A 279,069-nucleotide genomic window follows, 5' to 3' on the forward strand; every position below is an offset into this window, starting at 1 on the left:
AACCCTGACTCAGATACTTTCTGCTTGTTTAATGGGGCCAGTCATAACCTCTTTTAAGCTCCAGTTTCCTCATTTGTGAAATGAGAGTAATAGGATTACCTCATAATGTTGGTGCAAGAATCAAATGAGATGAAAAGCTCTTTACAAACTTAAAAGCCCTATATGTATGTATGTATGTCTGTGTAATATGTGTGTATGTTAACTAAGGTTATTGTTACTAATAATAATATTTGCAGTCATTGTCAGTGAAAAATTTATAGCAATTTGTTGAAGTTATTTTTTGAAATGATCTGTGAATGTAACTATAATACTATTTTACATAAAATATTTGGGAGTTGGTTGCATTATTATTTCAATACTTTAGGAAATCATCATTAATGTGGGCATATGAATAGCTGCACTATATCTAATTATAAGTCTGCCATTCCTATAACAATTGTCACTGATTATTCAAAGGCAAGAAACTAAGATGTCTTTTTACAAATAAAAGAGAAAAAATATTCCTTCTCTACTTCTGTATTCCTGATTATTTCACAGTTTCATGGAAGAAAAACTCCTCTATCTTTAATTTTCCACTTAAGAAACCCACATCTTATCTCTCAGCTTAATATGACAGTGATTTAAACATTGTTAAATATTTAAATTTAGAATAAATAAAACTATAACCTTCAGAATATTCATTCCTTAAAATGGGATATTGGTTTAATTTATGCTCTCTTTTTTGTGATTTCAGCATCAACCACAGAAGAGACCACCTTGTCTGGTAATTAGAGTTGGAATATTATGTCTAAATCAAATAAAACAAAAGCATGTTTATTGTTTATCTGCTCTCTGCAAGGCATCTAACCCATCAGTCAGTTAATCAATAAGCATTTATTAAGGGCTTGGTATGTGCCAAGTACTGGCAATACAAAGAGGAGCTTTGTCCTTGAGGAGCTCACTATCTCATGGACAAATCATTCCTCCATTCTCACATATGCAAGCACATCTCTGAAGGCAAATTAAACATATTCCATTCTTCAATCTCTCAAAAACTTGCTTCTTTAGAATTACATGAGGTGAATTCTAACCCTCATTTTATGGAATTTGGTGAATGATAGTAATTCTTCATGATCTTCTAAGTTTTGATGGAAAGAGCACTGAAATGCAAATTAAGATACTTGGGCTTTAGATCAAATTTTGCCACTGATGTGTGGCTGTTTGACCTTGGCTAAGTCATTTCATTGTTTTTCTGGCACTCGGCTTCCTCCTGAGTATAATAATAAGTGAATTAGTACAGATTACCAACTCGGACATGGTATCCGTTTTCAGGATGAAGAGTGCTTTTATTCATACCACTCAATTGATGATTTATCATGACTTCTCTCTTACTGCTCATTCTGTCAAGTGACAGAAAAAAAGAGAAAGTTATATAAAGCAATTCTAACAACAGACAATGTCTGCTTTCTGAAGACCAATGGGAAGGCTCATCCCCAGTAGACTGACAATTTGGTGGTGAGTTGCCATCAAATTCGTCAATCTCCTCTCAGTTGCTCAATCACTCATGAAGTGCCACACAGGAAAATGGGCCTTTTGATCCCTCAAAATTACATCAAGGGATAATTTGTGGGAGATTTCAAGCTCCTTGAGATCAGGGAATGATTATTATTTTAAATTTTTTTTATTGTTGCTTTTGCCTTTCTTTGTTTCCCCAGAACTTAGCATAGTGCCTGGCACATAGTAGGTGCTCAATAAATGCTTGTTGACTTGACAGGAGAATGTGGTAGCTGCCCTTCGTGTCAAAGAGGAAAAGTTAGTCAAGTTCCCCAGGCATCCTTAGCTCCTTTGATTTACTGATGTCTCCTCTGTGGGTCCATTATCCATGAATTTACCTTCTTCCATTGTGAATCTACTAATTTTCCATGATGTCAGAACCCGGAATATATTACCACTTGATGCAACAAGAGAGAATCCCAGTTTCTAACTTCATTATTGAAGGATGGGAAATAGTTTCACTAATTTGTCAAAGATATGAGACTCCGTGATAACTTTTCACAAACAAAAACAAATTCTGACTCTTGTCCTTAGTATTCCTCAGTTCATTTCATAGTTTATTTCAGGGGGGAAACTTTTGTATTTTCAATTTCCTTTTTAGGAATCAGCATTATAATCTGTGCTTGATGTGATTAAAGAACAAATCTTATAAATGAAAATGCTATTATGAAGATTCTTGTTCACCAAAGATGGAATGTAGATTTTACTTAGTCTTTTTTTTTTTTTTTGCAATTTCAGCGTCTACCACAGAAGTTACTTCTTCATCTGGTGATTAATTTGTTTTCATTTGTTGTTTTATTTTGCTGCTTTCTTGCTTTATGAAATGCAGACATGCTACAGAATTCCTTGGTTCTTGAGAAGAAATGATGTTTGTGTTCAATTTAAATTAAACCAACCAAAATCTATTGTTCACTTTTTCTCTTCAAGGTACTGAGCACATGGTTTCTCCATTTTCCCACTATTGGATACAAGCAAGTCTTTCATACCCAAATTTCAAATCTCACTTTCTTTGCTCCATCATAAACTTACCCCTTCTTGGATTTAGAGGATGAACCATATTTCTGATTGTCTGGCATTTAGTGAACAAGTCCAAGTTATTCTTCCCATATCTTTCATGATTTCGTAGAGTGCTGGATGGGAGCTAGGAGACTCGAGTTGAAATCTCAGTTCTTCCACTGCTTGGCTAAGGAACCTGGGACAAGCTTTCCCATCTTGGAAGCCTCAGTTCCCTCACCTGTTCAGTGAAGGAGTTGAGACTGGACAACCTCTAGGGTCTCTTACATCTCTGACATTACATGACTTTCTAGACTGAATAGTTCTGACTTTCAGTCAATCTAATTTGTGGATATTTTGGACATACCGTCCTTACTACTGCAAACTAACCACTCTAATAAAGGAAGATTTTAAAATTCAGTGATGTGAAATACATATTTAAAAATTCTGATCTTTCTTCGCAGTTCAGGTGAGTGAGGAATAATAGGCTTCCATAAGCTTTGGGAATTATTTGTGAATGTTCATCCATCATGCCACATCTGTGTACTGTTACTCCCTTACCTATTTGAAAGTTTCTTGTGTTGTCATCCCTACACTTTAAGGATCTGTCATTCGTAGGAGTATAGGACTTAGAGAGGCTCCCTCTTTCTATTTCTGCCATTTCTAGAAATATTTTCACTTATTCAAAGACAAGAAAGTCTAGGATAATGCTTCACAAACAAGAAAACTTCCCACTCTCTGCTTAAGCATTCTTCTATCTATTTTATAATTTGAAAGGGGAAAATATTCTTCTTTTCTCTGACATTTTATGTATTTTCCTAACATGACTAAAGTATAAATCTTCTAAATGAAAATATAATTGTTAATGTAACTGTTTACAAATTGTGGGATACGGATCTTACTAACACTGGTTTTTGGTGTTTTGTTTTTGTAATTTCAGCATCAACCACATTGGCATCAACCACATCAGCATCACCTGGTAATTATTTTTGTTGCTGATTTCTTACTTTATGGAATGTAGATATTAGGTACTTACCAAATGAGTGTGGAGGAACTGATTTAACAAAAACAACTTCCACCTCTAGAGCACTTTCTCTAGCCATCCTGTGCCTGACTTCACTTTTCTCTCTTGTCACTCTTGACCCTGTGGTTGACCAATTCAATTCCACACTGTCAACAACTCTCAATTCCCTCACCCCTTTGTCCAGTCACACCTCATTCCTTGCCAGTCCCTAGCTCTGGATTGCCCCCACCATCTGCCTTCTTGCTCCTGCTCACTGCACATGCTGCTTCGTGGAGTTGAAGGAGATCACTCAACCATGATGACTTTGTAGACTATGAATTCATGTTATCCAGCTTCAACTTCAACTGGGCACCACAGCAAGTCATTCCTTTTCTTCTTCCCTAATTGATTCCCTATCTTACTCCCAACAGAAGCTATTCAAAAAATCCCCTTCCCTTCTCATGTTCCCATGCCTCCACCTCCCACCCCCCTCTTAAGTGAGACTCTCATTGCTTTTTTTAACTGAGAAAATTGAAGCAATTCACTGTGAGACCCTTAGTCTCTTCATCTTTATATCCCTTGACATCATTTCCCCACCTCTCCTCCTTTCACTGGTCTTTTTTAATGAAGTATCTCTTCTCCTTGTTAAGGTCAAACCCTCTCCCTTTTAACTTCTCCAGGTTGTTTCTCCTCATAATCCCTGTTACTTTCATCTCCCCCTGCCTACTGGCTCTTTCCATACTGACTTCAAATATTGTTGAGTGTCCCTAATGTTTAAAAAATGTTCATTAGACCCTACCATTCCACCAATATAGCCTTCCGTATCTCTTCTCTCTTTCTTAACCAAGCTCCCAAAATAAGTTGTCTACACCCATGGCATTCTATCCTCTCACCATCTACCAGATTCTCTTCACTCTGGTTTCTGAACTCATTATTCAGCCGAAGTTGCCCAGTGCAAGGTTACCAATGACTTCTTAACTGCCAAATCTGATAGATTTTTCCTCGATCATTATCTTATTGACTTCAACTCAATTCAATAAACATTTATTAGGTACCTACTATGTGCCAGGCACTGTGCTAAGCACTGGGGATAAAAATAAGGAAAGCAGTCCCTTCCCTCAAGAAGCTCACAATCTAACGAGGGAAGACAGCACACAGAGATGGGTTACCTGGTGGGTGTATCATGATGTTCCATGGAAAAACCAAGCAAAGCCTTTCATAGAAAATAAAGAGTTACCTGGAAAGTTTGGAGCCCTTTATAAAGGAAGGCCTTGATGGGAGTTTCTTCCTCCACCCTCCAACCCTTCAGCCCTCTAGTCAGAGGGGTGAGGCAACTGAGGGAGCTGAGAAGGTGCTGAGTATCAAAAACTGAGTCAATCTTTGTGGTGATGAGATTGCATCTGATCAGCTTGTCCTGAGGGAGACATGATGTTCCCTGGAGAAACCAAGCACAGTTGCTGATAGGAAACATATGATATAATTATTGGTCACCTCCTCTCTTAGATATTCTCTCCTAGCTGGGTTTTGGTGACACTGTTCTCTCCTGATTCTCCTGCTCTCAGTCCTCTATGTTCTTTGCTGGTTCTTCAACTATGTGATACCCATTAACTGTGGAGGTTCATGAAGGCTTTGTTCACATAATCACCACTTTGGTTCTGGTTCATATCACTTCTCTCCTAGATTATTGTAACAGCCTCCTAATTCATCTTCCTGACTGAACTCTCTCTTCTCACTCCAAACTGTCTTTGACATAGCTGTCAAATTTTTGTTGTTGCTGTTGTTCAGTGATTTTTCAATTAGACATGATTGAAAATAATGACATCTGATTTTTCATGACCCCTTCTGGAGTTTTCTTGGCAAAGATACTGGAGTGGTTTGCCATTTACTTGTCTAGCTCATTTTATAGATAAGGAAACTGAGGCAAACAGGTTAAGTCACTTGCCCAGAGTCAAACAGCTAGAGACCCAAGGTCAGATTTGAACTCAGGTCTTCCATATGCCAGGCCCAGTGCTCTATCCACTGAGCTACCTACCTACCTTCAGAGTTAATTTACTTAAACACAGATCTGACTGTCTGACTTCCTCCTAAATCAACTGACTCTAGAATAAAATTCAAACATTTCAGATTTTAAAGTGTTTCACAACCTTGCACCAATCTATCTTTCTAGCCTCTTTATACATGATCATACTCTTAAATCCAGAAAAATTGACCTTGGTTCCTTTTTTCACACAAGGAACTCCATTTCCCATCTCTGTGGTGATTCCTTGTGCCTAGAATGTATTCTCTCTCCTCACCCCATAGAATTCCTCCCTTCCTGAAAGATGCTACTCAAACATGACCTACATGCTTTCCCTTATTCTAACAACTGCTAGCATCTTTCTTCCCAACTACTTGGATTTATTCTCTTTATATTTATTCTGCATATACTTATATATGTACTTGTTATCTCTCCATTCGAATGCAAACTTTTTGAGAGTATGAATTATTTCATGATTCTATATTTGTATCTTCAGCATCTAGCACAGTACCTGGCACATAGTAGGTGCTTTATGTGCCAGGTACTGTGCTCATAATTTGGGATACAAAGAACGGCAAAAGACAGTCTCTGCCTTCATACACAATCTAATGAGGGAGATAGCATGGAAACAACTACGTACAAATTATATGTAGGATATATAGGAAAAATAAAACAAATATTTATTTATGATTAGAGTTGATTATCACCATGGTCTCTCTCTTACATGCTGTGATTTTCAGATTGAAGAGATCTTTTATTTAGACTATCCAATTTTTGGCTTATTCAGCTTCTCTGTCTTCTGGCTGATCAGTCTGATTTCTGTTAAGAGGCAGAATACAACAGGAAGTGATGTGAAGTACATGTGAGTAACAGAAAATGTCTCAAAGGGACCAGCATAGCTAAGTAGGGACAGGCTCTTCACCAGCTGATTACTTAGTTTTGAGTTAATAGTATCAAAAGATTCATAAATCAACTCTATTATGGGTAAGCAATTAAGTGCCACGTTGCCTAATAGTTCATTCAATTTAGTTCCTCTTCTCCCTCCAAATGGCACTAAGGAATATTTTGATGTAAAATATGATAGTTGCTTTACAAGAAAAAGAGAAAAAATTAGGGGTATTCCCCAGACAGCCTTAGCACCCTTAATTAACTGCTATCTCTCCCCTATAGATTTATAAATCATCAATTTGCCTAATTCTATCTTCAATTAATTTATTTTCTACGTCACCTAAACCCAAAGTATTCTTTTATATGATAGTGGTCAAACAAGAGAAAAATCACTTTCTAATTGTAGTATTGCTGTGACTGGAAATATTTTCACAGATCAAAAACAAAATGCTTTGGAACTATTTACAAGAAAAAATCCCACTCTGCTTTAAGGTTTCTCTGATTCTGATTCATTTTTCACTCAAGGAAAACCTCCCAGTTTTTAATTTTCCATTTTAGAATCCAACATCTTGTATTTATACTTTTTAAATTTATTCTTGAAGCATTTGAAACATAAACTGTATAAATAAAATACAACTTTTAAAAGTCTTGCTTCTTGAAAATGAGATTTGGGTTTGATTTTCACTACCATTTTTTTTTTAATTTCAGCATCAACCATCGATGCGACCACTTTACCTGGTAACTTTTTGTTTCTGCTTTTTTTTTTTTTTTGCTTTCTGGAATATAGTTATGCCACCAAATGCCTTGGTTATTGAAATGAGATTGAGTCTAATTCTAATTAATTCAACCAATATTTGTAGAATACCTGCTTTTTGAAGGCACCAAACATACACTTTGTCTATTCCCCTACTGCTAGATACAAGTAGAGTCTCTAAAGGCAAATTTAACATACTATATTCTTTAAAAACTCTTGTAAACTTGCTTCTTCTGAGCTTCAGAAGGTAAACTCTAGTTCTAACATTATGGAATTTGCAGAATGACAGTGGTTCTTCAGGATTTTAGAAGCCTACACCTTATATCTTTGTTTAATATGACAGAAGATGTGATTCTCACATCTACTTAGCTCTAACTTCTCTCTGATGGCCAGTCTTACATCTCAAAACTGGGATGCCCCAACATGTCTAAAACCAAATTCATGAAACCTTCTAAATGAAAATATAACACTTAAACTTCTTATTCACCAGTGACGGGTTATAGATTCTATTTCCAATGTTGCGTTTGCAATTTCAGCATCAACTATAGAAGCGACCACTTCACCAGGTAATTGTTTTTGTTGCTTCTTTCTTGCTTGATGGGATTCAGATATGCCATACAATGTCCTGGCTATTTAGAGGGAATGGTGTTTATATCTAATTCCAACTAAATCAACCAATAATTACTGAGCTCCTACTCTTTCTGAGAGGCCATGGGCACCTAATATCTTCATTTCCCCCCACTGTTATACAAAAGTGAATCTCTAAAATCAAGTCAAATATTATACTTTTTCCATCTCTCATCAACTTTCCCCTTCAAAGTTTAAGGGGGTAAGCACCGCTTCTAATATTCTAGATTATGATGGACAAGTCCCTTCTAATACCCTTTATGATTCTAAAAACTTTATTGGAAAGTACACAGAACTTCTTCCCCAACTGACTTGTGACCTTGTATTAGTCACTTCATCTATTTCTTCCCTCTCCCTCAGTCCCACACTAGAATGGTTGCACATTGGATTCACAATTGCTCACAAGTCTTCCACTTACTTAATCAAAAATTTCAACATTCACCTTTCTGACTATAACCTACCATTTCACCTCTCCCTATGCCCCTCCTATACCTATTCTTTACTCTCTTTTCCAGCCTCTTACACCTTACTTCCTTCTATACCCTCTATGTTCCAGATACATTGACCTACTTGTAAATCTTTGAATGGGACACTCTATCCCCCATCTTTGCATTGTTCTCCATTCCTAGAATATTCTGACCACTAATTATGGCCTATCCCTTTCCCTGGCTTCTTTCAAGGCTCAGTTCAAATCCTGCTTTCTGCACGGGTCCTTTCCTTGGGACCCCTGGCTGCAAATTCAAATGCCTTTACCCCTTCAGATTATCTTCATCTCCTCTGTGTAAATCTTCTATGTATCTAGGCCTTTAGAAATCTCTATTAGAATGCAAGCCCCTTGAGGACAGGGACTGTTTTTTTGCCTTTCTTTTTATCCCTAGCACTTAGCCTATTGCTTGATATATAGTAAATTCTTTATAATTTATTAAAATATGATGTCTAGGCTCTTTTTCTATCATATCTTTCAGGTGGTCCAATAATTCATATTTTATTTTATTTTTCCAAATTCTCTCCCTCCATCCACCCCCTCCCCCACCCATTGAGAAGACAAATAATACAGTACTCATTATACATATGAAGTCACAGAAAACATTTCCACATTAGTCATGCTCAAAAATAAAAAAGGCAAGAAAAATAAAGGAAAAAATATACTTCAATCTGTACTGAGTTCATCAATTCTCTCTGCTGCAATAAATATTTTCATACATGTAGGTTCTTTCCTTTTTCTTTGATCTCTTTGGAGCATAGACCTAGTAGCAGAATTACTGGGATCAAAGGATATGCACAAAGTTGTAGCCTTTTAGGCATAGTTCCAAATTGCTTTTCTGAGCAGCTGTAGTTTAATAATCCTTAAATTATCTCTTCCCAATCTATTTTCCAGGTCAGACATTTTTCCTGTATTTCACATTTTCTTCTGCTGTTTTTAGTCTTTTGACTTTATTTTATTGTTTCTTGATGTCCTTGGAATCATTAGCTTCCACTTGACCAATTCTATTTTTAGAAAGGTTTTTTTTTAGGATTTTTTGTATCTCTTTTACTATTTGGCCAATTCTTACTTTTAAGGTGTTATTTTCTTCAGTACTTTTTGTGCCTCCTTTACCAAACTGTTAATTCTCTTTTCATAATTTTTTTGTGTTTTGCATATCTTTCCAGGATCATAGTATATAACTCTCCCCTCCAAACTCTGCAGTCCAACCCTACTGACCTTCTTTCAGTTCCTCACATGCAACTCTGTATCTCCTATTCCTTTACCTTTACGCTGGCCATCTACTATTTCTCCTCACCTCCAGCTCATACAATCCCTCTCTTCTTCCAAGATGTAGTTGCTCATGCACCACCTTCTACACAAATCCTTTCCTGATCCAACACAGTATCTTACTTCCCAAAATACCTTATGTTTACATAAATTAATTCTTTGTAATTATTCTGTCTGTACTTATTGTACACCATTCAAATATTATTTCCTTGAGAATAGGGATTGTTTCATTCTTTTTATTTGTATCCCTACCACCAGGCACAGTGCCTGATATATAGGAAATGCTTGTTTATTGATGGAGTAGATTGGCAATAAGGTCTCTTTTAATCTCAGGAATGCTATGATTTTCAAATTGAAGAGTTCTTCAATTCAATCTATCCAATTCATGGCTTATTCAGATTTTTCTTTCTCCTTGCTGTGTGTCAAATTTCTATGAAAAGGTATGACAAGACAGGAAGTGATGTGAAGGGTAAAATCTGAGCAAAAGATGATATCTACTTTCAGTGGACTAGCCCAACTAAATATGGAGAGGCTTATCACTAGCAGGCTTATCATATAATTTTGAATAGTTATAACCAAAGAATTCCTCAATTAACTATGTTCCATAAAGGTCATTAAGCAACACACTGGCTTTATGGTCCATTCAGTTTAATCCCTCAAAATAATACCAAGGATTATTTTGTTACAAAATATAGTATCTACTCTCCATGACAAAAAAAAAAAATTAAGAACATTCCCCAGTCTTAGCTCCCTTCATTAACTGTTGTCTCCACCATGGATCTGTCATTTGTGAAGTTCAATAATTTCATCTTGAGTCTACTCATTTTCCATGAGTCCTAAACCAGAATATCAAAGTACTACTTTATGTGTTATTGATGATGAACTAGAAAATAATCATTACTTCTAATTGTGTCATGCCATGGCTAGAAATATTTTCACTGTTTTGTCAAAAATATGATAATCTATGATGACATTTTACAATCAAACAAGAAAACTGTCTGCTTTGGGATTTCTCTTCCTTCTTTACAGTTTTATTTAAGTAAAACTCCCTTATATTTTCTCTTTTATTTATGTCCATTCCGAATATGTCTGCAACATAAATCACATAAATGAAAACTGCACAAACCTTCAACCTCCTGTTCCCTGGAGATTTAGATTTTTATTTACACTTTCTTTTTGTCATTTCAGCATCAAGCATGGAAGTGAATATTTCTACTGGTAACTTATTTTTAAAAGACTTTCTTGCTTTATGGAATGCAGACAAGCCTTATTTGTTCAGAAGGAATGGTTTTTATGCCTTATTGAAATTAAATCAGCCAATATTTATTGAGCTCTGCTCAATATGGGTACATATTGTCTCCCTTTCCCATTACTCCATACAAATGAGTCTCTGAAATCACATTAAATATTTAACTTTCATCTCTCATAAATTGGTTCCTTCTCAGCTTTAGAAGCTAATCCCTAATTCCGATATTCTGGAGTTGGGTGAACAAGTTCATGTTACTCTTCTCATACCCTTCATTAGTTTATAAACTTTGATAGGAAGAGCTCCAGAGTAGGAATCAAAAAACAGATTCAAGACTCAACTCTGCCAATGATTGGCTATGGGACCTTGGACAAGCTATTCCATTTTCCTGTACCTCAGTTCCCTTATCTACAATCTGAAAGAGTTGGTGTTGATGAACTCTAAGGTCTCTTACTGCTCTGACATTCTGGGATTTTCCAGACTGAATTGTTTCTTTTTTCAATCAATATAATTTGTGTGTATGTTGTGTTTCCTCTGCTTCCTACTACTCACTCACTTCTCTGTAAAAACATGTAACAAAACAGGAATTGATGGGCAATGCATAGTTGACCATTCTAATTCTCATTTGCAATTCTGGTAAGAAGTTGGAAACAGTTGGCTGAAATGAAGTTTTGGAATTCTCTGTGACTGTCCATCATTCATGATACCCACCCTGGTGTGCTATTATTACCTTGGCTATTTGACAATTGTTTGTATTGTCATCTCAACACTTCAAGAATTCATCATTTTATAGCTGCATGACTTAGCCTCCCAGTCACTAATTGAATTTCTGCCCATTGCTGGAAATATTTTTACTCAGCATTCAGATACAAGAGATCTTATAACTTTTCACATACAAAGAAGAAAATTTCTTGCTCTCTGTCTTAGTATTTCTCTGTCCATTTCATAATTTCATTTAGGAAAAAAAACAGTTGTCAATTTTGAAAACCAACATTTTATGCCTTTGCTTAACACACCCAAAATATATGCCTTATAGGAGAAGACATAGCTCAAAATGTGGGATATAGATTTTATTTACACTGACTTTTTGCTGTTTCAGCATTAACCACGGAAGCGACCACATTATCTGGTAATTGTTTTTGCACTTTCTCTCTTGATTTATGAAATGCAGACATGTCACAGAATGCTTGATCATTGAAAAGGAATGTTTATGTCTAATTCGTATTAAATTAGGCACTATTTCTTGAACACCAGTTCTCTGCAAGGTACATAATGACTCCATTTCCCTATCACTATATAAAAAGCAAATCTCTGAAAGCAAGCTAAGCATACTATTCTCTCTAATCCCTCATAAACTCACTTCTATCAAGAAGGTAAACACTTACTTTTGATGTTCTGAAATTTGGTGAACAAGTCCCTTCCCAAGCCTTTAATGATTTTATGAACTTTGATGGAAAGAGCATTAAAAAGAGCATTTGAAAGCAGTTCTGCCATTGACTGGCTGTGTAATATCAGAAAAGTATTTTCATATTTCTGGGCAGCTAGGTGGTACAGTGCATAGAGTGCTAGAGCCAGGAAGATCTCAGTTCAAATCTTATTTTTTATTAGTTGTGTGACTTATTAGTTGTGTGACTCTGGCCAAGTCAATTAACCCTGTTTGCCTCATTTTCCTCATCTGTGAAATGAACTGGAGAAATAAATGGCAGACCCCTCCAGTATCTTTACCAAGAAAACCCCAAAATGGGGTCATGAAGAGTCAGACACAACTGGACAACAACAACAATGAAACGTCATCTTTCTTAGCCTCGATGCCTTCAAAATAAGGACATAAGAGTTGATTATCTTCCTAGTCCCTTCAGATTCTGGAAGACTAGGTTTTCAGACTGACGTGTTTTTGTTTAGTCTATCTAACTAGTAGCTTACCTACACTTCCTCTCCTTCCTGAAGCTCACTCGGCATCTCTGTCAAAAAGTAGAATGAAATAGGGAGCAATGGGGAACAACATCCTTGCAATTGAAAATGCTGAATTTCTGAGAACCAGTCTAGCTAAAGATGGAAAAGCGTATCCCCAGCAGACTCATCCAAATTGGTGGTGGATTGCCACAACCAAGGAATGTGTCAGTCAACTTATTGGAGGGTTTTTCAAATAGTATCTGGCTCTTTGAGTCCCTCATAACACCTGGGAATGTCTTGTGGGAGTTGGTAGTGGTTCTTCATGCCAAAGAAAACAAATTGGGAATGATTCCCAGACACCCTTAGTTCCTTTGATTTACTGCTGTCTGCATGGATCCATCATCCATTAATTCACTTAATTCCATCTTGGATTTATTATTTTTTAGCACATAATACTTGTGGGGGCAAAAATTCCATAAGACATAGATCCACAACATAAAGGTCTTTTTGTTGTTGTTCAGTCATTTTCAATTGTATCTAATTCTCATAACCGCATTTGAGGTTTTCTTGGCAAAGACACTGGAGTGGTTTGCCAGTTCCTCCTCCAGATCATTTTATAGATAAGGAAACTGAGGCAAGCAGAAGTAAGTGACTTGCCCAGGGTCATACAGCTAATAAGCGTCTAAGGCCAGATTTGAACTCAGAAACATGAGTCTTCTAATTCCAAGTCCTGGCGCTCTATCCACTGCACCTCCTAGCTGCACTACTGTGATATGTATAGGTGCAGAATTAAAAGAATCATAGTTAAATTTATACTTTGCCAAGACTGGAAATATTTTCACCAGTTACTCAAAGACTTGGATTGAGAGAGCCTCTGATAAATGTTTATCACAAAATAAGAAAAGTCTTGAATCTGGCTTAATAATTCTCTCTTTATGTTTTACTTTTTCATTTAAGAAAAGTTTCTTTCTTTTCCATTTTAGAAACATCTTGTGTCTGAAATTAAAGATAGGGACTGCATCTGTGATTTCATTGATAAAGAGAGCTACTAGATGAGGAAACTTCCCTCCTTCAATGCAGGGCAGCACCTTTTCTGCAACTTAGAATCTCAGAGAGTTGATTAGATAGAGCACCCAGAGGCTGTGGCACACCCAGGGTCATACAGCCAGTACAAGTGATCGGTCAGTATGTGCCAGAGACAGGACGTGAACTGAGGTCTTCCTGACTCCAACGCCTTTACATTGTGCTGTGTCAGTGCTTAATATGATGAAATATAGGCTTTGTAAATTAGAATATAATGTAAACTTTTTTTGAGTAAAGGTAGGATTTAGGTTTGACGTATGCTGTCTTTTTACAATTTCAGGTTCAACTACAGAAGAAGCAACTTCACCTGGTAATTGTTTTAGTTCTTGAATTCTTGCTTCCTGGAATGATTATGATCCATAGAATGCCTTTGCTATCGATGCATGTGAATCTTGTGAGGCAGTTTAGGTGCATGAGGATTGAGGAGGGAAACTGGGAAATCTGGATAGACTTAGGAAATTAAGCAAAGTTCCACATGGAGTGCATACTATGATCATATGAGGATTGTGAATGAGAGTGAATGAATGAAGAATTCTCATGACAAATGAGTCAAAAAGACAGAAAAAGTGCCAGGATACGTTTTGCATTGAAATCATTAATTTGTAAATAACTCCTAAGCAAGTTTAGTTGCTTGCTTTGGTGTTCAATGTTAATTTTCCATTAAAACATTTAATTATTTAAATGAATTTTAGAAAATTCCAAATTTTCCATGTCCCCTGTTTCCAAGCAATGCACATTTTATAATCACAACAGCTTTAACTCTTCCAGAACTACTAAGACTCATAGTTCCTAGTTGTATTCTATCAAGCATCAAAAACATTGAGGTGGCTAGCTGGTGCAATGGATAGAGAGCCTTGTCTCAGGAAGACCTCAATTCAAATCCAGTCTCAGACACGTTCTAGCTGTGTGACCCTGGACAAGTCCCTTAACCTCTGTTTGCCTCAGTTTCGTCTTCTGTAAAATGGGGATAATAATAGCACCTACTTTACAGGATTTTTTAAAGGATCAAATGATGAATAATTATAAAGTATTTAGCACTGTGTCTGGAACAGACTAAGTACTATGTAAATATTAGCAATAATCATATTTTTATTTTTATTATTATTTTCTCAGTTCAAGTCAATTAAGTTGCCAATTTTTAGGTTTTCCATTTCAAAAGAAATGGAAAACCTAAAAATTGGCAAGTTTTTCATCAATGAAATTGAAACAGAGGCAAACATACTAAGAGCAAGAATTTTTCTTCTTTGTAAAGATAGCATAATCCTTCTTGTCAACTTAATTGACCTGAACCATGAAAATAATAATAAAAATTAAAAATATGATTATTGCTAATGTAACTAATATGAATGAAGTACAGGGATAAGGATCAGGACTGGACCTATAATTTCATTGGTATAAAAATCCCCTCTAACAATACAGTGCCTTGCCTTGTAGGCAACTTAGAATCTTGGAGAGTTGCCTAGAACACTGAGAGAATTTTGTCCAGGGTCCCATACATGTCCAGGGTCCTGTCAGAGACAGGACTTGAACCCCTAGATCTTCAAGGCCAGCTCCTTACCCACTATCTCAATTTGCCTCTCACTGACCAAAGTATGAGCCTGGCAAATTATAACTCTAAAACTTCCTATACACCCAAGATTGGAGTTGAGTATGATTTTTTGCATCTTTTTGGAATTTTAGCACCAATCACAGAAGGATTCTTTTTAAGTGGTGTTTAGGGGTTTCCCACTCCCTCTTCACACTTTGCGGAATGGGGATATTATGTAGAATTGATTTTATTTAAAAAAAGGAATGTTTATACCTAGCTTAAATTAAAGTAGTTACTATTGATTAAGTTACTACTATCTGAAAGCGACAATTCACATAGTTTCCCATTTCTCTACAATTGTACAATTGTGTAAAAGTAAGTGATGGAAACCAAGTAAAGGAGAATGATCTGTGCTTACAAGAAGAGTGGGGGGAGCTAGGTAGCACAGTGGATAGAGCACTGGCCCTGGAGTCAGGAGGATCTGAGTTCAAATCCGGCCTCCGACACATAACACTTACTAGCCGTGTCACTCTGGGCAAGTCATAACCCCAACTGCCTCACCAAAAAAAAAAAAAAAAAAAAAAGAATAGTGGGCATTTATTTCCTGCCTTGAGTAAAAATCTATTGACATAAATTATTTCTTCAGCTCCTCACAACATCCCTGTGAATTATCCACTTTTTACAAGTGAGGAAACTGAACAGGTCCCATATCTGTATTTGTCCCCTTCTCTCAGCTCATGTGGCACCTCAGTTCAGGAGTGTTTGCAAAGTCCTTTACCAGTATTACCACATTAAATCTTTACAATAAGCCTGGGAAGTAAGTGCTATTATTCTCCTCATTTTACGGATGAGGAGACTGAGGCAGAAAAAAGTTGAGTGACTTGCCCAGGATCACACAGGGAGTAAGTGTGTAAAGCTGGATTTTAACCCAAGGTTTCCTTCAATATTCTATCCACTGCATCACCTATTTCAGGTTTCAGGTACATCAGAATAATAATTACATTTGCATAGCACTTTAAGGTTTACAAAGCACTTCACATGTACTATATGTGAGGCATGTGCTATTATCACCATTTTATAGATGAGAAAACAGGTTCAGAGACATTAGGTGATTTTTCTCAAGATCTTACAGCAAGTTAGCAGCTGAAGGGGAGACTGAGCTCAGATACTCACCACACCAAGTTCAATACTCTATCGCCTGTCAGATCCTTCCATTGTGCTCCATACCTCTGATCCCCAAAAGGCACAGCATGAGTGTATGTCCTCCTGGCTTGTACTCTTGGCCTAATGACATTTGGAAGATTAGGCAGGGGGACAACACAATAGTATTGAACAACATGAGCAGAGCCAAGGCAGATTCTGTGAGCTAAATGGTTTTTCATGATTGTTTTCCATAAGCACCTGAATATCTGCAGAATTTAAACCTTTCTTTGAACAAAGAAGTATTTTCTGTTTTTTGTTGTCTTTACACTCACAGGTTCCACTTTAGCAACAGATATGAGCCCCACGCCTGGTAAATTTTTCTTGTGATTTATAGAAGTGTTCTTTTATTTCTCTGTAATTGAGCTTCTAATGAGTATACTTAAGAGGAAACCAATCTATGATAGGTAGAAAAGGAACACCTCACTTCACTGGAAGTCACTTACTTGGTTAACTCTACTATTTGGAACAGAAGTCAAGTCAACAAACATTTATTTAACACCTACTATTCCAGGAGTGGAGCAACAGAGATATAATGAGAGACCAGATAAAGAATTTCTGCTCCCAAGGATTTCACATTCTAATGGAGGTGACAACATGAAAACAAGGAATATACAGGATCATTGGAGATATTAGATAGAGGGAAATCACTAGCATTAAGGGAGATTGGAAAATGCTTCTTTTGGAAGATGCGATCCAAGTTGAGACCTGAAGAAGCCAGGGAATTCAGAAGACATATATCACAGCTGAGAACCTAGAACCAAGCAAAAAAAATTCTTAGCAACTAAAGAAATTGAATTCAATAAATATGTATTAATCACATAGTGTATATATATATATATATATATGTATATACATATATATATGGAATATAGTCCATACTGGGTATTCAAGAACAAAGAGGAAAGAGTTCTTGCCTACAGGTAATTTACATTCAGCTGGGGAAATAAGACACATATCAAAATAAGTAGATAGAAGGCAATTTTAGGAGACAGAGAGAGAGCATTAACCACTGGTTGGAGGAAGAGATTGAAAGGACTTTCATTAAAGGAACGAGATCGTGTATTGAATGCTGAGTTGAAGAGACATCTAATGGACCAGTTAGTTGGTTGAAACATATAATGGAAGAAAGGGAGTAATATGAAATAAATCTTGAAAGGTTGAGGAGAATCAGATTATGAAAGGTTTTAAATGCCAAACTGAAGAATTGATATTTTATCCTAGAGATAACAGGGAACCACTGAAGATTTTTAAGCAAAAGGGTTGGCTAGGTGGTATAATGGATAGAGTCAGGGTCTGGAGTCAGGAAATGCTTGCATTCAAATCCAGCCTGAGACATTTACTAGCTGTGTGACCCTGGGCAAGTCACTTAACTTCTGTTGCCTCAGTTTTCTTATCTGTAAAATGGGGGTAATAATAGCACCTACCTCTCAGGGTTATGAAAATTAAATGAGATAATGATTGTAAGGCACTTAGCACAGTACCTGACACATACTAAGATATAGATAGATATAGATATATTATATATGCATATATTTTTATATATAGTTAGCTAGCTAAAAAGGCATTACAGTCAGAACCATACTATAGAAAGATTATTTTGGTAGAAATGTGGAGAATAGATTGGAAAGAGAAGACATCAGATGCAAGAAACCACTTAGGAGTCTGTACAATAATCCAGGCCAGAGATGATGAAGACCTTATACCCAAAAATCCATGTTTATGTACTTTTCTCATAGAAGAGTCCATTATAGTCTGTTTACTGTTACCTTATACACAGTTTTAGAAAGCATAGACATCTGGTTTCTCAAATTACAGCAAAAAAAAAAACGAGTTCATCAGAAAGGGGGATGGTGTGTTGGGGACAGGAAGATTCTGCTAAAAGTGGGCAAAAATTCTTAGCCACCACAAAAAGAGCTGCTATAAATATTTTTCATACAAATGGGTCCTTTTTTCTTTTTTGGATGTCTTTGAGATATAGACCTAGCAGTGGTATTGTTGAATCAAAAGGTATGCACAGTTTGGTTGCCCTTTGGGCTTAGTTCCAAATTGTTCTCCAGAATGGTTGGATCAGTTCCCAACTCTACCAACAGTACATTAATGACCCAGTTTTCCCACATCCTCTCCAACATCCAATATTTTCCTTTTTGTCGTATTAACCACTCTGATAGATGTGAGGTAGTACCTCAGAGTTGTTTTAATTTGCATTTCTCTGATCAACAGCGATTTAGAGCATTTTTTCATATGACTATAGATACCTTTGATTTCTTTGTCTGAAAACTGTCTCTTCATGTCCTTTGACCATTTATCAACTGGGAAATTACTTGTATTTTTATAAAATTGACTCAGTTCTCTAAATTATCTGTTTTACATTTTGTAATGCTCTCTATAGTTCCTTTGGTCCTAAATTCTTCCCTTATCCGTAAATCTGACAGGTAAACTATTCTATGCTCTCTTAATTTGCTTATGGTACCATGGGGTGCCTCTCTTCTCGCAGTCCCTCCAACATTGACTGTCTCCATCTTTTGTCATCTTAGCGGTGCTATTACACTTTAAAAGGAACATTGATTAACAGGTGCATGTGTAAGGGAGATTGACTAGGATAGAGAATCAGAAAACTAAATCACACAAAAAGTTGAAAGGGGACAGTGTTTAGACTGGGAAAGAAGAAATTTAGAAGGGTTTATTGTTATTGTCTTTAAATATTTTTAAAACTACCATGTAGAAGAGGAAGATCCATGCTTTGTAGCACTGGGAACCAATTACAGGAAGGCAAATTTCAATTTGTTAGAATATTCTTTATATTAGAACTGCTTAGAAATAGAATAGGGTGTCTTATTAGGTAACAAGTTCCCCATCACTGACAGTGTTCGAGCAAAGGCTAAAAAAAACATCTATCAGGGATATTGTAGAATGAACTCTGTATTAGTTAATTGAATGAGGTGACGTCCAAAGTCCTTTCCAAATCATAGGTTTATAAGAATATAGTCTACAGCTGGAAGGAGCCTTAAAAGCCATCTAGTCTAGCTTCCTCCCTCTCATTTTAGAGATGAGGAAACTGAATCCTGGAGAGGTAAAAATGGCTTATCTAAGCTCAAACAGATAAGTGAGACTTCAAACCAGTTTCTCTCAACTCTATTAATTCATTCATTCCACTACACAGTGCTGCCCTTTCTCCTAAGTTCTTTATCTAAGTTCCTGCTTCTCTTTGGCCAGCAACCCTGAGGGTCTTCCCCTCCCAGTTTGATTTGTTTTTATTAAAGGGGCTATCCCTTGACTCACTTCTTAAGAAGACCTATTCACTGAATGTGTGTTGCCTCACTCAAAGTGAGAACCTGAAAAGACATTAGTTTAAAAAAGCCAAGGTCTTCCACTGAATCCTGGGCCATCTCCAGTCATTCTGATCGAGTCTGGCCCACTGGACCCAGATGGCTCTGTAGCAGAAAGTGAGACTGGTGACCTTGCACAGCCCTCCTTCATTCAAATCAAAGTCAATTGCAAATCATGTTATCCTCTCCCTGATGTCATGGTCCTCTTCGAGAATGAAGGACAAACCACAAGGCAAACTGGCAAAAGTGATTAGTGACATCTTGTAGTCCAACAATGGCTTTATAGACATCTCAGCTGAGGGAAAAGAGAAAATATAAGAGGCAGAAACATGAAGTTCCAAAGTAAAACAGTCTAGGGACATCTAGCACAGTGTCAATACCTCCATGGCCTCTGAATTCTGTGGAACTATGAGTGATGTTCATCATAATGACCCAAAACAATCAAAAAGATGTTCATTTGCATTTAGCAACCTTAATTAAGAGAGGCAGCATAGTTAAGTGGATAGACAGCTGAGCTCAAAGCCAGGAGGACCTGGATTTAAGTCCTGTCTCTAAAGCATACTGGCTGTGTAACAATAGACAAATTACTTCATCAGTGGTCCAGGACACTTTCTGATACTAAAAGTTACAAGGAAGAGGCCAATCTACCTTGACAGAAGGAATTCCATCCTATATTAATAAGACCACAGATCTAGCCCCTATCTCGTCCTTAGTTAAGAAGTCAGGGAAATGTGTGACACATTTTAGGAAGATTTCCATCAAAAATATTAATAGGTCAATGGAGGCAGCAGATCAGCCCATCACTACAGTGATACACCAGAGAGAACTAGGACCCACGTTCATTTTCTCATTATGTAGTTGGTGAACTAACATCCTTAAACAAACATGAGTAACGTCTAAATGAAAACAGATGTTAAAGCTCTTTTTCTACTGTTTATTTTAAGTTTGATGTTATCTTTTTTTTTCCTTTGTGCACAGACCTAACTTCATCTTCAACAGGAATGACACCTTCACTCGGTAATGCTCTCAGCCTAATACCCAAGTTATTAGCAGATGAGACTGATTCTCTTTTTTTATCCAAAATCTTAAAAAAAAAAACAATTAGGTGTATAAGGGGTTGAGAGGAACCATTGCAGGGAGCTGGCCTTGGAACCAGAAGACCTGGGTTTAAATGCCATCTCTGATACATACTGTGTGACCTTGAGCAAGTCATTTAACCTCTTAATGACTTAGTTACTCCAGGAAGCTATGACTATAAATTGCAGAGCAGGAGGCAATCAGCAGGGTTTACTATATGTGTATGTATGTGTGCACACATACATATGTATACACGTATATATACATTTATGTATTATATATTGCCTCCTGTTGTACAATTTATAGCTTTAGAATAGCTATAACTCACTCTCTCTGCGTCTCTCTCTTTGCTAGATAGATAGATTTTTATTGTTTAGTCATTTCAGTTGTACCTGACTCTCCATGACCCCATTTGGGGTTTTCTTGGCAAAGATACTGGAGTGGTTTGCCTTTTCCTTATCCAGCTCATTTTACAATGAGGAAAGTGAGGCAAACAGAGTTAAGTGACTTGCCCAGGGTCACACTAGTGACCAGGATCACACTAGCTAGTAAGTGTCTGAGGCCAGATTTGAACTCATGTCCTCCTAACTCCAGGACCAGCATTCCATCCACCATGCCACCTAACTGAAATAGATAGATCAATAGATGGATGGATGGATGGATGGGTGGGTGGGTGGATGGATGGGTGGGCGGCTGGATGAATGACCATATAATTTCATTCCTCACAAGGGAATTCCTGGTGAGGAAACTCCCTCCTTAGTGTGTTTAATTTTCTATGAAACTGAAACTGGAATCATTATGTTTAAAAGGATTAGGACTATGTAGTTACAATTACATTCAGTAATCTGGAAAATGCACTTCTGTGGAGCAGCTTCACTCCTCTGTGATGCTGGATGTATGAAACATTCCTATAGATTAGCATATATGTTTCCAAGAAGTGACTAGAAATTACTTTTTATCTCTTCATGAATTTTCTTGAGGTAAGAATATTAAAGTTCCTACTTCAGATGCTTTTCATGTCTGTGGACTACCTATCATTCACTGTTTTGAAATTAATTTCCTTTTCTTGTTTTTGGCTTTTCCATTATTGATGATTTCAATGTAAAGGGCAATAATAACAAAATTGAGAATTCTGGTATACTATGCTTTCATCTTATTCAGTCATTCAACAATTGTTTCTTAAATTCTTTTTTGTGGGGAGGGGAAGGATTAGGAACTATGAGAATCTATAATTTCATTAATGTAGATTGGGAATTCATCTGATAGTTAGAGGGTTACCGAGGGCACTGAGAGGCAATGATTTGTCTGTGGTCACACAGCTGATGTGTCAGGACTTAAAATCTATAAAACACTGTACTCTGAGACTTCAGGAATCTTTCCTTTTAGATATGTCTCTCTTCACCTGAGTGTATAAGTACATCCCAAAATCCCTTACCAAATGAAGGAATCACAAATGGATCCACCTCAGCAATTAATTGCATGTGATGTAAAGCCCCAGTCAGTTCAACCAGCTTCATTATTGGAATTGCTGAAAAATAAATAATTGCTTGGTTGACTGAACTGGCTACTTATTTGACCAAACTGGGCCATCATTTCAGTCCAAGTTGAATGTCATAGATTTTCCTCATTTCCATTTAAAATTGGTTTTAGTTTTATCCAGGAGTAATTGGCTTTCCATTTTAAATGTTCCTTTGCATTTAACTTTTTTTTTGCATTTTGAGTCAGGTCAGGTCAGGTCAACTTGTACTGCTTTGGACCAAAGAACATCATAAAATTTATAAGGCCAAGAGAAGATATTATGATCAAAGTAAGCTACAGAGGTAAAGATTTTCTGCGCGTGAGGATGCTTAACATTGTAGAGGTAAATGGATGAGATGAGGCAGCAGACAAAGCACATCCCAGGGATGATACAATAGTAGGGGCTAAGAGAACTCAGACCCACTTTCCTTTTTCCATTACATATCTGATAAACTACCATCCTAAATAAAAAACAGATATTAAAGCTCTTTTTTCTCCATTAGTTTTAATGTTTAATGTCGTTTTTTTTCTTTTATGCACAGACACAACTTCATCTTCAACAGAACTGATCCCTTCATCTGGTAATGCTCTCACTCTAATGCCCAATTTATTAGTAAATAAGATGGAGTCCCATTTTGAAGTACAGTGGAGCCCCCTAGTGATCTAAAGAAGGTAGAAACCTGAACTAGCAGCACCTACCATCTGGATCTAATACTGTAAGGGCTGAACCTGTGATTTCACTAGCATAGGAAACTCCCTCTTCCCATGCAGGTCAGCCTCCTTCTCTGCAGCTTAGAGTTTCTCAGAATTACCAACAGTACTAGAGGTTACGTGACTTGCCTAGGGTCACATGGTCAGGCTGTGCCAGAAGCAGAAATGGAACCCAGATCTTCCTTCATGGCTCTAAGTCTGGCTCTCTTATACAAGGTGGCCCAAAGGCCAATGTAATTTTATGCCTCTCTGAGTTATTAAGGCTTATGCATTATTAAGTTTTCAAATCTTAATACTGTACTAAGACTTTGGGAACACCCTGGACTAGAGCGGACTTTTCCTCCTCAGGAACAAGGTTTCTGGAGTCAGATTTGACCTTTGTAATGTAACCAGAACCATGTAGCAGTGAACCATGCCTTCCAAGGACTTTACTGTGTTTTATTTGGTGAATTACAGTTATCCCTTCCACATTGTATGTGCAGCATCCCCATGGTCTGGAAAATCCACATAAAAAATTTTGGCCCTCCCTTCATGCCAGAGAAGAAGACTGAATTATTATGGTATTAAAAGATAAAATATGTTCATATTATACAATACTATACATATATTTGATGCATTTCTGAGTTTCTAAACTTTTTCTGGGCCATCTGTGGCTTCCACAAAACTCCAAAAAAATCCCCACTTAATTTTTTTTTTATGCTGACCTGTGATATGTGGAAACTGTGATAGGGAAAGTCACAATGTGGAAGAGATAACTGTAATATAACTTATTGACTATTTCAGCTATAAAGCAAATGTCTATAGGAGCTAAAATGTTTTTCCCCCACTGATATTTCAGCCTAAATTTCTCTTTTGCAGTTACAGTTTCAACCTCAACAGAAGAGATATCTTCAACTGGTAAATCTCTTTGTTACTTAGATTAATTTCCTAAAAGACTGTCATTAACTTTCCTGTCCAATGTAAGTCATTTAGGTAACAAATGTTTTGTGTGTCTGGAGCGGCTTACATACTTGCACTCTGATAAGAGAACATGGTGAGAATGGATTCTGATTTGGTTTTGGTTTGTTTTGGGGGGCTCATTGTTGTTGCTGTTGTTTGTTGTTTAACACATGCAGTAAATGTCACTCGAAGATCACTCAAGATTGATCTAGGGAAGCTTTAAGCACCTCACTTCCCCCAATTCCTTCTATGCCTTCTCTTTTTCTTTTAGATCACTGTCCACCACCCCTACCTCACCTACCCTAATCATATTCCTAGAGTAGAAACCCTTTCTAGTGTGGAAAGACAAATACCTGTATAAGCAAATAAGGGAGAGCTTTGGGGCTCTCCCTTAGATTTGTCTTACAAGATAGGACAAAATATATTAGATGAATTTGAAGGAATCTTTTCGAGTCTTACCACTTCACTTGACAAAGAAACTGAGGCACAGAGGGATGTCCCTTGAAGAGTATTTTGGGAAGAAGTGTAACAACCCCAACCTTTCTTTCCTCAATCCTCTGCCTCCTCCCAAGATTGAAACTAGCATTGATTACAAACCCATAGTTTGCAGTCCAACCCATATGACCTTGACTAAATACAGTGGAACCATTTTATAAGATCCCCTTGTTGAGGGAAGAAAAACCTAATGCCAACTTCCAGATATCTTTATTTAATCCATGCAATAAACATATTTAAATACACACAATATAATCAGCTATGGTTTTTTTTAAAAAAAAAATGTGTTTCTGCTTTATTTTGCTTGCAGACCTAGTACATTTAATGCCTATTTCGGAAATGCTGTAAAACCTTAAAACCAACTTTTAAAGCCTTTTCTAAGTACTGAGTTTTGAGAATACTGAATTCTCTTTTTTCAGTTACAGCTTCCAGCCCAACAGAAGTGACCCCTGTACCTGGTAATGCTTTCTGCTTATTGATAAAATAATTCATCCTACTCTTTACCACCTTTACCAAGCTGAAGCAAAACCCTGTCCCCCTCTCTCAGTGTCTCCATTCCCACCATTCCCTATTCCTGGAATGCCCCTTACACCCCCTCCAGTAATTCCTATAGAATTCCTACCTATTCTTTAAAGCACAACTCAAATGTCCCCTCCCCATGAAGCCTTCGCATCTAGAAATGTTTTCTGGAAAGTTCCTATTCAGTTCAATTCAATAAATACTTATTAAGTTGTCAGTTGGTAAATCCATATTAAGCACCTTCTATGTGCCGTGCACTGTGCTAAATTCAAGATACAAGAAAAGAGATACAAGAAAAGAGATACAAGAAAAGAGATACAAGAAAAGCAAAAGACAATCCCTGCCCTCAAGGAGTTTACAGTGTAATGAGGGAGACAACTTTTAAGCAACTACGTACAAATAAACTACAAACAAGATGAATTAGAAATAATCAACAGAGAGAAAGCACTAGAATTAAGGGGGGATCAAGACAAGGCTTCATGGAGGAGAAGAAATTTTAGCTGAGACTCGAAAGAAGCCAAAAAGGCCAGCTGGAGAAGAGGAGAGAGAACGTGGGGGACAGCCAGTTAAAATACCTGGAGTGAGGAAATGAAGTGTCTTGTCAGAGGTACAGCAAAAAGACCTGTGTCACTGGATCACAAGGTACATGGAGGGGAGAAAAGTGTAAGAATAGGAAGGTAGGCAGGGCCGTGTTATATAGGGATTTGAATGCCAAACAGAGGATTTTACATTTGGGAGCCCTGAAGTTTGTTGAGTAGGAAGGCGACATGGTCATGTCTACACATTAAGAAGATCCATTTGACAGCTGAGAGGAAGATGGACTAGAATGAGGAAGACACTTGAAGCAAGGAAGCCAAGCAGCAGGTTCTTCCAACAGTCCAGGCATGATGTAATGAGGACCTATGCCAGTGCGGCGGCCCTGTCAGAAGAGACATGAGATTGAGTGAAGGATGCTGCCTGGGTTCCAAGCCTGGATGCCTGGGGAAATGGGACTACCTTCACAGTAACAGGAAAGTTAAGAAGACAAGTTTGGAGTTTGGGAGGAAAGTGCATTGACAAGTTGACAAGACAAGGAGAAATATAAGAAACACGAGGGAAAGAACGGGCATGGTTGTCAAGGTGCCAAAGAGATGAGAAGCAGAATGGCTGCTCCAGGGTTTGCAATGTCCCAAACAGTTTGCCACTTGGAATGCTTCTGCTGGAGTATCCTTCATCTCCTATATATCTAGGCCCAAAGGTTTTGGATATACTGAATATAAGATGTTTATGGGATATCTAGTTCAAGATGTCTAATAGGCAGGTGGAGATGGGAAACTTGAAGTCACTAGAGAAATTATAATTAGATAAGTAGATCTGAGAATTATCAGCATAGAGATGATAATGGAATCCATGAGAACCGATGAGATCACCGAGTGAAACAAAATAGAGAAAAAAGAGAAGAGAGCCCAGGAAAAGATACCCAAGGTTAGCTGGCATGGCCTAGATGAAGATCCTGCAAAGGAGATAGAAAAGAAGTGGTCAGACAATTAAGAGAACCGGAAGAGAGAAGTGTCATGAAAACCTAGAGAGAAGAGAGTATCAATAAGAGGGTGACAGACAATATCAAAGGTTGCAGAGATGACAAGAATAGTGAGGCTTGAGAAAAAGTCATTAGATTAGCATCTAAGAGATCATTGGCAACTTTGGAGAATGCAATGTCAGTTGAATGATGAGCTTGAAAGCCAGATGGCAGAAGAATAAAGAGGAGAGGGAGAGGTGAGGAAGTGGAGCCATTCGTGGCAAACAGCCTCCGCAAGGAGTTTTGCTACAAAAGGCAAAAGGTATGTGGGATGACAGCAGATAGGATGGATCAGATGAGGTTTGGGGTGCATGCAGGAGACATGGGCATGTTTGTAGGCAGTAAAGAAACAGCTGGCAGACAGGGAGAGATGGAAGATGAGTAAAAGAGGGGGGATGATAGAGGGGGAAATCTGCTAGAGGAGATGGGATAGAATGGGATTACTTGAGCATATATAAGTACCTACTATATGCCAAGCATTGTGCCAGGCAACAATGATAATGATAATAAATATATATATTTATATAAAATAATGATAATACTAAGTATACATAGACAAAAATGAAACAATCCCTCCCCTTCAAGAGCTCATATCCTATTTGAAGCATATAGCATATACACAGATAAGTAAGTTTTAAATATTTACAAAATAAATGCAAATTTACTTAAAGGATTAGTACTGACCACTGGGAAAATCAGGAAAGGTCTTTCGTAGGAGGGACTGTTTGATTAGATACTAAAAAAGGAGCCCCGGATTCAAGAGACAAAGAACAGAAAAGAGAATTTACAGACATGGGGAAGTACCTTGGTAGAGGCACTCAGGTGAGAGGTGGGATGTTGTACAAGAAAAGAGCAAGTAGCCCAGGTGGGACTTAACTTTGATTTCTTCTTTTGTTTTCTAGAATCTTTGGAAGTAACCCCTATGAAAGGTCAGATCTTTGGTGCCACTTTCCAGCACCTTCATCTTACTGTTGATCTTCTTTTCCAACATTTCTATGAGAAATATTTCCTTTTCAAAGGATTAACCCTGTACATCAATATGAATGTAAAAAAATATTTAAATATGAATGTAAAGAAAATAATATTTCATAATTGTCTGTTTAGTAACCATGGTTTCCAGATCCAAATCAAAATGGAAACAGAGACAAAGGTCATTTTTGTCTGGAGTGATTCTAATTATTTAGTCAATATGGGGCATCATAATGGCTGTGAAGATCTGTTCAAAGTTAGTTCTTTAATGTTTGCTTTTATTTCTTACATTTATAGTTTCCACTGAAGCAGAAGCCATCCCTACACCTGGTAAAAAAAAAAAAAAAAAGAACAACTTTTTTCCAGTATTTAAGTTTGTTTCTTTTTTCTTTTCTTATTTTGTATTTAAGTTTAAAATAAAAAATTTATATATTAAAAAAAGGTGGGGGGCTCAATGGATAGAGCACTGGCACTGGAGTCAGAAGGACCTAAGTTCAAATCCAGCTTCAGACACTTGACACTTACTAGCTGTGTGACCCTGTACAAGTCACTTAACCCTGTTTGCCTCGGTTTCCTCATCTGTAAAATGAGCTGGAGAAGGAAATGGCAAACTGCTCCAGTATTTTTATCAAGAAAACCCCAAATGAGGTCACAAAGAGTTAGACATGACTGAAAACAACTGAACAACAACATAAAAGGGCTAGGAAGTAGATGAATAGTTAGCCAAATTACAGAGGAGGAATGATTAGAGGTCAGAGTAGAACCTGCTGTGTGATATCTCAGAAAGCCAAAGAAGCAGGATGTTTAACAGTGTCATATACTGTAGTGCCTACGGATAGATGGAATTGTGATTTCACTGGCATAAGGAATCCTAGGTGAGGAAATTCTCTTTACCAATGCAGGCTGACAACTTTGCTGCAATTTATATTCTTCAAGAATTGCATTGAGCACTGGAGAGATTAAGTGACTTGACCTAGATAACACAACCAGTATGTGTCAGAGGTCATACTTTAACCCAGGCTGTCACAGTTCCAAGAACAAGATACAATTCAGTAGACTACTATGACTCTCCACCGTGTCAAGGGGAATAGACAAAGAATCTGCAATGTTTTTCAACTTAGGGGGCTCTCAGAATGAGACCTCCCTCCACAGAGAACAGATGACTATAATTTAGTAGATAAGTACTAAGGAGTGGCCAGGGTCATAGAGAATTTAAGTGTCTTGCTAGGGTTACACAGTTAGTATCATAGGAGGAATATGAACCAGATCTTCCTAACTCCAAGCCCAGCACCACATTCATTACACCATTCTGCCTCTGCATTAGAGAGAACAAACACTGAAAAAGGGCCTTTGGATTTCACATTCAGGAATTCATTAGTAGGGAATGGAACCCCAATAAAAAGGAGTTAAAGAAAGAGGGGATAGTCAGGAAGGCAAAGCATTGGATGCAAAAAAAAATTTTTTTTCCAATAAGTTTAGCAGTAGAAGAGGAAAAGAAAGATGAGATGGTAATTTTGTGACTTAGGTCAGCTGAAAGAAGTTCCTTCTTCATGAGCTTTTCCTAGAGCTTCCTAGGGCAAGCCCAAATGCCAACTATTAAAGGCACTGGAAAAAATGACATGGAGTTGAGTAGACAATAGAAACAAGAATGGGAAGAGAATATATGTAGATTGGACCTCAGGAGGTGAAAATTCATTGAACTCTATGATAGAAGAGGTGATGTGAAAAGAAGTACAGTGAAAAGAACAGGGAATTTGAAGTCACAGGCCCAAGTTCAAATCCCAATTCTTCCACTTACTACCTGTGTGAGCTTGGGTAAGTCATTTAAACTGCATGGGCCTCAGTTTCATCCTCTGTAAAATAAAGGAGTTGAGTTGAGTGACCTCTTAGGACCATTCTAGTTTTAAATCTGTGCTGTAAGAATAGTCTGGGAACAACACGGTGAGCTAGGAGCAATGTTTGCCCCTCCTTCTGGCCTTCTGAGTTGGGAGGAGTAGAAGAAAGACTGACCTTAGATGGAATTAGTTATAAGACGTATGTTGTTGGCAGAGAAGAACTAGTTTTCTGTTACAGTTAAAAGGAGGAAGGAATGTTTGATCAAAAATTCAAGGCTGCAAGATATTTTGTTGAGAGTAGAGTAGGGGTTCCAAAGGGCAGAACAGGATGGGCAAAGCCATGGCTGACTCCAGAGTTAGTCTGGAGAAAAATTTAATTAGGTGCAAAATGGTATGGGCATTCTGATTGCATCTAAGACCTGAAACAAGATGACCAAGGTTGGAAAACCAGTACAATAGGAGGTCATTTGCCTTGGCACATAGATCTGTAGTGGTTGCTCAAGATAAAATTTAGAACCTCCACCGGGTGTTACGACTTTCTGATTTGGAGGAGCAAAAGCAGAAATGAATGAATGCCCGGCCTCTATAAAGCTTCTTCCTCAAATTTGCTTTGGATCCATGATTGAAAGGGTGAGGCCTCGGTACTCTGCAGGTTTCTCTCAGGAGGGGCAAAAGGTTGAATTTATGAACAGCCTCCACATAACATAAGGCTTGTTTCCAGGTGTACTTTGGCTCCTCGGTGAAGAGAGCTGACCTCAAGTCTCTTGTGCTCTGTTTCTGATATTGAGGAAGAAGGAAAGGGGCAAACCTCTCTGAGCCTCAGTTTTCTTCCTCATAGAATAAAAGGGCTGGATTAAGTTATCTCTAAGGTCTTCGGTGAGAATATCATTGTACTATATAGCACAGTAAAATAGTTGTTGTTTATGAGGACCTTGAATCATTGAGAAAATGTTTAATTGTATTTGTCATGTACTTTTAAGAATGTACAAAGGCATAGGATTTATATTTTAAGTCTTTCCATCCAAAATGTTTACAGTTTTTAAATATCTGGCTTATGTTTAAAGGAGCAAATCTGCAGTTACCTAGAAGGCTCAGCCGTCTAGAAAGACTTATTCCCTGAAGATTTCAGAAAACTGAGATTTTACTTTTTGTGTAAAAGAACAATATCATGTCATAAAATGGGAATTGATGTTCTCTCTTCCAGGTTACGTATTTTTCTGATGTATGTAAAAATATGACTCAAATAGATACTGGGCCTTCAATAAATGTTTATTAATATTGAATGAATGAGAGTGGCAGACAAGAAGATACAAATAACTGAGATTTCTTCTCACTTTGAACAATTCTTTGGTCTTTTCAAGATTTGCCACTCAGACTTGTGAATGGACGGAACCGGTGTGAGGGTCGGATTGAAGTCCGTTACAATGGCATATGGGGCACTGTGTGTGATGATCATTGGAACATAAAGAATGCACGAGTTGTTTGCAAGCTGCTCGGCTGTGGCAGGGCTGTCGGGGCCCCTGGACATGGTCACTTTGGGGCAGGAACGGGAAATATATTACTAGATGATGTGCGCTGTGTGGGAAATGAGGCTTCTTTGGAGCAATGCCATCATGCAAGTTGGGGCATTCACAACTGCAAACACCAGGAAGATGCCGGGGTCATCTGTGAAGGTATGTATAAGGTCATCCTACTGAAGACAGAAACCAGCTTATTCCTCCTGACCTTGCCATTCAACATCTTCGAGAATGAAATTGACTCACTTTTCCAGGAACAAAAACAAGTTTAAAACAAGTTTTTAAAACAAGTTCTTCTATGTATTTACTCAAGTTTCCAAGGGTGTCCCGTGGTTATGTTATTTTCTTATCTTGAGAACACATATTTTTATACTTATTTATAATCATAAGTAGCCATACTGTTTATGAATTATAGACTTTAATCATTTTATTGCTATTAACCATTTCATGTTACACATCTTAAGAGGAATATTAACAGGATAGAACCTTAGAAGAGGGCTCCCAAGATGGTGGGGGAATTTGATGGCCTGTCACATAAGGATAAATTGAAGGAAATGTGGATTTTTAGCATGGAAAAGAAGAGGCTCAGAGGAACAGGGTAACTGGCTTCAAATATTTGCAGGGCCACTGTGTCAAAAAAAGGCTTAGCCTTATTAAGATTGTTCCTAGAGGGTAACATTGGTATCAAATAGACCAGAAGCAGATTTCAGCTCAGTATCACTGAGGTTCCTAACAATTAGGAAGATCTCCAAATATAGAAAAGCTATCTCCTGAGCTCCCTATCACCGAAAATGTTCAATTAGTCACTAGCTCACTAGATGACTAGCAGGAATTTTATAGAGAAAATTCAGGCATCCAGTAGAAGATGGAGTAGAAAAATGCTGAGTACAAGATTCCATTGCTCTCTATAAGGAGAGGGGAATCAAAATTCAACCATTAAAAATTGGCAAAAGTTGATGAAAAATATTAATCACGTCAATTAACATCGAGGTCCATCATAGTCATTCTTTGCCATGACCTTGACTGTTGTTTTCATCTGGTTATATTTTCAGGCTACCCCAGTGAAAGTGAAGGAGTCAATCTAAATGGTAATTAATGACTTATTCTGCTTTTAATTACAGAGCAGTAGATTAGACTTATCTCTTTTTATAGTGAGATTTACATCTTGCCAAAAGCTCTTTTCCTGGTATATGAGAAAAATCTTTATTAACCAAACGCCTTTCCAAAAGAACTACAACTAATTTACATGTTCTAAGGGAATGAGGAATTTCTCATAACCCAAAAAGAGAAATACAGGACTTCACCTTATTTATGAGTGGGCTGTTCTTTGAACATTGAATTAAAGAACTCTCAAGACAGAAATCTACACAGTTAGAGTAGCTATTAAAGAAAATGATATTATCTTTTGAGGTCTCCACAATGGGATTTCAGGTCACTAAGGCACAACCTTGTAATGCTTACCAGGTACCTTTGTTGACACCCTCCTTACGGCCAGAAAAATCTCAGGTGTTGAAAGAGATGCTCACCAGGTTTCCAGGTGGTAGTATTTGGTTCTAGTTTATGATTTCCTGGTCCTACTCCTTGTTTGTTGGCATTAGGATAAGGGTAGCAATGAGATACTTTCTGTGAAGCCACTTGAACTATGCAATGTTTCATATTCAGATCTCCCAAGTTCCAAAGTGCCATTTATTTTGAAAGGCAATAAGCCCCTTGAGGAGAAGGACTATTTCGGTGCAGTATTTAGAGCACCGGCCCTGGAGTCAAGAGGACCTAAGTTCAAATCCAACCTCAGACACTTATTAGCTTTGTGACCCCGGGCAAGTCATTTAACCCTGTTTGCCTCAGTTTCATCTTCTGTAAAATGAGAAAGAAATGGCAAACCCCTCCAGCACCTTTGCCAAGAAAACCCCAAATGGGGTCATGAAGAGTTAGACACAACTAAATTATCATAACAACAACAATAGCATAGGGTCAAGCATATAGTAGGTGCTTTATAAATGATTATTGGTTGATTGATATATGAAAATACCTGCCAGCTAGTACCATTTTGCCTATTTCTCTGGAAACCAGAACACTATCACTTCTGGGACAAAGAGAACACAAATGGAAATGAAATCAGTCTAGACTATTTCATTCTTTCACTAAATTCAATGCTGCCTGTTTGTGAGATGTTCTGTCCCCCCAAAAAACAGACATGCTATAGTGGAAAAAACTCTGAATTTGGAATCAAAGGGCATGGGTTTGAACCCTGGCTTTGTGATTTACTGCCTGTGTGACCTTCTCCAAAATATTTCCCTTCTTCAGTCCTCAGTATGTAAAATGAAGGCATTCAATTGATGGCCTCAAAAATCCCTATCATCTGTAAATCCAAACTTACTCTCTCTAACTTGATAAGATGAGAGATTCCTAACCATTATTGTGTCATGGACCCCTGTAGTAGTCTGCAGAAGCCTATGAACCTCTTCCCAGAATGTTTTTAAATGCATAACATAAAATATGTAGGGTTATAAAGGAAATCAATTGTATTGAGAAAAAAATGTATTTTTCCTATCCAAATTTATAGAACCTCTGAAATCAACCCACAGACCTTTGAGACAGTGGGGCATGGACTCCAGCTTAAGAACTACTATTTTACCTACTATTTTGTCTTCTATTCCTAATAAGCTTTTCCCTTAAAGAATGACCTATCAATTAGATAATTATTTGAATTGGTAGCTGATACATTGTTCAAAGGTCTTCCAGCAAAGGTGAAAGTTTCTTACTCTTTTTTCCCCATTACCAGCTTTACCCAGCTCTATTGTACCCAAGAAACACGGTAAATTCCTTTATCATCCTGGGTTTGAAATTCCCCCAAATGGGGTAAGTAACCAAGAGGACAGTTGCATGAAGAGACCATGCTTCTGTGTTTCTGCTGTTCATCCCCATTCCTTCCCACAAATCAATACAAGATGAAGGTGGAGGTGCAGAGGGGAAGAAAAAATATCCTAGGTATTTCTGGTGTGTGATACTCGCCAACTCCTACTCTGCTTCTCATGCAAAGATAAAAATGGAATTTACTGAAAGGCTGGGGGATTCTGTGGGCTTGGCCTCTATGTGTGAAATGCACTGTCCTTCTAACACAGTGATGATGCATAGTGCATTGTCAATGGGACCCTGGCTTTGAATTTGTTGTATTGGGAGGGCTAGGTCTGGAATGGGTCAGCATTTATGTAGTCCTCCCCATTGACAGTACATGCATAAACTAGTCCCTTCAAAACTTGCATGTTCGGTGACCTGGTGCCCTTTGTAAATGTATTTCCTTCTCTTCTCCTTCTAGCCCAGCTTTCTTGCTTCCCAGATCGATTCCAAGCTGTCATTGACCGAGGCTACCTTCAGCAACTAGGTTACTCTTCCTGGAATGTGCACTTGAATGACAAGTTGTGCAGACCACAGGTTACAGGGCGTTTTCTCATATTTGACATACCTTTTGGCAGGTGTGGGACAATCAAACAGGTAAGAAATCAAATGGAAGGTCAAGGGGGTGTGGATCTTGTTCAACGAGTATTTAAAACATCATTATTTTAAAGATTGTATGATTGGCAAAGAAGAAAAACACTAACACATCTGTTTTTCTATATGATTTCTGTAATATGGAATATTCATTTTCTCTTTCTATAGGGCAGGGACCTATACCATTTAGCTGTCACACTGTGAAGTGGTAAATGGTACAGGATTGGTAGTTTCGATGTTCCCCAAGATCTATTTTTGAACTGCCATTATTACATGTAAAAATCACAGCCTACAGAGAGAAAACAATGAACAAAATGCTGGTTTTCTAAGGATCTCCTTGAGGATGGGGAGGCAGAGCTGATGACTATGGATAGTGCTGGATGTGTTTTCAAGAGATCTGGGTTTGAATCCCAGCTGTGACACTTACTAGCTATGTAACCTTAAAAAAGTCATGTAGCCATCCTGTGCCTCAGTTTCCTCATCATTGAGATGAAGATAATAATACTCGTAAGAATACTTACCTCATAAGGTTGTTATGAGAAAAGTACTTATAAACCTCAAAGCTCTATATCACAATAGGCTATTATTGTAAAAGTGTCACTGAAAATGCCTTGATTCTCTGTGCAAAACCACACACACACACACAACTTAGGAAAGAGGCTGGAGAAAGTAAGCACTTTGCTACAATTATTCATTACAAGAGAGAGTTTATTTTGAAAAGGGTAGTGAATTTGTAGAAAATGAGAAAGAAAGAAGAAAGAAACAAAGAAAGAAAGAGGGAAGGAAGGGAGGGAGGAGAAAGAAAGGAAAAGGAGGGAGGAAGGAAAGGTAAGAAAGAAAAAGAGAAAGAAGGAATGGAGGAAGGAAAGAAAGAACATCAATAAAACATCGTTTTAAAAATGCAAAGAAGGAAACAGGCCATATAATCAGAGCATTTTGTTGTTGTTGTTTTTTACTATGTGAAGCTCAATAAGTACTTTTTCACAAATTTTACCTTACAGAAGGTCATTGGTTCATGTTTTTGGGGTTTTTTCGCACATTAAATATTTGTATTTGCTGGTTGTTAAGCTTGTAACAATTTTTAACTTTTAAAAGGGGAAGTGAACAGGCCCCCCCTTTATTCCCTGCTTCCCCTTAAACCAACCATCCTCACCACCTCCTCCAAAGCTCATCACTATGTAGGTCACCTTGGGTTTGAAGGAACACACAGCATGACAGAGGCAGAGGCAAGGGGACCAGGACTGGAGCGGATGCTAAGGAAAAGGCTGAGACTGGAGCCAAACTGAGGATGGAGTAAGAGCCAATTGAGGTAGTAGAAGGAGATCATTAAGTACAGGTTAGAGTTACTGAGCTAACTGCTTCCTATTCTGGTCCAACCAATAATCATACTCATTATCAGCCTCAGTTTTCTCACCTGTAAGACAAAGAGGTTGTACTCTATAGCCTCTAAGTTTCCTTCTAGCTCTAGGTCAACGATCTGAACCAAACTAGGTGAGTTCCACTGAACACAGGTACAATAAATTGGCCAATTAGCTTATCACCTGCCCTATGTGACTCACAGCTGAGGACGGTTCATGAAGAGAATGCACATCCTCAAAGGAAGAGCATTGTGTTTCTGCTAGAGAGACATCAGCAAGGATTCCATGGAACTCCTCCCTACCCACCGCCTGAGATATGGGTTAACAACCACTAATGGCATAAGTCCACATGTCAAACCCCAAACAAAATTTTGCACAGTAGCTCCTCAGCCCAACTAGCCTGGAAAAATTCTTATTAACGTACCCGAGAAGGCTCCTTTCCTTCATAGGCTGTGAGGACTGCGGGATTGGGCCATAATCCTACCTATGATTGCTATGGCAAGACCATGATGATGTCAATGGAGAATCCTTAACCTATGATGGTCATGTAGTACAAAGAGCTCATCATTTTTCTACTAATGTGTTGCTTGTCTTACCTAATCTCCATTTAATGGGTCTTTGTTAAGGGGTATCATTGGTCAGGAGATCATGTGCTTTGGTGACCAGTTGTTTTCATTTTTCACAGGACAAGTTTGGTTCTGTCAGTTACTCCAACTCAATCAGGACAAGAACCCGGGTCCACCCTGGCAGCATGATTGTAAAGCACAGGGTACCTCAGCTGAAATTTACATGCAACACTAACCAGGCTCCAGTGGTGGAAATCATTCATGTGGCTAACAACCCCAAGGAGAACAGTCAGGTTGCCAACTATGATGTATCCATAACATTTTTCGAGTCGCCAGAATTCCAGGTTCCAGAGACCATGACACCACACCACGCTGGCCAGAGGAAGGAGGTCTTCCTTCAAGCCACACTCCATAGCGCTGACCCAAACCTAATCCTATTTGTAGACACATGTGTGGCCTCTCCTGATGCCAAAGATTTTTCAACTGTGAAGTATGTCTTAATCCAACAAGGGTGAGAAAAATACAGTTTTCTTCTTGGCGATCTAAGGATGGGCACACACCATTTCTTTCTTTTGGGAATAAGTACTTTTTTTTTAATTCAGTTATGATTTTTTAAATGGTGTAAAACAATACAAAACCTCAGTTGGGTGGATTAGCACTGTCATCCTTTTGAATTAGGAGGTTACCACAGGTGCATTAAATAGCTGTCCCAGATTACTCAGGCTCCCACAGTTTCATACTGATACAAATAATTTAGTATTCCTTCTCCTCCTCTCTTTTAACTTTTATAGCTCTATTGTAGTTCATATTTGGGCTTCAGGTGTCTTCTCTTTGGCAATGAGAAGCTCTATTAGCCCAAACTTTATTCTGCATTCCAATTATATTTTCCATGACCCCTTTGGATCATTTAAGGACTTTTATGCCTTTTTTAGTTCCTAAGAAATGAGAGGGAGGGAAGGAGGAAGATGGGAGGGTGGGGGGGGAGTAAAGAAAGAGGGAGACTGGGAAGGAGGAACACAGAGAAGGGGGAAAGAGGAGGAGGAGGGAGGGGGAAAGAGAAGGGAGAGGGAGGGAAAGGAAAGAGGAAGATGAGGGGGGAGAAGAGGAGGGAAGGAGGAAAAGAGAAAGGGGAAGGGGAGGGCAGGGGGGATCCTTATTAGGGTGGGGTCACTGAGAGTTTTGTCCCCAGTGCATTGAAGTTAGAAGGTGCTAACTGTACTTGAAATCTTTCAGCAGTATAAACAACAGGATTTGGTACCAAGTTGTCTATAACAAAGTTTAATTTGTTAAAATAAGAAGTTAATGTATATCCAGCTGGTGTATACTGCCTCCCCATTATCTCTTCTGCTTCCCTTATCTTCATGCAGTGGCTTCTTAGGAAGCTTTCCCCAGGGGCAATTTGTGGTATTTGCCCTCAGCATAAAAATTCCTAATTATGGCTCTGATTATGTAAGTTTCCATTTTGTCTAACTGGATATAAATGTATACAGGTCAGTAATGAACAACCCATTTTTAAAAAATGGCTTCAAGCTTCCAAACATTTATCCCAATCACAGCCCAGACCATCTGAAGCCTGAAGTTCCTAGACCTGCTGCTGAATGGTGACAGTGCTATTACCCACACCACATCCCCTACCTCCCAGCTGCCATTTGCCACCAGGTCCAGCATAAAATATGCATGGTTGTCTCAGAACATAGCCAGCAGCATCCCTGAGGGTGTTCCTGCCAATTCAGGCACAGTAGAATAGATTTGACTACGGATGCCTGCTTGAATGCAGAGAGGGCAAAATACTTTGTAAACCTTAAAGTGGTAGAGAAATATAAGGCATTATCATCAATAATTGTAGTAATTAATGAGATGGGGATTTTCTTTTCCATAGATGCACTAAGGACAATTCCTATGCAAACCTCAACTCTCATCAGAAAAACGTGGCACAGTTCAAATTCAACGCCTTCAACTTTCTCGACAACTATGATGTGGTTTACCTGCAGTGTAAGGTTGTGGTGTGCAAAGCAGATGACCGCTCTTCCAGATGCTACAAGGGCTGCATGGGTCAGAGGAACAAGCGAGATGCGAGTGACCAGGAAGAAACAGAAGCGGCAAAGGAAGGATCTGAATTTATAGGACCTTTGGAGATACAGAAAGGAGCCAATCAGACAAGGAGTCTACAGTGATTTCTTCAGTTTTCACAAAAATCAGTTTTGAAATTAAGAGGCAAAGTTTTTTTTTTTTAATTTCTTCATAGAGTGATTCTTTTAAAATTTTCCAAGAGTACTTTGGAATCCTCTTTTGTTTCTATCACACTCTACCTTGTAATATACATATATAGAGATATATGTATACTTGTATATATTTGTATTCATACCTTATCTGTTGCTCCTCACCTTCCCCAAAAAGTATAGTAAGTTCCTTGAGGGCCAAGATGGCAATATTTCTCATCTTTATATCCTCAATACAGTGTCCTGCACATAGTTGGCATTTAATAAATATTCCTTGATGTTTTGACACATCATATATTGCCAATTTTAGTGAAAACAGATGAATAAAGATTTGTACACTTAGTGTTTCTTTCTAAATAAACTTTGTGTATCTATTTCTCAAATTCCATGATTAACTAAGCCCTTTGCAGTTTAGAAATGCTATCTTTTTTAAGTACTCATGATAAAAAGTCAATCACTAGTTAAAATTATACAAATTAGAGTCTGTTAGTATAAAATGTCCTTATTTTAATCAGATTGAATTGCTGTGTTTCTGCATTCCGTCTATGATGCATTATGGATTTTTAAATCATTTCATGTACTTGGCACCAAGTAGATATTTGTTTATAGACTGACCTTGCTTTGATCTTCAGAAGAATGCAAGTAAGACTATTTATTTCTGTCCCCTGGTCCAAGCAGGAATTAATCCTTAGTTCCCGACAAAAAAAAAGCCAGGATGGAAATATGTAACTCGTAAGAAAGGCACTGATCATTCTCTGCAAACCTCTTCAACCCTCCAGTCTCCAGAGGAATAAGTGCTAGGGACAAAGTAATTAAAGTTGAGTCCGCAAGATATGAAAACAGAACTCTAGGTAAGGAAGAATTCCCATGAATTAACAGTGGGGAATTTTAATACTTAGAGCGCTCATTCATTGCTGCCCTACCTCCTATCTTCACAGAGAGTAAGACTCAGAGAATCATGCAGGGCCAGGTCCCAGGTAGGGATCCCCTGCTGTTTCAGTGACTCTCTCCAAACACCTCCCTCCCTGACCCTCAAGAAGCAGCAGACACTTGTGAGCAGAAAATGAAATTATTCAAATGGCTGCATCAAGCCTGAGGGAAATTTCCAGTTGGAAATCTAGCTGGGGACAGTTACACATCCCAGAGGTTACTCATTGCAGGGACCCACTGAACTCCATATCCCCCAGGAGAGGAAACAGAGTAATCTCAGGATTGATCCCAGCCTCAGAAGTCTGCGGCATCAGAAACAAGGGAGAAGTCAGAAAATGAGTAATGTGCAATACAAGAGATCAAAGCCCAAAATCCCAAAGATACCACGAGAAAAAAACCTTAGTAAAAGCACAAGCAGATAAAGCAACAGACAAGACTAAAAATCAAAAGAAAAAAGAGTAAAGCCCCGAAGCAAAATCAAAGTAGGATTCACAAACACTATAATAAGGAAAGTGAGCAAATAATGCCTGAATGATGAAAGGGGTAACTGGCAGGTAAGAAATGAGGGGCAACAGATTGAACACATAAATTCTATGTGAGTTCGAGTGACTGACCTTAAAGATGGACACACAGAAGTAACTTAAGGATCATAGGTCTCCAGAAGAACATGACATACCCAAATACTCAAACACCCTAATGCAAGAAAGAATGCCAGATAACCATCCTGAACTTCGGAATATGGACAACAAAGCATTAATCAAGAGAATTCACAGCTCTCTGCCAGAAAAAAAATTCACTTCAAACTCTAAGACATAGTTGTTAAATTTAATGATTTCAATGACAAATCACAAATTTTGCAAGTGCCAGAAGAAAGAACAACAGATTATTGTTCCATAGTTACAAGAAATCAGAAAAGGGAACAGGATGATATATTCCAAGAAGAAACAGAGTTCATGCAGTAAACCAAAATGGGGCCTAATCATCAATGAAAGACAGGTAGACAGACACTCAAAAAAAATTCATTTAAGGCATTACCGAGAGAAAAAAAAAAGTGAACAGATATAACTGGCAAATACCTCAAATGGAAGCACAAGAAAGGCAGATAACTACAATTATCAAGAAAAGAATAAGTAATAAAAATAGTTGTCTCAATTTGAGAGATTATTGATTTTTTTTGTTTTTTGGTGAGGCAATTGGGGTTAAGTGACTTGCCCAGGGTCACACAACTAGTAAGTGTCAAATGTCTGAGGTCTGATTTGACTCAGGTCCTCCTGACTCCAAGGCCAAAGCTCTATCCACTGTGCCATCTAGTTGCCCCAAGTTATTTTTAAAAAGAGAAAAAATATCTAAGGGGCAAAAGAGGAAAGAAAGACCATCAAGAGATAAAAACGAGCTGAAGATTTCAAGAGAACTTAACTCAGGAGAAGCAAAGTTGGAAGAGTTGGATTGAGGCCCCAGGGATTAATCCCCTGACCTCCCCCCAGGCCAAGTGGATCATATTCTTCTGTAGGACAGAATAGGAAAGTAGGAAAGAAATCAGCGATATATTCACATTAAGTTTCTGGTTGAACTGTGAAGAAATGATGGTAACTCCTATCGTACATCACTGTTGTACTTCACAAATTATTCTCAAATATTGTGAAAGAAAACATTCTACCAAACTCCTTTAATGGGACAAATATATTCCTAATATATAATATAGGGAAGGACAAAGCAAAGAAAGGAACTATAAATTAATATCATTAATAAATAGCAATTCAAAAACTTTAAAATCCTGGCAAAAAGACTATAATAACATATCAAAAAAAACCAACTATCTATTATTAAGTTAATTAAGTGAATATATTATTAAGTTAGTTCAAATTTGAGAAAATAATATAATCAATCATATCTTAAAACATCTAAAAGCAAAAGATAATGCATAAAAAACTTTTGACAAAATACAATATTCATTATATTTAAAACCCTACAAAGCATAAACACAGAAGGAACTTTTCAAAAATGACAAAAAGTATGTGTCTAAAGTCAAAAGTTTATATTATATGCAATTATGAAACACTAGAAACTTTCTGAATAAAAAAGAGTGGATATCTCCTTTCCAAATTATTATTTTACACAGTTCTAGAAATGTTATAAATAGCAAAAAGACAAGATAAATAAATATACAAAACCATTCCTATTTGCTTGTGACATTTTTTATATACAAAACTCCTATGAATCAGCAAAAAATGAAGTAGGAAGATGCAAAAATAAATTCACTAAAAATAACAGCATTTCTTTATATCAATGACAAATCCCAAGAGGAAATAATAGAAAAGGAGGTCCCATTCAAAATAATTTCAAAAATGTGTTATGCATGACTATACATGTATAACCTATGTCAAATTGCTTGCCTTCTCAATGGAGGGAAGGGGAAAGAGGGAGAGAATGTAGAAGTCAAAATTTTTAAAAAGAATGTTAAAATTGCTTTCACATGTAATTGGAGAGAAAAAATAAAACATTAATTTTTAAAATGTCAAAATACATAAAATAGCTTGGCATTAATCTATCAAGGCACACTCAAGACTGATGTAGGTAGAACTGTAAGATACTCTAAAGAATTAATGAACAACTTAAATAATTGGAAGGATATTCAGTGATCATGGGGGGGACATCAATATGATTTTTCAAATGTATTATCTAAATTGATTTTCAGATTTAATACTTTATGAATCAAACTACAAAGGGAATACTTTATAGAGCTAGAGAAAATAATAATAAAATGTATTTAGAGAAACAAAAAACCTGGACTCTCAAGGGAAAATGTTTTGTAAATTAGGATCAAAGTGCTTTTAGATATTAAATTATACTATAATGCAATAGTAATCAAAACTTTTTGGTGCTGGTCTGAAAATAGAAAAGTATATCAATAAAACATACGAGATAAGGATGAATTAAAAATAATTGAACTCAAGAACTCATTGTTTGATAAACGCACAAACAAGAATTACTTGAATAAAAATTCCCAATTTAACAAGAGCTGCTGGGAAAACTAGAAAATGCTTTGGCAGAAATTAGGTTTAGACTACCATATATAACCTCAAAATGGATACATGTCCTAAACATCAAAAAGTTAGAACAAACCCAGATATCTTTCACAGCTATACCTAGGGGGGGATTCTTAACCAAACAAGGAATAGAGATGATTATAAAAATAAAATAGATAAATTCAGTTACAGGACTAAGAGGGAAGTGGTCAATTGGAAAAAAATAATTGCATCAAATATCTTAAGTGTCTGATACATAAGATATAGAAGGAACTAATGTACTTGCAGGCAACTAAGTGGTCTCACAAATATATAAGATAAAGAGCCATTACCTAATGGATAAGTAGTCATAGAATATGAACAGTTTAAAAAAAATGAAAACTATTAACAAACACAAGAAACACTGCTCTAAATTATGACTAATAAGAAAAATTCAAATCAAAATAGCTCTAAGATTTCATAACTTACAAATAGGTGAAAATTTCAAAAAGTGGGAGTATTCAATGTTGGAGTGGTTATGATTAGCGAGACACACTGATTTACTTGAATAGAAGTTGTGAATAGGTCTAACCATTCTGGAAAGTGATGCGGAATGGTACTAAGTAACTAAGGTGTCTATCTCTCTGACTCAGAGATCCTGCTCCTATACATATGCTCCCAAAAGATTAGAGATAAAAATAAAAATCCAATAAAGCCAAAAATATTTGTAATAGCACTTGTCATCATAGAAAAGAACTAGAAGTAAAGGAGATACCCACTCTCTGAGGACCTGCTAAATAAACTGGGATAAATAAACACAACAAAATACCACTGCACCAAGAGAAATAAAAAAATATGAAGAATAAAGGGAGGCATAGGACATATAAAGTGATGCAAAATGAAGGAAGCAGAACAAGGAAAACAATGGCTACAACAACGTAAATGGAAAGAACAACCAAAACAAATTGAAAAATTGAAAATGGATGCTGTGCAATTATAATGACCAAATTTGACCCTGAAAAATAAAAGAGGTATATGAATGAAACTCCTCCTCTTGTTTGCAGAGATGGGGAACTATGGATGTGGAATACTGCCTATGATTTTAAGTGATATGTTTTTGGCTGACCTGTTTTTCTCTCTCTTTTTTTATTATTCATTATAACTTTTTCTGGGAAGGGAAGGGAAAAGCTATATTGGGAAATTAAAATGATACAGAAACAAAAGATAAATCTTTTAGACATACCTTAAAATGTTTTTGAAAAGGAAAGCAAGATTATGTATCTATTTAGTGTACTAGATCAATTCTTAAATGACTATTCAGTTGAGTGAAATAACTTAAAGTCATTTAGAGGAAGAGAAATAATATAACTAGACTTTATTTAGTACTTTCAGCTTTGCAAATTGCTTCATATATCATTCAATCCCCACAACAATCCTGGGGGGTAGATATTAAACTCCCTGTTATCATTTTACAGATAAGGAAACTAGGTAAGTAGAAGTTAAATCATTTGCCCAGGGTTACATAGCTAAGGTCTAAGGTGGGATTTGAACTCAGGTTTTCCTGACTCCAAGTTTAGCACTTTCAATTAACACTAGAAGGATGGAGCAATTGATTGACCTGCTTAGTTTTTCAAGGTATCCTTAAATTCTAGTCCTCCTAGTGAAAGGACTACCTACTTGCCTAGAAGGCACCTTAGAGATCATCGGGTCCAATTCTACATAGGAGGAAACTGAAGAACCTCAGAGGAGTGAAATAACTATTACAGAGTTAAGAGGTTACAGATCAGAAATTCATAACCAGGGTTCTTTCCATTGCAGTTGGATTTTTTCCTCTTTATTCATGGAACTGACCACACTTTTCCCTCAGTCAACTAAATCTAATAATTATGTGTTTGTCATGTACATGCAACTCAAGAAAGTAGAGAATGTGAAACATACCAGAAACACAATGACCAAGGATGTCTTTCCTCTGGTGTGCCAAGAGCTCATGTGCTTTTTTTCTTAGATTGCTTCCAGGATCTAGTTTGCCTTATGGGAAACCTGATAAAGTACATGAGAAAAAAATTAAAATAATCCCATAGCTTCCCAGAAGTGGAAAGAAATCTGCATTTTATCTAATTATTTTTCTTAAGGAAAATGTTCCAGGTCTAGAATTGCTAAATGTGTCTACCTAAAATGTGGCCCTTAAAAAATTGAGATATGTTGAATCATACTTGACTGTAGTAAGAATTTTCTCTCACTTTTTGTCTTTGGTTTCTGAAGATATTCAGTAGTAGCATTTAAAAGATTCAAACCTCTACCTTCAAAAAACTATCTCAATACTTTTCCAGTAAACAGCACATGCAAGCTAGAAATACAGACTTATTATTGCCTACATGATCTGTTTGACCTATTGTGTGTAGAAAAGAGCAACATTTCAATGGCACGCATAACAACATGGCAGGCTGGTTTATTAGCTCTCCTTGATTTCCTCTGCCATGAAAAGCCTCAATGGTCAGACATCTGAAAATTGGGCCATAGGAGAGAACTAGAATAAGGAGATTGTAGAAATAGAGCTGAAATGAATCACATGGGTCACCTGGTCCAGCCTCCTCATTTTACAGATGAGGAAATGAATCTCTTGGAAATGAAATGACTTGCCTAAGGTCTTTCAGGAAAAGTAACCCTCAAACCCAGATCCTCCAAAGCCCCTCTTGTTCGATTGCACCATGCTTTCTCTACCTCTGATGATCACTGCTGCCTCCCTCTCTGATGATAACTTAGGAAATGAAAACCCTTAATTGTGGATGGTATTACAAGCAGCCATGCTTTGTTAACTAAAAACATAATTTTGAAATTCCCTTTGGCACAATTCCCTTGATATAAGTGGCAGAATTTAATGACATGCAATTACTAGTCCATTAGGTGAAAATGGTGTGTGAAAATGGAGTACTTGAATGGAAAAGGCAAAATTTGTAACCCTGTTGTATTCACATGTGCTACTAATTTCAGCTTCCTGCTAAAATGTAATTGTTTGGGGGTGGATAAATTAATTTTTACAAGCCATGACAGGCAGTTGGATTTTGCAAATCCAAAGATAATTGGCCTCTCAAATAATTACTCCTATTTGGAGTGCCACCTTAAGTGGATAGCACAACTTAACGTTTCTCTGTCGGATTAGGAAATTTAATCCTATCCATGGTCACACAGCTCCTCAATATCAGATCTGGGATTTGAACCCAGTTCTGCAGACTCCCCAGGACTATCTCCATTAAGCCACAGCTGTGTAAAGGAAGGAACAATGACTGCTTCCGGGCTAACAGCTTGAAAATCTCATGCCTATTGGAGCAAATGTATATTGACAAGGCATAAAGATGAAAGGAATATAAAGTGGAAAACAAAGGAGATTCAGAGTACACATTCATGGGATCATAGATTTAACCCTGGAAGGGACCTTAAAAGTGATCTAGTCAAACTCCCTTATTTTACAGATGAAGAAAGGAGACCCTGATTGGTTAAGTGACTTGGCGCTCTGCCAAGCCTGCAATGCACTTCCTCCTCTCTTCCACCTCCTGGAATCTTTGGTTTCCTCCTAGATTTAGCTCAGCCACCAACCCTCTACAGGAAGCCTCTCCCGATCCCCTAGCTGTTGATGTACTTTTTCCCAAAACTACATTATATTCCTTTAGTATTTATTATGTAGATGCTTATGCATGTGCATTGTCTCCTCTATTAAAAGGTAAGCTACCTGAAGGCGAGGACTTTGGTCTTTGTGGCACAGTGTATGATGCATCTTCGGCATCATTAAGATATTGATTGATAGCTAATAATAATAGCTAGTATTTATAGACCATTTTAAGTACTACAAATGATTTACAAAAACAGTTTATCTTGTTTTATCCTCACAACAACCCTGGGAGGTAGGTGCTATTGTTATTCTGATTTTACCTTATAGAAGAGTAAACTGAGGTAGAAATTAAATGACTTGCCCAGGGCCACACAACTAGTAAGTGCATAAAGCTAGATTTGAACTCAGGTTTTTCTGATTCCAGGCCCAGTGCTCCATTCACTGCGCTACCCTGCTGCTTTTAATTATTCAAAGTCAACAACTAGTGAATCCAGAACTTGAACCCAGATGATCAGACTCCAAAGACAATACTCCTTCCACCATATTATGCTGCTTTTCAACCATGGTATACCTATTAAGGGGGCAGCTAGCTGGCATGTTGGATAGAATGTCAGGCCTACAGTCAGGAAAATCTGAGTTCAAATCCAGCCTCAGACACTTAAAAGCTGTGTGACCTTGGGCAAGTCACTTAACCCTGTTTGCCTCAGTTTCTTCAGCTGTAAAATGACCTAGAGGAGGAAATGGCAAACCACTTCAGTATCTTTCCCAAGAAAACCTCAAATGGGGTCACAAAGAATTGGACACAGCTGAAATGACTAAACAACAACAAAACCTATTAAGGATTCCCATTTCATTTCTTTTACCCTTAGAGACCTAGTTTGCTTAAGCCAGAGAGAACAAGAGTTTCATATTCAATAAAGATGAGTCTGGTAGATGAGATGCCATCTGTGGCATCTGAGAAATGTGCTGGAAAGCCTCCTCAGGGCAGCCCAGCTGATTCCTACTCTCCAAGGGTGGGCTGGCCAACACAGCTTTCCTACACAGGTTCTGTGTTCTCATGTTGTATTTCTCATTAACTGTCTAATATCCTATAAATCATTGTATCTAAAATGTATTTAAGAAAATATTGTTTATTGTGCATTTCCTCACTCCTTCACGTAAAGGAATTTAATGAATCCCAAGGCAGCTGACTACTATGCACACCCTCACCACCTCATAGAATTCCAATGATTAGGAGTTGTGAATTGATCCAACCATTCTGAAGAGCAATTTGGAACAATGTCCAAAGGGCTATAAAAATGTACATACCCTTTGACCCAACAATAGCACTTCTAGGGCTGTATCCCAAAGAGATCATAAAAACGGGAAAAGGACCCACATGTACAAAAATATTTATAGCAGCTCTTTTTGTGGTGGCAAAGAACTGGAAATTGAGATGTCCATCAATTGGGGAATGGCTGAACAAGTTGTGGTATATGAATGTAATGGAACACTATTGTGCTATAAGAAATGATGAGCAGGCAGACTTCAGAAAAACCTGGAAAGACTTGTACGAACTGATGCTGAGTGACGTGAGCAGAACCAGGAGAACACTGTAACGGTAACAGCCACATTATATAATGACTGACTTTCATAGACTTAGCTCTCCTCAGCAATGCAAAGATCTAAAACAACTCCAAAAGACTCACAATGGAAAATGTCATCCACACCCAGAGAAAGAACTATGGAGTCTGAATGCAGAAGGAAGCATATTATTTGCTCTCCTTTTCTTTTGTTGTTTTGTTTTGTTTCTTCTTTCTCGCAGTTCCTCCCATTAGTTCTAATTCTTCTTTACGTCATGACTAATTGGAAAATATGCTTCATATGAATGTTTAAGTAGAGCCTATATCAGATTGCATGTCATTTTAGGGAGGGGGGAGGACAGGAAAGGGAAGAAAATTTAAAATTAAAAATCTTTTGGAAGTGAATGTTGAAAACTAAAATTAAATTAATTATTTAATAAAAGAAGCAATACTAAAAAAAAAGAATTCAACCGATTATCCAAGAGAATTAGATTTTTCTGACATCAAAAGTTTGGATTCCACATGACTGCAAAATGACATCTTAATATATACAGGCTCTGGTTTTTTTTTCTTTATGAAAAATTCAGTTATATTTTAAACATTCTTGTATTTTTGATATTAGTCTCAGGGCTTATCTGGTCTGAGTCTGATAATTCTACATACAAACTTGAATAATACATTAAATTACTCAGACGGTTCACAACATATTTTTGTTGTTGAAGGGGGTTCATAAAACAAAAATGTTGGGAATCCAGCTGCTTGATTTTACAGATTTAAAGTATACTAAGGGTTGTAGTTTGTACCTCCTATCAGTTCAAGCCTATTTTAAGCTTTGCCAGGAAAAGAGATGATGAAACGAGGGAGTAGTGTATTAACATCATCATCTACAATGTGTTAAATTGGGGAAAAAATTGTAAATCTGCACAACTTACTAAAATTCAGCAAGCATATCTTAAGTGCCTACTGTGTGTCAGGAGCTGGGGGCACAAAGGCAAAAACAAAAAACTCTGTGCCTTTGAGAAATTTATCAAGTTTGGCAGGGAGATATGAGGCCCAGAGAACAAGTAGCAGAGAAAGTTTGGAAGGATTATTGAAATGGAGGCTGGCAGAACTAAGATTATTAGTGCATTTTTTTTTATCTTCATGGCACTTTGAAAATATCTTTAGCACTGGGCTGTCCTCTTTTTTCTCTACTATCTATATCCTGTCTTAACCTACCTCTTTTATTAGCAATGAAGTTACACCCACACAAAGTGGGGAGAGGGCCAAATCTTCTCTTCATCCCTCAGCAACCAGTTCTTTCTGGGCTTCCCTTACCCTTTTTTGGTACTCTCTCACCTCTTCCTAAGCACCCAGTGTCCAGCCTAGAGAATAACCAAACCTCTCAACATCCTCCCTGCCACCAAAATTTACAAATTCACACATCACAAAGTATCAGAGTTGGAAAAGACCTCAGAGTCCATGTAGTGACTTTAACCCAAGCTTATTCAACCAAAAATCTCCTCTAAAGACCTCATGACAAGTAGTTACACATCTCTGCTTGACACTGTTTTATTGCAGCTTTCATTACATTGCTTTCTAAGGTGGTCCATTCTACTTTGGGACAGGTCTATTTATCAACATTTTCCTTACATAAACCTGAAGTCTGAAATCTGCCTCTCTCTGGCTGACACCCATTGGAACTAATTTGTCTTCTGTAGCCTAGTAGGACAAATGTCTAATCCCTCAAATACTTTAAGACAGGCATGACATTGACTCCTAAGCTCAACATCGCCAGTTCCCTTTAGCAATACTCACATGACTCGAGTTCCCTCACCATCTTGATTCAGTCTACCAATATCCTTCTTGAAATGTGATATCCTGAACTGAACTCAATATACTCCAGAAGAATGGTCTGGTCAAGACAGAAAACAGTGGAATTATCATTTCCATCATTCTGAATTCTTTTAAAACATCTGAATTTTTATTGACTTTTTGTCTGTTACATCACATATATGATGATTCATATTGCACTTTGAAGTCCACTAAAATTCCCATATCTTCTTTTTTAACTGAACTTTACTTTTTTCATTTAACAATATCTGCCTTCTTTCCTTTCCACGTCCTCTCCTACCCCGCTATTGAAAAACAAAACAAAACAAAACCTTGTAAAAAATATTTATATTCAAGCAAAACATTCCTTTTTAGTTGCACACAAAAAACAACCATATGTTTCAATCTGCACTCTGAGATCATCCCTTTTTGTCAGGAGGTGGGTAGTGTATTTCATCATAAGTCCTCTGGAATCATGACTGGTTATTGCATTGATCAGAATTCTTAAGTCTTTCAAAGATGTAAAACTTTTATATCTTCTTCTCATGAGCTATACTCTAGCCACATTGCCTAACATCAATATGTGCTTATTTGAGCCTAAGTGTAGGATTTTATATTTAATTCTATTATGTTTTACTTTATTAAATTATAAATAATTTTCTAGTCTATTGTGTTATCTTTTTTGTATCCTGACTGTTATCCAATACATAAGTTGTCCCCCCTAGAATCAAATATTCTGGAATTTTGATAAACATCCTATCCATGCTCATTCACCCAAGTCATTGGTGAAGATGTTGAACAAAGACAGATTCCTAACACACTCCATTAGAGACCTCCTGCCAAGTTTATACCTACATTAATGATCACTCTTTAGCCTAAAGAATTTAACTGGGAGGGAAGGAGCCTGTGGAGCCAAGGTGACAGAGAGAAGTCAGGAAGTTGCCTGAGCTCTCCCCAGTTTCCCTCAAAAATAAAGTTAAATCAAGCCTCTAAAAGAATTCTGGAGTGACTAAATCCACAAAAAGATGGAGTGAAACAATTTGCCAGCCCAAGATAACTTGAAAGGACTTTGGGAAAGGTAGGTCTGGGCAAAAGGGGAGTGGAGCCCAGCACAGGCAGTGTCTAGGCAAGCTACTGGGAGGCTCTTAGCAACAACACAGAAATCTATTAGGATAGTTAGAAGGACTATTCTTAGAGTATACTTAGAGGATGTGGGTATAAGTTTGATGTGATGATAAAAAAAATTAATTAAGGGGTAAAAAAAGCTGGTGTAGAAATCCTGATCTCAGACAAAGCAAAAGCAAAAATAGATCTAACTAAAAGAGACAAGGAAGGAAACTACATCCTAAAAGGTACCATAGAGAATGAAGTAATATCAATACTAAACATATATGCACCAAGTGGCTTGGAATCCAGATTCTTAGAGAAGTTAAATGATTTACAGGAAGAAACAGACAGCAAAACTATACTAGTGGGGGACCTCAACCTCCCCCTCTCTGAACTAGATAAATATAAGCACAAAATAAATAAGAAAGAAGTTAAGGAGGTAAGCAGAATTTTAGAAAAGTTAGATATGATAGATCTCTGGAGAAAATTGAATGGGAATAGAAAGGAATATACCTTTTTTTCCATGGTCATGGCACCTACACAAAAATTGACCATGTATTAGGGCACAAAAACCTCACAATCAAATACAGAAAAGCAGAAATATCAAATGCATTCATTTCAGATCATGATGCAATAAAAATTACATGAAATAAAGGACCATGGAAAGATATATTAAAAATTTATTGGAAATTAAATAATCTAATCCTAAAGAATGAGTGGGTCAAACAACAAATCATAGAAACAATCAATAATTTCATCAAAGAGAACAATAATAATGAGACAACATACCAAAATTTATCTCTAAATGCTTACATAAATAAAAGAGAAAGAGCAGATCAATGAATTGGGCATGCAATTTAAAAAGCTAGAAAAAGAACAAATTAAAAATCCCCAATTAAACACCAAATTAGATATTCTGAAAATCAAAGGAGAGAGTAAAAAATTGAAAGTAAGAAAACTATTGAACTAATAAATAAAACTAAGAGCTGATTTTATTAAAAAAAAACAAAATAGATAAAACTTTGGTTAATTTTATTTTAAAAAAAAGAAAAGAAAGTTACCAGTATCAAAAATGAAATGGGCAGGGGGCAGCTAGGTGGCACAGGTAGATAGAGCACTGGCCCTGAAGTCAGGAGGACCTGAGTTCAAATCTGGCCTCAGATCAAACACTTAATAATTACTAGTTGTGTGACCCTGGGCAACTCACTTAATCCCAATTGTCTCAAAAGAAAAAAAAATGAAATAGATGAATTCACCACCAATGAAGAGGAAATTAAAGCAATAATTAAGAGCCATTTTGGCCAACTGTATGCTAATAAATCTGACAATCTAAGAAAAATAGATGGATATTTACAAAAATACAAATTGGCCAGATTAACAGAAGAAATAAAAAACTTAACCCCATTTTAGAAAATAGAAATTGAACAAGCCATCAGTGAACTCCCTAAGAAAAAAATCTTCAGGGCCAGATGGATTAACAAATGAATTCTACCAAACATTTAAAAAACAATTCCAATACTATATAAACTATTTGGAAAAATAGGTGGAGTCCTACCAAATTCTTTTTATGACACAAACATGGTGCTGATACCCAAACCAGGAAGAGCCAAAACAGAGAAAGAAAATTATAAACCAATTTTCATAATGAATATTGATGCAAAAATTTTAAATAAAATATTATCTCAATAGATGCAGAAAAGCTTCTAACAAAATACAGCACCCATTCCTATTAAAAACATTGGAGAGCATAGGAATAAATGAAGCTTCCTTAAAATAATAAGTGGTATCTATCTAAAACCATCAGCAAGCATTATTTATAAGATCAGGGGTGAAACAAAAATGCCCATTTTTACCACTATTATTCAATATTGTGCTTGAAATATTAGCTTTAGCAATAAGAGAAGAAAAAGAAATTAAAGGAATTAAAATAGGCAAAGAGGAAACAAAACTATCACCCTTTGCAGATGGTATGATGGTATACTTCGAGAATCCTAGAGAATCAACTAAAAAACTACTAGAAATAATTAACAACTTTAGCAAAATCTCAGGATATAAAATACACCCACATAAATCATCAGCATTTCTATATATTATCAACAAAGCCCAGCAGCAAGGGATAGAAAGAGAAATTCCATTTAAAACAACCATATGGAACACAATATTTGGGAGTCTACTTGCCAAGACAAACCCAGGAGCTATGTCAACAAAATTACAAAACTCTTTTGACACAGATAAAGTCAGATCTAAACAAGTGGAAAAATATCAACTGTTCATGAGTAGGCTGAGCTAATAAAATAAAAATAACAATGCTACCTAAATTTATTTACTTATTCAGTGCCATATCAATCAAACTGCCAAAAACTATTTTACAGAGCTAGAAAAAATAATAACAAAATTCATCTAGAAGAACAAAAGTTCAAGAATAAAGGGAATAGGGGCAACTAGATGGCACAGTGGATAGAGCACCAGCCCTGGATTCAGGAGGACCTGAGTTCAAATCTGGCCTCAGACACATAACACTTATTAGCTGTGTGACCTTGGACAAGTCATTTAATACCATTGCCCAGCCAAAACAAAAAAAGAACAAAGGGAATAAATAAATAAAGGGAATTGATTAATTAATTAAAGGTCAAGAAAAAAAGGGAATTAATGAAAAAGGTGGCCAAGCTGTACAAGATCTAAAATTATATTATAAATAAGTAATCATCAAAACTGCTAGCTATGGCTAAGAAATAGAATGGTAGATCAGTGGAATAGGTATATGAGATAGTAGTAAATGACTGTAGTAATCTACTGTTTGATAAACCCAAAGACTCCACCTTCTGGGATAAGAACACACTATTTGACAAAAACTGTTAGGAAAACTGGAAAACAGTATGGCAGAAACTAGGCACAGACCAACATTTCACATTATATACCAAGATAAGGTCAAAATGGGTATATGATTTAGATATAAAGGGTGACACCATAAGTAAATCAGGAGAGCAAGGAATAGTTTACCTGTCAGATCTATGGAGAAGGGAAGAATTTGTGACCAAACACGAGATAGAGAACATTGTGAAAAGCAAAATGGATGATTTTTATTTCATTAAATTAAACAGGTTTTACACAAACAATATCTCAATATTTCTCAAATATATATATAGAGAATTGAGTCAAATTTATAAGCATACAAGTCATTCCCCAATTGATAAATTTTCAAAGGACATGAACAAGCAGTTTTCACATGAAGAAATTAAAGCTACCTATAGTCATATGAAAAATGCCTTAAATCATTATTGATTAGAGAAATGCCAATTAAAACAACTCTGGGGTACCACCTCATACCTATCAGATTGGCTAATGTGACAGAAAAGTAAAATAAATGTTGGAGAAGATGTGGGGAGATTGGGACACTAATGCATTGTTGGTGGAGTTATGAACTGATCCAACCATTCTGGAGAGCAATTTGGAACTATGTCAAAGGGCAACCAAACTGTGCATACCCTTTGATCCAGCAATACCTCTATTAGGTCTGTATCCCAACGAGATCATTAAAAAGGGAAAAAAACCTACATGTACAAAAAATATTTATAGCAGCTCTTTTTGTGGTGGCAAAAATTAGAAATTGAGGGAATGCCCATCAATTGGGGAATGGTTGAACAAGTCGCAGCATATGAATATAATGGAATACTATTGTGCTATAAGAAATGTTGAACAGGTAGAATTTCAGAAAAACCTGAAAAGACTTATATGGACTGATGCTGAGTGAAGTGAGCAGAAACAGGAGAATATTGCACACAGTAACAGCAACATTGTGTGACGATCACCTACATTTGACTTAGCTCCCCTCAGCAATACAACTTTCCAAGACAATTCCAAAAGACTCATGATGGAAAATACTATCCACATCCATAGAAAGAAGTACAGAGTCTGAATGCAGATTGAAGCATACTATTTTCACTTTTTTTGTTTTTTGTGGCTTTTCCCTTTTGTTCTGTTTCTTTTTTTTTTCAAAACATGACTAATGTGGCAATATATTTACATGATTGCACATGTATAATCTATATCAGATTGCTTGTCATCTTGGAAAGGAGAGTAGGAGGGAGGGAAAAAATGTGGAACTCAAAATCTTATTTAAAAAATGAATATTGAAAACTATCTTTACATGTAATTGGAAAAAATAAACTATTATTTACAAAAAAATTAAGAATTTAATTATCCACATAATTGTATTATCATCTAGCTAACCTCTCTACTACATCTATTTGGACAAAATCAAAGACTTTGTCTTCTGGACCCATTGCTGTAGTCCAGGTGCAATGGAGTTGCATAAAATTCACGTTTAACTTTTGTAAATTCAACTGCATGTAACCCAGAAAAAATCAGAGATAGAGACAGAGGTAGAGACAGCAACAGTCAGAGAGAGAGAACAAGAAAGGGGGAAAGAAAGAAAGAAAGAAAGAAAGAAAGAAAGAAAGAAAGACAGAAAGAAAGGAAGGAAGGAAGGAAGGAAGGAAGGAAGGAAGGGAGGGAAGGAGAGAGGGAGGGAGGGAGAGAGAGAGAGAGAGAGACAAAGTGAGACAGAGAGAAACAGATAGAAAGTAGGAAGAGAGGGAAGGCAGGAGGGAAACAGATGGAAGGAGAAATAAAAAAGAAGTGAGAGAGAGAACAATTTAAATGGCATAGGTAATTTTGGCAACTATTCAGTGAGCGTATATCCAGGAGTGAGCATAAGATGAAACCTGTGAATCTCCACTGTCCTTGACTGCCCTGTGCTTCTCATAGTAAGAGCACTTCTCTTTGCTGAATGTGGTTCTAAAATCTCCTTGTCATGCTACTCACAGTCTATTCATTTCACTTAAGCTGGGAAAGCTAAAAAGGTACAGCTTAAGTTGCTCTTCTTAGCATTTCTGGGCTGCAATAAGGTCTCTATGGTGTTCCCTTTGAAATCCTTATGTCCTCTTTTACCTCATAATGAAGCAAGAAGAAAGTTATGTGGGCTGTGGTAACCCTATAGTCACATTTGAATGAAGTCTTTCCAAAAGTATATTTTTTCTCTAATCATCAGTTTTCCTGCCAGCTAAGTCTTTACCTGTTTTTGTTTTCTTCTATTTGGATACAGCTTGGTGCTAACTTTTCATGTGAACCATAGCTTAGCAGGGTGTAGTGAAAGATGAAATGTAGATTCAACTATTTCCATAGCAATCATCTCATATCAAGCTACTATTTCACATAGATGTCCTTCTTTTAAAGAGACCCTAGCCTTTTTCCCACTACAAATACTTAAAGATACTATGGTGTACTTATGGGTAATTTAAGGAATTTTCAAGGGTAATTCTGACCATACTCATTGTTCTTATATACTAACTTTAAAACCTAACTCAGTATGAGATGCAACTCCAGCAGATATTATAACTGTGACATTCTCCTTAAAAAATAAAATGCTAATATGGCATGAGCTGATATTGATGAAACTATACTTGTTCTTCAAGATTGCTGTTTTCCTTTTTTTTTTTTTTTTTTTGGCAATTGGGGTTAAGTGACTTGCCCAGGGTCACACAGCTAGTAAGTGTCAAGTGTTTAGTCTGAGGCTGGATTTGAACTCAGGTCCTCCTGACCTCAGAGCTGGTACTCTATCCACTGAGCCACCTAACTGCCCCTACTGTTTTCCTTTTTAAATACTCACAAACCAAAATTTGAAATTACATTTTAAGATAATAACAACAAAACCCAAAATGTGATAATGGAAGGAGATGTCCCATTAATCTGGAGATCAATCTGCCAAAGCACACAAAAGACTTATATAGAATCAATTACAAGTGTTCTGTAAAGATAGAAAGAATAATTTTAATAGCTGGAGGAATGTTCAATGCTCATGGATGGACCATGTCAATATGACATATAAAAATGACAGTTCTGCCAGGGTTAATTTACATTTTAATCATTTACCAATCAAATTGTCAAGTAGATGCTTTGTAGAACTTCACAAAATAATTTTTTAAAAAATGTTCTTGGAAAAACAAAAGATTTAGAATATCAAGAGAAATGATGGAAAGAGGTAAAGTTGAATGGGCAATAGCAATTCCAGATTATATTATAATGTATTGTATTATATTATATTACATTATATTATACTATACTATATTATACTATGTTATGTTATGTTAAATATTATATTATATTATATTATATTACATTATATTATATTATATAGCAGAAATCATCAAAGCCAATCTGATGTTGGCTAAAAAATAGAGAGGTAGAACAATGAAACAGACTAAACAAGTGAAAACAAGAAACAATGAAAACAAACACAAATTACTTAGGGAAGATTTCCCATTTGATTAAAACATCTGGAAAAACTGGAAAGCAGTCTGGCAGAAATTAGGCTTTAGACCAACACTTTATACCATATTCCACAATATATTCTAAATGTATATGAAACCTTAATATTAACAATCCTATGATTAAAAAATGGAAGGCAAAAAGATGACATCCCTCTTACAGCTATTTGTTAGAAATGTATTTTTAGGGGCAGATAGGTGGCACAGTGGATAGTGCACCAGCCCTGGAGTCAGGAGGACCTGAATTCAAATCCAGCCTCAGACACATGACACTTACTAGTGTGTGACCTGGGCAAGTCACTTAACCTCATTGCCTAGCCAAAAAAAAAAAGAAAGAAAGAAAAGAAATGTATTCTTAGCCAAACAAGGGATAGAGGAAATTACAAAAACTAAAATAGTTAACTTTGCTTACATGGAACTGAAAAGTTCCTACACAGACAAAATTAATTCACCCTGGATAAGAAAGGAAGTAATCAAATGAGGAAAAAATTTTTGCAAAAAATGTCTCTATTAAGGGTTTGGTATCCAAAATATATGAATAATTAACAGATATATGTAGAGAGAGAGATATAGATATGACAATTGCCATTCCTCTATAGATAAGTGGTAAGAAGATATGAACAAACAGTTCTCAAGAGGAGAATTGCAAAAATTATTAATAACCACATGAAAGAGTGTTCCAAATCATAAGGGAATAATGATAAGGGAAATACAAATTAAAACAACCCGAGGTTTCACCTCATACCCTGAAAATAGGCAAAGATAGGAAGAATCAGTACTGAAGGGGTTGTTGGAAAGTAGTCATTGTTGGTGGACCTGTGAATTGGCACAATCATTTTGGAAAGCAATTTGAAATTACACAAATAAAGTAACTAAAATGTCCATATCCTATTTCATTACTGGATATATATCCCAAGGAGGTCATTAATAAGAAGCAAATCCCCATATATACCAAATTGTTTATAACAAACTTTTTGGGCTAGCAAAGAATTGGAAACCATGTAGATGCCCATTGTTTGGTGTATGGCTAAACAAATCATGGTACGTGAACATAGTGAAATATTACTTTACTGTAAGAAGTGATTAATGTGATGACTATAGAGAAGTATGGAAAATCTACATGAACTGATAGAGAGTAAAGTAAGTAGAGACAATAAGATAATACACACAATAACTGTAACAATGTTGCAAAATTTTAAATAACAAGATGGCTCAAAAGAAGAAATATAAGAAGACATTCGCACCCCAACCCCTTGAAGAGGCAGGAAATCTATAAGTGTTGCAAACTATACATATTTTTAGATTTTTTTATGTATTTATCATTTATGCTGATTTTTTTTCCTCTTTTTTTCTATTTTTGTCTTTAAAAATACTAATAGCTATATGGGATGGCTCTCAGGGAGGGAGAGGGAGAGAGATATTGGAGAAAACTATAGTGATGTAAAAAATAAAACACATCAATAAAAACTTATTTGAAAAATAAAAAGAAAATTCATTCTAGAATTTATCCAAGAATGGAAGCCATCTTCAGGGACCTATAGTTTACATATTCTACTCCACATGTACTTAATTTACATGAATTTAGCTATGTATGTGTAAAGGAGAAATAACTATTCAAAGTTTACAATTTTATCTACCTGGTGAACCTATGCCTCAGACTAGGCATAAGATAGAGACATTAATCTCTTCTTCCTCCATTCGTTCTCAGATCCCCAGCTGTCTCTCACAGCGTAAACATGCCCCCCTGTTGTGTGATTCATCATACTCACAGACAGTGGATTCATTCAACTTGAATTAATGGATTTAGTTAAAAGGACTGCCTCAGCAGGACTTCCAAGCTTTCCCAGTCATTACAAAGTGTTCCCCTTGACTTCCTCGTGTCATTTTTTTAACCTCAAAATGAAGCAGGAAGAAGAAATCCTTGTGTGGCGGTGTTATCACTCTCTGATATAATGAATTCTACCTGTGTGTGAAGCGCTTTCAAAGCTGTAATTTCCCTTCATCATGAATTTTCCTTCCAGCAAAGTCTTTACCTATTTTTCCCCCTACCATTTGAATAGAAGTGCTTGTTCCTGCCTCTCTCCTGATCAGTCAATAGCTTAAGGAATGAAATATAAAATTTGCATTCAGTTATTTTGATAGAAAGCATCTTAGATCAATCAATTAATAAGCATTTCTTAAGTACCTACTATATGCCAGACACTGTGCTAAGTGCTAGGGATAAAAAAAAAAAAGAGGCAAAAGACAGTCTCTGCCCTTAAGGAGCTCACAATCTAATGGGGGAGACAACATGCAAATGAATACATACAAAGCAAGCTATATACAAGATAAATAGGAAACAATTAACAGTAGGAAAGCACTGAAATTAAGAGGGGTTGGGGAAGATTTAATTTGCTCTGGATGCAGACTCCCTTCTTTTAAAGAGACTCTACACCCCTTTCCAGCTACAACTCTTTAAAGGTACAGTGCTATATATTACCTCATGGACAATTCAGAGGATTTTTTTTTTTTTGGTGAGGCAATCGGGGTTAAGTGACTTGCCCAAGGTTGCACAGCTAGTAAATTTCAACTGTCTGAGGCCAGATTTGAACTCAGGTCCTCTTGACTCCAAGGCCAGAGCTCTATCCACTGCACCACTGCACCACCTAGCACCCTTTCAAAGGATTTTCAAAGGTAATTTTGATTAACCATGACTTGTTGCTTCACATGTTGACTTTAGAATCTAAAATGTAACTGCACTGTATGCTATGTCCATAACATTTATCTGCACTACCAGTTGACTAACGCTTTTTAAAATTTAAAGACATCAGTCTAGAATAACCTGTTTCTAATGGCTCTTAGTGATTATTACTTCCCTATCTAAAAACTCACAAACATTCCTTTTGACAGTATACACTAGACTTTTTCCAAGAATAGAAACCTAGCTCAATGGCCCACTTTCTTCCCATTTTTAAAAAATGGGACACTTTCCCTTCTCTACTTTTGCAGAACCTTTCCTCTCCTCTACTATCAGTACAAGATCACAGACAGACTTACTTAGCAATTACATCTTCTAGCCATTTCAGAACTCTGGGATGAATTCAACAAGGGTAAACAAAGGATCTCTTACAAACCTCTTCATTTGTCTAGATTTCAACTCTCAATAATTTTTGTCCTTTCTGTCTCAATAAGATCATTATCCTTAATAGAGAATTCTTTCAAGGACTGCTCTTTAGTAGGGAATGATTATGAGTCATGCCCATTTTATAAAGCTAATTTCTTCTAACAAATTCCCCTAATCAAGTAAAATAATGAATCATAGAATGTTAAAGCTGGAAGTGTCCTCAAAGATTATTTTCAATTTTTAGTCTTAAGAGAGTACTTTATTTTTTTTCTTACTTATACAGAAGAGGAAACTGAGGTACAAAGCATGGAAGAGATTGGCCTAAACTCCCACAGCTCTTCAAGGTTCCTTCCCCCAGGCTGAGGTATATTTCTGGTCCCCTCTTCTGGACCCCTGCCTTCTTCCTCCTGCTCTCCTCTTTTGTGTAACACTGTTGTGTGATTGAGCAGAAAACAAAACTCAGGTCTCTTGACTCTCAATTCAAAAATTATACACTGTACTACATTTTGCCCCTTGAAAAAAGTATGATGTAGAGGAAAGAATGCTAGATTTGAAAATAAGGAACTTAGTTTCCAATCTTAGGCCTACTGCTTTCTACCTGTGTGACCTTAAACAAATCAGTTAACTTTGCACCTGTTCTGGCCTTGTGCCTCAGTTTCCTCATCTGTAAAATAAGGAATTAGATTAGACCATCTCTAAGATCTCTTCCAGCTTCAATATTCTCTGATGTCATAATACATAGGCAGTGCCATAGGGAGCTGAAATGATCAGATTGATTCTGTAACTTTTTAAAATTGATCCTATTAAATATGTTTAACATGATTGTCCTCTCTATATCTATATAATCCATATATCAGATTGCTCGCTGTCTCAGGGAGGAGAGAGGGAAGAGAAGTAGTGAGAAAAATTTGGAATTCAAAATCTTACAAAAATGAATTTTGAGAACTATCTTTACATGTAATTAGAAAAAGAATAAAATATTATTGAGTAAAAGAAAAATGATCCTATTTATAATCAATCGATTTTGTCCTATTACTTCCTGAATTATGCTTCTTTGTCTCTGACCTTAGTTCAGAAATTCAGCTGGCCTGTAATGAATTAAGTTTAGAAATCCAGTTCTCCTGCTAACCACTGCTCTAACTTTGCTTCAAAGAATTCTGTTATCCTTCAGGGATATGGGTAGACATAAGGTAGTCTGGTCTAGTATCTTTACACCACCAAGCTATTCTTCAAGGATGTCTGGTTTGCCGTCCAAAAAAGTCTGGTCCACTAGCTCTAACTTTGAAAGTGGACTCAAACGATGAACATTTCTTAGGCACAAACGGGAAGGAGGGGGTTGCTGCTAGCCCCTCATTCCCAACTTCCAAACAATCATATTGTTCCCCATGCCCCAGCTCTGTAACCATTTATGATGTCAAGTTCTTTTAACCAATCATAACTTGTTCCCTACCTATGAAATTCTGTTCTTAGTTCTGTGTTCCCCAAAACCATACAAGATAGCTGACCCCTTCATTCAGGGTCTTAGCTTTGCTAAGGAGGCTGACATTTGATTTTTTGGTAAATTCTCACTTTACAAATAAATTGATCATGTTTGGAACTTTTTGCCTCAGTCTACCTTTGTTTTAATTGTTACAGAGCAATGGTAATGACAGGAGTTTTAAGTACCACATAGGAGAAAAGTGGGAGCAATTTTGGCCTTTAGGTGCATCACAGGCCACAGTGGATAGTGCTAGGCCTGGAGTCAGTTCAAATATGACCTCAGACACTTGCTAGCCGATGACCCTGGGTGAGTCACTTAACCTCTGTCTGTTTCAGTTTCTTCATCTATAAAATTAGGACAACAGTACCTATCTCCCAAAGCTGCTGTGAGAATCAAATTAGATAATATTTGTAAAGTGCTTGGCACAGCACCTGACACATATTGGGTACTTACTAAATAAATGTTTGTTCTCTTCCCTTATACAGTTTCCTGACCTGCCCCTCCCCAAAAGGCTAGCCTTCACATTTAGAATTTGAAAGAGGAAATCAAGAGATCCAGATTTGGGGCCTGGCTCCACCACCAAAGGATTGTGTGAACCTGGGCAAATTCCCATTCAGAAGGAAGGCATTGAACTAGCTAACTTATTAAGGCCCTCCTCTGCTAACATTCTAGTTCTCCTTTTCCCATTCAGCCTTGAATGCTATCCCTTCCACCCCAATTTTAGGTAAACAGACACACAGTTCAAGTAATAACCTGGCCTGCTGAGCTCCAGAAACAACTTCTGATCTTTCTGAAATAAGTGACTCAAAGGAAAAAGTATCTGAGGCTGCATTTGAACTCAGGTCTTGAACTCCCTCCCTCACATCTCCACAGTGCTGAAACCTTCCATGTGCAAATATGTGTATGTCCATGTTCTTGAGCATGTAGGGGGTATGGAGAGGCATGAGGTATCAAAGGAAGAAAACACTTTGACCGGCACAGGCCACAAATAACCCTGAGCACATCTGTGGTTTTCTCACACCATCCCCTTGCCTGGGTTATCTAGAAATGTCAAGCAGAGAATAATCAAAGAACAGCATAGTTGGCATGACCCTCAAAGATTGTGAATACAGAGGGGGTATAAAAGGCTTGGATAGCTCAGTGCAGTTCAATGACAAACATGTCATTAGGAAGACTCTTCACTCTCATCCTTCTCATTCTGACATGCCAGGCAGAAAAGGATTTGTGGGAACCTAAAGGTATGAAAAAACAATAACAATATTCCCATGCCTCCCACTTGTAATGCACTGTACATTTTCCAAAACATCTCCACACACATCCTTCTTACTTGATATTTGGACTTTTTTAAAAATGGGAGCTGTTATCTCCATTTATGTCGGGAGAAGTTGTGTTTTGTAGAGAGAAACAAACTGTTCCCCCCCCCCCCCCCGCCTGTTGCTGATACATTTACTTAGTGGCCTAAAGGATTGGTTATCCTTAAGAGTCTGTGACTGCTCAGGCTTACTATTACAGATGAAACCACGAAGGAGGAAGAGGGTGTAAATCAATTGCACCGGCTGTAAAAGACTCTCTTGGAGATTCTGGAGAAATGAAGATGATTTGTTTGATAACAGACCCATCAAAACTAGACTTCTGAGTTCAGAACAGAGTGTGCAGTGCATCCCTTGGTTGAGCAGATATTGGCCTCAGAGAAGAGAAACAACTGTACTTGGGAGAAAATGAGTTGTAAAAAATTCTGATCTGGTATCTTGTTACTGATTCACTGTTGATCCAGTGGCTATGAATTTGAGTTACCTAATTTTGGTATTACTTTTTTTTTTTTTAGAAAAGCTGTTGGACCCAGATTCTTATCCTTTATCCTTAAACTTGACAAGTTTTTTCGGAGGTTTTTCTCCAGCCTTAAGGAGCAACAGTAGAATGGAGAAGGTGTTGGATTAGAAGTCAGGACATTTGAGTTCTAGTTCCTACTCTGCCTCTACTGGACTTTATGACCTGAGAAAAGACACTTAATATCCCCCTTGACTTGGTTTCCTATCCTGTGTAATGGAGGGATTGAAGGGAGGATCTCCAAAAGTATTCCTAGCTACTAATTCAATTAAATAATTTTTATTAAAGGAAATATAGCTCGGTAAGATTTGATTTCAGAAAGAATGTCAAATTTGACCTTTCAATTCAATTCAATTCTTTCAATTCAATTCAATTGACCATTCATGGTTACTGCTCTCTTGCCAGTGTGTGATTATCTCTCACCTAGATCACTGGAAATGAACGAATGAGAAAGAATTTATTTTTGGCTTTCTGTATGCCAAGCACTGAGCAAAGTCCTAGGGATACAAACATAAGCAAGCATGACAGTCCCTACCCTTCTAGTAGGTTATATGCTTAAAAAATAAATACATAACGTAACACATTTGAAGGAAAAAGATCTGAAGGGTGGGGGCAAGGGTATGGCAAAGGGTGGTATACAGAGATGGCCAGGCAAGTGGTATGGTAGGCCCTGGACCAGGGTAAGAGGAGGTAAAGCCTCCCTTATCAAAGTTCCTGTCCCAGGTTGAATGGATCATCCATTACTCATGGAAAGAAGAGGATGCCAGAATGCAAGTGTCACGTCTGAGAAAAGGCCATGAAGCTCTCATCCTTCAGCATTAGATGCCTATTACAAAAGTCTTTCCAGTTTCATCACAAAATACATAAAATCTTCTATGTTTTATGTATCACCCTATATTCTTTGCAGATACCGTGAGTATTATTTTTATAAGTATTGTATATAGATTGAGAATCTATACCAATCCTATTATATAGGTCTGTCTTGAATCTTATCCTCTGAGAAGAGACTTAATCTGAAGCACACTGTAGGCACTTGGCACATGAAATAAGTGCTGATTTACAGTAAAGTATTAAAGACTATATCCCTCTTTCGTTCTTTTTGGTCCCGGCGGCTGGAGGAAGATGAGGAAGGGGACGTCTTCATTTGGTAAGCGCCAGAATAAGACACATACTTTGTGCCATCGTTGTGGTTCTAAGGCATACCATCTTCAGAAGTCAACATGTGGCAAATGTGGATATCCTGCTAAACACAAGAGAAAGTATAATTGGAGTGCAAAGGCTAAGCGACGCAACACTACTGGTACTGGTCGAATGAGGCGCCTAAAAATTGTCTATCACCAATTCAGGAATGGATTCCGTGAAGGAACAACACCTAAACCCAAGAGAGCAGCTGTTGCAGCATCTAGTTCATCTTGAGGATTCAACTGTTTGTTAAAATAAATGTCCTGAATGAAAAAAAAAAGACTATATCCATAGTGTTTTGTATAGGGTGATAAAAATTAATATAGTGACTGGGATATAGCAGTAACTCAACAGATGTTTGGAAAAGAAATAATTCACCAAAAAAAAAGCCTAGCTTAACAAATAATAATTGAGAGAAATGATTATTAAGTAATTAATTGTTAATATTGGGAAGATCCAGGATTTTTTCCTTTCCACATTTGGAGATTAGGTCAAAACTTGGTTCTCTGAACAGCAGGGCAGATGATGAGCTGAAATCTTAGGATTGTTACCCCACCAACTAGACAGCCTCACAAAGATGAATCCTAAGATGAATTTCAATTTGGGCAGGTTGGGCAGGGGGATAGATCCTTTGTCTAGATTGCCTGAGGGTGGGGTGGTTTGAGACTGAGAGTGATCAGAGTCACATCCACCAGCCCCTCATTGGAATAGGCCACCTCTCATTATAATATTCATTCTTCTCATTAATTGCTGTCCAATCAGAGTTGATTGCCACCCTCAGGAACACCCATTCTTTCAAGGGCATATAAGCATTGAGTGGGTTCCATGATGGGTCTTTGGCATTCAAGAGTTCCAATGACCCCTCTTATTAATTATCTGCTAGCATGATTAATAAAATGATTAACTGCCCAAAAACTGTCTGTCAAACTTTTTTATACAACACATAATTTCCTTTTTTGTTTTACAGAAAATAAAATATCATGGACGCCACCTTTTGAATTCTTATGGGTCCTTTTACAGCCCAGACTATCCTGAAAACTGTCCTCACTTCCTGAACTGCATTTGAGAGATTGAAGTTGCTAAAAATTCCTGGATCAGTCTGATCGTTGATGACCTACAATAAGTAAAACCCTGGTTGTCTAGTAATATCATCGCCCCTGAATAACCTGATATTCATCAGCTTGAGCTGCAGGCTGGCAACCCAGGTGTTGAGGCTGATAATTGTATTAGCATCTATCCCACCTCTCCAGCATGAGAGATTTTTTTCACCAGTGCTTTGCTTAAATGCAGGTACAACAGAACCATATCACAGATGTATTTAATACACACAAATTCAATAACATGTATTCAGCAAAAGCAGAAAGGGAGGGGAAAAAAGAGACACAGAGAGACAAAGAGAGATAATGGTAGAGAGAGAAGAGAGACAGACACAGAGAACCATTTAACTGCTTTGGGCAGTTACACCCTTTTCAATGAACAAATACTCCCCAGTAGGTATGAGATGGGAGATATGAATGAGCTGTTCATTTGACTGTACTTAGTTCCTCCTTTTCCTCTTGTATTGTGACAATCTTACTGTACTGACTGTGCTTCTAAAATCTCATCACCATTGATGTCCTATTCATTCTCCTTAGGCTAGTAGAACTAATCAAAGAGACACCTTTCCTAGTATTCTAATCTGCTAAAAGATCTCTTCTATGCTCCTTTTGACCTCCTTTCTTCTCTCCTCTTATGATGATACAAGAAGAAGAAATCCTTATGTGATGATGTGATTGTCTAATAAAATTATACTTATGTATGAAACACTTTTGGGGCAGCTAGGTGGCACAGTGGATAGAGTGCCAGGCCTGAAGTCAGGAAGAATCATCTTCCTGAGTTCCAATCTGAGACCTACTAGCTATGTGACCCTGGGCAAAGAACTTAACCCTGTTTGCCTCAGTTTCCTCATTTGTAAAACAAACTGGAGAAGGAAATGACAAAGCACTCCAGTATCTTTGCCAAGAAAACCTCAAATGGAGTCATGAAGAATCTCTACTAGCCTAAGCTCATTTTACAGATGAGAAACTGGGCAAGTCCTTTAACCCTGTGTGCCTCAGTTTCCTCATTTGTAAAATGAGCTGGAGAAGGAAATGGCCCTGATCTTGGATATCAGAAGATTTATATTTAAGTCTTGTCTCTGCCACCAATTGATTGTGTATGAATCTGAGCAAGTACCCACTCTGGGTCTCAGTTTCCTTGTCTGAAAAATGAAGGTGTTAGAGTAGATGACTTCCAAAATTACTTCCTCCACTGACGTTCTATTTCTCCTTTCCCCCTCAGTCTTTGAATCTCATCCTTATCACTCCAACTTTAGACAAGCAGATTCCAGCTCAAGTAATAACCTGACCTGGCAGGTTTCTGTACCATGGAGAAGGGGACAGTGAGTGTATCCATTTTTTCACTGGGGTCATTTATTTTGGAAAGACCCAACATCTTTTAATCAAATGAAAATACTGAAGGGAAACATATCAAAGGAGGCTTATAAGCTATAACATTAGAAAGATCACTCCCACCCATCAGGGATATTATCCCTAGAACCTTGAGAGAGAGACATAATAGCCATACCACACGGACTTAACCATGGAGTTTGGGTTGGGAGAGTCACCTCAGAGTTTGTACCCTACAACCGATGGCTACGAATAACACTAGGCACATCTGCAGTTTTCTCACATGCTCCCATACCATAGTTTATCTAGAAATGTCAAATAGAGATTAATCAAAGTAATGCTTAGTTGGCATGACCCTCAAAGATTGTGAATACACAGTGGGTATAAAAGGCTTAGATAGCTTAGTGCAGGTCAATGACAAATATGTCAATGTTAGGAAGCCTCTTCACTCTCACCCTTCTCATTCTGGCATGCCTGGCAGAAAAGTACTTGTGGGAACCTAAAGGTATGAAAAAACAATAACAACACACCCATGCTTCCCACTTGTGATGCACATTATGTGTTCTAAAACATTTCCACACATCTCCTTACTTGTCATTTGGATATTTTTAAAAATGGGAGCTGTTATCTCCATTTATGTCGAGAGAAGTTGTGTTTTGTAGAGAGAAACAAACTACCCCCCCCCAATCTGTTGCTGATACATTCACTTGGTGGCCTAAAGAGTTGGTTACCCTTAAGAGTCTGTAACTGCTCAGGCTTACTATTACAGATGAAACCATGAAGGAGGAAGAGTGTGTACATCGATTGCACTGGCTATAAAAGCCCCTCTTAAAGATTCTGGAGAAATGAAGATGATTTGCTTGCTAATGTACTCATCAAAACCAGATTTTGGAATGCCACACTGAAGGCCTGGGTTTACAGTTTACAGATTCACCCCTTAGCTGAGGGGAGATTGGCCTCAGAGTGAGGAAAAGGAGTTTGGGTTGAAATTGAGAGTTTTTAAAAAATCTAATCTAGAATCTTATTTACCTGTTGTTTCCATGGCTATAAACTTGGGTCATCTAACTTTGGTATTACTTGCTTTCCAGAGAAGCCACTGGACCCAGATCCAAATCCTCTATCACTTGGTAGGTTTGTTGGTTTTTTTCCCCTCACAATCTTAGCCAGTAGTAAAATGGAGAGGATGCTGGACTAGAAGTGAGGACACTTGGGTTCTAATTTCTGCTCTGCTTCTACTGGGTTTTATGGCCTAGGTCAAGTCACTTAACATCCCCCAACCTCAATTTCCTATCCTATGTAATGCCTATTTTGGAGGAGGCTCAGGACCCATCACAATGGATGATGTACAATGTACAGGGAATGAATATCATCTGTGGGAGTGTTCCCATAGAGGTTGGTTCTCCCACAATTGTAACCACTATGAAGACGCTGGTGTCATATGCTCAGGTATCATCTTTTACCTACTGTCTTCTCCATCTTTGAATTAGAAGGCTCCCTCCAGGGAATAACGTTCCTACATATTTATGAAGACCAAAAATTTGATAAAGAGAAATATGAAGTCTTATATTTGGGTTTAAAAAAGTAACTGAACAAATACAAGATGGTTAAATGTCAATTCAACTTTGAAAAAAAAAATCTGGGAGTCTTGCTGGACTTCAAGATCAACATGAGCCAACAACGTAAGAAGGTAGACCAAAAAAAAAAATGGCAATATAATCTTGGACTCTATACAGAAAGGCATAGCTTACAGGAATAAGAAGGGAATAGTCCTGCAGATTTCTGCACTGGTCAGGCCACATATGGAAAATTGCATTCACTCTGAGCACACAATTTAGGATGGACATGGACAAGTTAGAGGAGCAATCGGAATGATGGCAAACTTCCAGTTCACATCAAATGAAGGCCAATTAAAGGAAATGGTGGTGATTAACTTAGAGAAGACTAGGGAAGGCATGATAACTGTCTTCAATATTTGAAAGACCATCACGTAGATGAGGTTAATATTTGTTCTATTTGGCTTCACAGGGCAGAACCAGCAAAAATGGGCAGGAGCCTTAAAGAGATAAATGTAGAAAAACTTCCTAAAACTCAGAAAGCCATGGAAAAGACTACTTCTGGAGGCAGTGGGTTCCCAGTCCTCAAGTCAAGGAAGATATGAATATTTATCAAGTGTGTCATAGTTGGAGTTCTTTTGGGGATATGGATTAGACTAAATGACTTCTAAAGTCACTACAAATAATATCAAATACTTTGATATTTTCCAAATATCAAAATCTGTGATTCTGTGAATTTGGCTTCACAAAGAAGGCAAATGGAATATGTAATTTAAAATTTAAATTAAATTTAAGTAAATTTAATATAATTAAATAAATTTAATTACATAAATTAAAATTTAAATAAATTTAAAAATTGGATTAAGAAGATTCTGGGGAACAAATATTACTAACACCTTATCATTGGAGAATGAGCTATTCCACATAAGTGAATTCTCCACATAACTGAATCTTCCTCTTTCAAGTGTCCCGCTTCATTTAAATTTAACCACTTGGAAGAAAAAATATTTTCAAATATTTTTACTCACTCCGCTGCCATCTTAGAAAGAGGATATTGAACATAATTTCTGCATTTTTTAAGATTCAAGGTCATAATCATAAATTTCAGTGAGTAAGATCAGAGACAGCCTCAGGAGAGATTTAAATATATGAGTCTATTTGCCCCAGAATTAAATAGTTTCATAATCCTGTGCTATCTAAACTACATGAAGAGCAGTAGAGAATTTCCCACCACAAAATCACATTATCCTGCCCTGTAGCCCATGGTTTAGTGCTAAGGGGTGGGGAACCCATGGCCTCAAGGCCACATGTGGCCCTCCAGGTCCTCAAGTATGGCCCTTTGACTGAATTCAAATTTCCCAGAACAAAGTTCCCCCGCTGCTGGCTAGAAACTTAGGTTATGTAAATACACCCAACTTTAGCATATTGCCTCTGTCCTCTAGTGATCTGGGAGGAAGTGACAAATGCACAGGTAGCAGTGAAAAGATAGATTCTTGTCTTGGATCTAATGCTTACTAGCTGCTTGACCTGAGGCAAGTCTTTAAATGTTTCTAGACTTCACTAATCTGCAAAATGGGGGCACTTCACGCCCTCTGTACCTAACAGGGGTTATTGTGAGGGTGAAACAGAGGTGAAAGCCTTTTGGGAAGGGTAATGCTTCACTTATTGTCTCTTCTCTTTCAGAAGGAAGTAATGGGCTATTCTGGTGCATCGAGTATTGTCAGCTGTTAACCCTGAGGAGAGAGCTTTGGCCAACAGCTGCTTATCACCATGGTCCTGTAGTACTCCAAACTTTATTATTTCTGTTCTTGTTCCAGATACCACTACCTTAAGACTGGTAGCTTCCTCAAATAGATGTGAAGGTCATGTGGAAATTTACCATGATGGACAGTGGGGGACAGTTTGTGATGACAGCTGGGACCTGCAGACCCAGGTGCTCTTTAGACAAGTGGGCTGTGGGGCAGCTATTTCTACCCCAAGAAATGCTTATTTTAGTCAAGGTTCAGGACCCATTTCTCTATATGAGGTCCAGTGTACAGGAAATGAAAACAACCTGAGGGAATGTTCTCACAGAGACTGGTTCTCCCATAACTGCAGTCACCTCAATGATGCCAGTGTCATCTGCTCCAATATCATGTAATTGTTTTTTAAAACCACAATCTAAGAAATCCATACAAAGAAAGATTATATTACATGGAAATAATGCTGTGGTCAATTACTAGAAATTATGTCCCTAGTATTTAAAACGGGATGAAGTAGGAGGAGGCAGCTAGGTGGTGTTTGTGGATAGAGTGCTGGACCTGGAGTCGGGAAGACTCATCTTCATGAGTTCAAATCCAGCCTCAGACACTTACTAGCTGGGCAAGTTACTTAACCCTGTTGGCCTCAGTTTCCTCATCTGTAAAATGAGCTGGAGAAGGTCACAGCAAATCACTCTAGTATCTTTGCCAAGAAAACTCCAAACGGGGTCATGAAACGTTGGACATGATGGAACAACAAGAAGATGGGAGAAAGCTCATCTTCTCTAGTTACTTCCTCTGCCTCACGACAAGTCTTCCTCTAGGTTCAGGCATTTGTGAGATCTTTACGGTTTCTTTTGTGGCTGATCTCAGTGAGTATGAGCACATCAAAGTCCTGTTTTCTCAGCCTGGATTAGAAACTATGTTTTTTAAATCTGGCCCACAAAGAGTCCTTTCCTAGACTTCAGTTCTTCTGCCCCAACCTGATAGGCACCTTCATCCTCATAGGACCAAAAGAGCATAAAATCAGAGTTGGAAAGGACCTCAGAGGTCACCTGTTTTAATTCCTCTTATTTTAGAGATGAGGAAACTGAGGCCCAAGGAAGATAAGTGACTTGCCCAGTTTCACAGAGGTAACAAACATCAGAGGTGAGATTTAAATCCAAGTCCTGTATGTTTCAATGGCTATAATTTCAACACGCTCCGACCTTTGACCTAGTCTTCTCTTCCTTCATTGATTTTCCTGATACAAATTCACTATCCAGATACAACAGCCAGTTTCATCCTCCCGGTGAAGTTCATAGATAAAGAACAATGCCTTAGACTGGCACCCATGCTTTGTCCTCTCTGGAGTTCATGTGATCAGAGACCAAGGAGGCATAGGCTTCTATGATCTCTTTTTCTGAGTTTGCCCTCCAAATGAAGCTCCCAATATGTGTATTCTAGGAAGACTTTTCTTAGGGTTTTTTTTTTTTTGGCCTGATTAAAATCCATACCTTTGTGGACTTCTCAAGCCTCTTCTCTTGCCCTTGATAAGTCTGAAACTAGATAGTTGGACTTTCCCTATGGGCAGGGAAAGGCTCTGAAACCTAACTGTGTTAAATGTATGAATTCTATTCTCAGTCAGTATTATTTCTCACTGCCCTGAGAGTCCAGAGGGAGCTTGTGCTCCATCCCACAGTTTGTAGAAGTTGGAGCCAAAGGCTTCACAAGAAATGTGACCATGAGAACAGTAGAAAGCATGGAGGGTAGTAGAGGACAGAGAAAGAGAAGGAAGTTCTATAATCACTTTGCAAAGGGAGTTCAGAGACTAGAGTCTGGGCATTGCAGGCACGGCTGCGATAGCCATGACCTCAAGACTGATGAGAATGGTTGGAACAGATCGAAGCTCTGACTGTTATTGCTCCTTTGGGGTGAGCAAGGACAGCGAAGGTTTAACTCTTCTGTGCTTTTCCTAATGTCTGCAGCTAGCAATAATTTCTATATGATTGTTCTATTTCTCTAAGTTGTTTCTAGTTCCTGATTTGTTTCGTATAAAATTAGGATCATTCACAACTTCTTTGTGATTCCTGCCTGATAATTGATTGCATAACAGATACTGCAAAGGAGGAAGCCAAAGAATAGCTTATGGTACAGAAATAGAACAAAACTTCTCTGTCTGACTGCCAGGAGTCTTAGGGTAAGGAATTCTTTTCTTCCCATTACCCCCCAACTTGGGACTGAGCCAAATTAGAAGTGTACCCACTGCCCCAACATTCAATGGCATGGGACTTCCTCCTTATTGATGGAGATGAATGCATGAAGGGCACGACAGAGTTGGCAACAGCAGGAGAACTTCAGTTATTGTCTGGTCTTTGTCAGGACTCTTCAAGGTTCAAGTCACTTTGGGCACTTCCGGCTTCCAAACTCAAGAAAGAAGATGGATGAGGCCAACCCTGCTTCAGGTTATGAAGGAAAAGACTCTAGGAAGAGCCCTGAGAGGAGCTGGCAGTCTCCATTGTATCCCCAATCCCCAGTTTGCTACTTTAGAAACTTTGGGGAATTTCACAAAGAGCTATCTCACTCCCAATGGGAGAGTTCTGTCACTTTGTATTGACTGGGGTATGTCCTGCTATGTATACCTGCTCTGATTTCTGTTTTGCTATGAGTTGGATAAAGAAAAAGGGAAAGAAGGGAAACAGAGAATACAGAGGGAATAATAGAAAGAAGAGTGGGCTTCAGAAAAGGAAGAAAATAAAGGACAGGAAAGGAGGATGCTAGGGGCCAGGACACTGGTACTACTGGAAAGGCTTGAATTCACCACCAATGACCCAACAACACCAATGGGGCTAATGTGAGTGACATGATGGAGCAGATCTGGGGCAATTTGAGTCATCTTTGTCCACAAGGTGATTGATTTGGGACCCAGCGGAGGGAATTCTGGGCAAGGAAAATGCAAAAGAGGTTTTGAAGACATTATCAGAGAGCTCCTGAGATGCCAGGGAATCTCCTTGCTGCCTGCTTCTGCTTCGCTTACTGATGGCTTGTATCTCCTATTACCTTCCTGAGAACCGCTTATTAACCACCCTAGAGACCGATTTTACCCAGGGGTATTTTTATATGTCTTAATTAAAGAGATTATTTCTTTGAACCCTCAGGCTCTGAGTGATCCACTGTACCAAATGTGGAACCACAATACTAACAAGAAAAACATATGAGAACATGAGATGAGGATGCAATATTGGGGTCCACTGACACAATAGAAATCGGAGATAAGGGTAACAATGCACAGAAAGACTTCATTTCATTCAGGGTCCCTGCTGCTCTTTAATCTAAGAACCTTTAAAAATAGGATCTCTTAATGAATAAAATACGTTCATTGTTCCAATCTGTCTCTTTGTTAAGCTTTGAAGTTTTTCCATTGTGAAGCTTGTCTTCATCTAACAGGTAAAGAAAATACAAATGTCTTCTTAGTGGTCTGTGACTGGGTATATGCTATTACTTTGGAGAATCAGTGCTTTTTATTTGGGAGTCTACCTGCCAAAACAAATCTAGGACCTACATGAACACAATTACAAAACACTTTTCACACAAATAAAGCCAGATCTAAATAATTGGAAAAACATCAGTTGATCATGGGTAGGCCAAATTAATATAATAAAAATGATAATTCTACCTAAATTAAATTACTTATTCAGTGCCATAACAATCAAACTACCAAAAAATTATTTTATAGAGCTAGAAAAATAATAACAAAATTCATCTGGAAGAACAAAAGGTCTAGAATATCAAGGGAATTAATGAAAAGAAATACAAGGGAAGGTGGCCTAGCTGTACTGGATCTTAAATTGTATTATAAAACAGCAATTATCAAAACTGCTTTCTGCTGGCTAAGAAACCAAGTGGTGGATCAGTGGAATAGGTCAGGTATGCAAAACACGTCAATGACTATAGAAAGCTACTATTTGATAAATCCAAAGACTCCAGTTTCTGGGATAAGAACCCACTATTTGACAAAAACTGCTGGGAAAATTGGAAAATAGTATGGCAGAAACTGGGCATAGACCAACATTTTATACCCTATACCAAGATAAAGTCAAAATGGGCACACAATTTAAAGGCTGATATTATAAGCAAACGAGGAGGCAAGGAATGGTTCACCTGTCAGATCTATGGAGAAGGGAAGAATTTATGACCAAACAAGAGATAGAGAATATTTATGAAATACAAAATGGATAATTTTGATTACATTAAATTGGAAAGTTTTTGCACAAACAAAGCCAATGCAACCAAGATTAGAAGGAAAGCGGAAAGCTGGAAAAGAATTTTTACAATCACTATCTCTGATAAAGGCCTCATTTCTAAAATACATAGAGAACTGAGTTGAATTTATAAGAATACAAGTCATTTACCAGTTGATAAATAGTCAAAGGATATGAACAGGCAGTTTTCAGAGGAAGAAATTAAAGCTATCTATAGTTACATGAAAAAAATGTTCTGAATCACTCTTGATTAGAGAAGTTCAAATCAAAATAACTCCAGGGAACCACATCACATCTATCAGATTGGCTAGCATGACAAAACAGGAAAATGATAAATGATGGAGAAGATATGGAAAAATTGGAACACTAATACATTGTTGGTGGAGTTGTGAACTGATCCAATCATTCTGGAGAGCAATTTGAAACTATGCCCAAAGGGCTATAAAATTGTGCATACCCTCTGACCCAGCAATGCCACTCCTAGGTCTGTATCCCAAAGAGATCATAAAAATGAGAAAAAGACCCACATGTACAAAAATATTTATAGCAACTCTTTTTGTGGTGGCAAAGAATTGGAAATTGAGGGAATGCCCATCAGTTGGGGAATGGCTGAACAAGTTGTGGTATATGAATGTAATGGAATACTATTGTACTATAAGAAATGATGAGCAGGTGGACTTCAGAAAAACCTGATGCTGAGTGAAGTGAGCGGAACCAGGAGAACATTGTACACCGTAACAGCCACACTGTGTGATGACTGACTTTGGTAGACTTACCTCTTCTCAGTAATGCAAGGATCTAAGACTATTTCAAAAGACTCATGACAGAAAATGCTGTCCACATCCAGAGAAAGAACTGTGGAGTCTGAATGCAGATGGAAGCGTACAATTTGCTTTCCTTTTCTTTTGTTGTTTTGTTTTGTTTTGTTTCTTCTTTCTCATGGTTCCTTCCACTAGTTCTCATTCTTCTTTACATCATGACTAATGTGAAAATATGTTTAATATGAATGTATAAGTAGAGCCTATATCAGAATGCATGTCATCTTGGGAAAGGAGGAGGAGAGGAAGGGAGAGATAATTTAAAACTCCAAATCTTATAGAAGTGAATGTTGAAAACTAAAAATAAATTATTTTTTAAAAAATTTTAAAAAGAGAATCAGTGCTTTTTTAAACTTCTGTCCTGACTTTCTAAACATTGAAAATGATAACTTATTAACCCCATTTGGGTAGGTTGTCATTTGCCCCCTGGTGCTGATTAAAGGGCCACCATAGGGAGATTTAAGTGACTGACCCTGATAAATCAGGCTCTTATGTAATATCGAATTCACAGTCCCAGACCTCTGCTTTTGCTAAAAAAAAAAAACTATGATTACCCCATCCTTCCAGTAGCTTTAATAATTCTGTCCTCAAATTAATTGCTTTGCTATTTGCTCATTTATGGGCTTCGTTGTTCTGTTTGGCAATAGGAGGCTTTCTTAAACAAGACTACAACCTGAAATTCTAAATAGATTTACCATAATCCCTTTGGTTTGTTTAAGGATATGTAACTAAGGCAGAATGACATGGCCTTTATCACAAGGTGCAAAATTTTATAACATGCTGGCAGAACTTGTAATCCTTCAGTAGCAAAAACATAGAGCTTAGCACCTAGAATGATTAGTTAAAATAAGACTAGGTAGAGTTCTTTCTTTAGCCCCTACATTCCCCAATTGAGAACTGATCAAAGAATGGGAACAAATAGTTTTCAAAATAATTGTACACTATTAACAACCATGTGAAATAATGCTCCAAATCACTAGTAATATGAGAGATGTAAATCCAAACAACTCAGAGGTTCCCTTTTGAATTTGATGGGGAAAGTACACATAGGAATAACATAAATAAAACTTCAAAAAAACACTTTTTACATAAATAAATACCTAAATTAGTAGAGAGGTATTAATTGTTCATGGTTGGATTACTCCAATATAATAGAAATGATGATAATATCTCAATTAATGTACTTATTGTGTACCATACCAATGAAACTACCAAAGTATTACTTTAGAGAATGAGAAAAAATAATAACAAAAATCACCTGAGGAACAAAATTTAAAGATTCAAAAGGAAAAAAAGGAAAAAAAAAGTGGGAATGAAGGAGGCTTTACTTCATTACCAGCAGTATTCACAGTATCAGACCTCAAACTATACTACAAATCAGTACCCACCAATCTATGTTACACTGGCAAAAAACTAGAAAAGTTCATCAATGGAGCAGATTATGTAGACAATATATAGATACAAATGAACATGGTAACACAGGGTTAAATAAATCCAAAGACTAAAGCAAGTCAGATAAAAACTCACTATTCCACAAAAACTGCTAGGAAAATGGGAAAACAGTATGGCAGAATTTAGATCTAGAACAGATATCACACCACATACCACAATAAATTTAAATGGATCTATGGCCTAGCTACAAAAGGTTATGTCATAAGCAGATTAGAGAAATAAGGGAGATATATCTTTTACAACTATGGAGAGAAGAAGAAATCATGATTAGACAAGGGATAGAAAGGATCACAAAAGATAAAATGGACACCTTTGCTATGTACACTGAAAGAGTATTTGCCCAAATAAAATCAATGCAGCTAAAATTAGAAGAAAACAGCTAACTGGAAAAATCTTTGCAACAAATTTCTCCCATGAAGGTCTAATATACAAGACATTTAATGAACTGATTTAAATATGTAAGAATAAGAGTCATTCACCAATAGAGAAATGGTCAAAAAATTTGAAGAAGTTCCGAAAGAAAGAAATCCTACTTATCAATATCCATATAAAAATGCTCAAAATAATTAATAATTAGAGAAATGTAAACTAAAACAACTCTGCGGTTCTACTCCATACCTAGCAGATTGGCAAAGAAGACAAAAAGAGAAAATGGCCACCGTTGGAGGGGCTGCTGGAAGACAAGCACACTAAAGCACTGTGAGTGGAACTATAACTTGATCCAGCCATTTTGGAAAGTAATTTGAAAATACATTGAAAAAACTAACTAAAATTCATACCCTTTGACCCACTAATAATACTACTGGTTCTATTTTTCCAAAAAGATCAAAGAAAGAAGAAAATAACCCATGTACAAAAATATTGTGGCATTTGGTTTTAGGAAAGAACTGAAAATGAAACAGAGGTCATTAATTGTGGAATGGCTAAACAGATTATGGTATATAAATGTAATGGAATATTATTACACCAAAAGAAGTGATGAAAGGAATGGTTTCTGAGAACCTGGAAAGATCTGTATGAACTGATAGACAGTGAAGTGAATAGAATCAGAACAATTTATACAGTACAACATTGTGAAGAAAAACAATTTTGAAAGATTTAAGGATTTTGATCTATGCAATAACCAATCATGACACCAAAAGACCAATGATGAAGCATCAATTCATTTCCTGATAAAACAGTGATGAATTCGAGGTGTAAAATAAGACAAGGAAAATATGTAGACTATGTCTATTTGTTACTAGAATTGTCCTTTTCTTTTTTCATTTAGGGGAAAGAAAAAAGGTTGTAATATTGTTGCCCTCCAAAAAAAGAAAAAAGGGTCACTGAAACATATTTTAACATGCATAGGAGAAACAGAAGAAAGTTCAGAAATAAATAGATAAGTTGGACAGTTTAGAAAGGAATATGCTATATTTATTATTTTTAAAGCACGATATAAACAAGAGATAGTTTTATGTATAAACATTTCTTTCTCTTCTACTTTGTATAGAAAAATATTCTTTGATATTTTAAATGCAGAATATAAAAAAAATTTAAAGAAAGGAAAACAAGACAGAATATCTATATGAATCTATTGATTCAAGAGTTGATTGAATAGGTCCAATGGATGAACTGGATCATAGCACTTATCACCTAGTCTAATTCCCATATTTTACAAAGAAAGTCACTAAAGAATCCCAAAATGGATAAAAGACTTCACCAAAATTACACAGTAAATAATTGAGCAGGGAATTCATAATCATGGCTTCGGATCTGAAATCTAAAGTTGTCTTTACTAGAATTGGAGAATCCTTTTATTTTTATTTTTCTTCAATAAATGATATTTGATTGACTGAGGCAGCCAGATGGCTTGATGAATGGTATTCTAGACATAGTGGAAGACCTGAGTCCAGATGCTGCCTAAGGCACTTACTACTTGTGTCACCAGAGCAAATCACTTAAGTTCCCTCATTCTTACTTTACTCAGTTGTAGAATAGGGATAACAATAATAATAACATCTACTCACAAAATTGTTGTGAGGGTCAAATGACATAAGGTAAGGTGCTTTGCAAACCTTAAAGTACTCTTACTATTAACTACCATCCAATTGAAAAGATTTCTTCCCTGAACTAGCTGAATCAAATAATCATTTGGGTATCACATAAGAACAACCTGAGAAGGTGAAGAATTTGAAAATCACAAGAAATATGAGATCCAGAAAGCCTCTTCTCCAAGGTGCCAAGGGCTCATGTGCTCTTTTTCCCAGTCTATTTCCAGGATCTACTCTGCATTACAGGAAACCTAGAAATAAGCATGAGAAAAGATTAAAATATTCCCACAGCTTCCCAAGCACAGAAAGAAAGCCTCATTTTATCTAATCTCTCCTTTTTCTTAAGGGAATTGTACCAAGGCTAGAATTGTTACCTTCAAATTTGTCCTTAAGGAATTGAGTTAAAATGAATCTGAAGACTGTAGCTAAAACTTTGATTTTTCTTTTTGTTTTTCAGAAAATATCTATATTTCTCAGTAGCAAAAGGCACCTTTACAGAAATTGGCCATGTGTTGAGGCATAAAGACCTCACCAAAAAGTGTAGAAAGCAAAACAGATAAGCACATTTACTCATTACAATTCAATATAAATTATATTCAATAAAAAATCCTTAAAGAAGGAATTTAAAGATAATTTGTAAACTAAATAAGGGTTTCTTAAACTTTTTCCATGCCGACCCCTAATCGGCACTTCTTAAACTGTGCCACAGTTTAAGAAATGCTAAACTAAATAACATAATTCTAAAGAACTGATGGATCAAAGAACAAATTATTGGAAAAAATAAAAAATATCACTATAGAAAATTACAATAATGGAATAACATCAAAATTTATGAGACACAGCTAAAGCAGTTCTGAGGGAAACATTTATGCTATAAATATGTTCATCAACAAAAGAGAAAAATAACAAATCAATGATTTTGGCAAGTAAAAAAAAATACTTTAACAACAAATAAAAGTGCCTAACTAAACAACAAAGCAAAAATTCTGAAAATTACCGAGATTGATTAAAAACTTAAAGCAAAAATACCATTGAATTAATAAATAAAACTAGAAGCTTTTAAAAACTAACAAAATTCAGTGGATAGAGCACTGGCCCTGCAGTCAAGAGGACCTGAGTTCAAATTCAGCCTCATACACATAACACTTACTAGCTGTGTGACCTTGGGCAAGTTACTTAAACCCAATGCCTAGCAAAAAAAACCAAAAAACAAAAAAACTAACAAAATTAAAAGCTAATCTGAAAAAATTAGGAAAACCAAATTGCTCATATCAAAATGTAAAAAAAAAAAACAAAAACTTATAAACAATTAAAGAAGAAATAAATTGTCAGAAACTATTCTACCCAATTATATGCTAACAAAACTGATAACTTAGAGAAAATGGATAAAAATTTCTAAAAATATAAATACCCAAATTAACAAAACAAGAAATATGCCACATAAATAACCAAAAGTTGAGCCAGTCATAAATGAACTCTCAAAGAAAAAACAATTCCAGGAACAAATGGATTTATAAGTAAATTATATAATACATTAAAAGAACAACTAATTATAATATAAACTATTTGCAATAATTAGAAAGAGGAGGCAATACTCTAATTTGTTTTTATAATTGTCTTGATATCTAAACCAGGGAGGGACAAAACAGATAAAGTAAAGAACAATGATGCAAAAATTTTAAATAATATTAGCAAATAGGCCACAATAACATTTTAGAAAGATTATATACTATGACCAGGTCATTTTTATACAAGAAATGTAGGGTCAGTTCAAAATAAGGAAGAATATAAATATAATGAACCATGTAAACCATGTACTACAGAACCATGTACTATAAATAATAAAATCCATATTACTGTTAAATAGATGTTGAAAAAACTATCCAAAAACCCAGCACTCATTTGTATTAAAAATTCTAGAAAGCATAGGAATAAATAGACCTTTTCTTAATATAGCAAATGATATCTATCTAAATCCAAAAGAAATTTTTATATGCAATGGGGAAAAGTTAAAGATCTCTCCAATAAAATCAGGAGTAAAATAAGAATACCAATTATCACTACTGTTATTTAACATACTGCTAGAAATGCTAACTATAGCAGTAGGACAAGAAAGAGTAATGAGAAGAATAAAGATATTAAAGAAGAAACAAAATTGTCACTTTTATAGATATGATGGTACAATTATATAACCCAAGAGAATCAAATAAAAAATTATTGAAATAATTATTAATTTCAGCAAAGTTGTAGGGTACAAAATAAATCCACTTAAACCATCATCATTTTTAAATATAGCTAACAAAACCTAGTAAGGAAGAGCTAAAAAGATAAATTTCATTAAAAATAACTACAGAAGCTATAAAATATTTGAGAGTATATCTAGGAAGATTCATCTGGGGTGATATGAATTCAACTTTTTAAAAAAAATTTATACGAATTCAACTATTAAGTGATCTCTGCAGAAATAAAAATAGATCCAACTAACTACAGAAACTTTAACTGTTCCTGGATAAGTCAAATAACTATAATAAAAATGGTCATATTACCCAAGTTAATTTACTTATCAAATGACATACTGATCAAACTACCAAAAATATTTTATAGAGCTTCAAAAATAATAACAAAATCCATACGAAGAAACAAAAGGTCAAGAATTTCAAGGATTATAAAGAAAAAAAAATTGGGAAAGAAGAGTGTCTAGCAGTACCAGAGCTAAAACTATATAAAAAAAGCAGTAATCACTGATAATGACTTTAAGCGGTTAAAAAATAGAGTGGTCAAACAATGGAACAGCTTAATTGCACAACATGCCAAAGCAAACAAACACAGTAGCGTAATTTTTGATAAACACAAAGACTTCAGTTACTTAGGGAAGGAAATACTCACTTTTTGACAAAAAAATTCCAGGAAAAGTAGGTAGCAGTCTGGCAAAAATTAGGTTGATGCCAACATTTCACATCATACTCCAAATGAATACATGACCTAGATATAAAAGGTCACATCATAAACAAATTCAAGGAACAAGGATGAAATTTCCTTTCTGATTGGACAGGGGAAGAGCTAATGACTAAACCAACAATTAAAGAAGATCATACAAGATAAAATGGACAATTTTGTTTATGCAAAATTTTAAAGTTTTCTGCACAAATGAATCTAATGTAGTAAAATTTAGATGGGAAACAGGCAAATGTAAAAATCTTTCCATCAAGTTTCTCTGATAAAAGTCTTACATCCAAACTATATCAGGATATGATATAAGTTTATAAAACTAGTAGATACACAGTCAAATAATACAAACAGGTAGTTTTCAAAAGAAGAAATCCAAGCTATCAACAACCATTTTTTAAATGCGCTAAATTTCAAATTACTAATAAATGCTCATAAATGATGATAAATTAGTAAATAATAAATATACAAACAAATAAATATGATAGATAAAAGCAAATAAATGATAATAAATAGAGAAATTCAAATTAGAAACAACTTTGAGTTTCCTCCTTACCTGCAACAGACTAGCAAAGATAACAAAAGAAGAACATGACAAATGTTGGAGAAGCTGCAAGAAGAGACACACTAATGTGTTGTTAGTAGAGCTTTGAATTGGTTCAACCACTCTGGAAAACAATTTGGAATTACAACCAAAAATGACTAAGCCATGCATACCCTTTGATCCAACTATATCACATTAAGGCCTGTACCACAAAAAAAGATTAAAAAAGAAGAAAGGGACCTATATGTACAAAAACATTATTAGCAGTTCTTTTCATAGTAGCCCAAAATATAAAACAGCTGTGCCTTCCTACTGGGGAATGGCTTAACAAATAGTGGCATATGAATACAAGGGAATGTCATTTTGCTATAAGAAATGACAAAACGGAGAATTTCAGAGAAAACTGGGAAGACTTCTATAAACTGATGCAGAAGGAAGCAAAACTAGAACAAATTTAACAACGATAACAGCATTATAGAGAAAAACAACTTTGAAAGACTTTAAAACTCTGGTCAATGCAATGATTAAACCACCAGTCTGGAGAATTTATGATGGAACGTTCCAGTCACCTTCTGTCAGAGGGACAAACTTAAAATGCAGAGAAAAACATACATTTTGGGGTATGGCTGATGGTTTGCCAAACTATGCATGCTTATGATGAGGGCTGCTTTTTTTTTTCTGGGTTCTTTTGCTTATTTATTTAATGAGGGGTGAAGATGGGTGGGAAGTAAAGATTCTAAATTAAGTCTTAAATAAATAAATAACATTTTAAAAGATTGTTATATGTTGGGAGGGAGGAAGGAAGGAAGGAAGGAAGGATTTATTAAGTGCCTAATATGTACCAGGCACTGTGCTAAAGTGCCTTACAAATATTATCTCATTTGAAACTCATAATAATCCTGGAAGGTAGGTGCTATTATGATGCCCCTTTAAAGGTGAAGAATTTGAGGCAGATAGAAGTTAATGATTGGCTCAGGGTCACACAGATAGGAAGTGTCTGAGGCCAGATTTGAACTCAGGTTTTCCCAACTCCAGGCCCAGTGTTCTCTCCACTGGGCCATCTAGCTGCCTCTACACAGGGGACAGATATGGGAGCGATGACAGTCTTGAGAACACCGAAGTTTATACAGTACGCTGATCTGCTCTACCAAAAAGGTCAGCCTTCACTTTTAGCAGTGGAAAAAAGCCCTGGTCCAGGAGACCAGGAAACCTAGATTTTAGACCTGACTTTGCCAATAACTGACTGTGTGAACCTGGACAAGTCCCTCCTCTGGGCCTCAGTTTCCTCATCTGAGAAAGAAAAATTACTTCAAAAGTCCCTTCCAACACTGACATTCTAGTCCTCTAGTTCTTTTTCTCTTTACTCCCATCACTTCAACTTTAGATCCATAGACCACATCTCTGGTAAGAATCTCACCTTCTGAGTTACAGATAGGTTTTCTGATCATTCTGAAATAAGTGACCCAAAGGGCTAAAAAAAGAGTTTGCCGTCACTTCCTCTTTATATAAACCTTGAATATGTATGGATGGATATATACGTCTATGTGCATGTGCAAGAAGCATAAGCTATCCAAGGAAGAAAACACTTTATTACAGCCCAATGACACTTAAAAAAAAAAACCCACTGGCCACATCTGTGGTTTTCTCACTTGTTCCCACTGCATTGGTTATTTAAAATTGTCCTGCAGAGATTAATCAAAAAAATCATATTTGGCATAAATCCCAAGGACTGTAAATTCAGTGTGAGTATAAAACCTGTGCATGGCCCAGAGCAATTCACTGACAACATGGCGACATTAGGAAGCCTCTTCCCTCTTGTCCTTCTCATTCTAGCATGCCTGGCAGACAAGGACTTGGGACAACCCAAAGGTATGAAAAGTTAATAATAATTTCATGCTTCCTATTAATGCCACACTGAGAATTTTTTGAAGTACCTTCATACATCCCCTTTCTTGACTGTCCTCAATAGTAGTGATGGTGGGTCTTGGTATTAAAGATGGAAGAACATAAATCGATTACACTGTCTGAATTCTCACCCATTATGAGGATCATTTTGGTTAGAGTTCTATAGACTGAGAATCTGGACCAGTTCTCTCTATTATGTGAGGCTAACATCAAATCTTATTCTTAAAAGAGCAAAGGCTCTTCTTTAGCACAACACAGGCATTGATGACATTAGCTTAGGTCTGATGAAGAGTAGACCATCAAAGAACATGGCCACAGTGACCTATATGGAGTAAAATGCCTTAATACTATCCCACGAATATAGCAGATATATTAGAATACTACTCAACAAATGTTCTGAAAATAAATAGCTACCATGAAAAATAAACTTAACTTCTCAATTCTTCACAAACGATAAAATATTTTCCCTTTCTATTTTACAGACAGTAAAATGAGTTGTGGGGGTCTCCTTGTCGATTCTAAGGGATCATTTACCAGTCCAAACTATCCTGGACACTATCCTAATCTCCTAAACTGCATCTGGGAAATAGAAGTTGGCAATGATTTCCAAATCAGCCTGGTCATTGATGAGTTGCAGTAAGTAAAACTCTGGTTACCCCATAGCATCACCTCCTTTTGATAACCAGATATTTATCAAGTTGAACTGCTATCTAAGAATTCACTTCCTGAGTCAGGTAACCTCTGGCTTATGGGTCAAAACATAGATCCCAAATTTAACTTTGACATTTCAAAATTCTGAGCCAGGTTTATAGGCCCTTTGTAGGTATGAGGTGAAGTTTTTCTCATGGATAGTCCTACCCAGCAAGATGTGAGTGAGAAAAGATGTGAGTGACACAGGAATGATGATTCACTGGACAACCTACATAGGATCTACTATTCTTCACAACAGAAATAATGGGGAATATCCCCCCCCAAGTGACAGAAAGGAGCTTCTGGATATTTCCTGAATAGGTCAACTGTCCAAATAATACATCAGTTGTTGCCCCTTCTACTTCTTGAGAAAAGGGAAATAATATGCCTTTCCAAGATGTTTTTAGAACTTGGGAACTAAATTTCTAGAATTTTCCTTAAGCTAAATTATTTGTATAAGATAATACTAAGGTCTCTCATGTATTTTCAAAGCCTAAGTTCTATTTGGACATTTAGCCTATCACTTTAGAAAATACAGATGGCCCATATCACTGCTCTTGGTTAGAGAAGTGGTGGACCCAAAATGCAGAATGAGTTATATAATGCCAGATATAGTCAATGTAAAAGTTTATTTTCTTTAACTATTTCATTGTTCCAAAGGAGGATTCTATTGTAGTGTTTGGGGAAAGATAGGAAGGGAGAAGGGGGAGACAGAATTATGAAATGAGAATATTATTTTTAAAAGTGTTAACAAAACATTTTTAAAACACTTGTTTGTGGCATCTTAAACAGATTTACCACTCAGGAGGTAAGCTCTAAATCTGCCATCACCAGAAAAAAATATATACCTAGTCATATGTGGGAAAAAAATTTAATAGGAGAGAGAAAGAATAAACTATGTTGTCTCTTCCATTAGAATGTGAGTTCCTTAAAAGACTATGTTTTTTGCCTTTCTTTGTATCCCCAGTACTTAGCACAGTGCCTGACACATAGTAAATGCTTAATAAATGTTTGTTGACCTGACTTGCCTGTTAAGAGTCCAAAGATATGCTTCAGTCATATGACTGTGAGCTTTGCATTACTTTGGGTGTTTTCTGTGAACAGGGAATCACTGAATCTGGGCATTTTCAGCTCATTTCCAAACATTTTGGCAGCATTTTAGAGATTTTTCTTTAAATGTATTGCTCATGTGAATACACTTGGGGTTGTGGGAATGTTTTTCATGAAACCATAGGTTTCTTATTGTTTGTAGTGTAAGATGATTGCCATGAAATTCTTCCGGTTATGAGGGCAAGAGCAATGAGCATCATGGTGCCAAAGTATGCTACGGGAAGTGTTACCCTTCTCCTCCATTCCTCTTTCTGTTCTGCAGATTGGAATTTGAGGATTTATGTACTTATGACTACATTGAGATTTTTGATGGTTCATTGCATGCTCCTTCATTTGGAAGATTCTGTAAAGGTCCCATTAGGACACTGATGTCAAGCTCCAACCGGATGACAGTTTTATTTAAAACTGATGGCAGTATCACACATCAAGGGTTTTCTGCTTCCTATAGTAGTAACCAGAAAGGTAAGAAACATCTAAGACTAATATTTTGATATGGTAAGTAGTACAATGACTATCTGTTCTTGCTTTTTTGATCTGTCACTGGTCTAGTCATCTATTATTGTACATTGAGTTCTCCTTTCATTAGAACTAAATTTGGAAAATGGAGAATCCCTTTCATTTCCCATGTGCAAGCTATCTCCCAAGCCACATCTCCTCCATCAAAATGGAGCAGAGGGCTGAAATAATCATAGAATGACTAACTTAATGATAGGCTCTTTGGAAATAGCACCCTGACTAAAACTCCTTAGAAGAATATCGCCACTGATCATCAACAAAATGGATAGAAACTCAAACAATTAGTATCTGCTTGATGTTCTTTCCAGCTGGTTCCTAGACATTGAAATGTTCCTAGAATAGGTGTGAAGGCTGAGTAGAGATTTATACAACTCAAAAACTGTCTTCTACAGGTAGTCTTTCCTGATCCCCCACCACCACAAGCAATTATATTACCTTTTTTCCTCCTAATCATTTATTTATTTCATATTTATTTTACAATTAATAACTAGGTGGCATAGTGGATAGAGTGCAAAGCCTGAAGTCACGAAGATTCATGTTCCTGAGTTCAAATCCGGCCTCAGACACTTACTAGCTGTGTGACCCTGGGCAAGTCACTTAACCCAGTTTGCCTTAGTTTCCTCATCTGTAAAGTGAGCTGGAGGAGGAAATGGCAAACTACTCAGTATCTTTGCCACGAAATTCCCAAATGGGTTCATCAAGAGTTGAACCTGACTGAAACAACTAAACAACAACAAAAAGCTATATATTCATTATATATGTACATATTGTCTCATGTTCCAAACTATTAGAACGTAAGTTGCAGAGAAGGTACCAGCCTGCATTGTTAGAAAGAGTTCCCTCACCTGGGAGTTTCCTATAACAATTAAATCACAATTCCAGTGCTGGGGAGAAGACCTCCTCCAATGTCAGCAATTTTGCAGGTTTCAGAAACAAAAATAATCTTTATCCTCAAGAACCTTATACTCTTCTAGGGGGAAAAACTATATGCAGATTTCTCTCCATTTGGGTCTACATACATTTGGGAACATTTTCAGTCTTATCAGGATTAATTATTTTTTTTTTGTCTTCTTAATTGATCTCACATTGACCTCTTTCTCCAACAGAATTGAATACAAGTGTTCCTCCAACATTTGGTAAGTCCTTTCTTCTCTTGTTTGAATGAATCAAAAAGCATTTAATCAGCACTTACTGTGTGCCAGGCCCTATGCTAAGTATTGGGAATAAAAATACAAAAAGAAGACAGTCCCAGCCTTCAAAGAGCTTAACGGAATTAAAAGCATATAAGGGTATGATGGTCAGGGAAGTGAGTTTTGGTCTGGGGAGTTGTAGAAATGATGAGTTCATCCATAGAGCAATACATTCTGCCCTTTTGAGAAATGATGGTACTAATGATTTGATTACTATGCCAGAAAATGGGGTAGGGGAAGTTAGATGGCACAGTGGATACAGCCAAGGGCCTGGAGGCAGGAAGACTCATCTTCCTGAGTTCAAATCCAGTCTCAGACACTTACTAGCTGTGTGACCCTTGGCAAGTCACTTAATCATGTTTGCCTCAGTTTCCTCATCTGTAAAATGAGCTGGAGAAGGAAGTGACAAACCACTCCAGTATCTTTGCCAAGAAAAACCCCATTGGGGTCACCAAGAGGCAGACACAACTGAAATGACTGAACAACAACAAAAAGCAATATATTTCTTATATACGTATATGTTGTCTCCCATAAGAGAATTTAAGTTCCTTGAGAGAGAGTAAGGAACTGTTTTATTCTTTGCATATGAGTCACCAGCGCCAACATAGTTTCTGGCACAAAACAGATGCTTAACAAATTCTTGGTAATTAATTGATTGATTGATTGAACTGAAACCTCCCACTTTAGAAGCCACCCTTTCTCAAAATTTTAATCATTTTTGGTCAGAAATCTTTCCAAAATAGTTTACATGCTTCCCTGTCTCCTTAAGCAAAGGATCCTGAATAAAATTTAACTATTTCTTGAGGATTCCATGGCATCTCAATGACAACAGCTTCAGGAGCTATTGAAGTGGACAGGGTGGTTGTCCCTACAACAATGGTTCCCATAGTACTGTAGTGTTTGATTCTTTATTGCTGCTTTTAAATTTTTCTTTCTTCCCTTTTGCTTTCATTCCTCAACACTGAAGATGGCTGTACTTCTTTCCCACTTTCAAATCTTTCATTTATTCATTCAACAAATATTTATTAAGCACGTACTACGTGCCAAGCAATGTGCTAGGCATTGGGGATACAAAGTCAGTACTGAAATAGTCCTTGCCTGTTATTATTATTTAAATAGTATTAGAATCTTAAATCTGCTGTGACCTGGGAAACAGAAAACCAAACTTGTTAGAGCTGCATGAAAAAGAGAACTGACAAACTGCAGGGCAGAGAGGAGGTACCGCAGACATCGCCTCAGCCGACGTGTTAATAGATACCGAGGGAGGGCCTGAAAGACTCTCTTCTGAGTGAACTACATGAGCTTTATCACAGGGACTCTGGCCCATCTACCCCAGCTGCTCAGGGGCCCGGTTTGCCTTTTTATGTGGTTCTTGGCTATGTTCCAGCCAGGTAAGTTTGCCAGATAGGTGATCTCTGTGTAAATAGGGTGTTCTTGTAAACTGTGTACATGCAGAAGCATATGGAGAAGTACATGTGAAGAACTAGACCTTAAGAAATTTTAAAAACAAAAAGAATAGGCTTAACATGACCTTGCATATGATAAGTAAAGAATCCAAATGTGATTAGTCTCTGTCTGTCTCCCTTCTCAAACAGAAAGCCATAACACCACTCCATTCCCTACCACTACTGATCCTTTCACTCTACCAGGTAAGCCATGGCTTTTCTAGGCTCCCTTCAGAGGCAAAGATGGGGCTCAGGTCCAAAAGGTTGCTGTAATGGTTATTGGACTCTTGAACAATTCTCTATGACAATCACCACAAATACACCCGAGTGGGCTGGGTTAGCTGCTGGGTCTCAAGAGATCAGAACTAATAGGGCCATTCTATTCCCCAAATTCCAAGTATAAGCAAGGAAAAACAGTGTAGTGCAATGAGGTGAGGGTGGGAGAGAAAGAGAGAGAAAGAGAGAGAGAGAGAGAGAGAGCTAGCTTCTTTGAGGCCAAGAAGACCCAGGTTCAAACTCTGGCTCTGATACATACTGGCCATGTAACCCTGAGAAAATGGTCTCATTGCCCTAAAATACTAGAACGTAAGTTGCAGAGAAAGTGCCAGCCTGCATTGTTAGAAAGAGTCCCTCAAGGGGGCAGCTAGGTGGTGCAGTGGATAAAGTTCTGGCCTTGGAGTCAGAAAGACTTGAGTTCAAATCCAGCTCAGACACTTGACATTTACTAGCTGTGTGACCCTGGGCAAGTCACTTAACCCCCATTGCCCCACCAAAAAAAAAAAAGAATAAGTAGAAAAAGTCCCTCACCTGGGAGTTTCCTATACCAATTAAATTATAATTTCAGTGCGAGGAGGAAGACTTCTACCTGCAACTTCCACCTTCCACCTGCAACTCTATTTTCAGAAACAAAAATAATCCTTGTCCTCAAAACCTTGTACTCTTCTAGGGGGAAAACCACATGCAGATTTCTCTCCATTTGGGTCAACTGGCATTTGGGAACATTTTCAGTCTTATCAGGATGAATTCATTTTTTTCTTAATTGATCTCACATTGATCTCTTTCTCCAACAGTGTGCAATACAATTCCTCCAACATATGGTAAGTCCAATCTTTCTTGGTTAAATGAATCTAAAAGTATTTACCCAGCATTTACTGTGTGCCAGGCCTTAAGCTAAGCATTAAGAATAAAAATACAAAAGTTCCAGCCTTCAAGGAGCTTAAAGGGATTAAAAGCATTAAGGATGTGATGGTCAAGGAAGTGAGTTTTGGTCTGGGGAGTTGTAGAGATGATGAGTTCATCCATAGAGCAAGAAATTCTGTCCTTTCCAGAAGTGGCTTGATGATTTGATTACTATACCCAGAGCAAAAGGTGAAAATGAGGTAGAGGGGCAGTTAGGTGGCACAGTGGATAGAACCAAGGGCCTGGAGGCAGGAAGATTCATCTTCCTGAGTTCAAATCTGGTCTCAGACACTTACGAACTGTGTGACCCTGGGCAAGTCACTTAATCCTGTTTGCTTCAGTTTCCTCATCTGTAAAATGAGCTGGAGAAGGAAGTGACAAACCACTCCAGTGTCTTTGCCAAGAAAACCCTGAATTGGGTCACCAAGAGTCAGACATGACTGAACAATAAACAATAACACATACAGGCTAGCAGGACAGACAGCAAGATGGCCTAAACAGGGAATTAGAGGGAATGTAGGGGCCAGCTAACTATGGTTACCTAGATCCAAGGCCATGAAAAATGTTATTGCTTTATGTTCCCAAATTGCCACAGATCACAATCTATTAAAGGCCATTATTATGTCCTCTTTCTTAAAATGTACTATTCTTGCCTCCACCCCAGACTGCTGATAAGCCCTGACTTCTCTGGCTTATGTGAATGACTGATGGCAAATATTAAAACCAAAAAAGTCCAGTTAAATAGGGCAGGAACTGTCTATTTTTGTCTTTGTATTATAATAATACCTAACATTTGTCATAGTATTTTAAGGTTTGCAAAGTGATTTACACATATCATCTCGTTTTATTTGATTCTCAACAAACCTGTGAAGTAGATGTTCATTATACCCATTTTGTAGGTGAGGAAACTGAGGCTCAAGTAACCTGTCCAGGATCAGAGAGATAGTATCTGAAGCAGCATTCAAACTCTGGTCTTCCTGACTCCAAGAATAATGCCCAATGCACCACACCATCCAGCTGCCCTCTGGTCACTTAATAAATGATTATTGAATTAATTAATTAAGACCTTTCTTCTAGAAACTATTCTAGGTGTCAGGGATATAATGACAAAAATAAGACAATTCCTGTCCTCAAGATGCTTACATTTTCCAGAGATATATATAGGAACACACAAAAAAATAACATAAGGAAGAATAAAACAGATAAAAGGAGAGATGAAGATATAGCACTCATGGAAAACAGGAGAGAGGTCACTTTGAGCTTCACAGTCAATAGGTTGCTTTTCATTTGAGATATCTAATAATAAAAATATCCTATAGTTCAGATTCCTCATTAACTTACATTTGTGTCTCCTCCTCTCTACACTTCGATTTAATGAAAGCTGACTATGAATATCTATAAAAGGTTTTTCCTTTCATTTCATAGATCCCCTTGAGGGCTGTGGAGGCTTTCTGTCTGGTTCTGAAGGCTCATTCTCCAGTCCCTCCTACCCAGGAGTGTATCCAAATAATGCTTACTGTGTGTGGCAAATAGAAGTGGACCCAGATTTACTCATACACCTCATCTTTGATGATGTGGAGTAAGTATTGGCAGGCTAGGATGACAATGGCAACCACTACCCAAATTGAAAATGGTGGCAACCTTTGCCCTTCCTCCCAGTTCTGCTTCTTTTCCTAAGCGGTTCTGTGGAAAGACATTTGCCCGCTCACATGGCAGCATGGCAAATGTTGTGGGCAATTCTTTTAGGTCTTGTGACTAAAGTCTAATTGTGATTGTGTTAGGCAAGATTTTAACTTCATCAGAAAGTCAGAACCTGGTGGGGTGGTGGGATTCATTCAGCCACGGCCCCTTCTACAGTCTCATCACATTGAGACCCCGGGAGATGAGTCCTCTCCTTGGAAAGGGCAGGCTCAAAAGAATTCCATTAGTTTTATCAGTCAGTTTTGTCTGTAGGTTTAATCACCAATAATTTATTAAGTGCTTACAATATGCCAGGCACTGAGCTAAGTTGTAGAAATGACTTGAACCAGAGAGTTACTATCACAGCAACTGCCTATGGTGATGAGAGCTGCCACAGAATCAGCTATATGGTACATGCCTGATTAGTCTTGACTAAGATATTTGTTTCCCCATAGCAGACAATAGAGAGATCTAGAATCTAACAAGACAGAACAAAGACTGGCTGACTAGTGTTCTCAAAGTCTCCCTCCTTAATATCAATTACGGTGGCCCCCAGGACCATATGGAAAGGGAAGCTCCCCTCCCTACTCTATGTCATCATATGAAAATGTGAAAAGGGTCCTGGGTTAGGGAGAGACTAGGATGAGTTATTAGTCTTTCACCCTAACCCTTGCCTACGTGGGTGACCCTACCATGAAACATGGCGTAAACTAAACACCAAATAGCATTCAATTAGTCATAAAGCCTATTGAACTTCCGTGAATTGTAAAAGCACAAAGGGTGAAAAAAAGGCTTAAAACACACCCTGGTGCTTGCTACAGTGGGGAGATATGTGTGCTTGTGTGAAAAGACTAGAGTAAGATATTGATATGTAATTATGGAAGATTGATCCTGATACAACACAATAAACAGGCTGTCTCCTCAATTCTCTTCAGGCTAGAAGGCTGCTATTTCGATTATGTTGACATCCTAGATGGATCACCAGGTGGCTCTCTGCTGCAGAGAATTTGTGTTGGCTCCCCAAACACAATTGTATCACTTACAAACAAGATGACAGTTATATTTACAAGTGATTACAGTGTTCAAAAAAGAGGCTTTCAGGCTTGGTATCAAACTTTTCCCAGAGGTAAGAGTCTTGGTTCATTCATTTATCATTAAAATAAACAATAACATGATGTGTCTAGCAATTTACATTCATTGTCTCATTTGAGCTTCACAACAAAATTATGAAGTAGGTATCATAGATATTAATACCTTCATTTTACACTTGAAAAAACTGAGTCTCAAAAAGATTAAATGACTTGTCCATGGCCATACAATGCTAGAGTCCATCCTGATGGTACCCATCTTGTCAGAAATAGCCTCCCCCATCCTACAGAAACCAACAGAGGGTTTCCCTCCACAAGATGAGGCAGTCCATGGTAATGAGAGCCAGGCTGATGATTCTATACAAGTATAGACCCAACCTCTGGTCTATTGCCTCTGCCTTCCCATTTACAAAGAAAACAATGTGACTGAAAGAGCTCAACACTGAAAGACTACAACAAATGCCCCCCACAAACAAAAAATAATAAATTATAGCCCTTCTTTGTGACAGATAAGTATCATCAAACAAAAAAAAATTCAGATGTTGGTCATGTCTGAAAATATGTCCTGTTCTGAACCTCGAGTACATCACTTTTCAGCCAAAGAAAAGAAAAATATGCTTTCATTATCAGCCTCGTGAAATCATGATTACTCATTGCATTGATCCACGTTCTGAATCTTTTCAAAGTTGTTTTCTTTTACATTATTGTTACCATTGTACCAATTGTTATCCTGGTTCTGTTCTCTTCACTCTGCATCAATTCATGTAAGATTTCCCAGCTTTTTTTGAATTCTTCACCATTTCTTACAGAACAATTATTATACTCATAACACCACAATTTATTCAGTCATTTCGCAACTCATGCATACCCACTTTGTTTCAAGGTCTTTGCTTTAAAAAATGCTGCTATGAAAATTTTGAACATCTATATCATTTCACTCCATATTTTTAACCTCTTTGGAGAATGTGCCTAGCAATGGGATCACAGAGTCGAGGCGAATGCTTAGTTTAGTGACTTTTGGAGTTTACTGCTTTCCAGAATTGATTTCCAGAAATCGCTTTCCAGAAAAGATAGAATAATTTATAGCTCTACCAAGAGTGCATTAGTGTGCCTATCTTTCCACATTCCTTCCAATAATTGCATTTTCCTTTTGTTTTTCAAATGTTTTGGTAAGAAATGGAACTTTAGAGTTATTTTAATCTGTATTTATCTTATTATAAGTGATTTGGAGCATTTTTTCATATGGTTACTTACAGCTATTTTTGTTCTTTTTCCAGATGGCAGCTTGAGACTGGTAGCTTCCTCTAACAGATGTGAAGGTCGGGTGGAGGTTTATCATTATGGACAGTGGGGGACAATTTGTGATGACGACTGGGATCTGCAGGATGCACAAGTAGTATGTAGACAACTTGGCTGTGGGGCAGCTATTTCTGCCCCAGGAAATGCCTATTTTGGCCAAGGATCTGGACCCATTGCCCTAGATGATGTCCAGTGTACAGGGAATGAATATCAACTCAGTGACTGTTCTCATAGGGGTTGGTTCTCCCACAGTTGTGGTCACTATGAAGATGCCAGTGTCATCTGCTTCAATGTCAAAGAATAACTTTTTTAAGGTTTTTTTAAACCCCCCCCCAAAAAAAATACTAATCAAAGTTATTGTCTAAGGAAATGGTGCTATGGTCAATCAATTTTGTTTTTGTCCTAGACACAACATTATCTAAATCTTTTGGAGCCTTATGCTTGCTGCAACTGACCCCCACATTTCCTCCACTAGTGAGCTCCATCACTTGGTTTTGTTGGCCCTCCTTTTTTCTCACTTCCAAGACCACACAATGTCGCCCAAGTTTGCCTGATTCTAAAGCACAGGCTTTCTCCCCTTCTCAGGAACTATAGAATCATCCACTGTTATAAATGGGAGAGTTCTCTACTCAGTGATCTAGTCCAACCACTTTATTTGATATGAGGAAACTGATGCACACAGAAATGAAGTATTTTAACCCAACTCCTATAGTTCACTAGTGGCAAATCTTGCCCTAGAACCCCTGATCACCCAACTCCCAATTCATCGTTTTATTCTGCATACTCATGTTGCTGGAAATCATCAAACAATCTGTCTGCAAGTGTTCACTCCTACTCATTATAGATAAAAATGAAGGGAGGTTAGGAAACCGAGCTATGGGGCCTTGGTTTCCCACCCTCTTCTCTGACTGAACCCCTTCTTCCAGATCTTTTCCCTGAAGTAAACTCAATAAATCTTGTCTGGATTAGATGTTGAATCAGTTTCTGTTTCTTGCCAAACTGACACTGTACTTGGAATTAGAAAGTCTGGGTTCAAGACTTGGATCTACCATTTATGAAATGTGTGATCCATGGATCACAAGGTGCCTAACCTCTTTGAGCTCATTTTCTCCTTTATAAAATGTGAATAATAATATACTGCTGCCTACCTCACTGTGTTGTTGTGAAGAATGCATTTTGAAAGGTTCACAAATGTGAGCTATGACTATACTTATATCTAGGTCCCCATTAGGGTACATAATGAATCTTGTGAAGGGGTAGCATTATTTGAATTTGAAATGCATGTTTCTATTGGGATGTAACTAATTACCATATTTATATAATTATAACTTTGAATAAGACAGATTTGAATTCATGCAAAATACTTCATAGGATTCATTATCTGCATCCCTAACCTTAGATCTGGTGATGGATATTCCCAGTTGGCCAAAGGCCCCACTTTTCTAGTTATTCCAACTCCCCCAAAGCAAGACTTTGAGCTTCAGGCTCTTTCACAAGATCCTTGGAACCTCTTCTTTCACACCTAGTCTCAGTGAGTCCATACTCTTCCTTCAAAGTCCTATTTTTGCTCCCTGGATTAAAAATCCTATATTTTATCTGTCCTCTAAAAATTTCTCTCCTAATCCTGCTGCCCTAACCTGACCAAGTCCAAACCAAACTCTCATTTTCTTTAGCCTCTTATACTTAATGGCTCTGGTTTCTCAAAGTCCTCTCTCACCCTTAACCCATCATTTTCTATCCAGGTTGGTTTTCCTGATGCAAATTGACTCTCTAGGTACTAGGTTCTATCCTTCTAGTAAAGTTAGCTTTTCCAATTCCTGCCCTAGACTGGCACCTGAGCTTTGTGTTTTCTTGGAGTCATGGGCCTGAGACTATGAGGCTTAAGCCTCCATGATCTCTCTACCAAATGAGTATCTAAGCAAGACTTTCCTTGTTTTAGTCTGATCAAATCCATACCCTGATAGACCTTTTGCTTGTCAGGGAAACTGATCCCTAAATCTCCTAAGGTCAGCTGCTTCTTTCTAGTATAAGGAGTACATGGGAGGTGAGAGTCATAGTATTTGAGTGACAAGAATTTTTAAACACTAGTTGCCTGGGCTCTCAATTTTCTCTCTAATCACTGACTATAGAATAAAGTAGAATGAAAAGAGTCAGGAGATGTGGGTTCAAATCCTAGGTTACCTACTTGTGTGGCATTAGGCAAGTTGCCTAATCACCCTGGGACTCACTTTCTGATCGGGACTCTGCCCTGATTAGATATAAGGGTAGAGACCCAGGGATCTGGGCTCTTGATAGGTGTACACATCCCATTGTATGCATAAGCCACCATTCATCTGTGTGCCTGTGGAACTGTAGGGCTGGGGAGTCATACACTTACATGCCTATGAATGATAAACTGACTTATTTATGATCCTTTGAGTATTTATGTTCATTTTTGGTACCTCACCAAAAAACTCTTCATAGTAGTCACGGATATAATTTATATATATATAAGTTATCAAACTCCATCCTCCCTATCAGGGCACAACAGGTAATAAGGGGGTCCCACTTATGACAGGGTTATTCCCAATTTAAGATGGGCCAGATAACCCATATTAAATTCAACAAGCCAATCCAACAAGCATTTATTAAGCACCTACTATGAATGATGCACTGTGCTAGGTGCTTGGGACAAAAATAAAAAGGCTAGAAACACCTGAGGGGATGTGCTTTATGCCATTCACTCCCATAGCACACATTTTTCTTCCCCGATTTCCTCCCTTTCCTTCCTAGCTTCCTCACTTTCTCAAAACCTTGTGCTGGAACATATCTGTATGCTGCATTGCCACTCACAGCCCCCTGGTATTTGCAGTTTAAGGTTCTCTCTAATGAAAAAACTGCCCAATTGCCTTATGGGGGAAGAGTAATAGTCCAGAAAAAGCATGGCATCATTCCCAGGTATGATCTTGACTCCCCTAGGAATTCAGAAATATCCCTTATACTAGCATTTCTAAAAACCAACCCTGATAGTAATAATGAGAATAGAGAGTTTTGCTTTATGCCTTGTTCTTAATGGGAAAGTTTCCATTGTTTCTTTATTAAATATAAGGAACAACTTGGTTTCATATAAATGTTTTTTACCACATTAAGAAAAAAAATATTTCCCTTCTTGGGCAGTAAGGTAGCATAGTAGATAGAACTGCAGGTCTAAAATCAGGAAGACTCATCTTTGTAAGTTCAAATCTGGCCTCAGATACTTACTAGGTGAATAACTCTGGACAAGTCACTTAACCTTGTTTGCTTCAGTTTCCTCTTCTGTAGAATGAGCTGGAAAAGTCAATGACAAACTACTCGAGGATCTTTGCCAAGAAAATCTCAAATGGGGTCACAAAGAGTCAGACACAACTGAAACAAATGAACAATAACTTTCTTTCTTATACTTTTTAGGTTTTTTTCCAGTATTAATGGGTATTAAATTTTACTAATGGCCTTTTCTGCACTCTTTCATGCTCACTCTCACAAATCCTCACTCACATTGGCAAGTAGAATCCCTGGAGAACAACTGGTTACTGTTCTCCTCAAGATTCTAGGAGTAACCCTGATGGAAGTGGGCAAGAGAAAAGCATTTATATGGCACCTACTATGTGCCAGATACTATGCTAAGCACTTTAGGGAAGGGTTGGTTTTTCTAGTACTATCATTGATAAGCCCCCATCCAGTGCGTTCCCCCCAATATCAGTCACTAGTTAGTATCTCCCCAATATCAGTTAACCAGTATTGATCTCTCCTCGATACCAATTAACATCAATTAGCTTTTAAAAAAGGCTTATTTACTGAGAAGCTGTAGCAAGAATCAAAGTACAAAAATCTCTCAAATGGGAAATATACTCTCCTCTACTACTCTAGTCTCTTGGGAGAGACCAGGAAGAAGAACCTCTCCATCACATCCATTACTGGTAGCAAGCTCACCAAACTGCCATGTAGTCAAAGAATATTCCACAGGCTCTAAGACTAGGCCATCACTTGCCAGTTCTCCTCCCCCTCCCATTACAGTCTCTAGCAAATCGCCCCCACAATCACATCCATTGCCTCTCTTATCTTAAATTTCTCCCGATCTACTGGTTCCTTCTCTGCTGCCAACAAAGATGTCTATGTCTACTCATCCTTAGAAATCTACAGTTGATCCTGCCATTTCTACAATCTTACATTCTCCTTGAGAAAATAATTTATACTCAATGTTTCCATTTCCTCTATACTCACTCTCTTCTAAGCCATCTGCAATCTGACTTTAGACCTCATCATCCAGCTGAAACTACCTGCTCCAAAATTATCATTGGTCTCTTACTTTCTGAACCAAATGGATTTTTTCCGCAGTCCTGATCTTCCTTGGCTTTTCTGCAGCATTAGACACTGTCAATCACCATCTCCTCCTAGATACTCTTTCTTCTCTCGGTTTTCATCACACTACTTTCTCCTGGTTCTCCTTCTATTTGTCCAACTGCTCCTTCTCTGTCTGCTTTGCTGGTTCTTCACTAATGTTACACCCACTCTCCATGATTATTCCACAAGGCTCTGTCCTGGGAACCCTTCGTTTTGCTCTATGCTACCTCACTGGGTGATCTCATCAGTAACCATGAGTTCAATTATCAGCTTTATGCATATGATTCCCTCAGCTATCTATCCCACCCTAATCTCTCCACTGAGCTCTCCATGTTATCTCCAGCTATCTCTTAGACATTTCCCACTGGATGCCCTGTAGGTAGCTCAAACTCAAGTCCAAAATAGAACTTACCTTTCATCTCAAACACTCCCCATTATGAATTTTGCTATTACTGTCAAAGGCACCATCACCTTCCTAGTCACAGAGGCCCACAATCTTAGTGGTATCCTCAACTTCTCATTCTCACACTATATATCCAATCTAATTACCAAATCTAATTGTCTCTGCCTTCACAACATCATACACATTCCCTTCTCTCCCCTCATACAGCCACAATGCTAGTTCAGGCCCTCATTACCTATCACTTAGACTACTGCAATAACTTTCTAACTGGCCTCCCTTTCTCAGGTGTCTCCCCAAACTAGATGCCACGGTGATTCTTCTAAAGAATTGTCCTGACTATGTCACCCCCAGTTTAGTGAGCACCAGTAGCTTCCTATTACTTCCAGGGGTACATATAAACTACTCTCTTTGGCACTTAAAGCTCTTCATAACCTGGACTCTCCACTTTCCAGTATTCTTATAACTTTCTCCCCTCTACTCACTCTACAATCCAGCTAAACCAGCCTATTTGCTGTTCCTTTTACCCATCACTCCATTTTCCATCTCCATACCTTTTCACTGGCTTTCCTCCATGCTTGAGATGCTCGGTCCTGTCACCTCTGTATCAGTTTCCCTGACTTCTTTCAAGATTCAGCTGAAATCTCACTTTCTGGAGTGAGCCTTTCGCAGTCCTCCCCCAGCTACTAGTACCTTTCCCTCCAAGACTATCTTCTGCCTTCTCTCTCTCTCTCTCTCTCTCTTTCTCCCCCCGCTTTCCTCTTCTCTTCTTCTTCTCTCTCTTTGACATGTAAATAACTAGGTAATATAAAGTATACATACAAGATAGATATATACACACATAGATACATACAAGATGTGTATATATATATACATCTTGTATATTTATCTTATATTACCTAGTAATACATACACACATATATATGTATATCTTGTATTACTCAATTATTTACATGTTGTCTCCTCTATTAAAATGTGTGCTCCTTGAAATCAGGAATCCTTTTTGCCTTTCTTCATATCCCCAGCTCTTAGCATAGCATAGTACTTGGCACATAGTAAGTGCTCAATAAATGCTTCTTGTTATTGATATTTGTTGTGATATCTCTTTTCTTATTCCTGATTTTGTTAGTTTGAATTTCCTCTCTTTTTTGTATTGTATTCTAGGGTATTTTTTCCATTTTGTCTTTCTAAGGAATAATATTCCCTTCCAACAAGATTGGATTTGTTTATTAATCCAATTGTTCTTTTATTGCTTTTGCCTTTTATTATGATTCTTCATTTGTGGTTATTTTCTGATTTAACCGAAAACTCATTAATTTTCTCTCTTGTTAATACAGGCATTCAATTATATAAAGTTGCTTCTATGTGATACTTAAACTAAAGTGGATTAATTTTTATAGACAGTAGTCAAGAAACATTTATTAAGTACCTACTATGTGCCAGGTACTATGCTAAGTGTTAGAGATACAAAGAAAGGCAAAAAAGAATGGAGGGAACAACATGGAAACAATTATGTACAAACAAGCTATAAACAGGATAAATTTGCAACAGCCAACAGGGGAAAGGCACTAGAAAGGAGGTTAAGGAATGGCTTCCTATAGAGGGTGGGATCTCAAAGAGAGAGCCAAGAAAGACAAGAAGCAGAGATTAGGAGGAAGAGCATTCCAGGCAAAACCAGGGTCACTGGATCAAAGAGTATGTGGAAAGGTATAAATATTTTTTAAATAAGGATTTATATAGCACCTGTGCTAAGTACTTTAAAATATCTTGTTTGACCTTCACAACCATTCTGAAAGATAAGTTAGTTACATTTTACAGAGGAGGAAACTGAGGCAAATAGAAGTTAAGTAACTTGCCCAGGGTCACACAGATGGTAAGTGTTTAAGGTGGTGCAGTGGATAGAGAACCAGGCCTAAAGTCAGGAAGACTCATCTTTCTGAGTTCAAATCTGGCCTCAGATACTAGCTGTGCCTCAGTTTCCTCATCTGTAAAAATGAGCTGGAGAAGGAAAAGGCAAATCTCAAATGGGGTCATGAAGAGTCCAACACAATTTAACAACAACATTTTCATGAATTTCAAGAATTTCATGAATTTCAACATTTCAAGAATTATAATTCTTTCATGTGTTGAAAATTTCTTTTCTCAAATTATTTATAACTTCCCTGTGCTATAGAAAGTGACTAATTCTTAGGACTGTCCCAAGTGTATAAGTAAATTGCCTACATCCCGCTCTTTAGTTATTTCCAAACCACCATCAAATCCAACTTCTTTATAACTCTAGTCAAATCTATAACCTTCTTCCTTCCTACTGAGTTTATTTGATTTACATTATTCTATTAGTGGAGTTAAACTTTTTTTTACATTATTCTCAATTCTAGCTTGATGTTAAGGGAAAAAATTCTATTCAAAAGTGAAATGGGCTACCTCAAAGGGTGGTAGATTCCTTCTCCTTAAGGTCTCTAAAGAGAGGTTATGTAACTACTTGTCAGGAATGGGAAAGTAGGGATTCTTTCATGTACTAGATGAACACAGATACTTTGCAACTATCAAATTCTATGAATTTGCAATCTGTAATTATATAAAAAATATTATACTATTTTTCTTTTTCTATCTAATTCTTTTTAAAAATCATTTATTCCTTTTGAAATGTAGTTATTACAACTTAGGGGTGAAAATATTAAATAATGATATTCTTTCACTGACAATGTTATCTTTAAAAACAATACTATTCCTTCATCTATCTCACATAATGCTTTCTATTTTGAATTCAGCTTGGTTTGGTATCATCTCTATAATTCTAGTTTTCCAGAGTTAGTTAAAACATGTTAAATTTCAGTTCATTTAATCTTAAATTTTTGTACTTTTTGTGCATTAAATGTTTCTTATAGGCAAGATACTATTAGGTTATGGTTTTTAATCAATTCAATTGGTTTTCCTTTTCATAGGGAAATTCATTCCATTTAAATTCAAACTTCTAACTGTTAAATGTGACTTCTCAATCATATGTTGTCAAATTATTTTGTTAGAAGGGAATATAAGATGCCTTATTTCACTAATACTAAAAATTTCCCAACTTTAACATACAAATACTATTAAATATATTAGCAGTATTTCAAAAATAAGATGGAATATTTGTAAAGTGCTTAACACAGTGCTTTGCACATTGTAGGTCCTTAAGAAATGCTTATTCCTTTCCCTTTCACTATTTTATACTATTAATTTTGTAAATTTTGTTGAACACTCAAATCCTTTATTTACTTTTCTGTTTCAGAAGGGAACTTTGGTCTCATATAACTTGCCCTTCCCCTCATCCTCCACCCTATTAAGTTACCTGCCTTTGTTATCTTGTTTTTCTTTCCTCTCTGTCACTCTTTTTGAATGCTGGGCAAAGTTCTTTGCCTGTTTCCCCACCTTTCCCACCTCCAATCTAAGGCAGTTTGTAAGATATAGTAATTAACTAAAACAATCTTTTTTTTTCATACCCATGGGATTTATTTATAATAGAAACTACTTGATTACAATTGTAAAGTGTCTGCTAATTAAAGTACTTGATTTCATGACCCAGATCTGGCTCTGTACTCTTCTTAGTTTTTTATGTCAAAAACTATTGCAAGATTGGCCATTGTCTCCACAAATTTCTCAAGTTTTGGTGGACTTTTAAATGAATATATTTTAGGACTGAAAAGGATGCTTAGTTTTTGAGTTGGAATAAATTTTTATATCTCTAAATTTTCAGTATTTCAAATTCCTGCTTTGTCATTTTTATTTTTATATAAAAATCTTTTAGACTTTTGGAAAGATGAAAGAATAGAAAGTTGCATGACTGCCTAGCTCTTTAATATACTCCTAAAAAACAGCAAAAGAAACACCAAAAAAACCCAATAATATCAAAAATTATCAAAGGAAAATTCTTTTAAAAAAAGAGCACTAAAATTAATTCAATCCCACAAACATTCATTAAACACTATGTACAAGGCACTATGCTAGGTGCTGGGGGTACAAAGATAATAATGAAATAATCCCTGTTCTGAAGGAGTTTGCATTCTTTGGAGAGATACAACATGAATGCAAACTGTCTCTGTCTTTGTCTCTATGTCTCTCTTTCTCTCTATCTCTGTCTGTCTCTTTCTGTGTGTGTCTCTCTCTGCCTCTGGGTCTCTCTGTCTCTCTTTCTCTCTGTCTCTGTCTCTCTCTATAGATAGATATAGATAGATAAATAGATAGATAGATAGATAGATAGATAGATGTGTGTGTGCATAGTGATTTCAAGAGGGAAAGCATGCTAATAACTGGGAGAAGCAGAAAACATTCCATATACAAAGTGGCACCTGAGTTGTGCATTCCTGGAAATTCCCTCAGTCCTTGAGCTGGTGAGTACATTTAGTAGCATCGCCCAATTCGTCTGTTCCCAGATGTCTTTAGGACCAATAGCCCTCCTTGATAACTCCTTTCTCTGCTACAGCAGAGTCTACTTTCTTTTTCTCCTTTTTGCCTTTTCTCTTTTTGCCTTTGGTTTGCCAGGTTTCCCCACCCCACCCCATCCCCGCCCCGAGTTTTATATGACCTTACTCCTAACTCTACACTGTAAGAACTTTGATATCTCAATCTTGTTCTGAACTCACAAATGCTTCTTTATCAGGTCCTCATAGAATATAGGGGAAGAGACTTTGTTAAATAAAAACTGTTGGGGAAAATTAGCACTAGGGCACGAAAAAAGTGACTAGCTCCATATCTCTTACAATATACCAAAAAAAAAAAAAAATGCAATTGAATCAACAACATAAATACAAAAAAATAATAAAAAGATTACAAAAAAAATAATAAAAAGATTAAAAGAAAATGAAATGGTATATCCACAGCAATTCTAGAGATGAGAAAAAAAACCCAGCAGACAAAAGAAATGGAGCCCATTATGAAGAGAGTTGTTTGTTTTGTTTGTTTGTTTGTTTTTGCGAGGCAGTTGGAATTAAGTGACTTGCCCAGGATCACACAGCTAGTAAATGTCAAGTGTTACTCGTCTGAGACGGGATTTGAACTCAGGTCCTCCTGACTCTAGGGCTGGTGCTCTATCCACTGTGCAACCTAGCTGCCCCTGAAGATAGTTTCTGCATATGAAAAACCAATAAAATCCAAAAGGAAAAGAAAAAGCCCACCCAATAGGGGGGTTGGGGGGAGAAATCTTTCCATAAGTATTTCTTCATCATGCAAAATATATAACGAATTGGAACAAACTTATAAAAGTAAGATCTATTCCCCAGTAGATAATGGTCAAAGGAAATGAGCAGTTCTCAAAAGAAGAGACATGAATAAGCAAGAACCATTTGAAAATTTGTTCAAACAGTCTAATAATCTGAAAAATAAAAATTGTAAACTCAGAAATGCCACCTTACTCCCATTAATTTGGCAAAGATTGGTGGGGTTTTTTAATGATAAAATTAAGTTCTGGAAGGGATATAGAGAAACAGGCTACCACCTTGGGTTGTGATAGATGATTCTTGACAGAATCAGATCTCCACCTCACGTCCTGATGACTAGCCATAAGCACATATCCTCTTCCCCTCTTCCAGCTTCCCTTTATGTATAGTTTTCTCTCATTAGACTATAAGCTACTTGAGGGTTATGAATGGAGTTTTTTCTCTTGCTTAGTGCAGTGTCGAGCACGTGGTAAACACACAAATGTTTTATCTATCACATTGTCAATGGAGATGTGACTCGATATAATCTTTTTGAAAAACAAAAGTATTCACACCTACTGACCTACTAGAGCTATACCATATGGGTGTTATTGATAAGGGGGAAAGAGCTATCATTACAAAAAAAACACAACAACTAGGGGTTGGAGGTGGAAGGTCAAGAACATAATTCTGTCAGGTTGAAGTTCTACTCCAATGAGTGGCCTTTGATTATGAAACCACTGACATATCTTCTAAACTGGCAAATAATAAGTGAAGTGAGAACATGTTGGTCTCCAGTAAGGAAATATACTAGAAAGATAACTCAATTTCAGTAGAGACCTATGGAAAACACCTGCTGTTTTCCCAATTGTATCAACTACCTCCCTTACCTCGAAACTGACAAGAGTCACTGATCTCAAATAGTAAAGCTACTAATCTTTATACAAATAATTACAAACTTGAGTATAAAGGATGAGAGCCTCCTAAGTGGATGAGCCACTTACAAGAATGGAGGCAGTAGGAAGGCTCGTTTCTTTAGCCCTTTTAATTTCATTATGTCTGGCAGAAAAAAATTTGAAGGTGCCTCAAGGTAAGAAAAACCACGTAAGAGACCGGGGGGTGGGGTGGGGTAAAGTGCTAAACTGCTTTGACCCTCAGGTTCCCTCATCTGTTAAAATGAGGAGAATGAGTGCTGGGGTCTTCCCAAACTCTGGGACTGAGGCTTCACTGGCCCACACCTTTCTTTGAAAAAAAACAAAGGCACAAGCAGGGTTAGCTCCTTCTTGTCAAATGCAAGATGAGCCAGCCAACAATATAATGCATTTCTAAATAGAGATATTTTTATTGCAACTAATCATGGGAAGCCTTTTTCTTTATAAATACTTGGCTTTCTTATTAATTCACCTGTGTGGTAGTGGTAGGGTGTGTGCATTTATGTATTTGCCACCCCCCTCTTCTTCCTCTTTAATATACAGAAAGATCTTATGTATTTTCAACACATGAATTCTAGGAGTTAGAAATTCATTTTCAAACAACACCAGTCCCTCTATCGCTTTGGTTTTTGCCAATGGGCATTTTAAAAATTGTGCTTACATTTGGTTCATTCTTCATTGTGTAGGGAAATAGGCTGGAGGGAATGATTGTAACTATTGATCACGAGCTCTTAAGTATTGTCCCAATCAGGCAGATCGACCTGCGGGGGCCTCCTACAAGAGATCCAAAAGGCTCTGATCCTGAACCTCAAGGCCAATGAAAGCTGCACCTGGACAATAGAAAGACCAGGAAACGAAACTGTCAGACTCATCTTTTCCCACTTTAAGTAAGTCACTGAGCCTCAGTTTCTTCAAATGGGGGAAATAATATTTATTGTACCTACCTCTCAGGGTTGTTGTGGGACTCAAATGAGATAAAGAATGCGAAGTTCTTTGCAAACATAAAGTGCTATATAAATATTGACTATTATATAGTATGTAATAGGTGAAGATATGTTCCCCCTTTGCCCTGGAGAAAGCAGGGTGGGGGAGGGAAGCAAGAATAACATTAAATGTGTTAATTTCCATAGAAAATTAATAAAGTGACATCGTTTGTTCCCTTCACCCTTCCCATTTGAATACATTATACAAAACAATATGGCAGGAAGCACAATCACCATCCAACAGGCATTTATTAAGCACCGATTAATGTGCAAATCATGTTGCTTGGTTTTAGAGATACAGAAATAACAATGGAATCAATCCCTATATTCTACTAGAGGGATACAACATTCAAACAGGTAAGTATATACATGCCAATATGAAAAGGGAGAGAAATCTAATAGCAAAGGGGATAAGAAAGGCTTTGTGTAGGAAATGGTACATGATCTTTACCTTGAAGGAAACTAAGAATCCCAAGAAATAGAAATGGGGAGTTCCTTCCCAGGCAGAGAAGACAATCTATGCAAGGACTTGTAGGCAGGAGATTTAAGGTGCCACTGATTTAAGGGAGCCAAAAATAGACTGGTTTGGATGAATCATAAAATGCAGGAAGGGAAATGATATGACATAAGCCTGGAAAGGTAGGTTGGAGAAAAAATTTTAAGGACCTTAAATGCCAAGCTAGAGATAAGATCAGAATGTAACAGAAAAGAGTTTAAAAAGCTGGTTTACACAAAATGACTAACATAGAAATATGTTTTACATAATAGCACATGTATAACATCAGACTGCTTATTGTCTCAGGGAGGGGGGGAGAGGCGAGAATTTGGAACTCAAAATTTTTTTTGAATGTTAAAAATTTTTACATGTAATTGGGAAAAATAAAATATAAAAAAATGCTGAAGTTTATATTTAGACTTAAACTGCTTAGGCAATCAGGTAAAATAATTAAACATATGCATATACATGTTTCTATGGAAGAAATCAGTTCTAAAATTCTAAATTCATTGGGAAATTATCTTTTAATTTCATCAGAAACTCAGCAATCATATATTTACAGTAGGTGTCTCCACTTTCTTTCTTCCCATTCTCTTAACTCCTTCCAACCCAGCTTCTAGCCTTACCATTACACCAACACTCTCTCTCCAAAGTTACTAATGATCTTTTAGTTGCCAAATCCAATGCCTTTTCCTCAATCCTCTTTCTCCTAGAACGCTCTGCAGTCTTTGACATTAATGATCACTCTCTCCTGGATATTTTATTCTCTCTCGGTTTTTGGAACACCACTTTCTCTCTCCTGGTTCTCCTACCTGGAAGTTCCTTCTGTGTCTCTTTGCTGGATTCTCTTTCAGATAAGAATTATGCTCTCAAACCATAGAAATCCCTCAGAGTTCAGCCCCCCTCCCCAGTAAACTCCAGTGGTTCCCTATCACCTCTAGGATCAAACACAAAATTCTCTGGCATTCAAAGCCCTTTATACCTTTCCAATCTTCTTTCACCTTACCCCCCAATACATACTTTTCGATCCTGTGACACTGGGCTCCTGGCTGTTCCACAAACAAAACACTCCATCCCTTGGCTCTGGGCAGTCTTTCTGGCTGTCCCCAATGCCTGGAACACTGTCCTCCACTTAAACTACTGACCTCCCTGACTTCCTTGAAGTTCCAACTAAAATCCCACCTTCTACAGGAAGCCTTCCCTAACCTCTCTTAAATCTAAGGCCTTCCCTCCATTATTTCCTATTTATTATAAGTATGGCTCAATTTGTACATTTGTCTGCATATTGTTTTCCCCATTAGATTGTTAGCTCCTTGAGGGAAAGGACTATCTTTTGTCTCTTTTTGCATTCCCAGTGCTTAGCACAGTGCCTGGCACATAGTGGGTGCTTAATAAATATTTATTGATTGATTGATCGATTGATTCCAGGCCCCATTCCCTCTCTGCTACTTACTCCCTACATTATGTTTAGTAAGTTGTTCAAACCTCATTGGGCCTCTTTTCTCATCTACAAAATAAAGTGGTTGATTTAGATGATCTCTAGGATCCCTTCAAACTTTAGATCCTTCAGTGCAAAGATAAATACAGTACTGGTCCCTATGCACAAGAATTTATAGTGTACTTGGGAGAGATAAGAATTATCTGTCAGAGATAATTCTAATATCAGTCAAAATGTGTGTACATAGGAGGTTTGGGTTTTTTTTTTGTTGTTGTTGTTTTTTTAAAGTACTCTGGAAGACCTTAGGAGAGAGAGATTTCTTCTATCCTGGCAGACCAAGGCAGTCTTTTTCTAATAGTAGATGGACAGGTCAGATTTCAACAAATGGAGAGAAAAGGGCTTTCTTGGTTGAGGGATTAACTTGAGCAAAGATATGGAGACACAAAAGGGCAAAGAACAGTTTGGAAAATGGTGAGTAGCCTGATTTGACAATAGCACAGAGTATATGAGAGGGAGTAATACAAGACAAAGCTGGTGAGGTTGTGCCACTCACTGCGGCAGGCCTCAGATGCCACTCTTAGGGATTAACCCAGCAAGCAGTGGTGAACCGTGAAAGGTTTTGGGCAGAAAAGTGACAATATCAGAGCTGGGTCCTATGAATGTTGCTCCAGTGACTATACAGGATACATATTGGATCAGCGAAAGGATAGATGCAGGAAAAGACCAGTCATTTCACAAGTGTTTTTTATTTCCCACAGACTTGACCCAGGTGCAAGTTGTGAGGTTGAAAACATTAAAGTTTATGACGGTGCCTCCACTGATACGCCTCTCCTTGGGAAAGTCTGCAGCAAAGTTGACTATGTCCCAGTGTTTGAATCATCATCTAACAGCCTGACATTTCAGACATCCACCAGCTCTTCAGTAATTCAAAGAAGTGTTTTTGTTTTCTATTACTACTTTTCCTCAGAAATAAGTAAGTTAGCACTAATCTAATGAGAGAAATTTGAAGAAATATACCAGTAAAGTTCACCCTGAGCACAATGCCCCAAAGTTTCAGGCCAGGGAGTTCTCAAATATGGCTTCAGTTCAACAAGCCTATAATATTTTATACTGGGCACTGTACTAGGCACTGGGGTTATAAACAATAAAAAAAATGCCCACCCTCAATTTATATTCACTCATGTATATGTATTTATATCTACACACATGTATACATGTGCATATGTGTTACATGTATGTATATAGATACAAGTGCATATACACACGTTTGGAGGGGGCAGTATCAGAGTCTGTATGTATCAGGGGCTGCCTGGCCTTACGTACAGATCTTCCTGATTCTAAGGCTGACTCTACTATACCATGCTGCCACTCAAATACAAGCTCTATACAAACAAAATACAAAGTGACTGGGAAGGGGAAAGGAATAGAGGTAGAGAACCCTGAGTAAATAACTGCCCCTTTCCTAATAATAGTGGGTATTTTGAATTTTCACTCATTTGCAGTTGCTATTGCCAAGGAGCTAAGGCGGTGTAGTAAGGGAGAAAGACCTTGGGTAGCTTTGTAGTCTGGTTCAAGACCTGGCTCATTTGCTGGCTATTTGACAATGGGCAAGGCTCTTTGCCTTTAATAGAGCACAGTTTCCACATTTATAAAAGGATAAAGACATAGTACTTCAGTGTAACTCACATAACTTTTGTGATTTCAAATGACATAATCTATGTCAAGTGCTTGTGTTATCTAATGCAAACTATTATTGATATTGTAAAAATTAAAGCCTGCGTGCAGGGGCCTGAAACAAATCAGATTTTCTTTCTCGTAACCTAATTAGAGATCCCACTGGGATGCAAGGGAACCAGATAACTTCAAGATTACACAATGGTGGGGCTATGGCCAAATCACTTCATCATCTCTCTGTAGACAGGAAAAGAATAATTTTTATAATTATCTAACTTCATGCAAGCCAAGGTGCCCCAATATTAAACCTGGTTAACATTTAACAAAGTAACTCACCTTGCTTGCATCTAGATTTGTATATTTAGTCCTTTACTTTGTTTTTTCAGGCATCAATAACTGTGGAGGCTACCTTAATGATTTTGGGGGTTCTTTTACCAGCCCTAATTACCCACAGGCACACCCAGAGTTTGCTTATTGTGTGTGGCACATACAAGTGGATAAGGGCTACATAATAGATCTAAACTTCAAAGAGATTTTGTAAGTATTACACCCGGCTAAACCTACATATCATTGTAGTTATGCAAAGTGTAGTAAATCTTGGTTTTTTCTATAAAGACAGGTAGTAAATGAAATGCTTAGGTTCACTGAATGATCTGGTAACAAACAGGATTATCCATTTTCAAGGAATTAGAATATAATGAAAACTAGTAATATATTTACATATATAATATATATATATATATAATATAAATATATTTGAAAATAACATGTAGTTAAAATCATTGTTCAGTTGTGTCCAACTCTTTGTGATCCTATTTGGGGTTTTCTTGGCAAAGATACTGGAGTGGTTTGCCATTTCCTTCTCCAGCTCACTTTACAGATAAGGAAACTGAGGCAAACAGGGTTAAGTGACCTGCCCAGATTCACACATCTAGTAAGTATGTTAAGTTGCATTTGAACTCAGGTCTTCCTGACTCCAGGAAGTGGAGTCAACTGTGCTACCCAGCTGCCCAGGCTATCAATAATCATGAAAAAATGCTCTAAATCACTATTGATTAGATGTGGGGAACCTACTCAAGGCCACATGCTCCCTTTCTAGGTCCCTGGGTGCAGTCTTTCAACAGAGTCAAAGTTTTACAGAACAAATCCTTTTATTAAGGGGATCTGTTTGGTGAAGTTTGGATTTAGTCAAAGGGCCACACTTGAGGACCTAGAGGGCCACATGTGGTAGCCTTAAGGCCGAAGGTTCCCCACCCCTGGATTAGAGAAAGGCAAATCAAAACAACTCTGAGACACCACTTCACACTTACCAGATTGGCTAATATGATAGAAAAGGAAGATGACAAATATTGGAAAGGATGTAGAAAAATTAGGGCACTAATGCCCTGTTGGTGGAGTAGTGAACTGATCCAATCATTCTGGAGAACAATGTGGAACTATACCCAAAGAGATATAAAACTGTGCATACGCTTGGGCTATCACTACTCATCTTGACTCTTGTCTTGACATTGGATTCCAGTAACTCTGGAGAAGAGAGTGAGGCTGATGGCTTTGCACAAGTCTCCCTCACTTAAATCCAATTTGCACACAAGTCAAGACATCACCCTCATGATGTCACTGGTCCTCTTCTTCAGAAGGCATCGTTCTTAGCAAGGAGCATTGACCTTGAAGTCAGAAGCCTCTAATTTAGCTCCTGGACTTGAAGCCTAGCAGCTGTGGGCCCCCAGGGCAAGTCACCTTCATCTCCCTATATCTAAGACTCTTCCTTTGTGAAATGAAGATAACACTTGGACTTCTGACTTTACAGGGTTGTTAGAGAAGTACTTTGTATATCAGCAAGTGTACAAATACCAGTAAAGTAAAGTAAAGTAAATACCAGAAAGTATTTACATGTGAATTACTGTGAATTACTATGATTTAGTTTTTAAAAATCAATTACCACTGCAGAAACATTCTAATCATGTGAGCTTCATGGTGGGCAGGATTGTGGGATCAATAGTTGCTGTTTGAGCCCTGAAAAATCTACTCGTCACATCTCCCTGATTCTCTAGCTTGGAAATAGATGAAAACTGCAGATTTGACTTCATTGCTGTCTACGATGGTCCCTCCACAAATTCCAGCTTGCTTGGACAAGTGTGTGGTCGGATCACGCCCAGCTTTCAGTCTTCTTCAAACACTCTGACAGTCGTGCTCTCCACGGATTACGCCAATTCATACCGAGGCTTCTCTGCTTCTTATTCTCCACTTTATGAAAAAGAGGTCAACGGTAGGTCACAGTCCATGTTCTCTTATTGGTTTTTAATAATTTTAAGGCTGCATGAAGTCATTCTTTTTGCAAAGTATGTATTATGCACGTAATACATAGTTTACATATACATAAATACATAAAATACATAAAACTATGTATTACGTGCATAATACATACTTTGCAGTATACTCGGCATTGTGGTAGATACAAAGATTAACAGTGGGTGTTTCCTGCCTTCATGTTGTAGAATCAGCTAAGGTTTTTATCCTTAGTTGCTTGTGATTTTCCACTGTTCTCACACCAAAGACACAAGGCCTCATTTCAAGCTCTGGGGCAGGGGTTCTCTAGCGTCGTGGATTTCTTTGACAATCCCGTCAAGTCTATGGAACCCATCTCTGAAAGATGTTTTCAATTGCATACAATCAGATACAGAGGATTACAAAAGGAACCAATTACACTGAAATACAGTTGGCAAAATGTATTTTTTAAAATTCACAGAGCCCAGGTTAAGAACCCCTAAAAGTCTGGGGATTAAATTTGTCTCTTTAGCCATCTTCCTAAATATAGATAACACAAATCAATGTTTTCCACCCTCCAGCAGTGGGAGAAGTAATTGAATAGAGTGAAAATAAAACAAGACACTCCCCACTTTGTGATCTAACTAAATTCCTTTAGAAATGAGAGTCATGTCCCACTTTTAATAACTCATAATCCAAATGGAACTGAGTATCACTAAGCAGTCTCTAACCTGGGGACTGAATGTTATTGATTTTAGAATAAACAGTAATCTAAAGTATTCTGTAATTAATAAATTGTAAAACCTCAAATATAGTAAGACATTTCTAACATAACCCAGAGGTTTTCTAAAGCCAAGGCCTTAAATCTTAGTATTTTTCTATGACTTAAAAGTAGATCATCTAGAAGATTACAATGATAAATATTAACCTTACAGACTCTAATATGCAATTTAAAGTTCTTAAGCACAGAGAAAATGGTGTAACTTTATGCTATTTAGCTCCTCCTCACAATCTGAGGCAAAATGCCTTTCAGCAATTCCACTTGCATAGATATTCCTTTATGACAAGCTTTATGAAAACCAACAGGCCTCAAAAAGTATAAAGCATGACTGTATCCTCTTTTCATTGCAGCATCCTTGAGCTGCTCTTCCGACCTACTGACCGCTATCATAAGCAAATCTTATCTGGAGGCACTTCACTATAATGAGAATGACTTACAACTGAATGATCCACTCTGCAGACCAAGAGTATCAAATGTTTTGGAATATTCTTTCCCTCTGAATAAATGTGGTACAATTAAACAGGTAATGTGACAATGATGTGTCCTGATGAGTTCAAGTGATCCCCAAATAGATGCATGCAACATCAAGGGAATTGAAGAATTGAAGGATGATGTTTTTATTATCATTCCCTAAAGTTTAATAATTACATAAAGAACAAATCAATGATGTTTAAACATTAAGGGACACAAAAGCTTAATGGTCTAATGAGAATTTATACATATGCTATTGGCATCTTCTAAATTTAGAAGACATTTGCTCAGAAGAGTTCAAAGCACTTTCTACCATATTCTCATTTATCTTTCATCTATTATTATAAAACGAGATGATAAATATGCTGCCTTGTTCATTCAGGCACTATTAAGTATTAGGGTTACAAAAACAAAAATGAAATAGTCCCTATCTCAAAGAGCTTACCTTTGTCTGAGAGGAAATAACACATACATAGATAAGTCAAAATGAAGTATATGCAAAATAATTTCAGGGAAAAAGCATTGTCAGTTGGGCAAGGCTGTGTGAAAAGGAGGCACTTAACACTGGGTTTATAAATGTGTATAAAGGAGGAAAGAAGAAAAGAATTTATTAAGCACCTACTTTGTGCTGGGTACATGCTAAGAGCTTTATGAATATTATCTCACTTGATCCTCACAACCACCCTGAGAAGGAAGTGCCTTATTCTCCCCATTTCACAGTGAAGAAACAAGGCAAACAAAAATTAAATGACTTACCCAGGGTCACAGAGCTAGCCATTTCTGAACTCAGTGTGGTGCTATGGAGAGAATGCTAGACTTGGGAGTCAGAAGCTATGGGTTCAGGTTCTGGCTCTGAGACTTAATATTTATATCACCATAACAAAGCCACTTAACTTGTCTGAATCAGTTTCTTCATTTGCAAAATGGTTCTGAGTACCATCACCCAAATCTACTTCACATGGCTGTGATGATCAGATAGGATAATGGACTTGACAACGCTCTGGCAAAATGTATAATGATACATAAATGTAAGTAGTATTACTAAAGTTACTTGGCCAAGGTAACATGACCAGCATCAGAATTTAGAGATGAGTGTTCAGATTTCTAGTCTAATCACTTCTATCCACCAGGTTCAGTTTTTAAAATTTCCTGGCCTGTAGCAGGAGGGTATGAGCTCTCACCATGCTGGGGAGGACAAACAAAACAACCCCCCCCCCCAAAAAAAACCTGAACTAAAATGCTCAACAGGATGAACAAGAAGAAAGATGTTACAGAAACAGCAAAAAAAAAGAATCAAGTTAATTGGTACTATAAACAAGTGTAGGTGTTGTTGTGTCAGTGTTTACGTGACAAAGATAATAAATCCATGTAACTAGGACCCTTGGGGGCTACTACCAGATTACCCAGGAAACATTTCATTGTTGTTCACTGGGTGTAATAAACATTCTATACAGTATTCATTGATCAAATTGGCAATACAGTTATGTCCAATGAAGAAAACTGTTTATCATTCTGTTTAACCTATTTAATTCTTTGCTATTATTCTTTTTCATTGCCCCAGTATTTTCTGATGCAAAAACAAATTTGGTTTCTATTGCACATTGTACTTATGTAGAAGCTTTAATCCAAGCTTTTTCTTTTTGTCTGTTTTTAAATGAGCATTGTCACTATTTTCGGAAATTTTTTGTGCCTAAGTCTGGATTAGTGCTGCAATTGTTACATAAAATGTTACTTCCGTCTGGTCCTACAGGTCGAGGGTCACACCATTACTTACACGAACTTCATCACTATTACTAACTCCTCCAGCTCTGCGGTGATTACTCGTAAGAAACATCTCCAGATTATTCTGAAATGTGAGATGGAAAACAATTCCACCGTAGAAATAATGTACATAACAGAAGATGATATAATTAAAAATATAAGTGCCTTGGGGAAATATAATATAAGCATGGCTTTTTACGAGTCAGAATCCTTCAACAATCCTTTACTCAGTTCACCATACTACGTGGATTTGAACCAAACACTCTTTGTTCAAGTCACTCTTCATGTGCTAGATCCAAATCTCGTGGTGTTCCTTGATACCTGTATAGCATCTCCCACGTCTGACTTGGCCCCACCGACATATGACCTAATCAGGAGTGGGTATGTATTTATATAATCATATTTAGCAATAGCATTGTTGTTTTTTTAGAATTTTAATGGTGTATTTTATTTTTAAATTATATGCATTTCCCAGTGTCTCCTCTCTCCTACTTTCAGAAAGCCACTCAATATAAGAGAATGAAAAAATAAGGGAATAAAAAAGTTCAGCAAAGCCAACCAGTCAACTATGACTTTTTTTTTTTTTATAAAGTCTGTCATTGTTCCACATTGCAAAGGATACTTTTTCATATCTCTTTACTTTGGGGTCAAGCTTGATCATTATAACTTTGCAGCAACAAAGCAATAAAAAATGAATACAAAAACATTTTAACACCCAAGACAGGTGCATTTTTCTTATATGCTATAAGTATTTTAATAATTATTGTAAATTAACAAAAAAAAAGCTTAAAATGTAACTCTTTGATGTGAACCTAGAAGGTTCAAAAATTGAATGGGAAATTAATTTGACCTATATGTTTTCTGGTGTTAAAAATGTGAGATTTATAATTTTTAATTGAGTAATTTTATGACAGTTAATATCTAAAGAGTCACTCAAGATAAAGTAATTCCAGTTGGATCCTCTATTCTTTAAAGTTTGGGGATCTATACACAAGGCCTTTGCTGGTGGAAATAAATTTGTTGTTAGGATTGTTTTATGCTAGTTTAACTTTTCTTCTAAACTTGTGTGTATCTTCACTATAAACTAAGCAATTAGTTCAAACTTTTGTCAATCTCTGAAAATAGCCTATCCTTTCAAAATATTATACTATTAATGTATCTCCACAAAGTACTACTCTGGTGCTTCATCAAGACAAAGAGATGACCCTGGGTTCTCAAAGACAATGCCAATGGAATGAAAACTCTGGCAAATTTTTACCATGCTGGAAGCTTCAAATATGGCCTTAGCAACAAATTTAGTCTTTAAATATGAAGAGTATAACCAGTAGGCTGATTACTTGGTGATGAATTTTTTGATCCATGACAACTTATTAATCAAAAAAAAAAAAAAATACAAAATAACTTTCTGTCCTGTGTAGCTACTTCTGCAGTGACAACGACCAAGAGGGTGAAAAGGGGGCAGACAGGACTAAGAGTTAAGTTTTTATAAATTTATCTGAGAGTTCTCTAAATGAAAGATCCCAATGGTCCAATGACCAACATGAAGACATATTACTTAAGAAAATCAATCATGTCAATCTACAAATGAAACCAAGAGACAAAAGGAAGATATAGCCACATGGAGGAGTGGCCCATGGGTTCTTCTAAGAGGAAAAATAAAAGAGAGGACAAAGTTGATTTTCCCATGCATCTTCAAAGGAAGCAAGAAGCATCATTTTATGGGATATTTCATCATCTCATATTGTAGTGCTTATAAGTATTCGCAAAAAGATCACCTTAAAAATAAATTCATGTTGGGTGTCAACATCTGTTGTAGATTGTGAAGAGATTGAGGTCTCCCTTCAAAATTACAACAACATATTCTTGCTACTTGATAACTTAAATGCAAAAGTAAGCATAAAGGAGAATGGGAAAAAATGTTGGAAAATATAGCTTGGGAGTAAGAAAGAAAAAGGTCAAAGGATTGTAGATGATACAGAAGCCTCATACTTCTATCTCATTGGTCTGTCCCTTGAAAAAAAAATTGGAAAGCACTGGATACAGCAAGTCCCAAATAGCACATTACAAAATGAAATTTATTCCATTTTAACAGATAATGAATGACATGGAAGTTATTCCCTTTTTGAATATTGTCAGACTACTGACTTGTTAGAACAAAAAACAAAATTAATAATAAAACTAGAAAAATATAAGATATGCAGCTAAAACTGCTCATATCTATTTAAACAAGCTGTTGATGCCCCCGAAATGGGAATTGGAAGAGGAAAGGACACTGATAGGCTTTAACCATTTCCAAAAGAAGTTGATGTAAATTAGTCTCCAAAACAAGGAATTTAAAAGAGCTTAGAAGCCACCTTGGCCAACAAACATTTGATCTTCTTACCAAGCAAAAAGATGGCAACTAAAGGCAGGACCAGTTTAGTGCCAACTGGTCTATAAAAACTATCAGATGACGATAAAGAGCACAGGTAGTATTTTGAGTCATAAAATGACAAACACCACAGAAGGAAAAACTAGTTTAAAGTAAACTTGGTGAGAGATCCAATTAAGCAGTCATCCCATTCAGGAATAAAACTGAATAGGTAAAAATGAAGGGGGGAAAAAAATTTTTTAGCTAATTATTTTCCCATCAAAAACAGCTGAGCCAACCTACTGAACTCTCATGGAACATTCCCAGATGCACCACATGAGGAAATAGAAATGGAATGGAATAAACAAACATGTAGAACAACTGGACTAGAGTAAATGGAACCATAGTCAGTTGATCAAGAAGCATTTATTAAGTGCCTGCTATGTGAAAAACATTGTGCTAAGCATACAGGACGCCTGAGTTGAAGGCAATGGTTTTTGAGCCACTAAAAGACTTAATTTTCAAGTTATCTGAAAAAGGGAAGGAATATAGAAGCAATGGGATTGGACATATTAAAACACTACTGTCATGGGTGTTTTTCCCCCCAGAAGTGGCAACAATTTTACACCGAGCCTTCCACATTCTTACTAATTCCTTTTTTGACTAACAGTACACAAAGGAAAAGATCTAAGGATAGAGGTAGTCAATCTTCTCTGAGCTCATAAAACTCCAGAGCTGAAAAGGACCTTGACTAAACTCATGATTTCGGTTTATTATACTAGCATTCTGACAAATAGCTAATTAATGCAAACTTGTCGTTCTCTTTTTTGTTTAATTCTACATTCCCAAGTCTCATTTTACTTGGGAGTTGAGGAGAGGTCAACAGCCAGGCCATTGAGAAAATTGTCATCTGTACCCAATATTTGAGGTTAAAATCATTTTTTTTAAATTTCTCTATAAATTCTGTTACAGATGTAGTAAAGATGATACTTGTAACATCTATCCCCTATCTGGACACTATGGAAGATTTCAATTCAGTGCTTTTAAGTTCTTGAGAAGGCTTGGATCTGTTTATCTCCAATGTAAAGTTTTGATCTGTGAAAGTAATGACACACAATCTCGATGTAATCAAGGTTGTATCTCTAGAAGAAAACGAGCTATTTCTTCATATAAATGGAAGACAGAATCAATCATAGGTCCTATTCGTCTGAAGACAGATCATACTACAAGTAGCAAATCAGGTAAGCAACATGCTACTATTTATGAAGTAGGGAATCAAAAGTGAGAAGAAAATATTCAAGTGTTGTCATTCTTGCAGCATGTAAATTTCAAGCTTAAAGGTTTTAGAGAGAACTATTTTGACAAAGTCCTAAATGAGTTATCAGTCATTTTATTTTCAAAATGTCAATTTTAAACTACTCTCTCTATTTGCTAATTACTAAGATATCAAAACATTTTAAATATTCCATACATAGCTCCATGACGACTATATGATTTTAATTAAATTTGCAGTATTTCAGCTGTATATTTGAATCTTCCCACTAAAATGTCATTCTGCCACTTCCCCAAGGAGTAGAGGTGTCCCTGAGTCTTTGAAAGCTCTGTCGGTGGAGCATAAGTTCTGGCAGGTTCTACCTGACCTTCCTTCCCCACTCCAATCCTCTATACCCCCACTCCTGGGGGGGAAAAAAAAGGCTTTGACTAAGTATTGTCTTGGGGCCAATTTCACACTCTACTCCAAATCGCCTAGGATTTGGGACCTGTAAGTCCTTGAAAATGCATGGCTCAAGCATTTTTTAAAAGGAAAAACAAGCTATCTTTGAAGATAAAACTATGATTTAGCATTAAAAGTTTAGGGGGGAGAAAAATCTAGCTAGGAACAAACCTGGCATATTACCATAGTAGAAAGTACACTAGATTTTAGCTGTGTTTGAACATCAAGTTACTTCATCCGTAATATGAAGACAGCAATCCATGTTCTATCTACCTTTGAGAAATGCTCCAAAAACCAAATGATAATAATGTATGTAAAAATCCTTCGTAAATAGAAAGTGTCAAATAATCTAAATTACGCCATGTTTTATTACCACTTCCAAAAATGTTAAAGTTCAGCATCTCAGTTGGCAGTGAACTTATTCTTATCTAGTCAAATTTTTAAACATACAACAACATATTCACTGGAAATATTTTAATCACTTGGTTGTAAAATTATCTTATATTAATTTGAAATTTAGGTATAGAAATTATACTGTTTGCATTTCAAAGAAAGTTAATCAGTTAAATGCTTGTGAAATAGATTTTACTCAGCATCGAGTCATTTAGTTACCATTAATGAGCAATGTTTTAATTTCAAAATTATGTTTGAATTCCTTGAATCCAATTTCCCAACTGTATTCAAAGCTCAATTAATGTTATATGGAAAAACTTCATTGTAAAATTCAAACTAACACATTCAATGCATCATTTGAAACGGAAGTATGAACAGAAAGCTAATTTTCAAATCTGCCCATTGTTCTTCCTGTTCACAGTAGGTGCCATCAAATTATCATATATGTTTGTGTATTTGTATGACTATATATGGATATATGTACAGGTGGTGTTGTTCAGTCGTTTTCACTCATGTCTACCTGTTCATGAACCCAACTTGGGGTTTTCTTGGCAAAGATACTGGAGTGGTTTGCCATTTCCATCTCCAGCTCATTTTACAGATAAGGAAATGGAGGCAAACAGGGTTAAGTGACTTGCCCAGGGTCGCAGTTATTTAAGTGTCTGAGGCCAGATCTGAACTCAAGAGGAGTCTTCCTGACTCAAGGCTCAGCGCTCTATTCATTGTGCCACCTAGCTACCCTATGCATGGATATGTATATATAAATGAACCGAAAATTTATATACTGTCAGTCTAACTCTGCTAAGTAATTTATTATGCTGAAAAAACCTTTTTCTTTTTCTGGATCTGATATCTTTTTTCTAACTGAAGAATTTCAGAATCAAGTCCACACAGAAGAAAGTCAACAGGCCCAGCCTTTCAGCAGTTTACATATTCTTTCCTTTATGGTCCTGTCTCTGAATGTGGCAATTGTGGGAGGATTGCTATTGAGACAGTACAGAAATCGTGGAACAGAATGCCAATACCAGAAGCTACAGAGTTACTGATGGAAGTGTCCAGCCTCAAGTGAGAAATGTTTCGCCAAAACACCTAATAAAATGTTGTTTTAGGGCTGGATAGTAATTAATACTGAGAATTTCTAAAATAAATCTGAAGGGAACCTAATAAAATCAATAAATTCCTACGACATTTTGGTTAAAGCATATTTCATTTAATGAAGCCCCTTTAAGATACCTTAAACTGAACAGCCTACCATATGGCCTTACAAAGAAATCCATGTCCCCATTAAGGCTACAGGAGTGCAATTCACCAAAATTACTGGTAAACATATGTATATATTTTATAATAAATAATGCCAAGGCTGTTTAAAATAAATACAATCCAAAACATGAACACAATTTTTGGTAAGGTATTTTGCACACAAAAAGGACAAAAGAGAGCTGGCTACCCTCTCAATTTTGTTTTTTACACATTCTAATGAAAACAGATTCACTTCTCCAAATAGTTTTAAGTACAAAATTAGACTAAGGGTTTTTAAGAAGTCTCTCTACCATATCTCCCCACATCATTTTTAATTTCAAAATCTAATTCACAATTACATGTTGGAAAAAGGTTTTTTATTGTTTGGGTTTTTGTGTTTAAACTGTAGATGAACACTCTATAGTAAGTATCCTATAGGACTTTGGATCACTTAGCCCTTTCATAAGGAACCAACTCAACAAAAATATTAACTAAGAAGAAATATCACATCTCACTAAAAAATGAGTCAAATTACCTTAAGCAAAAATATTATCTACCATTCAAATATGTGGAATAGTGGATTCCCATTCATCTAAAATAAGTGGTTTTCAGAATGAACAGATTTGTTGTTTTTAGAAATGAATATATTTTCTTAAACATATGTACTACTAGTAAATTCTAGAAACTGTGTGTCCCAAAGAGACCTCCAATGCCCTGACTCCATTGACTTAAACCCTGATAATCTTACAAAGTATCATTATTTCATATTTAGCCACTTCAGCAAATAACTGTGGAAGGAGGAACCTGACCCTGCACATACAAAGACTCTCACTTTACCAATCAGGAAAAGGGTTAGAATTAGCAAGCACAAATTAACATCACGGACATTGGACTTACTTAAGGATGACCAGAGCTAAAAATAATCCTATTAATGGGGATGCCAATGCCAATTTCTACTGCCCTATTCCATCCGACATAGACTGAAGGTTAATTAATGACCCCGTGGCTAATTAATTTACAAATGCCAAACACCAGATAGAGTTTTCTATCTCAAGTAACCCATACATGCTAGGTTTAGGAGGGTGATCTAAACATTCAAGTCTCTATGTCTGAGAATATTCAATTTTCCAATAATGTTCAATTAGAAATAAAACCAAACCAACACATCAATCAAATCTTTTTAAAAGCAGTTTTTCATAACTTTATAAATTACAAAACAATTAAGGTTTTCATTTATAGATATAGAAAAATGTTCCTCTCTTTAAAGGGTGTATAGAGGTCACAGTAAATTTTGTTAAGCTGAATTAGAATTTTAAAGTGGCTCTTTTAAAACAGCTTCTTTTTAAATAATAAAGCCACAGAAGAAAGGTCTTGTAAGTGAAAAATATTGCTAGTAAAAAACATCTTATGACACTAACAGGTTAACTTTTAGTGTACAATACTGAGAATTACAGTAACAAGTACATTAAAAAAATGAACACTGAGGTTGTTTTATGTTAACCAGATAATAACCCTTGGAAGGATATCAAACTGAATAATTTCCCTCCAAATCTTTTGGAGGTTTGGTTTTATGTGCATATATCTAGCAGGCATCTGTTGCTCAAAACAATATTAAGTAGTTATCGCTCGCCATTTGAGAGTCTTTCTCCAGAATCATAATGTTCTTGTGTCACCCGGGTAGATGTGGAATTGGAATTTTGCAGCAAGTTCATTAACAGAACAACTTTATTATCTATGTGCTCTTGGAGTTTGTACATACGCTGGTCAATGTAGTCCATAAGTTTCTTCTCCATTAGTTCCATATTTTTAGAAATTATCTTTTCCAAGTAGGAACATACAGGCTGCTGTTCTACTCTGTAAATAACAGAAAGAGAGAGTAAGGTATCGTTGACTAGTGTCATACAGCTCAATACCCACAATAATACACTTTTCTATTTAGATCCCTCACCTGTCTCCTGAGCTCCATGCCCATTCCTACCACAGCCAATGTGCCTTGCACAATTCAACGTGTCCAAAATGGAAATTAGTTCCTTCACCTGAAACTCACCCTGCCTTCACAACTCCCAATTCACAATACTTGCAGTTTCTTCAGCTCTTCACTCTTACTCCCACCATCTTCAACAGCTGTCAGATCTAACTGGTTCTGTCTCATTTTGAATATCCCACCTTTTTTTGCCACTCACACAGCTCCCCAGTTCATGCCCTTGTCTCTCCTGGACTATGGCAATAACTTCCTTATAGACTTCCTGTTTTTAGTCTCTCCCAATTTCAATCCATCATCCACACAGCTATCCAAACATCTTCCTATAAAGCACAGGTTTGAGCATGTTGTTCTCCCTTAAACACCTTCAGCCCTTACTGCTTACAGGATAAAAGAAGGCTACCTTTTCAGGCTTCATATTACTCCCTATCACATACTATATTCTAACCAAACTGGCCTATTTGCTGTTCCTTATAGTGCATCTCCAACACCACAGGTATGGACAGGCACTCCACCTACCTCCACATGCCTTTAAACAGGCTGACCCTCCCCTCCCACTCTCTATGCTTAGAAAAAACTTCTCAGTGCACTTCTTAGAAATCTTAGCTTGCTTCAAGGTTCAGGTCAGGTGCCACCTCCTACTTGAATCCTCTTCCAATCACCCAAGCTGTGAGCGCTTTCTCCCTGCTCAAATTATCTTTTACTTACTTGTCTGATTACATATATCCAACCAAGTAGGTCTACATAAGCTTCTTAAGAAGAGAGATGGTTTTAAACAATCAAGAATGTACATTAAATTGAATGTAACAAGAAAAAACCCTCAGTTTTTAGATTTAAACACATACCCAATAAATTACTCCATTGTCATTTCTTTCAAAAATCCCCCAGGTTACTTTTGAATTTCAAAATTCAAAAGAAAACTGGATTCCCAGCTTTAAAAAAAAAAGTTCCATATCCTTCTTCTAAGTAGTTCCACCCAAAGCCATATGTCACATCTGTGGACCTTAGGCAAGATTTAAAAAATTATTTTGTGGGTAACTGTCTGGTACAGCTTTGAACATTTATTTTAACATCACTAGACTAACTGGGTAACATGAAGAAAGGGGATGTTCTGGCACAAAAAATATGTACATTTATAAAAAGTAGTATTTACTAGACTACTATTGTTTCACACTGCCTACTTAAGCAGTTGCTTTTCTGCATCACCATGCAACTATTTAGTTAAAAGGCTATTTTGCTGTAATAACAGTAATGATGATAATAATACTATGACTATTAATAGGTCACAATTATAATACTTTAAGGCTTATCACTTTCTTCACAGAAATGTGATACAGTTAGTGCAAGTATTACCACAATTTTAAAAAGAAGGAAATGAACATTACTTAACTGAGCCTATAGATGATCTAGGACTTGAATGCAGGTGTTTACAAGCCAACACTAGTGTTATCTAGCACATACAACACTTCATCTCTCATCTCAGTGTCTTCGCACTGGCTGCCCCCATGCCTGGAATACACTCTCCTTAGCCCCAGCTCATAGAATCCCTCTTTTCCTTGTAAGATATACCTCATGCACCACCTTTCCTTATCCCCTCAAATGAGTGCCCTCCCTTTCACACTACCTTCTTTTAAGTATTTTGTATTTTTTTTCTTTCTTCTGCACATACATATGGATGACCTCGTGGTAGCAGAAGGTTAAGTAGGCACTGCTTCATTTGGTATACTTGTAACCCCAGGACCAAACACGGTGACTGCAAGGTAAAACTCACAGCATCTCCCTGACCTTCTGAACTGCCTAGGTGCTTCCCATCAAGCCATCACCCCTATCAGTGACAGCACACTCAGCATATGGAAATGCAACCTGGCTATGCTGTACCTGTGTGTCTATATCAATGCTAGACCTTGATGGCACAATAATATACCTAAATGCTTTTTGATGATTCTGAAATTCTAAGTCAGACATGACCTGTCAAAGGAAATTTACTGCCCTTTCCCCTTTCCCTATCACCCAACCCTGATAAAAACTCAAACAAAAATCAAACAAAAAATAAACCAACCAACAAAAAAGAATCTAAACCCAAACATAAGTGACATATAGACCTAGTTTCTGTTTTTGGTATTTTGGATTTTCCCACTGTCTCAAGATCAACATACAGAAAAAAATAATCATTTTCTATTCCATTTGCCCCCCCTCTTTCCTCTCCCTAATTTCTATTTAACAGTACCATCCACCATCATCCAAGTTCCAAAACTCAAGTCATTTTTGACTCTTTCCTCTACATGTGCCACATCCAATCAATTCACAAGTCCTACAAAATCTACTTCTGTAATAACTACATTCATGACCACAACCATGCCTCAGGCTTTCTTTCTTTCTCCCTTAGACTACAGCAATAGCTTCCTAACATTGCTCCCCCCGCCCCCCAACACTGGTTTGCCTGACCATTTCACACTACAGACTGATGCAAGATTAATCCTCCTAATCTATGGTTTTAATCACATGCACCCTACTGCCTATAAATTAGAAGTCTGAACCCTTACAAAACCAGGCTCCAGTAGACAAACTCCTTTTCCAATCTTTTTTACTTTTCTTCCTTTCATAGACCCTGTGCTCTAGAGAAATCGAACTGTTATTTCCTGAATGACTTGCCAATTTCTCTATCTTCATGCCTCCATTCTCTCTGGCTATGACTTTCCCAACACCCAAATATTTTCCATTGAAAAGCTTACCCAGTAGCAAAAAACTGGAAACAATGCAGATGCCCATCGAATAGGGAATGGCTAAAGAAACTATGGTACATAAATATACTATGGAGTATTACCGGGTTCTAAGAAATGTCAAATATAAAGCAATTCACAAAAAACATTCTGTAAACAGAATCAGGAAAGAATCGAAGGCTGTGTAATTTTAATGACCAAATTTCCCCCTCTCTTTTTTTTGCCATGGCGAAGAACTATAAATACTCTGGTTTGTTGAAGCATTTTCTCCCCCTCTTTATTTCTGTATTTTTTGTTACTTACTAGTGAAGGATGAGGAGATACATTCAGAAATGAAGGAAATGTAAACACAAAAGCTATTAAAAATTTTTGTTAAGAGGAAAATCTGCCTCTTTTAAGGTCCAGTTCAAAAGTAAACTCCTTTAGGGACACCTTTCTTGAATCCCACAATCAGCAATGATCTCTCACTTTTCTGAATGTCAAAGCACTAAGCCAATCTTAGGTATTTCACAGTCTATCTTATACTATAGTTGTATTTGTTTTATTTCTCATACTACATGGTAAGCTAAAGAGGTAGCAAAGTATAGTAAAAGACAGTAATGGACTTGAAAATCTGGAAACACCTGGATTCACATTCTCTTTAGATATTTCCTCACACTATAACCAAGAGCAAATCACCTAAGCTCTATGCATCTCAGTTTCATCATGAGTAAAATCAGGATGATAAAAATATTAAGCAGTTACTCACATTTCTATACGACTGATAATACCTGTATTACATACTATACACTATCAATAATACCTGGCTCACAAGGTGGTTGTGCAAATTACTTATGCAAAGCACTTTGGAAAACCTTAAAGAATTCAATAAATGTCAGCTATTACAATTAAACTCCTCAGGAGTTAAAAATAATGCCTTAATCTTCTCTGTATTGCCCCTGAGTGTTTCACACAGTCTTATACTTAATATTCACTTAAAAAATGAACATTGAATAATTTCATGCCAATACAAACAGCATTGCTATGAACAAGAACCAGAAAACGATAATGTGCCACGGAAAATTAAAGGACATAAATCAGTTTTTCTCCAGCCATCATTCCCAAAACAATAATGTCATAAGACTTACCCAATGCTTACAATCCCTTCATTTGGCTTTGTACTGTTTCCCTGAGGCTTATTCTTGTCTCCTACACGGAGATGGTTCACTTGACTACACAAGTTTTGAAGAAAAGGAAGCAGCTCAGAACTAGGTATATTTGAGTTATCATTTGCTTTCTTTTGCAACCAAGAGGATACTACAAATTTAAGATCATTTTCAGGAAGAATGCTGTTTTGTTGTGTACTTTTATATTCTTCGAGATCTGGAATATTTCCTCTAGCAGGGAGTTCTGTGTTTTTGTCAATGTAAGCTTTTATGTCTTCATTGATTGCTCCAGATGTCAATCCAGACTTAAAATGAAAGGGTGTAGTGGATGACTTGTGCAACCCATCAAGCATACGTTCATCTCCAAAAACAGCTGGTTCTTTCTTTCCCAAGAGACACTGAAGTTGCTCTTCTAAAGGAATACAATTCTAACAGGGGGAAAAATATATATATATATATAATATATATATATGTTATATAATATATATATTATATATATAATATATATATGTACACACACACATATAGAGAGAAAATATATTTTAAAAGAAAATACTTACTTTGCTTATTAGCAGTACTAAAATAATTTTTTACTTTTGAAGTTTTACAGCTTTAATTAGCTCCATCACCACAGTAAGAATTTTCATTTGAGTGAGTTGCTCTAAAGGCAGTACTCTCAAAATGCCGCTGTCTGTGTGGCCTTACTAACTACACCTCTCTGAACCTCTTTTTTCTCCTCCTTAATGTTCCTTTAAAATGAGTTTTGACTAAATGATCTAAGGTCTTTTCTAGTTCTACTATGACTCTGTAACTCTCCAATTATAAAAAGTTAAGTTAACCATGAACTACTTTAGGGTAGCTCTCTGGTCCTCTTCTGAAAAGTCATTTTTTCTTATTCAGGGATGATGCAAAGCTCATAATTATTTTTAATATTGCTGCAAAATCTCATAGTAATAGGTTTATGGTAGCATACATATAGCCAATCTTCAAATGTGGCTAATAATAGTAATTTCATAATGTCAGTGCTCTTACTACTACAATACAAGTGTAAGCTGTATGTATATGTGACCAATTCCCCCTTCTTCAAACTATCTTTTTGACACAAGGAACAAAATGCCAAACAAATGTTTTTGCCATGGTATTCTTATTCTTGAACTATAAAATGCTCTTTTTTTTAATAAGAAAATGACTTTAAAGATATTAACTAGTTAATGCATTCCAGGGTGAAAAAAAGATGATATCAACTAGTTAATGTATTTCAGGGTGAAAAAAAGACCCTCATATTTTATTATAGAACATTTTATCAAGTGTTGCTCTGATAGAGAAACAACCTGGCAAGTCTGAACTTAAAAAACTAAGGCCTAGGGCAGCTAGGTGGCACAGTGGATAGAGCACCGGCCCTGGATTCAGGAGGACCTGACTTCAAATCCGGCCCCAGACACATAACACTTAACTAGCTATGTGACCCTAGGCAAATCACTTAACCCCACTGCCTAACCTCCCTCCCCCCCCAAAAAAAGCTAAAGCCCCTAAAACATCTTCTATCTCTGTGGTATCATAGTTTCTTCTAGCCTAGTCTTTAAAATTACAATTTTAATCCCTCAAAATGACTAATTCATTAGAAATTAATATCTAGATGACATACTCTGAAAGCAGGCAATGCACATGATTTTTTAAAAATTCCTAAAAAGTAACTGCTAAATCAATGTAAAAAAGGGAAAATATACAAAGATTCAATGTATTTTTTGATGGAGATAGTCTGTTCATTTCCATTAATTTCTAATCAGTATGCTAATACTGCATGATGACTTACCCGTTGTTGAAATCGAACCATGTTCATGAGTTGTTGAGCACCAGGTGATAATTTTGACCCCATGGATTCCATCATAGTTTGAACTCTGTCTAGATCTATCCTTGATCCTACAGCAGGAAAGCTTGTTGAAGAATTTGCAGAAACTGCCCTTACTTGGACTACAATTTTACTCACAAATATACTTTGTTTATCACCAAAAGAGAGCAGCTGTTAAAAAACGTTTTTCAGAAAATTAGAATGAGATAGTTATACATTCTTAATACATCTGAAATGTTAATAATATTAACTCTACAAGAATGAAATTTTCCATTTTTTAATATTTGTTTCAATTATTTTAATATCAATTACAGTTCTTATTTATCCCATCCCTGATACTCTCAAACTTGCTATTAAGCTATTCCACAGAGTAAAATTTAATATAACAGCAGCCTGTCTTTGTTCCTGTTCAGGGGGATTATCTACCAAAATCCCCAAGAGTTCCTTTTAAGTTGGGTCGACTGCTGGGAACTTTATGACAACGTTATCATGAGTTTATGAGGATATAAGACAATGTTTTAACACCATTAACTGCTATAATTGGGTCTGACACGCAGTCCTTCTGGTTCAATATTTTGGCTTAGACAGTTAACATAAAGGTTTGTGTTGTAGAAGGCTGTCCTTTTATAAAGCAAGGTTATCCTTCCTCAATCTCAAAAAAGTTAAGGATACCTTAGTACCTCAGGTATTTTGGTTGCCTCATAAAGAAAAAACAAAACAAAACAAAATAAAACAAAACAAAAAAACCAAGTTCATGAACCCCAGGTTAAGAACCTCTGGTCTAAACTATTTATAATAATTTCAATCAATATCACCACTTGATAGTAATGAGTTACATAAAGTTTCATACTGGCTATGTGAAATAATAATTCTTTTCATTTGTCCTTAACTCTCTCAAGGTTCTAGAACCCCAAAGAATATGATTAAAAAAAAAAGTTGGGATTCACTTGATTCATAAAGGATTAATATGAATTTTCCAGGCTGAAGAGTCCTAATCTTTTTGCTATGTCAGAATAAAGCAGTCCCCACCTCCTGAATGTTTTGTTGTCCTGTAGCAAATTCTATCCAACTATGTTCGTTTTTTCTTAAGAATTACTTACAGACTCCTATTGGTTCTAATTCTTACTTACAACACCACTAATGTGAAAATGTTTAATGGGAATGTATATGTATAGCCTGTATCAGATTGTGCGCCGTTTTGGGGAGGGTGGTGGGGAGGGAGGAGGAGAAAAACTTTAAACTCAAAAGCATATGGAAGTGATTGTTGATAAATCAAAATAAATTAATTTTAAAAAAAAGAATTACTTACAGAACTGCAGCGTGCACCAAGTAAATAAAAGTAAAAACATATTCTATTACTTTCAGTACCCTTCAAAACATATCTGACTAGTCACAAAAGTACAAATATTACATATACCAACAGCTCAAAAATCCAAGCAAAAAACAGAGAATTTTAGGGAAAAAACTTTATAAATTTTCATAATTTCAAACAAAAACTGAGTAATTGTTTAGTTGATTAGTCGTGTCCAACTCTTTGTGACCTCATTTAGAGTTTTCTTGGCAATGATACTGGAGTGGTATGCCATTTCCTTCTCCAGCTCATTTTACAGATGAGGAAACTGAAGCAATCAGGGTTAAGTGATTTGACCAAAGTCACACAGCTAGTTAAGTGTCTGAGGCTGGATTTGAACTCAGGTCCTCCGGCGCCAGCACTCTATCCACTCCACCTGGCTTCCCCAAATTAAGTAAATCTAATTCAATTAAAATAGCTAATGATAAGAGCTAACATATATTTTGCACTTTAAGGTTTATGCAGTACTTTACACATATTATTGCATTTGGTTTTCACAACAACCCTGTGAGGCAGTAAAAATCCCCATTTTACAGATAAGGACATTGAGGCTAAGATAGATTAAGTGACTTGTCTAGAACGACACAGCAAATAAGCATCTGAGGCAGAATTCAGACTCAGGTCTTCCTGCCTCTAATCCCAACATACTCCAGTCACTGCACCAAAATGAAAAATTAAAATAGTAAACTAACTTTAAACATGAAAATTAATTCTTTAAAACAATATGTTCTAGCTGTGTGACCCTGGGCAAGTCACTTACCTCCAACTGCCTAAAAAGAATGTTAATGAAATGTCTTACCTTAATTTTACAACAGTCTGAGGGGCATTCTAATTTTAGGTATTTCTTATACAAAGTAATCTCGTTTTCACTAAAAAAAAAAAAAAAAAAAGAAACAATCATTTTTTATTCGATGCATTGTCACTTTTTAAGAGTTTACATTTTGTGCATACCCTTTGACCCAGCAATAGCACTTCTAGGGCTATATCCCAAAGATATCATACAAATGGGAAAAGGACCCACATGTACAAAAATATTCATAGCAGCTCTTTTTGTGGTGGCGAAGAGTTGGAAATTGAGAGGATGCCCATCAATTGGAGGATGACCAAACAAGTTGTGGTATATGAACGTAATGGAATACTACTGTGCTATAAGAAACGATGAACAGGCTGACTTCAGAAAAACCTGGAAAGACTTGTATGGTCTGACGCTGAGTGAAGTGAGCAGAACCATGAGAATGTTGTACACAATAACGGCCACGCTGTACAATGACTAATACTGATAAACTTAACCCTTCCTAGCAATACAAGGATCTAAGACATCTCCAAAGGCCTTATGATGGAAAATGCTATCCACATCCAAAGAAAGAACTACGGAATTTGAATGCAGATTGAAGCATATTATTTGCTAATTTTTTTTCTCTTCTATCGAGTTTTGTTTCCTCTTTCTGGAGGTTCCTCCTATTGGTTCTAATTCTTACTTACATCACTAATGTGAAAATATGTTTAATAGGAATGTATATGTATAGCCTATATCAGATTGTGCGCCATCTTGGGGAGGGTGGTAGGGAGGAAGGGGGAGAAAAATTTTAAACTCAAAAGCCTATGGAAGTGATTGCTGATAAATCAAAATAAATTAATTTTTAAAAAATTTAAAAAAAAAGAATTTACATTTTAAAGTTAAATGGTAATGAACCAACATTTAAAAACTACTGGTACTGTTTCCTAACACTATGCCACTGATTCAAGATGGTAACAGGACAAGGAAGCAATCAGCAAATCTTTCAGTTTGGCTAGCTCAAAAGAAGTTAACGAAACGAAGCTGCTCCTGTTGCTTAGTCATTTTCAGCTGTGTCCAACTGTCCCTGACCCCATTTGGGGTTTTCTTGGCAAAGATACTGGAGAGGTTTGCCATTTCCTTCTCCCGAATTTTACAGATGAGGAAAATTGAGGCAAACAGGGTTAAATGACTTGCCCAGGGTCTAAAACTTTTAAGTGTCTGAGGCTGGCTCTGAAATCAGAAGGAGTCCCAGCACTCAGATAAGCACTCTATGCACTGTGGATATCCAAAATGGGGTCACAAAGAATTGGAACTGAAAACAACTAAACAAAAACTGTGAAATTTTAAATTGGAAAGGTGGCTTGGACTTAGATTAAGGAGAACCTTCAATGCCATGCACATCCCAAGGGAAATTCTGTGTTATTCAGTAAGGAATGGGGAATCACTAAAGGTTTTTAAGCCAGAAAAGGATTTGATTAGATCCATGTGTTAGGAAGATTAACCTGGCACTACAGTGTGAAGGATAAATAAAAAAAAGGGAGCCTGGACACAAGGAGGCAATTTAAAAAGTTAGTAAAATAGTCTAGATTTAATGAGTGTCTAAACCAAAGGAGCGAAGAGGGAGTAGAAAAGAAGGGGTTGGATTCAAAAAATATTACCAGGGTAGAATGGACAGACCCTGGACACTGACTGGATGTAGGGATGAGGGAAAAGGATAAATCAAAGATGAAGTCAAGGTTTTGAACATGGAAAACTGAGAGACTGGTGGTGCCAAAAATAGAAATAAGGAAACTGAGAGGTGCAAGTTTGAGAAAGATGATGATGATTGTGGTATGGGACACATAAACTTGAGGGGTGGGTGGGAAACCTAGGTGAAAGTTTCGATGAGTTAAAAATGTGAAACTTAAGGTCAGGAGGACAAAGGGAAGGAAAGAAAATCCAGTTCTTAAGCACCTGGAATGACTTGGAAGTCATCTGAAGAAAGATGACAAACAATTGAAGGAGTTGTAGTGGCAAAGGAAAAAAAACTTCTAAAGAAAGCATTTCGGGGGTCTAGAAAAGGAAGAACCAAAAGAAACTAAAAAGCAAGAATCAGAGAAAAAAAGAATAACCAAGAAAACAATGTCACATAACACAAGAAAAGAGAAAGTGGTCAAAAATCTCAAATGATGCAAAAAGATTAAAGAGAATTAAAGAGTCACTGAACCTGGCCTCAAAATATACTCTACTGAGAATATTATATAGTTAAACTTTTGGTCAAAATACTAAAAAATCAATTAGTTATTAAGAAATGGAATATTCAACATGAGTAAAAACAAGCTAATTATCTTTCTGCCTAATCTACTCCTCCTTGCAACTTTGTTATTTTGATCAGCAGTCCCCCTACTGAGCCAGTTTCTCATCTTTGAAACCTTGGACTGATCCTTCCCTTTTCCTTCACCTCCCATATCTAATCGTTTAACAAGTCCTGTCTTATTTCAACTCTGCACCATCACCCTCAACCATTCCTTTCTCTATTCCCACTGTCATCACCCTATTACCACCGGTCTGGATTACTGCAGTAGCCTCCTAATAGTTCTTCCCACTTTGGGACTTTCTCTACTCAATTCATCATTTATACTGCTACAAGAATAATCTTTCTTAGACATACAGATCAAGTCACACTACTACTCTGTTCAAAAATCTCAATTACCTGTTGGGTACAGTTCAGTCTTTTTTCATTCAATATTCACATCTGATACCTTCCCCCTGCCTTTCTAGCCTTCTCTTATTTCGTTTAATATACTCCCTGCTCCAAGCCAAGATACACCACACATTGTTCACAGACCTGTAGCTTTCTAACAAGCCTTTGCTGACACTACTATCTATACGTAGATTGTCCACCTATTAAAGTCCTACCCATTCCATAAAGCCCAATTTAAAAGCTACCTGAACCATGAAGGCTTCTGTGACCCTCCTGGGTCAGTGGTAATATTTGCAATCAAAATAATGGTAATTCACATTATTATAATGTTTTAAAGCTCAAAGTGACTTACAAACATTATTTCCTTTGATTCTTACAACAACTTCTGAGGTAGGTACTACTGATCTTATTTGTCCCATTTTACAGAAGAAAAAATGGGGAATCAGGGTTAAAGGAGGCAGGGAGAAAGTGAAAGAGAAAAAGAGAGAGAAGGGGGGGGGGAAACAGGACAGTGAGAAATACAAAGTTTGTAACCATAACTGTGAAAAAAATTTTACAGCAAGTTTCTCTGATAAAGACCTCATTTCTCAAATACAGCAGGCCTACACAACCTGTGGTCCACCAAAGGATTTCAGGCAGCCCGCAAAAAAATTGACGTTTTCCTCTACATTTTTCAAGGGCTGACCTAAATCCTTTGGTGGGCCGCAGGTTGTGTAGGCCCGATACAAAGATTTGAGTCCAATTTATAAAAATAAGAGCCATTCCCCAATTGATACATGGTCAAAGGATATGAACAGGCAGTTTTCAGATGAAGTAATCAAAGCTAGCTATAGTCATATGAAAAAATGCTCTAAATCACTAACTGACTAGAGGATTGCAAATTTTAAAAACTCTGAGGTACCACCTCACACCTATCAGATTGGCTAATATGATAGAAAAGGAAAATGACAAATGTTGGAGGGGATGTGGGAAAATCAAGACACTAATGCACTGTTGGTGGAGTTGTGAAGGGATTGAACCATTCTGTAAAGCAATTTGGAGCTATGGCCAAAGGGTAATAAAACCCATGCATAGCCTTTGACCCAGCAATACCACTACTAGGTCTATATCCCAAAGACATTTAAAAAAAGAGGGGTGGGGGCGCTATTTGTACAAAAATATTTATAGCAGCTCATTTGGTGGTGGCAAAGAATTGGAAATTGAAGGAATGTCCATCAACGGGGGAATGGATGAACAACTTGTGGTATATAATTGTGATGAAATACTGTTAAGATAGATCAATCAAACATGGGTGTATGGGGGTATGTGTGTGTGTGTGTAATACATAAGACAGATCAATCAATCATGGGTGTGTGTGTGTGTGTGTGTGTGTGTGTGTGTGTAATACATAAGTACTATAAGAAATGATGAGCAAGATGCTCTTAGAAAAGCCTGTAAAGACTTAACATGAATTCACATTTAAAGTTAAATTAGCAGAACCAGAACACTATACAGAGTAAGAGGAAAACTGTACAATGGCCAACTATGAATCACTTAGCTATTCTCAGCAATACAGTGATCCAAAACAATTCCGAAGGACTTGTAAAGAAAAATGCAATCCATCTCCAGAGAAAGAACTGATGGAATCTGACTGCAGATCAAAGCATATTTTTTTTACTTTATTTTTCTTATGGTCTTTTTTTGGTCTGTTTTTTCTTTCACAACATGGCTAATATGGAAATGCGTTTTGTATGACTGTATATGTATAATCTGCATCAAATTGCTTGACTCCTCAATGAGGGGGGAAGGAAAGAATTTGAAACTCAAAATTTTAAAAAAAGAATGATAATTATTTTTCCATGTAACTGGGGGAAAAATAAAATATTAAATAAATATATTAAAAAAAAGATAAAAAGAGCTACTGTGAACAAAAAATTCATTATCCTTTGGCCAGCCAGGTTAATACTCACAGCTGTTCAGCTTGGTAAGACTTATTGGGGCATATGCCACAATGACACAACTTTTGAGAATCTAGGGTTACACTCCCATAACAGGATTTGACTTCAAAATTTAATGGAAGTAAAAAAAAATAATAGAATTAAAAGTAAAATTGGCATCTCAAACTCTCCTTCATTGGCTTCAAGTCAGAAAATGTAGCTTAAACTCTATTATCTCTCCTTCCCAATCCATATGGCAAAAATCACTAGAAGTCATTCTTGTCCCTCCCTCTCCCTCAATCTTTAATGATTCCCCACCGCCTATTAATCAAAGTCAACAAGGCTCAAATTCCTTAGCCTGCCATTCATTTTCCTTTTTTTAATGTGTTTTGATTCATTTTGTTTTTATGTTATAATCACTTCTCAGTAATTCCCCCACCCTCTGTCATAATGACTACTGAAAAAGTTAGGCAAACCACCTGACTCCACACTGGTACTTATGAAATAACAACATTCCACACTTACCAAAAGAAATATCAGTAGTCTGGAACCAGAAATAGTCATTGCATTGATTTGAATTGTGCAGGCTTCTAATGATGTCTTAATTTACATTATCATAGTCATTGTGTAAATTGTTCTGCTGGCTTTGATTTCTTCATCATTAGAACCGGTCTCACATTTCTCTGAACCACTCATTTTCATCATTCCTTGTGGTAAAGTAATAATCCATAACATGCATACACCAATTTGTTCAGCCAATGCCTAATAAATAGGTTTTTTCTGGGTTTTTTGCTATTACCAAAAAACATTGTTGTGAATATTGGTGTTATAGGACATTTATTTCTCTCACAGGCCTCGTTGAGTTTGGCTCTTTGGTTCAATATGGATGAACAGTTAAGTAATTTTCTTATGTGCTTCCAAATTCCAGTTAGTCTTAATGAACTTCCCCAAAAGTATATTAGTATTCCAGTCTTTCCATAACTCAATCACCAGACTCCCTTTCTATCCTTCAAATCTTTCACTTCACTCTCCTCTCTCCACATACAATCCAGCTACATGGGCCTACCTGCTGTTCACACGTCACTAGGCCTGGCATACAGAAGACCTAAATTCAAATCTCATATCAGACATTTATTAGCTATGAGACCCTAAGCCAGTCACATCACCTCTGTTTACCTCAGTTTTCTCAACTATAAAGTGGGGATAATAATAGCATCAACCTCCTAGGGTAGCTGTAAGGTTCAAATGAGATAATATTTGTAAAGGGTAACTTAGCACAGGGATGGGAAACCTTTGGCCTCAAGGCCACATGTAGCCCTCTAAGTCCCAAGTGTGGCCCTTTGAACCCAAACTTCCAGAACAAATCCACGGGCTCTTTCACTGAACCCAAACTTCCAGAACAAATTCATGGGCTCTTTCACTGAACCCAAACCAAATCCGTTAAGGATTTGGGCTGTGAAGTTTGGGTTCAAAGGGCCACACTCAGGACCTAGACAGCCACATGTGGCCTTGAGGCCACAGGTTCCCCACCCCTGGCTTAACAAAAGGCCTAGCATACAGTAGGTGCTCTAAACACCTTTCCCTTTTCTCCTCCATACTTTTTCACTCCTTGTTAGCCATGCCAAGAATGTTGTCCCTCCTCAACCCTGTGTCCTGGATTCCCTGGCTAATCTTAAATTTCACTTTCTCTAGGAAGCTCCAATCCCCATAATGCTTTCTCTGAGAGACTGCCTTCCATTTACTTTCTATATATATCTTCTAGATGCACAACTATTTGCAGTTTGTGCAAAAAACAAAGACCGTTTTTTGCCTTTCTTTGTATTCCTAGAACTTAGCACAGGGCCTGGGGTACAGCAGGCATTTAATGTTTGTTGACTGGAGAAGCTCTAGGCTGTATTAGTGAAGAAAATAATCACATAGAAAGGAAATTATAAATCTTTCACAGTATAAAAGTATCCAGTACTTTGTGTAGTCATGTTATTTCTCCTAGTAGAGTTTAGGTTTATAAAGAGCAGCACACTGTTCATGAGGCAGAAGTGTCCAACTTACAAACATTATTTATAGGCAGAGTTATCATGGCAAGAATGTCCTGCCTCTAATTCCTTATATTACTTGCCTGTCACTGTAGGGAGGTTCCTGCTTCCCTCCAGGGGGAAAAAAGGCAGGAACAAAGGGAAAAGAGAATAATAGGGTGAAATCATTCAAGAGTAGGGAGAGGAAGAACCCTTCCTGCCCCTGTTTGGGGGGGGGGGGGAGACTGTTACTTGGAAAGGGAACTAAAGACTAGGGTTATTTCCAACTTTCCATTTTGCCAAATAGATCTCAGTATACATTTTCCCCTAGAAACAACAGGAAAATACTATCAATTCAGCTGCATTTTGAGTTAAATAAGCTTTTGAAGAATGATGTGGAAACTCAGCCAACACATAGGATGTTGTTTATATGGGAAAAAGCATTTGAAGTTCTAAACAACCAGCCTGAAAGCAAACTTTTGGACTACAACCCATTTGAAAACTGAAGGCTGTATTATGAAGTGCAAAGAGCATTAGAATCACAGCTGGGAGACCTGGGCCCTGGTTTGGATGACATCACTAGCTACCTGTACTCTCTGGAGCTTGTTTTCCTACCTGTTATGGGGCAATCGGGCTGGAGTGGGCAGGAACAGAAGTTCCGAGATCCCTTTTAATCTCTAAAATGCCGATTTTTCAGTACATCTTTGTAACCCCAACAGTACCATGTGTGTACTTTCTCAGTAAACATTTGAATTATGAATTTGATATTGACATCAGGGTCAATGATGAATCAAAGAGCTGGGATAAGTAAAATATAAGCAAAAGATTAAAAAAAAAAACTTCAAATTTTAAAGGCACAAACCCGTTATGCTGGACAGTACAAACACTCTCTCCTCTACCGGTTCCACAGTATTCCTCTCTGGCATACACTTCCATATTCCTGGCTTGACTTAAAATCCCAAGTGAAACTATTTCTTCACATCTGTGAGGATTACATTTCAGGTACAGGAAGCAGGAACTTTCATCTTCATTGTCCACTTTCCTCTTCAGAAGCACAAGATCCTCACTGAAAGATTATTTGTTTTTAATGTATATTTAGTTAACAGTATGAGTTATTATTAGATATCATTCCTTTCGAGATTTTAATACCAAGTTCTGCCCACAAGCTGAAAACTGTATCTCCAGTCCAGGATGACAAACTTCTAGCTTCGCTGGCATATCACCGAACTCCCCTTCTTTTTTTATCTCTGCCTTCATTTTCTTTTAGTGGGAAGCAAAAGAAAAATATAAAGTCCTTTTCAATTCCATGAGAGATGGAAAAAGTTGTTTTTTGAAAACTAAACAAGTGGTCATGAATACACAAACACTTCCCTTAAGAAAAACTGCAACCTCTCTTGGGCTGTTTTCTCCTCTATAAAATAGGTGTAATCAGAGAAGTCAATAACTATTTCGAATTTAGGAACAGCTTCAAAGTGCTATTTCAAAAGGGAGTGAAGAATGAACGTGGCCAGTTTTTTACTGAAGAAGCTAGGAGTAAAACATAGCATATGTAATAACATATACTGTAGAAAAACCGCATTCACAGCAAGCACAGGGGAAAAAAAGCACTGGACTTGAAATCAGAGGAATGTAAGATCTGATTCTGCCACTTACTACTTGACACTGGGCAGAGCATTTCAATCAAACTGAACCTCATCAGTAAAATGGGGGTAAGACTTGCCCTACCTACCTCACAGGCTTGATAACATCAAAAGATTTTGAGCTGAAAAGGACTATGTGGATCATCCTATCCATTCTCCTCACTTTAGAGAGGAGGAAATATTAGTAAGCAGATTAAAACAGCTGACCTATGTAGCAGGTTGAAGTTTGCAAAGCACTTTACATACAGTACCTCATTTGACTCTCACGTTCCAGAGTCAAATACACAGGTATTTTGTTAAAATGAGCCCACTGTACTGAGATATTAGAAGATTAAGTGACTACACAGCTAGTAGGTGCCAGGAATGGGTTTTGAATCTATTTTTCTTCTCTCTCCAAGGCCATCATTCTTTCCATAATATCTAGCAAACTAAAGCCTGAAGAAATAAAAAGACTTCCCAAAGTCTTATTGGGGAAGAAAGAAGCAGAGCTGAGTTGTGGACCTAAGTACTATTCTTTGCACTAAACCATGCTATCTTCTTGTAAGGTAAATGCTCTGTAAGCTGAAAAGCTCAACAAAAAGGTGAACTACTGTTATTATGAAAATGGTAGCTGGTTATTGAATCTCGTGTATGTATGTGTGTGTGTGTGTGTGTGTGTGCGCGCGCGAGCGCGAGTAGGATCACAGTATTTAAAATCGGAAGGTACCTTATTACTGACATAAATGCAACTTTAAAGTTTGCAAAGTACTTTATGTAAATTATCTCAGTTGAGCCCCAAAATAACCTTATAAATAGGCACCACAAGTATTGTTATCCCTGTTTTACAAATCAAGAATTGGGGGCTCAGTGAAGTTAAATGAGTTGTCTGAGATTACACAAGGTAGTGTTACAGGAAATATCTGGATCCAAGTGTTCCTGATTCCAAATTCCTTGTCCAGTACTATATCCATTAGTCTATGTGCTCAATCTCCTTATTTAACAGATGAGAAAACTGAGGAGGTTAAGTGACTGGACTCAGGTCATAAAAACAAAAAGTGGAGTTGTGCACACAAACAGAAATACACACTCTCCACTATATATGTATATGTACATGTATATATACACACACACACATAATACACTATGTAATTTACATCATACATAAACATGAGTAATAATTTATATTACACAAATATATTTATATAATACATACTATACACACACATAATACACACAGGCATGTGTACACACATATGTTGTCTGGAAAGAACACCGGACCTGTAGTCAGAGGTGATCGAGGTTCCAATCCCTGTTCCTACAATTATCAGCTGTGTGACCAGGAACTCGTCTAGTCAAGTCAGTCAATAAACATGTATTAATTACATACTCTGCACCAGGTACTGTGCTCAATGCTGAAGATATAAAGCAAGTCAGTGAGTGAGTCAATAAACATTTATTAAGTGCCCACCATAAGCCAGGCACTGTACTAAACTCTGCAGGATACAGAAAAAGGCAAAAAGTCCCTTGAGAGCAGGGACAGATTATCAAGAAAGGCAGGACACTAGCATTAAGGAGGACAGGGAAAAGATTCTTGAATAAAGGATTTGAGATGAGACTTGAAAAAGTCATGTCTGAGGCTGTGTCTTTAGCTGCAAGGTAAGATTAGGTATATTTGCACCATCTGCCTCACGGAGTGGTTTGAGGTTAAGTGCTTTCTATGTTATCAGTCCATATCCACGTGTGCACACACCTACCCACATGCATGCACCTGTGAATGCGCCCAGTAGGCATGCATGTGCATCTATGCACAAATACACATACATGCACAAGTGCACGCACCTGTCCACATACACCTGTGCACACACTCCCCACCCCTCCCGCCGCCTTCCCAGGGGTCCAGACGCAGGGAAAGGCCACCACCCGGGACCTTGGGGGCGGGGCATCCAGGGGAGGGGTCCCGAGTCCCTACACCTACCCCGGCGCCGGTGACCCCAGCACCTCCTGTTCCCAGCCATAGCCATCGCCGCCGCCGCCGCCGTCAGGGCCTCCGAGGCCAGCCAAAGCCAGGCGCAGGCTCTGGGCCAAGCCCCGCCGAGGGGCCTCCCAGGAGGAGGAGGCCACCAAGCGGGAAGCCTCCCCGCAGTCCTCGGTCCCCGGCTCCATGCCGCGCGCAGGCCCCGCTGGCCGATGCCGCCTCTGCCTCCCGCGCCAACCGTTCCCTTCCCGCCCAGGCTGGGCCGGCCCGGCCCGGCCCCACCCCCACCCCGAATCCGGACCGAACCGATCAGGGCAGGGGCTTGAGGAACCTCCCTGTCGTGAACACGTGTTTCAGACCGGGTAGAGTTCGCCAGAGAAAGAGCCACTTCCAGGTACCTTAGCTAGCCCGAGCCGGCGGAGAAAAGATCACGTGAACCAGGAGCCCTGAGCTACGCATGCGTAGGACGCTTCTCCTTGGCCTCCCAGTTCCACAGAAATAGCCGTGGAAACGAGGGAGGGGGAGGAGCCAAAAGAAAGGGCATGCGCATTTCCTATCCAGCGCTTTCCAACCTGTTTATTCCCCATTCGTTCATTAGTTCAACCAGCCTTTATTAAGCACTTATAGGGATGCAGACTCAAATGTCTCCTGCTTTCAAAATGCTTATTCTACTGGATTGAATGAGGGAAGGGAAAACATCAAACTATATATGAAAAGGAATGGGGGGAGGGGCACTCGCAACCTTTGGGGAATTCAGAAGGCGTTTTGTAGAAGGGGCAATTAACCCGAATTTGGACGGAAACTAGAGGTTCTGAGACAGAAGTGAGGAAAGAGTTCATTTGGGACGTGAGAGATAACCTGTGCAAAAACTCTGAGACTGGAGAGAAGAGGGAAAGATGCTTAGCTTAGAGCGTTAGGCCAGGGTTGTCTTTGGGAATTCAGGGGGTAGGTACCATTATATAGTGCTTACATCCACCCTGTGAGGGAGGAGATATTATCCCCAATTTAGAAGTGGAGAGACTGAGGCCTGGCGAGGTTACATGACTTGTCCAGGGTCATGCCACTGTTAAATGTCAGGCAGTATTCAAACTCCTCTCCCTGACTCCAAGGTGACCCCAGACACCTAGATGCTTCTCTGAGGGGAGATCTAAGTAAAGTTGTTGAGTGTGTTCAAGGCCTCTGATGCTGACGATATGACTCATCTGCTAAGGTGGAGAACATGTTTTAAGAACTCTATTTTAGAAAAACAGGACAGCAATTTTGGGAGGAGATTGTGGAGGGAAGTAGAAAAGTTTGGGTCAACTAGAATTTAAGGATTGAGGGTTTGACAAGTGTTGTGAGAGGAGTTAAAAGAACAAAGTAGTCAGGGAACAACTCACGAAGTGATGGGACTTCCTGGGAAAGACAGGATTTAGATTGCTAAAGAAGGGAACTGTGAGAACAGAGCTACAAAATTTACAACGGGACAATTCCTTCCTCTGCCACTTACTACCTGGGTGACCTTAGGCAAGTCATTTTGATGGAATCCTAAAAAAGCTGCCCCCAGCCCCAATATTCTAACTTCCTGAACAGTAGGTAGTCCTGATTTAACCACACAATCTAGCTTTAGCCATACCACAGGCCCCCAGACTCAATACAGCCACTGCCCCCAGCTAGCCCCAGATCCAATTCAACTATTGGAACAGGTGTGTTCTTGTACTCAATCACAGTCACATCATCCATTTAGCCCAGGACAGGATCTCAATACCTAACTATCCATCTTGATCAGATAGGACCATAATAGCTAGCCAATCAAACAACAGCATGACCAAGATGTTTGACCACTGAATCATGGGACCCCTCTCCTACTACCCAATCCCTTGACAAACCCCTTCTGCCTTTTTAATATTCATATTTTCTGGCGGCAGCTAGGTGGCGCAGTGGATAGAGCACTGGCCCTAAAGTTAGGGAAGACCTGAGTTCAAATTCGGCCTCAGACCAAACACTTGACACTTACTAGCTCTGTGACCCTGGGCAAGTCACTTAACCCCAATTGCCTTAAAAAAAAAAAATTCATATTTTCTGTTGTATAATCAGCATCATTACACTATAAATTCGCCTTTGTCATCTTACTAAGTTGCTGGTTCCTCTTGGAACCTAGCCGGCTTCTGAGGGGCATCAGTCCTCAAAAAATGCCTGTAATTAGATTAGAGGTGGTCTGACTGAATTCTTTGAGACACCGCCACAACACTCCCATGAAAGCAAAACAATGTAGCCTTTCCCAGTCTCACTGTCCTCATTTATAAAATAAGAGAGTGGAACTAAACTAAGGGACTAAGGTCTCTTCCAGCTCTAAATCTGTCTTCCTATCACCGTCTGACATTCATCTTGGTTATGTTGACAGGAGGTCTCACAAACTTAAACTTGTTTTCCATACTATAGAATACAACTATAATTTTCAGAGCTCTCCATCAAGTTAAATATTTTCTACCTTCCTCAGTCTAGCCTGGACTGAACCTAGTGTTTCAATGTTTTCCTTCCCTTCCCACCGACAACCCTGAAGGGTGGGGAGAAGGTTGGGGGAGGGAGGACTAAGCCGTGCCCCTTGGTCTTCCTTCCCTTTCCTTTCCTCTTCTCTGCTTATCAAAGTACAAATCAGCACCACCATCTGATTGTCTTAAATGCCCATGTTCTTTCCAAAGTCCAGGGCACATGTTTTCCTACTCTGTCCGAATGAGAAGACACCTTCCTCCAAATCCTTTCTTTTGAGGCCTCTGGGAAGAGTCTACCTCTTGACTACATTCCCCACCCCCACTCCCCACTCCTCCACACTCCCTACCCTCCTCTTGCAACTGGGGGACCATAAGACAATTTAATAGGATAGATTTTTTCCCCAATCCATTTGTTTTCATGCCATCCTAACATAACACCATACAGAGCCTGTGAATGGCTGAATAAGAAGCGTTAAGGGCAGAAACCACAGCTCAGAAATGTAACATCTTGTCTCCAAAATTTACAAATCAGGGCCTTTGGTTGTTTTTCTCTTTTTCTTTCTTTCTTTCTTTTTTTTTTTTGAGGTGAGTGGTATTTGTTTTGGTGTCATACATATATTTAGAAGGTTTTTTTGTACTATAATTAACATGCTTCTTCCCAGTTCCTGGGTTGGAGGGGTTGAAAATACACACACACACACACACACACACAAACACATAATGCATATTATATATATATATATATATATATGTGGCTATATTATTAGTCTTTTCAAGAAATTACTAATTTTATTTACTAGTGGGGGTGTGTGTTCAAAGTAGGTTAGTTGTTAATTTTTTAAAACAAAAGTTAGTTAAGTTTTCATTTCTTTAGTTGATCAATAAAAATATTGTCTTAATGATTAAGTATTCAAAAAATGTTTGCCATATAAAAAAAACAAAATTTCCTGGGTACACATCCTAATAAAATTTGTTGTGCTCATCCAGGTTACTGAGTAAGCTTTTCTTCGAGATAATCAGTGGATTGGAGAGGCATCATGGCACAGTGGCTGCAGGACCACTGTCACACCATGAAACTGCAGGTCAAAAAAAAAAAAAAGAACAACTAATCCAAAGTAAGTATTGCATGGGAGCATTTGAGGGGCAGAGCCAAGATGGTGGAGGGAAGCCAGGAAGTTGCCTGAGCTTTCCCCAGTTTCCCTTGGAAACAACATTAACTCAAGCTTCTTGATGGATTCTGGAGTGATAGAACCTACAAAAAGATGGAATGAAACAATTTTCTGGCTTAAGATAACTTAGAAAAATTCAGGAAAGGTCTCTCTCACTTGGGTAAATGGGGAGTGAAGCCCAGTGAAGACAGTGTCTGGGAAAGCCATCGAGAGGCTCTTAACCACAGCATACATCAGATACAGAGGCTCCTCAGTCCTCGCTCAGTAGGCCAGTGGCCTCCAGCCCCATTACAGAAGGCAAATTGCCAGCCCCAGAAACCAGATGACAGTTGTGACGAGGCTGGGCCACCCCAGTGGAATAAGCAAGCCACCAGTACCTGAGGCTGCAGTGAACAAAGTCAGTGACCAGGCTCCTGGCCCCCAGCACAGGAAGTATGGGACAATGTCCCCTGTAACCCAGGAGCAAAGCTCAACATTAAAAGCCACAAAATGGGCAAAAATAGGAGCAATAAACAAAAAATAACCTGACCATAGAAAGTTTCTGTGGTGACAGGGAAGATCAAAACACGAACTCAGAAGAGGATGTCGTCATAATGTCATGATGCCTACATGTGAAACCTCAAAGGGGAATATGAATTGGTCTCAAGCCCAAAAGGCCTTCTTGGAAGAGCTCAAAAAGGATTTTAAAAGTCAAATAAGAGAGGTAGAAGAAAAATTGGGAAAATAAATAAAAGGTATGCAAGACAGAGTCAACAGCATGAAAATGAAGGACAAAAAAGACTGAAGAAAACCATTCCTGAAAAAATACAATTGGCCAAATTGGAAAAAAAAAATTCTACTGAGAAAAAGGAACGTCAAAAAATTGACTGAAGAAAACAATTCCTTAAAAAAAATACAATTGGCCAAATGGGAAAAAAATCCGCTGAAGAAAACAACTTCTTGAAAAGTAGAATTGTCTAAATGGAAAAGGAGGTACAAAAGCTAACTGAAGAAAATAATTCCTTAAAAATTAGAATTGGACAAATGTAATTATTGCATGGATCTGTTCTCTATAGAAAAGCATATAAACAAAAAAAGCATATACTTTTAATTATAGAAATCTTCATAAAAATTATCAGAGATGTTTTTAATAATATATTTTGGGCAGCAAACACACACATGACTATAAAATTTTCTTCCATGTACATTGACTATTAAATAATTTATATTGTTAATGATGACTGTTTATACCTTTTAACACACCACCCAGCCCAGTGACTGGCACATAATAAGCACTTGATAAATGTTTATTCATTAATTATAAATGAAAACTCAGATTCTGGCTGTGTGACCCTTAACCCTTACCTAAAATTGGAGAAGGAAATGGCAAACTATTCTAGTATCTTTGCCAAGAAAACCCCATGGACAGTTGGTTCCTGGGGTCACAAAGAGTTGGACACAACTGAAGAAAAAAAACTTGTTTGATCCGTTCAGTGATAATAAGCATTTCTATCAGGTTACCTAAGTGATATTTTGAATGTCCTCTTTCACAACATCAGACATACCTAAATATGTTTTTGCTATACATATATTCAGCTTCAATTCAACAGATTTGAAACCTCTACTTAATCTGTAGGTAGACATTATAATGAGCTCTTACAACTGAAATCTGAGATTCTAAGTTGAATGATTTCAAGCAAGTCATTTCCCTTCTCTGGGTCTCAGTTCCTTTTTCAGTGAAATGAGTGGGACTAGTGAGTTGTCTAGCTTCAAAAATCTTGTGGTGATTAAGTCCTCTGTGTTTACTGATGTTTGTAGTTTAAAAAATAGGATAAGTAGAAATTTGAGGCAGGTACTTTTTCTTTAAAAGGAAGATATGATGGATTCCTTTCTTTCCTATAATTATTTTGGGCTGCTCTATGAAGTTAGATGGATGAGACTAAATGGTTGAACATAGACCTTCAGTGAGAATGCTGAGATATATTGATAGGAATGATAGGAACATTTACCTGGCAGTTTATTGCCTTATACCTAAATAAAAGGTAGAAGTGACCCATTCAATCTGACACAAAAAACACAACATTCTTCCTTCAAGTTTATAAACAATTATGTGTGCTAACATTAAAATATAATCTTTGTTTTATTTTTAATAGTGTGATAGGGCATATGCAGAGCTGCCCTGCCTCCTTGCCAGGTATTTGTGGTAGCTCAGTCCTTGGGACCTTCAGGAATGAGGAGTCCCTAGAATTGGGGAACCTGCCCTAAATGCTCCTAGCCTGCCAGGTTTAACTCGGCAATAAAAGACTCCAGTACTTTGGGGAAGGTGGTAGCATTCTTGGCCACGAGCAGGAAAAGTAGATGACTTTGGATCTTTAAGAAGGGAGTGACTCCACCCTTAAAAAAAGAAATGTCTCCAAAAGAAGCTGAAATGGAAAGCAAAATGTTGCTGGCCTTCTCACTGGTTCCTTGCACTCTGAACTCCCATCTCTCAACTGGGCCTTTTCACTGGCTGTCCCCATGCTAGAACATAGAATGAGAACGTAGTAGAAAAGTAGAGGGTTCAAATGTCCTCAGTCTTGCTGTGCCCAGCACAGTTCCAGTTAGACAGTAAATTTTTAAAAGTCTAAATTTTAAAAAGAATACTATGTGGAAACCTTCCCACCAGTGTCACACATTTAGGATTCAGCATTTCTTAAGTGGAAATTTTAAACTTTTAAGAAGTTTTTAAGTAGAAGATAGTGGTTCACGTCTCAGCTCTGATACTACCTTTGGAACATGAAAAAGTCACTTAGCTTTGCTGGGCCTCAGTTTCCTCATCTTTAAAATGACAGGGTTGAGCTAGATGGCCTTTTGGTGTGAATTGTTTCTATGGTTCCTTTTGGTATATTGCAATTTTTTCAGATTATGAATTTATGTGTATTCATGAGGTTATGTTGGAAGAAGTAGAAAGGTTAATTTTCTCGTACCTCTATCCTTCACGATACAGTAACATATTCAGTATCATATTTATACAATATAGCCATTCTTGGTAATATATCAGTGACTTAGTCACATTCTTTAAATAATTCCTAGGTAAGGAATCTTCAGCTCTGTTAAATATGTTTATATAGCTTTGTGGAAGAAAACGTTAAATAAGAGAGCATGTAATAAAGAAAGAGCACTGAATTTGGAGTCAGAAAAACCTAGCTGTTAATCCTTGCTTTACTGCTTGTCTTGTATAACCCTGTATAAAATATTTAAATTCATTTAATCTCCATCTCCTCAACTATAAAATGGAAATAGTATTATGTGCCCTACTAAATTACCTCACAGGAGTATTGCATAGATATGAGAATACGGTATGGGAAAGCACCTTAGAAACTCTAAAGTGCTCTGCAGACTCCAGCTGGCTGTGACCAGCACTGATTTCTGTCCCTTTTATTCCTTTGCAGACTCATCTAATCTGATTTCTCATAAACACCTCATGTCCCTCTGTTTATGGTTTGAAGGCAGGGGACAGGTATGGAAGTCACACAGGACCTAGTGACTTTGATTTCAAACGTACACATACACACACATACGCATGCATGCGCGCTCACAAACACAGTCATGTAATAATCAATTGGAGCTTAATGGATGGAAACTTGCTGGTGAACTGAAAATCATTGAGGTCTAAGTGACTGGCAATATCAGAATGAACTGGTAATTTTGGGGGAAAGCAGATAATTTACCTATGTTTGATTGACAGAGGAAGAATAAAGTAGCTGGTAAAAGTGGATATTGGATCTTAAAGGATTCCTAAAGTATAACAATTTGAAATTATATGATTAATGTAAATGTGCTAAATTGAATGGCAATGACTTAAATTGTTATAATGAGAGAACAAATGTAAAACACTTTGCAAACCTTAAAGCCCTATCTAAAATGCTAGCTATGTACAATGATATTTGGGAAAGTTAATTCTGGATTCCATTGGATTTGAATATCCACCCTGAACCCCGTATCATTAGAGACTTCAGAGATACAGCATTACATTGGATACCTAGAATTGGAAGGGGCCTTGGAAATCATCTAGTCCAACATCTTCATTTTATTGATGAGGAAATAGATCTAGAAAGGAGTGATCTGCCAGAACTCACACAGGTTAAGTAAATAGCAAAGGTGGGAAATGAGACACGCCCCTTTTCCTGGTAAGCTGGTGGACATGCCCTTCTCCCTGGCTGGCACATGAATATACTTATCTGGGATGGCTAATTTTGTTCCCCAAAGTCACTTTTAGGTCAGTCTGGAGTCATGGAAATTACTCCAGATGAGTACAAGTCTGTTCAACAGGCCATCTTTAAGATTCTTACAATTCCTTGCTTGTACAAGTATTCTTCTCCATTCTGCAATTTGACAGTGGGCTACCACTGTTACCTACTTGGGAGTCTCCTCTTCAACCCGCAGAAGGAACCCATAAGTTTTGCCAAAGCCATTGAGGCCAAAGGCCTAGGCTACTACATCAAGGGACCATCCCACAATTGAGCTAACAGCAATTAATTAAAACACTGAGAAATGCTAAAGATCCGGAATTGGTAAACAAATACTATCTTGTCTCCCCACCGATTTAAAACTAGGGGAAGTCCAAAGAGGCAATTGAGAAGTGAGGCTCAGAAAGAATACCCCAGAGTATAAAATCTATAGGAGTGGACTTTCAGAAACATGTGGCCTCTCAGTTCCCCGACAAGGTGCCATACAGGGTCATCCAACTTCAAAGCCCTGCCACTGGGGCACTGAATTGATACACTGGGAGGGCCAAAGGGAACCATATCTTACTCTTTCTAGGACCAAGTGACTGTGGAGTACACATTTATTCAGGCATCATTGAATAAATATAGAACCAAAAATATTTATGGCAACACTTGTAAGCAAAGAATGGAGAACAGGAAGATTCCCGGCAGTTGAGGAAAGGCTGAACAATTGTGGTATAGCTAATAGCTGTTGGAGGTAGAAGGAGGAGGAGGAGAGAAGGAACTAGTTACTAAGGAGGAGGACTAGTTACTTCCTCCACTCATTCCCAAGCTCCTCTCCATCCAGGAGTGACTTTCGCTTTACTCAGCACCCTCAGCCCCACAGCTCAGGAACAAAAGTTTCCTCCTTTCAATAGTCAGGAAGAAAGGATGGGAAAAGAGATTGTCTCAGGCAACAGGCTCCAAAAAACTAACTCCAGCTAACTTTTAGCCCTTGTCCCAACCAGGATTGCCTCAAGCCCATTAAGTCTAGGCCTTGGTCTGGACTCACACAGGCTCACTCTGATTTGGGGAAGCTATAAAAATATTCATTAATAAAAATCTCTTTTCCGTCCAACTCTGAGCCCCAATGCTGGGTATGTTCCCCAAAATTATGAAATCTATCTCTCTGCATGGGTAGCTCACTACGTATTTGCTCCTCTGGTATGCACACAGAAATCAGTACGGTAATAACCACATAATCTTAGAGAAAATCTGTTTCCTTAAAGCAAATGGGAAAATAGAAAGCAAAGACTTAAAGAAAAAAGATTAGTGCTGGGTACAGTGGTGCCCACCTATAACTCAACAACTGGGGAGACTGAGGCTGAGGGATCTCTTGAGCTTGGAGGTTCTGAGCCGCAGTTGGCTATGCTGATTGGGTGTGTGCACTAAGCTCAGAATCAATATGATTAGCCCCCTGAAAGGGTTGGGAGGGAGAGAGAGGATCCAAGTTGCCTAAAGAAGGGGTGAAGCTGCCCAGGTTGGACAAGCAGCAGATCAAAACTCTTGTGCTGACGAGTAGTGGGATCTAGCCCATAAGCGTAGCCTCTGTACTTCCAGTCTGGGTGATGAAAGGAGAGGTAGTCTTAGAGACGAAATAAGCAAACATGTATTTGTAGATTCACCTCTTCTGATAGAGGACATGGTAGAGGGAAGAGGCAGAGGATACAGTGTAGCCTTTGCCAGGTTCTGCTTCTGCAGTATAACGGGGGCCAATCTCTGAATTGTTCTGGCTGGTTTACCCTCCACCTCCATCACACAGTCCCAATATCAAAGTCACAGCATCCTCTGCCTTTTGTTCCTATTGGCCTCTCCTTTGAAGCTACTTGGGTACAGAGGCTGTGACATCTGTGAGTAGTGGCACCACCTCCTCCAAGGTCTCTCCCTTCTGTGTATCCTTTTATATAATGCCCAAGTTTTCCCAGACATCAGGGTTTGGCAATGACAGGCAGTGAATGGGCAAGGGATTCAAGATAGTGTACAGTTTAATCGTTCACCAAAGGATTGACAGAGGACAGTTGTAGGCTATTGCAGGAATGTTGGGCTGGGAAAGCACTGAAGAGCGGGGGCAATAGAGGTCACCGAGAGGAAGACAAACAGGGTAAGACATAAAGTATTCCTTAAGGTATATGAAAAGATGGAATGAAAATAGATGATAAGATAAAGGTATTTTTGCATTCATAAACAAAAATTTTAAAAGCTAGCATTTAAGATATAGTTCTTTAAGGTTTTCAAAGCACATATGTATATCATCTCATCTGATCCTCACAACAACCCCGTGAGGTAGATGCTATTATTATTCCCATTTTACAGATGATGAAACTGAGGCTGTGAGGTTAAATAAGGGGGCCAGATTCATACAGCTAAGTCATTAGTGTCTATGGAAGGATCTGAACCCAAGTATTCCTGACACCAAGTCCAGCATTTTTACCTACAATATGCCACAATGTGATCCTACAAAACAAGCCATAATTTGGTAAAGAAATATCATCTTTGATGAAATAAATTTTTAACTTGGTCATTTTAAAGCAGAGAAATTCTTTATGCAAGCGTTTTGGAAGTTGGAATCTGAATCCATCTCTTTACTTCTACTTGATCTGTATAGCTGCAGAACACATTGTTCTTAAAACCCTCCAAATGCAAAGGTCCAAAACTACTTAAAATTACTCCAGAAGCTGATTTTGCTAAAGCGCTATCTCCTATCGCCCCCTGGTGGTGAAAAGTAGTCATCGCCAACGTTTATTTAACCCCGAGGACCACAGAATTTTGAGTTAGAAGAGGGGCCGGAGCTCATTCAGGCTAAATCCTTCCTTTTACTTTCAAGGGGAGGAAGGCACCCAGCCTTAGTGGCAAAGGGCACGCACTTTAATAATAAATAATGGTAATGATGGCTTCCAGGTTTGCAAATAGCTTTACAAATATCTAATTTTAATAGCTAACAGCTAACATTTATACAGTGTTTACTAAGTGCCTGGCACCGTGCCAAGGATTTTATACTGATGCCATCTGATTCACACATCCATCCGAAGGGAGGTGCTATTACTATCCTCATTTTATGGCTGAGGAAACTGAGGCAGACAGGAGTCAAGCTAGGGTCACACAGCTATTAAATGTCCCAGGCAGAACTCGAACTCAGTTCTTCCTGACTCCCTGGCTTGCCTCGTTATAAGAAATTGTAGCCAGGGGTCCTTCCAGTCCAGGATCCCTCCCCTCTTCCGCCCCCGCCTTCTCTGGCGTGGAGAGTTTGATGGACAGAGCTTTCATCCAATCACAAGAAACTGCGTCTTCCGTTCGTTTTCCCAAGCCCTCCCCCATGCGCGCACAGTGCTAGCTCGGTAGTGTATGGAGTTAGTATTTGGTGCAAGTTTTTCCCGTCTTTTGTCCATGACTCCCAAAGGCTGGGTTTTCCATAATGGGGTAATCCTTTTTTCTTTACCCCTCGCCAAGCACCAGCCTGCTTCATACCTTCATTTCTCCAGGAAATGGGGAAGGACTAAACTGCACATGTTATTATTGGATGCAAGAGAAGGCGGAGTAGCCGGGGCCTCCCCTCGGGCAATAAACGGAGCGCATGCGCGCCATGCAGAGGGCGGGCCGCGGAGCCCTGGCCAGTCGGCCGCGGAGCCCTGGCTAGGCGGCCGCGGTTCTCTTCCGCCAGTCATGGAGAGAGGAGAATCCCCCGGGGAGACCGGAAGTGGGGGGCCCATTCAGCTGGGATTCTGCGTCCTCTGTGGCCTGCCAGGCGCAGGAAAATCTAGCCTCGCCCGCTCCCTTAGCGACCAGCTGAGGCGGAAGCAGGGCTGGGTCGTGGTCGTCATAACGTACGATGACATCCTCCCAGACGCGATCTTCGAGGGCGAGAACGCCCCCCTGGTTTGTAGGGGCCAGACCCCGAGGTGGGCGGGCATGCAGTCCCAGTGGACCACGGGCCGGCAGCCTTCGGGTTTTCCGGGGGCTTTGGGTTCCTCCAGGGCTCTGGTCCTCTTGGTTCCCTCTTTAGGAATTCCCAGGGGTGAGACCAAGCGCTAGACCCGAGGCTGCTACTTAACCCCCAAAATTTTCACTGCCTTTTTTTCGTGGGCTCCAGAAATGATTTACCACATTCATTCCCGACCCCCTCCCCCACCCCCAACGCGGAAGATACTCATCCAGAGCCCCTTGTGCACTTTGGAGTCTGCCTGGCACGTGGAAGGACCCCAGAACTAAGTGTCGGGGGATTTGCGTTCCCACGTTGGATGATGACCTGAAATGACAGTTCCTTGGACCTGGCTGTAGGGGTTACACCTTCGGAGTGCACATCTCCGGGGAGTTTAGTCATTTCCCATCCCTGGAGTTGGAAGGGACCTGAAAGGTCATCCTGGGGGTCTTAACCTTTTTTGTGCCAGGGGTGACGATCTCCAAGTAATGCCAGGTGGTGAAGTGGATAGAGAGTAGGACTGTCAGATTTCACTTAAGTGGCCTCAGAGGCCCTGGGCAAGTCACTGAACAGCTGTCTGCCAGGGCGTCCTCATCTGTAAAATCGAGATAATAGCTCCTAACTCCCAGGGTGGAAGTGAGAATAGAATGAGATAATATTTTTAAAGTGCTTTGCAAATGTTAAAGTGTTATGTAAATGCTAGCTATTATTAATAATAATAGTTAAAAACACAATACATAGGATTGCAAAGGAAAACCAATTATATTGAAATGCAGTTATCAATATTTTTTTTTAAAAATAAGTTAATGGACCCTAGGTTAAGAACTCCTGATCTAAATTAATGCCCTCATTTTACAGGTGAGGAAACTGAGGCTCAAGAAGGTTAAGTCACTTCCCAAGGAAGTTAGTAAGCATTTATTAATCATCTACTGTGTGCCAGGTACTGTGTGAAGTTCTTTACAAATATTCCATTTGATTCTCACAACTGACTTGGGAAGCAAGTGCTTTTATCATTAACCCCATTTCATAGTTGAGGAAACTTGAGGTTAAGTGATTTGACAAAGGTCATACAGCTAGTGTTTGAGGCCATATTTGAACTCTGGTCTTCCTGACTCCACGCCCAGCGCTCTATCCACCGTGCTGCCCAGCAGCCTCTAGGTAGCTTACAAGGCATTAAGCTCTGTAGTTAGGGTTAGAATCTTTGTCCTCTGATACCAAATCCTTGGTTCCCTAGGGAGATCTTAATTCTAGCATTAGCTTGTATTCATTTAGCACATTAGAATTTGTCAACTGTCTTCCCCATGTGAAGTAGGTAGTGTGCACTGTTACTATCTCTGTCTTGTAGATAATAACAACAATAATAGCTAACATTTACATAGCACTTACTATGCGACAGGCTGGCACAGGGCTAAGGACTTTACAATTACTATGTGAATTTTAGAACCCTAGGTAGTAGGTGCTATTATTATCTCCATATTATTAGGAAACTGAGACAAATAGGTGAATTGGCTTGCCTAGGGTTCAGCTAGTCAATGTCTGAGGTTGGAGATGAGCTTGGGTCTTCCTGACTCCGGGTGGCTGAGTGCCCTGTGCACTGTGACGCCCCCCAGCTCCTCAAAGTTGTTAGGGTCTTTGTCCTTCCCAGGCTGAAGCCCATGTCTTCTTCCAGATCAATTCTCTTCTATGCCATTTGCTGTGGTTCTGGGTTATTTGTCCTTTGCAAACTGGTCCCTGATCTTTTAGCAGGTGATTACCTCCTGCCCATTTAGAGAGGAGGTTTAGCCGAAGTGGGAACACAGGTGTGCTCTGTAGAATGACTCATATTGGATTTGCCATAACCTTTGGACTGTGATGTGGATGGTGTAACTTGGACCTTCTCTTACCACTCTTCTATTCTCAAGCCTTAATGAAATAGTTTTGCCAGTGTGCCATTCATCCCTGGGACAGCCTCAGAATTATTGGTTGTTTTTCCTAGCCATGTGTTTTCCCCATCTTGTTTTGTAAATGTGAGTCTTTATTTTTCAATTTGGAGAATATTTTAGGCACACAAAACTCATTGTATTTGCATAATCCATCCTAGGCTGTCTCACCACAATTGTATTGTTCATTTTGGAAAGTCTTTGAGTCTGTCTCTTGCCTGAACTAGTCATAGAGCAGTGGTAAAGAACGTATTTCTCTGAGCTTGGCATCTTTGCCCACTGTGACTTGATTTAAAGCTCACCACTTATTATTGAATGTCATGTCTTTTGTCTTTCCTAGCCATCCCAGTGGAAATCATTCCGACATGAACTTTTGATGTACCTTGAACATTTCTTGATGGCCATCATTAATGGATGCAAATTATCTGCCCCAGCCTCGAGGACTGAAGACATGTGGGAAAGTTTTGTTGACTGCTTGAAAGATCAAGATCTTATATCTTCTGGAACAGGAAAGGCCCAATGTTATTGCTTAACCAATGCAGCTGTGTCTCAACCTTTGTATCTAATCTTGGATGATAATTTTTATTACCAGAGCATGAGATATGAAGTGTACCAACTGGCTCGAAAATGTAATTGAATGTACTTTTTTCTTTATATCCTAGTTGCTAGGTGACGCAGTAGGCAAAGTGCTGAGTTTGGAATCAGAAAGACTTGAGTTCAAAACCTGCCAGGGATGCTTCCTGAGCAAGTCATTTAAATTCTCTCAGCCTCAATTTCCTCATCTGTAAAATGGGGTTAATAATAGCAGCTACCTTATAGGGTTCTTGTGAAAAATGAAATGAGGTGACATATGTGAAGCACTTTGCAAACCTGAAAGTTCAGTATGAATGTTAGCTTTTATGAGGATGATGGTAATATTAGGCAGTATATTGAATTCCCTCATAACTGGCAGTGCTTTACTTCTCTTAAGAAGTTTGTTAAATTCCCAGAGATCAGAGATGTAAATAATGACTTTTTGGAAGCTAAGATAATTTTTCAGATCTTGTAGTTATTGCACACTTTTTCTTAAAATTATACATCATAATTTTCTGATTTTAATGCATTTATTTATGAATATTTTTCTTTTAATTCTTCAGATTCCTCAGGCTTTTGCCAATTATTCTTAGATTGTCCAATTGAGTCCTGTCTAGAAAGGAATCGGCAGAGAAGTAAACCAGTACCTGATGAGACCATACAGCTGATGGCAAGAAAGATAGAATCTCCAAACATTCAGAAAAATGCGTGGGAACACAACAGCCTTACTATTAGGAGTACAGGATCTGGTTCTGAGGACAAGTATGTTCTGGGGGTCAAGGCTTTTGCTAGAATATGTTATTAGATATTACATCTCTAAATGCAACCTTGAGACGACACCCTGTAGTGATTGCCTGTGAAAGGACTTGTAACAAACAGTGGAGTTGATACCAGTTCATTTAAAATTCTGCCTAAAACCTTTGTAGTTACACAGATTACAGGACAGCTAGAGGGTTTCATATTTAGGCACTCAAGCATTGTGACAGTTGTGGGCTTCTTGCCTACTGCAAGGGTGGTTTCCCCCTCCCTTTCCCTCCCCCTAGTTAGCAATGGGTAAAATACTTTTTTCCCCACAATTAAGTTACTAAACAAACATTTATATGCCTATGGAGTAGAAACTGCAAGTTAATAAAGGAGATAAGACGTATACAAATAAGTTAGAATGTGAGGGTATAGACAATGTGTTACAATATGTTTACATATTGTATTGAAATATGTTACAAGAAATATGAAAAACCCTTTTGTCAGGAAGGGGAGTAGGAAAGGTTTCAGTAGAAGAATGGGCATCTGAAGATAACCTTGAAGGAAGATAATTATTTCATCAGGCAGAGATTTAAGGGGAATATGTTGGAGGCATACTGGTACCTTACATCAGAAGTGTCAAACTCACAGCCTAAGGAGGGAATTAGATTCAATGTAATTGAAAAAACGTTTAACAAAACAAAAATACAGTACAACATAGATAATATTCATTTGTGGTTTTCTGAGTTAATATGCTGCTCATAGGGATCCATTTCTATTTGCTTGACACACCTCCTCTACTTGATTGTGTCGGGGTGGAGAAGAGGGCAGGACAAGATCTAGAAGTATATCCAAGGATGTAGGTAGGGTGAAGCAAGATTGGCCAGGCCAGAACCAGGAATGTGTATTTTATCCAGTAATGAGAGCCAGGGAAGACTTTTGAGGGGGCTCACAACATCAGGGAGATTTTGCCGGCTCTGTGAAAGGATTGGAGAGGGAAGAGACTGGAGGCAAGGAGGTGGTTGGAGTTGATTTCATTAGTACCAGTGAAAGGTAACAGACCTGAAGAAGGCTGATGTCATTGTGCATAAAGAGGACAGGGACACTGGGAGAGACACCATAGAGGTAAGTGAATGCTTTTGAGATTTACTAGTCAGGGCTTCTTAAACTTTTTCCACTTGTAACCCCTTCAACACTTCTTAAACTGTGGGTCACATGACCCCATATGTGATCTCAACCCATAGCTTAAGAAGCAGCAAGCTAGATGACTATCAACATGTCATTGAATCTTTCTGTCACTCTGCTTCCTCATCTCTAAGATGGAGATAATATGTCTAATATCTGCCTCCCACAGTTGTCGTGAGGGTCAAATGAGATGCGTATGTCAAGTACTTTATGAACCTTAAATCACTATATTAGTGTCAGCTCGTTGTTATAGTATAAATAAGACTTGTCATTTGCTTGGATGTAAGGGGGAGATGAGAGGAAAACACTAAAGATGACTGAGGTTTCAAGCCCATGTGACAAGGAACATTTTGGTGCCATAAACAAAAATAGAGAAGTTGAGGAAAGAGATACATTTTGGGCAAACAGGGAGTTTATTTGTAGATATATTAGTTTGTGTTGTTGGAGGGAAATCCAGGTAAAGGTGTCTGGCTGTCTCTTTAAAATATAGACCTGGAATTAAGGCAAGAAATCAGAGCTGGAGATATATACATACGTGTGTATGTTTGTGCATGTGTGTGTTTATGTGTATGTGTATGTATTTGGGTGTCATCTGGATGGATAGGGAGAAGATAAGACCACTAAAGTACTGAGTTTAGAAAAAGAAATAAGGAGAGAGCCTTCAGGAACACCCACCCTTAGGGAAGAGAAGAAGGGTGATTAAAAATGAAGACCACGTGGAGTTGTCATGCAGAGAGGAAGAAAACCAGGAGAGACTAGTCTGCGGAAACCAAAGGAGGTAGGAATCATCAAAGATCAAATGCTGCAGAGAGATTGAGGATGAAAATTAACTAAAGACCATTGGGTCTGGTAACTAAGCCTTGGTCTTTGGAGACCTTGAAGAGAGTAGTGTAACCAGAACTTTGGACAGAAGCCAGACTGCAGTGGATTGAGTAAAGCATGGCTAGTAGAAAAGGAGATTTGGAACAGTTTAAGGGGCTGCTAGGTGGTGCAATAGATAGAGCACTGGCTGATGTCAGGAAGGTCTGAGTTCAAATCCAGGCTCAGGTGCTTAACTAGCTCTGTGACCCTGGGCAAGTCACTTAACCCCTAGTTGCCTCGGTTCCTCTATAAAATGGGGATGCAATGGAGAAGGAAATAGCAAACTACTCTACTGTCTTTGCCAAGAAAATTCCATGGACATGTCCATGGGATCACGAAGAATGGGACATGACTAAAATGACTGATCAACATGGAGAGAATCTGGTGCTTAGAAAGATTGTTATGCATTCATAGAGGTAGTTAAGTAGCATAAATTTGTAGTGATGCTGATAACAAATACAGTAACAGGTAGCATTGTTGGAGTACTTTAAGGTTTGCAAAGGCCTTGCCTACATTATCTCATTTGATCTTCTGTAACCCTGTGAGGTAGGTGCTATTATTGACCTCATTTTACAGATGAGGAAACCAGCTTGAGAGGGTAAATGACTTACCCCCAGGGTCACATGGCTACAAGGTTGTTTTGTTGGTTTTTTTTTTGTAAATTGTGTGTGTATATATGTGTGTGTGTATGTGTGTATAATATATGTGTGTGTGTGTATATAGATATATATACACACACACCTATATACATATATACGCATATATATGTATATATGTACATTTTTTTCCCAAGGCAGTTGGGGTTAAGTGACTTGCCCAGGGTCACACAGCTAGTTAGTGTCAAGTGTCTGGTCTGAGGCCAGATTTGAACTCAGGTTCTCTAGATCCCAGGGCTAGTGCTCTATTCATTGTGCCACCTAGCTGCTCCTTAAACAATATGTTTTTCCAACTGCATGTAAAGATAGTTTTCAACATTCATTTTTTTTTTTAAAGATTTTGAGTTCCAAATTTTTCTCCCCCCTTCCCCAAGATAGCAATCGATCTGACATAGATTATATATGTGCAATCATGTCAAATGTATTTCCACATTAGTTGTGTGAAAGAACAAAATCAGAACAAAAGGGGAAAACCGTGAGAAAGAAAAAATGAAAAACAAAAAAGTGAAAATAGTGTGCTTTGATCTGCATTCAGACTCCATAGTTCTTTCTCTGGATGTGGATAGCGTTTTCCATCATGAATCTTTTGGAATTTTCTTGGATCATTATATTCTGAGAAGAGCTAAGTCAGTCATAGTTGATCATTGCAAAACGTTGCTGTTACTGTGTACAGTGTTTTCCTGGTTCTGCTTACTTTACTCAGCATCAGCTCATGTAAGTCTTTCTTGGTTTTTTTGAAATCTACCTACTCATTATTTCTTATAGCAAAATAATATTCCATTACGTTCATATACCACAACTTGTTCAGCCATTCCCCAATTGATGGGGATCCCTACAATTTCCAATTCTTTGCCACCATAGAGCTGCTTTAAATATTTTTATACATATAGGTCCTTTTCTCTTCTTTATTATCTCTTCAGGATACAGACCTAGTAGTGGTATTATTAGATCAAAGGGCAGGCACAGTTTTATTCCCTTTGGGCACAGTTCAGGTTGCTCTGCAGAAGTTGGACGAGTTCACAACTCCACCAGCAATGCATTAGTGTTCCAATTTTCCCACATCTTCTCCAACATTTATCATTTTCCTTTTCTGTCATATTGGCCAATCTGATAGGTGTAAGGTGGTACCTCAGAGTTGTTTTAATTTGCATTTCTCTAATCAATAGTGATTTAGAGTATTTTTTCATATGATTATAGGTAGCTTTAACTTCTTCATCTGAAAACTGCCTGTTTATATCTTTTGACCATTTATCAATTGGGGAATGACTTGTATTCTTGTAATGTTGACCAGTTCTCTATATATTTGAGAAATGAGGCCTTTATCAGAAACACTGGCTGTAAAAAATTGTTTCCCAGCTTTCTGCTTTCCTTCCAATCTTGGTTGCATTGGTTTTGTTTTTGCAGAAACTTTCCAATTTAATGTAATCAAAATCATCCATTTTGCATTTCATAATGTTCTCTGTCAGTTTGGTCATAAATTCTTCCCTTCTCCATAGATCTGACAGGTAAATCATTCATTGCTCTCCTAATTAGCTGTGTCTAATTGACGTCCCTATTTGGACCTTATCTTTGTGTGTGGTGGCTACAAGGTTTTTGAAGCAGGATTTAAGCTCGCCAGCCCTTCCTCCGGAAGTATTGCTGTGGAGTGGAAGTGGAGAGGGGAGATGGTGAGGCATACCCAGAGTCCATGATTAGCAAGTTGGAAGTAATGGGACAAGGATTTATTTAAGAGTGAAGATTAGTGCTTAAAAAGGCTAATTTCAGGCCCAAGATTGTGAAGGAAGTGAGGTGAAACTAAAGTGAGGAGGATGGAATAGATGGATAGGGGACGACTGAGAGAGTAAAGGTTATGATGCCAGTGAAGAGCAAATTCATGAAAAGGAGAAAAGACAGAAAATGATTTCGAGAGAATTTCATAGCTCAGGCTCTTTGAAGCGAGCAATGTGAAGTTGTGGTAAGGTCTAGAAAATGCTCGCCTGTCCAGGTGTCGCAGCAGGGCGATACAGTTAGATATCATGAAAGTTGAGGAAGCTGATGACCTGGGAGACCCAAGGATTCCAGGGCTCTTCAGGGAAAATATTGAAGTGGCCAAGGATGAGCTTAGGTGTTGGGGTGTAGAAGACTGTATGCCAGCAGCTGAGGTCCTTGAGGAAAGGAGGAGAATGGCCAGAAGGTCAGCAGAGAGCAACAGCGGGGTCAGAGCAGAGTTGGAAAAGATGGTATGGACTTGAGAGAGGGTCATGTTGAGTAATGGCAGCTGAGCATAAGTCTGTAAAATGGACAGCCAGAATGGAACTGCGGGGATCATCTCTTCTAGCCCCCTCGTTTTTTCAGATGAGCATCTCGAAGCCCAAATATTTGAAGTGACTTGGATCTGAATTGAGTTACTCTGACTTCAGATTTTCTGCTCTCTGCTGATCACAGGGTTTTGGAAGAGGCCATGGGGATCAAGGAGTGACCCTCCCTCCTGACTCTGCCTAGAGGTGTGGGCAAGGACAAAAGATGTGGTTTTAGCACCAGAGTGTGGAAGTACTGCTGAAAGAAGACACTGGGTAGGAAAGGAAGCTGGTCAACTACTGAGTCAGAACTGGGTCACTGGGGCAGAGGAGAAGGGGGACAAGCGGGGAAGAGGAGGCCTGAAAGCAAGTAATGGGAGAGGAGGAGGAGAGGTAGGAAAATGGAGGGATTTTTAGTTAGGCAGGTGGTGACTCTAAATGATAGGGGATGATTAGGGAAGCGGCGGTTGGAATTTGCTACATACAGGGCACGGAAATACCAAGGAAATAGGAGAGATCTTAGAATATGTAAAATCAAATAGAGAATATTTAGTCACTGGATACATTGCCTCTACATTTTATAAAATATATGTTCAGCAGTAGCATGTATTTCAAAGAACATTGAGCTTGAAATCTGAAGAGGTTTTCCCTGGTTTCTGTGAAATACAGGATGAACCTCAGATTATATCTTAAATGAGGAATATCTCAAGCTAACTTATCTGTTGTTTTTTGCTGAAACTCACTTCTGTAGCCCACTAGCCCCTGTTCCAACAAGGGACTAACCCATTGCTAACCCATACCAAGGACCTAGGGTGGAATCCCGGTTTTAACACTTCCCAGCCATGGGATTCTGGGCAAGCTCACTTTACCTTACCACTTCTATTTTATTGTCTGTAAAGTGGGTATAATAATACTACTTTATAGGACTGTTGAGATGAAGACACTTAAACCTTTCAAATCTCTATATAAATGTTCATTATTTTGACATGACACAAAGGAAATATCACAAGTGATTGCAGATGCCATATAACTTTAGGGTTGGTGTCATTGCTAGGCTTGGCAGATGTTAGCCTAAATTAACTCTTTGTTGATCTGAATATCGATCATCTCTGAATATAGTACACCCTTCTAAAATGAGATACCTTTCAAAGGAAGATACATATATATAGATATGCATATAGCTATACATATGCATAGAAAAATGTCATATAGGTTAAGATTTTATACAAACTAGATTGGGGGGGACAGGAGGAGAATGTGACATTTATTCAGACTATTGATACGGTTTCACAAATTTTGGTAGAATTTACTGGTTACCTCATGCATAAATTTTGTTTAGTTCAGATTCAGGGATCCTGTGATATGCCAAGGTGGTCATGCCCAGCCTCCCGAGAATATTTAGGGTAGACATCCTTGACTAAAAGCAAGGGAAAAGAAAAATAGTAATAATAATAACTTAAGTTTACTATGTGCCAAGCACTGTGCTAAATGCTTTATAATTATTATCTCGTTTGATCCTGGAAACAGTGTTGGGAGGTAGGGGCTATTATTATCTCCATTTTGCAGATGAGGAAACTAAGACAAACAGAGGTTAAGACCGTGACTTGCTCAGGGTCACACAACGAGTAAGCATCTGAGGCTGATTCCGGGCCTGTTGTGCTATCCATCATGCCATGTCAATTTGTAGCACTCCCCCCAGCTCTTACTGTGATCCGCAGTTAAATAGTCATGTAGCCTTGAGATGCCAATTTGCTGGCTATGTCAGAAACAAACGAACCATTAAGCTGTCGGGTGGTATTTGTGCTTATCTTTATCCACCTGCTGTGGGTGGGACTATTTAAATTTCTGTGTTCCAGTAAAACAGGCTCTGCTAGATGTAGCAGAAAGCGCACTAAGCTAGGAATCAGGAAACCTGGGTCCTGGTCCTGGCTTTTCCAGTCTAGCACTGTAACTTCAGGCAGGTCGCTTCATCGTTCAGTTTCTTCTTCTGTCAGATTACAAGAGTTGGTCTAAGTGACCTCCAAGACCTTCCCACTGGGAGATTTCTCTGCTTTCCCCAGTTCGTGTGAAATACAAAATGAATTACAGACTGCATCTTCAGCATCAAGAATACCTCGCTTATTTTTTTTTCTGCTGAGAAAGATCTATAGCCTGCCCACTCCCCCAATCCAATAGGAGATAGTGATAACTAATACCTCATTTTCAGAAATCTAGGGAGGGACGTTTTTGCCTTTCTTTTTGTTTGTTTTGTTTTTATAGGGCAAGAACATGGGGTCATCTACACGTGTTAGATTATTACTAGTAGGTACTTAATACATATCAATCAATAAGTATTTAAAATGAGCATTATTATTTATTGAAAGTGTCTCATGCCTGGAAAGCACTTAACTATTGGTTTTTTGATCTCAGAACTAAGGAAGATAGTTTTGAAGACTTTTTTATTTAAAATAACTAATTTTTTTAAATATAGTTTCATAACTTTGAGATTCAGTATTTTGGGGCTTGATCTTAAAAAGTTACTACCAAAAAATAGTTTAGTTGTAGAAGCTTGGACTACAACTCTTTTTTCCCCTAAAATTGATCTTTATTGTCACTAAATATTAGTTCTTTAAAAAAAGTATAAATGTTTTCAGTTTGTTTTTTAATAGTAAATTCTTTTACAGCATAGAAGTGACTGATTTACTGATTGATGCTTTGAAGAATCCAATAAAATGTTTTGAGGAAAATATGGAACAAAAGGTAAATCTTCCTTTATACAACTTAGTCTTGATTAGAAGGAACAGTCTTTTATAGTTATGCTTTGTGCCAGATTGTATTAATGGACTGTAAATAAAATGTTGACATAAAGTACTAAGTAAAAAATTATATTTACTCATATAGTCTTTTTAAACATTCATTTACAACAGTCACTTTAAAGAGTCTGTTCAGGAACATAATTTATAGCTTGGCTTGTTTATTTTGCATAATCTAAATGAGTCAAAAAATCACTTACCTTGAATCTCTTTTGTACTTTGAGCTTCCCCTCCTCCCCCCATCTCTCTTTCCAGGTCTAGGCAAAACTAATGACATCCTGGGTTGGAGACTGTGGCCCAGGAGTAACTACATTGCCCATGTTGTATACATATTTACTTATAGAATCCTTTCATTACTGGTTTATTTTGAAGTTCATTGATTATGAGCAGTATTGATTGAATGAATGGCTAACCAAACTGAATTAGGTATTTTATAGAGTGTAGCACACAGGTGGCATTTAAATGTTTGTTGAATGAATTAATATAGCAACACTTTATATTACATAGGAAACTGATCGAATTATTTGTTCAACTAATATTCATCATCAAGCTGATCAGAAATTCAGAAGAATTATCTCTGAGACAATGAAGAAAGCCAAAGGTATATATTCATCAGCTGTTTAATATGTATGAGTAAAATAAATCAGCCAACTAAAAATGAATTATACATTTTAATATAAATTGTGACTTCTCATTTTCATTTTGATTTCATCTCCAAAAACATGTGCCAAAATCCAAGTAACTGCTCATTGAATATAACCTAGCTGTTTTCACATAACTTCCAACTAGAACTTTGAATTGCAGAATACTAATGCAGGCCTCAAACATTATGTCAAACAAGTCTGAATTTATAATATAATTTACTCCAGAGAGTGTCTGATGTTTTCAATGTGGGTACATCCACCAGTACAGTTTATAATCCATCTGTGTCTTCATTCTCTGAGATTCTTGTCCATGCTTTTTCATAAACTTCCACATAGAATCTATCTGATAGGCAAATTGGGGGTGGTATGTTTTGGAAAACCATTTTTCATAAAATTCCTTTCAATGGAGAGCTCTACTGCCATGTGTAAAACTGTTTTATCTTATACATTTTTCAGCAACATTAAAGAAAGTGAAGCACAATTGTGCTGGTTTAGCTTACAAGATAAAAACAATGCCAAATTAAATGTCCCAGAGTGTAGGAAAATGTACAGTGGAGTAAACACAAAAGGTGTAATCATCACGTTTAATTTCTTAGCACTTTTATTGGTAGTTTACTTTTTTTGTTTCTAAAGTGAAGATGAAGTTGTACTAAAAGGTGACTCATAGGCCCAGGCCACAACAGAACAACACTGGTCAGACTGTCTTGATCACTGATAACCTTCAGGTAGCCTGTTTTTCAGAAATTATCTTCCAAATGGGAATTTCTTGTCCATTACTACATTTTATACCAATAAGATAATGAATCACCTATATTAACTCTTGCCAGAATAAGGATGTCTTCTGTCTAGCTTTGTTTCCATTTGGTAACAGTAAAACCATGAACTATTATTTACGCAAATTTCTTTTGTTTGAATAATTTCAGTTAATATGTCTGCATCATATTTAACATTTTTGTCTCCATGATAACAGCACAACTGTTTGACAAGTGAACATTATCATTACTTAGTCTATTACAAATAACTACTTTTTCCCCCTAGAGGTAACATAGCTAATTGTTCTGGTGACATGTAATCAGCCCATATTTGTTTAATTTGTAAAAATTGTTTAAGATTATATTTTTCTTTTAGATGAAAAAGTGATTGCCTACAAGATGAAACTTTTAGGAGAAGAACTTAACAAGCTTAAGGCAGACTTTTTGGAAGATCTGCGACAAGGAACTAGTAAAAGAATTTCATGCTTCCATCAAAATAGCATTTCAGATGTCATTCGCTTATTTCATTATGAGAGAGAGAACATTGTGCAGAAATATGTTCCAAAGGAGTATTAAATTGATTTGCATCGTGGATGAATTGTCTGTAATTTTTTCAAGCAAACATTTACAAACTAGTTAGAGCCAGGCAGATTAGTAAAGATGAGGTAAAAGAACTCAATCCTAAAAGATCAGGGTTATCAGAAAGGAAAAAAAATTATTTACAAAATATCATGAGCTTTTCAGTGAGCTCAACCAAACAACTGAGGGTTTGGGGAACTGGGTTGCTTTTAAAATAGCACAGTACTCTGCTCTGGGCAAGCAGCCCAGGTTAACAACGTTGGAGAGCTTTGCATAAAATAAAATTAAGATATATAAATAAAATGCAGCCTAGGAAATTAGTGGGAATATCTCTCTGTGATGCTCATTGGCCCCCAAGTTGCCCAGATTAAAGTAGAGATGAGGTGGACAAAGACAATAAACATTTTTAAAAGGGAAGAAAGATGTTTAGAGAACTAGACTGCAATGGATTCCTGATTCTGTCAGCATCGAACTAGTATTGGAGGAGACAAGAGCCAGAACGCTCTACTTACCCACTAACTTTAAGGCAGTATGGGATAGAGGAAAGTCTTTTAGATTCAACATAAGGAGAAACCCAAGTGTGAATTACACTGGGAGCTCCTCTAAAGGAGGAAGGAGCTTGTTTTTCTTTATATCCCCAGGGCTTACCCCACATCTGGCAGATAGTAGGCACTTTTAAGTTCACTGATTGATTGAGTCTAGCCTTTGACACTGTGACCATGAAAAATTCATTTAACCTCTCTGAGCCTCAGTTTCTTCATCTGTAAAGTGAATACGTCACTCAAAGGGTTTAGTATGGGATCAAATAAAACAATATGCTTACAGTGCTTTGCAGACATCAGAACAGTTTTTTTGCTACATCATTGCTTAGTAAAGCTGCTTTTACTGATTCACACTGTATTCAAGCTTAGGTAACTAAGTATAAACTGGATTATAGATATTTTAAAAAAGGATATTAGTCATTAGAAAGTGTTATTTTATTCATATTTTACAAAAGCAAAGTTTCACAACATGAAGTGCACTAAAGTTGAATTATTCGGCATTAAATTTTTCTGTAATCACTACACAATATAATGTATCTTACATCCATAACTCAAGTTTCATCTTTTGAATACAAAATATGCTCTTTACATTGAAATACATATTAACAAAAGTGAACACAACGCATATAGACTCCAAGACTGCTCAATGAAAAAAGTATTTAGCAGGGAATGTTTTTCTGTAATAGGACATCAGTTTGATACACGTTTTTCTCAGTACCTGAATTAGTCATGAGGCCTGACTATGAAAATTTCTTGGTAATTTAACATTCCCTTTGTCATAAATGCTGCACTTTTATGGCAACACATCTATTTCTGTATTGAAACGGCAATGGAAAATACCCTATGGGACTATCCAACAGAAAATTCTAGTCTTTACTTGAATTTCAAGAAGCTATATTTATACACTGCATTAGTAAAATCTGAAATAAAATTATTCCCTGTTAATCTTCACAGTTTCTTAAAAAAATATTAGTGGAGATAAGTTATCTACCAACTTTAAAGTCTAAACTGTTATGTTCACTGAACAAAAATAAATTTAGTCTCAGAACATTAAAATGCTTGTTAACAATAAAGTACTATAAATAGTGCATGTTAAATTTTTTCCAACAAATTTTATTTATAAAATGTTTGACATCTTAAAAATAAAGTAGGGGGGAAATGTGTGTTTAATACTTAAGTGTAGTAATTAACATTCTTCCAAATACAGAATTTAAATAAATTCCTAAATTTTAAAACTAATACCAAAAAAGTTAATAGATTGACCTTTAACAATTTACTGCATTTCAACACATTCAGAAATAAATTTAGCTTGTAAGCAGGAATAACTTTGGAATACCAATTGTGCTCTTTATTTTAGGTTATAGCAAATATTAGTATTTGTATATATGCTAGTATAAAACTGTGGAAAACTACCGCGTAATTTTTAAATGCACATTAAAAATCTACTTTTAGTTGTCAGAAAAACATTCAAGTCATTGTTTGGCACAGACAACACAGTGAGTATATATTCTGAATTTCACAAGCAAATTTTTTTAAGTTAAAAATTCCATTATATATTTTGGGCATACAAGGGTGAATTTTTTTTAATTCAAAAATGTTTCAAATTCTTCCCTCTCACACTAAGATAAGATACTTATATTTAGGTTCCTACAGTAAGAATGATTTTCAGAATAAGAGATTTAAGTAATACTGTAAAATAGAATGTTTGTTTCTGAGGCTTAAACCTTAAAATTTTATGAGGAAGAGACATTCATAATTGTTTTGGGGAAATCTTGATCAAAGGATCAAGATGAATTTATAATTTATGCTAAACACAAAAGCACATTTTAATGGCTTTCCAGCCATCCTCAGCTCAATGGGGACTGGAGAGTCCATTAGCCTTACACAATCAGGGAGCTTTATTGTTAGCTAATGGCATCAATATTTTCTGTTTTGGTCTACAGGTCCCTTTTGGTTAATAAATATATTTTAAAAATTAAGATTTTCTATATAAGACTATGTAGTACAATTTTCAGATCCAAACTACGTTTTAAAATGATCAGTAATTGTTTAACCAATCTAATTATTTCTTTTTTTTTAAAATTATATGATTGGAAAAGAGTAGCCTTCTCTTCAAAAATGAATTCACTCTACTTTTATGTAGTACTTCTTATAATCTTTACAGCATCAAATGTCAAATTTAGGAAAATTTATCCCTATTGTTACCCTTCCATCTTTATTACTGAACTGATGGTAAATGCCCTTTGTAGATATATGTGTGTGTATGTGTATGTATATATATATATATATATATATGTGTGTGTGTGTGTGTGTATATATATATATATACACACATACACAATTATTATTATTATCATCATTATTATTATTGTTTACTGTTTGGCATACCTGCAAATGAGCATGACAGTTTGAATCCAAAGAAAATATTGGCACTAAACTATAATTTACACAAGAGTTTAAGGCTGGTTTTAAATAGGCTCTTGACTTAGGTTAAATTACTTTTTCAAATTAAATTTTTTTTATACACATCCAAGTTTCTGTAGCTTTCTCAAAAAAGATTGTCAGGTAAGGGACAGAAGGAAGGGCAGAAAACCCCAAAACCTTTTGAAGGCTATTTTCCAGGACTAAAAAAAGTAATTGTAAAGGATGACATTCTGATGTTCGTCTTTGGTAATCAAATTATTAGGAGGAAATTGCCACTCCTATTAGTTATCTGGTCTGTCTGATGCCTATAACACCAGAACAAATTTAAAATGAAAAAGTACAGTATTAAAAGAAAAAGACATTTTCAGGGACACATCTGTAAGATAGCAGATACCCTTACTCCAACAAGTACTTATTTTGCTTAGCTCAATTTTTTTAATAGACTCAAAAGTGCAATAGTGTGAATACAACAGAAATTGGACACTACCTTTTCACCCATGCCAAAACAGTAAAAAGAGATACAAATATGAAATTTTATTTATTTTTATCATGGAAGTAAACAATATATTTTCAAACTAATTTGAGATGCTGGGCTTTTTTTTTTCTTTTCAAGAAAATGGTATTTGAATTTTTTCATAACAACTTTTTTTTTTAAACATTAGAAACTGCGTATTCTTTTTTTTTCCCTGGGCAAAAAGGCAATTTCCGAAACTGAAACCAGTTAAAGCCATTATTAGTTTAGCTGATACAATTGCTTGAATTCAAAACATGGGAATAAAGTTATCAATTAAGAGTTATTTTAAAATAACCCTCCCACTAAACATTTTAAATGGTTTGGTTTAGTAAAATTTTTTTAAATCACCATTTTAGAACATGGTAGAAGTTAACAAGGTACCAAAATCACTTCTACAAATTGAAATAACATGTAAATAGAAATACTAAGAAGATTGAATGAGCATTATAAAGTGTTTATGGGTGTTAAATGTAGGAAAATTAAATGAAGGCTCATAAAATATAATTGCACTCCAATTCTTATCTACTGAACAAAAAGAAAAAAAAGACTTAAAACTAAATTATATCCTATCTACCTTATCACTAACACATAAATGACCCTGACCAGACAAGAAAAATTTGTCTCCACTGTCAAATTTACATTTTAGAAACATAAGATATGATCTCTTAAATTAGTAGATACCTCATTAAGGATGATAGAAACATGAAATTTTAGAAAAGCAAGACCAAAAAAAAGCATGATGTGACTGTTTTGTATCAGTGCTGGTTATGTTGCCCTCTTGCAAAATGACAGGCAAAATCATACTTGTTTTTACATTTGCATCCACATATATTACACTGAAAAGGGTTTTCAAACCCATGACATCCCATGTGAATAGTATAAAGGATATTGTCTGCAAAGTACATGTCACAGTGCTGGCAGTGATGCAGAAGCTGAGGGTCCTGAACTGGCAGGGCTGGGGCTGGCGTGCTGGGCTGGCTGTTACTTATGCTGGGAGTACTAGTGTGAGCACTGCGTTCACTGCTTGGGCCTGCCACAGGGCTATAGTTCCTCTGACTGTGTGATGGCCGAGGTTCGGGACTTGTAGGAGATGAGCTCTGAGGAATACTTGTTGAGACAGCAGAAACAACTGTCGGGGTGGTGGGCTGCTGAATCATAAAAGGCTTTTCATCAGGGCATGGAACAACATCAGGAGATGCTGGGTTTTGATTCTCAGGTGGCAAGCTGGATAACTGTCCTGCTAGAGTGGATAGTTGATTTAATGGGTTGTCAACCACGAGTTCTTGTGGGTCCCTTGGCAGGCCACCAGTCTGTGTCGTTTTTCCCATGCTTTCGTATGTATCAGTCTGGATATTTGGGATTTCATGGGTAAAATCATTCAGGTAGTCTGGTTTCTGAACCACCATGGAAGGTGGACTCAAATTGATTAGTGCTCTCCTGCTGTACCCTAGATTGCTAGTCTTCTTTTGCAAAACCCCCCACATTTTCTTGCTGCTTAAGGAAGACCTAGTACCTTTAATTGGTACCATTTTATGTTTACGTCTACGATGATGGGAAAGATTACTTCTATCACTGCAGCGGAAGGAACATAATTCACATTTATATGGTTTTTCACCAGTATGGGAACGCATATGGGCTTCCAGATGACGCTCATAAGCTGATGCAAATGGACATAAGTGACATCTATGAGGTTTTTCACCTGTAAAAATAAAGGTGTGACAGCAGAAACACATTTAATAGAAAATTTCATGATCTCATATTCACTGAATTTAGGAATGTAGAAGAACTATTTTTTTTTTGGTTTTGTTTTTTTGTTTTCTGCTAGGCAATGGGGTTAAGTGACTTGCCTAGGGTCACACAGTTAGTAAGTGTTATGTGTCTGAGGCCTGATTTGAACTCAGGTCCTCCTGACTTCAGGGCCGGTGCTCTATCCACTGCACCCTTAGCTGTTCCAGAACTATCTTTATAAGCACAGAAAAGTGATACATTTGGAATACAACTCTAAACATAACTATAGGTTATTTAAATTAACAAAAAATGTATTTAGTTCTAAGAAAGCTAATCACCAGGGATACAAAAAACGAGATGAAACAGTCCTTGCCTTCAAAGAGCAAAGGAAGTAAGGCACTTAACAGAAATAATTATAATACAAACTAGTATAAAAGGTCCAATCTAAGTTACAAGAAATTGAAGGAACAAAGAGATTTCACACATATACACAAGTAATTTAAAGTAAATTATTCTTCTTATCGGCACTAAATTTGTTATGTCCAGGTCTATCAAAGGCCATACTGTTATAAATTTTCTTTTAGCTATGATAAGCGCTCTTGTAGATTGAGAAGAAACAGTGGAGCAATCACAGTATCTGATTAACAATGATATTCCCTACATCATAATGTAGACATGTTGTGATGGATTGTGAAAGCTGATATCAAAGCCAGGAAGACTTCAAGTCCTGCTTCTGACACCTCTTGACTGTGGGACCTTGGGAAGGTCTATAATCTCTCTGCTCCAGGCACCTGAGACTTCAGTTGCAGAGAAGCTACCAATGCATATAATGTACATAATGTAAATAATCTATACCATAATGTATTAGATGTATGTATATGTGTGTGTGTATAGGGTGTTTCAAAGGTCTTAAGTGCCATTTCAAGCCTTAATAGCTTAAAATTAAGCTTGAATAGCTTAAAACTGCACTAAAACCTTAATTGTAAGTGGTGTTCTTGTCCTTTGTTTATAATTAGACAATTCTATTTCAAAATTCACAAAGCTGGCAGGATATGCTATTCCCATTGTCAGATTTCCAAGTTATTAGTACATCACAAAGAAACTGCCATAACATTTCTGAGGAGATTATTGCCAAATCTTACGAGGTTGTAATTTGGAAGGATCTGATGACTAAAGTATATATGGTTCCTGAACTAGGGCTATTTCCCCACCATTACCACCTGCCACATCCTACTGCCAATAAAAACATCATTACTAAATTCAAAATGCAGCACCAGGCAAATGCTAAGGGGCCAGTGGGGAATTTGGCACTGGGGGCTGGGTATGCACTGTAGGAGCAGTGCTACGGAGCTCCACTATTCATCCTCTGGGGTGGGAAGGTCTGTAGAAAAGAATGTTCTCTACCAAAGAGGAAGGGCTCTGGGACTCTGATAATTTTTAATTTGTGCCTCTACTTTATATGATATTTCTGATGGAAAGGGGAATTTCTTCATTAATATAAATGCTGTGTTATGCTTAGTTTTTAAACTATTGCAAGCATCCACACATACACACCAAGAAATGACCTCATTACCTGTGTGAATTCTAATATGTTCAATGAGCCGTGCTGTTCCTTTGCTGGCATAGTTGCAGTATCGACATTTTAGTTTTCCATCAAATGTTCTTTCAAATCCATCCACCAGCATTCCTGAGTTTTCATCCAAGGACACTTCAACAGATGGATGATCAAGTCCATTTTGATCACCATCTGTCCCAGCTATAAACAAAGTATGGCAATAGAAATCAAGTCTCTAGAATTATAATAATTTTAAATTTTGGTCTAAGGTGGTACAAAATCATTTATAAATGAAAATTTAATTAATTACACTAAGATTCATTCAGTTCACTTGTTTATTATTCCTCATCCTTATTTCACTGAAGGAAAACATGTATATGGTTATAAGTTATAAAAATTTACTTCAAAGTTACTGGCATAAAAGAATACAATTATCTGTGAATTTAAGCACCTAACTGATTCCCCCCCAAATATGCATGGTCATCACATGATGACTTGTACAACAGACTTTTGTTACTTTAGTCTGAAAGAATTAATGGACTTCTCACTTTTCCATCCAATTCAAAGTACTGTACACATGAATTGTAGTACCTGTCTATCAGGATCTTCTATTTCTTACTTTGTTACTAAGCTCCTAAGATAAAATTTAAAGGTTTGGCACCAATCAGCATTAAGAATCACAGAACTTTAGGTGGTCTAAAAGAGTCACTGGCAACCATCTAATTTGACCCCTTTATTTTACAGATGAGGAAGCTGAGGCCCAGAGAATCCAAGTAGTTGGCTCAAGGTGGTCAAACAGTTTACCAAGTGTCAGACAACTCAAGTCTTCAGATTTCTAGGAAAGCTGCTCACTGTACTATTTTCCTACAATTTAGTAAATTAAATCTTTAGAACTCCATCTGCTTCTCCTCACAAAGTACATTCTCTATTACTAATTAATGATAATGAATAAAATGTTCTACTTAAAAAAAAGCAAACAATTCACATAATATTGTTTGTTCTTCATAATAAGGGTTTACAATGCAGCTTACATAAGTGAAATACATAATAATATTTAAAAATTAATCTACCTCCCTGAAGAGCCTCTGCTTCCTTGTCCCCACTAACTGATCCAGAGATCATGTTCACGTGGTGGGTCTGTTGAGTGAGATATTCCTGAAAATCCTTCACAAAGTCCAGAGGCTCTGGTTTCTTTTCACCCATATTCACCTTCTGAGTTTATGATTTCTTATACCTGGAAAAATAAAACTAAATTACAACTTTATACTGTTCAGGCCAACTCAACAAATATTTATTGGGTACCTACAATATAAACAGCTTTGCAACTAAAAGTTAAACAATGGCAGAATAGAGGTTGGCTAGATTCATAAGATGAATCTCTCAAAGTGGCTGTACCCCAGAACAAGGGTTAGTCTTGAGCTTTGTATACTCAAAAAGTCAGTTTCATGAGCCCAGAAAGAGTTGGCTAGGCTCTAGGAAGCCAATTTATACTAATCAAATTAAAAACAGACTGAGAAAACAGTATGCTAGTTTAAGGAGATATGCCTAGAAAGTTATCTACCTACCCATTTATCTAGCTACATAAGACACTCCTCCTTTGATGGGTTTGCTCATTTAAGAAACCAAATAGCAATATTGTAAAGTTGCTTTGTGAGAATTCAGTCCATGGACTATAGGAGAAGGACCATAGATTTAGAGCAGGAATTCTTAACCATTGTCTCTCCATAAACTTGTTTTTAAAAAAATATTCTGATAACCATATTTTGATATAATTAGTTTTCGTCATAAGTATATGCATGTTATTTTATGCATTTAAAAATGTCAATCTGAGAAGAGGTTCACAGGCTTCATCAGATTGCCAAAGGAGTTCAAGAAAGGTTATGAATGTCTCATTTAGAGCTTAACTCAGAAACCATTTCCAACTCCCTCTCCTCCAATTTTACAGATGAGGTAATTATAGCCCAAATGAATAAAATGGCTTGGCCAAAGTCACACAAGTAGTAAGTGGCGAAATCAGAATTAGAACCTAGGTTCCTCTGACTCTAGATCCAGAATGTTTCTCACTGCACTACGAAAACGGAACTGGATGTTTGTAGGAGAGATCACTCCATCAAGCCAGTGATACATGAGGGATTATCTCATGCCCATCAAGGTAGCAAAATTGGCAAAAATGGGAAAATTAATTGCTAGGCAGGCTATGTGAAAACAGGCATGTTAATGTATTGCCAGAAGGGCTATAAATTGGTTCAACTGCAAAACAATTTTGAATTATGCAAGAAAAGTTACTAAGTTGTTCATAATTTCAAATCTAGCAATTCCATTACTAGGAATATACTACTAAGAAGGTCATTGGCAGCAAAATAAAAATAATAATAATAATACTAATCTGTCATAACAGCCTTGTGATAACAAAAAGCTAAAAGCAAAATATGTACCCACTGATAGGGTAATAATTAAATAAATATTATATGTATACATAAACCATACATATATAATGGAATATTACTATGTTATAAGGAATGACAAATATGAAAAATTCTAAGAAATATAAGAAGACATATGAAATGGGAACAGAGAAGAAAGTTAAGCCAAAAAACCCAATACACTCAAATATGTATGATAAGATAAACAAATGCAACATTGAGAGGTACCAAAACTTTGGTCAAATACAATGGTCAATATTAACATATCATCAAAGTTAAACAACATATCCTTCCTTTCTGTTACAACCAATAAACTGGGGGGGGGGGGGGCAAGGAAGGGGTATACTCTGTAGGGAAGTTTCTGAGGCTGTTTAGTGAGGAAGTGTCTGTCAAGAAAAATATCAGTAAGTTTTTGTTTTTTTTTTTAATAAACCAAGAGTGTCCTCACCCCTAGACATTACTAAATAAATATTCACAAATCTTTTGGCTCTCCTTTTTTGAGATCTCTATGCAGACCTTCAATTTCCTGGTAAGACATTATCCCTACTAGCTATAATAGGACTGAATAAGGTTTTAGTTTTTTAAAACTCAGTTACATTACAGTAGGGGATGTCTCTTTTTGAGACTATCCTAGGAAACACCTTCAATGAACTGTGAAGACTGTTCTTAACTGAATAACTAAATTCAACAAATTCAATTCCACAAATATTTATTAAATACCTACTATATGTAAAGCACAGTGCTAGGTGCTAGGTATACAAAGACAAAACCAAAACCCTCCTCACTCCTCCAAAGTTCCCTACTTCTGAAGTATTTTTAAACCTTTAATTCTCTCACATTAGTCCTCTGTTCTCCACCATCCTAGTTCAGGTTTTGACTGCCTCTTGCCAGAAGTTATTGTAATAAATTCCTAATTGATCTCTTTTCTTCCAGTGTCTCTCCTATCCAATCCAGCCACTACACAGGTGGCAAAATATCCTCACCATGTCACTTACTGGCTCAAAAACATCTGTACTTGTAGTACATCTTATCTTACTTGTAAGATAAAATGCAAACTCTCGAGCCTACCATCTAAAGTCCCTCCACACCCTAGCTCCAACCAACTTTTCTAGACTTGCTTCACATTATTCTACTTCACACACTACATTCCAGCTAAACTAGCCCACTAGCTGTTCCAATGAACCTGCCATTCTATTTCTATTCACAAGAGCTACATCTTTCCTCCCTCCCCTTTCCCTACCCCCCACCTCCATGCCTGCAACGCACTCTCTCTTCCCTGCTTTTTACAATCCTTATCTTCCTTCAGGGCCCAGTATGTGGTAGGCAATGGAAGGAAACATAATTTTTTTTTTGGAGGGGGGAGAGATGAGGGAGAGGGGGAATAAAACATACAGAGATGAAGGAGTAAAATAATTAAATAAGGGAGTATATGATTAACTTGTAAGAGGCATCTTAATTCAATGCAGGTCAGTAAAACCTGGGTTCAAGTCCTGCCTATGACTTATACTAGTTGTCTAAGTGCCCCACGATGTAGAAAGCTGTTACAGAAGTGTCAACCTACATTGGTATAAGAAGTTCCTCTATGAAATGAAATCAAAGGTCTAGTTCAAGTAAAATAGTTTTATTACAAAACTCATATAAAATCTGAATGAACATGAACAGGACTACTCAGATTTATTCACTTAGTCTTGCCCTGGTGGAAACAATTCAAGACCTGAACAAACACTAGAGTTGACTATGGGCGAAGCGAGCACCCAGCAAAACTGAAGTGTTTCATCGGACTGTTCTCAGAAATGAGTTCTTTGGCAAGTCAAATATTTTTGCCCATCACCATGATTCACTCATTTATCAGCTATCTCTAATACTCTAATGCCATATCTCACTCTGAAACAGCAAAATCACTCTTCTGAAAATAAACCTCTTAGCTGACTTCATAAAAATCCTTTTGCTTTTTCAATGATCACTGAGACAGAGGTAGGAAGATACCCACAAATCTTTTCAGTGGACCTGAATAAAGTATAGGGGAGCCTTTTCTCATTTTTAACTTATGGAAGGTTTCTGGTAGTGATCCATAATTCCATAATTGAAATTTTACATGAGTTGATGATGGTACTCACAACAATAATTATGATGATAAAGATTTTCCATCTAGGTCTTAATGCTGGCAGTCGGGGGTGGGGAGTGAGCACAGGTAGGGGGGGAGAAAGGGGAGGCTACACGAGAGACTCTGCACACCACTTTCTACATGAATCCTCTCCTGACCCCCTTCCACAACTCCTAGTGCCCTCCTTTCTCCTCTGTAACTGATTTTGTATTTATTATGTCCATATATACATATGCACAGAATACTTCCCCTGAAAGAACGAGTAGAGATTGCCTCATTCTTTGTATGCCCATTGCCTAGTCCAGTGCCTAACACATAGCAGATGATGAATAAATGCTTGCTGACTGATTAATCACAGCATTACTCCTGTCATGACTCTGAATCTGTGAAGAATTTCAATTGCTTCCCTTTCTGAGCCCTGAAGTCACACAAGATACAAAAACCAATAACATACTGATTGATGAATCCCTATTTTTCCCTGCTTCTTCTTGTCAAATTATTAATCTCTTAAGTACAAAGTTCTTATACATCTTCCCTATGCCTTCTAAAAAAACTGGAAATGTCTGTTATGAAAGCTTGTTGCCACAGCTCTCAGCAGCGGAGCACAACGCTGTGTCTCAATGGTATTTTGGATTCAAAGGCCAACATAACGAGTTACAAGGGGCTGTTTTATTTCCCTTTGTTAATACCTTCACAGGCTGCATAGAGAGCAAAGGTGTCCCATGATTCCAAAGGTTACAAAGGTAGAGGCGGTTGTTTGGACTCCGATCTGCCCCCACCCCCACCCCATTCCCCCCATCCCACATTTCCTTCAGAGGTTACAGAGGCAGAGGGCTCAGCTATTCTATTGCCTCCTTTAGATCCCTTCCTACTTTCCACCACTGTTGCTGCTAAAAACAGCTGTTTTCTTCTGTCTCCTTTTTAAAAAAAAATCCCCCCCAAAAAGCAATTGCATTTATTAGTATGCTTTTCCCCCATCCTCCCCTTCGTTGTTCTTCCCCCATCTCCACCAAGAAATCAAGAACATAAAGAAACCAACCGGTATAAAAGGAATAAAAAACTGTATAATCTAAGTAAAAATATTGTTTGTGTAAACTGTCTTTAAATATTCTTTAGACTAAAGGATTTTTTCCTCATCAAAAGCTATTTAATAAATAGGTAATTTACTTCTAAATAAAGATTAAATGGCTAGTGGTCGGCAACAACAAAAACAAAACTGTCCTCTTTCTTTTACATAATTTTAAAGATGGTAACATATTACAGATGTGGCATAGTGACAAAAATAAATCAAAGAAATGAATAATCAAACAAGAAGTTGGATTGTTCACATATTAAAATAATCCATGGAAGCTTAATTAGCATCCTTTAAAGAATCAAGTAAAATTGAGGCACGCCCTCAGCAAACTGGGTACTCTCCCTCCCTCCCTCATTCCCTGGGGGCAAATTTAAGGGACAACATGAAAAAAGTAATAAGCCACGGGCAGATTACGGAAGGTGTTCGATCTGTTTCGCTGGAGGGTATACTGACTTCAATGAGACCACAGATCCACTGAAGTATTAGGAAAACTTGGTTCACAGATCAAAACAGAATGTACAATAGCTTCATCAATTACCCTTCCAATGTGGATAGCTCATCACTGTATGGTAATTCACTGATACAGTATTATTGGAGAATGAAGTATTCTCACTATACAAAATTTTAATAAAGGAAACTTATCCATTTGTGTTTTAACCATTTTTGAGTGAAATCTTTCTAAAATGTAGTATATACTTCTTAAGAGGACCATAATGAACATAACTTTCTTTTGACAACTTGATATCATTATTTATGACCAACCTAATGCGCTACATGGCACTATATTAGCCTCAGGGACTAATTTATTGTTGAAATTGTTTTTCCTTATAATAAATAACCCCAGATGGTTCTGCTTTTGCAATTGTGTTGCAAATGTTAGTTACTTCTAATCTGTTGCTTTTACACATACTGTCTAAATAAGGACCTAGAAATGGCTTCCTCTATTTTTCAGGGAAGTACAATGGGACAAATACTTTCTTTACTACTAAAAGGATGCCCATTGCTCTCCCCATTATAGCTGCTGAATTCCCTTTAAAGTTCAAACCAACTGCTACCTTTTCCACGAAGCCTTCTTGATCTCCCCTGATGAGCTTACCACCCCCACCACCTCATGAACTACACAAATAACTTTGTTTTGCACCTCTGTTTTGCACCTCTCGTGCAATTTTATTAGTGTCACATCATCCAGACAAAATGGCAAGTTCCATTAGGATGGAAAGTATTATCTAAACTATCTCCTCCAGTGTCTAGTACAGTATTCTCCATGTTGTAGATACTTAATAAATATTTTTTTGAATCAAAAAGCTGGAAAGATAGGTTAAGGCCAAATTATCAAGGACCTCAAACACCACAGTAAGGAATTTAAACTTTATTGGGGACCTTCTAAATTTTGGGGGGCAGAAAAATTATCTGCGAAGGAATAATACAGAAATGTATAAAGAATACCCACATCTAGATGAAGTGGTATGTGGAGGATTAATTGGAGGGGGTTTTGAATGAAGTAAAGGAGACGAATGAGAAGGCTATTGAAATAATCCAGTATAAAGAAGACCAGGACTTGAACTAAGGTGGTGGCAGTGAAAGTGGAAAGGAGACAAATAAAAAAGATGTTTTGAGAGGTCCCTAGGTTCAACATATCTTAGTCCCTTTTCCTAACTGTTCACCCCCTTGGAAGGAGTACTGAATGCTATTTTTCTCCATTTTCTTTCTATATTTCCCACTGGTTCCAACTGAACATACATAAATGCAGTCTTATTTAATTCAATAAAACATTTATTAGTTACCCACTGTGTGCAATGAACTGTGGATACAAAAACAAAAATGAAACAATCTCTGTCTTCAAAAAGTTTACATTCTACTGGGTGGATACAATACATACATAGATAAGTAAATACAGAGTACATACAAAATAAAATAATTTCAAGAGGGAGAACAACCCAGGAAGAGGATCTCACATGGGAGTCTCCATGAAGGGGAACGACATGAAAGTAAATCAGCAAGCATTTATGAAATATCTACTAAGGGACAAATACTGTTTTAGGCACAGAGAATACAAAGATAAAAGGGAAACAGCTCCTGCTCTCAAGAAGTTTACATTCTATAGGGGGAGACAACATGTGTGTATATACATATATATGTACACATATGTACATATATAACATACAAGTATATACAAAATATGTACTAAACAGAGAATGGATGACTTTGAGGATAGTATTAGCAGCCAGGAAGATCAAGGGGCTTCATGTAGATGATGGAACTTGAGCTGAGCCTTAAAACGAAACTTTAAAATTCTGAGAAAGAAGATAAGGAGGGAATTAGTGGAATGGCATATATTGAGAACAGTAAGATAGTCACTGTGGCTGGACGGTAGTGTGCATGGAAGGGAGTAATAAGTCAGAAGGCTGAAAAAGTAGGTTAGGATCTGCTGGTGAAGAACTTCGAATGCCAGAGTCTATATGTGAGTCCAAAGGTAATAGGGAACCACTGGAATTTATTGAGTAGGGGAATGACACAGCAAAACTTGAATTTTAGTAAAATTACTTTGGCCACTCTGTGGAGAATAAGTTAAGAGTTAAGAGAGACTGGAAGCAAAGAAACCAATTAGGAAGTTATTACAACAGTGTAGGCAAGATAAGGGCCTGGTCTAGGGTAAAGAGAGAGGAAAGGATAAGAGATATTCAGGCAGAGGTAGAAACGATAAAATTTGGCAACTGAGTTACTGTGGTATGAGAATAAGAAATCAAAGTGGAAAGGTTGCAAACCTGAAAAGAAATATGAAAGTTCAGAAGATGGGTAATTTTGTGGGGAAAGATGAGTTTTTAATATGTTGAGTTTGAAATGAAATGTCCAACTGGCAGTTGTGATTGTGAAACTGGAACTCAGGAGAAAGAAAAGATCTAGATATACAGACCTGAGTGTGATTGATCTACATGGAGATGAAAATTAAGCCCATGGAAGATGATGGTGTTACCACTTGAGAGAGGTACCCAAGGGTACACCCACATCCTGGGATTATTGGTATGATAGAAATGACGATCCAGCAAAGGAAACTGAGAAGGAAGAGAACCCAGAGAAAAACCAAAGAGAAAAATTACAGGAGCAGCAGGATGGTCAACTTTTTTAAATGCTGAAGAGTGGTCAAGATGGATGAAGATTTAGAAAATGCCATCAGATCTGACAGTGTCACACACTCACACACACACACACCACTAAAATGTCCCTCCCTCTTGAGTCCCTAAGCTAAACATTCCCAGCCCTTTCAGTTTATCAACTGAAATCATATAACGTGATTTTAAGTCTCATCAGTTTGTCACTATCTTTCATAACATGGCTCCAACTTACCTTTCCAAACTTATTATACATCGTTCTATTCACTCTACAATCCAGTCAAGATGTCATCCTTGATATTCCTCACACAATAGCGAGGAATGCACTCCCTCTTCCCTTCCACTTCCTGGAATCTTAGTTTTCTTTGAAGCATAGCTCAAGTATTAACTCCTGTGTGAGACCTTCTTGCCTACTGATCCTCAGATGAGCACCTCCCCACTAAAATCGTTAGGTATTTATTTTTGGATAAACCTCTATGTGTACACATACAACAGAATGTAACTCCAACAGAATGTAAACTCCATGAGGGCAGGAAATGTTTCATTTATGTCTTTGTATCCTTGGCACCAAGCACAGCACTTGGAACATAGCATAAGCTTAATTCTCAAAATATGGTAGCCAGAACTCAGCACATTACTCCACATATGGTCTGGTCAGGTTTCATTAGGATACTTCTTCTATTGTGCCTTGTTCTGGATGCTAAGCTTCTTTACTGCCACCTAAGTTCAGGTCAGCTAGTTTTTTTGGGCTGCAATATCCCACTACTGGATCCATGTTAGTGGATTAAATTCCACTAAAACTCCTGCATCCTTTTTGTATAAACTGTTGTCTAATCATATTTTCCTCATCCTACACCTGTGGAATTGATTTTGTGAACCCAATTATAAGACTTGATATTAATCCCTATTTAATTTCATCTTATTAAATCTGACCCATCATTCCAGTCTGTAGAGATCTTTTTGGATTCCAATTCTGTTATCCAATATATTAGTGATTCCTCCTAGTTTCATATTACCTACAATTTGATAAGCATGTCATCATCCAAATCACTGATAAAAATGAAACAAAACAGGGCTAAAGATAGCCATAGGACCTTCCACTAGAGACCATCCTCCAGGACGACATCAATCCATTAATCACCACTCTTTGGGCTTGTTCGCTCACACAGTTCCAAATCCACCTGACCATACTACCATCCAGTCCACATTTCTCCATCTTGTCCACAAGGATAGCATGAAAGACCTTGCCAAAATGCCTTGCTGAAATCCAGGTCTATGGTACTCCCCTGATCTACCAGTCTAGTAACCCTGTCAAAAAAGGAAATAAGGTTAGTCTAGTATAATTTGTCCTTGATAAACTCATGTTGTCTTATAGTGAGTGCATAAACCAGGTTACAGTACAAATATCAACCAAAATTTGTTCAACACAACCCAAAAAGTTAAGTGTACAAAATGAAATGTTAACATATTTAACACCTCAAATTGTGAATTTGGATATTGTATTCAAAATCAGATTTGCATTTTTAAAAAAATAAATCATTTGGAAATTCCAACCAGGAAGAAAATGACTCACATAATTTGAAATATAGCAAAAATGTAATATTCCTAAAGGGGCCTCCTTCTGACTATACTGGTTAAAGGTGAGCTATGCCTACTTTGCATACAGGAGTTAAGAAAAACCAAGATGTGGTGGGAAAGTGTGTCAAATCTTCAAATAATAGTAATAAATTATAAATTCTTCATTCCAAATTATCCAAGCATAGCTCAAAGATGATTACTACAATGAAAATTTGGTACTTTAGAACTCATTGTAGGTAACAATTAGGAACATAACATCATCCAGCTTCAGGGGGAGAACAAAGAAACATATAGCTTCATCTACATTACTCCCCTGCCCATTCTTTAAAAAGTCTTAGTCATGCTAATCAGATGTGTGAATAAAGAAAAAAAAAACAACTTTTACAGTCATTTCCCTCACTTCCACTTTTAAAATGCAATTTATGCATTATAATGATATGGAAATATAAATATTTATTATTTTTGTAGTGTTATAATTATGTAGTGTTAAATTAAAATGGAAAGTACCTGGTATTCTAGGTGCTAAAACTAGTAAAAATCAATCCCTACTAATATAGAGTACAAAATAGGGATTTTTTTCACCTGAGGAAAAACTGTTGTTTGGGAGTTACACAGGTTTTTGTGGTGGGCCAAATGAGTAGTCAGACTGAAGATACAGTCACACAAGGAAATGGGTGAAAAGCCTGTTGGCTCTTCAAGTCCAGCCTCTGATTCACAGGGAATGTAGGGCAGAGGCAGGCACCAGGAGAAGGGTTGATGGCCTGGAGGCTGTTGTGCCACATGGCAACATGTGCCAACAATCACTATGGGGAGGAAGCATACTCCTCGGGATGTCCATACTAGGACAATGATTCATTTACTCCATGCTAGTCACAGCTCTGTTGAGAGACAATTATTACTACATATAGTAGAGTTCATGCAATAGTATAAAGTAGAACAATTCAACAAGTCATATTCAACAATGACTTTAAAACATTAATATGTTTTAATGCACTGTGTTGAGCACCAGGGAAGATGCAAACAAACATAACTAATATGTGTTCTCTGCCCTTAAGGAGTTTATACACTATAGCAGAGATGATTAGATATGTATTCTACATCTTTCCTACTTCCAAGTATGGATAAGATTAGAGTACAACAATAGTGAGAAATGTAGCAGACTACTTTCTTTTAATAAGTTTTGCCTACTTCCTCACTTCAGAAGAATTTAAAAATGCCACCAAAAGGAAGACTATGCAACACACTTAACATTCTACTTTAGAATCACAACTCCTAACTAGCAGGAATTACTAATTTTTCAAAATTATAACAGTTACACATGTCTATATATGCAAAATCAACAAATTGCAATGAAGGTAATTTATTAATTCCTACAGAATGATTAAATATGATAATTTAAAGATTAATTTTACCATAGCAACATATATTAATGATGATAGTAACCAAAATCAACAGATCATTCCGTAGTTTGGTTCTCATACTACAGGTAGATATGGCTAAGTAATGATAGAAGATAAAAGCAACTTGAACCTTCAAAGGGAATAAATTTAAAAAAAAAATTCCACTCTTCAGAATGTGAAAAAGAAAAAATCCTTTGATAGTATGAATCACTGAGAGTCCAGAAAACATAAAATAAGCCATGACATGGCTATGTGTATAGGAAATACTGAATGATAAACATCACTGAGGGACCAATCCAATCTACAAGAATGAGAAGATCAAAGAAAGCCAAGATTCTAACACGTCAGAAATACCAAAGAAAAAATTCATACATATTAAAATAAAAATCAGCCAAAATTTTTAAAAAGCAAAGTTCTAATATAAGAAAACATTAATGATTTAGGTGAAGACCCAGAAAAAACACTGATGAAACAAGAAACCACGTAAGAGACATCCTCAACATACACAAGTAAGTTAAGAAATCTGGACTGGTATGAAAAGCTTAAGACTGAATAAGAGCCCTTGGAAAGAGTTAAAAAAAAAAAGTCTCAGAAGGAAATCAAGTTAGACCATTGTGAAGATCAAATAAAATAATACCTATATAGCAATACATAAATGCTAAGTATTATTATTAACATTTAGTCCATTTACATTTTGTGTTACAATTGTTTTGGCCGGTCTTCTAATCATTCTTTTGGTAGGAAATATACACTTTCTTATTCTTTTTATTAATATCATTCATCCACTCTAAGCAAAGTCCCTCTATCTAATTTTGATAGCCATGTAAATTTCTTTAACTTAGTCTTCACTTTTGTCAATCATCAAGGCTATGCTCAAGAATATATATATATATAATCTCCCTTGATAAGGGACTGTTTCACTTAATAAATGCTTTCTGACTGAGCATCTAGCATAGCACGAAGAATATGATAAGTACTTAATGAATGCTTTTACTGGTCACATTTTGCAGATGAGAAAACTAAGGTTCAGTTAAATGACTCGCCCCAGATGACACATATAGCAAGCATTTGAGGCAGGATCTGAACTTAGGTCTTCTGGTATTCTAACTACCACACCAAACTGGCTCTAATACAAAGAATAATACAATTAAAAAGCAGAATCCAACACTTCTGCTGATTAGAAAAAGCACATTTAATCCAGAAAGATCTAAAAAGATTTAAAATAAAATTATTTAAGTTATTATGCTACTGCCAAATCAAGAAAAGGTTAAGAGGTGCTAATGATATTGCTCAATATTAAATTCAAACCACAAATCATTAAAGATATAAAAGAACATTTATATTAAAAGGTTCTAAACAAAATTATAGTATATTAATCTTAAGTATATATGCAATTAATTCTTCTATCACAAAATAGGTAAAATAAAACTTCACAGTTTTGCAATAAAGAGAAAAAATAGCAACTATGGGGAAATTTTAACACCACTATAAAAATTATTGTTATGGAAGCAGATCCAAGCTCAGTATTATATATAGTTTACCCAGGTCTTCATATATCACTCTGGCCTGTACTGTACTATACTGGGACTATGTCCAGTACCTGATCCCAGGAAAGAAAAAATTGTCTTTGTGGTAACTACTACCTAGGCAGAGCTAAGCAAGCACCCTTCACTCATGATTCATGGCCCAGAGATCCAATGGAGGCCACAAATACCCACCAAAAGGGCAGGTCACTAAGCTCTAAGAGAAGTCCCAATCGGTAAAGAGTAAAATTCCAGTGTCAGTCATAGAATTTCCAGGTCTCAATGCTGACTGAGCCAGGAGGACTATAAAAAAAGTAGTTGTGATTGCTTAGAAACATCAAGACAAGAGCCTTCAATCTTCGATCAAGAGGACTTCAGTTTTTGTGTACCTTTCAAATAAAGCCTATGACAGCAAACCAACCATGAGAGTGCACTGTATAAGGCCTCAGCAAGCCTTTGAAACTAGTACAAAGTACAAAGCTTAGTGGGAAAAAAATTTTTAAATGTGCCTTTTTTTCCTCTAGCATTCAAGGAACCTACATAAAAACTATACACATACTAAGTTGCAAAATGAAAAGAAAAAGAAAAAAAAAGATAAAAGCAAATATAGAAAAATATAGTAAAATTAAAGACCAAATTACAATAAACCAGTAGAAAATAATAATGCAATGAATAAAAAGTACAGGTTCATGAGGAAACTATGAAAAACATATTAAGTAAATGTCAAGGTAAAAGACGAAGTTATAAAAATGAAAGGTTACATAAAATTACAATTTTTACATAAACGTTACGTATAAAAATCTATAGGTAGGAGAAGAGTAGAATAAAAAGGCATATCTAGGTGATATAAGAAACAAAAGGTATTAATAAAATCTATTTTACAAATTGGTGAGCTAGAGTCAAAACAGTAGCTGGAAGCAAATTTATAATAGTAAATACCTGTATTAAGAAGCAGCTGAGTAGTATAGTGGATAGAGAGTCAGACATGAAGTCAGGAAGACCTGATTTACTGAGTTCAAATCCAGCCTCAGGCACTTAGAAGCAAATCACGTACTCCTGGGCAAATCACTTAACCTCTGTTTGCCTCAGTTTCCTCACCTGTAAAAATGGGGATAATAATAGCTCCTACTTCCCAAGGCTGTAGTACAGATCAAATGAGATAATAATTGTAAAGCAATTAGCACAGTGGTTAGTACATAGTGAGTGCTATAATATATGTTAGCTATTAACTATTATAACAAAATTAGCTGAATCTGTACTCAAAAAAACTTAAAAGATGAAAGCAACAAGCCAACAACAAAACAAACAAAAAACACATAGAAATAACCAATAGCAGAGCAGAGATCTAGAGGAAAAAGAAAAAAGTAATGAAGATGATAAAGAAATACAAAAGCTGTTTTTTTATTTTTTAAATACAGAAACAAATTATGTAACCAAGTATATTTGTAGGGGGTGGGAAGCGAGGCTCTCTGGCATTCCTTGCTCCCTAGTACTCTTCCCCTTTCTCAACCTCTGCCTCCACCAAGTTGAGTTGCCAGATCCTCCCAGGCCTCTGAGAATTCGTCCTCCATGCCCTCCCCCATGTACCAGCAGACGAAGGCCGGCTTGATGTACATCAGGTCAAACTTGTGGTCCAGCCACACCCATGCTTCTGCGATTGCCGTGGTGTTACACAGCATGTACACAGCCTTGCTGCATCTTGGCCAGGTCACCATCGGGAATGACAGTGGGAGGCTGGCAGTTGATGACCACCTTGAATCCAGTGGGGCACCAATCCACAAACTGAATTGTATGCTTTGTCTTGATGGTGGCAATCACAGTGTTCACGTCTTTGGGGACCACCGTGTCCTTCGTACAACATACAGCAGGCCATGTACTTGCCGTGGCAGAGGTCACAGGACCATCTGGATGGCTGGCTCAAAGCAGGCATTGGTGATGTCTGCCACAGACAGCTGCTCGTGATATACCTTCTTGGCTGATATAATGGGAGACAGGTAGCCAGGGGAAAGTGGATAGGGTACCAGGTTCGTTTGGAATTCTGTCAGGTCAACGCTCAGCGCCCCATCAAAGTGCAAGGAAGCCGTGATAGAGGAGATGATCTGCCCAATCAGACAATTCAGGTTGGTGTACATAGGTCATTCGATACCGAGGTTATGCTGACATATGTCACATATGGCTTCATTGTTGACCATGAAGGCACAGCTGGTGTTTTTCAGGGTTGTGTGAGTGGTGAGGATGGAGTTGTAAGGCTCCACGACCGCTGTGGAAACCTGGGATGAAATGGCAAATTCAAGCTTGGACTTCTTGCCATAGTCAATGGAGAGCCCTTCCATGAGCAGAGAGGCAAAGCCAGGGCTGGTGCCTCCTCAAAAGCTATAGAAGATGAGGAAGCCCTACAGCCCGATGCATACATCTGCCAGTCTGCGAATCGATCTCCTTGATGATGATAAATGGCCTCAGGCATTTTTGGCCTCAGGCATAACTGTTGGCTGCCTCATCCTTTCCGGTTATCAGCTGCTCAGGATCGAAACACTGCCTACGTGTCAGTAGGAACTTAATCAACTACAGTTGGCTCCAGGTCCACAAACAGCTCTGGACATGTGCTTGCCAGCCCCAGTCTCACTGAAGAACATGTTAAAGGAATCATCTTCACCACTGATGATATTTTTTCCTTTTTTTTTTTTTTTAAAGGCAATTGGGGTTAAGTGACTTGCCCAGGATCACACAGCTAGTCAAGTGTCAAGTGTCTGGTCTGAGGCCAGATTTGAACTCAAGTCCTCCTGACTTTGGGGGAGGTGCTCTATCCACTGCACCACCTAGCTGCCCCAACCACTGATGATTTTATCACTTGGCATCTGACCATCAGGCTGGATTCCATGCTCGAGACAATACAATTCCCAGCAGGCATTGCCAATACGAACCCCTGCCTGTCTGACATGGATGGAGATACACTCACGCATGATGAGATGGCAACACCAACACTGCTGCCCTTGATGACCAACCCAGAAGCTGTTTTTAAAAGACTAACAAACCTAGTAACAAAACTAATTTTAAAAAAAGAAAACAAAACCAAATTACAAAAATTAGAAAGGAGATATGATGGCAAAAGAAATCAAAGAAACAATTAGATTCTTATACACAACTCTAAGCTACAAAATTTAAGATGCAATGAACAAGCATTCATAAGGACCTATTGTGTGCCTCTTGCAATGCAAGATAGCTAATCAGAAAGACAAAAGTGAAACAGTATCTGACCTCTACAAGCTTGCATTCTATCAAGGGAGATAATATATCTGTATATAAAATATATATATTAGAAAGAAAACAGATGGAAGGAAATTTGAGGGAAGAGATAGCACGAGCAGCTGGGGGGGAGGGGAATGAGGAAAACCTTCATGTACAAAGTGGTGGATGAAGAAAACTGGGGATTCTAAGAGATAGAAATATAAGGCTGTGTGCTCCAAACATGAGGAACAGCCAATGCAAAAGCATGGAGAAGGGAAGAGTCTCACAGTAAGGAGGTCACTTTGGCTAGACTGGAGCATAGATGGAAGAAAGGGATATCTAAAAAAGGTATCTTGAGGTCAAGTTATGAAAAGCTTCACACACTCTAACATATGCATGTGTAAGATGTGTGTGTGTATGTGTGTAAATATTTATACATAATCCAGCCTCAATCTTTCTCTTAACCTCCAGTCTCACATCTCCAACTGCATCTCGGAAATCTCAAAATGGATATCCCAGAGATATCTTAAACTCAACATGTCTAAAACTAAACTGATTTCTCTTTGTCTCTAAACTCTCCTCTCTTCCTGTCTTCCCTATTTACTGTGAAGGGTACCACCATCCTCCCAGTTACCTAGGCTTGTAAAATTTAGGTGTCATCCTAGACTCCTCACTCTTTTTCATCCTCCAAATCCAATCTGTTTTCAAATCCTATTGATTCTCAACAACTGATCTATAAGCTCCGTTCTCTACTCTGATACTTTGTTGTTGCTGTTCAGTAGTTTTTCAGTCATGTCTGACTCGTAATAGCCCCGTTTGGGGTTTTCTTGACAAAGATACTGGAGTGATTTACCATTTTCTTCTCCAGCTCCTTTTATAGATGAGGAAACTGAGGCAAACAGGGCTAAGTGACTTGCCCACGGTCACACATTTAGTAACTGAGGCTGGATTTCAACTTTGACACTGTCACAAACCAAATGCAGGCCCTCCTCACACCTGTTTTATTACAACAGCCTTCTGGTTATTCTCCCTGCCTCAAGTCTCTCCCCCACTCCAGTCCACCCGCCACTCAGCTGCCAAACTGACGTTCCTAAAGCATAGGTCTATGTCACTTCCCTACTCAATCAACTCCTGTGACTCCCTATTACCTCCAGGATCAAACATAAAACTATCTATTTGGCTTTTAAAACCTGATGTTCTTTCCAATTCTATGCATTTTCATTGGCTGTCCTCTGCCAAGCCCAAGCCTGGATTCTCTCCTCATCTGCATGATTACTCTTGCCATTATTAAACAACAGAAACAAGTTATAAAAAATAAAAGATTAAGCATCAGCACTGAAGAAGTTAAAACACTTCTTTTTGCAGAGAGTATGATTATATAACCAGGAAACTCAAGGTAATTAATGGAGTAACAAATTACTTTAGCAAAGTAGAAGGATAGAGATGTTCAAAAAATCCTCTCAAAAACCATCTGCATTCCCATACACTACTAACAAAAATCGAGGAAAATTGATAGAGATAAGAATACTTTTACAATGACAAAATGAATCAAATATTTGGGTTATTAATCTATGAAGGGAGGTATCACAGTGTTGGGGATAGATGGACAAGCTCTGGAATAAGGATGACCACGGTTAAGGTTTTGCTTCTGGAATATATGACTGGTATGACCACAGACAAGTCACTTACCTTCTCAACACCACAGGTAACTCTCTAAGATTAAGTTAACAGAGGAATCTTTGATGGCAAAAGGAATGTCCACGCCAATGAAATTATAGATCCTAACCAAATAAATATTCTATCAAGATATACAAGAGACCTATATAAAGTCAACTTTCAAAATATTATTAATCAAAATCAAGGAAAAACTAAATATGTGGATAGTCTCTGTTCATAGTTATCTCAAACAGATAGTAAAAAAAATGTTAATATTTCTTCACTAGCTTACCAGTTTAATGCAATACTAATCAAAATATAACAGGTTATTTCATAGAATTAAATAAAGTTACAATAAAATCCTCATGGAAAAACAGATAGGCAAGGATATTCATAACATGTATGAAAAAGAAAACCATCAAAGCACAGCACTCTCAAATCACAGAAAGTATTATCAAGCAATAATTCCTTTAAAAAAAAAAAAAGAAAAAACTTATCTGGCATTAGGGGAAAAAAAGAGATACAGATAAGAAATGAAAGCCAGAAAATAAAACCTAATGTATAGAGAATTTTAGTGTTTGTTAAACCCACATTTAAACACTAGGGAATTATATCACTTGTCAATAAAAACTGTTGTGAAGATGGAATAGCTGTATGGTGGCAGATGGGTTTAGATCCATAACTCCAACATACACTAATATAAACTGATATAAAGAAAGATTGGTGGCCTAAATATTTTAAAAGTCATTAAAAAAGCTGTTACAAAAAAGAATGATATACTTCTTTTAACTGTGGAGAATAGGAACATTTTCATCAGAGAATAATTGGAGATAAAAATCAGTAGTTTTAAAAAAAAACGAAAAAGGATTTTGTACCACAAAAATAATCTCTCTTAAGATAAATGTCCAATATTCAGAACATATAAGGAAACATATCTATAAAACTAGTAATATAAACTGTCCAGTGTGTCAGTGGTTCAAATACATAAGCAATTTATGGAGAGAATACAAACTGTTCACGACTAAATGAAAAGATACTCAAATTCCATAATAATCAGATAAATACATACCCAAGAAATCAGAATAAAAAATACCAAAAAAAAAAAGGAGAAAATCCAATGTTGGTGACACTACTGTTTAACTGTTTCAGTTCTAATATACTGTTGACAAAACTGAAGATTAATATAAATATTTGAAGAACAATATAGAAATATACAATGGTAATAAAACTAATCAGACCTTTTGACAGACCTTTTGACCTAACAATTCCATTTGCTAGGATTTTATCTTTAAAAAAATCATAAAATCATAAAACTTATCTGTATACAAGTATTTAGAGCTGCTCTATTTATAATAACAAAAAACTATATTTTGGGAACAATCTATAAGTACAATTGGAAAATGACCGATGAATTATGGCATATTACTGTGAAATGACATTACGGTAGTATTTTTAAGAGATAGAAAGACCTTTATGTAAGATGAAAAGTGAGATCAATAGAACTGGAACTACATATTTAATAACTTCCATTATCTTGGGAAAAAAAGCCAAAAGAACTCTAGATACATCTGGAAAAGGATTTAGAGCAAAGCGTTTTTGCTTGTCAGCTGTTTGTTAATTCATTTGGTTCTATTTTGTAAAATACTGATGTTTTAAGAAAATTTTGTTTCTCACCTTGTATTAACATTTGATTGTTTTTAAGTGTACAACAAATTTTAAAGATTTTTAATAATAATAAAAAGATAGGCATAAACTTACCTTTTCAACCCAAATCAATTCCACCTTTTTCTTTCCACTGCAACATTGATGAAATGTAGAGTAACTGAAATCCACTTTGGAAATATGCTAATTGACTCCAAAAGGCCATCGAGAGACTTTCAACTAAAATTGAAAAGCCCTACAGAGTTCTGCAAAAGAGAGTAACCAAAAATTAAGATACGTGCAGTAAAACACAGTTCTAATATACACACACATATCTTAATTAGCATTTCAGGTCTAATATAGCTTTACAATGCTTTATAGTGGGAAGGGAATTATTATTTTTATATTAATTGATATATGTGTAATGAATATGCTAATAATTTAGATTTTTGAGAATTGCCTCTTCTGGCATGCAAGTGAGAAACTTACAATGCAGCTTCAAATGATTGATCAAACCCTTGACAACAACTCTCACAATCACTGTATTCTTGTGCCTGTGTACCTTAAGTGAAGCAAATCAAAGACTGTAGAACCTGTTTCCGTCACAGAACTCTGGTTCTGTGCCCCCACCAAGTAATGAGCCCCAAGGACCTGAAACAATACTTTCCCACAGGACTCCAGAACACCTGTACCTTAGTGATTGTGGGACTTGTGGGCTAGTTGTGGGATGATTTATGTATATAATCTCTGCCTTCACTACAGCAAGGTGGAATTCTGATCAGTAGAATTCCTGATTTGCAAATCTGTTCCTCATAAAGAAACGAATTAATTACTGGCACTTTGTCTCTGGCCTGCTGTTTTGTCATTCCCAGATTAAAGACTGGCTCAGTAAAATCCTGTTAACAATAGAAATGTTACCGATACCATCTACTAACATGAAAAACAAAGAGACAGATAAAAGAGGAAAAAAGCAACAGGTATATTTGTTCAGTACACTTCTAAGAAGATGAGGATCATGTCATATTTCTCTATAGGTATGGTGGCTCCTTGTATGATGATAATAGTAATAATAGTAGCTAGCACTCATATAGTGCTTTCAGGTTTGTGATTTGTTGTTGTTGAGTTGTTCCAGTTGTGGCCCCATTTAGGGTTTTCTCGGCAAAGATACTGAAGTGCTTTGCCATTTCCTTCTCTAGCTCACTTTACAGGTGAGGAAACTGAGGCAAACAGGGTTAAGTGACATGACCAGGGTCACACAACTTTTAAGTGTCTGAGGCTGGATTTGAAAATGAGTCTTCCTGACTCCAAGCCCAGAACTCTATCCACTGCACCACTTAAGCAATTAACAAATATTATCTCATTTGATCCTCACAACTCTTAAGAGGTAGCTACTCTTATTATCACTATTTTACAAAAGAGAAAACTGAGGCAAACTAAGGTTAGTCAATGAACATTTATTAAGTACCTACTATGTGCCAGGTACTGTGCTAACTGCTGATGATACAAATAAAGACAGTCTCTGCCCTCCTAGAGTTTACAATCTAACAAGGGAAGACAATACTAGGAGGAAACCCAATGTGAGGGAATGATGGAGAAATTCAAAAGCTGAGTAGCTGGGGGAAGTGGGAAGAAGAAAAATGTTAAGTTCCCTCCTTAAATGGAGGCCCTGGAGCTCATGGCCCTACCCTTCAATCAGAGGATCAAATCAGATAAACAGAAGAGACCAATGAAAATATAACTACTGAGGCTGATTGAATGCCAATGATGAATTTCCTAGGGAAGGTAGGCAGGCTAGAGAAGTCCAAAAAAGTCTAAAAGCAGGAGAGTGGGAAATGGTAAGAAGATTGTATTGAGCCCTACTTTAACGGAGGCTCTGTGAGTCACCGCCTTGTCCTTTAGTCAGAAAGTCCAAAAGGAGGAGCAACAATTGAGTTATTTGCCCAGAGTCACACAGTAACTGTCAAAGCCAAATCTGAGCTCTGATCTTCCTGACTCCAGATCTAGAGCTCTCTAGCTTACATTTAATAAATATCTGTCATATAGATAAAATCACATCTATCTCCATTGTCCTTTACTTCATTTAGCAAATATTATTTCTTCCTGTTTTTGCCAAGTGGCAAATACTTACTTGGAAATAATAATTAGTATTTAAATTATGTTTTAAAGTACATAATACTCTTTACACAGTTTTGAATCTCACTCCAACTATAAGAGGTAGACTGTTTTGTGACCATCCTCTGGCATAAGGAAGTCTCTCCTGGAAGAAGGTAGGATGCCCCTGTTGTCCCTTGCTTTCTACAATTGGGCTCTCACACAAAGACATAATCTCCTAGCTTAGGTTCAGCTATCAATAAGTTAAGTTCTTGTCCAGGTACCTTGTTTATGGCTAAGGAAAGGGCCATGGCCCAGCTGAAGCTGTAGGAGAAAGAAATCTCTTAATGAGTTTATGAGATGGAGAGAATAATATGTAAAACAATGGAAATCAGTTCATTGCAAAGCTTTATTACAAGCAATGGGGAAGAGGCGAAGAAGACAGAGAAAAGGGGACCTGATATACAGCTCTGGCATACATACTAACATACTGAGTATAATTCATGTAAGGGTGGCCATGTGTTGGGAAGCAGTCATTTATCCATTCTGCAGGAAAGGTGTGCTCCAAGATGTCCTTATGAGAAAGGGGTTTTTATACTGATTTTGGGTGCCTCCCCCAGCTGGCCAATTTGTACATCAGAGGTCAAGGCACACAGACTTGGAGGGGGGTGTTGCATACCAGGGAGAAAAACAAGCTGATAGTTGACAAAATATGATTTTGAGGCACATAGCTGTACATTATAACCTTAGATAAGTATTATTGTCAGTATATATACATGAATATGTTCTATAATCTCATAGCCTCTCTTAAGGGAAGACCATCATGATGGCCTCAAGACCATCAAGCCTAATCCTACAACAATGGTTTCCATGCATAGATTCCATAAGCTACAAGGCCTCCCTTAAGGGTAAACTGTCATGGTGGTCTCAAGACTACCAGGCCCAATCTAATAACACAGGTACTATAGGTCTCTATTTTACAGATGAAGAAGCTGACACAGAGAGGCTAATTGAGTTGACCATGGTCCACATAGCTAGCAAGCAAATGTTGAAGGCAAGGTCTAAAGCCAGGGATATAGAAGAAATCCCTATAATAAAAGGATTTGTTCTGTAAAATTTGGACTCAGTCAAGAGGCCTCACCCAAGGACCTAGAGGGCCCATTACCTAGGTTTTCCTTACTCCAAGTGTTGTACCCTGATCATTACACCACACTGCCTCTCACACTATATAGTGTTAGGTGAAGAAAAATGAAAATACTTGTACTCAAAAACCTCACAATCTAATAGGGGAATAAGAAGACATGCATACAAATAACTATTAAAATAAGTTAGAATCTGATGTAAGTACTGGAAGGGGGCTCATACTGAGAAGAACTAGGAAAGAATTACATTTAGCTAGAAGACAACATGTTCATGAAGGGGATGGCCCTTGAGATGGTTATGGAGGAAAAGAATTTCAAACAGAGAGATAGATAATGACCTCTTTCAAAGCTCTGTTCAAACACCACCTTCTGCTGAAGGTCTTTCCTGGACCCCCGAGATGCTAGAGCCTTCCCCTTTAAGGTAACCTTATACATACTCTGTTGGCACCTAATTGTTAACATGTCTCCCCAAGTAGGAACGTGAGCTCCTTGAAAGTAGAGACCATTTTTTCCTTTCTTTTTATCCTCTCCACTTTGTGAATGATAAGCACTTAATGGTAAGTGCTTAATAAATGGTTGATTGTTTTGAACATGTGGAACTGCCTATGTAACATGCACCATGTATTCCTGATTCACTTATTTACCTAGTTACCGGTGATTTTTTCCATTAATAATGTTTTGGAAAATGAATTTTAGTTTGTCCCACTTGTTGAGTGTATAAAAGTACTCAACTATAATGCAAAACTGATGAAAACTGTTACTTAAAAAAAAATGAATTCTTCTACTATCAAGTAAATTAATGACTCACCCACCCACCCAAAAGTTAAAATTGCCTTCTGAATTTTAGATTATAAATAAAATTTATCCATATCACACTTGTCAAAGGGTCAGTTTTGGGACTGGCTCCTCAAAAAGTATCAAAGAAGCAAAGCATAATATCCATAGAATATTCTATTCATCCTGAAAACTTCAGTACTCTCCACTGACCTTGTGAAGGGTAATGACAAACTACTGTCCTATAGCTCTGATCTAATTCCCTGTGATTCTGAGTCACAGGCTGCCTACACTGAAACTTCCTTGCCTAGCTGCCAACTCCTCCCCTCCACCTCCAAGTCCCATACCTTGTCAAACCTATCCCTTCCTTTGTTCTACTACTCATCTGATATCACAACTTCATTGGCCTTCTCTGCCTCTGGTGAAGTCCAAATAATATTACAGCATTGCTGAAAAACACTTTGGATGGCATGTTCACAATGCATGTTTAATTCACAGCTGGAAATTATGGATGTGACTTTTCTCTGCTCCAGTAACTATTTAGAAGTTGGAACTAATTAAAAGAAAACTGTTACAGGAAAAGGAAAGGCGACTCACAAGTAGCTAAAAAGTACAAAAAGCAGTTTCAAGGAAGCTTTATTTATTCCACACATAAGTCTCTTGGTCCCTCATTTCTTCCTCATACTTCTATTCTCCCTCCCTTTCAGGGTGTCTGGCACATTTGGGAATACCAAATTATTAAATGGCAGACAACAGTTCCTGATAGTCTATCTTTAAGTCAAACCTGTATTTATTTATTTAAAGCCCAGTATACACAGTTAATTTAAAGCCCAGTATACTACCTACATTTTTATCTGAAGATTTTAATCTTCCACAAACTCTAATGTTTCGCTGGGCAAATGGAAAGAGCTAGCATTTATACAGTGCTTTAAAGTTTACAAAGTGCTTTACAAACAGCTCACTTTCCTCTCTTCACAGCAATTGGTGCTATTATTACAATCATTTCATAGAAAAGGAATTTTTTTAAAAATAGCATTCCTTCCACATCCAATATATCCTGTAGCTTATTTGTACATATTGTTTGGTGTGATTTCCCTCATTGGCCTGGGATCTCTTTGAGAGCATAAACTGTTTTTTTTAACCTTTCTTTGCACACCCAGGGGTACTGACTTCACCAGCAAACAAAAACCGTGCTTAAGGTGGTTGGGGGGGAGAGGGCTCACTTTGCAGAAGTAGAATGAAATGCTCCATGAACAGTGCCAGCTGAACTACTTTCTTTTTTATGCTTTACTACGAGGGATGGCTCTCCGGGAAGAAGACGGAGCAAGGCTCTACTTGTCAAGGATGTCAGACACAGAACATTTCGATAAAAATTCGTAAGAGGACGCGCAGCGCGGGGAGCCAGGGGCCGAGCGGACTCTCGAAGCGGCCACCTGTTGGACAGCCCGGCAGCCCCTCCTCTCCTCCGTCCGCGGCCGGCGCAGGGGATGCTCCAGCTCCGTCCACCAATCTCGGCGATCTCCGCGCTGCGCTGCGCTCCGCTCTCCAGCCGCACCGAGACTGAGCGCTGCCCCCAGCGCCGGGTCGCGACCTCTCACCTTGGCCCCCTCCCTCGGAAAGGAAGGTGAAAGGCCAGACTCCCCGCCCTCCCCGCCCCCGTCCCCAGGGAGGCCCCAAGCCTCCCTGGCCCCCATCCCATCACAGGCGCACCAGCACTCGCGGCCCACCCCTCCGGGCCCAGTCTTATTCGCCCACCTCTTGACAACCGCCTCGCACAACCACCGTCGTCGTCTCCGCCGCCGCCGCCGCCGCCTCCACCTCCGCCGCCGTCGATGTCTTCGTCACCGTCGTCGTCGCCGCCGCCACAGTCGCCATGTTTGTTGTGTCTCCGCTTCCCTCCCCCTCCCCCTTCCCCCCTACTTCTCTCTTCAAGTCTCGCGTGAACGGCAGCCGCTCGCGCCCCGAGACGCCTCTGGAGAGGGAGTGGGGAGAACTACTCCGGGAAAAAAATATCCACGGCTCGCTTTCCCTCCCCCCTCTTCCTCCCCCTTCCTTTCCCCCAAATGTCCACCCCGGCCTCCCGTAGGAGCCGCGTGTGGGTGGGGGAGCGGCCGTAGGGAGTGTGTGCGGGGCGTTTCTGCCTGCCCCGCCCCCTGCTCCTCCCCTCTCCCTCCCTCCCTTCCACTTTTCCTGAGGCCGCGCTGCTGGTGGCTCGAAGCCGGAGGCAAAGTCTAACTGGAGGGGAGCCGAGATGGAGCTGGCGGCGGCGCGACTTCTGCGCTTCGGCGGAGCGGGCCTGGTGAGTGTCCCCCATGCCGTCCGACGAGAGGGCGGAGGGTCACCGTTACTTCTTCTAGCCTACCCCAAAACTAAAGGACTCGCGGCGCAGAGCGCGCCGCCCGGGGCCCCAGAAACCTCGGGGTGCTTCTCCATGGTCCTCCCTCCCGCAATCCCGGGCCGGGCTGCCCCATCGCCGCCCCTGTCCCGGACACCGCCCCCCCACCCCGGCCAAAGAAACGGACCTTCATCGCCTGGCAGCATCCCCAAAACACCGCGACCCCCCCCAACATCAATCTCCCTTCGCCCTAAATGCCAGAACACCACGACCCCCCAGACCACCAAAAACTACATGCCTCCCCCCATACTAAAATGCTACCTTTTCCCTCAAAACACCACCCCCCCCCTTTAAAACACCACTTCCCTTCCCCACAAAACCACCACCTCTTCTTCCCTCCCCAAAATACCACCTCCTTTCCCCCCACCCCAAACAAGTCCCCAAATCTCCCGCCACCTTTTGAAACCAGGACTCGATGCCTTAATTTCCCCCAAATTTAAGACCTGGAAAGGGTTCAGGCTGCCTAACTCTCCCTGCCTGCAGTCTCTGACCCTACCACGGTGACTCTGCGACAGCAGAACCATATGTCAGGCATTGGGGTGAGCCCCGAATTTCTTTGGATCCATTCTTGCATATTCGAGCCGCATTTGTAGTGCCATCGTTGAGTTTTTGAGAGTTCCAGGATCCCCATTTCCCTTCTGCAGAACAGGGAGGTCTGGGTGGTGTTTCTGAGTCACTGCATTCGTTGCAAAAACAGCAAGCAGCCACAATAACCAGACTTTTAAAAGAAGACTGGAGTTTTCACAAGGATTTGAAAATGGTTGTTTAGCAATAAGCACTTTATTATAAATGAGGAATTATTGCAGTGCCTGTTAGGAGGATTTCTTCCTCTCACAGCCTTCCAGTTATTACCAGCAGAGAGAAAGAGGTTTCTGCCTTTTTTCACAAGGTACAAAATCACTGTCTGTTTTACTTTTCCAGGTATTAAGATGAGGTGCCTCCAGTTCCTAGAAAGAAAGGAATCCCTGTAATTACTGACAATTTGCTCTCCCTTTTTTCTCAGATGACTTTTTCAGGTCTACCTACCTACCTACCTTGAGTTTCAGTCTTCTCTCAGGTGCCCGAGTATTTGATTTCCCACATCTTTCCAGCAACATATTTTCCCCCTCTTGCTGACAACTTAGAGTCCTGGAAAAGAGAATTGTCTTGGGGTCTGAGAGGCCTGTGTTTGAATCTCGAGTCTGGCATTTTCAAGCCTTTTTAACGTTGTAGCCTCTTGCTTCCATTTTCTCATCTGTAAAATTAAGAGTTTGGACTTGAACTCTAAAGCGCATTCCAGCTTGAAAGTATGAGCTCTGAGTCTTGGTTTCCTTATTTGTAGCATCATGGTGTAGCATATTTCCTTATTTGCAGTATATTTGTACCGACTACCTCACAGGCATGTTGTGAGGAAAGCGTTGTATAAACTTTAAAAAGCAGTACATGAAATCGAATCACTCCAGCATTTTAAACTCAACCACTTCAAAACACATCCACCCTTAACCTCCTTAAACTTGCCCCTCTCCCTAACTTGTATATTGTTAATGGCACCACCACATTCCTAGGCTCTTAACTTTTAAAGTTATTTTTGGATACTTTCTTTCTACCATACCTCATCCAAGTTGCCTCCTGGTATTACTTCTAAGATCTGTCTCAAATGTCTCTTGTAATTCAGTTGTGTCTGACTCTTAATGACCTCCTTTGGGATTTTCTTGGTAAAGATATAGGAGTGCTTTGCAGTTTCCTTCTCCAGCCCATTTTACAGACTCCAGACCTGGCACTCTATTCACTTTACCACCTAGCTCCCACCATCGATGTCTCTAGCAGTGTAGTTTAGACCTTCATTTTCTGGACTCTTTTAACAGTCTCCTATCTGCCAAAACAATCAGAAGTAATTTGCCCAATATGATGCCAGTAGTAAGTGATAACTTGGGATTGGAACTCAGATTCTGTAACTCCAAATTCAGTCCTTTTGCCATGCCTCAGTAAAGATACCCAAGGTTAAATTCCTCAGATATCGGTTGTTTCACTTTAGGCAGTTTACTTTAGTAACCTGCAACTATTTAGTAACAGAACAATAATTAATTGCCTGTTACCCAAAATGTCCTCACCTAGAGAGAACTCCCTGTACAGTATAAAATCATACTTCTGGACTCCCCCCCCCCACCTCCCCCACATTTAAACACTGGCAGCCTATCTTTTTATCTGCTTTATTGAAAAGTGATTCAGCAACCAACTTACCACCTTTTGATGCTGCTTTTGTATTCTTTCTCCATTCTTGTTGCCATTTCTTCTCTGCTTTTTTCTCTCTCACTATTCTTTATCTGTGCCCCTGTTTTCCAATTATGTTAGCCACATGCCTTGTTTTTCATAGCTGACATCATCAAGTAGTAAATCACAGTACTTTATAGATAAGTGCACCCTTGGAGATGCTAGAACTCCTGCACTTCAAGATTAGCCCTCAGGTGTTCCAGTTTTTTAAATATTAGGTAAATAAGTTGCTAACAGTAGTTCGAAGTCCAATTCGTGTCTCATCTGACCATGGATCAATGGTAAATGGATCAATCAGTCAAATCACTTAATGTCCCAGAGCCTCAAACTCTGTAAAATTGGTATAATACTTACACTACCTACCTCACAATGTTTTTGTGCAGAAAAACCTGTAAGACTTAAAACACTATGAACGTCTAAGCTGTTATTATTCATATAAAGAAAGTATTATTTGTCATTGGTGGAGAACTTCAGCTTTGTTGATAGCCCTTCTTGCATCTGCCCTCCCAGGAATCAAGCACTGAATGAATAACCACGATAACACTTCTGTTGAAACACAACAGTAAGAAAGTTAATTACGAGTTCTCCCTGCTCAAATCAGGAATCCATGAGAATATTCGTTTATTTTTTCCCAAGTCAATCAGAAACTAGCAAGTTCATTGTTAACAAACAAAACTTTTGGCAACGCATCAATAATGATTTACTCCAAGGCTGCTCTGTACCACTCCCTCCACCCCCACCCCACCTCCACAAAAAGAGATGATGCAATACAATGTGTTAAAACTGGGGAAGATTATTTTGATGATGTAGATGCTAAAACTATAAATGCTGGGCCTGCTATTAAAGTGCAGAAAAAAAAATAGTGAACTATTATCTAAATATTTGACTACTGAAAGTAAAGAAAATTAAATGATTGACCATAAAATTGTAAGGTTTTTTAGAAAGTCATACTGGAATAAAGAGCAAAAAGTTATCTGAATGTTGATGTCAAGAATTTTGCTTAATACTTTTGTTAAAAATTAATTCCATATACTTGATACAAATCTGATATATTTTGCTATGAATGTTTATTTTATTTTGATAAAATAACTTTATACTTGTGTACTATTCTAGTTTTAAAGAACTTACACATACATACTAAATTCCTACACAATGAAAATATTAATCTTTTAAAAATAAATATTTGTAAAAAGGAAGTCATGCTTGTATCATTGGAAAATGGCAGCTCTTTAAAAAAAAATCACAACAGAAGAGGAAACTACATAATGATGGTGTTTTTTTTCAAGTAAGTGGAAACCAGAGGAGCAATACAGCTAGCAAAGAATCCAGTAAATAGTCTTGCTTCCCACATTTATTAAGGTGAGCCTCCCCAGTAGTGAACATGTTAGAGTGGGAAGAGCTTTAAATTTGGAGTTGATCACTTTAGTAAAAAGTGAGCAGGCAAGTCATTGAACCTCCCTTGGCCTCAATTCCCTCATCTGTAAAATTGGGGGAGAAAGGTTAATGTTCCTCTTCAGCTGTAAATCTTTAAGAAGTTTCATTGTTTCTGTTGCCTGACTCCTAAGTTCAGTGTATTAGTTCCATAGTATTGTGTAACCAGATGGAGGCGTGCTGCACAGCTCTGATGAGCAGAGAAGGTAACGTGACCCAGCAGCCTGTCACCAGATTCAGGGACTAGAGACTTGACTATCATGATCAGTCTAAATAGCCTCTGTTCTTCCTCCCTCTTTCTCTCTTCTCTGCCCTGCTGCCACTTGCCATACTCTTTTCCTCTTTAACTCTCAGCTCTGTGTACTTTCTTCTTGAGGATTCCCCTGTTCTTCCTTCCTCATACATCAACTTTTTCAGCCTCTTTGCAATTCTTTTCTCATATATGCAAAGGCTTTACTTAATGTTTCTTCTTTTGCCTTTCAACCTATAATTGTCCAGCCTTGTTGTAAGGAATGTGTTTTGTAACGCCAACCAGGAAAGTGTCTAGAGAGATAGAAACAAGTATATATGTCTGCTGACTGGACAAAGTTGTTTTCTCAGACCAGATCTAAAACACATCAATTCATACCCACATCTTCACAAAGAATAGCAAACACTGATGGTTTTTAACTTTTGAACATAGTGATTTCAATTTAATTCCTTTATTATCAGCTAGTCATCAACTATTTATTAAGCACTTACTATATTCTAGGCATAAGGGCTAGGAATACCAAAAGAGGTGTAAACACTGCCCTTGCCCTCAGGGAGCACTCTCACCTGTAGCTCCAGGAAATTGTAGCATGTGCGGCAGCCACATCCCAGTAAAACCATTTTGACAAATAGGCCAAACCAGGATGAGAGTAAGCAACAGGCCTGAGACCCATCAGTGAGTTAGAGGGATATCTACCCCAAGCACCTGAAGACTTCCTCTGGTGGAATGGGCAGATAAGACAATTGTTCCAGCGGCCATGAAAGTGGTTGAAGTAGGTTCTATGGAGAACTTAGAGCTTTGTCAGACATTGAAGACGCCATCCTGGGCCATCACCAGTCACTTTTGTCTTGCCACTGGACTTCAATGACCGGAAGAGAGAGTGAAGCTGGTGACTTTGTGCAACTCTGTTTCACTTAAGCCCAGTTCACTAAAAAGTCTAGACATCAACCCATGATGTCATTGGTCCTCTTTGAAAATGAAGGATGAACAACAATAACAATTGGGGAGACAACATCTATATGTAGATGTATTGCATAGGGTCTCAGTCCATTCTCCCAACCCACAATTGAATTAACAGGTTGTGCCCCAGAATTCAGGTAGTTACTACTCTCCTCAGGGTTTTAGGGATAACTGCAATAGGCTTGGGGGGAGGGGAATTTCTTTTAACTGTTGCTCATAAGCCCCCATCTAGTCCCCAATAGCAATCACTTACCATCTCCCCAATATCTTGAGATATACTGAGAAAATAAATAACTGAAGTACGAAAAACCTCTGAAACTAGGAGTCTTCTCTCCTCCACCTCTTTGTCCTTAGAGAAAGTCAACAGTGTAGTGACTATCAGATGTTCCCTTTCACCTAATTGGCTTCTGGGTAGTGTATAGCCAAAGAACAAGTTGTCCCTTTGGTTACAGCACATGGTGTCTTGACTGGGTGCATCAAATTACTGCAGATCTAGCTCAAGCAGGTTCCTCCTCAAAGCTGGCTGCTCACTAGACTTAGCTGCTACAGCTACCAGCAGTGTGCAGTGGACACCAATTTCTGGACCTCTGCTATTCTCTTCCATCTTTTAGAAACCCACAATGTTGTAAACTGTCTGTTCCATCTCTAATATTCATTCATTAGCACTTAGACAAGAATACACACAACAGAGATAACAGCAGAAGTAGTACCATATGTTCATGACCACATGATAGCCAGGTGGAACAGTAGTTAACTGGGGCCATCAAACCACTGCTGTCATCCTCACCCAGAGATTTACACAACATTTCTTCTACATGGTATGATCAATAAAATCACGTTTTCAATTTGGTACTTGATTATGTACTGCTATTGGTACTTAAGAGTTTTCATTTGTATGTATTGTCTTCTCAACTAGATAATGTAGTCCTAGGTAGAGGACCGCACATCTTATATTTTTTTTCTACATTCTTAGAATTTGGCAGATGTTCATTAATTGGGACAAAATTATCTAGGAGGAAAAAATCCAGGTCATCCATCATTTTGTTGTTCAGTCATGTCTAACTCTACATGACTCCATCAATTTTGTCCATAGGGTTTTCTTGGCAAAGATACTGGAGTAGTTTGCCATTTCCCTCTCCCTTTTGTTCCCGTTTTAGATATGAGGAGCTGAGGCAAATAAGGGTTAAGTCACTTGCACAGGGTCACACTGCTAGTAAGTGTCTGAGGCTGGATTTGAACTCATGTCTTCCTGACTCCAGGCCCAGCACTCTATCCACTGTGCCACTTAGTCTGCTCCAGTCTGTCATACAGTGTATTTTTGATTAAATATAGCAACCCACGATTGTTTTCCTGAAGGCATCCTGAATTAATGAATAGCTCCTGAAGGCATCAGTATATTGCTGAGGCTTAAAAACTGAAGTGACTTACCCAAGATCACACTGGTTTTTAAGTTCAGAATTGAAATTTGAACTCAAATTATTTTATACCAAGTTCAGTGCATTTTCTACTATATCAAAAGGATAAATCATCAGCAGAACATTAAACTATGCAAGAAGACAGGAAAATTTTTAATAGAAATTTTGCATGCAAAATGACAAAGCTTTGAAACTTATTTCCTGAAAAATACGCTTTTTTTTTTTTAGAAAAGTTTATTTACCAGTAATTAGGTATCCCACCATCATATTTACAGTACATGGTAGAAAGCAAAAAATGATGGATGGAAAAAGTTTATATTAAATAACATACTAGTTTGAGTAAAAATGGAAAATAGTGATCTAATTTGTGTTTCTGTTCAAAACATTGTAACAAAAACTGTATTTTTGCTCCCTCATTTCTGTGTTGAGAAATAGGTTAGTCAAGAGAGGAAAAACATATTCTTAAGGTAATGTGTACTTGAATTCTTTTAATAAACTTTTTTTTTAATTTAAGCTTTTTTGTTTTGTTTTGTGGGGGTGCCAGCAGTTGAGAAGAAACTTCTTGACTTGCCTATCCTCTTGGAAGACTCCTCCTCGTTTCTTAAAATCTTCCCAGTCAGAAGCTTTGTATAACATATCAAACGGTGAGGTAACATTTGCTCCACTTCACACATTTACAGAAGAAGAAATGATGATTAAAAACATGGGTAAGTATTTGTTTTTAAACTTTCCATTATATGTTAATTTTATAATTAAACTTTGTACAACAATACTAGTAGTTATCTTAGGTGTTGTGGGCTGGTTTCTTAAATCTTTAAAACAAAAATTTAAAAAACTTTTTGGTTCAGAACTGAAATGAATTTGGTGGTCCTAGGCCTCCAGACAATAACATGCTATTATCAAGTTAGTTAGCAAAGGTTTATTGAGCTATGCATTCTAAAACCAGAGGGTTGTGCAGTTTTATGCTAGAACTCCAATTAGTTTATGTTTAAGAAATTGCAGTGTATTTAATAATCCATAGAACATACAATGTCAGAATCTCTGTTGGGGAAGTTTACCATTAGGTGCATTATTCTCTTCCTTGATTCTCTTTAATATGGTAATGTGTTTCTTATTTGCTCAACTATGCTGACATCCTTATTTTTTATCATACTGTGAAGTTTCAAATTATCATAGTAGGAATTTTCTCCCATTTCTACCACTTTGTATCATAATTTCTGTAAGTTAAAAGGAGACTGTATCAAGCGATCACCAGACATTCGTTAAGTATCTGCAATGTGCCTGGTACTGAGCAAGACTCTGGGATGCAGATACAAAAGTGACAGGCCCTGCTCTTGAGTTCTTGGGGGATGCAACATATTCACAGATAAGTTAATGTAGGATATGTGTAAAATAAATATACAGGCCTTAGGAGGAGGGAGAGGGGACATAACTGAAGGAACCTGGAAGGGGCTCATAAAGGGGGCAGCACATGAACTGAGCCTTGAAGGAGTCTGGGGACTCCACAAGGCAAGGGTGAAGAAGGAGAACTTTGCAAGAGTGGGAGACAGAAGCTGGAGATGGAATGCAGGATGCCCAGAACAATACGTAAGTTATTTTGACTGGAGAGTGGAGTGTATCCTCTCTACTCGTTAGGCTTAAATCAAATTGTGAATGGTATGTAAATGCCAAACAGAAGTCTATATTTTATCCAAAAGGCAATGGGGAACTATTGAATCTTCTTGTGCAGGAGAGCAAGATAGTCAGATCTCTGTTTTCAAACTATCAGTTTGTCAGCTATATAAAAGATGGATCAGAGAAACGAGAGACAGGGAGACCAATTAGGAGGCTATTTCAGTAGTCCAGGTAAGAGGTGGTGAGTGTCTGAACTAGAGGGGTTGTGGTGTGAAAAAACAGAAGAGGATGGATTTGAGAGCTATTGCAGTGGTTGAATCAGCAAGACTTGGCAACAAAGACATGAAGGGTAAATAAAAGTTAAGACCTGAACGTGATTCCTAGGTTATAAACTGGAAGATAACTGGAAGAATGGTGGTTTCCTTAACAGAGAAATTGGGAGGAAGGATGAGTTTGGGGAAAAATAAAGAGTTCCTTTTGGGTATGTTGAGTTTGAGATACCTATGATACATCCAGGTGGAGATGTCCAGTAGATACTTGGTGATGCAGAACTGTAGCTTGAGAAAGAAGAAGACTAGGTAAGTAGATTTGGGAATCATCCACATAGAGGTGAAAGCTGAACCCCCATGGGAACTGAAGAGATTGACTATTAAGAGACAAGTAGAAAGGGGCCAGGACAGAGTCCTGGGATACAACTGAATATAGATGATGGGACATGGATGATGATCTACAAAAGAAACCAGGAAGGGTTAATAACAGGTTAGAAGCTAACTACAACAGAGTAGTATCATGAAAACAAAAGAAAGGATAGAAAATGCAGGAAGAAGTGGCCAGCAGCATAAAATAGTTTCAAACATTTGGAGGTGGGGAATCCCCCTAGTATTTGATTCATCCAGATAATGCATTATAATATTTATTTTTTTTCTATTAATGGGATAATCTCTTAAGAGATGAGTAGATTTTCTTTTTTTCCTCCTTACAGTTAAAAAATTTGCAGAGAAACAAGTTGCTCCTTTCGTGACAGCAATGGATGAAAATTCACAAGTGGACAAGTCAGTAATAGAAGGATTATTTCAACAAGGGGTATGTGTATATACACACACATACAACACATACGTATATTTTTCATGTTTTTGTTCTGTTTCAAAGCTAAACTCATTCCACTGTGAAAACACATGCATATTTTTAAAATCAGGAAATTTAGCAATCATGTACTTAACATTATGTTCCTTAGCTAAAATTATTTTCATTCTCTTTAAGTCCAAGATCCTGCCTTATATTTTCCTACTCAAGAAAAACTTTAAAAGTCAGAATGATCTTGTGAGTAGAAATACTTCTGCACTATAAATATTTAACTGAAAGAGAAGGGATGTAATTTCTTTAGGTATTTTCTGAGGAGATTTTTAGACATTGGTGATTCTCTACTTACCTTAATAAAATAATGTAGAGACAGTTCTCACTTTATGTAAATTTGCAGTAAAACTCTTTTTTGCAGATGACAAAATGACATACTTGGAAAGTCCTAAAGATTCAACTAAAAAGTTAGTGGAAACAAGGGCAGGTAGGTGACACAGTGGATAGAGCACTGGCCCTGGAATCAGGACGACCTGAGCTCAAATCCAGCCTCAGACACTTGACAATTACTAGCTGTGTGACCCTAGGCAAGTTACTTAACCCCATTGCCTAGCCAAAAAAATTGGAAACAATAATTTTAGCAACATAACAGGATATAAAATAAACCCACATAAATCAACAGCATTTGTATATATCCCAACAAAACCATGCAAGAAGAGCTAGTAAGAGATCCCCCATTTAAAATAACTGTAGACTATATAAAATACTTGGAAGTATACCTTCCAAGGTATACTTGGAAAACAAACAAACCCAGGAACTACATGAGCATAATTATAAAACACTTTTTATACAAATAAAGTCAGGTTTCATTAGTTGGAGAAATATTAATTGTTCATGAGTAGGCAGAGTCATTATTATTAAAATGATAATTTTACTGCAACTAATCTTATTTATTCAATGCCATTCCAATTAAAGTACCAAAAAATTATTTTACTAAGCTAGAAAAAAAATAATAAAATTCATTTGGAAGAACTAAAGGTCAAGAATATCTAAGGAATTAATAAAAATGTGAAGGAAGGAGTTTTAGTGTTATCAGATCTTTACCATAAGGCAGTAATTATCAAAATTATCTGGTACTGGCTAAAAAAATAGAAAGGTAGAACAATGTCACAGAGTAGACATACAGTATACAGTAATAATGATTATAATAACCTTATATTTGACAAATGTGAAGATTTAAGTTTTTGGGACAAGAATTTATTATTTGGTAAATATTGTTGGAAAAGCTCGAAAGCAGTCTGGCAAAAATTGGGCATAGACCAATATTTACCAAGATAAGGTCAAAATGGATACATGACCCAGCTACAAAAGGACATATAAGAAAATTAGAAGAACATGGAACTTATTACCTGTTAGACATGGATAGGAGAATAATTTATGAATAAATGAGATAGAGAGCGTAATGGATGTAAAATGGATAATTTCAATTATATTAAAAAGATTTTATACAAATAAAACCAATGTAGCCAAGATTAAAAGGAAAACAGAAAAATTGGGAGAAAATTTTTATAGACAGTTTCTCAGTAAAGGTCTTATTTCTTAAATATACAGAGAACTTTGTCAAATTTATAAGAATACAAGTCATTCCCCAGTTAATAAATAGTCAAAGGATGTGAACAGGCAGTTTCTTGATGAAGAAATCAAAACAATTTTAGTCATGAAAAAAATGCTCTAAATCACTATTGATAAGAGAAATGCAAATTAACTTTGAGGTATCATCTCACATCTATCAGATAGGCTAAAATAGAAGGAGAAAGTGACAAATGTTGGAGGAGATATGGGGAAATTGGGACACTAATTCACTGTTGGTGGAACTGATACAACCATTTTGGAGAGCAATCTGGAATTGTGTCCAAAGAATTAATAAACTGCCTATACCCTTTGACCCAGGAATACCACTATTAGGTCTGTTTCCCAAGGTGATCAAGGGAAAAAGAAAAGAACCTATATGTTCTAAAATATTTATAGCAGCTCTCTTTGTGGTGGCAAAGAACTGGAAGTTGAGGGCATGTCTATCAATTGGGGAATGGCTAAACAAGTTGTAGTATATGGTTATGATGGAATACTACTATGCTTTAAGAAATGATAAGCTTGTTGATTTTAGAAAAACATGGAAAGACTTGCATGAAATAATGAACAGTGGAATGAGCAGAACCAAGAAAACATTGTACACAGGAACAGCAATATTGTTCCAAGAACAACTTTGAGTGACTAAGTCATTTTGAGTATTATAAATACACAAATCAACTACAGAGAACCAGGAAAAGAACTGAAAAATAGAAGTATGTATTATATGGTGTTACATATATATATACATATTTGTGTCTAATGGTAACCTCTAGAGCAGGGTGGGGAGTGAGAGAGAAAAAAAACAAAAATGCACAGAGAACAAAAGAAAACTTACAAGTAAGCATAGAAAGCAGGATAGTTTAAAAAAATGTGTAGTAGTTATTACATATTTTTTCAAAAAAGGTAAACAGTGTGAAATGGAGATTTATGGTTTTATATCAAATCCTCTTTTCATGTTGTGATGTGTACGTGGAAACTTTTATCTTTTTGTGTTGAAATGCAAAATGAATAAAAATTTTTAAAAATAAAACATCGGGCTCATTCCCATTTTAGTACTTCAACGACTTGCTCCAGGCACTCTTCTGCAGTTTATTACATATATTGCACTAGAGATTGAGGACTAGAATGAGGCTATGCAGAAAAATAAGTTGAAATGTACCCTGTTTTGTAATCATCATGGTGTTCATTTGTAATTTACTTCATGGCACGATGAAAAGAGCACTTGCTTTTGAGTCAGAGATCGAGGTTGAGATTCTGGCTCAACTATTTAATAGCTGTAGAGTCTCGCAAAGTCACTTTGCCTTTGTGGGCCAGAGTCTCATATCTGTAATGAAGGAATTAGCCTTGATCCAGGGACATCCAAGTTTTTCAGTTGTATTTGACATGATCCAAAATTAATAATGCAAACTTAGTGGATTTGGTTATTAATTACATACAGTTTCAATACAATTCAGTTATGCGATTGCTAACATGGTATGTGACAGCCGTCAGTTATCACAACATTAGTGAAAGGTCAAGGGATTAGTACATATTGGCCTACTTAATTATGTGTGCTAGCTAAGTAGACTGATCCATAAAGTTCCATCGATTTCTAAATCCTGTGAACTCTAAATCTTCAGATACTTGAAAATAATGATAAATATGTAAAATTCAATATTATTAGTCACTTCCAGTAGTCAAATACCCTACTTCATAGGGTTTTTATGAGGAAAGCATTTTGTAAACAATAAAACACTACAGAAATGTGCACTGTAATATGTGAGACTTGAAGTTGATGAACATTTCAGTCATGTGTCTTTTGATCAAAGTTGTGAATCCAGTACTCCCAGTATAAGCTAAGCTATAAAGAAAATATTTTCTTTGTGAGGATGCACCCTGGCACAGTGGAAAGAATGATGTCTTAGGAATAAGAAGGCCTGGGTTCAGATCTCACCGCTGATGCTTACTACTTCTTTTTTTTGTTTGTTTGTTTTTTGTTTTAGGCTATTGGGCTTAAGTGACTTGCCCAGGGTCCCATAGCTAGTGTCAAGTATTTGGTCTGAGGCTGGATTTGAACTCAGGTCCTGCTAACTTCAGGGCCGATGCTCTATCCACTGTACCACCTAGCTGCCCCTGATGCTTACTACCTTAATGACCTTGATGTGTCTTGCCTTTGGACTTCAACTTTCTCATATTTAAAATGAAGGCGTTCTACTAGATAACCTAATTACTAAGGTTTATGATCCTTAGACCATGGTTAGGTCTGATAGAAATACAAGAGCATGCAAAAGATCTAGGATTTCATCATTTTAAGGAGCTTCTCATGCAGAAGGTCTTTCCATCTAGGAAGATCCTTTCCCTTCTGTGGCTTAATATATGAATCCTTGGAGTTCCCTCAGGCACATAGTAGTTGAATGACTTGCTCGTGGTCATATAGCTATTATATGTTAGGGAAGAAATTTAAGCCTGGCTCTTCCTTAACTGTCAGCCCAACACTATCTACTATATCTTTGCAGTATCATGTAGGTGATAGAGAAATGAGTAAATTGGAAATAGAATTTACTAACTTGATACCTTCAGTTTATGATCATGCTGGTCTCTTTGGGGAATACTGAAATAATGAGACAAATGTGAGGCTTTTTCTTCCAAATAAATTCATTCAGGAAAGGATTTTTGTTTATTGTGATGCCTTAAAATTTTGATGCTGGTCATTTTCCTGTAGAAGCAAAGCATCTCAAATTTATTTATGATTTATTTTTAGCTGCCAATTTTCCAAAGTGACAACTACAGCTTAATCAGAAATGACTTTTAGTATGCTAATTACAACACTTCTTTCTACGTGTTAGGCTTCAATTCTTTTAAAACATTTTTGATATTTGCTAAACATCTTGATACCTGGTGGAGAGAAAAGGAAGAACAATCTACTTATATTTAAAAATTGCTGGCATGCTAAGAAGAACAAAGGTAATTCCTTATTTGTCAGATTAGCTTCTAGAGTTGTATAGTAAATCCCCTTTATGAGACTAAGACAGTGGAAAATGAGGAATTTTGTAAGTGCAATGAAAGTTTCATTCAGTTTACCAAACACATTTACTAAACATTCTAGCCCATGCAAAGGAGCGGAGTATCCCAGACAGACAGCCTCTAAGTTGCCCCTACATTGTTGGGTCATCTGATGACTTGATTGGCAATGGTCCAGTATACAACTCTGCATAGCATATTACACTGAGCAGTAAACAACCTGGACCCTACAAAGTCATACTCGTTTTGACTGTCCAGTTGCCGTCTTAGGAGAATCAAACTGTTGAAGTGGAAGAGTGGAGCTAGCAAAGATTTTTAAAAAGTAAGCTAGGTACAAAGATGCAGATAATTCTCCCTAAAGAGAAATTCACTCCATGTAGTTTCAATTCTATCCAGTAAGGGAACCTGTTGATTAAAAAAATATTGAGCGTCTTCATCAGAATTAAAAATATTTCAACAGACAAGGTAATCCAATTATAACTTATTACACTGTCACCTGAATATATTTTAAGGTATTATTCTGCACTCTTATTTTCTTATGAATACATTTTCACTTCTCTTTTGGTTTTCTGAACCACGCCAAGAAATAGAGTGTAATCAGAGTTTATTATGTCATTGCATCCTCTTAAAAGAGACATTTCTTAACTGATATGGAGGCTTTTGTACTTTTTGTTATGCAAAACAGTGTGGAGTGAAAATGCATCATGATGTATTGGTATAAACTCTAGAATATAAATACATGAATGGTTAAAATTTACTTCTAAAGTTTATTCCTTTTGTAAAATATTCCCTCACATCTTAAGCTATTAATTTATTTTTCTTTCTTCTCCAGTTGATGAGTATTGAAACTGAAACAGAGTATGGAGGGACAGGAGCTTCATCTTTTTCCTCTATCCTAGCAATAGAGGAATTAGCAAAGGTTGATGCATCTGTATCTCTTTTATGTGACATCCAGAATACATTAATCAATAAATTGATTAGAAAGTTCGGGACAGAAGAACAAAAGGCAACCTACTTGACCAAACTGGCTAAAGACACAGTGAGTTAAGACAATTTTTCAAATTAACTAAGCTTTTTCGAAAATTAAGAATATTTCCATTTTTCAAAATGAACAAATACTAAAACATGTGCCTTATATGTGAAGGATTTTTAAAAAAACTAATCAAGCTAATTTTTAATCTTAAATATTTTCTTGAGATTAAACAATTTAATTTTCTGTTTTCTATATAAATACCATTTCTAGTTAAAGAATTAACTAAAGAACCTTTCTGAATACAGCAAGTTCTCGCTTAATGTAAGTGGACCATTCCACAGAACTCCCCTCCTGGGGCTACACCGGCACTTCCACCTCCATGGCTCTACAGCCCCTCGAGCCAGAGAGGCTTCAGTGTTCAGTGCCTGGGGCCCTGCAGTCTGAGCTACTTGAGTGCCAGGAGGAGAGGAGTCCTGGCTCAGGGCTGCGTCAGCTTTGCCTGAAGCTGCCCCCTCCAGCTGGGAGCCAGAGCCAGGGCTTGTGCAGGCTCCTGCTGCCCTGTCCTTTTCTGCATGATGTGAATTTACATAAAACAAGAAGTGTCTGTGTTGAAAAAGATGATGTTCATTAAGTTACTTTAAATCTTCCGGGGCAGAGCCAAGATGACAGAACAGAGAATGTATTCAGCCGAGCTCTCCCAACATTCCCCTCCAAACACCTTTAAAACAACTCCTCAAACCAGATTCTGGAGCAGCAGCACCAACAAACGTTCAGAGTGAGACATTCTTCCAGCCAAACACAATTTAGGAGGTTGGGAGGAGAGATCTGCGACACAGAAATAGAGGCTGATTCAGAGTTCATGTGGATAAGACACCAATGATAGGACTAGGTGGTAGTGATGAAAAGCAGCAGCAGCTTCAAGAGATAGTGATGGGACTTGGGCAACTGGTCATATAAAGATTATAGGGGGCCCCTCACTAGCACTGAACACAGGATGGGATGCTCTTCGGAAAATCCATTACCTCTACCCGCTTTTGGATCACTGTTCAAAAGCAGAGAAGAGCATTTGTGGTCAAGAAGGAGCAGGGGTCCTGAAGAACCCTTACCCTACCTGGGTAAGGACCAGAGTATAGACCAGGAGAGGAGTGACCACACCTCTCCCCAGATCACACCACCGTGGAAGCCCTGCAAACTTCCACACCCCCAGAACTAGCTCCGACATATGCTCCATACTAGCAGTATGGAAAAATCCTGAAGATTGGGACGACAGCACCCCTCCCTTCCCACCCCACACCAGGAACAGAACCCAACTGTAATATAAAGTTCAAAATAAATAGGGTGGGAAAATGAACAAGCCACAAAAAAAAATCTGACTGCAAAAAGCTACTATGGTGACAGGGAAGATCAATGCGCAAACTCAGAAGACAAGTCAAAACAGTTCCAAGCAGATCTCAAGGGGAAATGTGAATTGGAAACAAGCCCAAAAAGAATTCCTAGAAATGCTAAAAATTACTTTTATAATCAAATAAGAATAGTGGAGGTAAAATTGGGTAAAGAGATGAGAGTGAAGGAAGAAAATTATGGAAACACAAAAGCTTATCTAAAGAGGTACAAAAAATACTGAAGAAAATGGCACTTTAAAAAGCAGAATTGATCAAATGGAAAAACGGGGACAAAAGTTCACTGAAGAAAAGAATTCCTTAAAAGTTAGAATTGGGCATGTGGAAGCCAGTGATTCCATGAGACATCTAAAAACAATAATAAAGTCAAAATAGTGAAAAAAGTAGAAGAAAGTGTGAAATACCTTATTAGGAAAAAAATAACTGACCTGGAAAATAGATTAAGAAGAAATAATTTAAGAATTGTTGGACCACTTGAAAGCCATGAACAAAGAGAGAGCCTGGAAAACATATTTCAAGAAATTATCAAGGAAAACTGCCTTGATATCCTAAAATTAGAGGGTAAAATAAAAATTGGAAGAATCCACCAATCACCACCTGAAAGAGATCCCAAAATGAAAACTCCCAAGAATATTATAACCAAATTCCAGAGCTCCCAGATAAAAAGGAAATACTTGAAGCGCTCATAAACCATTTAAATACTTGGAGCCACAGTCAGGATCACACAAGATTTAACAACTGCCACATTGAAGGAGTAAGTGGGTTGGAATATGATAATCCAGAAAGCAAAAAAGCGGGGATTACAGCCAAGCATAACCTACCCAGCAAAACTAAATATAATCCTTCAAAGAAAAAATAGATATTTAATGAAGTAGAGGACTATCAAGTATTCCTGATGAAAAGACCAGAGCTGAATAGGAAATTTGACTTTCAAATACAAGACTCAAGAAAAGCATAAAAAGAGAAACATGAAAGAGAAATCATAAAAGACTCAGTTAAACTGTTTACTTTTCTGTCTGATGATCGAAGATGATAAATGTTACTCCTAAGAACCTTATCATTATTAGGACAGTTAGAAGGATTCTACATAGAGGGTATAGGAGTGAGTTGATCATGTTGGGATGATTTTTTTTAATGGACAGATGAGAAAGATGGATACTGGGAGAAAGCATAAAGGAGAGGAAGAATGGGGGAAATTATTTCATATAAAAGAAGTGTTCAGGGAAAAGCTTTTACAATAAAAGGGAAAATGGTAGGGAGGCCAGTAACACTTGAACCTCACTTATCTAAATTGGTTCAAAGGGATCATACATACGTCCGTACAAATATATACATACATATATGTATTTACAAGCACACAATTTGTTATAGAAATCTTATCTTAACCCAATGGGAAAGTAGGAGGGGAAGAGGAGAAGGAGGGGGGAGTGGTGATAAAAGTGTGGATAAAGGAAGACACTGGTCAGAAGCAAATCAGACTTTAGAAGAGGAACTGGATAAAAAGAGAAAATAAACAAGAAAATGGGATGGAGGGAAATGCACAGTTAGTAATTGTAATTATGAAAGCAACTGGTTTCAACTCACCCATAATGCAGAAGTAGATAGCATAATTGATTAGAAACCAGGATCCAACAATATGTTGTGTACAAGAAACACAACTGAAACAGAAACACAAAATTGAAACAAGAGACTGGAGCAGAATCTATTATCACTCTTTGATATACTTAGAGAACCCTAGAGAATCAACTAAAAAAACTAGTTGAAATAATTAACAACTTTTTAACAAAGTTACAGGACATAAAATGAACCCACATAAATCATCAGCCTTTCTATGTGCTACCAACAAAATCCAGCAGCAAGAGATAGAAAAATTCCATTTAAAATAACTAAAAATTATTGGGAAAACTGGAAAGCAGTATGGCAGAAATTGGCCATAGACTAATATCTTAGACCATTTACCAAGATAAGGTCAAAATGGATACATGACCTAGATATAAAAAGAGATACTACAAGAAAATTTGCAGAACATGGAACATACTATTTATTAGATTTATGGATAGGGGAACAATTTATGAATAAACAAGGGATAGAGAATAGAATGAAGCATAAAATGGATAATTTTGATTACATTAAATTAAAAATGAGCAAATGAAACAAATGTATCCAAGATCAGAAAGCAGAAAATTGGGGAAAAGATTTTAATGGATAGTTTTCTCAGACAAAGGTCTCATATTAAATACATAAAGAACTTTGTCAAATCTATAGGAATATGAGTCATTCCCCAATCGATAGTGAAAGGATATGAACAGGCAGTTTTCCAGTGAAGAAATCAAAGCAATTTACAGTCATATAAAAATTTTCTATATCATTATTGATTAGGGAAATGCAAATTAAAACAACCTTGAGATATTTTACACCTATCAGATTGGCTAAAATGATTGAAGGGGAAAATAACAAATGTTGGAGGGAATGTAGAATAATCGGGACACTAATTCATTGTTGTTGGAATCGTGAACTGATCTAACCATTTTGGAAAGCAGCCTGGAATGATGCCCAAAGAGTTATTAAGCTGCTATACCTTTGACCCAGCAATATCACTATTAGGTCTGTTTCCAAAGATGATCAGGGAAAAAAGGAGAAGAACCTAGAGGTTTTAAAATATTTTTAACAGCTCTCTTTGTGGTGTCAAAGAGCTGGAAATTAGAATGTCTATCAATTGAGGAATGGCTGAACAGGTTTTGGTATATGATTGTGATGGAATATTACTATGCTATAAGAAGTGATGAACTTGATTATAGAAAAACAGACTTGCATGAAATAATGAAAAGTGCAATGAGCAGAACCAGGAGAATATTGTATAGAGTAACAGCAGTATTAAGAACAATTTTGAGTGACTGAGTCATTCTTACTATTATAAATACACAGATTAACTACAAAGGACCTATGAAGGAAGATGCTATATGCATCCAGAGAAAGGACTGATAAATAGAAGTAGGTATACAATGATTTTACATATATATGTGTATGTGTGTGTATGTATGCACACACACATATTTATATCTAATGGTAGTCATCTCTAGGGTGGGGAAAGGGAAGAAAAAAATAAATTTACATAATAACTTTATTATATATTTAAAAGGAATAGCAAGTTAGACATGATAGATTTCCAATTTAATGTGTAATCATCTGTTTTATTATACTATGTTTTGGAAATGCTTGTTTTATTCCATAAATTAAAAATAAAATAATTTTTAAAAGGAATGTAAAATAAATAAAGGAGTTGGGCTAAGAAAAAATAAATTAACAGACAACATAAAATACTTAGGTGTCTACTTGCTAAGACAAACCCAGGGACTACATAAACACAATTACAAAACGTTTTCCACAAGAATAACAACAAATCTAAACAGTTGGAGAACTACTAATTGCTCATGGTTAGGCTGAGCGAATATAATAAAAATGATGATTCTTCCTAAGTAAATTTATTTATTCAGTGCCATACCAATCAAACTTACAGAAAATTATTTTATAGAGCTAGGAGAAAATAATAATCAAATTCATCTGGAAAGAAAAAAGTCAAGAATATTAAGGGAATCAATGAAAAAATATGAAAGAAGGTGACTCAGCAGTACCTGATTTCAAACTATATTACAAAGTAGTAATCATTAAAACAATATGGTACTACCAAAGAAATAGAATGGTGGGTCAGTGGAATTTTCAGGTACATAATACATAATGAGGTACATAATACTTCTCCAGCACCTTTAGATGACTCACAATTAATTCATCAGGAACCATAGTCCCTGATAGTATTCTATAACTTGCACCCATACAGAATTGCTAGAAAAATCTTGACATTAAAAAAATGGCCTTGATTTTAACGAGAAATTTGGGTTAAGAGTATTATCCAATTTCCCCAAAGGAATCCACCCCACTGTCGTTCAATTCTGGGCTCAGGTCATCATCCATCTGTAGTGCCTGTCCCAAGATACAGGTACTTGAGGTCCAGCTTTATGGGTTGCCCATCCATTTGCATATCTTTGTCTAGGCAATTGGCATTCACTGTCCAGTTGTTTTTCTGTGTGGTCAGTTAGGCCAATTTATTTTGTGTGATTATGGATATTGCTAAGGAGGCACTGCCTTGTTTTGGAGATTTTTGTAATCAATTCAGTGTTATCTGTAAGCAAAAGCATCAGAAGACCATATTGCTTGTCCTTCATCTTTAAAGAGGACCAGTGACATCATGGGGTGATATCTTAACTTTTGGGTGAACTGAATTTAAGTGAGGCAGAGTTGCACAAAGTCGTCAGCCTCACTCTGTCTTCCAGAGTCATCAAAGTCCAGTGGCAAGACAAAAATCAAGATGACTGTCAACGACCAGGAATGCAGTGGATGACCTAGGGATCTTTAATGTCTGACCACACTCAAACTGATCCACAGCGTCTGCTTCAGCCACTTTCGTGGCCATTGGAACAAATTATTCTCATCTGGCCATTCTACCAAGGGAAGTTTTTACATGCTTGGGGTAGACATCTCCCTAACTCACTGATGGGTTTGAGGCCTGTCGGTTACCCTTAACCCAGTTTAGCTTATTTGCCAAAACAGTTTTGCCAGGATGTGGCCGCTGGGCCTGCTACAGTTACTTGGAGCCACAGGTGAGAGTTCGGTGGCAGATGGACACCAATATTGATGAGCAAGCCTTCACACCAGAAGTGCTCGTTCTCCTTGGACACACCATATTGAAGACCATGATCTCTATAGGGAAAAACCCTCTTTGATCCATTCTCTGCACTGGATATTGGCTGGTGGCAAGCACCTTTGGCAAATGTAACATCTTCCTGTTTTGTGCCTCACTGGATATTAATAATTAATATAATTGAACAAAGTTACCTTTCATTATATCTTTAAGAAATCTTGAACAGTTTTGACATGCAAAGGGGACTTTGAAAAAGAACCTTTGAGGCAGCATTTTTCTTTAGCAAATTAAATTATTTTTGTAGTTAATAATCTATTGGGATTTTGTAATCTCTCTACCTTTTAGTCAGTTGTGGAACTCTAAAGATTTGCTCTCCTCCAGATTATTGTTTGTAAAAAGCCTGCCTGTACCTTTCCATGTCTTGATCAAAGAAGCCCTCAATGCTCATGTATATTATTCTCAAAGATTTTTCTAGAGCTGTAAGAAAGCAAGCATATGGGTCAGTAGTTAATGTTTTCTTGTTCACTTTTTATTTTCAGTACTTTGCTGGCTGTGTGGTTTCTTTGGCCACCTTGTTATGACAATTGATTTACATTGGATAAACTTACTTGGAAAGTGATGATCATCTGTGTCAAGTCTGTCTAATTATTCATTTCTATTTTTGTCATTAACAACTTGTTTGAATAAGTTAAATGATAGTTTCCTCAATTGCTTATCATGTCTTGGCTATTTTATATTTTTCTGCTTTGGTATTATAATCTGCTTTGATCTTTTTCTGCTTTTCTGCTTTGCTTTTTTGTTCTAAAAATTGAATAGTCTGACTATAAGAAACAACTGATTCAGTAATGAATTCCACATCAGTAACCCAGTGTTTCTGTGTTAAAATAAAAAAAAAATCAATTACATTTCTTTGACATTCACATTGTGATCCTGTTCACATAGTTCAGTACCTCTCAGCTCCCTTTTTGTGGAATTTATTCATGTTACCTATGTATGAGGCTTCTGTGTATAGTCTTCAAGCCTGTGACCTATTATTTCTTAACATTCTGAACTATGTTTTTCAACATATTTTCACTATTCTCCTCTATTCCCACTTCTGCATAGAAGTCTCCAAATATTAAAGTATATGTTGATTTAGTTTGAATATATATTAAAAATCAAAATCATTATATTTTTAGTCAAAACTTTTTTCCAGTGCTATTAGGTAGTAACTTCTAATGCAAATTCTTGATCCATTTTTTGTAATAACTATAGTTATTTTGACTTGAAATTCAACTATTTCTTGTTCCTGCTAAAGTTCTCATGGTATTTATTGTGGTAAAGTGTGAAAAATAATTATCAGAAATAATAACATTGTTTTTTAAAATAATTTCTGCATACTTTTAAAAATGACTAAAATATGGTTTTCCAAACTTCTCTTATAAATATAAACTTCTCATAAATTTGTATAAAAACATAAATACACTTAGAATCTGAATCTCTGTTTTCTTGAATACGTAGATAGGAAGTTTTTGCCTTTCTGAGGCAGTGGCTGGCAGTGATGCATTTGCTTTAAAGACTAAAGCTGAGAAGAAGGGAGACTATTATATTATCAGTGGGTCCAAGATGTGGATTAGCAATGCAGATTATGCAGGAGTTTTTCTGGTGATGGCAAATGCTAATCTTAATATGGTAAGTTTAAAAATGAAAATTCTTTCTTCCTTTTTTTATTTATTTTTTTTCCATTGAAACTCTGTGGCATTTGTATGTTTTATTTTTAAATAGAGAGGCAGAATCTAGAACTGGAAATTACCTTAGAGGTCATGAAATCCATTTTTTTTTCCTTCACTGACCTTTATTACATTTTTTGGTATTAAATTCACATGTTTTTGATATATTAACATTTTTCATCATTGAAATCACATTTTAAGCAAAATGAATATTAAGCATACTTTTGCCTTAATAGTATTTTATTTTTTCCAATTAAATATAAATATAGTTTTCAACATTAATTTTTATAAAATTTTGAGTTCCATGTTTTTGTCCCTCCTTCCCTTCTTCCACCCTCCCCAAGACAGCAAGCAATCTGATATAGGTTATACATGTACAATCATGTTAGACACATTTCCACATTAGGTTGTGAAAGAAGAATCAGAACAAAAGGGAAAAGCCATGAGAAAGAAGAAACAAAAAAAAAAGTGAAAATAGTATGCTTCAATCAGCATTCAGACTCCATAGTTCTTTCTCTGAATGTGGTTAGCATTTTCCATCATGAGTCCTTTGGAATTGTCTTGGATCATTGTATTGCTGAGAAAAGCTAAGTCCATAATAGCTGATCATCGCACAGTGTTGCTGTTGCTGTGCATAGTGTTCACCTGGATTTGCTCATTCACTCAGCATCAGTTCATGTAAGTCTTTCCAGACTTTTCTGAAGTCCACCTGCTCATCATTTCTTATGAAACAATAGTATTCTATTACATTCACATACCACAGTGTGTTCAGCCATTCCCTAGTTGATGGGTTCCCTACAATTTTCAGTTCTTGGCCATCACAAAAAGAGCTGCCATCAATATTTTGTACATGTGGGTCCTTTCCCTTTTCTATGATCTCTTTATTGCTGGATATGCACAGTTTTATAGCCCTTTGGGCATAGTTCCAAATTGCTCTCCAGAATGGTTGGATCAGTTCACAACTCCACCAACAATGCATTAGTGTTCCAATTTTCCCACATCTCCAACATTTGTAATTTTTTTCTGTCATATTAGCCAATCTGATTGGTGTGAGGTAGTACCTTATAGGTGTTTTAATTTGCATTTCTCTAATCAATAGTGATTTAGAACATTTTTTCATATGATCATAGATAACTTTAATTTTTTCCCCTGAAAACTGCCTGTTCATATCCTTTGACCATTTATCAGTTGGGTAATGCAAGTCCAGTCTTTATACAAATAAAAAAACTGAGGCTCATAGAGGTTGAATGGCTTGTTCATGGTGACATAGGTTGGTTGGTTGTTCTTCATGTTCGAAAAGGACCAAAATGTTGTAACTATGTTGGGGTCAAGGTATGGTGTGTCCAACTATGGCTGATGAGATCGATACAAGCTCAGAAGGCTCCACCACAGGTCAGGCACAAATAATTCACATGAACATTTGGAGTGGAGATGTCTCTAGCATAAGTAACATAGGTAGTAAGTAGGAGAACCAGGATTTGAACCAATGACTCCAAATCTAGTGTTCTTTCCACTATTACAGGTTGAATAGTCTGTTTTAAGTCCTGGCTCTGTGAACTGTTCTGTGTTTGGCAAAGGAGCTTTAGTTTTCTCACCACTGAAGTGGTTTTAGGAGTACCTGGCATCTAGGTTTATGAGGATTAGATGAATGAACAAATGAAAAAGCATTTATTAAATGCTTACTGTGTGCTAAGCACCGAGATAAGTGCTGGTTACACATGCAGAAGTTAAGACTGTCTCTTGACCAAAGGAGCTTACATTCTAATTAAGAAAACACATATAGGGGAATGGTCTTCAGGGAGGTGTATTCTTATTTGGGAAGTTAGAAATATGATGAGACAGACAAGGGGGAAATAGCATTATCCAGGAGTAAAGTAAAACGTAGCTGGAGCTGTTCTTGCATGTCATGGACACCTGAAGCAATCACCAGGCAGAAGTCACTCCCCTGGGTTCCCAGGGATGAAAAGGTTAAGTCTTCTAGATCTTGGTTTCTGGTCTAGGCAGCGTAAGATGGCCTGGAAGTAAAGTGAAGTGTGGCTGGAGCCAGTCCCAGACAGAGTAGGTAATTAAGGCAGATAATCCATCAGCCATCACTCTCCAAGGTGGTAAGACATCACATCTCAGTAGTTGGGACTTTGGCGTGAGAGAACTAGATTTAGAATCCAAATGAGCCACTTTCCCACTTACTCAAGGTCTTAGTTTCCTCTTCTGTAAAATGATGATATTTGGACTAGGTGCATCTCAGCGACCTTTCAGCTTGGAATATTATCATCCTAGGTATCTTGCCACCCGTCAGCAAGGAAGTTGAGATGAGTGACACATGCATTTCTCTTCCACTTCTGAGAGTCCATTTTCTATTTAGTGGAAAGATGCTTGCCAGTCTCATTTCAGGAAACCTGGAGCAGAAATAACCCTGAACTTGGAATTGAGAGGCCCAGGTGCAAATTTCTGTTCTGACCCTTATCAGCTATGAAAACCACAAGATAGTCATAACTTTGCTGAGCATAATCTAATACTTTGTGTATCCTCCTCAAAAGTTTGTGAGGAAGGTGCTTTATGAATTCTAAGGCTTATTGGAGATAAATAGAGATTGTTACTACTATCTCCTAGAAATGTAGGTGGAGCCAAACTTCACAGCCACAATACATGTCATTGACTTCCGTGGGGAAATTGCATGGTCAGGTTTTGCCTTCTTTGAGTGCCAGCATCCTTCCCTCAGCCTTGTGTGCCCACCAGCAGGAAGAAGCCAGAGGAGAATTTGGGGTTCAGTCCCCCAAGCCATTTCAGCTTGTTGACTATGCTAGGCCTCATAAAACATCCTGGCATCTTGTCCAAAAGCTTTTCCTTCGCTGTTCCCTCCTATTTTATTGATGCTCTTGGATGCTGATGAGCTCAGGGTAGCCCACTGAAGAGCTTCAGAAACCTCCTTGATAAGCCATCAGCCTTGTAAAAAGTTGCTATTTCCTAGATACATCGCTTGGCCCCTTCTGCACCTCAAGGACCCCCCATTTGACCTCCACACACTTTTCAGCTCCTCCTGTCCTTTTGGCACCCATTTCATAAACATTTAACAAGTCCCCACTGTATACTGAGCCTTGTGTTTGATACAGGAGACGGAGTCTGGTAAAACGTAGTCCACAGAGGGAGAAGATGCACGCACATAACCATGATGCACAATGTGACATGATCAGTGATTTCGAGAGTCATAAAATAAATGCCATTTGAGGTCAGTTCCAGTCTTACAAGGAAAATGCTATCAAAGAAGGATAGAGGCAGTTGAGTATCGCAGCCCAGAAAGAACTGTACTAGAAGTCAGAAGTCCTAAATTCAAATTCAGACTATTTTTTAGCCTTGGGAATTAGAGACAGGTCATGTCACTTCTCTCAGCCTTACTTTATGTGAGCTATGTAGCAAACTATTTATATGCATTTTTTAAAATTCAGTCACATTTATATTGCTGACATGAGAATTTATTGTATGTAAATTTATGCCCTATACCTTCCCAGGATTAATCTCATAAAATCCATATTATTTAAAGCAGACTATTTAAAATAGCATTTATTTAAGGGATATTTAAGTTAACCTTTGACATGTAAGAAACAAATATTGTGGAAGCAGATAAAAGGTATAACATATACTTTCGTTTGAAAATTAAGGTTTAAGAAACTGTTTAGCTTATTTTTCATTAGATTTCATCTTTCAACTAATAGTCACTTCTATGTAGAATGTTGTGTTAGTTGCAGTAAAAGCTTGTGAATTTTTTTAACCTTTGACTTGTGCAATTTAACAAATTAATTAAATGAAATTTGCAAAACTTTAAAATACTTAGTATACTTAGCAAATAGATTAAAACAGTATAATAAAAGGACTAGTACACTGGGAGAAGGAGAAAGGGAGAGGTAAAATGGGGAAAATTAGCTAACTTAAAAGAGAAGTAAAAGAGCTTTTACAGTGAAGAGAAAGATGGGGGAGTTGAGGTTGGGAACAGTGCTTGAACTTTACTGTCATCAGAATTGACCTAAAGAGGGAATAACATACACACTCAGTTGGGTGTAGAAATCTATCTTACCCTACAGGAAAGCTGGAGGGGGAACAGAAGAAAAGAAGGGAGCAGAGTACTGATAGAATGGAGAGCAGATTGGGGGAGGCAGTAGTCCAAAGCAAAACTCTTTTAAGGATGGTCAGGGGGAAAGGAGAGAAAGTAGGATAAATGGGGGGAAATAGGATGGAGGGAAATATACAGTCATAACTGAAAAAATTTTACAGCAAGTTTTTTCTGCTAAAGGTGTCATTTCTCAAATATATAGAGAACTGAGTCAAATTTGCAAAAATGAGAGCCATCCCACAAATGATCGATATTCAAAGGATATGAATAGGCAGTTTTCAGACAACATTATCAAGCTGTCTGTAGTCGTACAAAAAAATGCTGTAAGTCACTGTTGATTAGAGAAATACACATTAAAACAACTTGAGGTACCATTCCCATCTATTAATATGACAGAAAAGGAAATTGACAAATGTTGGAGGAGATGTGGGAAAACCGGAACACTAATGTATTGTTGGTAGAGTTGTGAACTGATTCAGTCATTCTGGAGGGCAATTTGGAACTATGCCCAAAGGGCTATAAAACCATACATACCATTTGATCCAGCAATGCCACTACTAGGTCTATATCCCATAAACATTAAAAAAAAAAAGGACCTATATGTACAAAAATATTTATGACCACTATTTTAGTCATGGCAAAGAATCGAAAGTTGAAGGGATATCCATTAATTGAGGAATGACTGAAGAAATTGGAGTATATGATTGTGATGGAATACTGTTGTGCTATAAGAAATGATGAGCAGGATGCTCTCAGAAAAATCTGGAAAGAGTTACATTAACTGATGAAAAGAAAATGAGCAAAACGGGTATGATAATCAACTGTGAATGACTTAGCTATTCTTAGCAGTACAATGATCCAAGACAATTCCAAAGGACTTATGATGAAAAATGCTGTCCATCTCCAGAAAAAGAACTGATTAAGTCTGAATGCAAATTGAAGCATACTTTTTTTAAACTTTACTTTTCTTCGTTTTTTTTGTTTGTGTTTTCTCTCTCAACATGACTAATATGAAATGTGTTTTGCATAACTGCAAATGTATAAGCTATGTCAAGTTGCTTGCCTTCTCAGTGAGGGCAGAGAGGAGAGCTGGTGGGAGAGAATTTGGAACTCAAAATTTTAAAAATCGAACAACAAAAATTGTTTTTACATGTAATTGGGGAAAACGAAATATTCAATATATTTTTAAAAAGACATTTAAAAAAATGAGGTAAGTGATGGCAGTCATTCTCTCATCATGATAGTGAAATTAAAGTTTGAAGTCTGTTAATGTTTACTATAGAATAAGTTTTTTGTTTCTTTTTTGCCTTTAAGTCTTTGGAGATAAAACTTTTAAGAAACCCAAGGTGCTAATGGTGCTTTTTAAATCTGCTTTCCTAGGGTTATAAAGGAATTACATGTTTCATAATAGATCGTGATACAGAAGGACTTCAAATAGGGAAGAAAGAAAACAAATTAGGACTCAGAGCATCTTCTACCAATTCATTGATGTTTGATAATGTTAAGGTGGGTGTGACCCAATTTTCCATAAAACCATAGTATGAAAATAGGCTTTGGTTAGACTTGATGTAAGGAATAATGAAAAAGAGTGGCTTAAGTGGTGAGATTTTATTATGTCAAATTATATGTATGAAGCTCTTGAATAATAATATTTAATTTACTCTGATCCTAATGTACACTCCTTGAGGATTAAACCGTAGGGCAGTAACTTTGATCCTAGCCTACAACTTAATATCCTCCTTATGGGATAGTTACCAGATGATCCCAATTTTGCTAATAGTTGTGAAAATGCAATTATTAATAAGTTGATTTTTTTGAGCTCAATTGTAATGTGGCATTAAAAATCCATTGAAGCATTATCATAAAGGGCCATAAGGGGGCGATATTATTCTATGAAAGTTTTACCCTTTTCTCTATAAAATGCACTCGAAAGGAGCTAGGGTCTTCATTGACAATGAAATGAAATTTAATATTCCCTGTTCTCAGTTTTTAAAGCTAATGAATGAAATATTTTAGATTTATCTCACCATGTCATATAAACCTCCAAATAAATGTTTTTCATTTATGTGATCCTAAATTGATTTTTTTATTATTATTAGTGATCCTGAGAAGAAAAGTTTCTTACTCTTGCTTTCTTACATATTCACTCTGATAAATATTCAGTGTTTAATTAAATTTCAGTAAGCATTTCACCATTTATTATGCACATTATAGTAATATAAAAATATGAATTAAGAGGCAATATATTCATTTTTATGTACAAGATCCAAAAAATATTAAGTAATATTCCCTTCTTACCTCTACTTTGTATGTAATGATCCTGGGTTAGAGACTTTACAGATAGTCTTATTCAACCCTTTATTTTACAGATGAAGAAACTAAGGCCCAGAGAGGGGAATAAATCCAATGCCCACAACAGTGTATTGGGCTGCTCTCATAGTGCAGATATATTTATATTTTCAAGTTAGAATATAAAAAGTATATGTTGAATATCTTGAGAAAATAAAATGAAAAATAGTGGAATATTTTTATTCTTCAGGTGCCAGAAACTAATATCCTAGGACAGCTTGGTGATGGGTACAGATATGCCATTGGAATGCTTAATGAAGGCAGAATAGGAATTGCTGCACAGGTGAGTAGCACCTTCTGATGTTCAAACTTAGATCATTTGCGTTTGAATCAATGAAGCTATAGAACTATTGTCAAGTCAAACCTTTAGAAAAGCTTATTGCCACTAGATGTCACACTTCTTTTACATAATGGAAAGAAAATGACTGTTTAAAGAGAATCTCTATGTAAAATTAAGGGCAAGAAAATGGAAGTATCCAGAGGAAAAAAACTATTGACTCAGTACTAGCAGTTTTTCTCCATTTTAAGAGCACCAAAATAATAAATAATATCTATGTTAGTACTTCAAAAATGTATCCTAAAATTAAATGTGGCTTAAGAAAACAACTTTTCAAAGCATAAAATTCTTACTGAAGAACCTTTTAAAAAAGAGGTTGGAAGGTCAGGTATGAATAATATCAACTATGCTAAGATATGGTACTAGATATCACTACTCCTTTGAGACCCTCAAGCTACTTGGCTTAGTTTTAACAAGAACAAGTTGAACCTATTATTTTATATGGGCATATAAAATAAAATTATCAGAATTAAATAAGCATGTAAAATATCATACTATTTAAAAGTCGATCAGATCTGTTTCTAAGAATTCTTTTGTTTTTTTTGGTCCAGACCTGTGTAAGTCTTCAGAGTAAAAAGAGTTCTTTGAATAGTTCTTCAATGTAAAGAATTCCCTCCTTCCCCAACACAGAACACCAGGCAGCTGCTCTGCTATTTATAATCTTAGAGTTGTCTGAGACACTGAAGGGTTAAGTGCCTCAAGGTCACACAGCCAAAGTGTCAGAAGTAAGACTTGAAGTCAGGCTGAGTGGGTTCTCTATTTCCTATCCCATGATACCTCGCAAGGATTCCTGTTGTGACTGCTTTTAATAGAAGATGACTATTTTTCTCAGTTAAGTAAATGAATCTTCCATTGATACTCTGTTCCAACATCTTGTTCTATTTGTATAAAATCTTGGCAAGGAGTATGGTGACCAAAATAAATTTTTAGCAAATTCTTTTCACCAGTGAGGTCAGGGGAGCCACCACATTTGGATCCTAACACAATCCCTGATGTGCATCGTAAGGAAGGTAAAGTGAAGCTGAAGAAAACCCAAATGAGAAAAGAAGCTGAACTAGAGTAAATATACACAGAGGAAATTCATGTTGCAGGCAACAGTGTTTTAAGGGTATTGAGATATTGATTCTCAAAGCATTTGAAAGAAGCGAATATTCCCAAGATGGAGAAAAATAGTAGATGTATCACCAGGATCAAAACTAAGGCCTATTTGCCTTCTTTTTCATTTTTACCAAATTTTATGAGAATAATCTACATACACATCAAGAGCATCCTTGAAGGTTTGAGAAGAGGAGGAAGAAGCAAGATTTTGCAAATAATGTTCTAAGTAGACTGAATCTTTACAGAGTTGACCAAAGAATACATTATCCCATTAGGTTTATTTGTTGAGTATAGAATATATTTGATTCAGTAGAACAGGATACCACCTTAAAAAGTCTCCTACATAGAGGTGACTTCATGTATATTTCAGAAACGGACAAAATTAATCAGCAGATATTAAGTGCCTACTTTGTGCCAAGTATTGTGTGAGGTACTTGGGATGCCAATGCTAAAGTGAAACCATCTCTGTCCTCAAATGGCTCAGCATATATAAAGTGTATGCAAAATGAATATAAGGTAGATTTAGGAGGGAGGGTGCAAGCATCTGTGAGATCATGTAAAAGGTGGCACTTGAGCCATTTTAGGAGGTTTAGGTACAGAGAGTTCAGGTATTTCAGGCATGAGACAGCCAGTGAAAAAGCACAGGAATAGGAGATGGAGTTTCTCCTCTACAGAATAGCAAATGCTACAATAGCAAAATGCTACAGAATAGCAAATGACTAGGGGTGAGGAACCTTCAGCCTTAAGGCCACATGTGATCTTCTATGTCCTGAAGTGTGGCCTTTTGACTGAATCCAAATTTTACATAACACATCCTTTTTTTATTAATGCATTTTGTTCATCTTTTATAATTTTATTTTATTTTTAAAATGAACACATTTAAAATACCAAAGAATAAAATAAGTCTCAATGAAATAATCCTCCCAGATTGACTGGCACAATTAAACATTAGTAAGCCATAAGGGCTAAATTGATAGCTATTATGCTTATTATTTAGTTCTAACTTTTCCCACCTGACTAGCACCACTACTGCATGAAGCTGGTTGGTGAGAGTTTATGGGGGTTGAGTACACCAGTCTGTCATCAGCTTTTGGCAGTGGTACACTGTTTCTGTTTGAAGTGGAATGTGTGAAGAGTTGCATAGCTTGACAGTATTTTTTAATTCTGTCTGCTTAAGAGCCCATCATGTCAAAGAAGACCAAGAGAGCACTGAAGGAAGAAAGCATTTTTGGGGGGTTAGGCAGTGGGGTTAAGTGACTTGCCCAGGGTCACAAGCAGAAAACATTTTTTAATAAGGATTGGGAATTGCAGTGTTGTCTTGTTTCTGCTAAAGATAAGATGATTTGCTTGCTTTGTGATACTACGGTATCAACATTAAAGAAATCCAATGCTCATCAGCATTATAATAGTCATAAGAACCACAAATATTTTAAATTAGAGGGAGAGGCACAAAAGGTTGTATTGCAGAAATTAAAAGATGAAAAGCAAAAGCATAGACATGTCTTTCAAGCAGCAGTAAGACCTGGAAATAATGCCACTGAAGCAACTTAGCTTATATACTTGGGGAAAAAAGAGAAGCCATTCAGTGATGTAGAAATTGTGAAAGAATGCATTATCAAAGTTGTAGGATGCTTAGACCCTAATAGTGTTTCAAAATACAAACAGTTGCCTTTTTCGAGGAGAACCATAACTGATTGGCAACACAAACTTGCCTTCAATTTAGCAGAACAACTTCATGCAATACTTTAAAACGAAAATATATATTATTCAATTGCTTTGGATGAATCAACTGACTTACCATTTGAGTCATAACAGAAGATTTTCTCTTCTGCAAAGAGTCACATGCTCTGGGCGCTGTTGTGAACAGAACACAGGGAATAGATATCTTCAACAACTTTCGAGATAAATGTCATGAAGTTGGTCAGAATTTGGTAACTTTAGTGAGTGTATGTACAGAGGGTGCACTTTCTGTGACAGGAAAACATGAAGAGTTTATTGCACGGATAAAAAAAGTATTAGATCAAGATACTCTCATTTCTTTTCATTGTATTTTGCCTCAGCAAAATCTCTGCTAAAGCTACTATTGTAAGTGACACTTTGCAACAAGATACAAGTTTTGTTAACTACATTTGTGCAAATGCAACATGGCATTTCATAACATGTTTCATAACATGCTAAAGTTGAATGATGAGGTATTCAGTGTGGCTCTGCTGTATCATTCTAAAGTGCATTGTCTATCACAGGGACAAGTATTGGCCAAAATTTTATCTCTGCGACAACAGATAGCTAAATTTTATGAAGAAAGAATTAGCAGTCTGAATTATTGAAAGAGCATTTCTATAGGAATGTGTATTTCTTTGTGATGTCATGTCAAATCAAAGTGACTTGAATATTTCTTTGCAAGGTAAAACTAAGTAGATATATGATACGCGGCAAAAAATGTAAGCATTTCAAAAAAAGCTATCTTTTTTCAAACACTGCTTCTTCAAAAGGAAATTTTGGATGAACATGTTCCCAGTTAGCAAAAGTCATTGATGAGCAAGATGATATATGCAACTCATTTGTACACATATAACACAGCTGTTGTAGACCTATTAATTGGAGAATACAATGTAAGATTCATTGACTTTGAGAATCATGACATCACACTCAAATTAGCATTTCATCCTCACCTAGTTGATATCACCAGGGAACCTAAAGAACTACAGATGGAATTGCTTGAACTCTCAGTAGGTGACATTTTAAAGGTCATTATTTGATGCTAAGAAAGATCCAATTGAAATATGGAAAAATGCAGTAGAATACCATGCCTTTGGCAACATGCCCAAAAATACTTTCTTGCTTTTCAACCACTTATTGCTGTAAATCTACATTCTCCTACCTAACTCAAATGAAGACACCCTTAAGGTCACAAATGACTGATACCCATCTAGAGGATCAGTTGAAACTACAGACCTCCATGCTGCAACCAAATATTCAAATGCTTTCTAACAAAAAGCAGTCACAACAAAGTCATTAAAAGGTTAGTTAACTTTAAAATTAACAAATAGTGTTCATCTTTTGAAATTATTAAGTACATAGATTTTTACAAAATAATGTACATTTTAAGTATATCTGATTGAAGTTTCTTGAATGTGGCCTTATTTGATTACAACTAAATATTAATGTGGCCTTCCATCGTGAAAAGGTTCCCCACCCCTGTAATAGACTCTGTAATCTGGACTGTAGCATGTGTGGAAGGGAGGAAAGAGAGAAGGGGTCCAGGTTGTGAAGTAGTTAAATGACACAAAGGAGATTATATTTGATCCTAGGAAAATAAAAGAGCCCTTAGAATTCCATGAAAGATGCAACAGCAGAGAGAACTTTGAGACAGGATGGCAAAGAGAAAAGAAGGCCGGATTTGGAGTTGGATGCTCTGGGTTCAGATTCCAGCTGTGCCACTTCCCATATGACTTTGAGCGAATCATCTAACTTCTCTGGGTCTTAGTATTCTGGAAAACAAGGAGTTTGAACTAGATAAACTTCAAGGTCCCTTTTGACTCAGAATCTGTGCCCTTTTGATGACTCTATGACCAGAAGTAGCAAGTGAAATCTGAAACAAGAAGATGTATGCTTCCCAGGGGTGTTTTTCACTGTCATTTAAGGTGTCTTTTCCTTTCAAGCACCATCTTAAGCACTAATCCTTTCCTTTTCTCCCCCAAATGCTAGTGTCCTCCCTCCCAAACTATTTTGTATTTTAATTACTTTTAATGTTTGTCCTTATAAACTTTATGTTGTGTGTGTATATTTTAAAGGTTTTTGTCTCCCCCATTAGGAATGGTTTCATTCTTTGTACTTATATCCACAGTACCTAGCAAACAGTAGCACTTCACAAATACTTGCCATTTAATTGGTTGATAATCAGATCAAAATCCAGATGGAAGGGTTGATTGCTTTTGGATGATTAATTCCTTCAGATGTCCCTGTTTGTTAATGACACAGTCTTGATTGTATCAAGTCCCAGAACATTACCTAGTCTTCTAAATGAGATCCATAATCACTTTTAAAAGTTTGGCCTAACAAAAAGGAAAAACCAGGCAGATCACAAATATCTGTTTTTCATACTGTGGTAGATATAGTCCATTGGAATATATATTATTATCATTATCATAAATACAGAGACTACAAATGAACAGTGCTAGGTCCAGAACTAAAAAGAAGAATTGAAAATTGTATTTTTGGGAAATTGCTGAATTATTTTAATTACCATAAGCTTCTCTCTGAAACAAAGCCTATCCTCATAACATCCATACTTTTGTGGTACTGCTGTATCATGCGTCACCTGAAGGGCACTTTCAGGATATGTGGCTAGTTTGAAGAAACTGTAAACACATTAAAAACAAGGAATTTTACAGAAGTAATGTAAAGGCTATCATCAAATAGGCATCTGATTAGAATAAGGAAAGCTGGCTAAGTGAAGGGTAACTGATGTTAATCCATATAACTGATGTACACCATTGGTTTCCATGTAATATTAGAACAAGAGGAGCAATTAGGTGGACCCCTACAGCTGATTACAAAGAGAACATGGACAGGATTCCCACAGGATGGGGAGGCATAGGACGATATCTGACTGTTGGAGGATATAACCACATCAATAAGAACACAGATTTATTGAAGTTCAAAAATAAAATGTATCTTGTAATTTGTGAATCATCATTATAGAACTAATGATTACCCGCCCCCCCCTTTTACAACTTATGCTACCCAGGTAGCTAGCTAGTTTTAGATAAAGACTTAAACCCAGGCTTCTCAGAAGGCAACATAGCATGCATGATGTTGGCTTTTCTATCCTTTTTAAAGTTTATCTGTGATTAAACTTTGTCAGATATGGCACTAAAAACTGCAGCACTGGATCTCACTGTTTCCAGGGATATAAATAATATAGGTGTTCTGGCAGTAAAATACACTGCCTTGGCTTTACTCTAATTACTCTAAGTTACTCTTATAACCTAATTAAAAATTAAGGTCATGTGATTATTATATCTTGGTTAATACTTTGGGTACCTTTTAGTGAGAGAGGAATGTGTCACAGAATGAAAATAAACATCAATCCTTGAAACTCTAAATGTAGAGGATTTAACTTTGCAACATTTACAATAAAAGACTTTTTACTTCCATAGAATGCAATTTTGATTGATAACTGATTTTATCAGTTTTTACATCAATAACAATACCATCTCTCTGCAAACTTTAATAATAAGAGTATGGAATAACCATGTTTTCGCACTGACAATGCTTCAGTGTGGTATGCTGTCTCCCACTGCTTTTGACATTACTTGTATTTTATATTTGACAATTATTTGTATATTATATGTACCTTCGAAAGCAAGAAATTAAAGGAAAACATAAAGAAATACTAATGAAACATTGATGAGTTAGAAGGTATTTCTACCAAAACGCTTTGTTTAACTCTTATTTTTTCCCTTTAAAAAATAGACAACCCAAAATTGGTGGTCATTTGGATAATAATTGAATGGAGCTCGCAGATATAGAGCTGAAAGGGACCTTTGGGTTCAGTTTAAATTCCTCACTTTATAGATGAGAAAACTGCGGCCCAAAGAGATCACTCAGCAGTATATGGCAGAGGTGACATTTGAACTCAGGTTTTCTGACTCTACATCTAGTACTCTTTCTTCTATGCCATACTTTTGGATACACAAAGTAAAATTTTGTCACAGTTTAATTGGCTCAGCACTTGGAGAGAGTATGGAAAAAACCATATTTAAAGTTTTAACACATTTTTACTCACTAAAGCCTCAGTGGTGTGAATTAGAGGTGATTAGTGCTTTTTCTGTACATCTTATGTGCTCTAATGCCCTTTTCACCAAAGTGTTAATAATCCTATTAATCATAATCACATGTGATTCAAAAGAGAAGCTAAAGACAGACTGGGTATAAAGACAGAACATTCAGAAGTGACTTCCCAAGTGAGGATGTGAAGGATACTGAGAGGAGACTCCAGGGACCTCCTTAAACCAATCTAAGTGAGACAATTGGGGGGTCAGAAAATTAGAAATTAAGAAGGTTGATTATAAAATACTTTGATCTTCTGCTGTGCAAAGAGACTTACTTTCTTGTATCAGTATGTCTTAAATAATATTGCCTGCAGTCATTGGGGTTTTGGCTAGGCCATTTTATACCATTCCTATTTTTAAAAACAACCCCCCAGGCCCCAATAACTATTATTGTTTCCAAAAATAGCTATTATATCTGCCAAGAAAAAGACTCTACCACTGTGGATAAATTAAAATATGAGCATGTAACCAATCTAGCCTTCTTTCTTATCATTTACAGATGTTAGGACTGGCACAGGGATGTTTTGACCACACCATTCCATATCTTAAAGAAAGAACGCAGTTTGGTGAAAGAATATTTTCTTTTCAGGTAAAAATTATAATGATCACTTAACCCTAATCATTTATTTTGTATTATCAGAGAAATCCCTCATAAATTTGTAAAGGGTTTAAATGGGGCAGCAGTAAGGGTGTTAAGAATCAAAAGTTCCTTACTAAAGGAAGCTATGTGAGGGTGGGAAATATGGCTTATCTAAAAATTTGTTTTTTAGTCATTGTCTACCACAATGTTCTTTTTTCCCCTTTTTAAAAATTTTATTTTCAGTTCCAAAATCTCCCTTTCTCTATTCCTTCCCCACCCATATGAGAAGGCAAGAAGAACAAAAGTTGCATTATGAATATGTAGTAATTCAAAGTTTCCCATTGCCCATGTCCAACAAAAAGAAAAAGAGAAAAGAAAAGAAAAAGAAAGAAAGAAAGTAACATTCTCTGATCTACATTCTGAGTCCATCACTTCTCTATCTGGAGGTGGATACCATGTTTTATCATGAGTTCTTTGGAACTGTGGTTAGTTTAGAGTTCCTAAGCCTTTCAGAATTAATTGTCCTTAGAATATAATTGTTATCATATAAGTTGTTCTCCTGGTTCTGCTTACTTCACTCTGCATCAGTTTGTACAAGTCTTTCTAGGTTTTTCTGAAACCATCCCCTTCATTATTTCTTATAGCACAATAGTATTCCATCACATTCATGTATCATAACTTGCTTTGCCATTGCCCAGTTGATGAGCATCCCCTTAGTTTCCAATTCTTTGCTACTGCAAAAGGAGTGGTGATAAATATTTTTCTACATATGAGTCCTTTTCGTTTTTCTTTGATCTCTTTTGGACATAGAGCTAGTTTTGCTGGGTCAAAGAGAATGCATAGTTTTTTGAGCATAGTTCCAAATTGCTTTCCAGAATAGTTGGACTAGTTCAGCTACACCAACAGTTCATTAAAGAATCTATTTTCGTAAATGCTCTAAAATCACTATTGATTGGAGAAAAGAAAATCAAAACAACTCTGAAGTACCACATCACACCTATCAGATTGTCTAACATGACAAAATAGTAAGATGATAAATGATAAATGTTGGAGAAGATGTGGGAAAACTGGAACACTAATGCATTATTGGTGGAGTTGTGAACTGATCCAGCCATTCTGGAGAGCAATTTTGGAACTGTGCCCAGAGGGCTATAAAACTGTGCATACCCTTTGGCCCAGCAATATCACTTCTAGATCTGTATACCAAAGAGATAATAAAAGTGGGAAATGAACCCACATGTACAAAAATATCTATAGCAACTCTTTTTGTGGTGGCAAAGAATTGGAAATTGAGAGGATGCCCATCAATTGGGGAATGGCTGAACAAGTTGTGGTATGTGAATGTAATGGAATACTGTTGTGCTATAAGAAATGATGAGCAGGCAATCTTCAAAAAAACTTGGAAAGACTTACATAAACTGATGCTGAGTGAAACAAGCAGAACCAGCAGAACATTGTACACAGTAACACTCAGGTTGTGCAATGACTGACTTTGATAGACTGAGCTCTTCTCATCAATGCAAGGATCTAAGACAACTCCAGAAGACTCATGACAGAAAATGCTGTCCACAACCAGAGAAAGAACTATGGAGTCTGAATGCAGATCGAGCGTACTATTTGCTGTCCTTTTTGTTTGTTTTGTTTCTTCTTTCTCATGGTTTCTTCCATTGGTTCTGATTCTTCTTTACAACATGACTAATGTGAAAATATGTTTAATAGGAATGTATCTGTAGAGCCTATATCAGATTGCACACCATCTTGGGGCAGGGAGCAAGGAGGAGATTTGGAACTCAAAATCTCATGGAAGTAAATGTTGAAAACTAAAAATAAATTAATTGATTTTAAAAAATCTATTTTCTCATAGCCCCTCCAGCATGTAATTTTCCTTTTTTGTGAACTTAGCCAATGTGACAAGTGTATTGTAATGTTCTTTAAAGAGTAAGCATTTAACAAATACTGTTTGTACGAATGGATAAAAGTGCCCCCCTTTCACGAGGAATGAGTCATGTAAGTGTACATGTGAATCCCTTGGCATTTGTCTTGGGACAGAGCGACAGTCCTTAAAGAATCTTTCAGCAGGTGTTTATGAGATGCAAACCCCAAAATATATACCTGATATATTGGCTCACATCTATAAGGTACTACCATAGTCTCAACAACACTTTAAGGCAGGTAACCTAAGCATTATTGTCTCCATTTTACAGATGAGGAAACTAAAGCTCAAAAAGGTTCAGTGATTACTGGATGTAGTACCTAGTACTAGTAAGAGCTGGAGTTAGAATTCAAACTCAGGGCCCCAAACCCAGAACTGTCTTCCAGCATACCACCCTGCCTCTGTGATTGAAAGGTGAATAGTGCATTGTATTTGTCAAAGTGCTTTCACGTCCATAACCTTATTAGTTCTCTCAACAGCATCATGAGATTAGTAGGGCCAATGATGTTGTCCACTTTTATTGTCTGCAAAATAGAGTGCACAGCTATTTAATGACAAAACCAGACTCAAAACTCTTGGTGTCCACTGCTCTTTTCGCTGGTCTACGCTATTTCCACAGAGCTATGGGTATCTTATCCTAGATTACCAGATAAGGGAAGAGTGTGAAGCAAGGTTCTTTTCTCCTTTACACTATAGGAAAGAGGTGTTTATGTGTAGCAGGGAGAATCAAACTCAGTCATATTTAAAATGATAAAACACGTTATGAAAATAATCATATTTCTTTAATACATTTTGTTTAGGCAAAACTGCTGGTATGCTATAATTTTAAAAATTAAAAAAGTTTTTGAAAAAACCATTTTAGGATTATTTTGGAGGATTTCAGGTTTTCAGGTGAGGTTGTAAAATAAAATTGCTTTTCTTTTTCCTGCTTTTTTTATTCATCTATAACTATTTGTTCTTATGTTTTATATGAAATTTTAATTCATCATTGAATGAGGCTCCAGTGTTGTAAATACCCAGTGTTTCTATGTTTCTTAGATATTTCACTTTCAGGGCTAACTCTCTTCCACCAGTCTCTGTTTGATTAGAGAAGGCTAGCTCCTAGTCAAATGGGTAATTATATCATTGAGTTCAGGCATCAGAAATCTTTTAGTTTTCATTAAATATTTCTGGGTAACATTTCCAAGGGTTTATCTTTTCCTGTAACTTTTTATGATTCAGCTTTCATAGTGAAGTTTTCAAAGCTTTTCATGCAGGTTGAACAATTCTTTTAAGTACAATATGAAAAACAAAACAGCTTCTGCTGGATTCTACCATCCTGGGAAGAAAACTGTTGTTCATTTATATTGCTCAATAGTGATACTTTATTATTATCACTTGCAAGGGGAATAATGAATGTTTTAAAATGTTTTTAGCACTCTTCTATTTGAAAATTTTTTGTGCTTTGGGAAATTTCAGAGTCAAGTTTTTTTCAAATAATAAAATTAGTGGATATAATCAAATTTTGGCTTTACTAGAATTTACCATGAACTCTTTTTTTTAAGGATTAGAAATTATAATTAAGTTTAATAAAAATTTTTATCTTTGTGCTATATTATTTTTTATTATCTTGAATATTTATCGTGAAGAATTATTTGAACTTTGAAATGCTCTAAGAAAAGAGGATTTTAACAATGCATATGGTATCATATTTCATTTTAGAATGTAGATTAAGCAGTATTTAAAAAGTAATGCACATGAATTTCCTTTTGCAATATTCTGTGTCTGGCAGTTTTCCCTTGCAAGGCATTCCTTTAAGGATGAGAGATGTTCTTGCAAACTACAATTATAACTTTAATGCTGGCTCTGAATATTGTAGGGAATTCAACATCAAGTAGCTCACGTGGCCACACAGCTCGAGGCTGCAAGATTGCTGACGTACAACGCTGCCAGACTTTCACAAACTGGAAAACCATTTATAAAAGAAGCTTCCATGGCGAAATACTTTGCATCAGAGGTAAGAATAGAAATCTATTCCCAAATAGTTTTTTCTTTGTGTATGTAACCAGTTTATAAAGACTTTTACCTAAAATTACTAAGTAATTTGACTGACTTAGATAGACTGCCCATAAATGAAGGTGTGATTAGGACGTTTTGATATTTTTGAGGGCACAAAGATTCAATTTAGTGAGTTACCTCTTGTAGTATCCTTAAATTAAAACTGAATTGTTTGATAGAATTAACACTTCATTTCATAGTGAAGTTTTCAAAACTTTTCATGCAGGTTGAGCAATTCTTTTAAGTACAGTATGAAAAACAAAAGAGCTTCTACTGGATTCCACCATCCTGGGAAGAAAACTGTTGTTCATTTATATCGCACGAAAGTGATACTTTATTATTATCACTTGCAAGTTGGTTTAGATACTTATTAATGGTGAGATCAAGTTCAAAGTTTTCAGTTTGGCTAGATAAAATGTGAAAGTGAAATACCATAGAAAATTTTTATTTAGTATCTAAGGTACCATAAACCACACCATGAGGAAGAGCAACAAAGAAACTATTTCTCATGGTCCCTTGGTATTAGGTGTTAATAGTGTTCAAAGGAAAACGAAACCTTTGTTTTGATATATGTCATAAATGAGACATTTAACTCATTAGGCCTTTTTGGGGTGCTCAGAGAATTATTTTAACAGCTAGTCCTGGCAATTTGTCTAGTAATCAAGTGCAGAAAGCTAACTAATTTTGGCTGGGTTAGCTAAAGGAAAGAGTTTTGTGGAGTCTAAGAAATATTGCAAAACTGATAAGACATTTTAAGGGAGGCAAGGGACAGAAACCAAATGATACTCTAGTCATCCTTTTCAGATGTTTTTCATAGTAAAAATGTTTAATTCCAGTGTGTGAGATGGTGTGCAAATTATTATGTAATATTTTAATTTTTTGCTAGATTGCTGGACTGACGACTAGTAAATGCATAGAGTGGATGGGTGGAGTCGGGTACACCAAAGATTTTCCAATGGAAAAATACTTCAGAGATGCAAAGATTGGTAAGTAGGCCTCTTTTCATATTCTTAATTAGTCATAAGAAATTACCTTCTATTCAGCATATACTTTCTGAGACCTAGTTAGGATTTTTCCCCTTTCTATTGCTTTAAAAAATTCCCATTAATTTTAAAATACCAACATACCTTTAAAAATGTATCACTAGCATTTAGATTCTTAAGGTAGCATACATATTTTTAATATAACAGTCTAAATATGAAAACAAATGTAATGCCAAGTAGGAACTTTAATATTATCTTAATTTCTTTGCATTTCTTTAATGATTGGTATGGCTTAATTTAGTTGTTGATGCATCACCGTATTTTAGAAGTTAGTTATTTAATAGAGCCTGACTAGTTCTGGACTTCTCCCTGCTAATGAAATAGGTAAAATTCCAGTGACTTCATAGTGATCTATTCCATAAGAATAGAGCCAAGTCTTATTTAAACTTCAATACTTTATCGAACCTTCAGTCTCATCCATATATGTGCCTTCCATTGATAAAAAATGGCAGCCTATCTTACTTCCTCATCCAGTACTTTTATTATCCTTGTTTCCCATAAAACTCCCACAAATATCTGTCTGGTGTTCTGGAGGCCTTCCTCTAGGTTTCTCCATCTTCTGGGTAACTTAGAAGATGGAAACTTGCAGTTTCTAATGTTGACTCTAAAAATCTTTAAGCCAGATAGAGAAGTATTTCATGTTGGAAATTAGTAAAATTCAGCAGTAAGAGGGTGCATTAAGAAGAGATTGGCAGGTCGCCCGAATTACTTTTTCCTTCCTACATTTTTGACTCCTGCCATCATTACTTTCCTTACTTTGTTTGAACCAGTTCTCATGTAACTAAAGTAACCCCCTCTGACACCTTGGAGAAATGTCATAGTAAAATAGAATCCTTCCTTTGCCATCCACAGTTCTCTGTTTGACAATGCAATTTGATATTTAAAATCAATTTTGTACTATTTATCCTTAACCATATACTAGTCTTTATCAGCTTAGGACTTTTGTTAATAGAGACGCGAGTTTTGTCATCAGTAGAACAATTTTCCTGCAAGTTTGTTTTCAATAGACAGAATAACTCAAAGAAAACCATATAGGGTTCATGTTTGTTCTTTCCTTCATTGATTTTCAGTAGTAAGACACAAAATTGGCAAGTAAAGCTTTTTGCAGAAAATTTGTCTAACACTCGACAGCACATGTTTACTTCTTCTTGTTTCCATCTCTCCCTTCCACCCTCCCCTGTGTTTTAGGTACGATATATGAAGGAACATCAAATATCCAGTTAAATACCATAGCAAAATTGTTAGGTAAAGAATACTGAGGATCACAAGAACATGACGACTGTTACTGAGCCACTTACGTAAAACATAAATCGAGTGCCTTATATGGGAAAGAGTGGGATATTTTCAAGCTGGAATTGTCTTCTGTACTACTTACATTCTTTTGGAATATATTGGGTAAAACTGCCTTTCGCTTGTCACCAGTGATTCAAAGCAGGTAACTTTGCTTCATGATGTACAAAGGTTAATTTTTCCCAGCATCTGGCAAAATTAAGATATTTCTTTTGAGTTAATTATTACAAAAATTGTCATTTCAACTTTATTTTAGAATCTATCATATTTCTAATACAGATTAGAGAAATTGGTATTGGAGTAGGTTATTTGTATTTAATACCTTTGCAGATTCACCAATGTCTAGTATAGTGCATCAAACATAATCTATTTTGCATATGTTTCTTGAAAGATTGAATGCTGGTAAGTTCAGAAATTGATAGAAATTCATCAAGAAAAGCTAAGACAGCCATTTTAAATGTCAAAGAATTTGTATAGTATAATAGTACAAGTCAGTTAAAGGAACTGTTGTTTAATTTATATGTAATTGTTTTAATTAGAACAAAATGTGATGTTTGCTGTTGAGCTCATTTAAAAATTATAAATGGTGTAATCATTTCAGCAGATTGTTTAAGAAATAAATCTCAGCAATTTTAAAAAATGTCTTAGCATCACTTTTCAAGTTGTGTGGTTAAGAAACTTTGTAAAATATTTTTAAATCAGTTAATTTTGTAAAATTAAAGATCTCCGCCAAGCACTGTTTTTCAGTAACTCAATATCTTTCTGAATCCAAATTGTATATTGTTAACTCTAATTAGTTTATTGAGCCTTATTGTGAAAAAAATCAAAAATTGTGTTTTTTAATCAAGCCCATGGTGAAATATGGATTGTTTACTACTTTATTTTGAAAGGATTATGCTGCAAATCAGAGAACTTTGACATTTGGTGTAAAAGTATATTTTCAAAATAAGTTTTCTAAAGCAAATAATAGTTACGCATCTGAAATGTATAAATGCAACCTAAAGGGAGGAACCATCTTTGACTAATGAAGAGATGAAGAAAGAAAAATTTGGAATATAGTTCAGAAAAGATAGCAATCTACTGTACTATAAAATAAGTTAGTGATAAAAGTCCCAGCATTCAGTCCTTCTGAGCAAGAAGTCAGAGCAACCTGATAAAGAAGGCATCACAGTCGTTGCACCTTAATTTACCAGTTAGGATGCTTGAGGAATTGAAGGGGGACTGTTAATAGTGCCAAAGAATTATATACACAATAGTGTCAACCCTTGCTGGCCTGGGAAGAAAAGGATTGATACCCAAAAGTAATTTTTCAGTCTCCTTAACCATTGGATTGGTGACTTTAGAGATTTGTTTTAGAACACAGGAAATTAATTGGTGTCAGAACTATTATTCTCACCATTGGGTAGCTTGTGATATGTTGTTGGCATTACGTTGAGCTTAACTGATAAGGAATTAATCTGGTTCCTGTCAGAAGTAGATAGATAAAACATGTGTTAAGCACTTACTATGTTCCAGGCAGCATGCTAAGTATTAAGAATATGCTAATTCAGCATTATTTTGACTTACATATCTTTACATTTGCCAAAGCCATTGACCAGTTGGAGAGATTTGGAGTACTAGGCCTATGTTAAAAATTAGTATTACCATGTATTGTCATATGAACATGTGATTATAATGGATTTTAATAAATATTGGCATTGAATTACTTCATAATTTTGCTTTCTAAATAATATGCGGCCATGCCATTCTGTGTTATAAATCAGTACTTTATGGAAAGTGGAAAAATCAAAGGCTAAATATCCTAAGGTGTCAATATTCGATAAATGCAGAATTGTTCATTATTGTCCATATTAGTGACTTTCAGAAAAAAATCAGTGATCCCAGCTTTTTTCTAAGTAATGATTAATACTTGATTTAAATCTGATTAAGAAAGCTTTCACTTACTGAGGGTTAATGTTTACCTATTATATAACCCATTTCTGTCAGTTTTTCAGGTAAGACTCTTAGTAGTGGTTATAATTTTACATTCTGGGTCCCCAGGCAAAACTGGTAGGGAAAATCTTCTTGTCCCTTTTCTTAGTTTCAAATTGAGAGATGCTCAGCAAAAAGGTCTGCTTGTTTGCAATGTAGATAGTACATATATCAGTCCTTTACAGAGTTATTTTCAGAAAATTGTAGTGACTTTGTTTTATTTTGGATCACAGATGATTTCTGATTTTGTTTATGTAGGGAACTCCCTCTTCTATGAATGGAAATCAGCCACCAGCCGAGCTGAAGCTTGTAGTCTCGAGAGAGCTAGCTGAGGCACTGAAAGGGGCCGCACAGGCGGCATTGAGTCAGAGGTGGGACTTGGAGCCATGTCTTTCTTATTCCTAGTTGGCTTTTTGTCCACTAAACTTTGCTGCCTCTCTGGCATACTGTTGAATACTCATTGCTTAATAGTTTATTACTCTATATCCAAAGATAGATCTAATTTTTTTACCCTTTTTCCTAAATTACATTGGAACCTTCTTTTTTCTTGTGTCATTATCTCAGTTGTCCCTTCATTTGCCATGTCATTTTATTTGCAGGCTGGTCTGACCTTAGAACTAGTCAGTCATCTACATGATTTGATATGAGAAGATAGTTTTGAACACCTACTTTGTTCAAGGCCCTCAAGTCAAAAATAAAACAGCCCTTGTCCTTGACTAATTTTCCCCTGGGGAGGAGACAGCATATATACAAATAAATATTAAAGAAAGAAAGTTGTAGAGAAGGAGAGGAAACTGAGAAAGAAATGGGGAAAGACTTTGTTTTGTTTTTGTTTTTGCAGAATATGTTTTATTTAACAATTTATTTGTTTTTAGTTTTCAGCATTCACTTCCATAAGATTTTGAGTTTTAAATTTTCTCTCCCTCCCTCTCCTCCCCCCTCCCCAAGATGGCATGCAATCTGATATAGGCTCTACTTATACATTCATATTAAGTATATTTTCACATCAGTCATGATGTAAAGAAGAACTAGAACTAATAGGAGGAACCACGAGAAAGAAGAAACAAAACAAAACCACAAAAGTAAAAGAGCAGATAGATAGTATGCTTCCATCTGCATTCAGACTCCATAGTTCTTTCTCTGGATGTGGATAGCATTTTCCATCGTGAGTCTTTTGGAGTAATCTTAACTCCTTCTATTGCTGAGAAGAGCTAAATCTATCAAGGTCAGTCATCGCACAGTGTGGCTATTACTGTGTACCATGTTCTCCTGGTTCTGCTCACTTCAGTCAGCATCAGTTCATGTTAAGTCTTTCCAGGTTTTTCTGAAGTCCACCTGCTCATCATTTCTTATAGCACAATAGTATTCCATTACATTCACATACCACAACTTGTTCAGCCATTCCCCAATTGATGGGCATCCCCTCAATTTCCAGTTCTTTACCACCACAAAAAGAGTTGCTGTAGATACTGTTGTACATGTGGGTCCTGGAAAAAACTTTGTTGATGGTAGCAGAGGTAAACCTTGAAGACAGAGCGGGGAGGAGAAGGGAAGGCATTCCAGGCAAGAGGAAGGACTTATGCTAATGCATACAGGCAGGAGATGACGGTATAAGAGAGAGGGAAGTCCTGACTGTAATTTCCACAGACTAGAATCCTCACAAACTGGACCAAAGTCACACATGAAGTCAGCTCAGATGTTACATCTGCAGTTGAAAGGGATAAGGCACACTCAGAAGACATCCTACACGTGCGTTAGATTTGTTGTCAGGCCTAGTGTCAGAGGCCGTAAGGGCCAGTTGTTATCTGTAGGAAAGGATTGAATGCCTTTGGCCATAGTATCTTCCTCTTTTATTTTAACTCATGGTTTCTGTTTTAATACTGGATATGTGATCTCCTTCATGTGGGTACTTCTTCTTGCGATGCAGATTATACTATCGTGCCTGCTGTTTCTATGGGACTCTTGTCCCTATCCTCCCATATGCAGTCCACGTCAGGGAGTTAATTTCATTTAATTCAATGAACATTTATAGAGTATTCTCTATGTGCAAAATATTGTGCTATGAACTAATGTAATTCAAAATACTAATTCACTGTATAGCGGAGGGATCTATTGCTTCCTCGTTCTGCAGATATACAATGTGATTGGCTCACAATTGCTTTCACTACAACAAAATATTAGCAGTATCACATCCTCATCAGCAGGCATCCTTCAGGAGAGAGTCCATAAGCCAAACACTAGTCAGAGTTCAGTTCTAGGGAGTCACTGTGTCTAGCCTTCATGCCAAGAGATGACAACAGTGAGAGTGGATTGGTATGTCGACCACATCTCTAGTAAGAGAGTCCGTATGAATTAAAAAAGCTGGAGCAAGGGTGGAGCCAGGGAATCTGAATCAGCTCAGAAGCAGGGTTTGCGCGAAGGACAATTTTGCTACGCTCAGTTTGTTCCTTGGCAGAATACCAGAATACCCTTTTCCAGCAGATCTTCATGGACTGTTCACTCAGACTCAGAGAATATAGAGAGTTGGCTATAATGAGATTCTGCCTTTACTAGCAGGAAAGTTATTACATCACTGGGGAGAGAAAGGTAAAGACCTTACATTTCAATGGACTTGGTTTTTTTAAAAATCAAATGTTTTTTTCTTATAGGTAAGATTTTTCATTTTTTGAGTATAGAACTGAACGGAAAGTAATTCCAGGGCTGTGTTTGACAATACAACCAGACTTACATCCTTTTGGATAGGTATGGCCAGCATTTACATATCACTTTATGGGTAACAAAGTACTTTACAAATCTCTTATTTGTGTCTCACAACAATTTTGGGTTACAGGCCTTGTTATTATCCTCATTTTACAGATGAGGAAACTGAGGCAGACAGAAGTTAGTTGTCCAGGATCACACAGCTAGTATATATCAGAGGCAGGATTCAAACTCGGGTCTTCCTGAGTACAGGTCTAGCACTCCATTCGTTGTGCTCCTAGCCTCCTCATGCCTAGGGATAAAGTAAGCAAAAGATTATATCTCCTTTGTATCCTTCACAGCACCTAACCCCCTTCAACAGAATCGACACTCAGAAAATGATCATTAGATAGGTAAATGATCAATCAGACTCAAGAATGTGCTATTGGACCTTCCCATTCATTCTAGTTGTATTTTGAAATTGGTCCTGTAATAGATGTGTAATCATGTAACACGTGTACAATTCCTTTGGACATTAATATTCTATTCTTTCAACTTAATCCAGATTCCAAGCTGACAGAAGCTAGTAAGGTATGTCCTTATTGGTGTCAAACTAGTCTTAAAGCCATATTCTAAAGAACTGCTTATGAACTTCAGCTTTAGGGTTTTCCATGTCTATTCAGTAATAAATTTCCCAAGATTAATTTGGAAGAGGCAGAACAATAATAAGCAATCAATATTGAATATTTGGAAATGTGACCTAGAATGTAGAAAGAAGTTTTTACCCGATCATGTGAAAGTGCAGGCAATATTATTATCTTTATATGGTAAGTCATAATCTAGTAATTCATGCTATCTCTAGGCTAAACCCTGTTCTAATCACTTATGACCCTAAGCTAATACAAACGTTTTCCTACTTCCAACAAATTAAAAATAAATTTCCACTTGTAGCAACTCAGGGACAATTTCTCAAAGAACAGATTTTTAAACTAGTTTTACTTCGTTTCTGATTTACAACAGAAATTATAAAGGGTCCAAGAATATTCTGTCAAGTCCAACACTTCTGCATTAATGAAATGTCTTAGGAACTTTCTGTAGCATCCTAATGCTACATTTCATTTTCTCAGCATAGAGACGATAACTAGGGCCTTGGTCCCCAAGGCGTAGACATAAGGCACCACTTCCCTGTTACCTCCTTTGGCCTTAGCTGTGCAACACAATCCCATTTTCCCACCCAGCCCCAAGGTCCTACTGCCATGACACCTCTTTCAGAGGGCCCACCTCCCTTCTGCCAGGTCAGGTGTACCCAAGGTTAAAATCCCTAGTTGTGACTTTGCCTCAGTGACTAAAGTATTCTACTAACATCTGAAAGATATTTCTTTTTTTGGGGGTGGGGTGGGGGAAGGTGAGGCAACTGGGGTTAAATGACTTGCCCAGAGTCACACAGCTAGTGTTATGTGTCTGAGTCTGGATTTGAACTCAGGTCTTCCTGACTCCAGGGCCAGTACTCTATCCACTGCACCACCTAGCTGCCCCAAAAAAGATATCTCTTAAATAAAATATGGGGGAAGTTATGCTGGGGGCTCCTGCATTGTGCCTCATCTTTCAGTTCCTTTGCAAATGTAGTCTCAATTCACATAAACATCTTAAATTTCCTCCCTTTCTTTTTACATGCCTTCTTATATGACACAAACATCTTTCTACCTCTTCATTTCTCTATCATCTTCTATACTAAGGAATTCCTAACCTGGGGTCCATGAACTTGATTTATTTTTTAACAATATTTTGATAATTATATTTCAGTATAATTGGTTTGTTTTTTGTTTTGGGGTTTGTTTGTTTTTTTTTTTTTCTTTTTGACGAGGCAATTGCAGTTAAGTGATTTGCCCAGGGTCATACAGCTAGTGAATATCATGTGTCTGAGGCCACATTTGAACTCAGGTCCTCCTAACTCCAGGGCGAGTGCTCTATCCACTGTGCCACCTAGCTTCCATTGTATAATTAGTTTTTATTCACTTAAAAGCATTATTCTGAGAAGGGGTCCACCAGATCACCAAACAGGCCCATTAAGGAAGTAAACAAGCATTTATTAGGTTCCTACCCTATATCTGGGAAGCCAGGTGGCGCCATAGTACGTAGAGTGCTGGGCCTGGAGTCAGGAAGACTCTTCCTCCTGGGTTCAAATCTGGCCTCAGACACTTACTAGCTGTGTGACCCTGGGCAAGTCACTTACTCCTGTTTGCTTCATTTCTTCATCTGAAAAATGAACTGGAGAAGGAAATGGCAAACCACTCTAATATCTTTGCCAAGTAAAACCCCAAATGGGGTCACAAAGAGTTGGCTATGACTGAAAAATGACTAAACAACTGAACTCGGTGCTAGGTGCTTTATAAACATTCTCATTTTATTCTCACAACAGCCATGGGAGGTAGGTCCTGTCACTACCCCCATTTTACAGATGGGGAAACGGAAGCAAACAACAGGTATGTAACTCACCCAGGATCCCATAGCTAGTTAGTATCTGAAGTCAAATTTGAACTCAGGTCTTCTGACTCCAGGCCCAGTGCTCTCTGGTGCACTTGACTCCAGCTTCCTCAGCTGTAAAATCAGAAGGTCTGACGAGATGAATCTCTTTCTAGCTCTAAGATAATAGTCCTGGCTATGAGTCCTGGCTCTGACTCTTTAACTTTGTGAATCTCAACAAATTGTTTAACCTCCTAAGCTTCAGTTTATGGGATAACATGACAGGATTGTTGTGAGGAAAATGCTCTGTAAACTTGGAAGCACTATGCGAATGTGCTGAAATTGTTACCTTCCTTCCTCTTCCTTCGCTCTTCTGCCTCCCCTGGTGAATCAAATGTAGGTAAAAGAAAATCCGTCAGAACCAGGAATCGACATAATGCCGACTTCCTCCTCGAGATGCAATCAGCCTGCACCTGCTTCTAGCGCTGATGCAGTTTTACTTGGTAATTGGATGCATTCAGCTTCTTGGATTTGGATTCTTTAATATAGCGAGAATTGCCAAGTCTGAAGATTACAAAGCATTTTTTTATGGAGAAAAGGGACGAGTATTATGTGTATGGGTAGGTGTTGGTGTTGAGATCATACGATTTTAGAGGCAAAAATTTTCATAGTCCATCTCCATTCTTTTTACAGATGAGGAAACTGTGGCCCATAGAGATAAAATGATTTGTCTAAAGTCACATACTAAGTGGCAAAGCCAGGGCTAGAATCCAGGTCTTCAGACTCCAAATTCAGGGATGGATCTTTGTGTTCCATAGGCAGTGTGGAATAGTGGATAGACCCCTGGATGAGGAATGGGAAAGAACTGTGCCTAACCTTCCTCTGTGTGAGTGTGGGTGAATCGCCTAACTTCTCTTCACTCGTAAAATAGGAACAATGATACCTAATTAAAAGGATAATTGTGAGACCCAAACTTGAAAGCACTGTGTAAATATCAGTTCTTATTTTCCTATTTTTATTTTTAATCCATTTTAAAATTAGGGAAACTGAGGCACATAGTGACCAGAAGCCTTTAAAATCACCCAGATAGAATCAGTTCTGATTGGGGAAAAAATATTGCCTCATGACAACTGTTACAACTGGGGGTGGGTGGGAGGAGTGGAGGGGAAGTATGAGGAAAGGAATAAAAATGGGGGTGTTGAGTGAAACAAGGGCTTGTTCCCTCCCTTGGAAAATGTGTTCTAGCTGACTCCTTGGTGACACCACTGATTTTGACTTTCTGCCAAGAACTCCTCTCCTGCCTTCTGCCCAGACCCTTAGGTCTGGTTACCCATAAACTCCCATTTGATCCAACAGGGCATCTTGCTTATTCTCATCTACTTTCTTACTGGGTATATCACAGCTTTCTTTCACCAGGAAGCTTTGTTTTCTCAGGCCCTTAATTTTACCATAAGTCAGCCCTCTGGACTAGGGGAAGCAAGGGGGAATACGATAAGGACAGACAAGATCCCTTGATTATTTTTGGCTTTTAAATTTATTTTTCTTCAAATATACAAGTGTGATCTTAATTATCGCCCTCACAGAACCTGCGATTGGTCCCTTTAATCCCTATAACATCAACATCATCATCTTCCAAGGGTCTTCAATTATTAGAAAATTCTGCTTTATTTTGAACTGAAATCTGCTTCCCCCATGCATATGTAAGGACAAGACGAGGGCTGGGCTTCCCTATCCTATGGGAATTAACAAAATTTTCAAGTTACTCTTGAAGCTTCTGATGAAATAAGTTAAAATTTTGCCCTGATTATGTTTGAGTACCTTAAAAACATTTCTTTGCTAGTTTTCAGAGAATCTCCAGCCTTGTTACAGAGAGCCAGTCAGAATCCATTAAATGTATTACAAATGCATTACATAGTGAGAAAAGGAACAAGTTGCTCTTTTGACAGGGTAAAAGTATGAAAGTCCTAGACTCTTGAGCTGGAAGGGACCTTAACCTAACCCTTTATTTATTTTACTGAGGAAGAAACCAAGACCCAAGAATGACTTGCCCAAAGATTAAACAAGTAGTAAATATTAGAACCGTGATTCAAATTTAGGCCCTCCAACTCCAAATCCATCTCTCTTTTGACGAGGCTAAAACTGTCATTAATGCAGGTAGTGGAAAACCCCCATGATGGTATTGGAGACTGAAATATAGCAGCTGAGTTTTAAGGACGCCCGAAAGTAGGACACGGTTCCCTAGTAGCAGAGACAAAGACCTGAAGCTAAGATTATACAGGAGAGGAGAATACACAGCCCTAGAAAAGCTTACCTGTGATCATCTAAACCTTTTTTTTCCTCAGAAGTTATGCATAGGTTTGGGGGACCTATGTTCACTAAAACCTCTCAGGATTTCGGTTGGAAAGGATGTCAGAAGACATCTGGTAGTCTAACCTGTCCCTAATTCCTACATACCTGATGAGTGGTCCTACAGCCTCACCTCTAGTGAGGTTCCACCACCTCTCAGGACAGCCGATTTCACTTCTGAATGGTTCAAAAATTTCTGCTTATTATATCCAACAAAATCTACTTCCCTGTGATTTCCATCCATTGTTCCTATTCCCACTCTCTAAGGTCAAGCAAAGCAATTTGTAATCCTTCTTCTCCCTTCTATATGAAAGCCCTTCATTATACCTCGCCAGCTATCCTTTAATTCAGCACACATTTATCAAGCACCTGATATGTGCAAGGCACTGTGCTGAGCACCTTGCCCTTAAGAAATTTACATCCTACTTGAGATACAGCATGTGCACAGATGAGCACAGGATCGACGTTAATCCCTGTATGCAATGAGCACCAACCAGCCAGGGCAGGGAAGGAGGTGGTCAGCAAAGGCCACCTGTACAAGGCAGCACCTGAGCTGTGTTTTGAAAGCGAATACGATATTGTGGTATGAGGGAAGGTAAGAGACATGGATGATTTCAAAATTGCAAATCTGGGTCACTTGGAAAGGGCTAGTGGTGCTATCAGAAACAGGGAAATTTGGAGGAGGGAATGAGTTTGGAGGAAAATTAGTCATTCAGGAAATACTGGGATATACATTTCCAGTTCACACTGTTCCTTGTATAACATGGCTTCAGGGACTTCACCAACTTAATTAATCACTTCTAGATGTTTGCTGTCAATGTCTTTCCTAAAACATGGAATCCAGAATGGAACACTGGGCTCTAGATGTGTTCTGATCCTCTCAGGGCAGCCAAAAGTTGTATTAATTGTTTTGGCTGCCATGTCTCACTGTTAACTCATTGAGTTTGCAATGCACTACATCCTTACATATCTTTAAAATGAATTATTTTCTAACCATGCCTCCCCTGTCTTATATTTGTGAAGTTGACTTTTTAAGTGTAGGATTTCACATTTAACTCTATCAAATTTCATTTTATTAGATTCTAGACTTTGAGATCTTTGGACCACAGTTCCTTCAATCTATTAGACATTTATCTTAACTTTGTATCATCTGAAAATTTGATAAGAAAATCATCTACATTTTCATGCAAGTCATTAGTTCTGAGTATTTTGATAGTTTTATCAAGCATAGATCCCTGGGACACTCACTTTTGTCTGCTAAGTTGTCATTGACCCCTTAATGACTACTACTGGGATCCAGTTATTCAGCCATTTCAGAATGTATTAAACTGTACTACTGTCCAGTTTTCAGCTCTCCCTCTTGTTCACAGGGATAGTATGAAGAAATGCAATCAAATGCTTTGCTGAAATTTAGGCATAGTGTATAGCCTCGCACATAGGAAGCACTTAATAAATTTTTGTTGATTGATGTAGAATTCTGTTATCATTCAAGTATAGTAACTACGTTAGCAAAAAAAAGGAATTAAGGTTAGTCTGCTAATTCCTTCTTGTTGAAGCCATCCTGTGTTTTAGTAATCTCACTTTCCATTCTAAATGCTTTTTTTTCAGCCAGAGATAAGGTTTATTAAAGATTCGCCACGTTGGCCAGAGTCATAAGGAATCTGAACATTTGTGACCCTTATATTAGCTAGATTTTAAGAATCTGAGCTCTAAATGCTTTTTTAAAAAATCCTTTAACAATGTATTCTAGAATCCTTTAGCAACATATTCTATTTGCCAGGAATCAAAGTTAAACTCACAAATTCATAGTTTATAGATGCGACCCTCTTCCATTAAAAAAAAAATCAATTTTGTCTCAAGTCCCACATCACCCCTTTCCTATTCACTCACTCAGATATTCAAATGGATTTGGCAGTTCTTTCCAATGATGTCTATAGTAACCTTTCCAAACCTGCCCATTTTGTGCAACTCTTGTTCATGTTTTCCCATAATTTCATCACAAGGGGTCCACCCAACATGATAGAGTCCTTCCTCACTTAGTGGAACACTCTGGCTACCTCCCCCATTATCCTTGGCTCTTGCCACATGCCCAGCCCATCTTCTCTTCCTACTGTACATTTTCTGATGACATTTTTTCCTACTATTCTTCAAAGTTCCTCACTGGTTATAATTTGCAGCCTGCTCACACTCCCCATGTGCCTCTCCATTACCTTCTGTTTGGTATTAAGTTTTTTAATTTTCTAAAGTCTCTTGTCTTCTATGTCTCATTATCAAATAGCAACACTGGTAGAATGTTGTTGGCATTGAAAAGATGGGCATTTTTCTTAAAAATTATTAAGGACCCAAAAGAGCTTTTGTTTATGTCTGTTATATTTAGCAATAGTTACCATATTAGAAATTTAAATGGATATTTTAAAATATTCATTCATTTTAAAATAACAATTATTATTGTGTTAACTTATTTATGAAAAATTATATTTTTCAAAATAAAAAATTAAAAAGGCATTTTTATGTATTTTTGCAAAACTCATGAATGTCTGGTTTAATAAAGACAGTCAGATTCTCGTATCTGTTCCTGCATTCAATCCGCTGCAATATATTGGTTTGGTTGAAGTAAAAGAAGAAAATCCAGCCACATACAAATATGTATGTAGGCAAGGGAAAAGTATTTTAATAACCAAGCAGTGTCCTACTCTTATGAAAATGGTTCTGACCCTGCAGAGCCCCTGAAAGGGTCTTGAGTACCCCCATGGATCCACAGACCACACCTTGAGAACTATTGCTATAGAAAGTATAGAAAGATCCCAATGTACTTTCTGATTGACAATAAAAACACAATGGTTTCCATAGAAAAAAGTGCTACCTTAAAATCTCTTTTCCCATCCATCATAATCATTCAAGATTCCTTTAAAATCATAACCAAAATAACCCATTCTCTACATCTTTCAGATATCATCAACAACATCAGTGAAGACAGATGCTGGTTCTTTCAGTCCCCTCAGATGTAGTTCATTCTCACCTGGTAACTTTTACTCATTGAGGACAGCCTGGTACTCTCATTTTTTTGCATCTGTAGAATGAGGGATTGAATCAGATAATGCCTAAAATCTCTTCTAGTTCAAATGACTTGAGGGAGAGAACAAAACAAAATATCAACGTTAAAGTTCTCAAGTTCTTTTCTGCCTTTGTTTAGGAGAACTTGTTTGCTTAATGCTCTTTGACTAAATAGATGAATTATAGCTAGATTTTCTCTCATCATTTCATAGTGCTTTATACTCAATGAATAGATCATATGCTCCTTTGTCATGTTTTCTGTGTACCTTTCAACCCACCCACCCACCCCAAATCAGGAGAATGTAAGCTCCTTGAAGTCAAAGTCTGGCTTGCTTTTGTACTTCTATCTCCTAGGCATGGGGTAATAGAAGATGCTTACTGTTTGATTGATTACTAGATTAAATTTTTTCTGAAGGACATGACACAGGTATTATTTAGCTTTGAATCTCCCTCAGCATCCCACACAATATCCTGCATGTAATTAACACATAATAAATTCATGTTGAATGAATACATTTTAATAAGGGACATTGGCTGTCTAGGCTTTCAGAATCCTGTCTCTGGAGGCAAAGGAAAGAAAGAAAAACCCACCTATGACACTACCTATATATTTGGATAAGCCACAACCTCCCTGCACCGCAATTTCTCCACCTATAAAATGAGAAAGTTACACTAGATAGCCTATGAGAACTTCCATGTCAACATCTTTATCCTGATTACTTTCCCATGCTTCAGTTACCTTTTCCTTCCACCCTTAAGGCTCCCTTCTCTCACTGGTCGGTTCTTCCTGGAACCTTCATTTTGGTGGGAATTGAAAGGAAATTCAGGCCCCTACGCTTCACTCTCTGGATTTGGTATCCGTATTTCAACTGCCTTCTCTCTCCATATTTGCAGGCCCCTTCTCCCATTGGTGAATTCCTATTGGAGCCTCCATTTTGAGGAAGGGCCTAGACCAACCATGCTTCACACTCTAGACTTCGCCACTATGCCTGATTTTTAGTTCTCTTCCCCCATTATAATGTAGGGTCCTTTAAAGCAGAGGCTGTCTTTCTTTTAGCTTATATTAAGTGCTTAATAAATGCTTGTTTACATTTATACATAACAATGATATTGTAGAGGCAAACAACTTTGAAAGGCTTATCAATGCAATGACTAACCTTAATTCAGGAGAACTTGGGATGGCAATTGCTACTCACCTTCTGACAGAGAAGTGATACAATTTTTTTTTTACATAGCCAATTTGGGATTTTTTTTTTTACTTAACTACAATGTTTGTCAAAGGGGTTTTCTTTTTCTTTCTTTCTGGGATGGCCCAGGGAATGAGGATAGAAGGAGAGGAGGTGGGTGGGAGAGAAGTCATATTTTCATTGATTTAAAAAATAAAATTTCTTTTCAAAAATGCTTATTAACTTGATGGCCACATGGTATCATTGTTAGTCTGTATTACAAAGGAAGATACTAGAAAAGGGGAAATGACCTCCCACTCCCTCTCCCCTCTTTGCTAAAACCTCAATAAATGTTGCAACCTAATCACCTTATGCTTTATAATCCAACTGAATAAGTATTTATTAAATGCATATGATGTAGAATAATTAATATGTAGCATTTATATAGCACTTTAAAGTTCACAAAGCATTTTGCAAATGTTACCTCATTTTAGCTTTCCAACCTACTCTGGGAGATAGGTGCTATTATTATCCCATTATTACAGGTGAAGAAAGTGAGACACGCCAAAGTGAATTGGTTAGGGTCACATAGTAAGTGTATGAGGCAGGATTCAAACTCAGGTCTTTCTGACTCCAGGTCTAGTACTCTGTCCACTGCTTTATGCAGTTGTCCCTAGACATTCCTTTAGGCCAGAGGTTCCCAGACTTATTTGGCCTACTGCCTCCTTTAAAAACAAAAATAAGACCAGCTGTCTCCAGTTTTACTTAGTTATTTCTCTAGCTGTTTGCTCCAAATTTATGGGAACAAACATTTTCGTTATATCTCTCAAAGACCTGAGTTCAAATTTTGCCTCAAATACTTATTGTGTAACCCTGAGCAAGTCACTTAACCTCTCTGTGCCTCAGTTTCCTCATTTGTAAAATGAGGTTACAATTGGGGCAGCTAGGTGGCGCAGTGGATAGAGCACAGGCCCTGAAGTCAGGAGGACCTGAGTTCAAATCCAGCCTCAGACCAAATACTTGACACTTACTGGCTGTGTGACCCTGGGCAAGTCACTTAACCCCAATTGCCTCACAAAAAAAAAAAATGAGGTTACAATTAATGGCTACTAAGATTCTTTACAAATCGAAATCTGCCTACAAGCCTAAATACCACTGTGTAGAATTTAGAGGCTTTTTTCTACTAACAATAGAGAGAAGAAATTATTTACTTAAATATTTCTGTGGGAATTAAGACAGGAAAATGTTCTACATTTGGGCAACTAAAAGGAAAAGGTTTGGAATTTGCAGATCTGCTTGTTTCAAACACAAATTATGAAATTTCCACCTATAAGCAGTCTTTGCTCTTACCAGCAGGATATATCAGGAATCCCCTCTGTCCCCTAGGAACTTCAGACTTTCGCTGCCCAGGCACTGCTGCCCCACCTTAATCCCCTTCTCTATAAGCTGGCCTGACAGAGACATTATGCCCCGAACTTTTTCTTTTCTTTTTTCTCAATTACCACCCCACTTAGCTATTCTGCCCTCCCTTCTGAGGCAAACACTATGAAACACAGTATGTTGTGAAAAATAAAGCTTTGGAATGAGAATCAGAAAGCAGGTTATGGTCATCTTTATCAATAGGTTGCTGTGAAACCCAGAGCCTGATAGGTGGCAAAGTGATAGAGTACTATGCCTGGAGTCAGAAAGACCTGAGTTTAAATCCAGCCTCAGATACTTACTAGCTGTGTGACCCTGGGCAAGTCACTCAGCCTTGTTTGCCTCAGCTTCCTCATCTGCAAAATGAGTTGGAGAAGGAAAGGGCAAATCACTCCACTATCTGTGCCAAGAAAACCGCAAATGGGGTCACCAAGAGTCAGACACTGCTGAAATGAATAAATGACTGCAAACAACTGCTTAAAGACCTTGCACAACTCACTACACCTCTTGAGTCCTTGGTTTCTTTCTATACGAAATGATAGTGTTAGATTGGATGACCTCTTAAGATTCTCTAACATTCTATTATGCTAAAATTCTAATCAATTAATGTATTTCCCTTGCCAAGCAGCCAACTTTCAACTTTAACAGGGGTTTCCCAGTGATAGTTTTCAACCCAAAGGAGTCACGATTATGGTGAGAATCTCAGGCACTTTGGCAGGCTGATATAGAGATTCAGGGCAGGAGGAATACAAGAGGATATTCAGAAAGAATAGGAGGGCACCTGGCAGCCATCACTGTTCAAGACAGAATGAACCTGAAAACCAGCCAAGAACTGGAAAGACTGCCCAGAGAATGAAAAATTGGAAAGGAGGCTGAGATTTCCCACACCAAAAAAAAATAAACAAAAAAATAAGATGTGAATTCAGGATGAAGTTTGAGACCTCAGGAGAACTCTCTCATGTCTTCGTTAGTGAAAACACACAGGGATGACGGTGATGATAATCTGTAGGTTTTGGCCAAATGACCTCAAGTTTCAATCTTAGAAGCCTGTGAGTCAAAGATGACATACTAAGGAAGAGGCCAAATACCACTGCACTAAGGGACCTTGTATAGTCTATTGTTTTCAAGGTCCACTGAAGCCAGGATACAACTCCAATTCAAGGGAACATGGCTCACTCAGAAGACTGAGTGGAGTCTGTAAACTCCTGGCTAAGGACTAGCCAGTGGCTATGATTATCATGATGATAAAAGGTTACCGGGTTGGTGACTTATTGAACAACCAAGCTATTGGACCCTAACGGAATCTCATGCTTCCCAGTTGGGGTCAGGCAACCTTGGCTAGGGAAACCTCTCTAGAACAGTGGAAAATACCACAAAGGAAACAATAGGTAAAACAAAAAATGTAAAATAAGGGTAGAGTCCCAAAGGGGTTGTGATATGTGCAGCGTCGCAAAGGAGCAAGAATGAATCTGAAGTAGGGCATTTGGATACAGGTCCCTGTGCAATTCAAGGGTATGTTTTGGGGCTTTGGGTACAGATCCCTCCAATCAATTCTTTGTTCAAAGTAAATGAGTGATTCTTAAGTTAGGGGTGCTGGAGGACAACAGATTTCAGAGCAGAGGGAGGTCTTTCTGACAGATAGCCAAGCAATACAATAGGCTATCATATAGACTAGTAGACCTAGAAGGTTCCTTAAGAGATCTAATCCAATGCCCTCCTCTTTAAAAAAAAGGAAGCACAGAGTTAATGGAATTTGCCAGGGAAAAATAGCTTGCAAATGGCAGGGGCCAAGAAGTGAACAAGGTCTTCTGACTCCAAGTTGGCTTCCTTCTTTATACTATATACTTTATACTTTATATTATGCAGATCTTCCCTCTCCTAACATCTCAAAGTTCTCCTTAACACATCAAAGAATTGGAACCAAAATATGAACTTTTGTATTAGTTGGAGTTTTGTTTTCTATCACACTTGGGGTTAAGGCATGGATTGAACACAAGGAAGTCGGTAAAGAAAAGGGGGAAGAGAGTAAGGAGAGCAATGACCAATGACATGCCGTTGGTTTACAAGTCAGGTGTGTGTCAAGTAGCATGGTGTCACTGAGTCCTAGACGTCACATCTGTATTTCCAGAGTGATAGCAGTACTTTAATGTGACGACAAAGCCAACACAAATTCAATGGCACAGCTGGAGCCCTCGGTAGTCTCAGTATGGGAAAAGAAAACATCTGGGAAAAGACATGTGGCCCGAGACCAAAAGGTTTGGAGTGGTGAGAGATTTAAGGCAGAGAGATCAATTAGGAAATTTTGTAATAATCTATGCAAGAGGCGATAGAGGCCGAAACTAAAGTGGTAACTGACTAGAGTGAAGTTGGATACAAGAGATGATGTTAAAAAGGCAAGATTTGACAACAAATTGATTGGCGATGTGGAGTAAAACAGAGTGACAAGTCAAGAATAATGTTAACATTATAAACCTGGGAGACTGGATACCTTCAAAAAAAATAGGGCAGTTTGGAAGGTTTAATGGAAGAGACTGGGGTGTAAGTTCCAAATCACCAACAGCCTATTAGATATTCTAATAACACACATACATACACATGTGCATTTTTCATCTGAAAAAGAGGATTTTGAGAGCTAATGAAGTTACCAAGAGATAAAGCATAGCGGGAGAAGCAAAGGCCCAAGGTAGACTACCCACAGTTGTTCTTGGGGGAATACCCACAATCAGAGAGTGTTATATAGGTGATGATGCAGGAAGAGAGAATGAGAAGAACAATCAGAGAGAAGGAAATAGTGTTCACAAAAGCCTAGGAAAGGTGGTCAGTGGTGTCAGATACAACCAACAGGTTGAGAAAAGACCATCATGTTTGGCAATTACGAGTTCAGTGGTTACTTTAGAAAGAGGAGTTTCAAGGAAGCCAGATTACAAAGAGTAAATGAGTGAGTGAGTGGAAAGGAAGTGGAGGCATAATATAAACAACTTTTTCAAGGAGTTTGGATAAGAAAAGAATCCAAAAGATATTGGATGATAGCTTAAGGGGATGACATGTCTACTGAAGGTTTTTTTTTCAAGGATGGGAGACAATTGGACATCTTTGAAGGTAGTAGAGAAGGATCTAGTAGATAAGGTGAGAGATTGAAGATTCAAGGGAGAGGATGGGGAGGTGTAAATAAATAAGGCTGTAATCAGTTGAAGAAGACTGGAGGAGATGGGATCAAGTGCACACAAAGAGGGATTGGCCTTGGCAAGAAGGGCTACCTCTTTGTCAACTTCTACCCAAGTCTCAAGCTCAGACCACCCATTAGACCCTCCATGTATTGAGAAAGACTAGAGAGTGCCCAAAAAGTCTTTATGGAGTTTTAAGCTTTAATAGCTTATTAGTATGAGTACTTTCTAAGCTGGTACGAATGGCAACCCATCCATACCCATTCATCCTCTGTGATTCTTTTGTCTTCCATGAAATAATTCATAGTGGATCTGACATGCCACACAGTCTTCCTTTATACCTCTTAATATCCTCAGGGTACCAGTTCAGCACTCTATGTGTCCATCTATTTCATCTTGCTATATGACCTGCTCACCTCCTTTTCTGGTCATCAAGAATCAAATGAGTTAATTAACATATGTAACTTAAAGCACAGTGTAAATGCTAGCTATTGTTAGCTATTATTATTAATTATATTTTTATTATACTTCTCATGAGCAAATTATCCTTGGCAATATGTTAGATCCTACTTAACATCTACCATGCATCTTCTCCTTGTTTTGCCATTATGATTCTTCTGACATAGTGATGACCCATAGTTTGCAACTATACAGAACCACTGGAATAAATACAACAAATATATGAAACAAATAAAAATATTAAATGGTCCTTAGTCCTAGGTGGCTCAGTGGATAGAGTGCCAGGCCTGGAGTCAGGAAGACTTGCCTTCCTGAGTTAAAAATCTGGCCTTAGATGCTTACTAGCTGTGTGACCCTAGGCAAATCACTTAAACCTATCTGCCTCAGTGTCCTCATCTGTAAAACGAGCTGAAGAAGGAAATGGTAAAACCTCCCAGTATCTTTGACAAGAAAACCCTAAGTAGGATCATGAAAAGTTGGAAACTACTGATATATGACTGAACAAAAATCCTACGTGGAGAGAGAATAGGTAGTACAAATAGTAGTACCCCCATTTTTCAGATGAGAAAACTGAGGCTTAGGTAGGTAAAGGGACTTAACCATGGTCACACAGCTAGTTAGTGTCCAAGTCAGCATTCAACCTCAGATCTCCTGACTCCAGATCCAGGATCCTTTCCTCTACAGCATACCACCTGACATGCACCTGACTTGTAAACCAACAGTGTATCATTGGTCATTGCTCTCCTTACTCTCTTCCCCTTTCCTTTACCGCCTTCCTTGTGCTCAATCCATGCCTTAACCCCAAGTGTGATAGAAAACAAAACTCCAACTAATACAAAAGTTCATGTTTTGGTTCCAACTCTTTGATGTGTTAAGGAGAACTCTGAGATGTTAGGAGAGGGAAGAGCTATATAGTATAAAGTATATAGTATAAAGAAGCAGGCCAACTTGGAGTCAGAAGACCTTGTTCACTTCTTGGCCCCTGCCATTTGCAAGCTATTTTTCCCTGGCAAATTCCATTAACTCTATGCTTCAGAGTCTCCATTTTTAAAAAGGAAGGCATTGTTTTAGATCTCTTAAGGAGCCTTCTAGGTCTACTAGTCTATGTGATAGCCTACTGCATTGCTTGGCCATCTGTCAGGAAGACAAACATCTGTTAAATCAGCACAGTTTTTAAGTCTCCAGAAGAGGGAAAATTATAATTTGAAAGCCTTATGCAGTTTGCTTAAATAGTATCAGGAAACCCATGTTGGGTCAAGAAAAATCTTGGCTTCACTCACTTCGAGGTACTATTTCTCCTGGTTGGTCTCGAGAGACCAACCTCTCTCTAGACCCAGTGCCCTAAAATCAGTTTCATCTCTGTACATGACTTTTAGGGCAAAACTCCTAGTCTTTTAAACCCTATAACCTGGCCTTCGAAAACCAACCAACCAATCCTTATCATACAATGAGTACAGGTTGTGTGCCCATCTTTCCCTGAACCTCTTCTATTAGGTCAGAAACAAAAGTTGAAAAACTCCTCCTTTTTTCTCAGATGACAATAACCCCCTCAGCAAAGAGGTGAAACCCACTGACCTTCGACAGTAAAAGTTGGATATCAAAGTCACTCCTGCTTCCAGTTGTATTGCAGGCAGAAAATGTTGAGCCTTTTCAAATACTTTCATTCCCTCTATTCCAAGATGATCTGTATGACATTTAGGTCAGTCTATCTATTGACAATGATTCTAGCTACAGCCCTAAACTTGTCCAGACACAAGAAATCACAGGTCCTAATTTATTTTCATGGGTTAGTTTCATTTTCTCCACAGCCAGAGACTACTGGGTCAAATACTGCTCACACACAGAAGGCAGGAGAGAGATGTGACCTGTTTCCATTCACTTTTTGTTTAGGAATTTTCTTCTCTCCTGTGCCCTGTTGAATAAAATTGAATTCATCAACTACTTTGAGCCATTGCTAGGGTATCTTTAACATAGGACTTTTAATCTAAGAAAAGAAAAAGACAGAGCATCTGCCTGAAGGATATGCATGTTTTGTCTGTGCCAGAGTAAATTTCTCCCAGCACTGCTGAGAGGTCCAAGAAATCTGTTGGTTGGTTTTCCTCCCACCCTCCAATTTGTAGACTTCATCTACGATACCCTTAAAAATTAACTATAACGAAGCATAAATGGATAACTAAAGGGGTAATTAAAAATACGTAACCAGCCTTGTGTCTCTCCTATACTGGTTGATTTATGTGTTGTTTGCGGGATTTTTTTTTTTTTGAGAACACAAAACAATTAATTTATGTGTGAAAAGAACAGTGAATTAATCCTAGAGAGCCCTGGAGCCTTTAAAGACCTGAATCACATGGTGAGCTCGTTTAAAACTTGCAAAGGAAATTAATGTAGAATAAAGCCCTTTAATTTGAAAAGTGCATCTATAGTCCCCATCCCTAGGATATCTGTGGGATCATTATTCAGAAAGGTTAAGGAGGACTTTATTTTTTTTATATTCAGTATGTATTTCCCAGTTACAGCTCAACATGGTGCATTTCAACTTCTAAAGAGAAGGAGATAAAAAAAAGGAATGGGGAGCTTTATATTCACTTCCACTTAATTTCCTTGCTGCCATGCCGGTCCCAGCTTAATGAATGTAATTGCTACCTTTGATGAAAATACTATTATCAAGATCACACATTACATTGGAAAACAGTTTTTCTTTAAACACAGCTACTGCAGTCTCTAATTATGCATGTAACAAGTGTCTCCCAAACAAAAGAGCATGTTGTCTACAATTGCTAGGAATTGGAGCAAGGCAAATTTGAACAAAGGACAGATTAGATTTCCTCCATGCTCCACAAAGCCCATCCCCCTGATTAATTTCCTGCAAAAACTACAACAATTCTCTTAAAAGAAACTCACCCTCCTCTCCAGAATGATCCGTATGCCATTTGTGTCAGTCTATAGGATGACAATGGCCACAGATTTAAACCTATCTAGGGAAATAAGAAGGCGCTTTTATGAACTTAATCTTTCATATGCAAATTAGCAGCACAAGCTCCTGAGGAATAACAAGCCCCCCAAAAAGTGACTTCTTAGTAAGAAATCAGGAGTCAGAAAGGAGCACACTGGCTGGGAAAGGGGAAAAAAAAGTCTACAATGAGCACAGCCAACCCAATTATTCTATCATTCCACCCCAAAACAGGTCATCTCCAAGAAAATACTTCTCATAGCTATCCAGGCACCCTTTCTGGTCATGTACCATTCATTCTATGATACTTTCCTGGCTTGTGGAGAAAATTTCCAGCATAAATTTGTTGCTAACAAGCCCTTTCCCCCACTCATGACCTACACACATGCTCCAGTAAGATAGATGCCTCACTTTAGGCAGTAACCTATCAAATAAGTAAAAATGTAATTTATTTTTCACTTGGGATCTAGAAGATCATTTGAGTTTCATTGAGTAGATTTCCTTAGGCTTATCTTGGGAAAGCTTGGAGGAGAGGACTATTGATGGCCCTTCCAGCTCTTAAATTGAATTGATAAAATCCAATTCCAATGTCTCATTATGACGTGGAGGTGATGACTGACTCTGAAAGGCAGTGCTGGATAAGTAAAGCTCTAGCAGGTCCCATTGAGCTAAAGAAAAATCTTTAATTACAGCCTCCTAACAGACTGTCATCCATTGGATAAGTCAGAGTTAAGTTCAGAGAGACTCACCATCAAAGTTAGGTGAGTGGGTTATGAACTGTTTTGGTGATAGCAACTCATGAAGAACATTACTAAGATGTGTAGGGTTGTGCTTTTACGCCAGTGGAAGTAATATCCACACTAATAAAATCATGGGTCTTTTGAAATATTAGGGTGTGATTATGTGACTCTCCCACAATCTCATTCTCATCCTGCCCTCTTCTGCTTCATCGCATATGTTCACTATCCCCATAGCTGAAACAGATCCTTGCCCAACCTTAAACATGAAACCTTCCTTTTAAGGCCCAAGTCGGTCACCACTTCCTCGATGAAGCCTTCTCTGATCTCCTTAGCTAGAAGGGATTAATCCCTTTCAGAGTTTCTAATACTTCTCTGTTTCCCTTCTCCTATGTATGAATTAACATATTGTGACTTGGTTATTTGTAGGCATGAATTTTGGAGGCATACCTAGGCAATATTGTATTTCCAAAGATAATTACAAGGAAAAAATTAACATAAAGAAATGGATCAAGGACATGAGTAATCAAAAGAGGTGAACTAGTTATGTAGTGAGAGGAAGACGATTGCCCCAGTGATGCTCTGGTACCCCCAAAGTACCAAAAGACCTAAAGGAAGGACTACAGTATGTTGGATAGCTCTCATGAGACTGTAAGGCAGCAGGTGGTGCAGTAGATAGATTGCTAGACCTGGAATCAGGAAGACTGAGTTCAAATCTGGCCTCTGATACTTATTAGCTGTGCAACCCTGATTAAGTCACCTAAATGTCCATCTACTTCATTTTCCTGATCTGTAAAATGGGGATAATAATAACACCTACCTTGAGGGTTGTCATGAGGATAAAGTAAGATTTGTAAAACATTTTGCAAGCCTTAAAATACTATATAAATGCTAACTATTATTATTATTAATGTATGGAAGAAAATGAGCAGAGATCTCATTGGACAAGGAGGAATTGATGGGTTACAATATGCACTAATGGAGGGAGTACCCATATTGATTAGATTCTAAATCCATTGAAATGTTTTAAGCACCAAAGTATAGGAACTGCTTATTAGATCGTAAGTTCCTTGAGAGCAAGTACCGCAATAGGCACCTCTGATGCCTTACACAATAGGCATCAATCTTTATTGAGACTTCATTCATTTAAGTCTTGTGAGTCCTGAGTCTGTAGAAGGGGTACAAGATCTACTCCAAGAAAAAAATTTTCTATGTCATTTTCTTTCTTTCTCTATGATTTTCTCCCACTTATCCTCTCTATATCTTGGTGGTACTTAGTTGTTTGCATATTGTCTCCCCCATTAGACTGTGAGCTCCTTGAGATCAGAGACTGTATTTTGCCTTTTTTTTTGTATCCCTAGAACTACAGTGCCTGATATATAGTAGGTACTTCATAAGTCTTTATTTATACCAACTGACTGGGAGAACCTAAAATGGGTCATCATCACTCATGGAGGATGTTGAAAAGAGGATTTCAATTCAGTTATAGACTGGATTAAATGAGGTCCCTGGAGATCCTCTAGGATTTTAGGTGGAAGATGGCACTCATCAGCAAGCTAGGGAATTACAATTCATGCTCTAAGCACAGAATTGTGGCTACTCTGTAGGAAAGTGGCCCCATTTCCAATTCCAAGCAATAGGACATCAATCAGTCTTTCCATTTTTCATGGCTCTGCCTGCCACTCTGGAAATTAGCTAAGGTGATCACTCTGAGGAACAGGAATAACTGGAGAGGACTTTTTATTTTTTTGTAGTGGAGACCTGATTCAAGCCAACCATCTCTGTCTTGACGGCAGTGCAAATGACCAGCCATTTCTTGGTCCACTGGTTAATGGAATTAGCATACTGCTCAATAGAAGAAAGACTCTGATCTGTCTTTTATATTCTTTATTATAAGCTACAAGGTGGAATCAGCAGCTAACCTTTAAGTCCATGAAGGATAATGCCCCAGACACACTGGAAAATGACAGTGGCATAGAATGAGCCTGTGTCATGTAGGAACTTGGAGGGGGAAGACCCTGAAATAATTTTACTGAGCCATATATCACATTCAGGGCACTGACCAAGTTAGAATCTTCATATTTAGAGCTGATAGAGACTTTAGAAATCATCTGGTTGAAGCTTATCATTTTAACAATGGGAACCTGAGACCCAGAAATGGAAAGGGACCTGCCCAAGGTCATGCAGCTAAGGATTCATTCCTATATCCTTGGATTCCAAAATCTGTGTTCTCTTCACCACACAGTGCTGGAGTTAACAGTTCTTGAAGGCCAGGGGCATAGTCTGGCCATACTCAGAACCATTGCTTTCCCTTGCAGAGTATGGTATGGCTACCTGCCAAAAGTCTTCATGCAGCTGCCTCTTCCTCATTTGCATTTGGGAGCTACCCCAGACTCGGTCAATGGGAGGGTCCCTGTTAGAGAAAGCAAAGCAAAGAAAAGCCTCCTGCCCTTGCCTCCTGAAAACTGAGCTGTACAATACTCCTGGAGGCAAGTTAAGAGCTGTGGAATGTTTTCCCAGCTTAGTAGATTTCTCTTTCTCCTTATTTCTTTGCCAGACTGCATTGAATCCTGTCACTGTCCAATATAAATATATTCTTGAGCCTTTTATTCCAGCATGGGAAGGTGAAGAGATTGGAAGACTCAGGCCAAAAAACGAGGTCTCCTCAGATTAGAGGAGCGGTGCTCTCCTCCTCAGAACATCTTAGCATCATCAACCACTTTTTTATTCTTTCTACAGGTCACAGGAGAGGAGTCTACCTCTTTAGAGCTAATCTCTCCACCTTTCCCCTAGATCTCATTCCCTTATACATTCTCCAGGCCTTTGCTACAGAATCTTCTCTTTCAAATATTCTCAAACTCCCAAAATTCTCTCCACTGGCTCCTTCCACCATTTACCTACAAATTTGTTCACATCTTCCCAGTCATTAAAAAAGTCACCCTTTCATCCTTCTATACAGTCATATAATACCCCTCCTTCTCCCTATCATTGCAAAACTCCTTGGAATAAGCTGTATATAGCCAATGCTGGGATTTCTTCACTCCCTTAACAAGCTAATTTCTACTCCCATCTCTTTACTCAGACTTCTCTGTCAAATTTCACTGACTTCTTACCAAATCCACTGGCCTTTTTCATTTGCCATCCTTGACCTTGACCTCTTTGCTGTTTTTGATCCTGTTGACCATCCCTTCCTACTGAACACTCTTTTCACTTGGTTTCAGAGACAATACTCCCATTCCTCAATAATTAATAAATTCCCACCAGGTCATACTCTTTCCATCCCAATGATTTTGAACCCAGTTATCATTATTCAAATCTTGTTCTCCATCCTTCACTGATGGTTCCCTTCTTCCCATCCCCCTTAACTTGTCTTCCCCATTAGACTGTGAGTTCCTTGAAATTAGGGAGGGTCTTTTGCCTTTCTTTGTATCACAGCACTTAGCTCAGTGCTTTGCTTATAGTAGCTATTTAATAAATGCTTGTTGATTGACTGACTCCCTTTGTAACCACTATTTCCTCCTTCCTCTTCCTCCTTCATTGGTTCTTCATGTTCTTCCAAACCCCTTAACGTGTGTCCTTGGAGTATTCGTCCTGGGCTTTCTCTTTTCTCTACACCCTTCCTTGACAATATCATTCACTCTCATTCCTTCAAATTCTAATTCTATGCAGATAACTTTAAAATCTTTATCTCTGGTCCTCATCTCTTTTCTGAGTTCCAGACCCACAGCTCCAACTGGTTATAGGATTATCTACAGCTGGATGTCTCACTGGCACTTCCAACTGAACATACACCGAATCAAGCTCCTTGTCCTTTCCCCAAATCCGTTCCTCCTTCTGACTTCACTATTTCTATCAGTACCATCAAAATTTACTCCATCACCTGTGTTAAAGACGCTGGATTTATTTTTGGCTCTTCTCACTTCCTCACATTTCATCTTTCTCTTCTCACTTCCCATTGCCACCACCCTGGCATAGAATGTTATTACCACTTATCTATGCTGTGGTAATGATCCCACAGGTTTCGTGTCCATTTTCTATCTTGCCCTGCCCCCGTCTATATTTTATACTACTGTTAGTATATTTCCAATGCATCTCAAACAGTGGTTTATTCTCACCGGGCTGCTAAGCAGGAAGTTAAAGCTGTTGGTCCTTTTGACTCTTCCACCTCTACCCCCAACTACTAGATGAGCCAGTATTCCCAGGGATTCATTCATCCCTAGAAGGAATGGCTTTGTATCCCCTCCCTCAACCTCTTGCCCCTGTGAAATGATTCCTTTCAAACTAAAGTGTGGGTAATGGCAGATGCATAATGGAAGGATGACTGACTAGTTAGCTTTCTGTGCTGTTAATACAGATCCATTTTGATGTCCCCAAGGAGAAACTCCTGGGCAATTACTTTACCTTCTCTGAATGTGAGCCCCCGGTCAAACATCTAGCTCCAGCAACACCAATAGAGTTTATAAAAATAAATCTCAATACTATAGAGCTCCTTTCTTTCACACTGCATCCAAATATTAGCACATTTTAACCGATAACTGCTGTTTTAATAACAAGAATTAAAGCCGATTTTAACAAAAGAAAAACTTCCAAAGACTCATGGCTTGCCAGCTCCATGAGACAGTGTTTTTTTCCTCTTCCTGGAAGCCTCAGAAAAGTTGCAGGGTGGGAGAAAGAGGTTCTCTGTGAGCCAGAGTGAGCCCTAACCACCAGGAACACCTCAGCCCTGCTCTGCATCACAGCCTGCCCGCCTGCCTACTTGCTTTCCCACCCTGTCCTGATCCTGGTCAGGTAGGCTCCCAACACCTCCAAGTATTAAGTTTCTTATTCTCTTCCATTGAAAGGTTGGAAGATGATTCACACTTTGTTCTTTCTTCTTGGTTTTCCAGGAACCTCACACTCCCATTAGCATCATTTCCCCTTAAAATCAAATTCTTCCTTCTCCCTGGGAGAATGGGGATCCTGGCTGCAGGTGGCAATGGGGGTGGGGATTTCAACACCTTCCCCCAACCCACCAGGAGCTAGAAATAGCTGCAGACCAAAGCACTTACCCCTCATTCTACATCTCCCAGTTCTTGTCAGTCTTGGGAAAGGGCATTACAAAAAACTAGTTATGACACTCCTCTGCTTAAAAATTTTCAGTGGTTTCCCATTGTCTTCCAATAAAATTTAACTTCCTTTTAATGACTTTCAAGGGCCTCCACAGTCTGGTGTTACCCTTCGTTTTCTGCCTTATTTCATGGTATTCCTTCTAACCAAACAAGACTTAATCTCTGTTGTCCAAATACAGCTTCTCCAGCCTTCACACCTTTGTTCCTGCCATTTCCGGTGTCTAAAATGTCTTCTGTGTTCCCCTTTGTCAACTGAATTCCTACCTAACCACCCCATAAAATCCAACACAAATACTTCCTCCTCCAAGAAACCTTCCCCCATCCCCTTTGTTGGTAATTAACTTCCATCTCTTAACTCACAAAGTACTCATTTTACATGGTTTTTTTAAACAAATGTAATATTTTGTATTATGGTTATCTCTGTGCCTTATCCCCCTCATAAACTATAAGGTACCCAAAGGCAGGAACCATACCCTATAGAAACTTTCTACCTCTCCTACTACCCTAGCATACTACTCTGTGCACAATGGATCATACCTATTTGTTGAATGAATGAGTAAATCCAAGCCTGTTCTCATATAGTTAGAAGCTGATGATTATCCATTCAGTCAATTACCATTTCTTTGTTCCAGCTTGTTGCCTGCCTGATAGGTTTCACCACTCATTAGGCCCTCCATTGAAGGAAGGCCAGAGAAAGGGGATAAAACCTAAATCAGAATTTTTTAAAACCTTTTTACTTACTGGTGAAAGCACTAGTCAGGTGCTGGAGAAGAATGAAACCACTGGCTAAAGTCAGGGTTTTTGATAATCCATGGATTTCAATTAGCCATACTCTTCTCTTTTGCCAGTAATAGCATAGAGGGTGACCATGTGGGTAACTATTGTCAAAGAGCTGGAGTTGACTCTTTAAGCAAGTCCTTTACAATTTAAGGATCCTGTAGTTTGTAGAGTTATAATAGGTAGAATACCTAAAGAGAAATAAATAATTTCAGAAAATAAATTACCTGGAATTGGATTCATGTTTAGCAGCGAAGTAGAAATGCCAATTGATTTGCAGCCCCTGGTCTCTGCTGTGTTTTTGCCCAGTGTGATGGGGTAGGCGGCTAGATGGCCCAGTGGATAGAGCACTGGACCTGAAGTCAGGATAAGACCTCAGACACTCCCTAGCTGTGTGATCCTTAAACAAGTCACTTCACCTCTGTCTGCCTTAGTTTTCTTATCTGTAAAATGGGGAATAATAATAGTACCTACCTCCCAGGATTGATGTGAGGATCAAATGAAATATTTTTAAAGCACTAGCTTTTATTATTCTCATCAGGCCTTCTGCCAATCAGTCAGCCCAGGGAGAAAGGACCTATCCCTTCCAAATTCAGGTTTTTATTTTTTCCAAAGCAGAAGCATTATTTTCAGATGAGCTGATCAATCAATCAATATTGGTTAAGCACCTTCTATGTGCCAGGCACTGTGCTAAGTATTGGGGATACAACAAAAGGCAAAAGGTAGTCTCTGCCCTCAAGGAGCTTACAATCTAATGGGGGAGCTATTTCTAAAATGGCACTAAGGCAGCTCAGTCTATTCTTTCCTCTCTACCTCCCTGTCTCCTAGAGATACTTCATGAAGGTATCCTGAGATTAGAAAAGGATTTTCTAACCTGGCTCATAAGAATCACTATATATTGGAGTTTGTGTAGGCTAAGTTCTGAATGAAGAGCTCAAAGATCTTAGTTTTCACCCCAGCTCTACTCTCAGATAACTATGCGATTTTTATAGTTTCCCTATGTGTAAAATGGGTAAACATCTGTCAACCTGCTTTTAGCATCTGTCCCACCTCTTTTCCCAAAGCTATTAGGGTAAAAAAAGATTTTGAATATAAATTTTAAAGTAAGAAAATTTATACTAATATAAAAAAATAAAAGCATTAGTACTATAGAAAGATTTAAGGAAATAAGGGGCAGAAGTTCAAGTTAGAATCCCTTAGATAGGTAGTCTGGGTACTCTTTTTGTATATCAAGTCTCCCCTCAGTGCACAACAGGCTGATTTATGGCATTAATATTCATTATATGGTGAAAGAAAGAGAGAAGAACCTTGTAACTTTTCTTAGCACGAGTGACTCCATCTTTAAGACTCCATTTTAGTGTAAAATGAGCATCCTGTCTACTTCTCTGTGTTACAGTCTTTCTTCTATCCCATGGGCCTTGCAGAGACCTCATAGGAATGGCCACAGAGAACAACAGAGTTTCCCATGAAGCCAGAAACAGATTAGCAGATTAACAAACCTCTGTTCCCACCCCTTGAACACAACAAATTTCTCTGTCTGGTTTCCAAGGCCATCTGTAAAAAGCTTATGTTCTAGATTAACTGCCCTTCATTTTTCTTTGTATCCTATAATATATATGCTAGGAAGAAATGATTTATAATCAGAACTTGCCTGGCAGAGTTTTCTGAGTCAAGCAACCTCTCCCTTTCATAGCTTGTAATTATAAAAAAAAAAGCTTTTTATTGATTTGTAAAAATTGTGGATTTTTTTCCATGACAATACTTTGCCAATAATGATGATAATAGGCATTTATTTAGCATTTTCAAATGTAAACCATTTATTATCATTATTATTATTAATAGCTAGCATTTATAGAATGTTTTATGGTTTGCAAAGCAATTACAAATATCTCATTTTATCCACATAATGACCCTTGGAAATAGGTACTATTATTACCCACATTTTATGGATAAGGAAACTAAGGAAAACTAAAGTTAAGTGACTTGACCAGGATCACACACCTAGTAAGTGTCTGAAGCCATATTTGAACCTGATAATGCTTTCCTGCCTCTAGGTCCAGTGCTCTATCCATGATACCTCTTAGCTACCTAGGTAGGTTTTGACTTGACAAGTGGGAGCAGTTGGGTGGGTAGGTATCTTGTGGGACTAGTTGCCCCACAAAGATGGATCTTGGACCAGAAAAGTTTGGGAACCATTAAAGGCTTCTTTGGAGTCAGAGATCTTGTCAACTATATTGATGCTACTGTGACATAGGGAAGAAGGCCTCCCATTTGAACACGTTGATCTAATTCACCTGCTTTCCGGAACTAGAAGTCAGATTCTCACAATATCATCAGCTAACTACATGGCCTTGGGGAAACCTCTTTTGGTCTCAAGTTTACTTATCTGTTAAGTGGGGCTGATAATTCAGTTCAACATCAATACCTTCCCTAGCTATTTTATGGTATTGCCAAGAAAATGCAAAGCTTCTTAAAGAGAAAAGCACTGGTCTGGGAATCAGAACACCTAAGTTTTAGTTCTAACTTTGCTATTGGCTAAGCCTTAATTTTCTCATCTGTAAAATGGGAAGGGCTCAAATAGATAAGCTCTACCCTGCAGTTCTCTAGTCTATGATAGATTATCTTATTAGTAATGGCATTATTCTCATAGCACAGTATGCTTGGTGAGTTTGAACAGAGCACAACATATTTCAAACAAGAAAATGAGAATTACATGGGATAATCCTTATAAAGGAAAGTGTACTGGATCTGGCCTCAAACAAACTGGGTCTGACTCCCACCTCTGCCATTGATAGCCATGGGACCTCAGACAAGTTGTTTAACAACTTTGGGCCTCACTTTCTTCATCTATAAAACAAGGATGTTGGGCTAGATGACAACTAAGGTCCCTTCTAATTCTAACTCTACAATTCTATGATGTCATTAAAAATGTATGATCAGGAGAAAAGGTGGGTAGATCACCTGGTAAGAATGAAGGCTAACCATCAGACAACCAGTACGCTCCCCTGGCAACCGCGTGACATCAAGAAAATGTAAGGAAAGTCCCAAGCACTTTGGAAGGGTGCCAAATTTGGAAAACTTACAGGAAAATATTGGCAAGAATTACACAAGATAAATGTACTGCATGAATATATTTAAATCAGCATCATTGAGGGGAATGCTCATATTAATGAGATCCCAGATCCACTGGAATATTAAGAGTATGAATATCATCAATATAATCATTATTAATATTACTACTACTATTATTAATATTCAGTGCCTATCCTATGGTGGGCACTCAATAAACATTCAACAGTAGCTGTGATAATGGGAGTCTCCCCAGCTCATTAGCAATTCAGAAGACTGACTACAGCTTGAGTCAAGGAAGGAATGAACCGCAGTCGACTTCCAGCAGGCTGAATGCAGCTGGGCTTAATACGCCTCCACTTAACATATATCGATCGTTTATCTCCCCCTGTTCTCCCAGCTAGATCTATGAGAGAGGAAAAAGGAAAAAGGAGTTCAGGTTTAAACTCTTATCACTAAAGTGAGTCTCCCTCTACATTAAAAAACTATCCAGACACCGTAGCAGGAATGGGTTCAGTTCTTAGGTCATAAATTTGTGTGTGTAGAAAAAAGACTTATTGGTGAATTTAGCCGTATTTTTCGTTGAACTGGCAGTTGCTAACCATTACACCAGTATTTATTTGATTCTTAAAGAGCGCAAAAGCATGGACCACAAATAAAGAAGATGGAGTAATAGTTTTTGACTGGACCACTAGCTTTAAACTTGAAATGAAGTGTCCAGTTTTGAGTTACTGTGTCCAAATGCCATTTGTACAGTTTGAAAAGTGGGGGCATTTTTCCAGCTTGTCACCATTCGCGGTAGTTCATTCCAATGAGTGATATCACAGAAGGCGCACTGCTCGGCTATCAGTACTTCACTCATGACTGGAATGTATTATATGTATTAATCTGTGCTTCCCAGTGTAATTTAGGGAGGCCCTACATTTGACACATTCTGGTACATCCTTATTTTACTGCCCTCTCCTACAGGTAACAATGGCTCAAAAGCTAAGCTCCTGAATGAAGTTAAGATTACATGCCATCCAATAGCATATGCACTCTCAGCTGCTTGCTCTACCATCAAAATTACCACCTCACCTTCAGAGATAGCCCTTAATGCAGATAGGATGTGATATAGGCTATCTATTTTGTCCCTAGCGCAAAGGATGTCCTAACCATGCAACGAACAAGATGAAGTCATGAATGTGATGTGTCCCCATCCCTGCAGTTATATCTTTAATGAAGCAGCTACGCCATCCAAACGTGGTAGGGACCTTCCCTCAAATAAAAAAAGAATGGGGGAGGGTAGGCGGGTTGAGGGACTCGCTGAATATTTGTCAAACTGGTTTTAAGGCAGCAGAATAAAAATGTGTTTTTCCAAGCAAGGTTAGCCCTCTGTCAACAAAGAGAACACATAAAGCATTTTATAGCCATCTGGCGGCGATTATCTATTATAAAACTCCACCAGACTTAATCTAGAAATGTGGGGTTTTAAGGCAACTGGAAGTGACTCTTGGTACATTATTCCTCTCAATATTTTTCCACTCTAACAAACCAGCATGGTCAAAATGTTCATCACAGAGGGCACAGAGGCTTAGTATTTAATTAAATTATGAATTACCCATTGGTGAAAAACAGCCCACTACAATTTAAAACTGCCTGAACCATCACTGGGCCATTCTGTTTCTGGCATGGCAATCTGTATGGGAGCCCAGCTTCTGACCTGTTTGTTAAGGGCATGTTTAAATACATTTTAGATTCCCATCCTGATATTATAAGGTGGCCATTGTCCTATAATATCCTCATTTTAAAGACAGTGAAAATCTAGCTATTCTAACTAGGGACTTTGGAGCAATTTGTAAGAGTCCTTTTCGCCTTGGATGCTAGCTTCTCCTAAGTTCCTCCTCTGCCCGATTCAACATCCCTGATCTTTCCTTCATAGGCTGTCTTTTCCTTTGCTGACATACCCCTCCCCCTACCTCTCTCTTCATTCATCTCTATTTCCAAATAAATAATCTGGAGCTGCCTATGGATTTCTTTCTCAACTGCATTGGGGAGCAATGGACAATTCATAAACGCAGAGAGAGGTAATGCTCCACCTGCAGGCATCGTTAGGAGGCAGTGATGGGGAAGGATAGAAATGATGGGAACAGAGACTGAACCCTGACCTTATTGATCGGAGCCACCTCTTCCCAGCTGAGTTTCTACAGCCCCGTCAGCTGAAAAGGAGTTTAAAGGGCAGACGTCTTCCCAGTTAAGCCAGCCTGTCATTAATAATGTTTTCATCCATGACAGTGACAAACACGGGGTACTTGAAGAGAGTTTATTAAGGTCAGTCTATAAATAAGAATTAAAATTTTTAAAATAGGTTTACACAGATGAACAGATGGATGAATAAAGTGACTGAGAAAACAATAAATATGAAAATGGACAAGAGGCTGGCAGGCAACCCCTGGAAAATCTCATCCAGGAAATATGGCAAAATACTCTCTGCATATCCTTGTTCTCACCACCCCACCCCAATACAGACACTCCCCACCTTCAAATTTAGATTTAATGAAGCTGCTTCAGAACTTATTGGTTTGGTAAATCTATGGCTTGACTAATATTTTGTCTTTAATACCTATTGTCCTAGCTGATAAAAAGGATTGTGGCCATTTTTCGATGACAAGTCCATAACTGAGTGCTACTAAAATTTAAATGTCTCATCTGTCCTTAGATTTAAATACAGATGGCTTTAAAACTGGGAGTTCAACTCCATGCCCAGTGGCAAGTAATCCTTGGCACACTTCCTTCAGTTCTCTTGGAGACTAAGGATTTGTCCCATCCACCATTGCCTGCCTACCACCCCTCAGCAGTCTTCAAGGTGAGCAGAGCAGAAAAGCACAAGATGCTCTTTCCAGACCAAGCTTCTAAAGGTATCATTTTCCCACCTCAGGAAGGGCTCTCCTAAAAATTTTCCTATGGGATTAAAATTTTGAATTTGATTCTGTGTCCTGCAGACTATGCTCCAGGAAGAGTTCATTTGTGCTGTTGACATATGCAGCAAGAAATAATAATAATAATAATAAGAAGAACAGTAATAATAATAATAATTCATTTAAAATATTCATATATTTATTTATTTAGAATTTATATAGAAATTTACGATTTGCAAAGTGCTTTACATTCATTATCCCACCTAGGAAGAAGAATAAGAATAATGTCTTACATTTACACAACACTTCAAAGTTAATTTTATATGTATGACCTTATTTGATCCTCATAATCACATCATGAGATAGGAAAGGCAGATATTATGTTCATCCTTACTATTTGACAAAAGAATAAGTACAGGAAGATCAAGCAAGTTACCTAATACCACATGGGCTATTAAGGGTTGAACCCTGATAAGAACCCAGATCTTTTGACTCCCAGCCTTATGCAATTTGCACAGGTAGAGAAAAAAAAGTGTCAGTAAAATAATACAGGGGAGATGCTAAGCATATACCTCAAGATGGGGGAAAAAGTCCCATATATACCAAAATATTCCTAGCACTTTGTGGATAGTAAAGAAATGGAAACAAAGTAGGTTGACTGCAGAATGACTAAACAAATTGTAATTATATGAATGTAGAGGAATAGGAGCATAAGTTTTGAGCTGGGACTATTATTGTGCTATAAGAAAGGACAAATGTGAAAACCTCAGAGAAACATGGGAAAACTCATATAAACTGATGCAGAGAGAAAAGTAAACAGAACCAGGAGAAAATAAACACCAGATAAACAAGAAGAACAATAAAATAAAGCTGAATGCTGTTTAACTATCATGTTCAATCTTGGCCCAAGAGATAACAAGAAGTGCCTCTCCCTACTTTCATTAGAGAAATAGAGGACTTTAAGTTGTAGAGTATGGCATAATATTGTTAGCAAGTCAATTGATTTTGCTTAAGTTTTTTGTCTTTGTTGTAAGGAAAGGCACCCTTTGTTATTCCGTCATTTCAGTCGTGCCTGACTCTTCATGACCCCACTTGGGGTTTTCTTGGTAGAGATAATAGTGTGGTTTGCCATTTCCTTCTCCAATTCATGGGAAGGTACGCTGGGGGTTGGGAAAGGACAGAAGACATAGTATATTTAAAAACAACTGATATAAAACAACAGTCCTCAGCAAAACTTTTAAAAAGTAGGGGAGGGTCTAATTAATGTAGAAAAGCTAGCTAATAAGGCAGCTTATCAACTAGAAATCTCTGTTCATCAGCATTTCCCTACATTTACAATGCAACAATAATTGATGTTTATAAAAGTTGACAAGCAGACCTCAAAGTGCCTTCTGCAGCATCCAAAAATGGGGGAGGGGAATGAATTCATTTTTTTTATTCAGTGTAAATTTACTGTTAAGCTTATTTTATTTGGTTGGATTTGGAGGAAGGACAATAAATATTCCATATATCACCTATACACTAGCTATTACTTAACTAGAACATTCAATTAACTATACTTCCATTCCCTAACCATTCCAGATTGTAATAAACAAATGAATGAATAGATAATTAAATAATAAAAGCTGATATTTACGTGAGATTTGCAAAGTGCTTACAAACATTTTACCTCACAGCAACTATGGAAGGTCAGTGCTATCATTATTCCCATTTTATAGATGAAGAAACCAAGGCAGAGAGGGGTCACACAGTTTTTAAGTGTCTGAAGCCGAACTTTAACTCCAGTCTTTGTGAATCCACATCCAGAGCTCTGTTATACTCTCAGTTTCCTGGTCTGCTTCTAGTTTTCTCCTCACAATCACCAGGGCCAAATACAGAAAGGGAATTTGAATCCTGTTATCATTTTAACACATCATGGGTATATAACATAGACCGGGCACTGGACAGGACTTTCTTACTGTCGTGTCTGCATTAGGCAGAAGAGGGCTGTGGTACTAGGAAACTCAGTGTTGTACAGGTTGTTTGGATACCATGATGCATACAAGACAAGCAAGGGAGAAGTCAGAACCATGGTTACTTCTTCCTCCTAGACATCAACAAATAGGAGACTGAAGAACAGAAGTATGTGGAGGAGCAGAAGCTGGAACATGGAGAGAATAGGTAGGTCCAACAACCAGCAGTAGGAGCTAGAAGCAGGAGGTGAAGTTTCAAGACAAGCTCAGGGGTCACGGAAGCCGAAGATAAATCACACTAGCAGAGAAATACCGTGACAGCTGAAAAACAATTTTGAGATACTCAGGGCATGCCCTAATAACATATTCTTTTATCCTGATTTTTCTGGATATGTCCCTATTGGCATCTTCATAGGGAAAGATTATGAATTGCTCATTGACTGACTGACTGACCCAGGCATAGATGACATGGTCCCTGTCTCCTGGGAGCAATAGAATACTCCATAGCTTGTTTCTAGTACCATATAAAAAGGTCAGTGTTGCCTGGGGGCCACAATATGAGAAGAGTGATGGGCATAAGTTCTGGTGGAATTCGGGGAGGCTTGGTTTCAGCCCTAGATACGTGGTAGGCATAGCTGTGGATAGCAGTAGATTAGAGACAAAGCAAGATCCAGAGGGCAAGGTAGAGGTTGCTACCCAGAACATAAGAACAAGTTTAGAAAACCGACAAATCCTAGGCCATCCAGAAGGAGGCTAGATATGGAGAAAGAACAGTGGATTGATGCCAAATAAACAGCCAGGAGCAGTTAGTAAGAAGAGGTTAGAGTTAGGTGAGGAAGCAAATGCACAGAAGCATGCCCAACATCATTATTAGCATCATCAGCATCATAGCAGCTAGCATTTATATAGCACTTTAAGGTTTGCAGAACACTATATGTAAGTTATCTCATTTGACCCACATGATAGCCCTGTGAGGTCAGTGTTATTATTATTCTCATTTTACAGCTGAGAAAACTGAGGCAGGTTAAATGACTTGCTCAGGATCACACAGCTGATAAGCGTCTGAGACAGGATTTGAATCCAGGTCTTCCTGATTCGGGTCAAATATTATTCACTGCACACTTAGCTGCCTCTTAACAGAGCCAAGGAGCCTGAAACCAAAACAAGGTCTGTCTTAGACAGGAAGCATCTGACACTGTTCCTGTTCCAGCAAGATCAGCCAGGGTTGGGAAGCTGAGAAAGAAAGAAAGAAAGAAAGAAAGAAAGAAAGAAAGAAAGAAAGAAAGAAAGAAAGAAAGAAAGAAAGAAAGAAAGAAA

The 279,069-nt window shown here is 37.5% G+C and overlaps 6 protein-coding genes and 2 pseudogenes across 11 annotated transcripts; 5 read left to right on the plus strand and 3 right to left on the minus strand.

Moving 5' to 3' along the window:
• Positions 1 to 64,498: 64,498 nt before the first annotated feature.
• Positions 64,499 to 64,834, plus strand: LOC114026164 (annotated as a pseudogene).
• Positions 64,835 to 89,018: 24,184 nt separating this feature from the next.
• On the plus strand, positions 89,019 to 94,716 carry LOC114026189 (deleted in malignant brain tumors 1 protein). The gene is made up of 4 exons (XM_027839816.1): positions 89,019 to 89,112; positions 92,127 to 92,253; positions 92,961 to 93,151; positions 94,391 to 94,716. Exons 1-4 carry the CDS (start codon positions 89,019 to 89,021, stop codon positions 94,714 to 94,716), a joined length of 738 nt encoding a protein of 245 aa, XP_027695617.1.
• A 10,637-nt stretch (positions 94,717 to 105,353) lies between these two features.
• CUZD1 (CUB and zona pellucida like domains 1) lies at positions 105,354 to 120,710 on the plus strand. The gene is made up of 9 exons (XM_027839777.1): positions 105,354 to 105,435; positions 106,029 to 106,164; positions 108,953 to 109,167; positions 110,255 to 110,405; positions 111,920 to 112,134; positions 113,265 to 113,437; positions 115,136 to 115,527; positions 118,469 to 118,737; positions 120,474 to 120,710. The coding sequence occupies exons 1-9, from the start codon at positions 105,354 to 105,356 to the stop codon at positions 120,647 to 120,649; spliced, it is 1,809 nt and encodes a 602-aa protein (XP_027695578.1). The 3' UTR covers positions 120,650 to 120,710.
• Positions 120,711 to 120,791: 81 nt separating this feature from the next.
• CUNH10orf88 (chromosome unknown C10orf88 homolog) lies at positions 120,792 to 141,059 on the minus strand. The gene is made up of 6 exons (XM_027839778.1): positions 140,872 to 141,059; positions 138,140 to 138,343; positions 130,688 to 130,757; positions 128,502 to 128,708; positions 126,671 to 127,116; positions 120,792 to 122,696 (listed from the first exon to the last, which is right to left on the minus strand). The coding sequence occupies exons 1-6, from the start codon at positions 141,057 to 141,059 to the stop codon at positions 122,462 to 122,464; spliced, it is 1,350 nt and encodes a 449-aa protein (XP_027695579.1). The 3' UTR covers positions 120,792 to 122,461.
• Positions 141,060 to 152,333: 11,274 nt separating this feature from the next.
• On the plus strand, positions 152,334 to 165,644 carry PSTK (phosphoseryl-tRNA kinase). The gene is made up of 6 exons (XM_027839879.1): positions 152,334 to 152,610; positions 154,913 to 155,201; positions 155,709 to 155,907; positions 163,528 to 163,603; positions 164,164 to 164,257; positions 165,429 to 165,644. The coding sequence occupies exons 1-6, from the start codon at positions 152,398 to 152,400 to the stop codon at positions 165,626 to 165,628; spliced, it is 1,071 nt and encodes a 356-aa protein (XP_027695680.1). The 5' UTR covers positions 152,334 to 152,397; the 3' UTR covers positions 165,629 to 165,644.
• Positions 165,645 to 168,474: 2,830 nt separating this feature from the next.
• Positions 168,475 to 197,959, minus strand: IKZF5 (IKAROS family zinc finger 5). 3 transcript variants are annotated; one of them, XM_027839772.1, is made up of 5 exons: positions 197,892 to 197,959; positions 192,247 to 192,395; positions 173,465 to 173,628; positions 172,413 to 172,595; positions 168,475 to 170,810 (listed from the first exon to the last, which is right to left on the minus strand). In XM_027839772.1, the coding sequence occupies exons 3-5, from the start codon at positions 173,595 to 173,597 to the stop codon at positions 169,867 to 169,869; spliced, it is 1,260 nt and encodes a 419-aa protein (XP_027695573.1). In that variant the 5' UTR covers positions 173,598 to 173,628; positions 192,247 to 192,395; positions 197,892 to 197,959; the 3' UTR covers positions 168,475 to 169,866. The 3 variants fall into 3 exon arrangements, with proteins under 3 accessions (XP_027695573.1, XP_027695575.1, XP_027695574.1); XM_027839774.1 differs by lacking the exons at positions 192,247 to 192,395; positions 197,892 to 197,959 and adding an exon at positions 186,547 to 186,640; XM_027839773.1 differs by lacking the exons at positions 192,247 to 192,395; positions 197,892 to 197,959 and adding an exon at positions 182,201 to 182,384.
• Positions 187,083 to 188,567, minus strand: LOC114026152 (annotated as a pseudogene).
• Positions 197,960 to 198,036: 77 nt separating the features above from the next.
• On the plus strand, positions 198,037 to 243,247 carry ACADSB (acyl-CoA dehydrogenase short/branched chain). 4 transcript variants are annotated; one of them, XM_027839768.1, is made up of 11 exons: positions 198,037 to 198,435; positions 205,382 to 205,544; positions 207,434 to 207,534; positions 212,987 to 213,193; positions 220,724 to 220,894; positions 226,418 to 226,543; positions 227,577 to 227,669; positions 235,158 to 235,247; positions 239,030 to 239,167; positions 240,095 to 240,194; positions 241,440 to 243,247. In XM_027839768.1, the coding sequence occupies exons 1-11, from the start codon at positions 198,388 to 198,390 to the stop codon at positions 241,508 to 241,510; spliced, it is 1,308 nt and encodes a 435-aa protein (XP_027695569.1). In that variant the 5' UTR covers positions 198,037 to 198,387; the 3' UTR covers positions 241,511 to 243,247. The 4 variants fall into 4 exon arrangements, with proteins under 4 accessions (XP_027695569.1, XP_027695570.1, XP_027695571.1 ...); XM_027839769.1 differs by having other exon boundaries at positions 205,385 to 205,544; XM_027839770.1 differs by lacking the exon at positions 198,037 to 198,435 and adding an exon at positions 206,968 to 207,029 and having other exon boundaries at positions 205,457 to 205,544.
• Positions 243,248 to 279,069: the final 35,822 nt, after the last annotated feature.

The sequence above is a fragment of the Vombatus ursinus genome, unplaced genomic scaffold (genome assembly GCF_900497805.2).
Source record: "Vombatus ursinus unplaced genomic scaffold, bare-nosed wombat genome assembly UNPS02014833.1, whole genome shotgun sequence".
NCBI lineage: Eukaryota > Metazoa > Chordata > Mammalia > Diprotodontia > Vombatidae > Vombatus > Vombatus ursinus.

Bases quoted from the DNA above. Each gene is read 5' to 3' on its own strand.
- CUNH10orf88 (XM_027839778.1), bottom strand. From the start codon at position 141,059: ATGGAGCCGGGGACCGAGGACTGCGGGGAGGCTTCCCGCTTGGTGGCC. The intron at 138,344-140,871 runs GTAGGTGTAGGG...ATAATCTTTCAG, and splicing joins CTGGGGTCACCGGCGCCGGG to TGAGGATCTTGTGCTTCTGA. The intron at 127,117-128,501 runs GTAAGTCATCAT...TCCCCCTGTTAG, and splicing joins TGGTTCGATTTCAACAACGG to AATTGTATTCCTTTAGAAGA.
- LOC114026189 (XM_027839816.1), top strand. From the start codon at position 89,019: ATGAGCTTTATCACAGGGACTCTGGCCCATCTACCCCAGCTGCTCAGG. The intron at 92,254-92,960 runs GCTCAAAAGAAT...AATTCTCTTCAG, and splicing joins CCTCTCCTTGGAAAGGGCAG to GCTAGAAGGCTGCTATTTCG. The intron at 93,152-94,390 runs GTAAGAGTCTTG...TTCTTTTTCCAG, and splicing joins GTATCAAACTTTTCCCAGAG to ATGGCAGCTTGAGACTGGTA.
- ACADSB (XM_027839768.1), top strand. From the start codon at position 198,388: ATGGAGCTGGCGGCGGCGCGACTTCTGCGCTTCGGCGGAGCGGGCCTG. The intron at 207,535-212,986 runs GTATGTGTATAT...TTTCTTCTCCAG, and splicing joins AAGGATTATTTCAACAAGGG to TTGATGAGTATTGAAACTGA. The intron at 220,895-226,417 runs GTAAGTTTAAAA...CTGCTTTCCTAG, and splicing joins CAAATGCTAATCTTAATATG to GGTTATAAAGGAATTACATG.
- IKZF5 (XM_027839772.1), bottom strand. From the start codon at position 173,597: ATGGGTGAAAAGAAACCAGAGCCTCTGGACTTTGTGAAGGATTTTCAG. The intron at 172,596-173,464 runs GTAGATTAATTT...CTTTGTTTATAG, and splicing joins AGCAGAGGCTCTTCAGGGAG to CTGGGACAGATGGTGATCAA. The intron at 170,811-172,412 runs GTAATGAGGTCA...TTATTTTTACAG, and splicing joins ACATATTAGAATTCACACAG to GTGAAAAACCTCATAGATGT.
- PSTK (XM_027839879.1), top strand. From the start codon at position 152,398: ATGGAGAGAGGAGAATCCCCCGGGGAGACCGGAAGTGGGGGGCCCATT. The intron at 152,611-154,912 runs GTTTGTAGGGGC...TGTCTTTCCTAG, and splicing joins AGGGCGAGAACGCCCCCCTG to CCATCCCAGTGGAAATCATT. The intron at 155,908-163,527 runs GTATGTTCTGGG...ATTCTTTTACAG, and splicing joins GGATCTGGTTCTGAGGACAA to CATAGAAGTGACTGATTTAC.
- CUZD1 (XM_027839777.1), top strand. From the start codon at position 105,354: ATGGAGGCAGTAGGAAGGCTCGTTTCTTTAGCCCTTTTAATTTCATTA. The intron at 115,528-118,468 runs GTATGTATTTAT...ATTCTGTTACAG, and splicing joins TATGACCTAATCAGGAGTGG to ATGTAGTAAAGATGATACTT. The intron at 118,738-120,473 runs GTAAGCAACATG...TTCTAACTGAAG, and splicing joins TACTACAAGTAGCAAATCAG to AATTTCAGAATCAAGTCCAC.